Source organism: Trachypithecus francoisi, unplaced genomic scaffold (assembly GCF_009764315.1).
Source record: "Trachypithecus francoisi isolate TF-2019V2 unplaced genomic scaffold, Tfra_2.0 Lachesis_group0, whole genome shotgun sequence".
Lineage (NCBI taxonomy): Eukaryota > Metazoa > Chordata > Mammalia > Primates > Cercopithecidae > Trachypithecus > Trachypithecus francoisi.
In genome coordinates this window covers 42,139,960-42,428,317 of record NW_022681453.1, presented here as the reverse complement: position 1 = coordinate 42,428,317, position 288,358 = coordinate 42,139,960, and the positions used below count along the sequence as shown (strand labels likewise).

At 38.8% G+C, this 288,358-nt stretch overlaps 1 long non-coding RNA gene across 1 annotated transcript; it reads right to left on the bottom strand.

Annotated features, from left to right (window-relative positions):
• Window positions 1-152,419: 152,419 nt before the first annotated feature.
• On the bottom strand, window positions 152,420-288,092 carry LOC117083151. The gene is made up of 3 exons (XR_004436974.1): window positions 287,617-288,092; window positions 270,225-270,357; window positions 152,420-152,959 (listed from the first exon to the last, which is right to left on the bottom strand). It is a non-coding gene; the product is annotated as an uncharacterized LOC117083151 (long non-coding RNA).
• Between the last annotated feature and the right edge of the window lie 266 nt (window positions 288,093-288,358).

Below are 288,358 nucleotides of genomic sequence, written 5' to 3'. Positions count from 1 at the left end.
ATCAGAAGAGGATCTGGCTATGATTTTAAGTCACTTGCTCTAGTGGCATATGTCAGAAATATATTCAATATTATGAATACATTGAACCTATTACTTTAGGGCCAAAGCTAGCATCTCTGGGTTTTGTGTTGCTGTTGTCCTTATTGTTCTGCTTTTTTTTTTTTTTAATGTAGAAGCTTAAATATATTAAGAGGACAAAACCATGGAGTAAACAGCTCAACTACGAAGAGTTTAACTCTTCCCAACTTAGGTTATTTTCTTCACAGATCACAAAAATAAGTTAACAGTATATTTTAAGAAATATTTTTAAATGATATTCAAATGTAAAGCATAACTGAATTATTTTAATATGTAAGTATAATCAAGTGGTGAATTAAGAATCCATCTTCTGCTAACTTCCAAGGTAAATAATCAGCTATACAGCTTTTTGAGGAAATACACTCATCAACTTTGAATTGCCTGGCATTCCAAAAGTAGTCTTCATTGAGAACTCCTTTCATTCTGTGTTTATATTTCACATGACTATCTGGAACTATCAACTAGATGCACAAAAAGGTTGGTATCATTCGTAACAGAACTAATTGCGATTTGGAATTTTCTAATATGGTAGTAGTAAAGAATGAGAAAAGCTACTAACTGAAAGTAAAACCTGGCCAGGCACAGTGGCTCATGCCTGTAATCCCAGTATTTTGGGAGGCCAAAGTCGACAGATCATGAGGTCCGGAGTTCAAGAGTTCAAGACCAGCCTGGCCAACATGGTGAAACCCCAACTCTACTAAAAATACAAAAATTAGCCAGGTATGGTGGCGCGTGCCTGTAATCCCAGCTATTCAGGAGGCTGAGGCAGGAGAATCACTTGAACCCATGAAGCGGAGGTTGCAGTGAGCTGAGATCATGCCATTGCACTCCAGCTTGGACGACACAGCAAGACTCCGTCTCAAAAAAAAAAGTAAAACCTGATCAATAGCTATGTCTTGAGCTAAATATAATTTGCTAAGAGATTACAAATGATATCATCACTCACAGATTTTTTTTAAAAAAAAATTATCTTTAGCGGTAATAGCTTCTGATATTTTTTTGTTTTCTATTTGAGTGCCAAATATTCAATAAGAATTAAAGATCTAAGTGCTATGTCAATCTTGTCATTGATTAGCAAGTGAAGTAGCCTCTCTGGGCTCCAATTGTCCAACCTATAAAATAGAGGCAATGATGTTTCTCCTTCTTTGTGCTCTAAAACTTTATCTCCTCTGTTTTAAAGTATCTTCAAAATTTGTAGTCCCTAAACAAAAGAAATGAAATGTGTTCCATGTTGGAAAATTTTTAGGGCTGGGCGCAATGGCTCACGCCTGTAATCCCAGCACTTTGGGAGGCCAAGGCGGGCGGATCACGAGGTCAGGAGATGGAGACCATCCTGGCTAACACGGTGAAACCCTGTCTCCCCTAAAAATACAAAAATTAGCCGAGTGTGATGGCTGGCGCCTGTAGTCCCAGCTACTCCGGAGACTGAGGCAGGAGAACGGCGTGAACCCGGGAGGCGGAGCTTGCAGTGAGCCGAGATCGCACCACTCTACTCCAGGCTGGGCGACAGAGGGAGACTCTGTCTCAAAAGAATAAATAAGTAAATAAATAAACAAATAGAAGTAAATCTGTAGCTGATTATTCATCTTGGGGGACAGCAGAAGCCTATAGTCAAACATGTAATCAGCTCCTCAGCTTTTTGAAGGAGATAGACTCATAAACTTAGAATCTCATTGCATTCCAAAAGTAGTCCGAGTAAGAACTCTTTTCCTTCTCTTTCGTATTTCATATTTTATTAACCTTGGAAATGCCACTAAATGCTCTATCTAAAAGCCTTAATAAATAACTGACTCAGCAGTTAAGAACCTCCAAAATGGATTGCTAAGAAAAGTAAGAATGCAATAATTAAGATCGTTCTCTGAACTCCTGTCATCAAGCTGGTCATTCTTATACCGATCAGACTTTAGAAGGAATATAAAACCTGTGACCTGAAATGACAGATTTTCTCCTTGAAATTGTTGTCTAATTGACTTGAGTATATCTGTATTTCTCAACATTAGCAAGATACAGACACAGGGACTTCAGTATGCACATTTTACAGAGATTTTAATATAATATTTGCTATGAAAACCAAATGAAAGAGAATGTGAAAAACAAAAAAATCAAAAGTAAATTACAAAGAAGAACTTCATAATCTATTGAGAGTAAGAATTCAAAGACAAATTATTGTAATAAGGTAGATTCTATAATGAAACTTCCGTAACAACTGGCCATACCGAGCTAAAGAAAGATCAAAATTAGAATGATAAATGACAAATAAAATTCAGAAAGAAAAATGGCAGTGAAAATAGGAGCAATCACTAATGAAGTATCTAACTTTCAGTTCAAAGTTTAAAAGTCAACATAAATCCAGTATTTGAATAGGTCAAAAAGCATTTATCTTAGATTTGATATGAAAGAAGACGTCAAAATCAAACCAAAGTAGTAACAAAACTTGAAAAAGTGGAAGTCAATGTGATAAAATATAAAGATGTTAAAATTTTTTAATTTTGTATAGTTTATTTTAAACTGACTGTGCTTACTTATGCAATACATTAGATTTTATACCAGTTCATATGCTCTATCTATTAGAGAATGAAAGAATACTCCAATTAGGCTAGACTTCTATTTTTTTAGAAAGAGAAATATTCCTTTATGCAGTAGAATACATGCAGACGTCATCCAGTTTACCCACCAAGAAGGTCAACCCTGCCCTTGGATGAGTCCATAAGACATGAATATAATGATTTATGAACCACCAGTGACAAATTTACCTTTTTATAAGCTCATCATTGCTATGAATTTGTTAATTGTCATTATGTTACAAATTACATTTGCATGAATATTTTAATAGTGTTAAATATTTAGAACTCTTTAGAAATAAAAAAGATGAGACAAGTTTTATGTCATATTATTTATACTAAAGTTTTGTAAAGTCAAATAACAATATAGTACAATTAAAGTGCAAAGTTGAATAATCAGGAGATGATCACACATGCGTGCACATGCACACACATACACACACATACACACTTACTATAACCATAATATCTCATTTGTTTTGGTTTTAGTCAAATGGCTCAACAGAAATAATGCTCACTACCAACACAAACACACACACACACACACAGACACACACACACACACCCCCTACAAAAGTAGGTAAACTTATGTTTGAAGAAGTCGGCATTCATAACAGATATAAAGAGGTAAAATTCACAATAAATAGTTTACATTTATAAAGGTCTATATACCAAGTAGCATGCAGTCAACATTTATAAAGCAAAGTAATAGGAGAAATAAGTAGACAATTGTATTCACTTATGTAAGTCCACAACAGGAGAAGTAAAAAAAAGACACATATAATGATGACAGAAATAGATTCTATATGTGTCTGATATACATATAGTTATGTATATATAAATATATATGTACATAATTCTGTATGATGTAAAAGGAGAGCATATTTGCTTTAAGAGTTTCCATAGAACAGTCATGTAAATGTTCTTATAATAGCTCACAATCTCAATACTTCCTAAAATGTATAATTAGAGTTAAGAGTTTCTGGTTACAATGAATATAAGTAGAATTAAAGTATAAAATCACAAAAATATTTCTACAACATGAACATTAAAAAAAAACTTTATCTCAAGCAACCATAGGTTCAAAGGATGCGAGGTAGGAATGTTGTATGTCTAAATTTCAAGGGAAGGAGTTTTTCTTTGCAGATAGGAGGAGCTTCACTTCCCAAGAATCTGAAGAGGAACAAATAAAGAATACATTGAGATGAAGTTAAGGAAACATACAATTGGTGCCTGAATTTTACATGACATTAAAATGTTATTTTATATAACATTTAAATTAAAATTTCAGGTATTTTCTCTGTATATACAGAAAATTAAAAATTTCAGCATGACAAAGATACCCAACATAACTTAAAAGACAAACAATGGAGAGTGAGTAACCATCTAAATGCAAAAAAAAGGAATAATATTGCTCATGTAAAACATGCACATATAAATTGAAAAAAAAGCAATTCAACATTAGGTAGACAAAAGTACTCAAAAGAAAAATTATAGAATAGTAAATGTAAATAACTAGTAAAAGATGCCTTTAGGGAAAAGTGAGAACATCTTTTCACCCATCCAGTTAGAAAAATCAAAGATTGATAACCTTCGATGATGATAAGTCTTTATAAAAGTGGGCATTCTCATTCCTTGCTAACCCATTAACCTATGAATAACATTGGTATTACAAAGGGATAAAATTGGACGAGGGGGCAGTCAATATATTTCTATATAATTTTTACTTCGAAAATGAACATACAGTCATTTGTCGTTTCAAAATCCAAGAACAAAAATCTGATTTTAAAATTGTTGACTATAAGTTGATGCTACCTTACATCAGAAGAGAAAAGTTGGTAAAAAGAATGAGGTAACTACTCATGACATGGAAAGACATACATTGTAGGGTTCTATGAAACAAGATACTTTCAGAATATTTTGCATAATATACGCCCCTCTGTGTAAAAATATTTGTGTGTGCACGTATGTAAAATAATTTGAATGAAACATATGAAACACTTCAAGTTTTCTGCTTTTCTGGAGAATGAAGCTGAAGTGACTTGGAAGGAGATGGAGAGTTGAGGTTGGGGGTCATATGATATTTCTTCATTGCCTATTTCATGAAAAAACTGTATATTAGTGCTCCATCACATAATGTAATAAGATAAAACTCACCATTAAAATGGAATGGCAGTTAAGCAAACACTCTGAAGAACAAAAACTACTGCAGCAGAAACAGGCAACCATGAAAATAAATGTGTAAGAAGAGAAAGATGAAATCAAAAAAGAAGTAAAGATTGTTATCATCATTAATAATCATTGTGATTAATAATCACTATAAGGATGATGATGATTGTAGTGGTAGTCGTAGCAGTAGTAATAAAATAATTCTGGAGATTAGAATGCTAACGGACTGCAAACAAGAGTATTGAACATTGAACCACCTTCACATAGTTTGCCACTGAATTATCTCAATTATCTCAAATGGCTGCATGGAGTTATGATATAGAAAAATAAAAACAATAATTACAAATAAAAAGTAACCAAATATATATATGTGTGTGTATATATATGTATGTATATATATACATAGTGTATGTGTATTGTGTGTGTGTGTGTATAAACTTTGCATGAAGTTATTTTAAATTTTTTTAACTGTTTTTTGGGAGGTAAGGTGAGGCTGGGTGAGAATAAGACTAACAACTGGTGCTCTTGTAATGGAGGCACATAAATCACGATGTCCTAATGAGATCACAGGGAAGCAAAGAAACTAAAATTCCAATGAAAATTAGTCAAGTCCAGGATAAAGACATTAGTGGGCTCTAGGAAGTGCATATCTAGAGATTTCTTGCTTCCAGCCAGAGATAACAATCCCCCCCTTTTTTTTTCTTCCCATCTCCTTCTCTCCTTTTTTCTTCTTTCTTTTAAATCAGAATTCCACTTGAAGTGACTAGAGACAGCATTCAACATATATAAAAGGAGGAAAAAAAGCTGGCAGAATATTCATTTATCATGTTGCTGCTATTCTAATAAATCTCCTGTCTATATTTCACCTAAGAAATGAACCCATCTTTATGAGCAAGCTGGACCTATAGCTGGATCTGTGTGGAAACCTGCAGCTCATGTTGCCTGATGCACAGGTGTTTGATTTTATTTTTATTTAAAAGTCACCAGTCAGCATACTGATCTCCTGGAGCTTGATTGTAGGTATTGTGTGGACTGGGGAAGCCAGAGGAGATGGCTGCTAGGGATCTTCTCCCATGTGTTCAGATTTTTCCTCTAGTTAATTTCCAAAGCCTTCATAGTCTCCCAAAGCAGTGCCTTCTTTTCACAGCTGGAGAGATGCTTGTTTGGAGCCCATCTGAATGGCCCTTATTTGTACCTCACTGTGTGTGACAGCAAAATGCTGCACATTCTTCTGCTATCTTGCACTGCAGTCAATTTCCAAACTTCCTTGGAAATTTTCTAAAAAGTTTATTCTGCTGAGAAAAAAAAAGCCGTATTTTTGTGAGTTCTTCCACATTAACATTTCCACATGACATACTTTTGGACTGCATTTGCATTGTACATTTTTGCCTTATTTTCTTAAACCTGAATGAAGGAGAGATTTTATTTTTCATTCCAGTATACTGCCTTGACTGTTAATTCATTCATTTACTCACTTGTATCATTATTTATATATTCATATGCTCACTCATTCAGTGTTTCATCATAAAAAGGAAGACAGCCTTTTAGCCTCTTCCTAGCTGTACAATATTGGGCAAATTGCTTAACCTTTCCGCACCATTGTAAAGTGGAAAATTTCCTACCTTCCTTGTAGGATTATTGTAAGAAGTGAAGGGGATCTCATATGCAAAGCACCAAGAAGGGCTCCCAGCACATTTCAAGTTTTGCATAAGGTGTTCTGATTCATTCATTCATTCATCCATTCAACAGACTTTAATTTAGCAAATTATCTGTGCCAGGCATTGCCATACATGTTAAGGATGCAGCAGCTGACAGTATAGACAAGATCTGCTTTAATGAAATTTATGTTTTATGGAGTATGGCTTGAAAACATATAAGTAAAGAAGTCAGATGTTTCTGATTGCAGAAGTGACAGATTAGATTTGTCATCATATCATAGCCTCCCTAACTTTCTTCCTTCCCCTGTGCTTCAGAAAACCTTGCTCTTACCATCCTCTGCTCACACCTCTTTCCCCAGATTAAGGACACTGTGGCCCAAGAGAATGTGTCACCAAAAGCTAATGCTCCAGGGACACAGAGCTCCAAAATTCCAAGTCCAAATATCCCTAGCCACTTAAAAAAAGGAAAACCAGGGCCTTTTTCTCACCCTGTGGGACAGCTATAGGTATGTAGGAAACCCCTAGATTTGAGGGATATCCAAGGAGCAGTTGTTGTGTGAAACTGAGGTCTTAGATACATGTGGGGTTGGGTGAATTGTCCAGCTGCACATGCTTGAGGGTCTATCAGTTGAAAAGAGGCAGAACCGAACCGGTATTGAGTAGAGAAGCAAGGGTCCTCCATTTGAACTCTTTCCCCAGTCCTATGAATTATAGGACCAAACCTGAGGTAGATAGTACAAAGAGAGTCTGGAGTAAGGGTACTGGAGGAGGGGTCAGAGAAAGCCCCTGGAAAGAGATGACATTGTAGTAAGTCCTGTGTGATAAGGAACCAGCCTTGTACAGAGGTCAGAACAGTGAGTGCCCAGGCCGTAGGACCAGACTAAGTCAGGTCCGTTGGGGCAATGCAAGAAGCCAAAGATGTTGAAGTTGAGTAAACTTGAGGAGAGTGACAAGAGGTGAGTTCAAGAAGTATGTGGAGGCCAGATTAGTGTAGGCCCTCTGTGGATGGGTTAGGAATGTAGGTTTCTAGGTCCGAAAAACATAGATTCTTAAATTAAGGATCTAAATCTTTTAAAAGGAAACTGGAAATCCCAAGGAAATTTGGGGACACATTGAAATTTGAGAACTCCTATGTACCTTCTTATCAGTAATAGATAAAGCTATAGCACTATCCAGATTTAATAAGCAGCAACATTAAAATTTTTTTGTATTGAAGTATAATGTGTTTTTTGTTCTTTTTTTAAGAGTTGGAAAAACCCTTAACATCTGCCTTAAATAATCTGCTCTCTAATTGGACTCTTTAATGTGTTAAGGATTTGGAAAGGCAATAGTAAAGGAGCAGCTAGGAGTAAAGGAGGGGTCATCTATTTTTGAATATTTCAGAATATAGCCAACTAAAATCTTGTATCAGAAAATAAAAATCTAGTTTGTAGATTAACCAAAACTTTATTTTGTTTTTACTTAGAATTTTGTCAACACTGTGTGCCAAAGTTGGTTATTACATATGTCCTTGTTTTAAAATATTGAAAATCATTAGATACTAACGATGATTCACAGAGTGGTTGGGGGAACTGACTTTCACTTTAGATAAGTGAGTTTGCATTAGGGCTATGCCTCTTACTATATTGCTTCCTGAAGCCTCAGTGTCTTCATTTGTAAAATTGAATTTTAATCCTATTCTCAGATTGTTTTGAGGACTAAATGAGATAACTATGTGAAAGGCTTAGAAAGTATCTAGCATATAATAACATGCTCAGTAATGAAAAAGTCATTAATATTATTGCTATTTAGTAAAGGCATTTTGTTTCATAGGCAAAATTCTTTCAAGCTGTGGGATGTCCAATATTCTCAGTTTTCAGCCGGAAAATGGAAGTCCAGACAGGTTGCTGGCCATACCAGGGTGATATCTTACCTTAGGCGTGGAATTCAGGTTCCATGACTCTTCTGTCCCAATAGAAATTGCTACCTTAGAATTGTGATTTCTCTCTGATACTTCTTGGAGAAAACTCTGCATTGAGCAGCAATTTCCATGCCTTTCTTTAGATCAGTTCCTCAACTTTATGTAATGAAAGACACCTTAGAAATTTTACTTTCTTGCTAAGTGTGACAGATGTTCCAGAACCTAGTAGTCTATTGGGAAGTAAATTTATAGTCAAGTAATGACCAGAAGGGCCATTAACTTTCTCTTCGGTTACCTCTTCTTTTTGACTATGCTTGATTTGGCTTGTTAGTTGTGCATCTGAAACTGAGACATAAACCCTTGGAAGAACTGCATGAGATTTCAGCTAAGCTCTTTCGTTTGTGGAAGTATTTCTATTAGAAACATATTCTGGACCTGTTGAGTATTTGACCATATTCAGAGTGGTCCCACTGGCACATAGGCAGCCTTTGGAAAAAGCACCTAAGGACTTCCAAGAAGTCTACTTAGTAAAGAAGTATATTGAGGTATAACACGTTTTTATACTTTTATTTCACTAAAGAGTTAGTGAAAAGTTTTCCAAAGCATATCTCAATATACGCATAGAGTTGTATAACACAGAACTCTCACTCCTCTCCAAGGCATTTCAACTGCTCAAAATATGTTCCTTAATTTTGAGTCATCAGAGGCTGCAAAGCATTGAGGTGTATATAAGGAAGGCCTGTACCATGCATGTTAAAACTACACTTGTAAGAATGTTCTGAGCCAATGCTTTTACTTTTTTATGAACTGCTATGACATATATAAATAATTCATTCATGATACCAAAAGTGTAACCACAGAGGCTTCCTCCCCAGGGTGTCTTGGTATAGCTATTGACAGTACTAAAATAAGTATTAACAGAAGAACATCACCAGAGAAGGATAGAAGGAAATCATCAGCAACCCACCTCTTGAGATTGTCTGACAGCTTTTACAGACGGGGCTCCTGTGTAAATTCAGGTCTGGTGCTATAAAGCTAAAAAAGCCAGTGTAGATTAAAATGCTTCCAAGGTATGTTTGCAGGGAACTATATATGGCTAAAGGTTATCTTGTATATTTTGGGGGGTTATGGGTAAGAAATAGGAAGTAAAATATCCCCTGCCTTGGTGGTTTCCCTTGGGAGTCTAGAATTCAGAGTTCAGACTCAGGAAAAAAATTCATAGAATTCAGGGGAAAAAATGCCTTGAAATGAGATTCAGACATCAAATGGTGCAGGAATTTTCCTATCACAGTGGCACAGTGGGTCATATACTTCAAACATTGCTTTGGGCAGACTGAAGACTGTGAAATAACCCATTTGCTGCCATACCTATGGTTCCAGTTATAATAGCTAATATATTGACGTCTTCATGTGCCCTAACTCATTTAATCCACACAACCATCCTATGAGGTAGACTTAGTTATAATTACTACCCTATTTTAAAGATTATTCAACTGAGGCTGGAGTAAGGAGAGTATCTTGCTCAGAATCACCCAGTAAGTAAAGGTGTGTGTCTGGATTTGAACACGTGTCTGTCTGACCAGAGTGTTTCTTCCCTGGAATATAGTACAAAGAGGAAGGTTACAAAGAAGACAGGATGCACAGTTTTTGTTTGGTTATCCTGAATGGCAGTAGAGGTTACACAATTATCATGAATTCTACAAGTTAACTCCACCGATGAAGAGTAATACCTTAGCCAAGTCAGTCTTCTGAACACCCATTTTATCATTTATAAAGTGAACCTGCTGGGTTTTCTGTGGAGAATAAGCCAGTTATCATGTTCAAGAGTGCTCTGAAATGCAAAAAGGTACAACACAGATGTGAGATCCTCTTAGAGGCAGAGACCTTGCCCTCAGGGCACTAGATCCACTTACCACAATGTAAGAAGGATTCGCTTCAAGAGATATACAACAGGTTGGGCATGATGGCTCATGCCTATCATCCCAGTGCTTCGGGAGGTTCAAGGTGGGAAGATAGCTTGAGGCCAGGAGTTCAAGATCTATTTGGGCAACATTGTGAAAATTAAAAAAAAAAAAAAAAAAAAATTAGCCAGGCGTGGTGGCGCACACCTGTAGTCCAAGCTACTCAGGAGGCTGAAGTGGGAGGATTGCTTGAGCCCAGGACTTTGAGAGATATATGACAAACTTAACTTAAATGATTATGCCTAAAGAAAATGTCCCTTAAGGGGATTGAAGGCTCACTGATGAGTGCCTGTGTCAAATTCTCTGAAATGCAAATCATCTGGCATGGTTTTGCCTCACCTGTGAATCAGTCTTATATTCTGGGGAGAGAAGCCTTTTTTGAAAAGAAGAAAGGAAGTCTTAAGAGCCAAGGAAAAACAAGGTTTAGAGAAGGATAGGTTAATCAGTTCCACTGTCAGAATAGATGGAGGCAGGAGGGACCTGTGGTTTCTCACCCATAACCGCAATGGAGAGAGTTATGTTTGTTAAATTTTCCAATATCCCTAAGCCTTTTAGTAGGGTTTTTGCAATATCCCCATGACTTTTGGCAGCCCTTTTTGTTTTTCCTTAGGAATCTGCAGTAAATACTTTAAACCAAAAACACTTGTTATTAATGAGAAGTTATATGTACTATATTCATCAGCCAGTTTTAGAAACTGGGTTGTGGAATAACCTGGAATAGATGTTCTTAGCTTTAAAACAAAATTGAGGAGTGAAGCAAGGCTAAATCCCTGATGAATAAAGATATGTACGTGGATTCAGTCTGAGAGAGCTGAGTGAGTTGTGAAGCTAAGAATCAGAAGCTATCACCATCACCATTAATATCATCATCTTCATCTCATCATCCTCATCACCTTCAAGCAGCTGAATGTTTACTATAAGGCATCCACCAAGCTGTCATTTCACTTGATAGTCACAACAACCCCATATTATAGAAAAGGCAACTTTAATAAAGGAGATTGAATAACTTACTCCAAAACACATGAAAAGTCAATTTCTGTATTGAACTTAGACCTGTCTAATTTCCAGATCTTAAGGCAAAACTTCTGTCCTATGCTGAAAATACATCTTTCCCCAATACTGACAAAGTCTGAAACAAGGTCAGTGTAAACTGCTTTAAAGGACTTCCCTAGAAAAGAAAACACTGATAGACTTAATGGTATAAATATTAAAGCTACTGTAGTTCCCTCAAAGCATCATAAATAAAATTTAAAGGCAAGTAACAAGTAAGAAAAACATTAAAAATATGTGTGATGAAAGATTATAAGAACTCTTCACATCTTAATAAGAAAGGCATTTAAATTGTAAATAAAGAAAAATTAATAGATAATAAAAGAAGCAATAAAATGACCCATAAACTTATATTTTTAAAATTTGTCCCTTTTCTCTAGTAATCAAGTAAATGCACATTAAATCAATGATACAATATGGATAAGCTGCTCATCAACTTATACAATGTTGAAAATAGCACTTGTACACAGTCTTAGCTAAACTATAAGACAAGCACTTTCATAATGGGGTTCTATAAAGGAAGATAATTTGCCAATTTAAGGTTAAACTCTGAAAACATTCAAATTATTTAGCACAATAATTTCACTTATGGGAATATATCCTAAGGAAATTTCAAGGATGGGTGCTGTGACTTAGCAAACAGCATTTTCAATGCAATGTTATGTATAAGGATGTGTAATAATTTTTACTAGAAAAAAAGCAGGTTAGCTCTAGAATACGGAGTTTTAAAAAAATCCATGCATCAATAAAAGAACAGTAAGGATAAACAAAAAGTGGTATCAGGTGCATTATGCATATATATTCTTTTTTCTGAACTGAGCTCATTTAACTTTAGAAATAAGAAATTATATACTTCTTTTAAAAGGAGGCAGTGTGCTATGAAAGTGTTCTTAAAAGAGGCAGAACCAATTCCTTCCTTAACTACAAAAATCTATAAAATAGGAATACTTTTTAAAATCAGGAAAACTCATTGTAACAACATTATAAATGTATAAGAGGAAAATGTGATAAATGAATCATATTTTATGCATGAAATTTGCAGTAGTCCAAGCAATTAGAGATAATTATCCCAATGGCTCCAGATGGAAAGGGAAGACTTTGTTTACTCTTGCTGTAGAAGGGGCTGGGAGCTGAGGGTTGCAGCCAGATTTGTAAGGCAGCTTGTCATAGAATAGAGTAAGAATTCTGTAACTTTCTAACAACAACATAGTTGACAGTAGTTATGATATTACTGATAAACTTGGTTGATCTACTAAAACATTCACAGACTCAATTTTTATGATCTTTAATTGTAGTAAAAAAAGACATATAACAAAATTTACCATCTTAAGCATTTGTAATTGTACAGTTCAGTAGTGTTAAGTATATTTAGATTGTTGTGCAACTGGTCTACAGAATATTTAATCTTGCAAAGCTAATCTTTATATCCTTTTGAAAACTCCCCATTTTCCCTCTTCCCAGTCCCTGGCTACCACCATTCTACTTTTTGTCTCTACGAATTTGACTAGGTCTCTAATATAAGTGGAATCCCACAGCATTTGTCCAGTTCTGTCTCGCTTGTTTCATTAGCATAATGTCTTCAAGCTTCATCCATTCCTTCCTTTTTAAGGCTTACCAAGGCATTCTTACAATTGAATTACTTTCCATTTATAAGAACCTGTAAAATGCTTACTTCAAAATTTTTATTTTAATTAAAATTGGAGAAAATAAAATTTTTATTCTTTATCTCATGGTTTGTGCTCAAATCAAAAATACAGTTAGATATGTTCCTTAATTTTGAGTCATCAGAGGCTGCAAAGCATTGAGGTGTATATAAGGAAGGCCTGTACCATGCATGTTAAAACTACACTTGTAAGAATGTTCTGAGCCAATGCTTTTACTTTTTTATGAACTGCTATGACATATATAAATAATTCATTCATGATACCAAAAGTGTAACCACAGAGGCTTCCTCCCCAGGGTGTCTTGGTATAGCTATTGACAGTACTAAAATAAGTATTAACAGAAGAACATCACCAGAGAAGGATAGAAGGAAATCATCAGCAACCCACCTCTTGAGATTGTCTGACAGCTTTTACAGACGGGGCTCCTGTGTAAATTCAGGTCTGGTGCTATAAAGTTAGATGTTTACACTGTAAACTCTACCTGTAAATTCTTGATGACGATGATGGTTATTTCACAAAATTTCATTAATTCATCATGCATTCATTCATCATACTAGATATTGGGGGAATCAAAATAAATGAGTCAGGGAGATGATCAGGTTAACTGCCTTTGTGTTATTTGTAATATTGTATGGTTTTGCTTACTTGATAAAATGGTAAGTTCAAAGATATCACAAATTCATCCAAGAAAAACTGAAGACAATATTAGGCAGAAATTTGAGGTGTAGATAGTAAGTTCATAAAATAATCAAATGTGTTTATCCCTGGTATACTCATCTGATAAAGAAATTTTTAATGTTCATAAAATATACTTATTCTAAAATGTAGATTCAATTTTTGGTAGATCTGGCTTGACACTGGTTACTTTAAACACCTTTGGTTGTGAAAACCTATTTCCAAATGTCACATTTTAGTTGGAAATTTCAAACTGTTTCCAAATTGAAGTTACCAATCCCAGTCAGACATACTCTCAACAAAGGACTGCTGTCAATAGAAGCCTTAAAGAAATTTTCCTTCTGTACTGAGTGCTTCCTTTCTGCCAGCAAATAGGCTTAGGATTCATTTATCTTTAAAAATCCATCTTTCATCAGGCTCCTATGATACATCTTCTAGTCCTATCACTTATTAATTCCCTTCCTCCTTTTACTACGTTTGTCCTCTTTAATCCCCCCAACGTCATTTTCTTCTGAAACCTTGTCACCAAAGATCACTAGAGATACCTAATTATCAAATTCAAGAGCCTGTCTTCATTTCTCATCTTAATTAAATCATCTCCAGCCTGAGAGCAATTCCTATTTTGAAAGTCTTGTTCATCCCTTAGCAGAGCTTTATTCTAGTTTTCATCTTCTCTTTCTGCCCACTCCTCTTCTATTTCCTTCACTGGATTATCTCCTCCTTCTCTCTCCCTATGAAAGCACACCTCTTCACTTCTTAAACACGCTTTTTTTCCCCCTTCAACTGTACTTCATTACTCAAAGCTCTCATCACCTCCTTCAGCAAGTCACCAACTGGGTGACTTCCCGGTTGATGCCCCAGTTCCAACCACTGTCCAACTGCTTAATCAGCCTCCCAAGCTTCCCAGCAGATACATCCAGCTGAATGCCTGGGAAAATAACTGATTATTCCATCCACTCATTCACTCAGTCAGTTTAAGAAATTGGATCCCTCTTTATGAAAGACATCGTGGACTGGCTTAAACAAGATTGTGACTATCTCTGCTTTCATGTGAAGCTTACCATTTGATAGGGAAAAAATAACATAATAGGAAGGTGGCCCTACTCAAGTGAATCCCAGACTTACACTCCCAGATAATGGTTTGTTTCTCTTTCTCTACTTCTCTTCTTCTCCACATTGCTAATGGAATCTCTACTCTCCATGAAATCTGAGAAAGAAAAATTAAAGACATATTTAACTCCTCTTTCTGATTCCTTCCTGTAATCAAATGATTTGCCATGTCCCTCAATAATGACTCTCAGATGCATCTGACATTATCTCAGCTAGATCATTGTGATAGTCTCTCCTTTCATTCTAGCCTCCAATTCCATCTAGGCAATTTCCCCTTTCACTGCTGTCAATTTAAAACTCCTGAATTGCCACTTTAATCAATCACCTTCCTGCTCATAAAACTCTCATGACTTTTCTATGAGCTACCAAATTCACTAGAGAGCCTCATTCCCACTGGTACCCAATTACCTTTATGCTCCCAGTCTACATGCTAAAAGGCAGTTCCCAAACTTGGCATGTGTCAGAATCATCTGAGGGCTTCTGCACAGATTTCTCCTCCTTTCTCCCCTCTGATCCCCACTGAGTTTCTGATTCTGTAGATCTGGATGAGGCTTGAGAACTTGGATTTCCAGGAAGTTCTCAGATGTTGCTGATGCTACTGGTGAGGGAACTGTACTTTGAGAGCTACAGCTTGATTATAAATCAGCTGCTCCCTCTTTCCTTCTACGTGCCCTTTATTCTTCCAAGTAAAATTTACTGCTCTGGTTTTTTTTCTTTTTCTCACACCCTCTCTACCTGTTGACATTCTGCACATTCTTCAAGTTACCTCCCTCCAGTTCATCTTTTTATAGTGCATACAATTCATAAAGTATGTGCTGAATGCTTATCAAAACTCCCCTTCCTGCTACCACAGAATCCAAGCCACCATCTTCTCTTGCCCAGACTCCTGCTGTAGCTTTCTAATTGGTCTATCTGCTTTTTGTTTTTGTATATTAGAGGCATGTATTTTAAGAGAGTCCTTCTATTCTTATCAAGAGTACAGTCAAAAGAGTAACTACTGCCAGTTTCTCTTACCCATTAAAAACATATAGAATAAATACGCCATTTTATTAAGAAGTTTGATCTTTGAGTCCAGTGAAATAGGAATCATGCTTTTCCCTTGGGTTCATCTCTTTTCTTCTGGTTCATATTGCTAACCCAAATCTGCCTATAAAGTTTGTGGGCTTTATAAAATAATAAAAGTATTTAATTTTTCCTACATTTTAGGGATCAGATATAAATGCTTAAAATCAATCATCTAGTCATTAGTGAAATAAAGATCAAAACCACAATGGGATACCACTTCTTACTCACTAGGGTGGCTGTAATCAAAAAGACAATGACAAGTGTGAAGAAATAGGAATGTTCACACGTTGCTTGTAGGAAGGTCAAATAGTGTAGGAAGTCAGTCCAGCAGTTTCTCAAAGATTGCACATAGTTACTGTGTGACCAGCAATTCCACTCCTAAGTATATGCCCAGGACAACTTAAAACATATGTTTACATTAAAACTTGTACACAAATGTTCACAGCATCATTATTCATAATACTGAAATGGTAGAAACCACTCAAATGTCCATTAACTGATGAATAGATACACACTATGTGGTATATCCACATAATGGAAAATTATTCAGCAATAATGATGAATGAAGTACTGATACATGCCACAATATGGATGAACCTTGAAAACATCATAATAAGTAAAAGAAGCTGGTCATAAAAGACCGCATATTGTATGATGTGATTTATATGAAATTCACAGAATAGGCAAATCTATAGAGGCAGAAAGTGAGTTATTGGTTGCTTAGGGCTGAGGGGAGGGGGTTGAAGAGAAATGTAGAGTGATTGCTAATTACGGAGGGGGCTTCTTTCCTGGATGATAAAAATGTTCTAAAATTGTGATGGTCACACAACTCTGAATATGCTAAAAACCACTGAATTATACACTTAAAATAGATCAATTGTATGGTACATGAATTATACCCCCATAAATCTGTTATAAAAACAAAAATCAAAACAGGCACAACCTTAAGGTTTAAGGACATCTCCTTGGCTGGGTAAAAGTGAAATGAAAAGAAAAAAAAAAAAAAAACAATGAAACTGAAGCTGTGCTTTGAGGTTTGTTAGCATTGGGTCTGTAGTGGTGCTTCAGTGCTTGGAGCAATTGTTAGTAGTGGGTCTGTATTATTCAACATTTACATTGATCTCAATGACCTGAAAACACCTATACTTGTTTTTAACCTGAGCACATGCATGTATTTCTCTAAGCTCTTTAATTCAAAGACTAGTTGACATGAAAGCATTTTCTTAGACCTTTCCTCTTAAACTTCTTTTTACAATCTAGCCTGTGATGGCCCAAGGGATTATATTTAATTACAGCTTCTGCCTGTTGCTGAGCATTTGATTCTCTTAAATAATTCTAGATTACACTGAACTCAGGAAACTAACAAAAGAATCTACCCAATGAAAAGTACTCATTAAATAATTGTGAAAAAATATTACATAAAATTTTTTAGGTTATATATAAAATATATTAACAAACATCTACCCAGACCTGAATATTATGTTAGAATGGGTATTATAGGATATTTATCTACTGAGTATATTTTACGAAGATTCTTCTTGGTACATAGATTTCTATAGTTCTTCAGTTGATAAAACTTCCCATCACAGGAATTCGGTACTATTTTCACAGTCAGAAGTGGTTTTCTATAAATACTAAAAATATGTATGTAGCTTTTGAGGTAAAAAAGAAAATAAGTAAGAAAAAATTCTTAGAGTATTTGTCATTTCAAAACTTGGGATTGAACCCTAGCTATTCCATATAGAGAAGAAATGGGTCCCAGACGATACTGCGAGACTGTCGGCTTCATTTGGTGGCTCATGTTTGTAATCCCAGAACTTTGAGAGGCCAAGGCAGGCTGATACTCGATGCTAGGAGTTTGAGACCAGCCTGGCCAACATGCTGAAACCCCATCTCTACTAAAAATACAAAAATTAGCTGGGCGTGGTGGTGCACATCTGTAATCCCACCTACTCAGAAGGATGAGGCACAAGAATTGCTTGAACCCAGGAGGCAGAGGGCGCAGTGATCTGAGATCATGCCACTGTACTCCAGCCTGGGCTACAGAGCAAGAAGACTCCGTCTCAAAAAAAAAAAAAAAAAAAAAAAAAAAAAGACTGTCAGTGTCGTAGTGTTATAGTTTGCCTGAAATTACTAAGAGAAAAACTATTAATGGACAACGTAGGAGGTCTAATCACTTTAGACTAACTTAATTGCATATCTAATTTTATATGGCCAGATATACAAGACACAGTTTTGGAAAAACAGAAATTGCTAGAGAAAAATTTAAATGTCAGAAGAATAATGGACAAATAGAAGTATTGCCTCAGAATAATAATTATGGCCAGGCACGATGGTGTGTGCCTGTAGTTCCAGCTACTCAGGAGGCTAAGCGGGGAGGATAGCTTGAGCCGAGGAGTTCTAGATTATAGTGTACTATGCTGACTGGAATTCTACACTAAATTCTGCATCAATATGATAACCTCCTGGGAGCCAGGGACCACTAGATTGCCTAAGGGGGTGTGAACTCGCCCTGAGTGGAAATGGAGCAGGTCAAAACTAGCAGGTGGATCAAAATAATAATTATGCACATATATTATTATCCCCTAGAGTGTGGGGAGGAAATGTTGAAAAGTTCACCTTAATTTTATATCTAGATGATTAAAAGTTAACATTTAGTAATATTTGATTAATGATTAAAATTTAACATTTACTAATATTTAATTAATATCATATTTATATAATTTTAATAAATATAATGCATTTGCACTGGTGCCATATGCTTAAAAAATTACTAGTAGAGTAATAGATCTACTGTGTATGCTGTAAGCTGGTGACCAGTGAATGAAGCTGGGTAGCAAAAATGGGTCTGTTTTTATTTTCTTGGTGCTTAAAAAGTGAAATATTTTTCAACATCTAAGAAATGAAAGATTCTACGTAAGATCTAGATGTCTAATTGTTCTTGAGAAATAAGAAGACTTGGAAACACAATTCAGAATCCCATGTGAAAATAGTTGGTTGAGTGATCAGTGCCTCTCTCTTTTACTTAAAATGGGTTCTCTGGTTTGACCAAATCTCTGCCATTCTTTATTATATTCTGACTTGCTGGCTTTATGACTCTATATTATCTGCCTGGCTCTGGTGCACATTTATATTTGTAGCATAAACTATTTCTGACCAAAGCCCACAAGCCCAAACCATGGCACTACAGGTATGAGGAAGAGAACAGATAATTGTTCACCACATCAGTTGACCCTCTCCTGAGCACACAGCTCAACTACTTTTTCAGCTTCTTCTACAATTAGGTTTGACCATGCAATTGAATTCTATCTAATAGAAGGTAAGTTTGATGTCCTTTTCTTTATCTTCCCATATCTAATGGCTAGATATCAACAACCTGGTGTGATCTTGGAAGCTACATATGCAAAATGCAATGATTCCATCAACCTGTGTTCTTACATGGCTCCCAGGAGCAGACTTTTCCACACTTGTGTCTCCCATAGAAAATTGGATTCTAAATTAGCATGTGTTAAGTCTTTGATATTTGAAGAATTACCTTAATTAATCCAAGATGTAATTTTCTCTTCATTCATCTCTACACTATTTATCCCAGGAAATTCAACCATCAATTGTGGCAAAAGGAAAGGAGAGAGGAAGATAAGGGAATATCTGTCTCCTCTCTTCTCAAGTTGTTTTCTTTCTTTCACTTATTTGCATTTCTTTGATGGCATCTTACCTGTCACTACATTCCTTACTCCATATTATGTTCATGAGGCTATGTTTGAAGGGACTTCAAAAAGTTCACAGAAGAAATAAATTAAACTCCAGGTTGGAGTTCAAGACCAGCCTGGGAAACATGGTAAAACCATGTCTCTACAAAAAAAGAAAAAAGAAAAAATTAGCTGGGTGTGGTAGCACATGTTTGTCGTCCCAGCTACTCAGGATGCTGAGGTGGGAAGATCACCTGAGTTCAGGAGGCAAAGACTGCAGTCACTCAAGATTGCACCAGTGCACTCCATCCTGGACAACAAAGCAAGATTCTGTTTCAAAAATAAGATTTAAAATGTGAATAAACTTTATTTCTCAACGTAAGCTCTATCACATTCAAGGCACTTTTATAATTAATGATGCCAGCCATTTAGGTCCTCCCTAAAGAAATGAGGGTCGTGGGAATGTAACTATGCCAATGTAATTTTTTTTTACATTATTAACTGAAGAAATAAGGGTGTTCTTTAATTTTTTTTTTTTTTAATATTAGGAACAAAAAGAAGTCAGAAGGAGCAAAATCAGGATTGTAAAGTGGATCCCTAATGAGTTCCCATCAAAACTCTCACAAAGTCGCCCTTGTTTAATGAAAGAAAGGAGCAGGAGAATTGTCGTGGTAAAAGAATCTCTGGTGAAGCTTTTCTGGGCATTTTTCTGCTAAAGCTTTGGCTAACTTTCTCAAAACACTCTCTTAATAAGCAGATGTTATCATTCTTTGACCCTTCAGAAAGTCAGCGAACAAAATGCCTTGAGCATAACAACAACAACAAAAATAACTATTGCCATAGACTTTTCTCTTGACCAGCTCACTTTTGCTTTGACTAGACCACTCCTATCTCTTGGTAGCTATTGCTTTGATTGTGTTTGTCTTCAAGATTGTCCTGCGAAAGCCATGTTTCATTTCCTATTATGATTCTTTGATGAAACGCTTCAGGATCTTAATCCCACTTGCTTAAAATTTCCATCAAAAGCTCTGCTCTCATTGCAGGTGATCTGGGCATGATGTTTTTGTGCATTTTCCACATGAGGTGGAAAGTTTACTCAGTTTTACTTTTTCAGGCAGTATTGTGTGTTTTCCACATGAGGTGGAAAGTTTGCTCAGTTTTAATTTTTCAGGCAGAATTGTGTAAGCTGAACCATTTGAGATGTCTTTGGTGCTGACTATTGTTTGTGCTGTTATTTGTCAGTCCTCTTCAATCAGGGCATGAACAAGATGAACATTTCCTTGCAAATTGATGTGGATGGTCTGCTGCTGTGGGCTTCATCCTCAACGTTGTCCATCCTTTCTTAAAATGAGTTATTCATTTGTAAACTGCTGATGTCTTTGGGGCATTGTCCCCCTAAACTTTTGGTAAAGCATCAGTGATTTCACCATTCTTCCACCCAAGCTTCACCATAAATTTGATGTTTGTTCTTCCTTCAATTTTAGTAGAATTCAAACTGATGTCTTTTCAAACTGATGTCTTATCCTGCTTATCTAGTGCCTCAAACTAGATTCTGTTTCAGACATGTTACAAGTCAGTATGAGTTTATTTGGTGTAAAGAAAATGTTGACATCCATGAATAGTTTTTTTATGATACACATTTTCCATGAACTTTTCAAAGACCCGTTATATAATTCAGGGTGCTTTTAGTTGAAACATCAAAAAGTGAGCTTTCAAACAAAAAAAGAAAGTTTTTGGTTCCCATGATTGAAATAGTCCAGAGGTAGGACAGGCTTTAGAAATAGTTGGATGAGGGCTTGCAATCTACTTCCCTGCAGCTCTAACTTTTGCCCTTCTCTGGCTGCTTTCTCCTATGTGGCACAACAGCTGGCTGTAGTTGTTCCCATCTCACATCTGCACAACACAACCTCTAGAGCAGAAGTGCTATTCTCTTCCTTTCTCCCTTATACAAGAAGTTTTGTGCTTCACTCTCATTGGATCAGTTAAATCCTGGGCTCACTCCTGAAACAATCACTATTACTCAAGAGTACCTTAGGCTTGGGTATTCATCCCTGAACTAATACTGGCAAGAGAGATGAGCTTGTGCTGATTGTTTTATTCCAACTTGGAAGCTGGTCAATCCCACCCAAATGGTATGGCTGATGCTCAGTGGGATGAGGAAGAATGTCTTCTACAGGGTGAATGGGGTAGGAAGTGAAGTCCATGTCAGACTCCAGGGATAGATTAGACTAGTTTCTGGTCCCATGACAGCCTAGTTCTTAATAAGAATGCCTTGTATTTTTTCAATGCTTTATAACTTCCTAAGATTATATAACTATATAGTTTATTATATAGGAGTCCACTAAAATTTTTTAGACCATATAGTACATATTTTATCAGACGTTACAGAGAAATTTTAGGCCCAAAGTGGTTAAGAAAATTGCCTGAGATCACCGACCAGTTAGTGGCAGAACTAGAATTCAGCTCTTGTAATGTTTTGCTACGTGTTTATTCCACTATACAAGAATGCTTCCTGTCTTCTTCGGCTCTCTTTGAAAATGTGTTAGATGAAGATTGTGTTAAAATTGGGTTTCTGGTTCAGAAAATCTAAACTGCTACAAGGATAATTGCCCCCATAAAGTACCACTGTGGCTGCTTTTCATTCTAAATTGCTTAATCTTTGTGAGTTCAGGTGGCCAAATATACCCTCAATTAGGCTTCTTATCCATGAACACAAAGCTCCATTGATGGACAATGAGCAATTTAACCTTTGTTATGATCAAATCCTAGGGTTAAAGGTAAACACACAATTATAGTTAAGAAAGAAAACAGGCTTTCATTCTTTTATGCTTCTCTGAGAAGTCAGTGTACTGCAAATTAAAGAGAGTGATAGTTTGGCTGCATATAAGCATAAGGCATTGATTAGAGTATTATGCATTACAAGTTCATTGCTGTTGAACAGTGAAAGCATATAATTACTCTTCATAGAATGCGGTGCACAAAAAGCAGAGAAGTACATTTCCAGGCCCATATATTTAAATTATGAATGCAGAGCTCATTTTCACCTAAAGAGAAGGCATCATGATTCAGTTATTTAATCATTTTTAAACAGAGATAAGGATTCACCAGAATGAGAGAAATGCTTTCATTAAGAGTCACATTACCATATTCAATGTAGAAACTATTGAACCAGAGAGATATTTTTGGAAAATTGATTTGCCTACATTAAATCATACTGAACAAAAAAACTAAAGAAAAGGTACATATTCCAGGTAGTTGAAATAATAGTTTGAAGAAACACAAAATTAGATGGGAACTTAGAAGTAAAAGGTTATATAGTTAAGCAAAGCAATCACACACAAAATTGATAATAAATCACTCACAACTGACTTAATCTCAGAGGTAGAGTATTTTAAGGAAGATGCCTGAAAATGAAGTTAGGAAACCTAATTTCTTTTCCCACATCCACTGAAGATTTCTTATGAAGGACAGTAACTCAACTTCCTGTCTCACTCCGCTGTAAAATAGAACCATAGAACCATATCAATCCTGATTTCTTGTGGGTTTTACAGTTGTTGCACTCCATTTTAAAGCAAATGGGAATTTCTTGCAAATGGCCAAACACATGACCACATGCAGTGTATATAAGTGTACATTGATTATTTAAAGAACAATTGTTCATTTTTAAAAGATTTTTGAATCCTAAACATTTTTTAGGCTATAACATTTTCATTTTTCTTTTTACACTTAAAAGGTCACTGTAATGTTGTCCTTATGAATCTTTCTGGCATGCAAAGAAAGAAGCGAGGGGTCTAAACTTTATTTGTTGTTTTCCTTTAAGTTCTTACTCCCTCGCTGACTCAATTAGTGTCCTTTGGTTGCAAGCAAAAGAAACTGGTTCTGGCAAACCTGGGTAGAGAAGGAATGTACTTGAAGTATGAGGCACAGCTTGCAGAATCCAAGGAAAGGTAGAAACCTTAGGTGAGGACAGGAGCCAGGGTGATCACAAGAACAACCCCAACAATGCTTTGATAACATTTCAAAGCATGAGCTCTGCAATGAAAGAACTTCCATGGATTGTTCATCATTGTGCAACTTCCCACAGATTCAAATACCAGAAGAGAAATTTCCTTTGGACTACTTTAGGTTGCCTTTTGTCAAAAGGAGGGCAGGGGTTCTTAAAGGTCTCCCCTCAAGAAGGCTACAATGGAGATGTGTTAGAGGAGGGTTGTAATTTTCCAAAAGGAGGCATGCTTGTTGGACAGCCTCAAATGTAAATTCCCATTCAATACATTTTATTATTTCATTTCATCCAGCTTATTTTATAGTGTGCAGGGGTGATTGCTGGTTTATTAATGTATTTGTCATATAATCTTTAATTGGGAGATAGAATGTATACCTAATTGGAGACTACTTGCTGAGAATTGCCAAGACAGCCTGAGCCACTGCCTAAAAAGGAACAGATATTCTGTAAGTTGTAGCCACACTGCCTTTAACATGAGGACATAATGGTTAAGGAATAGGAATTTGCACTGGTATTGTGTCCAAGAGCGAGAACAAAACGCTTCTTTTGTTGTTCTATTAATAAACACCTTGCTGTGGAATATATTATGTCAAATGAATTTGGTGGCAGGCTGATTGCATGCCATTTCTTTGGAGACGAACTGCAAAGGTGTGCTTCCTTGTAACTCCCACACAGGTAAATAGAGTTGACTTTTACCAGTTGTTTGGCCATCAATTCTCATTCAATCCCCATGGGAACACAGTAGCTTAAAACAATAGGCTTGCATTGGGCTGTCATTTAAAAATAGAAACTGGTCACTGCCTCCTAATTTCTGCACAGTGGGTCAGAACAGCTGCTGGCAGTTTAAAATGTTTTAAAAACAGTAGGACAGCCCCCAGATCAATCCATCAATCAATCAATCAATCAATCATGGAATTTACATAGCATCCCTAGGAAACAGCTGTCTAGAGCGCTTTACAAAACACAATAAACTCTGTGAAGGCCAAACCCCAAATCAACCCTAGTATTAATATGAATCTCTTCTGGTAAGGTATCAGTTTAATTTCAGGGGAAGAAATTATAAGCTCTTCTCATCTAAAACATTCTCTTATTATAGTCAATAATGTATTAGAGATTAAAGTAAGAAAAATAATACAGCTTTAAATGATCCCCCTGAATGATAAATTGGACCCTTCTGCTTTTACTCTTCCATTTCCTCCTATTTTTCTTCCTTTTCATCATTTTCTCTTTTTCTTCCTACCTCTATCTCCTATTCATCTCCTCCATCATCAATAGTATAAAGAACTATGTTTACCTCTATAACCCTCGGTATCTATGAAAAGGCTCTTCAAAGCTGAAAATTTATATGAAAGGAAGATATCCATGACATCTTAACCTGACATTAATTTTGTCAATCTGGTTACCTAGATGGGTGTTTTCTCTCTCCCTCTTTCCAGAATCTGGAACTCTGCTCCTAGAAAAATAGCTTTCTCGTATAAAAGTGAAGAGTTTATAAATCAGTGATGTACTAAGCAGAAGCAGTGGGCTGTCAATAGTTTTGTTGGACTCATTAGTCCAATTGCAATTAGACAATGAGTGCCTGTCCTTTTTGCCTAGAACAAAGTACAGTCTGAAGTCCAAATCCAACTTGCCTCTTGTTTTTGTATATAATTTTATTGGAACACAGCCATACTCAGCTGTTTGCCTTTTGTCAATGACTACTCTTGCACTGTATCAGCAGAGCTGAGTCATTCCAACAGGGGCCCCATGACCCATAAAACTGAAAATACTATCTGGCCTTTTGCAGATAAAGCTTGCCACCAGCTAGCCTAGGACTTTTCTAGGTGAGTACTACAGTAAAATAATGGGAAAAGTATTGTTTATTTCTCTTAAAAAGCATGTCATCTTATTGAATTGAGAAGCTGATTACAGAGGAGATACATAGTTAATAAGATGGAATTTAAGAAATGTCAAATTCGTGCAGTATCGATTGCATTTATATAAATAATTCAGAGACAAGAGAGTCAGTTGGTGACATTGCAGAAATTTCAGTGATGGAAATGAACTTTGTAGAGTGAGCCGGATTTTAATCAGAAAATTTCAGAGCTGGAAAGCAGCTTTGAAGACATCTGATCGAGAGGTTCCCAAAATCTAGGCCATAGGTCAGAGTCAGTCTGTGATGGGGTTTTCCCCTAAATATTACCAACAAAAAGGAAAAAATAATAATAATACGGCTGAAGACTTAAGGCGGGGCTTCTTCTATATCTGCCCAATGTGGATTGTGTCTCCTTGTATGTGGTAAGCTTTATAAAGCTAAATTTACTCCAGAATTGTCTCCTTCCTATGTTTGTATTGAGGTTTCCTATTTTTTTTCCTTTTTTGAAATGACATAGAGAATAGATAGTATGTGCTGTTTCTGCAATTATTTGTACCCTTACTTCATAGAATAAAATTTGACCCCTTGGTATTTTCTCCCTCAATATTTTTATTTTATTTTATTTTATTCTATTCTATTTTATTCTATTTTATTTTATTTTGAGACAGAGTCTCAGAGAAGCTCCGCCTCCCGGGTGCATGCCATTCTCCTGCCTCAGCCTCCTGAGTAGCTGGGACTACAGGTGCCTGCCACCACGCCCAGCTAATTTCTTTTTGTATTTTTAGTAGAGGCGGGGTTTCACATGTTAGCCAGGATGGTCTCAAACTCCTGACCCGTGATCCACCTGCCTTGGTCTCCCAAAGTGCTGGGATTACAGGCGTGAGCCATTGCGCCCAGCCCTCCCTCAATATTTTTTAATGATCATTGTGCTATGAAATTGAGGAGACTAGGAATGACAGACTTAAACAGATTACAGCAGTATTTCAATGTCTTCTAAGTCAGTTGCACCAAATGGCTGATGGAATCAATGAGAAGAGAAGGCTATGAAGATACCAGGAAGAGGAAGTAAGTTTTGGGTGGTGATTTTGTTAATTTCCTCTTAACTCAGGGCCATCACACTGTATTCTGCTTTTGCACTAAAACCTCTCAATGCTCTTAGGCTCCCACTTGCACTATGTATTGCTCTGCAGAGCCTGCCAGGGATTTTCTTAGGTTCAAGCACACATTCAGACTCAAAAACCCATCGTAGGCCACATGTGACTTCAGTCTGCTAAAAAGGTTGAGATTCAGAATGCACAGTTCCCAGGAGGGCAGCAGCAGGCATTCTGTGGAAATCCTTGCAGCAGCCCCTGGAACAAGTATAATGGTCATCAGAGCATCTCCCTCGAAGTGACAGTTCAAGTGCTAGGTGATCAGATTCATACCAGGCAGGTGTATAAGCAGCCCTGGCCCTATAGGAGCAAATAGCTGTTGTATCAACAACATAGGCAGAGTTCTCAGGGTGCATGCAAGGCATATGCCTAGTTACAAGAGCATTCACTGCACTCAGGGAACCCCATAGCTACGGCTTTCTATTAGATATATATAGTTCTCCCTGTCTAAATGTAATCTTCCAATGTGAAGTCATTTTATCCTAGCAATGTTGCCTAGCAACAGTTGACATATTATCCTTATCAGGTTACCAGGGGAACAGCGCTCCAGAATCAACCAAAAGGTTAAATTCTTATGCAGAATAGGAAAGGGATTTATTAACCCTTTGCCCATGGTTGCCTTCCAATCTCTTAGAATGGCAGGCGACAGGGAATATCTGGTCCTCTAAAGTTATCAGGGAAACTGAACAGCAGTATGTCCCGTTTAGACAAGGGAGAATATTGACCCTCTCAAGTAAGTCCCAGAGGCTCTGAGTTGTTATACAACTATGAATAAAAAGCAATTCGAATAACCACCACCCTCTCATTCTTAAGACCTCTTCTCAAACACCTCTTGTTCCCAGAAGCCCCCTCTGACCACTGTGATTAAAGTGCATCCATCTTGTCTATTCTCCATCAAGACACCGTCTTCATTTCCTTCCATATCTCTTCCATGAAATGCTGATTTTAAAGTGTCCTGCTTATTTCCATTTTGGGCGTCTCCCTCAGTAGTATATTAGCCATGTTCTCCTAGGCACCTAGGTCCATACCTGAAACATTGTATGTACTCAAAACAAGTATTCATATAATGAAGGAATAGATGAATAAAGCAAAGTGCTCAAAGCCATGAATGCTCATTGATCTAAGGTCCACGTTGCAGATTATATGCTGACCATTTCTCTCTTCCGGGCAAAGGTTAAGGCCCATGTGGTTTGCTCTCTTTTCCCCTGAAACTTCAATCTGGACCTCACATTTTAACTACCTCAGAGGTCTGAAAAAAATGTCTGTAGGAAATCTTCCTAGTCAAATTTTAAGCAGCTGCAAGTTTTATTTAAATGTCATTTTAAATGCAGAAGGAACATAATTCAGCAATGGTGTGGCATTCCTTCGGGACCTGTGATTCTTATGAGCATTGACCGGGGTGAAGCACACTGGGTTTGGCATAGAGAACAGAGACAGCTTCTCTGTTTCTGTGCAGATCACTTTGATGAGACCCAAACTCAAAATTTAGCTAATCTAGACATTGAAAGAAGAGATTACATCCCTTTGCCTCAAGTGAAAACCAGTACTTCAACAAAGATCTGAAAATTAAAAGGGTCTATTTTAAAATGAATTAAGGGTCTATTTTTAAAACTCACAACGTAAGGAAAGTAAAATAAGTTTTTTCAAAAGAAAACTTTTGAATATAGCATGCATTTTCAGGCAAATTCATAAAGGGGAGAAATTCTGAGAAAACATTAAAGAAAAATTTCTCTCTTACACATTCCTTAAGCTAGCTGGTATCATAGCAGTAGTGCCTTTGATGATATTCTTTTGCTAATAAATTTTTAAACTGGAAAGAGAAATTGGCTTCCCAAAATGAGCATCAGCCCTGGGTTTCTGCAGCCAGAATTCTGATGTGATTCATTGAAAACACACGCTGGGTCCAGTGAGGGCTATGTTAGGCATGAATAGCATGTCCAGGGATCCACTATCTAGTAATAATGCCTGGAGGTATTGACTCTCATAGAATGAGATTAGTCTATGTGGTGGGCTTGAATTTCAAAACCCCAAGCTGGTGTCTTAGCTATCTGTGTACATTCAATTTGAGTCAAAGTTTACAAAAAGCATAGAGAATTCTTTAAAGTTGGTTTAACAATTCTCATTTGTCTGCCTGTATTTACTTTGGATTCAAAAAAGAGTAGAAAGGAAGAAGAGAAAAGCATATAATGCTTTGGAATGCCGAGCTCTTGGTTTGCTTGTTAATATTGAATGATGGAGCATTTCACAGGTAACAAGGGTTCTAAGCAGCTTTCTGAGATAAGAAGCAGATGACCCAATACTGGGGGTACTGAGAAACTCTAACCAGGTCCAAAGTAGAAACTTCATCTGGAACTGCTCCATCTTGGGGTAGCTTGCTAAAAGATTTTTACATTCAGCTGGGTATGTAACAAAGATGGGGTGCTGCCCTTTGCAAACATGACATTATCAATCATTGATGCACGCCATCATCTCCAAGTAGGACAGTTTGCTATAGTCATATTTTGATTACAACTGATTAGAGACCAAAAGAGGACCAAATTCAGTTCATGTGGCTCTTTTAGTAATCACATCTTCCCATCCATGTTAGAGAACTGTATAAAATAGTCCTACAGCAAACATTTTCCAAAAAGTAATGGGACTTGCAAAAATATGCAAATTAAAAGCACAATAAGATACCACTTTTTTAAGCCTATCAGATAGGCAAGAAGAATGATTATATCCAATGTCAGATGGGGTGTGAAGAAGCAAATATTGCAAATATTGTCTTGCATATATTGATGCAGAATTGTAAATTGGTTTTAACACAGCAATTTCACTTCTGGGAATTGATCACAAGGAAGTAATTTAAAATGTGGGCAAAATCGTATGTTCACAGAGGTTCACTGAAGTTTTATTTATTTTAAGTATATATATATGTGTGTGTCTGTGTGTGTGTCTGTGTCTGTGTGATATATATATGAGATATATATATATGAAACCTCATGAGCGTGGTTTTGCCATCTTCCAGGTGAAAGATGATGGTGCTTTAAATCAATACAATAGCAGTGGGGTTGGTGACAAGCCATTAAAAACCATGTTGTAGAATTATTATCATGATAATTTAAATGCAAGCAAAACAAACAAACAAATACCTTATGACTACTTGTCATGATTTTGTAAACCTGGAAAAAATTAGTTTGAGAACATATTCCCAAATAATCACACTGGTTATCTTGGCTGATTGGTACTTGCTTAAACTTTTTGAGTTTTCTTTTTCTTTTTAGACCAAGTCTTGCTCTGTTACCCAGGCTGGAATGCAGTGATGTGACCTCAGCTTACTGCAACCTCTGCCTCCCAGGTTCAAGTGATTCTCGTGCTTCAGCCTCCCAAGTAGCTGGGATTACAGATGCCCATCACCATGCCCAGCTAATTTTTGTATTTTTAGTAGAGACAGGGTTTCACAGTGTTGGCCAGGGCTGGTTTCAAACTCCTGACCTCGGGTGATCCGCCCGCCTCAGCCTCCCAAAGTGCTGGGATTACAGGTGTAAGCCACCACACCCGTACAACTTTTTGAGTTTTCCAATCAAGGGTAGAGGAAACTTCTGCATTATTTTTCTAATCAAGGGTAGAGGAAACATCATAACTTACAGTCTCAGAAACCAAAGGACCAAGTCACTGAATTCTCATTACCAGAACATTACAATCTTGGATATGTCTCTGAGGTTTTGCATTTCTCCAGATCTGGGCTCCATTTCCTTTCAGAGAATAGTTTTCTCTTCTTCCCTTCAGAATACAGAGGAAAACACATTACAATTGGTTTTTCAAAAGACACTTTCATTGGTTGAGAACTAAGACTCTTCCTGCCCAGGTCACATTGTAAGAGCTGGTTAAACTAATAGTAACTGAACATTGTGTGATGTGTTGGGATATTCTCTTGAGGACACAAGCAAAGTTCTTATGTATTGTTCTTACACTGAAGAGAATGTCCTATTTGCTACCTCATTCTTCCTACCTGGGTCAAGAGGGACTATTCTGATGTTTTATAGTGTCTAACAGCCAAGAATATTGCACTTGACCTGTTGACTAAATGCATTCTACCTATTTGAATTAAATTGTACAATCCTCTTGTTTTTCAAAAATAATTGAGTGTTTTTATCCACCAGAAGTGTTTTGCTTTGATACTTCTGGGACTCTGAGGTTTTTTAGACACATACTTCTTTCAAGCTCATTAGGAAATGATTCCAGTTTTATTTATTTTCTTTGCTTAGTGACTAGAAAGTGTATAAGAAAACACTTGTTTTAAAAAAATGTCGACGGAATAAACTTTTTGAATTGTAAAGATACAGAAATTCTGTGCAAACCCCAATTTTTTTTTTCACACAACGGTAAGAAAAGGTGGTTAGATTAGCATAGTAAGTTAATTCACACAGGTGGTTAAGTCAAGCTTCCTGACTAATGAAAAGATACAATTCAACAAATGTTTTAAGCATCTTTACATTTATATAAGGGCATTCTGATAAGGTGTTTAACTAGCTGAAATGACTTGAGGCAACAACATATTTTAGTTATTTTAAAGTAAAGAATATGTATCCAAGAATTATTGTGTATTTAAGGGCATTTCTTAAATTTAGTGGCAGTGTAATATCAGCATCAGAAATAGTAGTAATATTAGTGATCATTACATTAAAGTGCTGATTTTGTATAAGATCTGTGCTAAGCAGCTGACTTGTATTAACTCATATTGTTTTCAAAACAGTCTAAGGAGAAATGTACTATTATTATGCTAATTCACAAATGAAAAGAAATTAATGTTAAAGAAATTAAAATAAGTCTATTGCTATTGCGATTTAATATTTAGAGACTGAAGAGTTAAGATCAATATTCATGGTAAGATATTCACTTGAAATTATTTAGAGTTCTTTTTGACATTTTGAACGTCTCTTGCCCATTGAAATCAGCACTAACACTTGATGAGTACAGAAAAGTGGCAAAGCTGACTTATGGACAAACTGATCCTGGCATCCTATGAACTGCTTATCAGGATGTGCTTTACTGATTAGGCAGCCAAAGGACCAAGTTCCAGACCTTGGTCCTTTCTAGTTGTGTGTTCCTGAGGAAGTCTCTTAATGTTTTTGGGTCTAAGATTCCCTAAATTAAAGTCTGAGAACAACGATTTGGTGATCCCTTAAGTTCTTTCTAGTGGTCACATTTAAAAGTGACGACTGGGTTACTGTCACCAGGCTATGAAGCCTGGCATATCAATGGGGGGCCTTTGGTTTCTACAGGCAGAAGCTTGTTTCATCACAGAAACTAAGATAAGAATGGGCTAAGCATCTAGCTAGGTCAATAATTATATTTTCACAGGGAAGTGACTGAGAAAAAGAATTATCTAGGAGGGAACTTTGCCTTCAGTTGTGTTCGGCTTCATTTCCAAATACATCAAACTAAGCATTCCCTTGGCATACTTGTAGTGAATGGATTTCTACTGAATTTTTGAACATCAAATATATTGCTTAGTTTGATGCATTCTATATACATCATCCAAGATTCTTTCTGATGCAGTAATTTAAAAATTGACCCAAATTGTTTTAAACCCAAAGGGAATTTGTTGGTTCATATAACCAAAAAGTCCTACACTCACTCCACATATGTGTAATCAGAGCCCTGTCCAAGTCATCTCTCCATGTTCTATTCTCATTTTCTATGTGAAGGCCCATGCAGCTCTAGGATCTTTCCTCATCATGAAAAGGGAAGCTATGTAATGGCTCCTAAAAGCACCAACTGTGAGTTTTTCTATGCTTCTTATTCACTGTGGTTAGATCACATGACCTTTTCTGAACCAATTACTGTAGACAGAAACCTGTGATGTTCTGACTGGTTGGACTGAGCTACATCTCACTCCAGGCCATAGCAGAGGTCCAGGAAGGTCCACCAGTTACTCTAATAACTGAGTAAAATCATAGTATTTCAGAGAAAAAAAGGCTTAGAAAGTCAATCTGTCTTCCATCTTTCACTGATGAGGAAATTGACTCCCTGAAGAGGTAAAATATTGGGAGCCACATTGCCTTTATCTGATTTAATTCAATATATTTTTAACATTTTCTCTCTTGGAATTTATAGAACAGACCAAAAGAAAGAGAAAGTTCTGCTCTCTCTTCTTTGTTCCTTCAAAACCACCATCTGGAGAACTTAAGCAGAATTTAAATCTAAGTATGTACCATCACAGTTTTGATTTTTGTTTTCCCCAAGAGGGCTTTAATGGATATTGGCTTTGTTTTTAACCAACTAACCCTGCAGATCGGTAACCATTTCCATCTGCATTTAGTCACTTCATCATTTCTTCCTTTCCTCTTAAGTTAACCTATTGCATTCTGTGGCTAATTTTAAGAACTAGCTTGAAAACGATTAAAATAAATGTAGGAAAAATAATGAATACAGATATGTCATTCCTAGAGGCCATAGAGCAAGAAAAAACAATTACCACTCCAATTATCACCCTAGTTTTATTCTGTCAGATTATCTCCCAGTTATAAGGTTGTATTGACACGATTTATAAAGTACAAAATAAATCCAACTAAAAATAAACAAAAAAGGTGACACAAGATTCCTTAGTGTGCAAGTAAGGCCCTTGTATTACTAAAATTAACACATCATAAAAGAAGACTGTGGGTCTGTTCGCCTCAGGGACAGCTCAGAATTTAGAGGATATGAGAGGCAAGTCAGCTGCACCTAGAAATGGAATGAGGGCTGATGCTGTCAACGATGTAGCCTTTGGAGGCCGGTACCCTTTTGGGCCCTCACATCTGTCAGGGATTGCCCACAGGAATCAGTGAAAGTCGATGCAAATCCAGGCAGTTTCCCTGGCAACCAAAAATGAACTGTGGGGTCTTTTCAGGCCTAGGGACATTTTTGGAGAGCTGAAATAAAAGCATCCCTATGACAAAAGTCTGGATGGAAACTAATAAGGCATACCAAGTCGAGACAATTTAAAATCAGGAATTCACTCACTTTCTGCCTTCTCTCCCCCTCTTTTTTTTCTTTCTCTTCTCCTGCCTCTTTCCTTTATGTTTGCTAGTTACTATGGATTTGTGGTTTCTGGGTTTTTTAAAACTTGGGGGCTATCTCTACACTTGGGTGCATTCTACATACTTTTTCTGGTTGAGCAGATTCTTTTCCCTCACATTTTCAAAATGATACTGATCTTTATGAAAAATTTAGCAAAATTTGGTATGTTACTAATGAAAGAAGAAACGAAAATTTCCTATTGGACTCCTGGCTGACTTCCTCCGCAATCCTGCCCTCCTTGTTAACAAAATGGAAAGTTTAGCATGCACATTACTCTCTGCCCTGGATTTGCATTCTGCAAAAGGGTATTGTCCAACTTGCAATCCCTGTGGTATGCCTATAGCCTTTCAGAATGTGACCATCTGCGTTGTACTTGGTGGCCAGTGATATATGGTGGCTCTTTCTTAGGCTGGTGGGCTTTCCTGCTGCCCTGTTTTTCTCCTGGCCTTTTAAGTCTGTTCCCAAACCCAGTGAAAGATGAATATACTCCAGGTTTCTGTGGGTGTGGAAAGGAGTTGTGGGGACCATATAACAAACTGCTGAAGAGCAGGGGCTCTGGGGTTGAACAGCCAAGGATGTGAGGCCTTCCAACTATTAGCAATGTGACCATGGATAAATTTGTTAATAACACACTTCTTTCACGCCCAAATTCTTCTCCTATAAAATACGTCATTCTCTATCTTCCTGTATTTTTTTAAAAGGCTTCTTTTACTAAAAAAACCCTGCCTTACATCACAAGTTCAGCCTGGCCCATGGCTGTTGAGAGAGTGATTATATTTTGTGGCCTTTCTAGCAATTACCTGTGGCCATGAGATTTAGCTGTGGCTAGTGAGATTTGAGTCGAAGTAATCAGTCCATTTCTTACCCTTGAATTAGAAATACTGTGTGTACACATCTCATACTCTTTCTTCTCCTTTGCCATGGCTTGGAAGTGGTGATGCCTGGAAAATCTGATTTGGAACAGGGGCTTATGGTAGCAGAAACATTCTAATGGCTCCTCAGCATTCACCTTTGTAAAATTATATGAGAAAAAAAATCCTCTTGTGTAATCTACAAACCTTCTTTGTATTAGTGTTTTCGTGGTATGCTTTTTGCATTTCTTTATTTGTAATTTTTGGTGTCTTTATATTTAAGATTTTCTGTTATAAGCATATATCTGAGTTTCTATTTCACTAAGTTGGACAATCTTTATCTTTTAACTGTAATATGTTACCTATTTATGTTTAACTGTTGGCATATTTGGGATATCTACAGCACTGATATTACTTCCTAATTAACTCAACTTTTCTAATGTTCCTAATGTCTATTATATTTTAATGTCAATATTAATTTACATGCTTTCTCTTTCCTACTTAATATTTTTGGTATGGTTTGGCTCTGTGTCCCCAACCAAATTTCATGTTAAGTTGTAATCCCCAGTGTTGAGAGAGAGGGATCTGGTAGGAGGTGATTGGATCATAGGGGTGGATTTCCCCTTGCTGCTCTCATGATAGTCAGCAAGTTCTCAAGAGATCTGATGGTTTAAAAGTGTGTGGCACTTCCCCCTTCTCTCTCTCTCTCCTGTCACCATCTGAAAAAGGTTGTTGATTCCCTTTCACCTTCTGCCATGATTGTAAGTTTCCTGAGGCCTCCCAGTCATGCTTCCTGTTAAACCTGTGGGACTGTCAGTCAATTAAACCTCTTTTCTTCATGAATTACCCAGTCTCAGTTAATTCTTTACAGCAGTGTTAAAATGGACGAATGCAATCCTTAGAGACAGATAAAATATTTTGGTTAATCTTAATAATAAAATTTGTTAAGCATTTACTCTTTTAAAACACTTTGCTAAGCATTTCATATGCATTGATTTATTTAATTTACTTATCAATTAAGTAGGTGGTATTTTATCCCCATTTCACAGAAAGGCAATTAGATACCCAATAATAGGTACTGGTTCAAGATTAATCTGTAAAATGCTGGATAGTTTGGATACTCAGAATTGGTAGTTAGAAGATCATGAAAATAAGAATGAAAGGCCACAAAGAAAGTGAGCCAAACTACCCCACTTTCAACCCTGCACAAGAAAGTCTGTTTAGTAAGGGATTTATTTTACTTGTAGGAAATGGAATATTATTCTTAGAAAATCTGAGAAGTAGGTCCATCAATGTGGATGTTGATATCTTGGAGTAAATACTTCTGCTTTCTGATATTTAGGAATTGCACAACAAGAGTTTGACTCTTTATCTACTCAGTCCATAGGAAAGTCTGCCGATCAGTGAGTGTGCTATCCCGTTGGCTATTTAACTGCCTCGTCTTTAAGTAGAAATAAACAATCAAATTTTAGACATTAGATGAAAGCTTCCAACCTGAAAGGAAAAACCAAGATAAATAGAGGAAACTAGGATAATACCAAAAAAAAAAAAAAAAAAAGAATAATAATAAGAAGAAGCTTAGACAATCTCCATTATTGCTATCAAGGAGAACCATGAGGCTATTGCAATCACAAAATAACAGAATATGAATGAGAAGGAAAAGTCAGGGAATAAGAGGGAAATCTTATAGATTAAAAGTAATTGCCAAAGCTTAAGATAATTCACAAGAGGACTGGAAAATGTGAAGATTTAAAAAAAGAGCTCACAAATGCCCACCACAATGAACAAAAACGAGCCTAACTAGACACATGTGAGATGGCAAGAAATTACAGAAACCCTGGAAGCCACATGAGAATTCACAGCCCCCCTTGAATGGATATGTTACAATTTCTTCATAAGAAAGATTGAAGTCAGGGAAAGAGCCTGAAATAAGCCTCCCTCCTGGTATAGGCATGGGATAGGGGAACCCAGCCTGTGTAGGAAGCATGAGGCCCACCCAGGTTCTTCTCCCCTGTCTCCCTATGGAACAAAAGTCTTAAACCACTGGGAAAAAGGCAACAAAACTTGACAACAAATAGGTGAAGTCCTACTGAATCCCAGGGGAGGAGGCAGGAGTACATTTGAAGCCCAGAGGGTTAGATCTCCCTGAATATGGGAAAGGTGGGCACTAACAAAGCCCCACATCATGGTCCAGAGACACAGCATTCACTTACATCTGAGGCTGAACCAGGAAAACAGGGTACAGCCCCCTACCTCTACCATCAGGCTAGCAACTGTCCAGTAACAGGTGATTGTCCACAGTTGGAACAAGATCAAGAGCTTGGGAGAAAGCGGTCTTCTCTGAGGCACAAGGACACAGGAAACATCTAAAGCTGGGAGCGGAGGAGGTATTGAGAAAGACTTGTGTCAAACTAACTGCCCCTTAAACACAAAACAATACTTAGAGGAGTTTGGACACTTGGGTGTTTCAGAATAACCATAACAAAATCAAAACCTAAATCCAGTTCCACTCCAGGCTAACTTGATTCAATCCTGCAAACTAAAGTCCTAGGAATAAAAAAAAAAAAGCATACCAATTTCCAGGCTTACATATTATATACCTCATTTGCTACACTTTATACTCAAACCTCGAACTTGTCTCTTTTCCTATGTTCCCTTTTTCATCATAGACTAGCACTGCTGATGGTCAGCACTGTCCTCCTGTTCTGAGAGGCAACAGGGTGCAGTGGGAAAGTTATGCTATTGACATCAGACACACTTAGGTTTATACATTGACCATGCACCACTCGGTGACCTTGGACAAGCTACTTAACCCTAAACATCAGTGTTTTCATCGGTAAAGTGGGGGCTTTATACCTATTCCAAAGAGTTTTTATGACAATGAAATTATCTACTGGATATGAAGAACTTATACACACATTGCTGGTGGTCCCTTAGAAAGTGAGCAGAGACTGTTCATTATGGCTTGATGATCTAACAGATTTTCATCAGGTTCTGCTCTCAGAGGTCTCTCACTGGTTCTTAACTCTCTAGTTTAACAGTTCTAAATGGCAGCAGAGTAGAAATTGGGGGAACTAAGGTTCTTTGAGTTGCCAAGGCAATCAGTGTATGAACCAGTCTCTCACTGGTTCTTAACTCTCTAGTTTAACAGTTCTAAATGGCAGCATAGTAGAAATTGGGGGAACTAAGGTTCTTTGAGTTGCCAAGGCAATTGGTGTATGAAGGGAATACTACTCACATTTAGTAGAAGGGAGTTGGGAGGTTAGATTTCCTGCATAGGAGAAACCACACGATGAATTGTTCTGTATCCTGCTTTTGCCATGAGGTTTGAATGTCTTCCTGGGCATTCTTGCAGCTGAAAACCTGATTGTAATTATTTGAGTTAAGAAGCTAACTCCATCTTATCTATAAAGACAAAGTATTTTTAACACTCTTTTTATATTTAATTGATTTTATGTGTAATTGATGAATTCATTGATTTTTATAGGTAATTGCCAATAATGCAATCACAATACAATGTCAAAGAAGATTATCTTTTGTTCAAAACTTTACTGAGCATCTTTAACATTTGGGAAAATTATATTGCTAAGAGCATTGGTGCCTCACTTTTGAATTGCCAACACAAAACACCTGGACTTATCCTTTTTACAGCTATTACATTCATGGTGATATCACATCTCAGTGCACACATGAACTGCTTCTCTGTATGCCACTTTAGTTGTAGCTGAACATTTACATATCAAAATGCATATTTATTATACATTACTTTTGTTTTATGTTTCTTTTTTATTACATTTAGGAATGCATATTGATTTTTTACCACTATGTGCATAGGTAGGATACATTATCTAGAAATTATCTAAGATATTTGAGGAAGTGTTACAAAATACTACATATAAAAAGAAAAGAGTCAGACGGCTAGGATTGGGCTTGTAAAATCTTTCTTAAAAATTGATTTCCTAGTTCTGTAGAAAATTGTTGCATTAGATGTTCTCTGTCATTTAATAATATACATGTGAACTAAAAGATATAAATGCTGTGTAAAAGCAGTCAATTATGTTAAACTAGCATATTTGCCTTTATTGTGTTTATCATTAGCCTGAATAGAAAGTCCTTTAAAAATTAATATTTTGGAAACCATTTGAATGCATTTTGTTTGGTATTGTATTTATTCTATAAATAATTTTTTTGAGATAGAGTCCCACCTGTCCCCCAGGCTGGAGTGAAGTGGCACAATCTTGGCTCACTGCAACCTCCACCTCCCAAATTTAAGTGATTCTCCTGCCTTAGCCTCCCAAGTAGCTGAGAGTACAGGTGCACTCCACCACACCCAGCTAATTTTTGTATTTTCAAAGAGATGGGGTCTCACCATGTTGGCCAGGCTGATCTTAAACTCCTGACCTCAAGTGATCCACCCACCTCAGCCTCCCAAAGTGCTGGGATTACAGGTGTGAGCCACCATGCCTGGCCAATTCCATAAAGAATTTAATTAGTGCTAAGAATAAATTGGACCCTGTTACTATGTCCACTCAAGCAATCATATGCTAGATAGGGTTAAATCACCACTACATTGCTAGTTTGTAAATGTCTTAATTAAGTTTAAATGTTCAATAAATTGTATATTCACTTTAAAAGAAAAAGCAATTGGGGTGGTTGTGTCTAATGGCTGTATCCAACAGCTCTCATTGCTCGTCTAGGTTGGTCCTGGGTTTGTGTGCTTTAGTGCCAAGGATTTCTACATGGACGCCTGTTTGTAGATTTTTGTCTTCTATCCTAAAACTTCTGTTTTGTGGCCCAGGGATCTGTAGCTTTCATAAATACTTCATATGAGGACACTTTCTAATGTACTTAAAAATTGTGCCCTATTATCTTAAACTTTACCCAATGCTGTTGCACCTCTCCAGAGAATACCAAACTGCCTCAACTTGTCTCTCTTTGCTCCCATCCATTCCCAATCCTCCTCACTTCTCTCAACCCTAGTCTTGGCCTCAATTCACTTCTAGCCACTAGTAGTTAAATGAAGGCCCCTACTTTAGTATAGAGTCCCCCCTTTGTGGGCTGAAAGTAGCACTTAAGACATGGAAGATGATCAGACAGTTCTGCTATGGTTTGGATATTTGTTCCTCCAAACCTCATGTTGAAATTTGATCCCAAGGTTGGAAAAGGGACCTTATGGGATGTGCTTAGTTCATGGGGGTGGATCCTTCATGGATAGATTAATGCTTTCCTAGCAAGGAGGGAGAGAATGAGCTTTCACAAAAGGTGATTGTTATTATGAAAAGAGCCTGGCACCTCCTCCATCTCTCTCTTGCTCCCTCTCATGACATGGGATCTCTGCACACTCTGGGTACCCTTCCCTTTCCACCATGAATGGAAGCAGCCTGAGGCCCTCATCAGATATCAAACAGATGCTGGTGCCAGGCTTCTTGCACAGCCTGCTGAACCATGAGCCAAATAAACCTCTTTTCTTTATAAATTATTCAGCCTCCAGTATTCCCTTATAGCAAAGCAGACTAAGACATATATGAAAAAATTGTAAAGACACAAATATCTAATAAAGAGGGGGAAACATCCCTTAAATTCTAACAAAGTTTAACAAACCTTATATAAAGTAAGGTAAATGGAAGCTAAATAAAATAATATTAGGAAGCTTGGCCAAAATTGGAGTAAGAAAATTATTGAAGAAATTCTTAAAGTGCCCCATCATTTTGGCTGTTAAAACCCAGTGAAAGAGATGGCTTGGCTTGTTAAGCTTTGCAAGGTGAAAAGTGTCAGCATACATTTTTTCCATTTAAAATACAAATAGACTCTTTTTATAATTTTTTTACACAACTGCTGACATTGAACATAATGATTGCTCTCCACAAGTATTTAGAATTTGTCACTGAAATTTTCACTAACTTGAAAATGTTTAAAAGAATAAAGCTCCAGGTAACAGAAGGAAAGCACTGTCAATCATCTGACCTGTTTAGTCTTTATGAAGCCAATTTGAAGACACGTAGTGAAAATTATAGTAACAACAACTATCATTTATTCTACTTTATTAGACTGGCAACTGTACTAAGAACTTTATCATCTTTTATTTATTCACAATTATTTGTTGAGCACTAACTATGTGCCAATGCCCTATGCTAGGAACCAGGATATTTCAGTGAACAAAACTAATATTTCCTGATGTTAGGGAGCTTACATTCTGCACATCATCATAAGGGAAGGGCTTTTATCTTGGCAAAACAGATGAAGACACTGAGTAGAGTCATCTGGGGCTTTGCCCAGGGTCATATAGCCTGTTACCCTGCTGCAATAAGTGTGTACCTTCTAGTCACACACCCAGCCTTGGGTAGCTAGAGTGAGGCTGCCTAGTGCACACAGGACCCTTTCCAGTCTCCAGAAAGATCTTCCTCTATCCCATCAAGGGAACGTAAACAGGCCCCAGAACACAGTTGTGACACCTCCCTAAGGAATAAGGTCATTTTGGGTTCCAAACTTTCTGCTCACTGGTTTTCACATCACTCCAGGCTAAACTGTTCGAGAAATCAGGGATGGGTGAGTTGTTTTTGTGTCCCAAGAATCTCATGAGAATGAGGGAGAAATCCACAAAAAGCAGAGATCCTAGATCACAGAATGTTACTTTATACTTTCATTTCTTTCAAAAGCCTTGAGAAATTGAGAAACACACAAAAGGGGTGAGGCTGCCAATTGCTTTTCATTTTTTTGAACACGTTTGTTATTTGTTTTAATTAAAGTGACAAGAGGGAATGACATTGAAAAACAATGCCATTTATTTCAAAGGTACCCAACACCAGGTTTTATAAACGAATCTCACAGCATCACTAAAACAACTTGCCTTAAAATCTGGGGAAATTTTATGTCTAAAGCCCTACCCTCAACTTCAAACCATGTGTATTGCCAAAAAGGATGTGAAATGCTCTCCCTGACAAGATTTGTATAGATTTTTTCTTTCCAGGAGTGACAGATGAGAGAGAAATACTTCCCACAAAAGCCTGCCAACCACAAGAAAAGAAAGCATTTTCTCACCCTCCTCTTCCTCTAGAAATAAGGATTGTAATTATTTAACTTCTATTCTGATGCCAATTAAGATGTGATGGATAAAATCCCACTAAAATTAGGTACCTTTAAAAAGTGATAATTACTCTGGCTTTTCAAAGATCCCTTAATAAAGAGCACAATCAAAATGTTGTCATTTCTCTGTTGTTTTGCTAGGTGGACATTGTTAATAAACTCAAGGCCTTGCTAAAGGAAACTTGGAGGCTATGGTGCAGGAGTTGTCTCCAACTCATCCATGTGGTGGTCACTGTCCAGGAACTGGGACAACAAGATAAAAGTGAAGAGACCCAGCCCAGGGGCAAACCTAGAAGGCATGCATTCATTAGTTGCTTTAGTCACACTTTACTCAGGATAACATGAGTAATGATGTATGGTATGGCAACTCAAGTCAGTTGCTGATCGTGAACATCTACATCTTTTGGTTCAGTTTCTTATTTGTGTTAATTCTATACCTGGTCTGGCCTGGGGAGCTTAATGGGATTATAGAGGAAACCATGTGTGGTAGATTAAAGTTGACAAAGCCAGGTTAGGATTCAAATTCTTTTGCTTACAAGTTGCATAACCTTGGGCAGGTCACTTGATCTTTCTGAATTTATTTTCCCCATCTAATTTACAATTTATCAAGTTATTGTAAACAACAACAAACTCTAAAATTGCTTACACATGGAAGCCATTACAAAATGTGCTCTCCCTCCCCATTGGAAAGCTATAGACTGTTGACGATGACCTAACAAATCATCCATTCATCATGTAATAGGTGATTAATTCATGGTTCAAAGAAGTTGTATACTTGCCCAGTGGCATGTGAGGAGGCATACCCAACTTCTCTCTGAAGTTGGAGAGAGCTAGATTAGAGTCCTCTTTCTGCTATTTGCAACATATATTTTTTGAGCAAATTAGATAGTCTCTTAAGTCTCGGTTTTCTCCTCTGGAAAGTGCGTATAGTCATAATCCTACTTCATAGATTTGTTGGGAGGATTCAATGAGATATCATAGGTGTGGCCTTAGCATAATGTTTGGCAAATAGTAAGCAACGAATTTTGTCAAAATAAAAAATATAGCATTATTCTGATAAGAAGCAAGATGTGGCTTAGGACTAAATATGAAGTGTAATAAGACTAGAGGGTGAGGGAAAATAAGATACTCATGATGTAGGATGAGGAAACAGAGATGAGGACATGAACAAAGGATGAGCAGGGCTCAGAAAAGCAACATGCTCTGCTCTGCTGGGTTTTAAGATGGCTCAGTTGCCCTGTGCTTTTTTGGGCTTTCATCTGTGCATCCCAAGTAACGCTGAGTTCCAGAACTCTGCTGCATACTGTAGGCTCAGCTGAAAACAAGACAGACCCATTTTTGCCTTAGTCCGTGGAGCTGATGATCCAGCTGGGAAAAGTTGAATAAGCAATGATGGAAAAAGAGGAGATTGGCTTAGCTGAGAGAATTTTGCGTATGACAGAAAAGGGGGTAGCTTGAGGGCACATTGGACTACTTGAATGGAAAATGTGGTAGCTTGATGGCCCTCCTGGCCGGACCCATGTCCTATCAGGAGCCCTTTACTATAAACTAGAATTGGCAACACTAGTGTATCCAATAAACTTTCTTACACAGCTTGAGCTCATGCTCCATTTATTCATTGTGAGACCTTTGCTTAGAGGATCGAGTTTAGTTTACTCTGTGAGGCCAGGCTATTCACAGTAATCTGGAAATACTAGTTTAGGTCAGAAATTTCTTAAAATTTTCTATGCCATGGGTGCTTTGCAGCATGGTGATGCCTATGAATCCCCATTAGTATACTGTTTCAAAATGAATAAAAATATAAACAATAGCAGAGGAAGCCAATTATAGTAAAATACAGTTACCAAAATATCAAAGACATGTTTGTGATATAATATATCCTTCCTTATAATGAATGAAATAATAAGAACTAGCTATGAATCCAATAATTCTAATTTCAAAATAGTAAGCATAAATGTTTGAGATATCTGCAACAATTGTAATACGATTTGGCAATATTGCAATTTTCATTAGTAACAAAGTCACAGTTACTGTTTATCCTACTGTGGCTTGTTTCCAACAACTACAAAAAACAAACAAACAAACAACAACAACAACAAAAAACGCTGCATTTCAGTTAGAAGTTAGTGCAAAGAGAAATACCGAGTTTGCCCATCCAAGTTCATGGGCACCGGATTATACCCATGAAATTGGAAAGGTATGAACCCCAGGTTAAGAATCCTTATTTGGACACAGACAGCAATAAAGTCATGACAGAGTCTCTCATAGCCAATGTTTCAGATATAGAAAAATTAGGACAGAATATCCATCTATTCAGATCTTCACTCCAAAAAAGACAAAGGACCTTTATTAGTCTGCTCAAGCTGCTATAACTGAATACCACAGACTAGGCAGCTGAAACTATAGAAACTTATTTTCACACAGTTCTGGAGGCTAGAAAGTCAAGGTGCCATCAAGGTTGGTGTCTGGCGGGGGCTCTCTTCATGGCTTGCAGACTGCTACCTTCTTGCTGTATGCTCACATGCTTTTCCTCTATGTGCACACTCTCTTCCTCTTTTTTTTTTTTTTTTTTTTTTTTTTTTGAGATTGAGTCTCTATTGCTCAGGCTGGAGTGCAGTGGCACAACCTTGGCTCACTGCAATCTCCACCTCCCGGGTTCAAGCGGTTCTCCTGCCTCAGCCTTCCAAATAGCTGAGACTACAGTCATGCACCACCATGCCCATCACCACGCCTGGCTAATGTTTGCATTTTTAGTAGAGATGGGGTTTCACCATGTTGGCCAGGCTAGTCTCAAATTCCTGACCTCAAATGATCCGCCTGCCTGGGCCTCCCAAAGTGCTGGGATTACAGGCATGAGCCACCAAACCTGGCCTCTTCCTCTTCTTATAAGGACACTAATCCTATAGGGTTAGGGCTGCACCCCTGACCCCATTTAACCTTAATCATCTCCTTAAAGGCTCTGCCTGCAGATACAATCACATTGGGGTTGTGGCTTCAACATAAGAATTTAGGGGAAACACAATTCAGCCCATAACAAGACCACTCAGCAGAGATGGTTAACAAGGAGCCCACAGTCAGACCCAAGTCAAAAATGAGATTTGTGTGTCTGCATAATGTTGGCCCACACATAGACTTTTGAACTCTGTAAATTAATTTTGAACATTAAGAAATCAGTATCTTTCAACCAAACAGATGTGATTTCCAATTTCTCTAGATTTGGAAACCTCGGGCCCAAATTTTCACATCTTATTTGGTTATAGTCACTAAAGCATGGTAAGGACTACCCCGTTCACACCACCAGGCCAGCCTTGCTGTCATAGATACCCACCTGGACCCTGTTAGTATTTGAGAATGCAGCCCCTTGCAGATATAGTATTACCAGGAACCCTAAGAGGCCACAATGATGCCCAGAACAGCTTCTGATCGGCAGGTAAAAAGGAGCAAACAGCTAGCTCTTCATAGAGTTTGATTTAATAGATCGTTTAAAGGTGTTTTTTTACTTTGTGCTTCATTATTAGTGGGAAAGGGGAAGGGAGGCCAAATTACATGTCTAGACTCTTATCTCATTACTGAATTATTCTAACATCACCACGTCTGTCAATTTTCTCTACTACTGTCCTGAATTGAACTAGGGTCTGCATATATAAATATTCTTCCAAAACAACATAATTTGCACAGAAAGGATGAGGCTGCACAAGATACAAAAAATAATTTTTAGAAGAAAAGAGAAAACAACAGGGTTGATTTTTGTGAAGGTGGATGCAGAAGGCAGATTATCTTCTTAATTTCCTTGTTATAAATGTTACACACACTGAAAGGGGAAGTAAAAGGCAACACATTGTGTTGAGCCAAAAACATAGATTTTACCCAGACATTAGGATCAGCTCCTGTTGGGGCCTTGATAGCATCATTCCAGGAAACATAAAGTTTACCAGACACACTATTATACCTCAACTTAGCCTGAAAACAGGTGTTTGACTTCCCTATTTTCCTGGTAAAATTTGATAACAGTCATCCTAACACAACACATCTGTTCATCAACCTAAGCTTGGTAAACATGGCCTTTCATACTTGACTTTTCTTATAGCATGCATCTACGGTACAACATTTACATGCTCCATACTTTATTTTTTTACTTTTATTTTAAATTCAGGGGTTCACGTGCAGGCTTGTGACATAGGTAAACTTGTGTCATGGGGGTGTGTTGTACAGATTATTTCATCACCCAGGTATTAAGCCTACTACCCATTAGTTATTTTTCCTGATCCTCTCCCTCCTCCCACCCTCCATCCTATGAAAGGCCCCAGTGTGTGTTGTTCCCTTCTGTGTGTCCAAAGGTTTCCATCATTTAGCCCCCACCTATAAGTGAGAACATGCAGTATTTGGTTTTCTGTTCCTGCATTAGTTTGCTAAGGATAATGGCCTCCAGCTTCATACATGTCCCAGCAAAGGACATGATCTCATTCTTTTTTATAGCTGCGTAGTATTCCATGGTGTATATGTGCCACATATTCTTTAATAACCCATGCTTTTAAAAAATTTGTTCACTTTGGCCGGGCGCGGTGGCTCAAGCCTGTAATCCCAGCACTTTGGGAGGCCGAGACGGGCGGATCACGAGGTCGAGACCATCCTGGCTAACACGGTGAAACCCCGTCTCTACTAAAAAGTACAAAAAACTAGCCGGGCGACGTGGCGGGCGCCTGTAGTCCCAGCTACTCGAGAGGCTGAGGCAGGAGAATGGTGTAAGCCCAGGAGGTAGAGCTTGCAGTGAGCTGAGATCCAGCCTGGGCGACAGAGCCAGACTCCGTCTCAAAAAAAAAAAAAAAAATTGTTCACTTTGAACATTTTTCAAGCTTGTAGAATATTTTCAAGAATGGTATAAAGAACTACTCTATACCTTTCACTGAGATTCACCAACTTTAATAATTTGATACATCATTTATACTCTGTCTCTTCCCTGTCTCTCTCTCTATGTATATACACACAAACACATATATACATACACATATAAATAAACCTACGTGTATATATACACACACAAACACATGTTTTTATTGTAATTATTTTCTAAAACATGTGAGAGTAAGTTTCGGTGAATTATTTTGCCCTGAGAATATTTCTATTTTTCCAAAGAGTGTTAACAATGGTTAAGTTCATAGAACTACTTAAGAGTCCATTTAACCTATGCTGTTTGTCAAATTGCAATACCAGTAGTAACACTGAATACTAAGAATACTGTAGAAAAAAGAGGGATGAAAGAGACCTGGTGTGCCTTTGGTGTAGCCCTAATTAAATTTTTGAGTAGAAATTTTCTTTCACATGACATCACCCTTTATATCCTAGGAATATACTCTGAGATCAAAATGCACCTCTTTCCCCCTCAGATTTCTCTTGGACCACCCACCCCTTGGCTTTCCTAAAGGCATTGCATGTTATATGGCACCTTCCCATCTCCAGGTACCCAATCCCTCACTGTGATTGACTTTACCTAAAAGTGTTAAGAGCGGGTAAGCTGATTGACCCAGTTTATACTAATGTGTGAAGGATGCTGTTTACATTCTCAAAGACATTTACATTTCCACAGCGACTTCATTGATACAAATTAATTTCCTCAGTGGTGAAAATAAAGGTGATAAATTAAAATCAAATGGAGAAATAAAGATAGGAGAATAAGAAGAGTTGGAAACAGCCACCGAAACATGAAAAGGCTGTCTCCATAATCAACTATCTGAAACTATTGCTTGCTGTCCACGTTTTCTTTTTCTTTCCCTGTATATAAATCTAAGATATCACCAAAATACATGGACACTGAAAATTGGCTGATATTTCTGGCATTTAAATAAATCAATAGCTTCCAAATATTTGTCTGACGTTCATTTAAAGTAAGGGTTAAAACACTGCATGAAGGAAGAATTGGGAAATAAAATCATTTCTCTTAAAGTATTGCCATCCTAAGCAATTCAACTCTGACCTCAAATTTGCATTCTCCTTTCAGCCTAACGAGTGGACCAACCTTCTTAGAAGGTGAATTGTTGAGATAAGTTTTTGCCAGTTATGGTGACTCAGCTGTCCTACTGGCTGTATTTGACCATTCTTATCACCATCACATTGCCCAAAGCACACGCACACAATTACACAAGGCTAGCTGATCAAATTTGCCCTGCCAGTCACATTCAGCAGAAGTTTGAAACTTGTGACCTGGGTGCAATGTGTTTTGCCTGATCACTGGTTTATAAGAAAATTTGAGTTAGATGCCTGCTTTTAAAAAATCATGAGAGTTTAACATAAGAATCTGCATTTCCTTCTTCTTTTAAAAAACAAACGGTATCTTCACCCTGGACCCAAATTCTTGCACGACAACACCTGACTAGAGCTCAGCAGCAACATCACCTGGAGACCCTGTAACCAGACAGAGTATGCTCCCCAATTGCCACCTGCTGAGCCCTTCCTACCTGCCCTAACTATACCCATAGGTAGTTACATCTGCAATCCTGACATCTGAAACTTCCCCTGAGAGAAATCCTAGTAGACATTATTTTTCCATGCCTTTACTTTTAGAGTGATATCTTATCTTTTCTAATGATATTCTTTGACATTGGCACCTTGGCAGACTGCCCAGATTGGCCATTAATTGGGGTCAGAAAAAAAGTCTCTAAAACACAGATTTTTAACAAGAGTTTTTGTGGCACAGCAGCTGTTGGGGTAGAGGGATGAGGAAGGAAGGCAGAGACGGGGCTATAAAAGGTGGCCTTTATATCCTTGACAAAATTATGTCAAGGACAGGCTATAAAAATGGACTTCATGATTTTACAGGCCAGTTAAATAGAAGTGAACATGCTGGCTTATTCCCTTTTCTTGAACGTCTTAAGTGGAGTTCTTGTATTCACATTGTTCTTCCTCTTAGAGCAATTCAAACAGTTGATGAAGTAGGAGCAGTGGGAATCAAAGTCCAAATTCCAGAGTCCTGTCAAGTAGAAATTCTCTCAATGATCAATTTCTATCATTTAATCAAATCATTTTTTAACTAAGCAGGAATCTGTCAACTGGTGTTCATTTCATGCCCCATAGCTCTGGTAGAAAGATTTTTTCCCCTTTTCTGTTGCTTCCGATCGTGTTAAATTGGCAATTTTCAGAGAGGCGCCTCCTGCCAATTATTAATGAGAATCAGTCTTGACTTTTGCAGATTCAATTTTATAAATTGGTTTTATTTAAAGTGAAAAATAGCATAAAGAACTACAGAAAGGAGAAAACTTAAGAGTGTACCCAAAGAACAGAGGCCTTGTTATAATCTGTCTTTAGAAAAGTGATTGTGTGCTTTGGGTCTGGACCTAGCAGGAGATGGCTTATGATTCTCTTCCAGGTTCAGACGCTGAGCTTTTCGACCCTGATCTATACACACAGGACAGTAAATTATCATCACTACATGACTCTGAGGTATTGCAAGGATTAATGACTCACAGAGCAACCTGCATTCTAGGATGTGAAGGGTCTCATTGCAGAGAAAATTATTGTCATAATTCTTTGAACATTACATTGTTCACCCAAAGAGGTGATACTAAAGAACTCTACCCAAAGCTCAACCCAACAAAAACATTTTCTCAACTTTCATTATTTACTGTGTCAAGATTATAAAGAAGCCAACTTTCTTTGTTTTTCCAATGTATATATATTTTTCATATTCTCTTTTAAAAAGTCAGTTTTGAGGGTTGATGCTTTATACACAGAAATTTAAATTGGTCTAGCATATCTGACTTGTATCTAGTATTTCATATTTCTCTTCAAAGAAGAAAAGATGATTTATGGGGCAAAATTTGACATAGAATATCAAATCCCGCTGATCTACTTTGACAAGAATGCTTCTTCTCATCCAAGTACATAAATCTACTTTATTTTAGCATGATGTGATTTTCAACATAATGTTTTCATGAAATGAAAAAGAATAGCAAATACGTATCGAATACTTTAGTGTACCATGAACTGCACTAAGCAGGCACTTTAACTGCAGTAAGTAGCTTTATACAACCCAATAAGGTAAAGATTAATATTCTCCTTTTTAAAAAAAGAATAAAGAAATTGAGGCTTGGGAAGATTATATAATTTGCCCAATTTCCCACAGTTATTTAGTAAAGGAGCTGGGAATCAAACCAGATGGTCTAACTCCAGCACTGTACTACAAAATAAGGCTAGTGAACCTTGCACCCCGTGTGCCCTCCTCTTTGGGAGGATATAAGCAATGCCCTGTAGTATAGAAGCCTATCTAATTTCCCTTTACCCTAGCATTTCTAGAAGTTACTTCACTGCAGAACCTCTTCTTCCCCAGAATGCTGACTAATATGAAGAATCTTCAGAACGTAGTCAGGGAAGCTCTGCCTTAACCATCTGAGTACAGATTATCACATCACACATGCTCGCTCACACAACTCTCTCTGCCTGGGACGCCCCGTCTCCATATAGTCAAACACCAGTCATTTAAAGCCAGCCTGGCATATCTTTTTTCACTTCCTTTGGGATATCTTTCCCAAGGATCCAGAATGTTCCTTCCCTTTGCTTAACAAAAACGAAATAAGCAATAGCACTTTTCTAGCACTAGAACATTCTCTTGTTACTGCCTCATTCTATGTTTTTCTCCTCTGTTTGACTGTGAGCTCCTTAAGGGTCTGCTTGAATTGTTGTATGACTAGTGGCAACCACAGACCTTGACACAAAATAGATACTCAATGAACACTGATGGAATAAGTTATTGGTCCTTTTGTAAGGAAACAAAGTATTTCACAGTTATCCTTGTTCAAGAAAACAGAGGCGAAAGAAAATGGTGAGAAGTTAAGAGGAGAAAAGAGGTAAAAAAAAAAAATAAAATCAAGCTAAAAATATGAAATACTAATATAATCTTTACTTTTGAGATTTTTAATTTTATTTTTGCCAGTAAAATAAATGTGTATAAATGAGTTTTGCTGTAACTCATAACAAATGACAGGAATAGCATTTTTTGAGGGTTTACTATGTGATCCTCTTCACACGTAGGAACTTGTGGAAGATCATCCTCAACGAAGTAATTGCAATTCTCCCACACAGTCTCCACCAACAGGGAAGAAAAAAGTAGAAATTTAATTCCCAGTTTACAGATCACTCCAGTGAGTTCTGAAACAGCAGGCAAAACAGATGTTGCCCTGACTTCCACTCCCTAGAATGTGACAGCCACCTTGATTGCCCTTTTCCAGCCATTTAATTTGGTTATTTAGGGAGGCAGTGGCATTGATGCATCTGTAAGAGGTAGGCTAACATAAATCAGATCCTCTTACATTTTCTAAGGAAAAACCCCCACCTTTCCATCAGACTATTGCATTATTTCTACAGTGATACTGAAAAAGGAGAGAGGTGATTCGTATTCATCAGGATTCTAAAATAAATGAAAATTCTGCTGGCCTGGCAAATAGGTAATGCTGCTATTCAGAAGACTTGCACATATGACTCGATTACCAACAGATGCCCATAAAGTGCTCCTTCCTGTCTCCTGTCACCTAAGAATGAATTCTGTATGTTTCTTTTTCCTTTACTAATTTCCAGAACATCCAAGTCCGTCTGGTATTGGTGGGCCCTGACATGCACAAATAAGTAAAGGCCCTTGTCATCAAATCGTTCACTATTGATTAGAAATAGCAGATACACCAACAGCTAACTACCTTCCATACATACAATGGTAAAACTTCAAATGGCTCCCAGCCAATGAGGACCAACACTTTGCCAGGCTCAATAATGTATTAACCATCCCATAATGAGGATGCCAGCTGTCAGCCACAGGAAATATTAAAACAGGGAACAGAATATTTTCAACAATTCAGTTAATGATTTCCAGAATGTGCTTGCCAAAGCCCGTGCAGCATCTTTGGATCATATTAAGGTCCCTGCTTTAAAATCTTCTCTGGCTCCTAATTGCGCACGGGATAAAATGCTCACTCCTGTTCTGCATCCCATGGTGGTATGGTACTGTAATTAAGAGTTTAGTTTCTGGAGTCAGGCATGCTCTAACTTACCTGCTATGTGGTCTGTAAATTACTTATATTTGGTCTTCTCAACTGTAAAATGAGGGCAATAGTAGTACCTACTCAAAGGGTTTGGAGAAATTTAAATGAGATAGTCTATGTGGAACGCTTAGTATGTAATATATGTAGAAATAATGCTGGTAGAGTAAGTTGTGGTGGTGGTAGTGGTAAAATAGTAGACAGGTATAATTCTAGTTTTTAGTTTTCCACAATATAATACAATGTTATATTAATATATTTGTGTGTGTATGTATGTGTATGTCATGTATTTATATATTTATATATTCATATGCACATATGTATGTGCATATATGTATAATTTTAATTAGACTATCTTATTTTGAAATAACATTTCTTCCATTTATTTAATATTGGACATTTTATTTAACCTAAACTTTGCTTTGATTTTCTATCTATAAACTGGAAATCATGATAATATCTACCTCAGGGTTTAAATGGCATGAAACATGTAAAGTAACTGACGCGTAGTAAGTAAGGGCCCAGTAAGTGTTTATTTTCAAAAATACCTTTTGCAAAATATCTTTTGAAAGATAAAGTATCTTTGCTTCTATGGTAGGAAACATTATTATTATTCTTATTACTTCCAATTCATAAAAATTATTTATTTCCTGACTCTCCCCTTGAATTTGCTAAAGTCTAATAAATTTGACAGGCATACACGAAATGACATACCAACAGCTGTACTCCTAGGACACATATGCAATTTCTGTAGTATGAGAAACTTCCAGTTTAAACCTAGAAACTCTGAGTTATTGAAGTTGAAAGTATAGAAATCTACTCTGTCACAGTCACTTTCAGTGAAAACTACAATTTATGACAAGTTCCATAAAACCTGCTTAATTCAACATTTACGAGAGACACTGAAGATAAATGAAAGGTATAGAAATGGAAACCTTTCTAATCAGTCATTTGTCAAGAATAAAGGACAAGAATGATAGGCATGAAAACAGACTAGATGTGCATATAAATAACCTACTATAAATTATTTTTATTTAATATTTTATTAAATAAATAAATTATTAAATATTTTTATAAATTTAGCCAAAATAGTCTTTGGTCCATAACATAAAGCTTAATTCACGTGCCTGTGAAAGATCAGGTGCACTGATTCATTCAGCACACCTAGGCAGGCACAGGTTAGAGTTTGGGGAAGCATGTACATGTTACATATTTCAACAGGAGTAAAAGAAAAGATAACAAAGCTGATTTCATAAGACTAGAAAAAATCTCGTCTCTCCTTTAATTGCCATGGTGGGTGAATTGCAGTATGTAATTAATCCCCTGGAGGAAGTTTTTCTTTGTTGTTTTTGTTTTGTTTTGTTTTGTTACGACGGAGTCTCGCTCTGTCGCCCAGGCTGGAGTGCAGTGGCCGGATCTCAGCTCACTGCAAGCTCCGCCTCCCGGGTTTCAGCCATTCTCCTGCCTCAGCCTCCCGAGTAGCTGGGACTACAGGCGCCCGCCACCTCGCCCGGCTGGCTAGTGTTTTTTGTATTTTTTTTTTTTTTTTAGTAGAGACAGGGTTTCACCGTGTTAGCCAGGATGGTCTCGATCTCCTGACCTCGTGATCCACCCGTCTCGGCCTCCCAAAGTGCTGGGATTACAGGCTTGAGCCACCGCGCCCAGCCCTGGAGGAAGTTTTGTAGCTGTGTTATATTGTTGGAAATGAGTTAACACTGAAGCACAAAAAACAACACTATCAAAGGAAGTGGATAGTTCTATAGAGTGAGGAAGATGGCACAGGTAGACCACTTTTTGAATGTCCCTTTCTTTAACCCAGTAGAAGGGACAGGTGCAGGAAGCTGGCATGGCCAGATGACCAGAGCTCAGTGGGGAATCGGAATATGGTTTACCCTATACTGTGGGTCTTGGCCCCACAGTGGAGCTTTTGTGAAGCACCAGGGACTGGGCTTTCTCTATATGTTCAGTATCCGTTTTCTCAGGACCTTAGGGAATGATAAATTGCTTGAGGAGTGATTTGATAAGTCTCCCAAGTCATGTTATTTTCCACCATTAGAACTTCTGGTGTCTCACACTCTCTACCCCTTGGGTGAGTCCAGTGAGTGCTGTTGTGCTCAGTGTGAGGAGTGGCACGAAACCACCCAGCTCAACCCAGCCAGGATTCTCCTAGCCCAGAGGTGCTTGAACACATTCCCCAAACGATTGTAATGTACACCCAGGTGGAGGAACACCACTCAGCCCTTTCTTGACTGAAGGCTTACTTACTTTCTAAGTAAGCTTAGAAAGTCTTCCTACTGTTCTAGTCTCTTTGGCCAAAATGAGCTGACCTGCCTGTCTCACGGACAAGCACTCATTTGGCCCAAGGTAGCTATTTTAATTTTAATTATTTTTAATTTCACTTTTGGGCTGCAGGCTAAATAACAAATAAAACTGACACTTGCTTTTAGGTTTGTCTAGATTCTTAAAATGTGGTTCTCAAATGTGCTCCCCAAATCAGTAGCATCAGCATCAGCTTGAAACTCACTAGAAACACAAATCGTCAGGCCCCACCTAGGACCCAATGAATCAGAAACAGTGGAGGTAGAACTTAGAAATCTGTGTGTCAACAAGCCCTCCAGGTGATGCTGATGCACAATCAAGTGTGAGAACCATGGTTTAGCCTCCCCATGGTTCTCAGACTGTAGCTGGGTGGGGCTCAAAAAAGAAAGTTTGGCATGTTCCAGCTTCTTTAGAGTTTTACAATGCCTACAAGAAACCTGAACTTTAGTAGGTAACCTACTTTTATTTAAAGTTTTAGACTATCAGACACAAACTCAAATGCTTATAGAGACCAAGAAAGTAAATAAGTAGATTGAGCATGGGCACATCACTTAGGGATGCAGTGGGATCCAAGTGAATTACAGAGCACTTGCCCCACTTGAGATATTGACAAAAAAATATTCAAAAACCATGATGCAGACAAAGCAAACCATTTCCTTTGGGTCTCACTTTGTCCTGCAGGTAGCCTGTTTGTGGTTTCGATTATATATCATACCTCCTGCTATAAACAGGAAATAAGGGTGGCTGTTCGCTGGACCAAGTTTTTTGGTTCATACAAAAGGGAATGGTTATTTTAAAACATAAGGTTTAGTCCTCTAATAAGGTGAAAAATTTTGCCTCAATATTTATAAATCCTGTGACCAAGGTGCATGCTCACGTTGGTATTGAGTCTAATACCATGATGTCCTGATGAAGGAGGTCCTACAGCCCTGAGAGGAGACTTAAGGGAGAACATTCTGTAGGAATAGTACATGGACTACCTTATCTGTTGCTTGGGCATCAAAAGACGTTTCATTTTGCTTCATCTTCCTCTCAACAAAATTTACTTGCAGTATTTGAGCCTCCAAAAAAAGTATAATTAACTCACATGAAGGGGTAATATTTAGTGACAATATGTTACGCACAGAAGGGCCATTTGCATTTAGAGAGGATGGAATCCTGGAAAAGAAATTAAGCATTCTCTGATTCCAAGTATTGGCAGCAGCTGATGGTGAAGTTGTAATCAGTTCTATTAACTATATATCCATGTAGTGTCAGAATTTCTGATATTACTTTATGATTTTTTGTGTACAATTAAATGTTTTAGTGTATTCACAGAGTTGTATAACCATCATCACAATTTCAGAACATTTCATCACTCCAAAAAGAAACCACATACCTACCAATATTTACCCCTCAATACCTCTCCCCAACCCCAAAGCCCTAGGCTACCATTAATCTACCCTGTCTCTACAGATTGGCTCATTCTGGACATTTAACATAAATGGAATTATGCAATATTCAGTTTTTGTGACTGGCTTCTTTCACTTACAGTGTTTTCAGTGTTCATTTGTATTGGAGCATGTATCACTACATTATTCCATTTTTATTGATGAATAATATTCCACGGTGTGAATATAACACATTTTGTTTATCCATTCACCGGCTGATGAAAATTTGTTTACACTTTGTTTATTATGAATAATGTTGCCATAAACATTTGTGCACAAGTTTTGTATGAACATATGTTTTCTCTTCTTTTGGATATATACCTGGGATTGAAACTGCTAGGTCATATGGAAACTATGCTTAACCTTTTGAGAAACTGACAGACTGTTTTCCAAAGTGGCTGCACCATTTACATTTCCATCAGCAGTGCATAAGGGTTCCAATATCTCCACATTATTTGTCTTTTTGATTAAAGCCATCTTAGCATCCTAGTAGATATGAAGTAGTATCTGGTAATCTTGGTTTGCTTTTACCTGATGACTAGTGTAACTTTGCTGGTATTAAATACAAATAGTTGTAGAGGATTTACAATGTACTAAACACTGGGAATACTAGAGTACACAAAACTTAAGTGGATTGTGTACATGTCATATTCTATTGCCTTATGAACCATGTATATCTGAACAATAGTAAAGATTTTGGTGGTTTAATGGAGCAACTTACATTCATTGGGTGCTTACTATGTGCCATGGAGTATGCTTTAATGTCTTATAGGTATGATCACAATTATCTCCCATAATAATTCTGTTTTTAAGTAGTATTTTAATTCCCACCGAACATATAAACAATCTAAGGGATATAGAGTTTATGTGATTGTTCCAGATGGTGGAGTCAAATGTTGATATTGCACCCATACAAGCTCAAGTCTGGTTGCCCCCCAAATTACGTGCACTTTACTTCTAAACTGTTCATCTCATATTTTCAAGAGAAATTTTACATGTAGAAAAAATAAAGCCAGTAAAATTTGCTGCTTGACATTGCATTTGGTCATTCATTTCATGAGAACCAAGCAAAGAGTTGAAGCTACGAGTTTGGTTACTTGGGCAAGATCTGAACCAAAAATTCAAGAATGTGGTCTTAATCTCATTTCTGGGTTTAATTGAAAATGAGCAAGTTTACTTATCCATCTCCCTCTCCACACAGTGAGTGTAATTAAGTCCAAATTTCCAAGTCTGAAATAGAAAATATTTTGATATTGCTCAATGAATTACCCATGGTAACTTGTCGGATTTAAAATGGGTTTTCTTGGGTTTGTTTGCTATAATTTAAATTTAAATGATTTCTGTGACAGTAACCAAAGCACCATGAAATTTCATTTCATATCAGTTTTATTATTAAATTGACAATGTTACATATGTATTTATATGCTCATCTTCTGACAACATTCTCTTTACCCGCCCACCATTTGCAACCAGTTTACTGACTCAGAATGAATGACAGATTAATTCTAATTATAAATAAGAATACCCTTTCTGAAGTTTCCATTGATTTGTTTTTGTCAGCTAAGATACTGTAAATGTCAATGCTCCTTTTGATTCTCACAAAAATCTATGTGTATAAAAGGCAGCAATTTCCTGAACATATTGATTATTCCTTATTGACCAATAACAAGAGGATTTATGATGTCAAAATAACATGAGCAAAAGTACTGATGACAATACATTTCTTCTCTATTTTTACACTGACTAAATTAAGCTCTCAGAAAAATTTTCTCTTGGTGCTTATTGCATTGATAATTTCTCCTTCTAACAGGCTAGGAATTTTTGTTTGTCGTATTTTTGTTAGCGGTTTTCATTGTCATGTGTGCCATTTAAATTCCCAGACTCCCTCATCTAATTTCTTCATGAGTGTCAGTTTGGTATCTCTGCTTGTTCAGTGAGTTCACAGCTTAGTTAGGCTTACTTCTTTCAGTCACTGCAAGGAAAGTGATACACTTTAAAGATTTTTAAACGACCAATTGCTAAAAATAACCTGAATAAACCCTTTGAACAGACCAAGCATATTTTGTGATTTAAAAAAAATTCTGGCATTAGAATAGCCAGTTGTGACTATAAAGTTTACATATTATTTCTATATTATGTTTCTAGTCAAGATTTTATTCAATATCACCTTCCTACTGATATATCTCAATTCCCATGATACATGTTCTTCTTCTCCGCAATGACTAATAATCCCCATTTGTTAATCACGGATGTGTTCCTGGTAGTCTTTGGCTAGAGATAGTTGCCAAGGGAAAATTGTGGACTCTGCCAGAGATGTCCTTAAAGTAGGGAAGATGTGACAGCACACAGTCGAAGGCAGTTATTGCAAAAAAAAAAAAAAAAAAAAAAAAAGGGGGGACCATTTCATGCTGGTGTCCTGTCCTGTTAACACTGTTCAATCAACTGCTTATGCTTATTTTACTCTTTGTTCGCTAAAACTGAAGATACAAGAGTAAACTCCAGTCTAGTTTCAACCTACAAATTTCACATTGGTCATGTCCAAATTAATTGGTTGTGGCTGTCTGTTACTCATTAATGCACTTCAACTGTTAAAAAATATTTTTTGAAAATAAAATGTAGCCTTGGGAAAATTTAAAAGCATGAACACATCTAATCCTCACCAGCAGGAGTAATGGCTTTTATTTCTTCTACTTCCAATTCAAATCTGCCTTTGTCCCCATTTACATAATCACATGTAATAAATGTTACTTGACTTGCATTGGCATGTATAAATGCGCAAAACGTACTTAAAAATCAAGTTTGCAATAATAGCATCAATGAAATGAAAAACTTAGAAGAGCCAGGCTAGCTTGAAACTATGACCGATTTGATCCAACTAAATCCTTATTTGCATGCAAGTAACCTTAAAATTTCTTCCCGGGGTTCATTCCACCTTTCTCTTTTCCTTCCTAATAAACGGACGGGTAAATAAAAATTAAGATAAGCTTATTGTTAAGCTAGAATATTTACCCTTTTCTCTCTTTTAAAAAAATCTTAGTGTAGTACTTTCTCTCCCTACTCTCGGTTGCATCTCTGGGTCCCCAGTTTAAAATATTTTGTAATTCTATTAAGATATAGACCTCTTAATACCATCATTTCCAAATAGGCTATTTATCCCCCTCTTCCCCACCCCCCACCCATAGCCCCACTTTCTATTGTATTTAAAAATGTATACACATCATGTATAATTCTGGCTCTAAGTTATAAATAGACACAACCAAGTTATTCATTCAAATGGCTTTCTCTTAAATTTTTTAAGACTAGAGATGGTGAAATCTGATGAACTTCAACTTGTTACTCTCCATATTCCTTTCCATATAGCAGAATACTGGGGAGATGATAAGTTTATGTCAAGGATATATTTTTTTGCTCAATAAAGCTAAATTTAATCCTCAATATAACTGTCTGCATTAACCCTGCCAGGCCATTTGAAACCAATCTCAAACCCTTTTTGAAATAACACTAAGTATAAATAAAATAACAAAGATTTTTAATAAATAAATGACTAGAATGGATTTCAAGAAGCAAGCTTGCTATTAAATCAACACTTCTTGACCTTGGAATCCAGTAAATTCTGTAATTTTTTATCCTTCATTAAAAATATTGCTTTTTTTTTTTTTGAAGGAGCAAACATTTAATCCTAGAGAGTAAATATGAATTTTAAAGAAGTTATTTTTATCTCCCTCCAGATTTCTGGAGTAACTAAATTCCTCAAAGGGGAAAAGTAACTATTGTCCATTTAAGTTCTTATTGAGATAGAAATAGCACTGGGTAGTTGCAGATGGATGGAAAAAAGCAAAAACCAGCTAAAACAAGAACTAGGCAAAGAAACCACAGGCTAATAGAAAACCCAAAATAAGGAAGAGAAAACAGCGAAAATCCCAATCAGGGTGACATGCCATGACTCTTCCAGACAAACCCAAACAAGGGAGAAAGGGTGTGGCAACTGGAGGGGGGTCCCTGAAATCCCCTCCTTTTCCAGAATACCTAATAATTTATCTCACACCCTAATTAAAGAAACACTCGTAAAATTAAAAACCCAAACCCGTTGTGAGTGACTCCTCAGGACCACACCTGCACTTCTCTGTTAAGTGTGTACTTTTGCTTTGCAATGAAAGCTTCTTCTGACTTGTCCCTGAATTCTTTCTCGAGATAGTGTCAATAATCTGGAAAACTGGCTGGGGCTAGAGTCCCACCAGCATCCAGAGGCCCTCCTGAGCCTTCCAGCAACATTATAATCATATTACTTTATGCATCAGGGTCTATCCAAGTATGTTATGGAAGGATGTGCTGCTAATGGGCAAAACTGTACGTTTGATTTGTCTCAATGAAATATATAGTGTTTAGATTATTATGAGCTGTTACCAATGTGGACAGACTGTCAAGATAGTTTTCCCTGTCTGTTTTGGCTCTGGTCTTGAAGCTGAGAACACCACAAGAAGTGCCAGGCCACCATAGCAGCATACGATACAAAGTTTGTAGAATTAGTTTTGTAAACTTTTAGGTTATCAGCCACTAACTAAAAAGGTATAAAAAAGAAGTATTTACAGACACAAAAAAGAGGACACATGTTGTTTGACTCCACTTATCTGAGGTACCTAGAACCAGCAAATTCAGAGACAAAGTAGAATAGAGCTTACAAGGAGCTGTGGGAGAGTGGAGAATGAGGAATACAGAGTTTGTTTGGGATGATGAAAAAGTTCTGAAAATAGATAGCAGTATGGTTGCACATCATAAGTGCATTTAATGCCATTGAATTGCACACTTAAGAATGGTTGGAATGGTACATTTTATATTACATATACTGTATCACGAGATAGGTATATAGACAAATAGATAAATGAATACATTAACAACATGGAAACTTAAAAATAAAAAGTGCCTGGAAATAGAAGAAAAAGGCAGCTTTTTCCTCCTCTCAAGAAAAGACAACAGATGCTATCTGTGGACGTGCCTTCTGAGTACGCACTACCCAATAGATCCCACATACAAGCATGTGTAACTCTTTGACTGCAGCCTTTCTCTAGCTGACTTGTCCTGTACACAAGGTGGGCAGAAGTGCAGGGGATATAACACCCTCAGTGAAAGGCAGGGGATCTATCATACCCTCAGTGAAAGGCAGAAAGGAATTGGTGGATGAATGCCCCAGCTCATCTTTCCCCAATGGGGATGACTCCAAGCACATGCAACACTGTCTCCCAAAACTCCCCAATGAGAATGAGTCCCAGTTGCTTTCAGTGGTAAAAATTGCTTGATAATTTCCCCCTTATTGGACTCCTATCTTTTTCCCTGTCTCAATCCCCTAATAGTTCTTCCTGGGATCACCTCTCACACAAATAACTTTCCACTTAAATCTTGGTCTCGGAGTCTGCTTCTTGGAGAATCATTCTGAAACTTGAAATGTTGAACAAGGATTTGAGGATGCAGGGTTGGTTCCTGACACACACCAGAGAGACCTGCCTGGCAGGTGAGGAGAATCTGAGTTGCCAAAGAACAGCTTGCCTTCCCGAAGCATGCAAGTGGCAAATGTGCTCACTGATGTGGACCAGGGAGAAAGAATCATCATAAAAGCAGTCCTTCCAAGAGGACTCCCTGGAGCCCAAAAGAAGGGCGGTCTGGCAGAAACCAGATTCTGAGGGGCTGATCATATCTACAGTGGGCTCTGCTTGTATTAGGGACATTTGTAAGGTTTCTGAAGAACTCACAAAATTACCCAGAAAATACAGAATTAGTTTTGGACATTTGACATACCAAGAGGTCACCAAAGCAAATGGTAGTTATACCAGCCTGATAATGTATTTTTTGACACTGACTTCTCTCTCCTTCTGCTCCTGCCCTGGGGAAACGAGAGGCAGCACAGAAAGTCAGACAGTGGATATCAAACACAAGGTGAAGAAATTACGAAAGAGCCGGTGAGACTTTCCCCAACTCCCTAATCCAACCCGACATCAGATTTATAAGCCCAAGCAGGTTTGAATTGGAGGAGGCAAGTTTTAAGCTGGATGAGAATCTGGGATATTTATATGAGAAGGGTCAGGAAATTTGTGAGACTAACTTGAGATTTCAACTAAGAGGTGGAAAGGCACATGTTCATCAGAATTAGTGAGCAGATGCCATTATAAGAATGAATAAGCTTATTTTCTGCTTGATTTCTATAGATTATGGTTTGCTCAACAAGCTAATACATAAATATTTTTTTCCATTTTGATTCTTTAAAATAATAGCAAAATTACATCTATAGGATATCTAACAGAAATGTTAAAAAGGGTTATCAAAGTTGATTCACACCCACATTGTGCACAGAGAAAAACTGTGATGCTCTAAAATCTCATAGTATTCACAGTGTGCTTTTTGCCATAGTCGCACTAATAGAAAATGACCTAATTTTCCTTTGTTCCTTTGGAACATTTAATCTGTCTTCTACAGCATCTTCAATGAGCATGTGTTGCTTGTATAAATAGAAAATAAAATGATATTAAAAAAGAATATCATGCTATAACAATGAAGATGAGATTGAGAAAGTTAAATTAATAGAGGCAACATTGATATCCATCATGTTATTAACCAGAACAACAATGACCAACAGACTGTATTCCATCACTGGAAGAAATAATTCCTATTTATAATTTTTAAAAACCCTGAGGCCACTGGAAGATCCTGAAGCACCTTCCAATTGTTGAATGTAGATTGATTTCCAAAGCTAATTCTTTGAAAACTAGTCTAGTTTTCATACCCAAGGTAAAAAATACAAGGCTGCTCGATTTACTAGAAGACCCCATAGCATACCCTGCCAAATCACAGAATATAGTATATCTTCTTTTAAGTCCTAGAATACACAAAAAACATTTTATGATCAGAAAACAGGTTTGTATTACTCAGAGTCCTCTACAGTTCTCTATTCTCAGAAATTCTATTGACCATTTTGGCTACCAAACCTTCTTATTTGGACATCCCTTTTGTATAGACATCTCTAAATGTTCAGCTGAGAATTTCTGCTAATTAATTTTCTTCTTCTACAATAATTAAAGACCTTTAAAAGTCATGATCTTCTCTTTTCTAATTAGATGCAATGATTAGAAAATATTTTATATTACACAGCACTTTGCCTCTAATTGACTACATTTTCCCTTTAATTAATTTTTGTACAATGATAAAGCATTTTTGCCTTTGGGCCCTTGTAAATGTTTGTGTGCACATAAAAACACACATGTAGTATATGTGTAAGTGCTGCTATTTTGCTGACTTTGCCCCAAGTACAGTCTTGAAAGGAGAAGCAAATAAAATACATGTTATATGTGACATGAATATTGTCACCATATCTTACTGTTTGTTTGTTTGGTCTGGTTTGAGGTGTGTCTTTAGCACTGTTTTCATTAATTTTCTTGAAGCCCTAAGCATTTGAGGAATAAGTGTTTATATGGCATTTTCTAACTTTTTCCACCTTGTTTTCATCCCCAAACTATTAAGAACAGCTCATCATTTTGTGCTTGGATGGGCTTGCAATCTGGGGCTTTGAAATACCATAGAACCCAGTTCATACTTCAATGACCCCTTGTAGCTCTTCCCTGCCCTAGTGAGAGATGCTAAGTTTGGGGTGCCTAAACTACCACCTACGGCACTATTTCCCTCTCTCTGCATCTTCCTTCTCATCTTCACCAGAGATCTTAGTGACTTCACCTATAGAATTTCAGACTGCATGTCTCAGAGCTCTCCTAATCTCACCATTATTAGGAAGAGCTGTTTGTTTTGGCTTATTGAGATGGGACAAAATATGTATAGTGGCCTATATGTGAGAAGAAAACAAACGCCTATGCAATAATCACCACGGTCAACGGAAAGACAGCAACTTCCCTCCCCTCTCTGTCCTGTAGAAGCACTGATTTCTCATTCTGTACACTTTTGTACTTTATTTTATTCACCCTTGTATTGCTCACATAATACTTCTTATTTACGTGTGCTTTGTCATTCTATATAAATTGTAAATTTCTCAAAGGAAAGACCTACATTGCATAGTTGTTGACTAATGTGGAGGTCAGGAATACTTGCTCAACAAACCTGACTGAATCAAGTTTAATAGTCCAATGGTCAAAACACAGGATTGGAAAGCAAAAATTCTTTCCAAAGAATATGATTACTGCAAAAGTTGCTATACTCTCTTTATTCTCTTCATTTGAAAAATGATCTGAATATTTTTAGTATTATTTTTTATTTTTTTTATTCGCAAAACTCGAGAGTGTCAATCATACAGTCTGTGGTCTTCAAACCAAGTGTGGTCTTCAAACCAGTAACATCAGCATCACCTGGGAGTTTGTTAGAGATAAAAACTATGGGACCCTACTCCAGACCTACTGAAGTGCAATGTGTATTTTAACAAGATACCCAGGTGGCTTTCACATACATTAGTTTGTGAAGACCTGTTGTAAAATACACGGCCAATGTTTTCCACCAACACCATCACCACCACCATCTCTACTAGTAGCATTGCTAGCACCACCACCATCGCCACTATCATCACCAACACCACCATGACCAGCAACACCATCACCGCCACCACCATCTCCTGTTATACACTGAGTATAAACACATGCCAGAAACTGCACTAAGCTCTTCGTATGTGTAGTAGTATGTTCTCACACTGCTAATAAAGACTTACCTGAGACTGGGTAATTTATAAAGGAAAGAGACTTAATGGACTCATGATTCCACATGGCTGGGGAGGCCTCACAATCATGGTGGAAGACAAAGGAAGTGCAAAGGGCTCATGGTGGCAGGCAAGAGAGAATGTGTGTAGGGGAACTTCCCTTTATAAAGCCATCAGACTCGTGAAACTTATTCACTATCACAAGAACAGCGTGGGAAAGACCTGCCCCCATGATTCAATTACCTCCTACTGGGTCCCTCCCCCAACACATGGAGATCATGACAATTTAAGATCAGATTTGGGTGGGGACACAGAACGAAACCATATAAATGTGCATTATTCTATTTGGCACACAAGTACTCTATTTGACAAATACTACTTTATTCTCATTTCACATAACAAGATACAACAGCTCATAAGTAGAGGATCTGAGTCTCAAAAACAGTTCTGTTTGGGCCTGAAAATCTGCTCTGCATCCCAGTGCCTTTCATTTTCAAGTGAGAGTTTATATCAATTACAGAGATGGATCATTTTGAGTGGAAAACCATCTAACTGACAGAAAAAGAAAGGCTGTACTTGAATAAAAAAGCTTTTCCTGCTGTATAAGTGTCTGATTAATTTCTGTTGAAATGTAACTTAAAATTTTTTTAAGTATTTTTTCTCTTTGAGTTTTTATCCCCACAACCCCTTCTGTAATTAGCCTTCAGTTGTTATTTTGAGTAAAGGAAACACTAAAGAGTTTATAAATTATAAATTATCACAATCTTTAATTTTGTTGAACCTCTCAGCTTTCATTTGTTCCTTTTACAGGTTGGTGCAAAAGCAATTGCGGTTTTGGCAATTATTTTTAATTACTTTTAATGGCCAAAACCACAATTACTTTTGCAACAACCTAATACTTAGGAAATGTATCTTTTAAAAAGGGAGGGAACAAATGCTGTGGCAGAAGGCAGAGGGTAAAAAGGGGTAAAGGGGGCCTAGCTAGTTCTCTCCTACTCTTTTATAAGGCATTAATTTCACCTATGACAGTGGAACCCACATGGCCTGATTGCTTACCTCCTAAAGACCCTGCCTCTTTATGTACTGTCACACAGGGAATTAAATTTGAACATGAATTTTTGAGGGCACACAAACACAAAAACCATAGTAGCAACTATATACCATTTTAATTGCAATATTCTATAATAGGATTACTATTTTCTTGGTTGATGTCGTTTTGCATTCCCTATCAAGAGCTAAAAACTTTCCAGTTTATCTCAAGTCTAGTCAAATTCATAATCCTCTTCCAAACATTGTCTCCAGCAACTAATCTTTGTCCCATTACTCCAGATTTTCATAATCTCTTGCAGTAATCTCAAAAATGATCTCTCTGACATTCCATACACCCAATCCATACTTCCCAATGCCTTCAACTCTTTCCTTATCCAACACATATGACATTATCTTCCAATTTAAATTTTTTTTTATGGTTCCACATTGCCTGTATTAGTAATAGCTAACACTTTCCTCACACTAATTTAGTACTGTATGGAGCTAAATGTCTGTGTGCATTAGGTCATTTACCCCATCAGAATTCAAGTAAGGTAAGAATTGCTATCATACCCACATTACCAATGCATCTCTGAGAAACCCAGTAATTTGCCTAAGACCACACAGCTATTAAATGTTGGCTCTGGGTCTCAAACTCAGTTTTGCCAGATTTCAGACTCTCACACCTGTAGTTCCCATGCCTTATTGTTTGCAGAATAGATGGCAGGCCATGTAATCTGTTATCCAATACTCTCTATGCCATGACTTGATGCCATCCTCCCAGCTGTGCTTTCTACAACACTCCTACAATACAGAGCTCAACATTTCACTGTCTTTGAACTTCCCTTGGACTTTATTATGTCTGTGATTTATTTATGCTATTCCTTCACCTCTACTGCCATTCCCCCTTTTATGCATGTTCAAATTGCCCACAGTTCTTGGGTGCCAACACCTGTATTATATTTTCTGCAATATTTTTCTTTCTTTTTTTTTTTTTTTTTGAGATGGAGTCTCTCTCTGTCGCCCAGGCTGGAGTGCAGTGGTGCAATCTCAGCTCACTGTAAGCTCCGCCTCCCGGGTTCACGCCAGCCATTCTCTTGCCTCAGCCTCTCAAGTTGCTGGGACTGCAGGCGCCCGCCACCACATCCAGCTAATTTATTTACTGTAATTTTTAAGTTAAAGTTAAGTTCCCCCTCTTCTATATCCTAATAGCACTTTTTTCTTGCAACACATGTAGTTTTAATCACAGGTGGATTTGCCATGTAAGATTCTTGAAAGCACAGTGCTCAGTAAATACCTCTTGAGTAAAATTGAATACAAATTTATTCCCATTCCACATCTAATTTCTAATCTTAAAAATAGATACAGTTTAATAGTTAAAAAAAAATTGTTGTTGGGTGCAGTGACTGATGTCTGTAATCCCAGCACTTTGGGAAACCAAGGTGGGAGGACTGATTGAGCCCAGGAGTTTGAGACCAGCCTGGGAAAAATAGACCCTGTCTCTACAAAAATAAAAAAATTAAAAATTGGCCAGACATGTTGGTGCATGCCTGCGGTTCCAGCTACTTGGGAGGCTGGGGTGGAATGATCGTTTGTGTCTAGGAGTTCGAGGCTGCAGGGAGTCATGGTTGTGCCACTGCATTCCAGCATGGGTGAAAGAGTGAGACTCTATCTCAAAGAAAAAGTAATTTTTAATAGGTTGTTCACCTGGATTGTGTAAATTAGCAAATGGAAATCAAATCTCATATTTTTACCTTCTCTTTTGGGATCTTCCTTACATTAAACTAAAAATTGACTTTTGATTGAACTGTTATTATTACTTTTTGTTTTTGTTTTTTACAGTCATGAAATTTTACTAAAAGAATTGTCCCTTCGGTGTGTAGAAATTTATTTAGTAGGTTCCCTCTTCTTAACCAGGAGGCTAAAAAGAAAGTGTCAACACATAGAAATTAAAGACTGTACCTGTGAAGTCTCCCCAGATGTGGTACCTGGTGGTGGACAAGGGTCACGGGGATACTTTTCTGTTCTTTGTAACTTTATGAAAGCACAAAACCTTAGTTACTTTTGATTTATGATAGTGGCAAGGTCATCCTTATCATGAAAAAAAAAAGAAAAAAAGAAAAACAAGGTCTATATTTTCATACCCTGAGATTCAATTTATCATGAAGATCAATGACAGTTTTATTCTCTAGAGAGATGAACTATTCCTTTTGCTATAAAATTATCACCTTTGTTCAGACCTTATGTTGTTGCTAAAGTACTGTGAAGCTGGAGTTGTAATAGAATACTTTATCAATAGAAAAACATTACATTTGAACCTTCGTTTGTATAGCCGTCTTCTCTTTCCAAACAAAAGATAATATATGAATCCACTGCTTGAGTTGTGAGAACTGAGTGAGAGGCAGCCTACCTCATTAAACTGGTAACGTAACTAGAAGGTTGAGTGTTTTCTGAGAGCCATCTAGGGGATGAGAAGGCAAGAGATAAGGCCAGAAATATTTGGAGGAGAGTTCAGGGGGGCAAAACAGTATAAAAAGTAGAAGAGAAATCTTTGCTGACCTAAAAACGTTATAGAGCAAAAGGGAGAAAGAAAATAAATTAAAGCTCTAAATAGGAAGTATACTAAGTATCAGACATTGTTTCTGAATTTAAGACTTCCCAAACTAATTGAGGAATCAGGTATACAGCCATTCTGTCATTTATTCATTCATTAAAAATTTACTCAATATCTGTATACTATCTACCAGGAACCAGGATGGGTGCTGGGGAATAAGATAGACACAAGCCCTACCCTCACATCACTGTCAGTTTAAGGAGATGAACAGGCACTATAAATGTCATCTCAATAAAAAACATCAACAGCAGGGCCGATTCTAGCAGCTTGTCTCACATTTACATTGCCCAGAATTTACATGATCGGAAGAGCAGGACTCCGCTTTTACCTCCAATGATTTTCTTTCCCAAGAGTCATGCCAAAGAATATAAGTGTAGCTTACTCTTGTGCAAACATCAGTCCTAGCTGCCATGTGCTCTTGCCAAGTAGATCTGAAATTAAGACATGACCACTGAATGCTGAAAGAGTCACAGTTTATGTCAATGCTTGTAGCCTCAAGCATTGAATGTTGTTGCTACTGCTTCTCTACCTCTTGATGTCACACATTGGTGAAATTACTGGTGATGGATGCTCACTGCTAAATGTTATAACTCTTAATTAAAACCTTTAAAATCACTCACACAGACTTTCCTGTAGGATGACAAGGTTAGGAAACAATCTCTCTGACAAAATACCAACATTACTCTTCCATATAAAACCGTTTTCAGAGAGATTAGTCCACTAGTCCTAATTCCTTCTACCTTGATTGTAAATTATTTTAAGGGCCTCTGTGTACTTTCCTACTAGTAGGTCATGGCCAGATCCATCCCTGTTGATCTGATCCTTCAGTATTAGGTCTCAAAAGTTACTTGATCATTCTCCAATCCCAGAAGACCTCTCTGCTCCTCTGTAATTTTATGTAATCTCCACTCAACCCTAGGCAGCAATATCCACACTCCATATTCCCAATGAATCTGTTAAAAGTGTGGCAACACATCTCTGTCTGCTTATAGATTCTGTGTCCTGATACTGGCTCACTCTGAATGTCCTGTCAAAAAGTGAGTAGTGTTAATTTTTGTATAAGGTGTAAGGAAGGGGTCCAGTTTCTGTTTTCTGCATTTGGCTAGCCAGTTTTCCCAGCACCATTTATTAAATAGGGAATCCTTTCCCCCTTGCTTGTTTTTGTCAGGTTTGTCGAAGATCAGATGGTTGTAGATGTGTGGTGTTATTTCTGAGGTCTCTGTTCTGTTCCTTGGTCTATATGTTTTGTTACCAGTACCATGCTGTTTTGATTATTGTAACCTTGTAGCATAGTTTGAAGTCAGGTAGCGTGATGCCTCTAGCTTTGTTCTTTTTGCTTAGGATTGTCCTGGCCATACAGACTCTTTTGGTTCCCTATGAAATGAAAAGTAGTTTTTTCCAATTCTGTAAAGAAAGTCAATGGTAGCTTGATGGGAATAGCATTGAATCTATAAATTTCTTTGGGCAGTATGGATAGTTTCATGATATTGATTCTTCCTATCCATGAGCATGAAATTTAGGCTGTGGATAAATAGGAACACTTTTACACTGTTGGTGGGAGTGTAAACTACTTCAACCATTGTGAAAGACAGTGTGGTGATTCCTCAAGGATCTAGAACCAGAAATACCATTTGACCCAGCAATCCCATTACTGGATATATACCCAAAGGATTATAATCATTCTACTATAAAGACACATGCACACATATGTTTATTGCAGCACTATTTATGATAGCAAAGACTTGGAACCAACCCAAATGCACATCAATGATAGACTGGATAAAGGAAATGTGGCACATATACACCATGGAATACTATGCAGCCATAAAAAAGAATGAGTTCATGTCCTTTGCAGGGACATGGATGAAGCTGAAAGCCATTATTCTCAGCAAACTAACACAGGAACAGAAAACCAAACACCACATATTCTCACTCGTAAGTGGGAGTTGAACAATGAGAACACATAGACACAGGGAGGGGAACATGATATAGTGGGGCCTGTTGGTGGGTGGAGGGCAAGGGGAGGGAGAGAATTAGGACAAATACCTAAGGCATGTGGGGCTTAAAACCTAGATGACAGGTTGATAGGTGCAGCAAACCACCATGCTACATGTATACCTATGTGACAAATCTGCATGTTCTGTACATGTATCCCAGAACTTAAAATAAAATAAAAAATAACTAAATAAAAATGATTAGGGTGAGTATCTATAGTACAACAGCAAAAATATACACATGATGGGATATAATCAAGTATAAAATGTGCAGGGCTGACTGTACATCTCCTTGGTCCTCTTCTACACCTTCCCCACAAGGAGCTGTACTTTTTCTCACTCCAAAAGTCACTATCACTGTCCTTCAAATAAAGCATCACTCTCTTATTTAAAGGACAGAAGAGTCATGTATGAGTCAGAGGAAGAAAGATGAGAACTGGTAGCTGATTCAGGACTTTCCCATGAGCCTTTCCTGATTGGTCCTAAGATTTTACATAAATGTTGTATACTTGCAAACATAAAATAAGCCTCCAATAAATGTTTATTGAACTGAATAGAACATCACAAAAACTACTATGAGTATACAGATATACACTGAAGTTGCACCATCACATTAAATGTTATTAAATATTGTCACTTCTCCTTTTCTATAGAAGAAAAATAAAGCAAAGAGACAACCAATTTAAATAATGCAAAAGAGGTAAATAATTAAACAATGTTGACAATGCCACCCAACAAGCACATACCCTAAAGTGAATGGGCATGAGAAAGATGTAAAACTGCTCTGCCTAAGCATGATTTAGTCCCTATGGAAATACAAACTGTCGTAATCACATCACGCTGAGTGTGGATGCGAGGGCTCACTGTATGCACTGTTTATGCAATATGGCACCTCCACATGAGCTGGGTCCATAATCTTTAGTTGTTGCTCAACTGAAGAAAGCAAGGTCTGTTTCAGTGTTGGAGGAAAATTGACTGTGTTGGACTCACTGAGAAACTCAATATCAGTTTCCAATGTGGTAGCCAATTTTGCATCCACATTACCAAAAATATATAGAACAGAAATGCATTAAGCCATGATGCCAAGTACTCTAATGACTACAATGTTGAGAAATGAAGTGAAAGACAATAGTAATTTCACCACATGTGATATTCACCTACCCGGTATCTTTAGACTAACACCCCAGGGAGACGCAACTCCATCATATTTATGAAATTGTTCTAAATCTAAGCTTTGGAAATATGTTTTTCACCTACCTGATATCTTTAGACCAACAACCAGCAAGATGCAACTCCATCATATTTATGAAGTTATTCTAAATCTAAGCTTTGGAAATATGTACTTATTAACACATGCCTTATTTTCATTATAATTTAATTTAAAATACACATAGCATAACTGTGTAACCTTGAACTAGTCACATAAATTCTGTTTCCTCATCTGTAAAACAAAAGGGCCAGACTTTGAACACTCATATCCCTTCCAGTAGTATCATTCTCATTCAGAATACATTAAATTCCATTCTGTATGCAGAATACTCTAATTGGAAGATTATTGGTTGAAGCTTCATTATGAACATCAAGCTAGGAAGCCATTTCTGTGACATGGAGAATAGTCAGACAGAATTACGTGTATGAGCTTGGTGAGTGAACTATTAAGATTAATACTAATGAGATTCTGTTTTTATAAGTTGTCCCTTGACAGCAATTCTTAAATAAAAAGATAGGACTAATGTGTCAGGCACAATTCAGTACACAGTCAGCAAATGAAGAAATACCTTTGTTAAATCACCTTCATGTCAAAAGCCTGTTGTCTGTGAGATTAGTTCTTATAATCACTTTTTATGTTAAAAAAAAAAGTTGTCATTTATGGACAGGTGTTTAATTTGAGGTCACATTAGAAAAATATTTAAAACAGTTTTATATACTCAAAGAATTTAGTGGGCACATTTGAAATTCCATTCACAACAAATGCAAGAGGAAAATAAAAGTATGATTTCTGATTATTCTCTAGAAGCACTGGGAACTTAACCCTACCAGTCCCATAGTGAAATGATGAAGCCACTCTTTAGTTATGCATATTCTGCTACTCTATTAAGACATTTGCTAAAAAGTCCATTTTTCTTGAGCACATTAATACATATACTAATAGAGGTGTTTCAAATTATATTTTTATTATAAAAGTTTAAATTTTAATCCAGATTTCAGCATTGCCTATACTTAGAAGGAAAGACTGTCTGTCATGGAGGGAAAATACTGTTAAACTCCTTGAGAGAAATTTCTTTTCTAGTAGTTATTTGCTTTGCTCTCAGAAAGCATACTTAGTCACATTTTAATAGTCCCTATGACCTCTTTCTATATAGACAGCTGTGGAAGAAAATACTGAAACTCAGGAATTTGTCAAAGTTAATTGAAAGGAGCAGAACCAAAATTTCAAATTTAAGTTATTTGAAATTAGAGTTCAGATTATTCATATAATGCTTTGATATCTTGACCTATGTGCTTTTTGTTTCTAATATTTATTGCTATTTCATGGCTCTTCCCCCATTCAGGCCCTAGCCTAAGTGTTTTATGTTCAATATCTCAGGAAAGAATAAAAAGGATGACTCAGAAGAACACAAAATGATCAATTTTTGGCTTTTGGCTTTTAAGATAGCATAATCGTGTAATGACAAAAGACGAGTGCTTTATGAAAGAATACTTTCTGACCTTTGGTCCTTCTCCCTAAACCCCATCACATTCATAACCAAGGGCTGTTAAAACAGGAGAATTCATGAGGAAAAAGAATGTGGACATGGGTGGGCTTCACCAAGGACCCCTGAACCCTTAGCTGAGCCCCAAGGTGGGGACAATGGAAAACCTAGAACTGCATGTTCTCACTCATAAGTGGGAGCTAAACAATGAAAACACATGGACACCAGGAGGGGAACACAAGCAACGCACACCAGGGCCTGTCGGATCCCCTCGGGACAAGGGGAGAGAGAGCATAAGGATAAATAGCTAATGCATGTGGGGCTCAATATGTAGGTGACAGATTGATAGATGCAGCAAACCACCATGGTACACTTTTACCTAGCTAACAAACCTGCACATCCTGCACAGGTATTCCAGAACTTAAAGTAAAATAAAATTAAAAAAAGAAAATCTAGAACAGGAAGGAAGGGACTTGTCCTAGGTGTAGCAGATTCTCCTTGGTTACCCTCAACACATACATCATATCTATCTTCCCTCTCTCTCTCTTTGTTAGTAATAGAGATTGTACATTTTAATCACCACAAAGCCTTTCAGTCAAAGGACTGTGTTTCCTGGCATTCTATGCCGCTGGCTTTGATCATGTGACTAAGTATGGCCTATCTTCTCTCTCCCTCATGACTTGAACAAAAAAGAATAGTGAAAACCGGACTATGAGATAAAGCCACAGCACGAGGATAGCAAAGCAATAAGGTAAGTGAAGCCTTGAAAATGACATATTTAAAGGATTGTATCAGCCTTAAAACAGCGTATTAGCACAGAACCACCTTCCAGTATTTTCACGTGAAGGAGAGATGAACATCTACATATTCAAGTGACATTATTTTGATGTCTCATAAAACAGGTCAACTACTATCCTCATCCACTAGCTGAAGCCCAAAAGATGGCCAGATATTGTTTATTTTGTCCACCCAGCACAGTGTGAACACAGAAAATTTTTCTGCGACATATCTCTAGGCAGATGGGACTGAGACCTCCTCAGAGCATTTCAGTGGCCACCACAGAGTCTGGAAGGGCCAGGGAGCATAGGAGCAGAGATCCCCAGTACTCAGAGTAGTGCAGGAATGGGGGATGGTCTACCAGGTACGCCCAGAAGACAGAGAGAAGGAGGACTGGAAAAGGTCTGGCAGTTAGAAACAAGGAGGAATTGCAGTAGCCACATGGACTAATGGCCAAAGTCCACATGGGAATGGCAACTTACTAGCAAATGCCAGTGCTAAGAGCTAATAATGACCCAAACAAGCTTGTGCCCACTCCCACTCTAAGTTAATATGCTCTGACATTACAGACACCCACTGGAATTTAGATACAACCCCAGAAAGGGAGGAAATGGGGCAGCCCTGAATTCACTGAAGTTAATTTTTTTTTACCACTTAGAAAAATAGAATCTTATAACAGACATTAAGTTCTAAAACACTCAAGTTCCAAAAACTAAAATTGTTAACAGTTCTTACATTTCTTGGTTTGTGGTCTGTGACTTGTACTTGATACCAAAACAATTGTTAGGTGGTGGAGGACAGTGGAGTTAAAAGTTATTAAATAATAACCAGTTTCTGGATTATTCCTTGCATTCATTCATTTACCAGCCCTTACATAATGTATAACACTCAAATATTTCTAAATATCTGTTGAATTATTCCATTTCACTGACTGTGGTATTATAGGAATAAACTTTCCTGAATAAATTATTACAGGTAAAACTTAAAATTGTCCTCCTTCTCTTTTAAATATGGAGAAACTGCCTGAAGTTCCTATAAACACTCTGTAATCTATATACCAACGAATTCCTTGAATATACATGTCCAATAGTAGAATGTTTTTTGTTATAGCCCAGCAAATTTAGTGACAATATTGGGTAACATTTTTCTTTTCAAAGCTGTTTGAGTGGTATTTTGCAGGTGATGAAACATTTAGTATGGCATTATCCACAGGTAACCTTACAATTTCCCTTTTTGACCTTATAACCTATTACATATTGTATTAGTTATTTATTTAACACATTTTTAGCATTCATTGTATATCAGGGACTGGGTTATCACTGCAAAGACAGCAAAGAAAAAACCCACTGAGGCTCTTACAGATTCAGTAACAAAGGAAAGTATTAAACAGAAGGAATAACTGTTTAAGATGAGGCCCGATAGTTGAATTACATTTACCAGGCCAATGGGGTAAAAGAAGAGAGGAGGAGAAGGGAATATTTTCCAAAAAGGGGAACATATTTGAAGTCTTAGGTAGAGGAAACTATGTCTGAGAAATTCCAACTTCAGTTGACTGTATCATAGAAGGAGAAAGAAAAAGCAAATGAAAAATGAAACTATACACACAAATGCTGATTTGAGGAGCCATAAATCCCTAGAAGGAACCTACGGGGAAAAGTCCGCTTTCCTAAAAACTATTCTAGAAAAGTAGAGTCCTGCAATCATAAGTCAAATGCGTGCAAACTTGAAGTCCCCTTGAGGTGCCTGAGATGAAGTCAATTGTTTGCCTTTCCACCTCTCAGGAGAAACTATCAAGAGATCCAGAGGGAAGAGTGACCAGCAGATTTGACCACTTTTACGACTGTATATTTTAGCAATTATTTAGATCCTTGACATATACTTTAGATTAATTTTATTGATTTTCCCAAGATTTACAGTTTATAGATTTTTTAAAGAAAGTTTTCCCTATTGCCATTGCCAGTCCTCAATATGAGCCTGGAAATCTTTTTAGAAAGGAGATCATCAGTTGAGACGAACAGAAAGGAAAATTGGTTTGCCTTCCATCCCTCACACTGTTTTACTCCAGAAATGGGAAAAGGGAATGCCTGAATAAGGGATGATTGTTGGGTGCAGAATTCTTGAATTCGAAAAGCTAATTCAGTTCATTAATAGATCGTTAATAGATTTTCCCAAACCCACAGAATGTAAGATCATTCAAATGTATCAAGAGATGGAAAACTTATGAGTGTTCAAGGAAATAAGAGTATACTTTAGGGAAAAAGTCATATTCCTCACATTCTAAACACTAACTCATCATGGCAGGACTGCAACCAGATTCCCCTGAGGACTTTTGGAGAAGAAACACCAATTAAACAGATGATGACAGAAGGAATCTGAACTTATAAAACAATCACATTGCACAATATTCCCTTAAAATTGCTAAGCCAGAAGGCAGATCTATACAGGATGAATTTAAACTCCAGTTTAGGCAGAATTAAGGGGTATAATGACTGCTCCTCAAGGAAGACAGACCAGAAAAATTAGTATGGAATTCCAGAGTTTGTAAGATATTTACTCTCCTAGACTACTATATCTGAATCAACTAGTTCACTGAATTGTAAGCATTCAAGGCTTAGAAAATAATTGAAAATAGTGAGAGAGGAAAGAACAGGAGAATATATAAATTCCCCAACTGTGCACAATTCAAAAACTGGCTGTAAATAAGAAAAATATAAAATACACTACATGAGACCCAAAAGCCTTTCCCTTAAAAGATTGTTCAAAGATTCAAAATTATAAACAAAAATAAAGTTTGATTAAATAGGAGACTTTAAAAATAGACTTCAAAAATAGACTTCAGGTAACTTTCAAGCAATATTCTGGGAGTAGACTCAACAGTGGAAGTCAATAGAACCTATCCTGTCTTTTGTAATGGATTCAAATCTGAAATGGGGACTTGGTCAGAAAAATAATTGGAGTGAGGTATCACCAGTTTAGAAGGGATCTGCAACATGTGGCTGAGTATTTTCAAAAAGTTCTAGAAAGTAAATAAGCTAGAAATAAAAACAAATATCTGATTCTCAGATAAAACAACTGACCACCCAAAGAGCCAAGGATACTCTATTCTCTTAAGAATCAAGAACCTGTAAATGAGGACACTTACAGATATTGCAAACAAAAGTGTTATTGGAAGACCCATGTTACTTGTTGGTTGAGAAACAAAAAGTCAGCTGTACAAATCTGTTGAAAGATATCGCTCCAAGAAAACTATTGGAAGCTACCAATTCCTGTCCTTTCACTAAACTCCAGAGGGGAATTGTTTACAAATATGAATGAACAACAATACACTTTTCTTGTTGATCAGTGCCACTCTATATATCATCAATCCCACTAAAGAAGCAGATCTCATCCTTTAGAGCACTAAAACTACTAAAATGGTGGGATTTTCTAGTGATTCTAAAGCTTTTCCAATGTTCCAACTTAAAATTGTTACTTCGAGACCAATATTGGAAAAACCCTCCTTTCTTTCCTGACACAACTTTTGCAAATTTAATAGGTGAAGATCTACTTTGCCAGTGGAACTGCCAGATTAAAAATACTATAGAAGTATTATTTTTAGACGTTTCAGGAAATTCTCCTGCACACAATGAAATTACGGCTGATACGGATATTAATATATCCTCATTATGTATGATTCAAAAAAATCTTAGAATTTAGCTGTGGTTCCAGAAACACTATGGACAAAATATTCTTCATACATAGGCAAAAATAACTAGAGAAGAATCTAAAGATTCCAGATTGATTTTTCTAAAACTTTACCTAAATTTTCTCAATGGCTTCTTAAAGCTGAAGCCAATGAAGACCTTAAACCAATTGTGACCCCTACCTGGGACATTCCAATTTATGAAATGATTGAAAAAAGACATTTTACTGGTGCAGTTATTTGTAAATTATGTAAGGTCTTACCCCTTACTCAAAGTCTTCACTGTCTTTGTTATTCTCAATACTCTGAAAAGGTAGGGAAAAAAAACAAGTAAAACATTAAAACTGAAATTACCTAACCAATCAAATGCCTTTGAGCTCCCATAGTCATACGTCCTGCTCTAAGTTCTTTTCGTCCTATCTCCTTTTCCCTTCAGGATCTCAAACATTCTCTTCTTGCGAACCATGAACTAGTCCCTGCCAGACACATGTGCTAAGGGATAATGTCACCTATACTTGGCTCCAATCTTTTACAAGTTCAATATAATAAAAAGAAACTAACCCACTATACTCAGTCCTATCATTAACAGGCACAGACTATCTTTCCTCACCAATTACCTATCTGTGTTTCACGACCTGAAAGCAGGTGAGCTAGTGTACTGGGAAAGAGTGATGTACATTCATGATCTCATACAAATCTTGCAGCAACTCTTCGAACTAGGTTTTATTATCTCCATTTGACAAAAGAGAAAACTCTTGGTTAATTCATTTGCCCAAAGTCCGATGTCTGGTATTTGAACCCAAGTTGTCCAGAAAACCTTAACCACTTAGAAAAATGATACATGCAAGGATTTGGGCATTAATTGAAATCCAATTTCATCAACACTGGTTAGCTCTTCAAAAATGAAATTCAATTATGCTTGATGTTATATTCCATAGAACTATGGCCAAATTTATTAATACTTGCCAAAGCTGTTCAGTATTTGAGGTAGTTCTTTCTTCTCTCCCTCATAGATTTGGTTACATTCGTTCATTGGAAATTGTTATTAAAAATGTTCATCATGTGTGCAAAGAACAGGGATAAGTCTTAAAGCTAATGATAAGAGAATGTACAATCCAGCTGTCATGCAAGGACCTAACCAAAAACAATGTTGATTTTTGAGAATGGAGTGATTAGCAAAAGAAGAATGATCAGGTTTTCAGAGTCCCAGATAGTTCCATCATTTTGTGGTAGTAATTATGAAACATGGCCTGACTTCTTGAGTACACACGGGTGACTGTGATTGGGTGAAATTTCCTCCTCCAGCATTTTCTTCTAGATCTTCAAATATGTGACACTGACAGAAACGAAGCTGGCAAATCAATACACAGAGAATTGTCTCACATATGTAGCTCTGCCCAGGTCATACATATGCATATTGTTTTCTCATTAGCATGTAATGAAAGGAAAGAGCATACAATAATACAGGCACATTGGCAATCTGTAAAGAGATGGAAATAATGAGGGTCTCATCGCTTTTAAATTTCTTTAAATATATTTTTAGAAGGCAATTTCTGTTGATCTGTATATTCACTGGTGTGTGAAAAAATTCTCCTGAATTTGTTTGTGTTTTGCCATAGACATGACATGCATTTTCCGTAAGTCTGAGAAATTAGATGCAGGCACCATGTGCTTTTTTCATCCTGAAACTTACAAGCACTTGATTTATGGGTCTTTTAAAAGTGCAGAACACCCACAGATCTGCCAACTGACTTTTATTTATTATCAATTTTCTCTAGTGTGGACTGAAGTAACTCCATCAGTTATTCTCCACCATTACCATATTCGCTATCATCTACCTATATTCTTTTTCATTATGCAAAGTATTAATGTTCCTTTCAAATCCCTTTCTGCCCAGTGCTTCTCTTCATTTTCTTTCCCCATCTTTGCCTTTCATTTTCTACACTAAATTTTTACTTACCTGATGATTGCTTTCAAACCTTTTTGTATTAACCTTAGATTTTGAACTTTGTCATAAATGTTTTATAGACCCATTTTCATTACCCAAAAAGAAAGCATACTTGGGTTTCCAAATCCATTTGATTGTTGAACCCAACCATTTGACTTCAACAGGGATATGCATAACAAAGGATATATTTCAAATGTACTATACGTAACCAAAATATCTGGATTTTGGCAGGATCAGTTTTCTCATTATTCCATTATTTGGCAGGATCAGTATTCTCATTATTCAGCTCTAACAACTGAGTCAATTTTAACTGAATTCACCAAAGAAATATTCCTGAATTACTAATGCAATGTGCATCCTTTGCAAGAAGGACCTGTACTTTGTCATGAATTTATGCAGCCCATGAATAAGCAAAATCATGTTCATTTAAAAGGCTTGTTAATCCTGAGTGAATTACTTAGATTCTGCCACCAGCCATTTTGTAAATCTAAGGTGTTATACTGATTTCATAAATGAATGAACAAATGAAAGGGCTGATAGAGCTATGACAAAAATTTTAAAACCACAGACACTAAAGAAATAGCATATTTTAAAGCCTTTTTACAAAAACAAAGGAAAAACACTTTTCTAGGCATCTCCAAATTGTGATCCCAGCATTCCCCCTACTTAGCTAATAAGTCTATCTAACTTCTGCTCATTATAAAGTTAATCATTGTGTTGTAGTATATTGTTTCTTTTCAATTCTGATATCAAAATTACCCTTGATAGCTGCTATATTTGAAGATGATTGAATGGAACTTTTAATCTGATTAATCAAAGAGTTCAAAATATAATCATAGTAATTTTATATAGGAATACATTTTGCTAGAAATCACAGAAAAGCCTACCACAGTGGCTACAAACATATTTTGGTATGGTGATCCAGGAGTGCCATGGCAGTTCAGTGGTATCAACAGGGATACAGGCTTTTCTGTCTTTCCATCTTCAACCTGTAGGCCTTAACCTTCATTTTGTTTGCCTCATGATCACCAGATAGTTGCTATGCTACTAAACCTCACATCTGCAGTACCAGCAGGAAGGAAGAGAGAAGGCAAAGAGGCATAGGTTATTCTTTTTTTCCTTGATGAGGTTTTGCCTTTATTTCAATAAAGAGAATCCTGCCTAGGAACGCTGACCTCACTGGCAAAAAATGGTATCACTTGACCAACTCAAAACTCTTCCAAAACCAAGAATGTGAGTATTTTGGTTTTCTTGTCTGTCTACTTGAAGAAAACAAAGGTGAATAGGACTATGAATGACCATGGTGTAATCTATCTGCTATATTTCCAGTTTTTTCCTGTTGTAGAATCTAAAAGGAGAGCATGAGAGACTACTGAAGATATTTGATAAGAAAGACAAGGGGATCACAAAGACAATAATAATTGAGCATAAGATATATGGGTTAAGATTGGTGGAGTATGGTGGGTGATGCAGCTAGATAAGTTTGAACCAGATGTTGAAAACCGATGAAACCAAACCAAAGATATTAGATGTGATACTATAGACCACTATTCTCCACTGGGCTATACATTAGAATCACTTAGGGGACTTTCCAAAAATGTTAATGCCAGCTAAATCTGAAATTCTGGGGATACGGCTTAAATATCTATATTTAACATTTTCTTCATGTTATTCTTAAGTGCATTCAGGGCTAAAAGGGTGACTCTGAAATTTATTTTGAGAACTGAAGATTTTAGAGTAAGCTACCAATAGAGCAAACTATTTACAGATTCATTCAAAATATAAATATGGAGAAAAATTAGCTTGTCAATATAAGTATCCTTTACAGAAAACTCAAGTAAATATGTCCTTAATGGATAGAGCTTGAATATGGATAGACATTTAGATCTTGAAGATCTGTTTAGAAATTATTTGAAAAAAAAAGTAATAGTATGTCATTATTTGTAGTTTTAATGCCATTAATCATGAAGACCTGAAAAGCCCAAAATTTATCAATGTCAATTCTGAATTACATATTTTAAGAAAATATCTCCTTCAAAACACTTGAGATATTTTGATTCGTGCAGTAGAGTCATGAGTATAATGTTTCAAACTTTAGGGATTATCTATTTACATTTACTCTGCAGATATTATTTTAAATTGGTCAGGATAGGCTAACTTCTGTGATAAACAACCCAAATCTCAGGAAATAAAGATTTACTGTTATAAAATAAGGGAAAACAGTGAACATGGAGAAGAGAGTGGGAAGTTTTAAGGAATTGGGCATGAACTTGGCCCACAATCTATTGTCCAGAGCTAAGTCAAATGGCCCCACCTAAATGCAAAGGATACTGAGAAATACAGTCTTCTGTGCCCAGGAGGAAATGGAAACAGAAGGTAGGAAACACATGGCATTGCATCTGCCCCAACTACTTAAACACTTTTGAAAGTCACCTTTCGAATAATCTAGAAAAAGCCATAGAACTTCTCCCTAGGAAAACGCATGCTTTCACATCATTTTATATATAATTTCACAGGTTGTATGGATCCAGCTTAAAAAACCCCACTCTCCAACTCTGAGAATTGACTATGTAGATTTCCCGTGAGTACTTTCGATAACAGAAAAAAAGAATCACTGGACAATTTCAATGATTATAAAACATGTATACTCTAGTCTGTCTTCCATATCTCCCAATCGTTCTCATAGGAGTGAAGTGCACATATAAGAGATCTAGGTTGGATACTCTTTATGAGAATCTAATCCCTGATGATCTGTCACTGTCTCCCATCACCTCCAGATGGAACCATCTAGTTGCAGGAAAACAAGCTCAGGGCTCCCACTGATTCTAGATCATGGTGAAATGTAGAGTTATTTCATTATACCTTACAATGTAATAATAATAGAAATAAAGTGCACAATAAATGTAATGCACCTGAATCATCCTGAAACCATCCCCTCCCACCACCCCAACCCTCAGTTCATGGAAAAATTGTCTTCCACAAAATTGGTCCCTGGTGCCAAAAAGGTTGAGAACTGCTGTGTTAAGCCTTTCAAATATTTGAAGAATTTTTTCTTTTGGTTGCCTAAGTCAGAGGTTACAAACTACCTAAGGACTGGAATGGGCTTGCAGACAGGTGCTACTTAGACTGAACTCCTTTTTTAGGCAATGAGCTTGAATGCCTTCACACCAGGCATTTTCTACTCCAGTTTCCACCACACCTTACTTTATACCCAATGACTTTCTTCATTTAAGTTCATGCCTGGTGCCTGAAGGCATGTGAGTTTGCAACCCTCTGCTTTAAGCTACATCCTTTCTAGGTAAATCAGGAATGGTAAATAAGTTGATCTCATGTGCCAATTTTGTGAAAAATGTCAAAAGTGCATCCAGATACAGTGGGAAAGAATCTTGTGACTGAAGGATCATGTCTGCTGTGAAGACAGGAGATGGGAGGAATGGCTTATGTACCATTGTTTGTAATTCCTGTGCTAATCATTTACTGTCCCCTCAAGCATCTTTTAATAACTTCATTTCTAGACTTGACTTTTCTCTATTGCCCTCATTTATCAGTGAACCTTTTTAAATATGGTTTGAAGAATGTAGATACTACATGTGGTACAAACAGCAAATGAGATGAAATAGACTATGACTTCTGTAGACCTGAAAGTATTATGCTAACTCAACCTAAGTTGCATATTTGGTATGAATGTCATATAAGTAGTTTGTGTCAAACAGATAGTGCCACAATATCCTGGAGTATTCTTCACACAAACTACAATAGCATCTGACTTTTCTTTATGCCATTTTGGGGGTATGATTTTAAATATTATATATATATATGTGTGTGTGTGTGTGTGTGTGTGTGTATATGTGTATATATATATATAATCTAGCCCATTAAAATCTCTTTGAATCCTATCATTTTGATCTAAGTTATTTGCTATCTTTTCTAATTTTACCTTTTTAAATTATCTGTTAATGTGATAACCAGGCATTATCATTTAAGATGTTTTAGCTGCAAGAAAAAGAAATGCAAGTCAAATTTGTTTAAATGGTAAATGAGACTATCAGCTTATTACCAGAAGTGCTGGGGTAGGTACCAGAAGTTGCTTTGGAGATGGATGTTTGATCCGTGTTATAATATGTTATCCAGGACTCAGGGGTTTTCTACTCTTCCTTCAGCAACAGTGTCAGCAGCATCCTAGGGCTGTTCTTCCTTATAGTCATGGGTGCCTGCTGTAGCAATTGGGGCTATACACTTCCATGCTTATGTATAAGAGATGATACACCTTCTATTCTAGTGTCAATTTCCCAGAAGCTCCAAGAAAATATCTCATTGTTTCCCATGAGGCCACCTCCTCTCAAACCCTGATGTCAGGGAAGTGCCATGAACTGAATGACATAAGCCTGGATTCCAAACCAATCATTGGCAAGGATTGTAGGATGGTTATGATTGATTTAACTAATCAAGTCCAATGCCTGGAAATGGTATCAGCATCTAGACCACTTAGTCTTTCACAAGCAAGTTGGTATGCAATGAATATCAGCAAGGCAACATCAGTGTCCAATATGCTGGTCTCTTCCATCTTTATCCAAGTCATTGATTTTTTTTTTTCTCCCAGGAGTCACATTCTTCCACACTCACCCTTGCAGTTCACCTGGTTCTGTTTTAGTTACCTTTTCTCTCTCATTCAAGACAGCATTTTCTCCATACGCCTTCCTTAAGCTTCTATTACTTTCTCTCTCTCTTTGGTGACCCTATACACCCTATAGAACCCTAATCCTGTCATAGTACACACAGTATAGTATAGTATGTATTACTTGCTATTGTTAGCATGTTCTTCTTCCTTTGGTTTCTCACACTAAACTGCAAGTATCTTGAAGGTGAGACCATGTCTTAATACCTTTGGCATCCCCAATGCCTACCCCAAGCACCTGACACGTGATAGGACATCTATAAATATTTATTGAATTTAAAAAAGTTGAATAAGAAGAAACTACCTTTGGATTGCGTGATCACACCACCTAGAATGTTTCTAAAGAAACGTTAGTTAATTAATTACTTAAATTCAGTAATTTAATTTAAAAAATAATAGTTTAACTATGGTTGGCCAAAGAAATGGCAATATACCTAACTATACTACCACCCAATCCAAATTTCTCCAACTGGATATCTTGAAAACCTAAAACTAAGCCTTCACTGAAATAGACTATCATTAGCCCATTTCAAATTTAGCAAAATGAAATTCATTTGTGGGACTGGTTCTTAGTAAACCTATTCTAGTTTTCTCTTTTTTTTTTTTTTTTGAGACAGTATCTCGCTGTCACCCAGGCTAGAGTGCAGTGGCGCGATCTTGGCTCACTGCAATCTCTGCCTCCCAAGTTCAAGCGATTCTCCTGCCTCAGCCTCCTGAGTAGCTGGGACTACGGGTGCATGCCACCATGCCTGGCTAATTTTTATATTTTTAAGAGACAGGGTTTCACCATATTGGACAGGCTAGTCTCAAACTCCTGACCTCATGATCCTCCCACCTCAGCCTCCCAAAGTGCTGGGATTACAGGCATGAGCCACTGCGCCCAGCACCTCTTCTCGTTTCCTAAGATTATTGATGGTTTCCTTTCTTTTATTCCTACATGTCCACAACTAATCTATTCATTAACAACATAAATAGAAATATTCAATATGGTATCACAGATCTAAGTCGAATGTTTCTAGCCATTGTAATGTGAGGCCAGACTTAAGCACAGAACAAATAGTGGATGCAGCAGTTTGTCATGTTGCTAACTGGGTCTGAAGCATGGTTTTTACTTTCTATTAGTGTTACTTTCTAAGTATTATTACCCCTCTCCCCTCAGATTGTCAGCATTCCTGCCTGTTGTTATGTGGGGAAATTCCAAGTGTATGAATAATGCATGTTTTTCTTTTGTTATAAAATTTTTCCTGGATTTTTCTCAGGGAGACTAATTTCACATAGTATAAATTGAAATTACATATTTCTATAAGGCAATCCAGAGCAAAAGAAAAACCAAGGAAAGCAATGTTTTACACGAAGCCAATAAAAAGCAGGCAGATTAGCTCTAAATCAACTTGCAGTGTGTCAGAGAAGTAAATTTAACTGCTCAGAGTCACAGAGGGAGAATCCATCTTTGTCTCTGTGGTTTAAGTAAGATTTTGACAAGAAATTTAATAACATGAAAGAATAAATGTGATACTATACACAGTGGTTTGTTTCATGAAAGAAAAGGATGAAAAAGTTACCAGATGTAAGTCATTGTTCTCAATTCATTGTTTCTAATTCATTGCATCTATTCAAGAAAACAATCCTCACTCAGCCTCTATGACTTTGGCATTTGGAAATAAAAATGGAAGGAGAGAAGGAGTTCCCCAGAGTTTTTGACTGTCTGAGTGTCTGGGGCCATAAACACCAAAGCAATACATTAAATACATACTGTACCATGAAATGCAATACATTCTTACAGACTGAAATTAAAAAGAGATTAATTCTAGATTTTCTGATGGTAAAATTTTGGATAAGTACATCAAAACTAAGTGTTTATCTTTTCTCTGGTATTCAAGTTTTACAAGTCTAATAAATATATGCCTGCCAGTTTTGCCAACCGTATAATCCCACACTGGAATTTATATTTGTTCCAATGGGTTTCTACTGTTTCTAACCATTTCTTAGCAATGGGAAAGACACCTAAAACATCAAACATCTTGCCACACCTAAAATGTGCTGTGCGGTTTACATGTATGCTTTATGACTATACGCTTTATGGAAGAATTGCATTATTTCTAGAGCTTTCCTGGAGTAAGATGTTTCCTAATGAGAATGTGCAGTTTTCAAAGATAAGGTGAAGGATTTTCTTGATCTCCGAATTTCTTAATACCTAATGTAATGTCTGACACTCTGTGGTGCTCAATAAACATTGCTTGAATAATAACAGAGGGTGGAAAGACCATGGTTTCAAAACCATTAAGACCTGAGTTCAGATTCTAACTCTTCTACTTATTAGCTCAGTGACTTGGAGCAATTCCCTTTTGCTCTCTGAGCCTTAAATGAAAACAACGACATCAGCTTTGCCAATTTTTTCTAAACACTTGAGACTGTATGTGAAGGGGAAAAAAAAAAACAGTAGGTGTGTAATACAATTGCGGCTGTCAATTGCATTGTGTCCTCCTACATTTATAAGGTGAAGTTCTAACCCTCAGTACCTCAGAGTGTGTGATCTTGTTTGCAGATAGAATCTTCACAGAGGTAATCAAATTGAAATGAAGTGATTGGTGGAGGGAACCTAAGCCAATATGACTGGTGTCCTTATAAGGAAAGGAAGTCTAGACCCAGATTTGCATATAGGGAAAATGATATTAAGAGATATAGGGAGAAGACAGCCATCTACAAGCCAGGAGAGAGGCCTGAAATGGGTCCTTCTTTCATAGCCCTGAGAAAGAACCAACCCTGCCAACACCCTGATCTTGGACTTCTAGCCTCCAGAACTCTGAGACAATAACTCTCAGTTGTTTAAATCACCCAGTTGAAGCCACTTTACTATAGCAGCCCTAGCAGACAAATACACTTGGTTCAATGAAACCGGTTTATTCCTCACACATGTCTCTTTGGTCTCATTCTTTTATTGCATTTCGCTTCCTTGAACCCCCAGCATTTTCTCTTTGCTGTGTCTGTGGATGTCATCTAGGAAATGGCCCAGAGTCATCAAATCTTGCTCTGGTCCACACTGAATCTTGTGGCCAACAGAACTTAATCACAATCATCACTTTTTGTATCCAGGTCATACCTGTCTCAAGCCAATTAAGTGGCTCCAATTTAGGCAAGAAGGACAATAAATGGAATACAAATCAATGGTTCTTGTGTCTAGAAATAAGTAAAAGGTTTAATATAATTTTATCAATATGTAATTAATGACTCCACAGTGATATAGTGCTACATTTTCTAAAATTAGCTTCATGTCTAAGAATTAAAATTAAGAATTAAAGAAGAGTTTAGAATCTCCTGGATTTGGCTAGCTTGATTCAAGAGCCCAGATGATAAACCGCTCTCTCATCCATTTTCTTGAGTTCAAATTTCTTTCCTGTGTACTTTTTAGTATAAAGATAAAAATTGTAACCCTGCCTAGTGCCTTCCTTGGGTAGAAGTAAGAGATGTATCACAGCTTAAAGATTCTGACCCTGCACTAAAATTGCATTTTGTCCACAGCAAATGGACTGAGGATTTAGTAGTCCTGAATTCAGAATCTTTTAGCTGTTCCAACTTGACACAAATGTGCATGTAACTAGCATCCTGGCAAAGAAGCAATTCCCTACTAGGAATTAACTAAATGATGTCTGTTTCCATTATTTGGATTTGCCTCCTTCAGCTAAATGCATTTTCATTTCCCCTTCAGTTTCACTTCTTTCAATATTTCTTGGCTGTGATTGGTTTGATTTCTGACATTTTGGCAGCCACAGTTCAAGAGATGAATGCAACTAATTTGGTAGATAAAATTCTAATCTTTCCTGTCTTGATTGTCAATTTTTGAAAGGTAGTCTGAGATGATGTCTCTATCCTGTAATTTATTTTGTCTAGATTTGACTAAAGCCAGGTTTGAGCAGTTGATTACATTCTCTGATCCAATCACCTGAAGGCTAAAACCAATGACACAGGCTCTAATTGAAGGGGGGGGGGGGGGAAGCACAGCTCTAAAATCTTTTGTGACAAAACATTAGCCCTAAATTTGCCAGTTGAAAAAAAGTGTTGATGAAGTTGCTAATGAGTGAACTTGGCTTTCTTCCTTGAAGTCTGCCTTCCTCTGCTCTCCTTGGTCCGGCAGAAAGCTCTCTTGGCATATTTATGAAGAACTGGGAAAGATTTTCTTTCAGAGAGAATTCCCTTGGCTCCAAAGAAAACTCCATTCCACAAAGTAAACTTGATTTCAGCCTAAGCAGTTGCCAGATGCTGGTATCTGGCACTAAGAAATATATTTATTAAGTTACACTTTTAGTTCAGAAACCATTGAAAACTGTTTCTACAATTTTAAGTCATCAAAACTGCTTGTATAGCTCTCACTTTTTATTTTAAAATTATGTGTGTACATATATACATATAGATGTATGTATGTATGTGTGTATAATGTATACATACACACACTCCTTTGGAACTCACTATCCCTTAAATCCTTTAATCTCTTCATCTTGAAAGATTGTTTACACAAATGACTTTGAATGTTTTCACTCAAATTCTGTGCTTTTCTCTTTAAGCCAATAATGAGCTTACCCATCCTTCTGCATTGCTAAATGGAAAAGCACCCCTGGTGTCTACTGACGTGGTCACCTCACGCTAGACCAAGGCAACATCACTTCGACTTTCTCAGGTTTAACCTTTAATGTAGCATGCAGCATCCTGAGACCTGCATGCATGATGAATGGAATCTCTGGCCCGTCTGAAAACGAGTTTGTGTCGGCAAGAAGATTTAGTATCCCCTGTGCACCCTCAAGATAAAAAATCATCTGGGCTTGTGGGAGCAATTTGTCTAAGAAGAGTAATTTTAGAAATTCTTGCAATGACTTTAGAGGGGCTGAATTCATAGTGGTTTCCCTTTGATTTTATTTCAAACACCTGTTCGTCATGAACAGGCATAATTCGAAGCCAAGGTAATGGGGACCCACGGATGCACAGAACATGCAGAACTGACTCGTGTCCTTTGTGAGGCTTCTCTCTACAGATCACATGTGAGCCCGTGTGTGCTTGAAGAACATTTGCTAACACTGGTCCTTGCATTTTCAAAACTACAGTCTATTATGAGGCACTCTCAGTGTGATAAGTCTGATAAATTATGGAAACAAAAATAGAAAATTGATAGCTGCGATAAGTCTCTTTAGTGCACAGCTGGTGCAAGCATCTTGCTCTCCCATCTGTGTGTCAGCGTCTGCATCCCTTTTCCACCACCACAGGCACTTCTTTTCTTCTCTGAAGTAAATCTCTTTGCCAAAAGTCTGCGTTTGTTCTGCTCAACAAATGGCACATGTTCTTAGTATGAACCCTCTCCCAGTTTTTCACAAGAACACTTTCAAACATTTTTTTCCCCTTTTGCTTAGACTCTTGACCATGTACAGAAAACCATGTCTTCTCCAGGTAAGGCAATACTGTGAGCAAAGTGTGTCTCTGGCCTCCTTGGCATTTCTCTCAAAAACCAAGCACTGCGACATTTAGCCCATGCAGTTTGTTCTACCGCCCTTTGTGAGTCGGCCAGTCTTTAGACACCATGAGCACAGGGCTCTAAATCTGGAGACATGCAGTCTCTTATGTTTGCCAAGTGTGTGATCTCAGAAGAATGACTCCATCTGTCTTTGGGCCAGGTTTCCTCATCTGTCTTTGTTCACAACAGAACAACAATGACACTTGTCATATATGAAATACAGGCAGGAGATTAATTTGGACTAAAGACAGACTTTATAACGCAAAGACCTCATGACATTAACCCAGTGGCTTAACTAACAGAGAAATTTGTATTTTCCACACCTAAGTGTCTGAAGGGAACATGGCAGATTAGTGGGTGGCTCTATTCAATGCAATCACTCGGAGATCTTCCATTCCACGATTTTACTCTGCTATCCCCTTGAAATTCATTTTTATCTTCAAGGTTCAAACAGGCTGGATTTCCATGGGTTCTAGTTTGCTGAAAGGCGGACAGAGCATCAAAGAGACCTGCCCATAGTCTTATGGCATCAGCCTTGGCACCAAACATATCACTTCCGTTCATTTTCCACTAGGATGAACATAATCACATGACTACACAACTGCAAGGGAGGCTGGGAAATATAGTTTTGTCCAGGAATATGGAAGACAGGTTAAGACAGACAGACACAGTTAAGACACAGTTATTGCATCTCTATCACCATAGGAATAGACTCTATCTTAAAATCCCAGAAGATTAAATGAAATAACATATATTTGAACTTGACATATAGTCAGTGGTCAATAAATGTAAACACACATTACTACTAGTGGTAGTATTTGACAAACTCAAGTGTTAGAGTGAAAACAGACTATACAGGACTTAGTTTCACTTAGTACTAGCACTAATACAACTCACATCTGACAGGCTCTTAGGGATTTCTGCCCCATCCAAAAAGGGATCTGGAATGAGTCTACATCTCAGTGCTCACTGATCTGGAACACATGTGAGGTAACTTAACTGCTAAGCTTCCAATATGGCTCAGAGTCCCTCTTCAATTCTTTGCTAGGCTAAGACACTTCCCACTCCACCTAGTTCCTGCCAGTTTTTTTTCTTCATGATATGGATCCAGCTTCCTCTAACCCCAAGCATTTAATTGGCCTCCCCTGCCTATTTGGCCACCAAATATAGATTAGGATGGAGACCAGCAGACTAATTCCTGTGCTCTCTGGTGCTCTCATGTCACATAGTTCATCTTATTGTAACTGCTTGCTCACTCGACTGTCTTCTGCCCAAAACAATGAATTAGCTGAGGACTAGGACTGGGTATGCCTTATTTACTACATATTCCCAATGCTCATCAAAGGACCTAGCATATAATAAGTGCTCAAAAAGTATCTGAAAGAATAACAAAACAGAAAAAAACAGAAAAATATCCCTAGAAACTCAATATATCAGTTATCATTCTTAGAGATAAGCAGCTGAAGTAGACAGTGTAAAGATTAAGGCAGATAGAGAATTTATTTGAAAAGGCTAATACATGGGAAGTCACAGAATTATTAAAATTGGCCAAGTGACCAATGTAGCAACCAGATCCACACTAGAACCTTGGTCAGAGGAGAGAACTGGCATCACCATTGATTATGATGACATTTGTATTGCTGCTCTTTCTGCTCTCAGAACAACCACCAAACCATGCATGGTGGCTTCTGATTGCTTGAGGCTATGTCACATGCCAGGCCCCTAGGAGTGCTAAGAATTTGTGGTATAATTTTGTATCTGCTTTATCCCCAATAAACTCAGAAAGGGTTAATTGGCCAAAAAAAAAAAAAGATAATTATTCATTACACTCAAATATACCTCTTGCTATTTTCATGCTCCAATCCAGTCCAAAAAAAGCTGACCTAAGACTCAAGAAAAGTTCCAAAGTCGTATTTCACCTTGTCTTACTTTCTCAACTCTACATGCATGAATATTTCTGAAATATTTCTTAATTTATTCATTGTGGTACCAAGCCATACTTTAGCTCTCTCTGTACATAGAGAAGAATTGCATCAAGATTTATCAAAATCTACTACTTTACAAAGACAAGTACTTATTCATATGTGCAAAATTAAGGAGGAGGCAAAGCCTTGGCATGGTGGTATGTTTCCTCCATGAGAGGACACAAGACATATTTTGTATTTGTATATTTATGTATTTGTTTATTGCCTTGTCCCTTACAGAATACAGTCTTTGTAAGGGCAGGGACAAAGGCATTTGTTTCTGTTTGTTTGTCTTACTGCTGTATCCCCAGAACCTAGAACAATTTATGATATGGGGTTGGCACTCAGTATATGAACGATGAATGAATAAACAGATGGGTATCTGTTATAGGAGTGGAGTGGTTAGCACACAGGTGAACATTCTGACCGAATTTGTTTCTTCTTCATGAAGCGTTGGTCTTTACATGTTATCTTTCCGTTAAGTAGGATAGGGGGTTATAGAAACCCATGAATAATGTAAGTCCTGTACTCTCCACCTCTGACCTAGTACCTAAACCCCAAAGTCTCCAGTTCTGAAATTTTCTTCTCTGAACAAAGGCCCCCTGCTCCCACTTCTCTCTCCCAACCTCCAACCCTCCTTTGGCTCTCCAAGGCCTCTAGGTTGTTACTATTCATCATCACCCTTGTCCCTTCTTGACTGCCCTGGCAGTACTCTACAGTCATCATGTCAAAGATGCTCTTACCAGCAACACTAGGTTGAGCAGTGGTCTGAAAACCTCATGTTAACCCAGAACCTCAGAATGTGACCTTATTTTAAAATAGAGCTTTGCAGTTACAATCAAGTTAAAATGAGGTTATATTAGATTAGGGTGGGCCCTAAATCCAATGACCCGTGTTCTTATAAGGACAAAGAGATCCGGAGCCACAAACAGACATACAGGGAAGAATACCATGTGAAAACAGAGAGAGATTGGAGTTAGACCGCCATAAACTGAGGAATACTGAAGATCTCCAGCAACTACCGGAAGCTTGAAAAAGGCAAGAAACAATCCTCCCCTAGAATCTTCAAAGGGAGCATGGGCCTTTTGACAAACTGATTTCAGACTTCTGGCCTCCAAAATGTGAAAGAATGAATTTCTGTTGAAGCCACCCCATTTGTGGCACTTTGTTAAGGCAGCCCCTAGGAAACTAATATGCTAGCCCTGGAGTCTTCACCACTCTGCCCTCCAGCCACTGTCATGATTCCTATCCGCAGCCCTGAGTCCTTCCTGTTTCTACTGCTGCTTCTCTTTAGCTGAGGAGCCTGCTGGTAAAGCCACACATAGGCACATTTTGTATTTGTATACATACAAAATCCCTCCCTCGCACATCCCTGCCCCCATTCCCTCCACCTACTCCAGCATCTTATTCCAGCAAAATACCTACCTCCCACAATCCTGCTTCATCCAGAATGCCTCTCTCTCACTGGTCCATTTGTAAGCTTGCTTACCCTGAAAAAAGACCTCCCTATGTCCCTCTGACCTCTATAGGACTGCCTTTCTTCTCTCTCCCTTTTGCCAGGCTTCTTAAAAGAATAAATGTATACCGAGCGCAGTGGCTTACGCCTTAATCCCAGCACTTTGGAAGGCAGAGGCAGGGGGATCATGAGGTCTGGAGTTCGAGACTAGCCTGGCCAATATGGTGAAACCCCGTCTCTACTAAAAATACAAAAATTAGCCGGTCATGGTGGTGCATGCCTGTAGTCCCAGCTACTCCGGAGGCTGAGGCAGGAGAATCGCTTGAACCCAGGAGGCAGAGTTTGCAGCAAGTGGAGATTTGCCACTGCACTCCAGCCTGGGTGACAGAGCAAGACTCCATCTCAAAAAAAAAAAAAGTGCAAACTACCTCATCCTTTAAACCTCCAAAACACCCCCATAAATGTTCTTTACCATCCTTGACAGCTCTGTGGTCTTGGGCACTACTGAACCCTCTCTTCTTCCTAAAATCTGTCTCATACATCCAATTCTGAGGCTGTTTTGTCCTGCTCTCTTCCCACCTTGACAACTTCTTTCAAATTATTTTTCCTCCCTGCCATATCCCTTAATATAGGCACTCCCTTAAGTTTGGCCTTTTACCTTATGTTTTTTATTGTTTTCCTTGATGATCATACCTATTTTCATGAATGTCTCTGTCCTTTCTGCTTAATTTATCACATACTCTGGAAAGACCTCAACATATAAATGAATGAAACCCAAAATCTTGATCTTTCAGATCCACATTTCTAAATATATACAGAAATAGGTTTTCTTATGTGTATCTAATGACTAGCTATGTTCTTTACGTGCTAAGTAAATAAGAATAAACGAATAGCTATTTTTACACAAATACCCCGCTGGCAAAAAATAAGTTTCAATAAATCCAGATTTCTCCATTTGTACCCACAAGCCAGCTCTTCCTTTTGACTTTTTTCCCCAGCTATGAGTTATTCACCAATACTAAGGGTTTGCAATCTTGGGATCATTTTTCGTTTTCTTTCTCTTATACTTTATCTGTTTCATAACAGATGAGGACCTACAGATGCTCTGTACTGCAGAGTCCCAAGGCAGTACAGAGCATCACATGGCAAGGGCGCTGAGTGTTCTACCTCAGGTCTCTCTTCCTCTTCTTATAAAGCCACTGTTCCACTCCCATGATGATCCATTAATCCATTAATCATGAATGGAGTAATTCATTCATCAGGGCAGAGCCCTCACAATCCAATTCTGGGACTCCATGTTAAAGACCCCACCTATTAGTACTGTTACATTTGGGATTAAGTTTCAACATGAGCTTTTGAAGGAAAATTCAAATCATAGCACCAAAATTCTCATATCGTATCATTTTCTATCCAGCCTGATTGTCAAGAATATCGGTTAGGGTGTAAGCTGGACTCAGACAGAAACTCATCTCTGCCACTTACTAGCTATGTGATCTTGGGCAAGTAACATAATCTCTCTGAGCCTCAGCTCCTCTTTTATAAAATAGGGGAAATAACAGTCCCCTATTTCACAGGTGTGGGGCATGGTACCTGGCATATAGAGAGTGTGCAGTAAATAGGGGGTTCATGAGGATGAAAGTGGTGGCTGTGGTGGTGGCAGCAACAGTAGCCAGAGGTCTGGTCTCCATCCTCCCTTGCTTATGCAGTAATCTTTCAGGAGCTCCTGAAAAACTTTGTAATGACCAACCAACCATTCATTCACAGGTAGCCTTGCAGATCCTGTGAAGAAGAACACAAATGTCAGGAGTCGGCCAGCTAAAACCAATTGCTAAAACCGGTATCAGAGAATTTTTATAGGAATTCAAAGAGAAATTTTGTATTAAAAAGGTCAACCCAATGTCTGGCCTAAACTAAACAGTCAAGAAATGAAATTATTTTTGGAGACATTTTAGAGGGGTATGAATTGTAGTACTAAAATGAGGATGTATACTATGGTAAGCAACTGAGGAGATTGTAGCAGACATGAAAAGATTTGTGTCTTCTTGCCCTCTTGAATTTAGTCATGTCCAAGATATTTGCTTTGGTCCATGAAATGCTAGCTAAGGTGACCTTTATTAACTCCAAATAGAAACATTTAAATGCTAACACTCAGTTCTCCAAACTTCCCCTGCCAGGCAGAAACTCTCTCTTCACCTTCAATGGAACATTTAGTGTGAGCAAAAAATAATTATTTGTTTTTCTAAGCCACTGCAATTTGGAGGGGTGTTTATTACTGCAGCATAACGCAGCCTATCCTGACTGTGAGGGTTGATATCCAATGTCAGGGAGAAATTATATGGCCTCAGAGAGCCACTTAAACATTCTTCTTAACCTTGACCTATTCTTATTAATAAAGTGGGCTACACAGTTTTCAAAGTTGAATTAGTTAATAAGATCCTTGGGGCTTTGTCTTTAATGAGAAATAACACTGACATGAGAACTGGAACTTGCTGAAAAACCAAACACAACAGGAAGCTCATCTCTGCTCTTTAGCTTTTATAACTATTCCACTGTTACTCCAGAGTTTCCTTTTGGCTTATGTCTCCTGCTCCCCACTCCACATCCACCCATTCTGCCACAGCTCCTCAAGTTACACTCGATAAATATTATCCTAATAACTCCATATTCCCTTCCTTCCCACATGCACTCACTTTTCCCTCCACCTGGAAGAACACCTGGGGCACGGAGCTTGTAGTGAGCGGAGATCGTGTCACTTCACTCACTCCAGCCTGGGCAATAGAACGAGACTCCGTCTCAAAATAAATAAATAATCATTCCTTTATGTGCATGTCTAAATCTTACCAATCATTCAGGGTCCATCCTAAGTCCTCTCTCTCTGGAAGACTTCTTGCCCTTTCCAGCAGGGAGTTATAATCCCTTTGTGATCGCCCTGTGGCATTATATGTATATTTTCTTTGACTTACTATTTTTATATTTTGTATTTTTTTATCAACTTATATATTTTAAATCCCTTAATAGATTGAAGCTGTTCAAAGGCTTGATCCATGACTTACATATCTTATCCTGGGCAATTTAATAGATTTCTTTGGCCTTAGGATGTCCTCATAGATAATTGTAATGAATGATGATAAATGGACTATTGATATTTAGCTGTATGACAAGACTTGGCAATATATAATACAAGAAATAAACTGTAATAAATTTTTTAATGTCACAATTTGTAGAAAACCTAACCACTCATCATTACCTCTTCCAAATTCTGACTCAGTTTTGAAATTGGCCCAGAAGCTTTGAGTGATCATCTTTATTAGTGGTGAAACTGAATTGGAAAAGGTAATTTGGATTGAAGGTCAAAATGGGGCTTCCTACAGAAGGACTCTGGAACTGATTGTGTCCAACCAGTCACGGACACAGCAGCTAGAGGTGTGCAGGCCTCCCTGGCAGACTGGACCAGGAGGGCCTGGTCCTGGTGAGATTCTGACATAATGGTCAGAGTCACAGGGAAAGCATGTAACACTTGCTGCAGGCTTAAGAAAGAACCAGGCTCTAGGCAAGACATGAGCAATGACCTTCATCCAGACTCACCAATGGAATAAGAAAGGAATAAGGTTTAGACAGAAGTATTTCCTACTTGAGAGGATCAGGAAGAAACTCAGGAAGAAAAAGAGCAGGGTTCATTAACAAAAGACATGCTCATAAGCTTAGGTCATAAGAACTAAACTAAATCACTTAATCACAAGATATAAGAGTACAGAAGGAAGGACACACAATTTTTCAAATTTCCTGTGGGTTTGATGTCAGATTTTTAAGACACAATACATATGCTAAGAAAAATAGGCTTTAGATTATGTTTGGAGAATCATATATGCTTGCATTCTCCCAAGTAAATTATTTAAAAATATCAATTTTGTACTGTTGACTCAGATACCAGCTTTGCACTTTAATTAAAGCATTATATTGTTGGAGGTCAGAAGATGATACCATGAAATGAAGGCCTCAGAAGCAAAAGATTCTCTCCAACCTTCCCCTGCCCTCCTGTCTCTCAGTCCGGTTCTCCCTCAAGGCTAGCCACACAAACTAGAATCCCTCTTCCCCAAGGAAGGTGGTCATAGACTCCAGAACCCCTTTTTCCCAAAGCCAGCCGTAAAACATAAAATGTTACTCTAACTTTTGTGCTTTCCTTTCTGTGCAAAAACTGGCCATAAAGAAATGATCTGACCTATCTTGTTTGATTATAGGTCATAAGACCTTCTGCCCCATACCCAGAAGGATGACATGTTGCATAGACAGGCCAAGAAGAATCTAGACAGAAAAACCATGCTGGGATCCCCACTCTCAACCTGTTAGCACTAAATCATATTTTTTTAATCCAATCATTTCTACATAGCTCCTTTGCTTATTGATTCTAAGCAAAAAAAAATGGACAGTTTCCCCTGCATGTTTTGGTCTTCATTTTGAAGGCTCCTGTGCCATGTAAAAGTATGACTGAATAAATTTGTATGCCTTTTCTCCTATTAGTCTACCTTTTGTCAGTGATTTTCAGTGAATTTCCAGGAGGCAAAGGGGAAATGTTTCCTTGGTTTCTACAATATTAACTGGGATGTTTTACACTGACCAAAAGTCTTAAGAAAAACAATAGCTTTGAATAGGTACCACTGTCTACTGACTGCCCAGTTGGGCCTAGGAAGACCATGGTGGCATGTATATACAAATGAGGTCACATGTTCATACTTGACATCTGCAACATTTTCACTTCTGACACTACAATCTTCCTACCTTATCCAGAAATGCAAACATTCCATGTTTTTAAGGAAGAATGTCAATTCTAGAGATGTAGCAATTCAGAAAGTAGACGGCTTCTCTAGTGAAAAACCACATTAGATCTCAATAAAATACATTTCATTAAAACTTAGCAGCAGGACAAAAATGTGTTATTGCTTTTATTGTCTCCATTGTGTCTCCTATGTGGGTTTATTATGCAATATTTCATGTTAGGGCATTTACAAAGAGTTTTCAAATCAGTAAAGGCTATTGTCAATAGAGTGATGGAAAAAGAATGAGAAAGTATCCCCTCCTCCTCCACAATCCTCAGCCCTCCCCAAATACCAGCACCTGGAGCAAGCCATGCTGTGCCTTCATAAAAAGCTATCGGAAGCCTGAGAAAAACAGGCAAGATAGAATTAAGAAAAATGGACGTATCCCACTGACCCTGAGTATAGAAGAGAAATGTAGAGAATGTGTGAGTTATTAGCACAGTAGAAAACTATTTTATTTAAGAACCACATCTTCACAGCTCTGTCTGAAGGGTTTCACTCAAACTGCAAAAAAATAAGTGTACAGATTCAAAGCTCAGGATACTCAAGGATCTGTCATGTTGTGTGTAAAAGAATCATAAAATCATCAGCAAAAAGAAGGACACAGTAGGAGTCCCAACTTGTAAACCATTAAGCTCCTAGGCGTCCGTCATACTTCATCCTAAGGGACAAAAAGAGGAGTTTCAAGTGAATTCCCCAGCTTTGTTTATGGCACGGCTCTTTCTGACAATGAGGTTTATCTTTCAAAAAATCAATGTCAAGGTTTGGCTTGGTTTTGCTTGGCATTCATCTTCAGCAACAAATAAAATACATTTGCATTTTAGGTCCTCAAAATAAAAGATTTCAGAGAGCCTATTGCCAATCGTTATCAAAGAATTAAAGAGAGAGGAAAGAAAACAAACAAAAACTATATCTTGGCCATTAACATAGTGAGTCCTTGAATGACAGTTCGCGAGTAACCAGGACAAGCGCTATGTCTAAGAAGTACACACAGCTGCCCAAAAAACTGAGAACTTGATCTTCATCTATGTTAAATGGTCTGTCTGCATTTGCTCACTTCATCTGCACAACAATCCTGTAAGCTGGTACTTACAGAGAGATAAAACCATATTTCTCAAGGTCACACTGTTTGTAGATGGCAGAGCTGGGCTTTGATTCCCATCTCTGACTCTAAATATATGCTTTAAAAGAGGGTTTCTCATCCTCATCAGTATTGTCATTTGGGCGGAATATTCCGTTGTTGTGAAGGACACTACACTGTAGGGCATTCAGCAGCATCCTTGACTTCTATCCACTGGATGCCATAGCACCTCCCACTCAGTTGTGACAACAAGAAATGTCTCCAGACACTGCCAGATGACCTCTGGGGGGCAAAACTGCCTCTAGTTGAGAACCCCACTCTAAACTAGTTTCACTCAAAAACGTAGACTATGCTCTGATTAAGAGACTGTGAACATAAGGAGTTTGTGCCAGCATGCAAATCAACTATGTCACTAAGCATACTGTTTACTTCGAATGACATTTTTTTTTTCAATAGCAAGACTTTTTTAGTAAGGAAGTAATGTGTGGATTTTCATTTTGGGGCAATCTCTTTATCTCATCAAAGACCAGCACTATGAAAAGGGCTGCTATAAATTCTGGTGGTATATTGCCTCCCTGAAATGGTAATATTCAATAAGGATTTGATAAATTACTTTTAAAGTTATTTTCCCCCTTAAACCTGTATTAGATAGTCTTTATTCTGGCAATACACTTCTCATCAATGATCAAAACTTATTGTAAAGCTGAGTTTAATAAATGGCTCTTAGGTTTGGTTTGAGTGTTTGACTGTATTGCTCTCTCCCTGACCTTCAGGCTACTAGATGATATTCCTGATTGGAGAAGCTCAGTGCCCAGCTAGACAGCTCACCCCACATTAGGCGATTATAAGGTCTGACAACTTGGTCCAGAATAGTCATTACAATCTATAAGTAACTGGAGGCTGTGTGGTTCCCATTTTCTCCCACTCCCCTTAGGAACACTGCAGTTGGGGAGGATGGGAACTACAGAGTCTCCAGTTACCTGTAGATTGCAATAACTATACTAGCTGTTTTCCCAATAAGAATTCTATTGTCTTATCCTCCTTTACCATCTCAGCAACTAATACTTACAAATAGCAATACCTTCTGAGAGTTAAAGTACTAACAGCAGCAGTAGCAACACTATTTAAGAATAATTAAATGCTTCATTGTGTGCTAAGCATTAAAATCTGCATATACATTCGCTCAGATAGTTTTCACAATAACCATATGAAGTAGGCACCATTGTAATATCCATTTTACAGGTAAGGAAACTGAGATCAGAAAAACCCAGCACCATGACAGAGGTATTTTGGCTGGAATCAGCCCAGATAGAACTCTGAAATTTGTTCCCTTTTTTTTTTTTTTTTTTTGAGACAGAGTCTTGCTCTGTCGCCCAGGCTGGAGTGCAGTGGCACAAAATCTCGGCTTACTGCAAGCTCTGCCTCCCGGGTTCATGCCATTCTCCTGCCTCAGCCTCCAGAGTAGCTGGGACTACAGGTACCCACCACCGGGCCCAGTTAATTTTTGTATTTTTAGTAGACACAGGGTTTCACCGTGTTAGCCAGGAAGGTCTCAATCTCCTGATCTCGTGATCTGCCCGCCTTGACCTCCCAAAGTGCTGAGAGTACAGGCGTGAGCCATCATGCCCAGCCGATTTGTTCACTTTTTTCTTTAACTTTTTATTACATAGAATTTCGAACACAGAAGAAGTAATAGGCAAAAGAATATAATAAACTTCATAAATAAGTCACCAGTTATAGCAACAAGCAACTCATGGACAATCTTGCTTTAACCCAAAACCAAATCTGCTTTCTTTCCCTTATTACTGGGAAGGAAATCCTACACAGCATCATGCATAAATATTTCAGTACGTAAATCTAAAAGATAAGGACTATTTTTAATAAACATAAGTCTCAAGTCATCATCAGACCTAAAAATATCATTGATAATATCTTCATATTATTAAATATCATCAATTGCATCATAAATGTTATGAATGTTTCTTTTTCTATTTTATGGTTGGTTAGTTTGCATCAGAATCTAAGTAAAATCAATTCATTGCAACCAGTTGATCTATGACTTCAGTCTCTTTTAATCTCTCCTTTTATTTGCAATTTATTTGTCATAAAAGTTGGGTTGTTGGCCGTGTGTGGTGGCTCACGCCTGTAATCCCAGCACTTTCGGAGGCTGAGGCAGGCAGATGACTTGATGTCTCAGGAGTTCAAGACTAGCCTGGCCAACATGGTGAAACCCTATCTCTACTAAAAATACAAAAATTAGCCAAGCGTGGTGGCGTGTGCCTGTAGTCCCAGCTACTCGGAAGCTGCTGCAGGAGAATTGCTTGAACCAAAAAGACAGAGGCTTCAGTGAGCCGAGATCACACCACTGCACTCCAGGCTGAACAACAGAGCAAGACTCTGTCTCAAAAAAAAAAAAAAAAAAAGTTGGAATGTTAATCCTATATAGCCAGCATCTGTGTCACATATTCTTTATTTTTTCCAACTTTTAAAAATATAAATAAATATATACATAAAATAGATCAATAAAATTTAAACCCATCTTTAAACCATTCTTAGCTTGAGGGTGTACAAAAACAGTCCAGGGACAGGTTAACCCCTATAGTAGAATATTCCACAGTCTGGGTTTTGCAGATTGCAACCTCATGGTGTCATTAACATGTGTATTAGTCCATTTTCACACTGCTATAAAGATACTACCTGAAACTAGGTAATTTATAATAAAAAAAAAAAAGAAGTTGAATTGATGCATAGTTCCACATGGCTGGAGAGGCCTCGGGAAACTTATAATTGTGGCAGAAGGTGAAGGGGAAGCAAGGCACATCTTACACAGCAGCAGGAGAGAGAGAGTGCAGGGCAAACTGCCACTTTTAAACCATCAGATCTTGTAAGAACTCCTTCACTGTCATAAAAACAGCATGGGGAAAACTGCCACCATGATCTAATCACCTCCCACCAGATCCTCCGCTTGGGGATTACAATTTGAGATGAGATTTGGGTGGGGACACAGAGCCAAACCATATCAATGTGTTTCTCTATTCTTTGTACTTTCTATAAATTGTGGCTGGATCTAAAGTTTGATGAGATTCAGGATCAATTCTTTTGACAGGCTACATCATCGGTGGTATATTCTTCCACTAAGAAGGACGTAATGGCTGGCTTTTATTCTTCCCAAATTTTGTTTTTAACATTAATGTTCTGTGTAAGTACTTGACTTTAAAGAACTCCAAAGTATCTTATGGGCACATAAAATAAATATATATGAAAATATAACAATATCAAATAAGTGGTTTCCTTATTCTTACAGTGTTTTTTGAGTGACTTCTCTGCTAGGCATTGAATTAGGTATGTGGTATATCGAGATGAAAAAGCCAGAGGCTCTACCGTCAAGGAGTTGTCTTGTGGTAAGTGCTTCACTGATGCCATATACCACCACCAGTCAAATAACAAACCTGGCTTGTAGTGAACCAGGAAAGCTGCACCCAGCAAGAAGGAAATAGAATGATAAACATTCATAGGAAATAAAGATCAGGTTCTCTTGCTCTGGGACAAGGATACTTTGTAGAATTATGATATGAGTTGGACTCAAGACAATGGGAAAGATTTAGAGAGATGAGGTCAATCATCTCTGTAGATTCCAATGAAGAGGAATCCTATGAGCTGCAGTACCAGTGCAGGGGGGCGTTAAGATGTGTGCATGGCCAGGAAGATGAGCAGCTGGGTAAAGCAGAGGGGCTGTGTAAGGGTTATCATGGGTAGACCTATCATTTTAGGCAATCCTGTTTATAAAATCTCCAGAATCAGACAATCTTTTGTAACCATCTAGTTGAGTAACAACAACAAAAACAATGACATCAAGCAAATTTTTATTATTTTATTGAGTCTTCATGGCAATATCATTGATTAAGCATTATTAGTCTCCATTTTATAGCTGAGAGAAAGGAGTTCCAAAATTCTTCATTCTCCTTCTACTTATTTACCCAAGTTGTAAATGCCAAGGCAAGGATCTGAACTCAGGTCTGTGCTACGATTAATTTATATGGACACAGCTTTCCCTTGAAATAATACCATGTTGACCCATGAAGGATGTCGCATGTTGGGGGTTGTTCAGGATTCCCAGTCCCAGGAGGGGCTACCACATTCCTTCTTCAGATACTTATTTCTTCCCCTAATCATTTAGATGACTTTAAAAAAATGTTTTTTCAAGAAAAGAACAATATGGTAAAATAGCAAGCTTGAGAAAAGAGGAGTAAAGCAAATAAATTATCAATCTGGTCAATATAGTTGCTCTGATATAAAATCTGTCTCTAGGCACCAAGAATAAAAAGGAAATAGAAGCAAGAAGTAGAGAAAAAACTCATATTTATTGAGACTGTCTGTGCCTGGCACTGTCCTGGCACTAATTATTTAACATAATTCAAATAATGTTAAAACATCCCTGTGAGGTAGCTGAGAGATGATAGTTGTTTTTAACTTTTATTTTAAGTCCAGCGTGTACATAGGCAGGTTTGTTATATAGGTAAGCTTGTGTCACAGGGGCTTGTTGTACAGATTATTTTATCACCCACCCAGGTATTAAGCCTAGTACCCATTAGTTATTTTTCCTGATGCTCTCCCTCCTCTCACCTTCCACCCTCTGATAGGACCCAGTGTGTGCTGTTCCCTTCTACGCGTCCCTGTGTTTTCAGACAGATAACAGATTTTTTAAAGACAAAGTTGCTACACATAGACCAAAAGAAATTCCTCACATAGGAGGATATTGAGTTATATAAGAGCCAATGCTACGGTATCAGCAAAAACTTTGCAAATAGCGCACACAGGGACACCACTACCAGGTAATACCCAAATCCCCACCCTCAGCCACCTTTGCCTGTTAATACCCACATATTGGCAAACTTATGTGAATGAAATGATCCCACTGTGCAATTTTAGTCTGTCCAAGATTTATATGGGTTCAGACTGAGGTGAGTAGTAAAAACTAGCAAGAGCCAAGAAAACTGGTAAGCAGAAATAATAAGCAGAACAACAATAATTATAATACATGCAGACAAGCAGGTAGTCATCTGAAAAATAGAGTGGAGAATGTAGAGTCAAATAAGGAAAAAATGCAAACCTGTATAACTTGAACTCCAAAGGCAGATTGGTAAGGCCAACTTCTCCACAGCAGACAGCCTCAAGAGAATAGGTTTCTCTAGTTCAAAGTAGGATTCTGAAAGATAGTTTTCCCCATAGATATTTTTACGCAGTCTAATCAGTTTAGCCTCAGCAGCATCTGGTGGTAGAAGAACCATGGGGTATCCTGTAGAGACAGAGGAGATTATTTGATTATTCCCATAAGAGTATTCATACACAAGAATGATATGGCTAGATGTTAAAGTTGAGGTGGGAGGCCGGGCATGATGGCTCACACCTGTAATCCCAGCCCTTTGGGAGGCCGAGGAGGTCGGATTACGAGATCAGGAGATAGAGACTACCCTGGCTAACATGGTGAAACCCCATCTCTACTAAAAATACAAAAAATTAGCCAGGCGTGGTGGCAAATGCCTGTCGTCCCAGCAACTTGGGAGGCTGAGGCAGGAGAATCATGTGAACCTGGGAGGTGGAGGTTGCAGTGAGCCAAGATTGCGCCACTGCACTCCAGCCTGGGCAACAGAGCGAGATTCCGTCTCAAAAACAAAAACAAAGTTGAGGGGAGGAAGATGTCCATTAAAATATCTAGTTCAAGGTCTCTCAAATTAAAGTATTTCCCAAACAAGCTGAAAATAACATTTGTTAAATGAAATTAAATATTTGTATTTAATTTGGCCATTCCTTAAATGCTACTAAACTCAACATTTCCTGTGGTCAGATCATGCAGATCTCCTCTAATGATAAATGGTAATTGCTGAATGATTATGGGTAAATATTCCCCTGTCATTTCTTTTGAGAGGGAACCTACTACGTTAATGTGAGCTGGGCTAAAAATATTGATTCCAGAAATGAGTATGAAATGTTGTGATTTCCAATTATTCTAAGAAATTGGTCTTTGAAATCCTGAATTATGAAAGGATAAAGTGGCTCCAATTTAATCTGTGAAACAGGACTCTATTTAGACTCCATGGTCAAGTTCCTAGGAAGAAACTTAAGACAGGAATAATGGTTGGCATGTAATATTGTTGACTGCTGCCCTCCAGTGGCAAAATTTGATGGAGTTTTCAATCCAGTAAAATTCAAAGTGTCTTCTATTTCAATTCTCAGGCCTTTTGAACATTTGAGCCTAAACTTCTTAAGAGCCCAATAGTTGGGAATAAAACCACAAAGGCCTTAGATTGTACTTGGTTTTACATTTGTACAGTCATAAAATGTTAGAGAAAAAGGTTGTTTGCCTTTAAAGTAAGGCTGGAAAAAGACTGAGCGCCACAGGTGATTAAAACAATTTGGCAGGAAGATATTGGGCAAGCATTTTAGAATCTTCAGGCTGTATCCTCACCCTTTCCCTGTTGAATCAAATTCTTTTATGGTATTTCCTGTTTAGCTGGAAGGAATGACATATCCCCAAATGTGCTGGCATTGAGGAGATGCCAGTTATCCTGCCTGTTAATATGAATGTGCCCTGAGGATACTGATGTTTTTCACATGACAAATGTCTAGCTTTGGATGTCGTAGTCACACTGTGGGTCATTTATTTTCTTTCTTATTTTAAAGTCTTTTCTTTGGGAGGTCAATGCAGGTGGATCACTTGAGGCTGGGAGTCCAAGACCAGCCTGGGTAATATGGTGCCCAGCTATTCAGGAGTCTGAAGCAGGAGAATGGCCTGTACCCATGAGGTGGAGGTTGCAGTGAGCTGAGATCGCACCACTGCACTCCAGCCTGGCCAACAGAGTGACACGCTGCCTCAAATAATAATAATAATAATAATAAAATCTTATCTTGACCGCCTCAGGATGCCATGTCCCTGGGTCCTCTCTGTTTCCTTTCTGATCTCCTATACTGCTTTCCCCCACCTCCCCCCGGGGTCTTCCTTTTAGCATCCATCCATATCCTCACTTCCCTTTTGGGTCTGAAGGGGAAGACAAGCCTGTCAGCCATCAAGAGAGGACCAGACCCCCTCTAAATTCTTGAGGACCTTGATATTTTAAAATATAAAGAAATGCCAAGTTAGATTTAGTGGTATATTTTGTTTCTGAAATTGGAGTCTGTTTTCCTGTTAGTAATTTTGACACAAATGCAATATAATTTTCTTATTTGTAAGATGATTACAGAGAGTATTTTTAAAAATCTAGCTCTAAATGTACTAAAAGAAGGGTGCTCCAGAACTAGGTCACAGATATGAAAGTATATGATGACATCATTCTCCTTCAATCCTGCCAATACATCTCTCTGACAGTAAGTATGAATTTGTAGAGACAATATGATAGCATCAAAATGTGATTGCAGCTGGGCATGGTGGCTCATACCTGTAGTCCTAACACTTTGGGAGGTGAGGTGGGCAGGTCACTTGATCTCAGGAGTTTGAGACCAGCCTAGGCAACATGACGAAACCCCATCTCTACCAAGAATATGAAAAATTAGCTGGCATGATGGTGCATATCTGTGGTCCCAGATACTTAGGAGGCTAAGGTGGGAGGATCACTTGAGCTGGGAAGGCAGAGGTTGCAGTGAGCCGAGATCATGCCACTGCAATCCAGCCTGGGCAACAGAGTAAGACTCCATCTCAAAGAAAAAAAAATGTAATCTAGTGGGTTCATCTTCCTGCCCACTGCATGGACAAATTGATTAACTGAGACTGCAAGCATTGCAGTAAATAGTTTAATTGACACAGGCTGGCCACATGGAGATAGTTACCACTGAGATCAGTCTCCCTGAAGTCTTGGAGATTAGGGTTTTGCAAGCATAATGTGGTGGGCAGGCGGCTAGGGAATGGGGAATGTTGATTGGTTGGGATGAAAGCACAATGATGTGGAAAATGGTCCTTGTGCACTGAGTCAGCCTCTGCGTGGGGACCACAGGACCAGTTAAGTCATGAGTTGCGAGACTTGGTGGAGTCAGCTGCTTGTCAGAAATGCAAAAGTCTGAAAAGACATCTCAAAAGGCCAATCATGGGTTCTACAACAGTGATGTAACCTACAGAAGAAATTAGGGAAGTCACAAATCTCCAAACGGTAGCTCATTATCACGTAACTATACCAACATCTTAACAGAACTCAGGTCCCTCTCATAATTCTAACCTTGTGGATTTTCATTGGTTTTACAAAGGCAGTTTAGTTTGGGGAAGAGCTATTATCATTCTTGCTTTAAGGATAAACTATAAACTAAATTCCTCCCAAAGTTAGCTTGGCACATGCCCAGGAATGACTAAAGGACAGCTTAAAGGTTAGAAGCAAGATGCAGTCAACTATGTCAGATTTCTCTTCCTGTCATAATTTTGCAAAGGCATTTTCAAAAAGTATGAAATTATATATCAATAGTCTAAGCCCTTCCTGAATGTGAACTGTGGCCCAAAGGGTGGCTCAACCTTCTCTGGGAGAGGGAGTAAGAAGTAGGTATATCTATGCGACTAAACAAGGAAGCCAGTTTGGGCACAGAAATGCATCAGTATTGAGGAAAGTATTTCAATTAGGACAGATAGTTAGAAGTCTCTTAGTAATATCCAACCACAGAACCCACAGTTAATTCAGATTTGAAGCACACAAATTTTAACTGCACAAAAAGAAGGTGAGTCTCCTCATCCTTGTATCACAGATTTGGGGAGAGCATGTATCATTACAATGAAAATAATCACCTGGGACTGGAGCTGATGGTAAAGACCTTTGTTTTTAGATTCTCACATCCACTAGAGATAGTTTATATTCTAATGATTTTATCAACTCTTAGTAATATTTTATACCATCTAGAGGAAATAGGAAAAGCTAATTATAGCTTACCTTCATTATCCTTGTCATCATAGTTAAACTACTCCAGTCTGTGTTTGCAGATTGACATAGGCAGTTAAGCAGACTTTTGAGTGTGAATCAGAACAACTGTTTTAGGAAATAGCATTACTATTCTCTGTACCAGTTATCTCCCTTCCTTCTCAGCACCCTCTGAGAAAGCATGGGGGTCATTCTCACTCAGCTTAGGTCACACAGCTGCCTAGAAGATGTGAGTTTCTTGACTCCCAGTCTCATTATCTTTCCATTTTGTCAAATTGAGAGTTCAATAATAATGACTCTCCCATGGCTAAAATGTTATACGGAATTCCTCTCCATTGCTGTAATATTTTAACTAGAATCTACCCCTTCATGGATTTTCTTGCTAAGTAATGCTTAAAGAGAAATGTTCAAAATCAGTACTCCAACAGTAAGGAATCAAGACAGAAAAGCAATGGTACAGTTCAGAAAGACCAAAGTTTGGGGAGGTCATTATGGAAATGTATTTCATTTTGAAAGAATACAGGCAAATGCTTGTATTTGGGGTGTGAACTAATTGGTGATGTGCATATAGTGGCATAATTTTACATCTCCTTCTATTCAGTCAGTGATTCTTAGCCTGTTTTGGATCACAGACACATTTGATGAGCTATAGAAAGCCATAGACCCTTTCCTCCCCACTTCACCCCTGACACAAATCACGTAGGCACTAAAGGTTGTATTCAGTTCCAGGGGATTCACTGACCTAGTTTTAGAATGCTTATTCTAGATACATGGCTCCCGACTGGACAGTGTTTCCCTTGAGGGACATTTAGAATGTCTGAAATATTTTTGGTCTTCACAACTGGGAAGGTACTACTCACATCAAGTAGACAGGTATCAAGGACATCTGCTAAACAGCCTATCATGAATTGTGCTGCCCCTACAACCAAATATGTTTTTGTTCAAAGTCTCTAAAGTGCCAAGGTTGAAAACACCTGCTACGGATCTGCACTGCCCAATACAGTAGCCAGGAGCTACATAAAGCTCTTGAAATTGTGGCTAGACTAAATTGAGATGTACCTGAAGTACAAAATACATACCAGATTTCAAAACGTTCATACATACCTGTAAGACATTGTGTTAATGATGTCTTGTGTTGACTACATGTTGAAATAATATTTCAAATTTACTTGGCTAAATAAAATGTATTAACATAAAGTTCATCTGTTTCTTCATACTTTTTGTAATGTGGCCACCAGATAATTTAAAATTACTTATTTGTCCATAGCTGCGGATCACATTACATTTCATTGGATAGACATGCTCTCGATGCTTCATAAAAATTGAACTATCGAAAACTAATTACGATTCTGATTCTAAAGCAAGGGTCAGAAAACTAAAGCTAAAGTTCGTCCACTAGCTGTTTTTGTAAGTAAAGTTTTCTTGGAACACAGTCACACACATTTGTTTGCCTATTGTTAATGGATGCTCTCACAACAGCAGAGCTGAGTAGTTGTGACAAATACTATGTGGCCAGAAAACCCTAAAATATTTATGATCTGGCTTTTTACAGAAAACGTTTGCCAATCCTGGATCCAAGGTCATGTCCACTACAGGAGCGGGATAAAACCTTTGTCATCCTGACAGTAGTACTATTTTCATATTTAAAGTAAGCAAATTTGGGACATTCGAAGAAGAGCTGGCTGGAGGGATGGAAGGCAGGTGTAACAGAACACACTAATTGGCTATGCTGTCCTCATATGACTGTATTTTATGTTGCTATTCAACAGGAATATGGCTCTCTATGATGGAGAATAGAAAAGATAGTATATCCTGTTAGAAATGGGTCATTGAGGCCGGGCATGGTGGCTCACACCTGTAATTCCAGCACTCTGGAAGGCCGAGGTGGGCAGATCATCTGAGGTCAGAAGTTCGAGACCAGCCTGGCCAACATGACAAAAACCCACCTTTACTAAAAATACAAAAATTAGCTGGATGTGGTGTGGCACACCTGTAGTCCAAGCTACTCGGGAGGTTGAGGCAGTAGAATCGCTTGAACTTGGGAGGCGGAGGTTGCAGTGAGCCAAGATCACACCACTGCACTCCAGCCTGGGCGACAGAGCGAGACTCCATCTCAAAAAAAAAAAAAAAGAAGGAAGGAAGGAAGGAGGGAGGGAGGGAGAGAGGGAGAGAAAGAGAAGGAAAGAAGGAAGGAAGGAAGAAGGAAGGAGGGAAGGAAGGAAGGAAGGAAGGAAGGAAGGAGGGAGGGAGGGAGAGAGGGAGAGAAAGAGAAGGAAAGAAGGAAGGAAGGAAAGAAGGAAGGAAGGAAGGAAAGAAGGAAGGAAGGAAGGAGGGAGGGAGGGAAAGAGAAAGAGAGAGAGAGAGAGAGAAAGGAGTCATTGATTCAGCCAACAAGTATTTACTGAGCACCTAACATCTGCTAGGCACTGTTCTTAGAGTTGGAAATACAACGGTGAACAAAAATAAAGTCCCAGCACTCCTGGGGCTTACAGTCTACTGTGACAGAACACCTGTCTGAGATAGGTGAAATATTGATAATGTCAAATATATCAAGAAGAATACTCGAGTATGTCAAGTAGTGATAACTGCAAAGAAACACAGAACAAGTTAATAGAATAAAGAGCCTTGGGTGGAGGTGATACAATTTGATTCGGAATGCTATGGTCATGGAAGGCTTCTCTGAGTAAGCACACTGGAGGGTGTGGAAAACACAATCGTAAGCCTCCGCTGAGGACAATCTGATAATATGTGTCTAAATCTTTAGTGTGACCCAGTAATTCTACCTAGTTATTTAACACAAGCAATTATGGGAACTAGTATGCCAGAACGTTCCCTGGAGCATTTCCACCATAATTTTTTTAAAAAAGGAAACTACTTAAATATTCAACTAAATTTATTAACATAAACAATGTACATGGCATAGTAAGCTTTTTAAGAAAAAAGTATTATATTAATACTTTTATGAATAGCACAATTTCAGTTTCATAACAATATAAAAATATTATGTTTGCAGAGAAAAAAGTCTGAAAGTCTTAACCCCAGTGTTAGGATCCCTAAAAGGTCAAATTTTAGGTGTCTCTTACATGCATCTGTATATCTCTCTATAGCGTCATCTTTTCAAAATAACTCATAAACAAATAAAGTTATAAAAGAAAGAAAGGAGACAAGAGCTGGTGGCTCACGCCTGTAATCCCAACATTTTGGGAGGCCAAGGAGGGCAGATGGCTTGAGCCCAAAAGTTCGAGACCAGCCTGGGCAACATGGCAAAACCCCATCTCTAGAAAAAATACATAAATTAGCTGAGAGTGATGGTGCATGCCAGTAGTTCCAGCTACTTGGGAGGCAGAGGTAGGAGGATCACCTAAGCCCGGGAGGTCAAGGCTGCAGTAAGCCTTGACCACACCATTGTACTCCAGCCTGGGTGACAGAACAAGACCCTATTGAAACTGCCTTTGCAAAAGTATGACTGAGACAGTGAAAGAGATCTAACTGACTCCACCTTGCTTCTAACCTCCAAGCTGTCTATTCATTCCTGGGCACAGGCTGAACTAACTTTGGGAGAAACTTAGTTTTTAGTTCATAGTTTAAACAAAGACGGTAACAGCCCTTTCCCAAAGCATATCTCCTTGCCTGGGCACTAGACTAACATTAGCCACAGGATTAGAAATTATGGTTTAGAAGTCATGCAGCTGGAGGCTCAAGAGTCTGACCATCCCTCAACTGTTCTTAAGATCAGTGCTTGGGATATTTTGCAGATCCTGCACTTGATGGATCAGCTGGCACCATCCAGATTGGTAAACTGGCTCATCTGATCTCGTGGCCCCTACCCAGGAACTGACTCAGCACAAGAAGACAGTTTCTACTCCCTATGACTTCATCCCTGACCAATCGGCACTCCTGGCTCACTGCCTTCCCCCTACACAGCAACTTGTCCTTAAAAACTCTGCTCCCCAGTGCTCCAGAGACTGATTTGAGTAACAATAAAACTCTGGTCTCCCACACAGCCACTCTGCGTGAATTACTTTCTCTATTGCAATTCCCCTGTCCTGGTGGATCAGTTCTGTCTAGGCAGTGGGCAAGGTAAACCCCTTGGGGGGTTACACAGTCTAAAAAATAAATTAATAAATAAAAATACAAATAAAAGAGAAAGAAGACTGAATTTGTCAAATATGCACATAAAAATTCCCTTTAATGTTAATCCTAAGTATGATAATATTCCATTGAACCATCAGAATCTGACAATGAGGAGTAAGAGAATTAACTTAATGAACACAATGAATTGTCTTTTTAAGCAAATCTAGTAGATTCTGGACACTGTTCTCTTATATTATCTACCAGAGAATTAATGTCAGTCCAGTTAATTCCTTATCATGTAGCCATGTTAAAAGGCCCAGGATGTCAATGAACCAATGGGAAACTCCAGAGAAAGCAGACAACACCCACCAATTGCAGCTGGCAGTTAGAGATACTACACTAACCAAGACAACTCAAAGTTTCTAGAGCTTCTCAAAGTTCAGTCATGGGACCTCTACAGGAGCATCATTTGATAATGGTGATGGTTAAGGAGAGGGAGGAGAAGATGTGTATTTAAAATGTGGAGTCAGCCAGGTGCAGTGACTCACGCCTATCATCCCAGCACTTTGGGAGGCTGAGGCGGGAGGATCGCCTGAGATGGGGAGTTCGAGACCAGCCTGACCAACATGGAGAAATCTCGTTTCTATTAAAAACACAAAATTAGCCAGGCGTGGCAGGGCATCCCTGTAATCCCAGCTACTCTGGAGGCTGAGGAAGGAGAATCACTTGAACTCGGGATTCAGAGGTTGCGGTGAGCCGAGATCGCACCATTGCTCTCCAGCCTGGGCAACAAGAGTGAAACTCCATCTCAAAAAAAAAAAAAACAATAGAGTATTGCATCCTACCCATAACATTACCCGGGTGGGGTTCATATTTTGTGTGTTTCAAAGGTTCTTTGATTAATTCTTATGCAGACCAATCTCTTTAAGCTTACAGCTGCTTACATTGGGCAGAGAAAAGAAAAACGTCTTCTGACTATCTAGAGGGATGTTATTTTTGATCAGAGTCCTTGAGGAAAGAAAAGACAAATTGGGACTTGCCTAATTATCAGTAAATTATTGAAGGAAGGCCTCTTGCTTGTGTGTGTATAAGTCTCAGTTCTCCCTACAGGACATTGTAAGCAAGAGTCCTTTGGCCTACTTTTGAATATTGCCGATACATTTTGTCTGAGAACTGACACCAACCTAATTTCCTGCCCCTGGTGAAACAATTCTGGGACCAGGTGTATTTTCTCATGTGTACATTAAACAATATTGAGAACAAGCAAAAATAAATAGCTGCCTGTTTCTGGAAGGAAATACTTATTCCTGAAAGCTAGGACTGCCTACAAATTGAAATAGCTTACTTATCAAGATGTATGACTTGCTCATTAAGACTTACTCAAAGTCAGGTGCTATGCCTTACACCTGTAGTCCCAGCTACTTGGGAGGCTGAGACAGGAGGATCGATTCAGCCCAAGAGTTTGAGGACAGCCTGGGCAACATAGTAAGACCCTATCTCTTAAATAAATAAGTAAATTTTTTTAAAAAAAAGACTCAATTCAAAACCTTCTTCTTTCTGAGTCCTCCAATGAAAGCTAATATGTCATAAAATGCCCAACCCCAACCATTCCCTACTTTGCAAGACTCAGCTTAAAAGCATTCAAACCCTCCATCTCTTCCCTGTCTTTCCTGTTTTAAAACACTACAAAGAAATCTGCCATGTTGGGAGTTTCCCTTATGGCAACAGGCCTACTACACATGGTTTGGCTTAATCAGTAGCCTATTCTGACGGCCCTTGAGATTTTGAAGGTCCAGATCTCATCATTTCAGTTGATGTAGGTTGGCATACTTCAGTCTCCCTGAGATGCCCACTGTATATAATTCTTAAAATTCTGTTTTCAAGCTTCACTGTGTCCCTTTCAAGAAGACTTTTAACTTCTCTTATTCCCAGCTAAGGCTCTTGGCAAACATCCCCAGCTAAGCTTGTATGTATCAAAGTATCCAAATAAAGCCAGGCGCAGTGGCTCATGCCTGTAATCCTAGCACTTTGGGAGGCCGAGGCGGGCAGATCATGAGATCAGGAGGTCAAGACCAGCCTGGCCAACATAGCGAAACCCCATGTCTACTAAAAATACAAAAAGTAGCCGGGCGTGATGGGATGCGACTGTAAGCCCAGCTACTTGGGAGGCTGAGGCAGGAGAACTGCTTGAACTTAGGGAGCGGAGGTTGCAGTGAGCAAGATCATGCCACTGCACTCCAGCCTGGCGACAGAGCAAGACTCTGCCTCAAAAAAAAAAAAAAAAAAGTATCCAAATAAAAGGCTGAAAAAAAAGGAAAGAAAGAAAGAAACCAGATCTGTTGAAGTTCCTCCAAGAGTCTCTTCTAGTTTAACTTCTAGAGATGCTTGTGAGCAGGGGCAGCTGAGTTCTACCTTCTGTTAACTTTTGTAGTGCCACAGCTGTGTTACTGATGCTTAGGAATCAAGAGTATAAGCCCTAAGCTTAGTGGAGAAGACAGACGAACATAAGAGAAGTAATCCCAGCCTTTTGGGAGGTCGGGGTGGGTGAATGGCTTGAGCTCAGGAGATCGAGACCAGCCTGGGCAACATAGCAAGACCTCATCTCTACAAAAACACAAAAATTAGCTGGACATGGTGGTGCAAGCCTGTAGTCCCAGCTACTCTGGAGGCTGAGGTGGGAGGATCACTTGAACCCAGAAGGTTGACGTTGCAGAGAGCTGAGATTGCACCATGGCACTCTAGCCTCGTGCCAGAGTAAGACCCTGTCTCAAAAAAAATAAATAAAGCGGCAAAAAAAAAAAATCCACAAATTAAGAGCTTGAGCTTTAAGTCAGACATATCATAATAAATATTTGTGTCTCCTCTTTTCTGCCTATGAGATCTTTGGCATCTCAATGTTCCCGAACATCAATGTATTCAACTTTAAAATGGTGGAAAAATTGTACAGTAGAGAGGATTACATGATAAAGCTTAAACACAAGCTCTAGAAATGGTAGCTATTATTTTATTTTTATAAAGCATACCTGAAAGCTCTCAGATGAAATTTGAATGCTATAACTTCAGATTTACATTTTAAATATTGGTTCTGTCCTTATTAGCCTTGTGTCCTTGGGTAATTGATCTCTTTAAGTCTTTGTTTTCTCATCTACAAATCTGAAAACACTACTATCCCCTTGCTATGGTCTGAAAGTTTGTGTCCCTGCCCCCATCAAATTCACATGTTGAAACCTAATCATTATTCAGAGGAGGGACATCTGTTTTTTGTTTTTTAAGGAAAAGAAAAGAAACCTAATCATTGATGTGATGGTATTAGGAGGTAGGCCTGTGGGATGCAATTAGATCAGGAATGGGATTAGCATCCTTTAAAGGAGGCCCCAAAGAGCTGCCTGACACTTTCTACTATACGAGGACACAGTAAAAGGGTGCCCTCTATGAGGCAGGAAGTGGGCCCCCACCAGACACCAAATCTGCTGATGTCTTGATCTAGGACTTCCCAGACACCAGAATGGTTAGAAATAGGTTTCTCTTGTTTATAGCCACCTAGTTTATAGTAATTTGTTAGAGCAGTCCAAATGGACTAAGATATCTCTCAATAATAAATAATGTATTTAAAACACTTAGCACATTGATCCATTCAATCAACTTATATTGAAAACACAGACTCTAGAGTCAGACTACTTATATATAAAATTCCTGTTTACTCTCACGTACCTTGTTCAAGGTCTCTGGTGTACATCAGTTTGAACTCTAGCCCGACTTTCAAAAAACAAAGAAATTCCTACGGTTCTAAGTCTTTGGCTTTTATCTGTGAATCACAGCTACCTTATTAGGTTTCTCTCCCTTTGTCCTCCTTCTTTTCCTTTTTGTTCTATGCTTCTGCATGCATGTTTTAATCAGAGATTTTTTTTTTTTTTGTATTTTTTTTTTTTTGTATTTTTTTTTTTTTTTTTTTTTTTTTTTTTTTTAGTAGAGACGGGGTTTCACCATGTTAGCCAGGATGGTCTCGATCTCCTGACCTCGTGATCCGCCCGTCTCGGCCTCCCAAAGTGCTGGGATTACAGGCTTGAGCCACCGCGCCCGGCCTTTTTTAAAGAGACTTATCCACAAAGTAGTCAAGAAAGAGAATTTTAGAACCAGTGATCTGATACCTCTTCCATCACTGAAAATTATAAAATTGGAAGTATGTTAGGAAGAAAATATTTCCACAGTCTGTTAAGATATTCAAAAACTTTTCACTAGAACAAGTTTGCATTATTTAATTTCTCCAGTAGCAGGCAAGAAAAATATCAAGAGTCTGCCTTTGGGGAGATGCCATTTCATGAGCAATGAAGCAGTAATGAATGGTAAAGATGGAATATCAAGGAATCATTTTTGAGAGGGAAATGCAGCTCTAAAGTTATTCGGTTCAAGAGACTGACATAGGATGTCCTTACTTTCAACTCTATTTTTTCCAAACACCTATCTGTCCATGCATATTCATTTAGTGACTACACCAGGTAGTGTAGTATTGAAAAGAAATTACAGGCCATTCACAGTGGTTCATGCCTGTAATCCTAGCACTTTGGGAGGCCAAGGCAGGCAGATCACCTAAGGTCAGGAGTTCAAGACCAGCCTGGCCAACATGGCAACACCCCGTCTCTACTACAAATACAAAAATTAGCCAGGCATGGTGGCAGGTGTCTGTAATCCCGGGTACTTGGGAGGCTGAGGCAGGAGAATCGCTTGAACCTGGGGGTAGAGGTTGTAGTGAGCCAAGATCATGCCACTTCACTTCAGCATGGGCAAAAATGAGAAACTCCATCAGGAAGGAAGGAAGGAAGGAGGAAGGAAGGAAGGAAGGAAGGAAGGAAGGAAGGGAGGGAGGGAGGGAGGAAGAAAAGAAAAAGACAGAAGGAAGGAAGGAAAGAAAGAGAGAAAGGATGGAAGGAAGGAAGGAGAAAGGAGGAAGGGAGGGAGGGAGGGAGAGAGAGAGAAGAAAGAAAAAGAAAGAAAGAAAGAAAAGAAAGAAAGAAAGAAAGAAAGAAGAAAGAAGAAAGAAGAAAGAAAGAAAGAAAGAAAGAAAGAAAGAAAGAAAGAGGGAGGGAGGGAGGGAGGGAGGGAGGGAGGGAAGGAGGGAAGGAAAGAAAGAGAAGGAAAGAAAGAAAGAAAGAGAAAGAAAGCAAGCAAGCAAGCAAGCAAGCAAGCGGGAAAGAAAGAAAAGAAAGGAAGGTTACAGCAAGTGCATTGAAGTTGTGTCCAGCAGGTAAGCACAATGAGACAGCCCAGGAACCTGAGGCTAGCATCAATATTGAGTACATTGGGACAATGACAGTAAAAAGGAACTGAAGGGAAATTATACACAGAACTTACTTCAGACCACCTCAGTCTGATGGAGGACAAGGATAATGTCCTATTACAAATTTGCAAAATAAACTTAGAGGCATGATTCAGTAGAGATGTGAGGTTTCACCTATTCAAGTACATGATATGAATTTGCATCTGATCCTGAAGTCCTTGCTTTTAACCACTACACTAGTGTCCCCTTTAAAATATTTTGTAGGACTGAACAAAAAAAATCATTGATAAAGTCCCTTCTAATCACACTTTGGTATCTTTTCTTCTCCTTCTCTCCTTCAGCCTTCTCTGAAGGCTTCCCAGATTCGTAAGTCTATTTTAGCTTCCTGCCTTTGTTCTCCCATAGCAGCCAGTTCCTCTTTTAAAATGACTCCAATCATTTCATAGAATTGCTGCTTTGTTTCTCTCTCATAATAGGATACAGTCTTCTTAAGACCAAGGACCACCTCTTGTTCTCTGTAATCTCCCCCATGCCTGCCATATTATGAATGCTCAATAAGTGACTGTTGAACATGGGGATGGATGGGCCAATGGGTGGATACATCTATAAATGATTAACACACTGAGGGAAGGCACCACATAACTGTTTACCCAAGAGATATCTACGATACTTAACATAAAGGTAAACAGTAGTCAAACTGGCTACTGTTTGTCAACTTAGATGTCAGTTATTGATTGAATTGGAATTTGTATTCCAAGGTATAATGGTAAGTTTAGTCTCAGCGAGGAGGCGGTAATTTGATGGTTACTGCTCCATTCTGTCATCTCCATGCCCCATAACCGCAGCTCTACTGTCATCCCCATGCACATGTGTGCTTTGAGTACATACAACTCTAACTCAAAGTGGCTACTGTTCAACTTTCTCCCTGTGATCTAGCCTCAGGCAAGGAAGCAGCTAGAGCTCCTCTGCTGCTCCTTTACAACTCTTTACACCATGCTAAAGGGGAACAAAGCAAGTTATAAAACACCATTCACTGTAGGGCCGCGCTTGAGTTAAAAAAAGAAAGTAACTTACATGTGTGTAGAAAAGATAGAAAGGGCATGCCCACATGATAATGATGGGTATTTCTGGAAGTAGATGACCGATGGAGAATTTTCTGGCTTTTTATCCCTATTTCCTAATCTTTTCTATAACTATACTAAATTTCTGATAAAATAAAAACAACACTTAAACAATAGCAATTCTGAATTCACAGTAACAATTGTGATGACTATTGCTTTAACATTCAATATATACTGCCTTTCCAATTCACAGTAAGTTCCTTGGAATCCAGTCATGTAATGCCCTGAAATGTCAACTTCTTACCCTTAGCAAAGGGCTCTGCAGAGTAGGGTCTAGATAGCAAATAAATGAACTCTTTGTATCTGTTTATAATTCAAAAACTCATACTTAGGAATTTTTCAGATTCTCCTCTAAAATGTTGTGAAAGTCTAAAGGATATTTGTACATTTGGGGATTGTCAGTCCTTGGAATAATGTTGGCTTGAGGTCAGAAAGAAGAGAAAGTAAATGCTGAGTCATTTATGCAAAAATATGTATTGATTCTGACCAGCTTTTAATGGTAACCCTTTTTCATCTTTCTTCCTCATTTTTTGTAAATACATTATTTTCCATTGCAAAGCAGACCTGTCTTCATGGTGTCTTTGTGCACAGGCTGAGAATCCAGGGAGAGACAAGGAGGCCAATGTTTAATTTTAAATTATTCCATCTCTTCTGAAAATGTCAATTGTGCATGGCCACAGCAAGACTGGCAGGGTCTTACTCAAAATGCATTTCATTAGGACTGTCATTTTTCCTGGGCTTCCAGCAGACCTGGTGAAGAGCTGACCTCAGACCTCAAGCAGGGTCAATTTCAATCATAAATACCAAAGATAGGTACAGTACAGGAAAATTATCACGGGGCTGGATCTTGATTTGTGCCTCAAGAATTAGGGCTACGTATATATCTTCCAAATGGAATCAAGAGAGACTCTTCACACAATATGGAAAGAAACTTCCAGGAGAGAAGGGAACAAAGAGTTAACAGCATAAGCTTTGCCATCTCGTAAACTTTAATCCGTGCTATGCTCCACTGGACCACTGTGGGTCAATGTCTCTTAACCTCACTTTCCTCATCTATAAAATGTGGATATTGGTGGCTATTCCACAAATTCCCTAAGAGGTTTAAAACAGATGACATGTGTGTTTCACTTAGCAAACTGGGAGTGCCCAAAAGACATTTTTATTAACATGAGCAGTTGTGGCACAGCAATGTGCAATAGTTGAAGAAAAAAGCCAAAACACCATAATGAGAGAGACGCTCTGGGTCCAATCTCTATTTTGCCACTAACTACATCATCATGGACAGTTGTGTAATTTCTGGTTCTCAGTTCCTTCATTGGTGAAATAAATAAGTTGGCCTGAATTTAGGATTGCAAACTGGCCGACTACCGATGTGGTTTATTTGGAAATTGGAGAGATTCCCCCCAAAATTGAGAAATTTCTCTAAAATACCTATATGCCTGGTTTCTAACAAAACTCAGGAGAGCATTTCCATATGGCTATAATTGAGCAGCAGAAAGTTTTTAAACAGGGCATCTACTCTCCAGTTCACCACAGTCTCCAAAAGGTCTTATACAAAGATCACCTAATTAATTTGCATTAATTTCCTGCTCCCTGTAACCATTTAGGTTTGCAACCCATGGATGAGACCAGTGGTTCTTAACTTGGGTGCATGTTAGCATCACCTGACCACTATTTAAAAAATAATAGTGCTGCAGCCTCCCCTAGACCAATTAAATCAGAATTGTCAGTAGAGTCTGGACATCTGTATTTTTCAAAACCTGTATTGTTAAACAGCCCTTCAGGCATTTGAAATCCACAACTAGGATTAAGAACTGCTAGACAAGATGTTCTCTATGATTGTGTCAATGAGGCAGTATCTTGATTTCATAATCATTCATTTTTATACCACTCTAGCCTACATGTATAGACAACTATTATGTGAAAATTGTAATATATGTTCAAAATATAACTACTATTCATTAAAATATGATGAAACACAGCAGATGAGAACCTAAGTTAATTCCTTCTGTGTCTTCCCTTTAATAGCCACAAGAACTTGGAGATGAATTTTTTGCTTATCCCCAAAATCATTTTATTTTTTAAAAAATACACAATCTTTGTCACTTTTATGTTTTCTTTTTTGCATCTTATTAGTTACCAGTTCCTATATGAAGCTTTGAAACTTTTTCTAGATTAATGCTTTGATGTTCTCCTGTAATTACTCTAGGCAAGGAAGAAAATACATGCTATTACTCACATGCCCCATATTGCAAAGTAACATTAAAAGTAGCCATTAATTTATTTAGAGAGGGACACCATCTCCAAGTTCCAAAATATTTTCTTTACCTTCCTTTTTCCTTTTGGTTCCTCTGAATATTTAGAGATCCTTCTAATACATTTTCTCATCTAATTACAACTTTTGGAAAGTTTATTTTAATGCTCTTAAAGTTTTAATTAAGAAAAGGAACATGTTTGATTTTATTACTTTAATTCACTTAGAGTTGAATTTTTCATTTCTATCCACTGTGCTGCCTACAGAGTTTGGAGCAAAAAGTTCAAAAGCAAAATTAAGGTTGATGTAAAGCAGTGATTTTCAATCCAGGGAGATGTTGCCCCCCAGGGGGCATTAAGCAATGACTAGAGATATTTTTGGTTGTCATGATTAGGTGTTGATGCTGCTGGCAACTAATGGATAGAAAATAGCAATGGGGTTAAACATCCTGCAATGCACAGGATCCCACAACAAAGGGTAGGCTGGCCCAAAATAATAACGGTGCCTAAGCTGAGAAACCTGATATAACCTTTTTTTTTTTTTTTCACTTTGCTCCACATGAGTAACTAAGTTGTGGGTTTTCAATCCCTGACCATGGAAAAATCATTAAGAATATGCTTTCAGTTTAAAAACGTGAACTAACTTTGTGCTCTGAAATGAAGGGATATGTGCACATTCTGGCCAATTAGTCTGTGGCTTATTTAAGAACAGGAAGAGGACAAGGTGTAGCAAGGACTCAGGAAAGGAGACAACCAAAAAAAAAAGTATTTCATTATATTTATGCTAATTCTTCGTGCTTTACATCTTCATAAACATGGGAAATTCGTGCGGAGAATGGTAGCTCTTTCATGGGAAATGAGAACTTGCTGGTATTAATTAACTGGCATGGGGGAATCTGTGCATTATACTGTTTAAAAAAATGCACTATCCACAAAGAATGACCAGAGGTCTGCTCAAAAGACATATGGTCAGTTTCTAAGACTTGAATCCTCTGGCTTTTAAGATGATGCTGTGTTGAAATGCATATTCATTAATTAGGAGTTCTCACGGACCACAATTATACAAGATTCATGAATTTGTTTTAAAGATGGCTTTTGAAATGTGACTAGGATAAGATGAAAAACACCCTATAACAGACTTTTCTTTCTCTCTCGCTCTTTTTTTTTTTTTTTTGTAGAGACATGGTCTCACTCTGTCACCCAGGCTGGAGTCCAGTGGCACGACCTTAGTGCTCACTGCAGCCTAAGCCTCCTGGGCTCAAGCGATTCTCCCATCTCAGCCTCCAGAATAGCTGGGACTTCAGGCATTCGCCACCATTCCCGAATAATTTTTGTATCTTTTTGTAGAGATGGGGGGGGGGGTCTCACTTTGTTGCCCAGGCTGGCCTTGAACTCCTGGGCTCAAGCAATCCTCCCACCTTGGCCTCCAAAAGTGCTTGCAGGTGTGAGCCACCACACATGACCCCAAAACACCCAATAACAGGTTTCGTTTGATCAGAACTGCTAAATTTATTTGGTAAAGGGTTCTTCTTGTCTCTAGTTCTACCTAGCCATTTTACAAAGTTCAATGAATACATCAGGAGTACAAACTACAAACTAGAGAGTGCATGTTCCAGATAACGGTTAAAAGAGATAAGACAGGTAAAACACATCATGGGACCAAACCAAAGAAAACACAGCTTTGGGCTGGGTCTAGCCCACAGGCCACTAACTTGAAACTGATAGACAAATAAGCTCTAAAGTGATTTTTAGCAAGAAAACTCACTGCTGCTAGGCATATTTTTAAAATGTGGTTATTTCCCTTATTGTGTCATTTCCCTGCTCAAAAGTCTACAGTTGTTCCCTGCTGCCCCTCAAATTAAATCCAAGCTTCTAAAAATGCAGAGCTCTACAATCTGGTCCAAGCCTCCCTTTACCCCCTAATTTCACAGCATCTGCTGACATTCATTCTAGCTTTCAGCCCCAGAAGATTTCATGTTGCCTCAACAAAAACATCACCTTCCTATCATACTTCCCTTCCTGGAGTCTTTCTTTGCCCAATCACTATCTCAAAGCAGACTGCTCTCTCCTACCCTGTCTTGTCCAAAGCCCATCATGCTCCATTCTCAAATGTCTTCCTTTTCAAGTCCTTCCTAATTCCCCCAGAGAGAAGATGACTATTATTCTTAACACTTGAATACACCTCTGGCCACAATCTACCTGGCAGGGTGAAGTAGATAAGAATTTAGTCCTGGGCATCAGCTTTACCATTCACTAGCTCTTAACTCAGGGCAATTTATTTAACCTATTAAACATCAGCTCCCTCACCTCCTTAATGAGCATGTCACCCAGGTGTGAGCTGTAACCCTTGTTCACAGCAGGTGACTGCTTAATCTCTCCTTCAGCTGTGCTTCCTTCACAAGCTGGTTTCTATAAGAAATCTAGGTATACCATGCATTGTAGAAGCTCATGCTTTTTAGTAAACACCTCTTTTACTTAAGCAAGTATTTATATCATCTTCAAATTCTTCCCTCTACCTAGGCTTTCTTCTCCCACCCCACCTCCTCAGCACTTCAACCACTCCCCTACTTCTGATTTTTTTCTCTCTTGGCCTCTTCAGACATTGTAGATGTCTCCACTTTAATTATGCAGAAAATTTCACTCTGTCTGTGATCCTACATTCATGCTTACAATCCTGAAGTCATCTTCCATCTTCATAAAACAAGGAAATTCTTGGCTTCTTAGAAAGTGCTGGGGTTGCAGTGCTGTTTACAATAGCAAAGGCATGCAATCAATCTAAATGTCCATCAATGATGGACAGAATAAAGAAAATGTGGTACCTATACACCATGGAGTATCATGCAGCCATAAAAAAGAACAAGGTCATGTCCTTTGCAGGGGCATAGATGGAGCTGGAGGTCAATATCCTTAGAAAATTAACACAGGAAAAGAAAGCGAAATACCACATGTTCTCACTTATAAGTGGGAGCTAAATGATGAGAGCTCATGAACACATTGAGGGTAACAACACACACCAGGGCCTTTTGGAGGGTGAAGGGTGGGAGGAGGGAGAGGATCAGGAAAAATAACTAGACTTAATACCTGGGTGATGAAGTGATCTGTACAACAAACCCCCATGACACAAGTTTACCTGTCAAAAACCTGCATGTGAACCCCGAACTTAAAAGTTAAAAAAAAAGTAATGGAGATATTAACAAATTTTTTCTACTAACAATAGTAGTACCCATCTTATGGTGTTGTCATACAGAGATGTAATCCGTATTTATAGTGTTTAGCATAGGTCCAGCACATAGTTAAGTGCTCAAATCATAGGGTATTGTGATTACAGTTCATCTTGTTTTGTTTGTCTTGTGAGATTATGGACATGTTAAGGGGAAGACCCTTATTTTATTCATCTTTCAATAAATAGCACAAAATTCTGTTCTCTGCCTTGGCTCCACATCAGTCACCTAGAGACTTTGAGCAAACGCTCAGGTCCCCATTCTACATCAAGCACATCAGAATGCCTCAAGTGGGACCTGTGTATCAATGTTTTCCAGGTAACTTTACTGTGTACCCTGGCTTGTAACAACCATTTAACCTATTACCTCACATGCAGCCATAATCAGTGCTACTGCAGGTCACACTCTTCTTACAGGATAAGCCTTATGCTAAGCGCTTTTTTGCCTGGATTACCTCATGGCGGTAGTTGCTAAAGATCCCAGGTAATTCCAATATACAGCCGAGTTTGAGAACCAGTTCCTTATTAAACTCCCACTACCGCCTCTTGCAGTAGAGCGTGTTGTTATCCACGTCTTGCGGTGGAAACTGAGGTTTAGGGAGCTTAAGCAATGTGCTGGAGTCCTTCAGGCAGCAAGTCAAGGGTGAAGATGAAATTCTGACTTCATTCACTGGTCTCTCCAGGCTTTCTTAGGAGGAAACAAGTAAGTGTTGCTAGGTTGAGTTTTCTTGCCCTTAGCCTCACAGCAGTTGTTGCTAAGTGGAAGAAATGTTCTTGTGATTCTCCATTTTCTTTTCCCTGTCACGACCTGGGTCATGTTTTTCACTAGCTGTTCATATTGGTACCACATTTCTACCCTCTCCATGATGCTTCTTAGCCAAAGAGATTTAAAAGCCCCAATATGTTATTCTGTACCATAAAATAAATCCTGAGATCTTGGCATAAAGGAGGACATGCCTTGATTTCAAATCCATATTTGCAAATAAGAATATTCTCCCTTCCTATGCATTAGGATATTTGGTAATAATAATGACCTACTTTTATTATAGTACTTTATGGATTTTAAATGAGGTAAGGTGGAATAATGTCACTTGAACTCTAAAAGGTTTGCAGTTTGGGTTCTAGCTATGCGTGTGAGTAAAATTTTATTTACCTAAGAGATTTAGCTTAATCTCATAAATGATTTTAATGTAAGAGAAAGTAGAGAACAATCTATGCCAACATTTCCCTTATTTTAAAGTGTTGATAGAAAACCATAATTCTCTAGCTGGAAAGAAAGAAGTAGTCAAGTCATAATGTTGCCAATGCATAAAATCTGTTTACCAAAATGAAATGTTTTTGATTTGCTAATTTATGAAGCCGTGCAGTTGGGCCAGGCTTTTCTCACTGGTTCCTCCGTCTCCCTACACTACTGTAAGCATGCAGGCTTCACCTTATCCCCCATTCACCTGCTCTATAGAAGCCCCCACTTCCAACATCCAGATCAATGGTTCTCAAGTTTTAGGACACATCAGAACCACCTGGCCAGCCTGTTAAACCACAGGGTTCTGGACCCCACCCCCAGAGTTTCTGATTTGCAATTCTGGGAAGTCCAACTATTTGCATTTCTAAAAAGGTCTCAGGCATTGCTACTGATCCAGGAATAACACTTTGAAAACCATTAAGTTATATGATCAACTGATCTATTAAAAGCTGAAAAATGTGTGCTTTTTCTGAAATTTCAATAATCAGCAGCATGAGGGTAAAGCATGAATATCTTTTCATGTCTAAAGAAGCGCTTTGACTAACAGCTGCTGACAATAATACATTAACAAGAACGCAACAAGTATTGATTGAGCCCTGCTAGAGTCTGAGTAGATGCCCCTGCATCTACTTAACATTGACAAAAGCAACTAGGTTTTGTGAGAATTGTAGCAGCCCTGGTTACCTGTAGGTGGCAGAATGTTCTAGCATAAATGACTTTTTACATTTTTCTCGTAAAATGATTGATAACTTTCAGAAAGATTTACCAAAATCACTGTGTTATTTTTAAAAAGAGAAGGAAACATTTTAAAGTGTAATGGATATAATATTCTGTACAAGAAAAGGAATGTTATTCATAATTTGCATCATTTATTTGGCAGGTATTGAAAAAGCAATATTTAATAGTGTTATGAAAAGTAAGTATTAAATACTATATGCAAAGCTATGTATTAAGTGTTTTACATGGGTTCTGTGGCTTAATGCTCATGGCAAGCCTATAATGTTAGTATTCCGGTTAAATAAAAAAGAAATCTAAGGTTTAAAATTCTACTCATTCTTCAAGTCCTCTTACAAGTAGGCTTAGTTGTTTCATAAAGCTTTTATTAGCATCACCTTATAGGAAGCAATCGCTTGCCTTCTTCCTCCTCTCCATCTCTCATAGTAGTTTTCATATTCTTTGTTAGATTACTGGTGTTCATGTAGCCATCATATTCCTTCTTTACAAGAATGTTGCAAGAATTGAAATTTTAAATGAGGCAATGTATATGCAAGTAATTTGTAAACACACACACATACAAACTATTATAAACATACTCTGTTTAGTGAGTTGAATGGTGGCCCTTGTAAAAGAAAATCTCAGAACCCCAAAAGGAAAAAAAAAAAAAAAAAAAAACTAAGCTGAAAGCTGAGTCCTGTAAGAAACCGCCTTTCCTTTTGTTCCTAAGCAGATAGCTACAGATGAAAGGTAAGATATCTCCACAGGGAGCTGCTCTAGGTTCACTTTATCTTTATGTAAAGGGATGATTTACTGAGCATGAGGCAAATGCACAATTGACTATTCTGCTCCTTTTCTCTTGCAACATGTGGATTCAGTAATATGACCATACTATTCCCTTCCCCCTCCAGCCTGCTTTTCCCCTTTAAATATTGAAGCCCTCAAAATCATCTTTGGAAAAAGGAACGGACCACAGACTGCTTTTGTGATTGTGTATTTTTTTTTTTCGGGCATGTCCTTAACCTTGGCAAAAATTTCTAAATGATTGAGATCTGGCTCAGATACTTTTGGATTTAAACCCCTAAAATGATATGTTCACATCCTAATCTCCAGAACCTGTTAATGCAACCTGATTTGGAAAATGAATTTTTGCAGATGTAATTAAATTAAGGATCTCAAGATTAGATCATCCTGGATTATCACAGCAGGTGCTAAATCCAATGACAAATGTCCTTAGAGAAGACATACAGAGAAGACAAACACAGAGAGAAGAGATGGCAATTTTAAAACAGAGGTAGAGACTGGAGTTAGGCAGCCAAACACTAAGGAAAGTCTGGAGCTATCAAAAACTGGAAGTGGCCAGGCATGTTGGCTCACGTCTGTAATCCCAGCACGTGGGGAGGCCAATGTGGGAGGATCACTTGAGATCAGGAGTTCAAGACCAGCCTGGTCAACATGGCAAAACCCCATCTCTACTAAAAATACAAAAATTAGCTGGGTGTGGTGGTACTCACATGTACTCCCAGCTACTCGGGAGGCTGAGGCAGGAGAATAGCTTGAAACCAGGAGGAAGAGGCTGCAGTGAGCCAAGATCGTGCCACTGTACTCCAGTCTGGGTGACAGAGCAAGACCCCATCTCAAAAAAAAAAAAAAAAAAGAAAAGAAAAGAAAAACTGGAAGAAGCAAGGAACGATTCTCCTCTAGAACCTTGAGAGAGAGTCTGGCCCTGCTGACAACTTGACTTTTGGACTTCTGGCCATAGAACTTTGATATAATTAATTTCTGTTCTTGTAAGTCACACAGTTCATGGCAATTTGTTACAGCAGCCCTAGGGAATCAATCCACACTGTAACAATAATAAAAGCTAAGATTTATGGCGTTCTCAGTACATGTGCACCAACCCTACACATAAGTTCATTCAATCCACATAACCAGCCTATTAGTTGAGTCTTCTTAGAATCCATATTCTACAAACCAAGAAACAGAGGTAGAATAGTTAGGTAACTTGCCCCAGGTCACACAACTACTAAAGGGCAGTTAAGAGACTCCAACTCCAATTGCCCTGACTCTAAACACCCATCCAGCCACTACCTTTAAAACCTTTTTGTGTACTATAGGAAATAAAAGGTGAAAAGAGAGACATTCCTCCTTTGTTTAATGAGTAGGTTCATATCTTTTTAATGAAGGAGGATTTAACAAATTCAGAAGGAATGTTTTCTTAGTAACATTGTCTTAATGGCACAGTCATTAAGATTACCAGAAAGAGGCCGGGCGCGATGGCTCAAGCCTGTAATCCCAGCACTTTGGGAGGCCGAGACGGGCGGATCACGAGGTCAGGAGATCAAGACCATCCTGGCTAACACGGTGAAACCCCGTCTCTACTAAAAAAATACAAAAAACTAGCCGGGCGAGGTGGCGGGTGCCTGTAGTCCCAGCTACTCGGGAGGCTGAGACAGGAGAATGGCGTAAACCCAGGAAGCGGAGCTTGCAGTGAGCTGAGATCCAGCCACTACAGTCCAGCCTGGGAGACAGAGCAAGACTCTGTCTCAAAATAAATAAATAAATAAATAAATAAAAATAAAAATAAATTTAAAAAAGATTATTAGAAAGAAATTCTGTTTTAGGTCTATTAGCAAAATAACACTGGAGCACAGAAATTGTCAAACCAGACACAGTCCCCAGGATGTGGGAAGAAAAATCAGAATCTCCATGGGGAGGTGATGCAATTATAGTTTGAAGGAGCATATTCAAAGTTACAATTTTATATTTCTTAGGTGACAAGAGTTACTTTTCTTTTTAATATTTGTTTATTAGATGGGGTCTTGCTATGTTGACCAGGCTGGTCTCAAACTCCTGACCTTAAGCAAAACTTTCATCTCAGCCTCCTAAAGTTCTAGGATTACAGGTGTGTGCCACCTTGCCTGGCCAATTTTTTTAATTTAAGGAATTTTCTTCTGGAGTCTTCCTTTAAGTTCATGTTCCTCAAAGTATAGCCATTGCTTGTTTGTTTTTTACGAGATAGGGTCTTGCTATGTTGTCAAGACTGGTCTCGAACTCCTGGCCTCAAGCAGTCCTCTAGCCTCAGCCTCCCAAAGTGCTAGGATTGCAGGCGACAGCCACCACGTCAAGCTAGTGAAACCATTTTACTCCAAGTGGTTTCTTCACCTAAGTGCTTGATTTGTTGTTCTTGTCGTTGTTGTTAAAAAAGGAAACTCATGCCCAGACCTACTGAATCAGAATCTCTGCATGTGAATCTGGGTATATGCCTTTTAACAAGCTCCGAGGTTGAGCATAAGCTGGAGAACTCCTGCCTTCACATTGTCCACAACTATGGTGCCACCAAAGGAAGATTTCATATTACAGCAGCCCTAGGGAATCAATCCACAGTGTAATAATAACAAAAGCTAAGATTTATGGAGTTCTCAGTACATGTGCGCCAACCCTACATATAAGTTCATTCAACACACATAACTAGCCTATTAGTTGAGTCCTCTTAGAATGGAATTGGTTTTAAATCAGTCAGTGGATTTAAGATAGGGTCTCAATGCCACTAGTCACTTTCTAATCTTGGGCATCAAAACCCTGAAACTCAGTACAGTGAGTGGTGTATCATCTTTATGCTAGGAGAGTAAGGGTGGTGGATGGTAAATTTTAATGTAAAAACATAAAGCAAATATCAGTGATATTTAAAATTACTCTTGAAAAATGAAAATAATTTCAGTTGCCCAGCATTGAGGACTTTCTGCTTCTTCCATTGTAAATGAAGACTTTCTGTTTTTAAGGAGTGTGTGTGTGTTGAGAGGGAAGGTGAATGCATCTTTGAACACTTGACTTGTTCTCACCCCAGTGTGATTTGTTTTTCACCCAGTGAGAGGAACAAAGTAGTGGGGATTAGGGCCAGAATAAATAACAGGCCTACCTCTTCTTCACACCAACTCCTAGACACAAGATCTTTATGTAGAATATACAGCAAATTTGGAACATCATTTTTTTCCTCCCTTCTTCCTTCAGCTTCTTTCTCCCTTTCTCATTTTGCAAAAAGACTGTCGTCAAATTCCTATCAGTGAAATAGATTAATGATGGGATTCCAATACATTCTCCTCTGAAAAATGGATTTCACACCTTGAGAGTGTTTTAAATTACATCCTTAGTACAGTGTCTGGCATGTCATAAACATTCAGTAATGGGGAGTGATCTTTTTCAAAGCTGCTCCTGCTACTGTCATTAGTGTCAGGGATGTTTGAGAATTAAATAAAATATATATCTAAGAAACCTAGACCATAGTAGATGCTTTCAAAAATAGCTAGTATAATTATTTTCATGGCATGACCAAATACCTAGGACTTGAAGATGCTGAAGACATCCCTGCAGATTGCCATCCTGTATATGAGAGGAGCATGTCATACTGGCTACATGAAGGAATTATGAGTTTGTGTTTACATAAAAACAATTTTTATCTCATAACTTCTATCAAAAAAGAAGTCTTTGCTTTGAGAATAAAACACCTAGGAATCCAACTTACAAGGGATGTGAAGGATCTCTTCAAGGAGAACTACAAACCAATTCTCAACGAAATAAAAGAGGACACAAATGGAAGAACATTCCATGCTTTCCATGCTCATGCATAGGAAGAATCAATATCATGAAAATGGCATACCACCCAAGGTAATTAATAGATTCAATGCCATCCGCATCAAGCTACCAATGACTTTCTTTGCAGAATTGGAAAAAACTACTTTAAAGTTCATATGGAAAGAAAAAAGAGTCCACATTGCCAAGACAATCCTAAGCAAAAAGAACAAAGCTGGAGGCATCATCAAAACAGCATGGTACTGGTACCAAAACAGATATATAGACCAATAGAACAGGACAGAGGCCTCAAAAAAAATACCACACATCTACAACCATCTGATCTTTGACAAACCTGACAAAAACAAGCAACGGGGAAAGGATTCCCTATTTTAATAAATGGTGCTGGGAAAACTGGCTAGCCATATGTAGAAAGCTGAAACTGGATCCCTTCCTTACACCTTATACAAAAATTAATTCAAGATGGCTTAGAGACTTAAATGTTAGACCTAAAACCATAGAAACCCTAGAAGAAAACCTAGGCAATACCATTCAGGACATAGGCATGGGCAAGGACTTCATGACTAAAACACCAAAAGCAATGGCCACAAAAGCCAACATAGACTAATGGGATCTAATTAAACTAAAGAGCTTCTGCACAGCAAAAGAAACTACCATCAGAGTGAACAGGCCACCTACAGAATAGGTGAAAATTTTTGCAATCTACCCATCTGACAAAGGGCTAATATCCAGAATCTACAAAGAACTTAAACAAATTTACAAGAAAAAAACAACCCCATCAAAAAGTGGGCAAAGGATATGAACAGACACTTTTCAAAAGAAGACATTTATGCAGCCAATAGACACATGAAAAAATGCTCATCATCACTGGTCATCAGAGAAATGCAAATCAAAACCACAATGAGATACCATTTCACACCAGTTAGAATGGCGATCATTAAAAAGTCAAGAAACAACAGATGCTGGAGAGGATGTGGAGAAATAGGAACACTTTTACACTGTTGGTGGGATTGTAGACTAGTTCAACCATTGTGGAAGACAATGTGGCAATTCCTCAAGGATCTAGAACTAGAAATACCGTTTGACCCAGCCATCCCATTAGTGGGTATATGCCCAAAGGATTAGAAATCATGCTACTATAAAGACACGTGCACATATGTGTTTATTGCGGCACTATTCACAATAGCAAAGACTTGGAACCAACCCAAATGTCCATCAATGATAGACTGTATTAAGAAAATGTGGCACATATACACCATGGAATACTATGCAGTCATGAAAAAAGGATGAGTCCCTGTCCTTTGCAGGGTCACGGAGGAAGCTGGAAACCATCATTCTGAGCAAACTCTCACAAGGGCAGAAAACCAAACACTGCGTGTTCTCACTCATAGATGGGAATTGAACAATGAGAACACTTGGACACAGAGTGGGGAACATCACACACCGGGGCCTGTCATGGGGTTGGGGGCAGGAAGAAGGATAGCATTAGGAGAAATACCTAATGTAAATGATGACTTGATGGGTGCAGCAAACCAACATGGCACATGTATACCTATGTAACAAACCTGCACGTTGTGCACAGGTACCCTAGAACTTAAAGTATAATTAAAACAAAAACAAAACAGAAGTCTTTGCTTTAAAATGTTTGCCAGACCAGCAGTCTTCTGAAATACTGATCCACTCCTTACAAGCCACTAACCCAGCTAGATATTTTTTCTTCCTTTTTTTTTTAGAGAGAGGGTTGCCCAGGCTAGAGTGCAGTAGCACAATTATAACAATCCTTCCTCCTTAGCCTCCGCTGGCTAAATATTTCTAAAACTAGTTTGAATGACCAGCCTCTTTCCTAATTTCACATTCCTAAATATATTGAGGAAAGAAGACATATCTTGACATGTCTGTACATTAACATGATCAGTTTCTCCACGGAGCTAAATTTGACTGGTCATTTTTGGAAACATAATATTATTTATTCATTTAGAAAACCACAGATCCCTGTCTGCAGTTCTGTTCTTGTATCATTAGCCCTCTCCACTGGATGGAATTATCTGCTACATAATTGCATTCTCAGACTCCTCCACGCTTGGATCCCTGATGTGATTGACCATAATGACTCCTCTGGTGCCCAGTGGTATATTTACACAAGTCAATAAGAAATGCAGCAAATCACTCAGTATGATATCTGGTTTTAGGCACTGCATTTGGGATATAGCACATCATCCTTAAAAACTGTAAAGAAACCTAGAAATTGTAAGAAATCCAGGATGAGGTGAGATCTATTAGTCTATTTCAGTTTCTTTGGTATTTTTTAATCTTCTAATATTCCCCACTTCATGACATCATCTTAAATATTTCCTTGAAAAAAAGCTATGGAAAAGAAAATAAGAAGGAAAGCTGAAAAACATTCAAATGAGCTTCCAATTGACAAAGGGCAACAATGAGAACAGATATTTAGACCTCACTGTAGACAAACTACTCAAAGGGAAGAATTTAGAATGGTTAAGACACATTGCTGTTTTTTAAAGAGCTTCATTTGCTTTCCTTGACTTAATTTATTTTAACATGTAAGCTGTATCATCTATTTCGGGACTAACAATTCTTTAGTTTGTGGAAGCAGCATTTCATCACAGCATTTCAAGGCCTTACACACTTAAACTCTAAGGACATACCATACGTACCAGATAAATGCAAAATGGAACAATGTAGGGCTCAATTTTCTTTAACAAAGTAGATATACCCATTTAAGTAGCAATTAGATCAAGAAACAAGACATTACTAGCACCTCAGAAGGCCTACTCAAGCCAAGGAGCTACTGTCCCCCAACAGGTAACCAGTGACCTCTAACACCAGAGATTTACATCACTTGTTTCTGAGCTCTTCTTAGACTCATCAATTTGTGTTCTTTGTGCATGACGTCTTTGCTTGACATTATATTTCTTTGATTTTCCCATGCCATTACATTTGCTTGTTCACATTGCTTTGTAGGGTTCCATTGTGCAAGCTATAGTACTTTTTACCCATTTTATTATGGATGGACATTTGGATTGCTTCCAGCTTGGGGCTACTGTGGATAGCATTGTTATGGACACTCTAGCACAAGTCTTTTATGCACAGCCTGGCCACTTATTTTGGTTATATAGATAGGAGTGAATTTGCTTACATATGTTTAGCTTTACTAAATATTGTCAAAGAGTTTTCAAAGTGGTTGTATTTATTTGCACTTTTACCAGCATTACATGAAACTTACGGTTGTTCCATATCCTTAAAAATACTTCATATTATCTACCTTTTTAGCATAGCCTTTCTGGAAGTCTGAAATAATCTCTTAGGATTTAATGGCATTTTCTTGATGACTGTTGAAACTGAAAACCTTTTCTTGTGTTTTTGAATTTTAATTGACACAAATAATTGTACCTATTTATGGGGTACAAAGTGATATTTCAATACATATACATAACATGTAATGATCAAACCAGAGTAATTGACATTATCCATCACCTCAAACATTTATTATTTATTTGTTTTCAGAACATTCAAAGTGCTCTGTTCTAGCTATTTGGAAATGTACAATAAATTATTAATGATAGTCACCCTACAGTGCTAATGAACAATAGAACGTATTCCTCCTATCTAGCTGTAATTTCGTGTCTATTAACCAATCTCTCCTCATCGCTCTCATCACCCTTCTCAGCCTTTAGTAATTACTACTCTACTTCTCCAAGCTCAACTTTTTTAGTTCTCATATACGGATAAGAACATGTGGTCTTTCTTTCTGTGCCTGACTTCTTCCATTTCATATTATGTTTCCTAGGCTCATCCATGTTTCCACAAGTGACATAATGTCATTTTTTTCTATGGCTGAATAGTATTCCACTGTGTATATATGCCACATTTTCTTTAGTTGATCACCTATTGGTAGATTTAGATTGATTTCATACCCTGGCTATTGTGAATAGTGCTGCAATAAACATAGGTACAGAGAGATCTCTGATAATACTGATTTCCTTTCCATTGGATAGACACCCAGTTGTATGATTGCTGGATCATATGGTAGTTTTATTTTTAGTTTTTTGAGAAAACTCCATACTGTTTTCCATAATGGCTTTACTACTTTACATTTCCACCAACCACATAAAAGATTTCTCTTTTCTCCACATCCTTGCCGGCATTTGATAGTCTTTTTGATATAGCATTTTAACTGGGGTGAGATGATACCTCACTGTGGATTTGATTTGCATTCCCTTGGTAATTAGTGATGTTCAGCATTTTTTCATTTATTTGTTGGCCATTTGTATATCTTCTTTTGAGAAATGTCTATTCAGATCCTATGCCCACTTTTTAAAACTAGGATTGTTTGGCTTTTTGCTATTAAGTTGTTTGAGTTCCTTGTATCTTCTAAATATTAATCCCTTGTCAAAAGAAGAGTTTACAAATATTTCCTCCCATCCTGCAGGTAGTCTCTTAGCTCTGCTGAATGTTTGTTGTGCAAAAGTCTTTAATTTGATATAATTCCATTTGTCCATGTTTGCTTTTGTTGCCTAAGCTTTTGAAGTATTAACCATGAAATCTTTGCCCAGGTCGGTGTCCTAAAACATATTCTCTGTTTTCTTCTGGTAGTTTTATAGTGTTTGAAATTAAAGCATTTAATCCATTTTAAGTTGATTTTTACATATAATGAAAGATTTTATATATAATGAATTTTCGTATATAATAAAAGAGGTCTAGTTTCATTATTCTGCGTGTGGATATTCAGTTTCCCCAGCATCATATGTTAAAGAGGGTATCCTTTCCCAAGTTTATGTTCTTCGTAACTTTGTCAAAAATCAGTTGGCAGTAAATACATGAATTTATTTCTGGGTTCTCTATTCTGTTCTATTGGTCTATATGTGTGTGTTTGTACCAGTACCATGCTTTTCTGATTAACTATGGCTTTTGAGTATATTTTGAATTCAAGCAGTGTGATGTCTCCAGAATTGTTTTTGTTTATTTATTGTTTTAGGTTTTTGTTTCGTTTGCTTAGAATTGCTTCAATTATTCAGCATCTTTCATGGTTGCTTACAAATTCTAGGATCGTTTTTCTTTTTCTATGAAATATATCCCTGGAAGTTTCATAGAGATTCCATTGAATCTGTAGATCGCTTTGGGTAATATTGTTATTTTGACAATATTGTTCTTCCAATCTATGAACATGAAGTGTCTTTTATCTTTTTCATGTGTCTTCTTTGATTTCTTTCATCAGTGTATTATAGTTTTATTGGTAGAGATATTTCACCTCCTTGGTGAAATTTATTTCTAGTTATTCTTTTTTGTAGTCATTTTAAATAAAATTGCTTTCACAATTTTTGCAGCTAGTTTATTATTACCATATAGAAATACTACTGATTCTGATTTTTGTGTATTGATTTTTATATCCTGCAATTTTACTCAATTTATTTATCAGTTCTAAGGGTTTTCTGATAAAGTCTTCTAGTTTTTCTCTGTATAAAATCACCTCTTCTGCTAACAGGGACAGCTTGACTTTCTTTCCCAATTTGGATATCCTTTATCTCTTCTCTTGCCTAATTGCCCTGGCTATGACTTACAGTAATATGTTAAATAAGGTGGAAGTGGGCATCCTTGTCTTATTCCAGTCCTTAGAGGTAAAGCTTTCAACTTTCCCCATTCAGTAGGGTGTTAGCTGTGGTTTTGTGACATATGGTCTTTATTTTATTGAAGTACATTCCTACCACATCTAATTTTTTGAAAGTTTTTATCATAAAGGGATGTCAAATTTTATGAAATGTTTTTTGTGTATCCATTGAGATGATTATATGATTTTTGTCCTTTATTCTGTTGATGTGACTTATCACATTTATCGATTTATGTATGTTGAACCATTTTTACGGCCATAGGATAAATCTCATTTGATCATGATGTACATGATGTATAATCTTTTTATTGTACTACTGGATTTGGTTTCCCAGCATTTTATTGAGGATTTTTGCACCTATGCTTATCAGGAATAATGTCTTGTAGTTTTATCTTTGTGTTGTGCCTTTTTCTGGTTTTGATCTTAGGATAATGCTGGCCTCATAAAATGAACTTGGAAGAATTTCCTTTCTTCATTATTTTAGAATACTTTGAATAGAATTGGTTTTAGTTCTTCTTTAAAAGTTTGGTAGAATTCAGCAGTAAAGCCATCCATTCCTGAGCTTTTCTTTGTGGGAAGACTTTTTGTTACTGATTCAATCTCATTACTTGTTATTGGTCTGTTTATGTTTTCTATTTCTTCCTGGTTCATTCTTGGTAGGTTGTATGTTTACAGAAATTTATCTGTTTTTGCTAGGTTTTCCAATTCGTTGGTATATAGTTGTTTATAATAGTCTCTAATGATCCTTCGTAGTTCTGTGGTATCAATTATAATGTCTCCTTTTTCATTTCTGATTTTGTTTATTTGGCTCTTCTGTCTTTTATTAGTCTAATGGTTTGTTGATTTTATCTTTGAAAAACCCAACTTTTTGTTTCATTGATCTTTTGCATTTTTTTAAAGTATCTATTTCATTTGCTTCTGTTCTGATCTTAATTATTTCTTTTCTTCTACTAATTTGGGGTTTGGTTTGTTCTTGCTTTTCCAGGTCTTTCAGATGCATTGCTAGGCTCTTTATTTGACATCTTTCTACTTTTTTGATTTATGTATTTATTGCTATAAAATTCCCTCTTAGTACTGCTTTTGTTGTATCCTATAGGTTTTGGTGTTTTGTGTTTTTAAAATTTCCTTCTTAATTTTTGTACTGACATATTGGTCATTCAGAGGCATGTTGTGTAATTTCCATGTATTTGTACAGTTTTCAAAGTTCCTCTTGTTGATTTCTAGTTTTACTGTAATCTGAAAAGGTATTTGATACAATTTTGATTTAAGAAAATATTGAGACTTGTTTATTGGTCTAACATATTGTCTGTCCTAGAGAATGTTCCATGTGCTGATGAGAAGAATGTGTATTCAGCAACTGTTGGATAAAATATTCTGTAAATATCAGTTAGATTTATTTGATCTATAGTGCATCGTCTAAGTCTGATGTTTCTTTATTTTCTGTCTAGATCACTTGTCCAATGTTGAGAATAGGGTGTTGAAGTCTTCAACTATTATTATATTGGTGTATATCTCTGCCTTTAGCACTCATAATATTTGCTTTATATGTATATATGGGTGCTCCAGTGGTGGGTGCATATATATTTACAGTTATTGTGTTTTCTTACTGAACTGATTGCTTTTTCATTATATAATGACATTTCATCATATAAATGACACTCATTGTCTCTTTTTATATTTTTTGACTTAAAGTCTATTGTATCTGATATAAGGACAGCTTCTCCTCATTTTTAGTTTTTATTTGCATGGAATATCTTTTTCTAGCTCTTTACTTTTAGTCTATGAGTGTCTTTACAGGTGAAATGAGTTTCTTACAGGCAGTATATAGTGGAGTATTGTTGCTATTGTTTTTAATCCTTTCAGCCAGTCTATATCATTTAATAGGGAATTTAAACTACTTAAATTCATGGTTGTTATTGATAGGTGTAGACTTACTCCAGTCATTTTGCTAACTGTTTTCTGCTTGTTTCTGGTTGTTTAAAATATCCTGTTTTCCTTTCTCCCTTTCTTTCTGTTTACCTTTAGGGTTTGATGGTCTTTTTGTAGTGATAAGGTTTGATTCCTTTCTCTTTCTCAGTTGTACATCTGCTTTACCAGCAAGTCTTATTCTTTTGCATGTTTTCATGATGGTAGTTATCATCCTTTTGCTTTCAGATATAGGACTATGCTAAGCATTTCTTGTAGGGCTGGTCCAATGGTGATGAATTCCCTCAGTTTTTGCCTATCTGGAAAGATTTTATTTCTCTTTCAGTTTTAAAGAATAGCTTTGTTGGGTATAGTATTCCTGGCTGCCAGGGTTTTCGCTCTTGGCCTCTAAAGTTTCTGCTGAGACATCTGCTATGAGTCAGATGGGGATTCCCTTATATATGATTTAATGCTTTTCTCTTGCTGTTTTTAAAATTCTCTTTGTCTTTGACTTTTGACAGTTTGACTCTGATGTGCCTCAGAGAGGATTCAAAGGGATTTTTGAGCTTCGTAGATCTATATGTTCATACCTCTCCCAAAACATGAGAAGTTATCAGCTACTATTTCATTAAATAAGTTTTCTATGCATTTCCTGTCTCTTCTGTATTCAAATGCAAATGTGAGTATTTGTTCTCTTAATGCTGTCCCATAAGTCCTGTTGGCTTTCTTCAATTTTCTCTTCTTCTGCCTCTTCTTCTTCCTCTTCTTCTTTTTCCTCTGCTTCTTCCTCTTTCTCTTTTTCAACCTATTCCTCTTCTTTGTCTGTGTTATTTCAAAAGATGTCTTCAAGTTTAGAAATTCTTGCTTCTGCCTAGTCTATTATCAAAGTTCTATTCTATTTCAAAATATTATTAATTGAAATCTTCAGTTCCAAGATTTCTGTTTAATTCTTTTTTTATAATAGGTATCTCTTTGTTGAATTTCTCATTCAGATCCTGATGGTTTTTCTGATTTCATTGAATTGTCCATCTATATTACACTGAGTTTCCTTAAGATCATTTTCAATTCTTTTTCTGGAATTTCGTAAATTTTATTTTCTTTGGGGTTTCTTGCTAGAGAATTATTGTGTTGCTTTGGAGATGTCATGTTTTCTTGTTTTGTCATTTTTCTTGTGTGGTGTAACAGTCACTTCTTTTAATTTTATGAGGTAGCATTCATAGGGAAATACCTGTATATGTGCCCTATAGCATTTGTTGGATAGTATGCTTTGATTTTGGTTATGGCTTGGCACAGGAGTGAAGTTTCCAACAGTATCAGACTCCAGACAAGTGGACCTCTGACCCTTTTCATATGGGTGAGATGCACAGAAGCTCTGATGCTGGGTGGAGTTGCGGGCAGCAGCAGGCCCAGGTGGGTCAGTTCTTAGGCTCCTGGATGGGGGGACATGGGCACTCAGCAGCTCCACCACTGGAGTGAGCAAGATTGTTGGTTGTGGGCCCTAGGCAAGCTGGCCCTTAGGCCCCTGGGGGTGGTATGTGGATGCTTAGTGGCAGAGTGTGTGAGGTTGTCAGTGAAGACAGGCCCCAGGCTGTCAGCTCTCAGGCCCTAAAGAGTGCATATATTGGCTCCCTCTGTCTTTGAGGTTGCCTCCCTGCTCTGCTGGACAACCCCAAGGTGCCAGGTGCTATGTGGGTTCAGGTGCCAGGTTTATGCCTGCATTGCTGAGTCCAACAGAGGTTGTGCCCCTGCAGCCTTTTGTGGGTGTGATAGGATAATGTCAGTACTCCAGAGATGTGGAGACATGGGGGCTATTGGGCCTCTGGGAAGAATGCCTTACATATATTAACCTTTTGGGTAACTCTTTTTGGTCAGCAGCCTGTTCAAGTCTTTTGCCCATTTTTCTGTTATGTCATGTGAATTTTCTCTTATTAATTTGTTGAAGTTATTATATATCTGGTTCCTAATCTTTTTTTCTTAATTATGTTCTATAAATATCTTCTACTTTTTCACCCTTAAGTGGTATTTTTGGATAGACATTATTTAAATATGATTCCAATTACTATTTTTGTTTTCATAAGAGCACTTTCTATGTTCTAGACCTACTCTAGGTCAAGGAATATTCTGTTTTATTTTTCTAAAATTTTTATCTTTTTCTTTTTAAACGTTTTATCTTTCACGTTTGGACCTGTAGTCAATCTAGAATTGAGGCTCTTTGTATGTTTGTGTATGCTTGGAGTGAAGTGCTGGTCAAGATTCACTATATGCTATATAGATGTCTAATTCCATAGATTTTGTTCTAGTTACTTAGATAATTTCTCCACTGAACTATATAAATTATAACTCATTTTTCCTATCATTTTTCACAAAGGATATTTTCAAAAATTGAATCACATTTTACTTATTTTTATACTTTATATTTGGTAACCTGGATTTTATATCAGTTTGTCATAAACTTCATTAGAATATAGATCAGCATTACTACTTTTTATAACCATATAATATTCTATTGGATGGCTGTATAATAATTTATTTAATCCATCTTCTGTCAATTGATATGTAAATTGGTCCAAATCATTCAGAAAAATAATCAGTGCTATCAAAGTGATCTGTGAATACATAGTTTTGCATATTTATTAAAACACTTATTTTTAATACAACTAAGAATTAGGATATCCAACATTTTCAGACTTTTAATCAGAAGCAGCTATACTGTGAAGCTAATGAAGCTTAACCTTCAGGGTCCTTCATTTACTCAGGCTCTTTTCACGTTCCCGTGCCAAATTTCTTATTTATAATTTTGTGTCCTTTAGCATTGATTAGGAGTGGTCATTTTCCTCCATCTTTGCCCCATGTGGCATCATCAACTGAAGGCATCATTTACAGGGTCCATGGTGGCTTTGAGTGTAGACTACCTTGGGTTTGTAAAGTCCACTGATTACTTTTCCCTGCGCTTATTATCCAACTACTAATTTGTTAATGGGAAGAAGAACTTAGCTTGCCCAGCTATACAGTGTGCCTCTCTAAAGGACTTCCGGTGACATTTTGTACTGATCTTTTCATAATAACAAGGAATGTCACCCATTTCAATCCCATTAAGAAGGAAATAGTGAGTACATGCTTGTCATTGTGTTACAAGGAAATAACAGTATTCAGAGATATATGTGTGACAGTGTAAATAGCAAAACTTTAAAAAATACAATTTACTATTTTTTGGAATTCAAGTGATCTGAGCTTGATTTAAAATGAAAGTTAAAGTCAAACTACCATACCATCTGCTTATGTTGCAGCTTTATGTCTTTACCCATAAATTTTCACTACACATTTTTTCTTCTCAGGCAGATAAAAATAGGAGAAAAGGAGAAATAAGGAAATCTAGCCTGTTTTTGCTGAGACATGTGATAAATACAGTATAATCTGATCTGCTTCTCTGTTTAAATCATTAAAATCTTTATCTAATCTCAGTCACTGAGGAATCATAAGAAATGAGTGATAGAACTGCTCTCTGCCCCATTTAAAACATATACCCTAACTACCCTTTCACTTAAAACTTTGAGAAAAAATTAATTTAAATTTTGGAAGCCCTATTAATAAAAAGGACATTGTGGGAGTCATTCACATGGGGCATTAATACAAAAGCTACTTGACTTATAAAACATTTCAATTTGTGTTTCTCCCTCATACTTACCAAAACTTTTATTTCCAGTTAGTGGCTTTATTTTTTTCTTTTAAATGCCCTTTTCCTCTTTGAGTTTATACACACCACTCTTTAACAGAACAGCTTGTTGGCCATTTGTGCAAGAAGTAAAAATGCTTTCATGAATACAAGTTACTCATTTTTTGATGTAGGGTTTGGCTTTGACCATAACTTTAGGTAATCATTGCAGTCAACAGATGTTAGAGGGTGCCGTCCATCAGGATGAACAAACCCAGGCAGTCAGATTAAGTAAAGGCATCTGGAAACAGCACAACTGAGAATAGGTTTTATGACACCTGGCAAACAGCCTTCTTTTCTTGTAATACCTAAAAGTTTCTAAGTAAAGAGGGCATTGGCTGATAAGCTTTGTAGAAATGTCACCCAATATTAGGAGAAATGATTTCCTTTCAGAACAAAGACCAAAATGATAAAACAACTCAAATGGGGAATGATATAAATAAATAAATAAAACCCTAAGTTTTTAGGGGGCCTCTTTTGAAGGTGGATTTTTTTTCTTGTCAGCTGAATATTTCATAAATTCTATTTTCCATTTTCATAGCCAAATCTACTTATATGGATAGTTTCACTGAACAGGTACTTCTCTGGGCTGGGAATGGTATAGAAAAGAACTAGAAAGGCCCTAAATTACATCATTTCCTTCCTCCATAAGAATTTTTTTAAAAGACTCCTGAAAACACTGCATATTCAATTCCCTCCAAGTCCTGAGGGTTCTTGATTATTTTAAAAAGGTGTTACTGTGAGATATTTTAAACATACTGGTGAGAACAAATAAAATTATAAGGAATTCCCATGCATTCTCCAGTCAACACTGTTATTGCATTTCTTCATTAAGGAATTAGACAAAATATAATTGAGCTCCTCTTGTGCATTCCTCTCTGATTCATGTATGTTTTTATAATTTTACTATTTTATATTCATAAACATTAACTATTGTTCTGATATTTTAAAACATTATATATAGGGTATATTGTACTTCTATTTTTGTAACTTGGTTAGATTTCTCAATGTTGAGTGATTATAGTAATCTATACTATTTATTCATTCTTCTATTAATGGACATTTAGGTTTCCAATATTTTGCTCTCACAGGTGTGTATAAGAGAGGAAATGGAATTGCTCAGATGATAGGTATGAGCATCTAAACTTCAGATATGTTGCCAAGTTACAAATATGGCTGAATAATGGGGTTATACCAATTTCTCCTCCTTATTTCTTAGTTTCTACTGTTTCTATTGAATAGTTTCTATTCATGCTTTCTATTTAAACGTCAGCTATTATTAGTCTTCTTACTTATCCTTTGGAAGTACCATGTCTTTTTTTCTCTGGATACTTTTAAGATTTTCTCTTGTCCTTTTATTTTCAACAATTTGATGATACTAGGTCCCAGAGTGGTGGTTTTTATTTATCCAATATAGGATTTACTGAGCTTATGGAATCTTTGAGTTTATGTCTTTCACCAGTTTTGAAGCATTCTTTGTCATTATCTCTTTAGTCTTTTGTCTAGTCACGCATCATCCCATGTATACTCCAGAACAAACTGTCTCATGGGGAAAACCAGCCAGAGCTCCACAAATTTCCAATCCATCCGCCAGGGTCAAGCATTCATAAAAGTCCTCAAATTTCTTCTTTCCTCTAGTAGAGTCACTGTGTTTGGATTAAGCTTTATCCTGTCTGCAACCCAAATCAGCAGATATCCCAGGAGAATAAATGACTGCCTGGTCAGCTCAGGTCTGAAAGTTTTCCCCACCCCAGAATTCCAAGTTATCTAGTCTTTGTTACTTCTATAGCTCCCCGTTAGCTTTAACTATATGACTTTGGTAACTTATCTAGCTTTTTCTAGTTTTTGCACTAGGAGTGTTGATCTGCTACGAGTTATATCATCCTACCTGGAAGCAAAAGCATTCACTGCATTGCCTAAAATTTGAGAGATCCAAAAGTTGGCATAAACACTTTACAACTGCCTTTGAGCTAGCTCCTGCCATCAAAACCATAAGCTAATCTCAAAAATTGAACACTATGAAAAAAATTAATAAACTGGGCTTTAATCAAAATTTTAAAATTTACTTTTTAAGAAGACTCCTTAAAAAACAAGGAAAAGGTAAGCCACAGACTAGGATAAAATATTTCCAATAACTACGTCTAACAAAAGGTCCATATCTAAGATTTATATTTAATCTATAAAGACAACTAAGAGGACAAACTCCATTTTTTTAAATGGGGAAAGGTTTTGAACAGATACACAAATGACCAATACACATTTGAATAAGTGCTCAATGTTATTATTCATCAAGTAAAACCACAATGAGTAACACTACAAGCTCACCAGAATGGCTAAAATTTAAAAACTAACACCACCAAATGCTGGCCATGATGTGCAGCCACTTGAAATCTTATTATAGCTCATGGGAGTGTAAAATCATGCAAATACTTTGGGAAAAGAGTGAGGTGTTTCTTTTAAAAGTAAACACAAGACTGACCTGGAACCAAGTAATTCTACTCTTAAGGCATTTACCCAAGAGAAGTGCAAGCCTATGTCTACACAAAACTTGTACATGAATGTTCATAAAGCTTTATCTTAATAGCCCCAAATTAGAAATAACACAAACATTGTCAGTAGGTGAATACATAAGTGACATATAATCCCCTTTAAAAGAATTACATAGGCCGGGCACAGGAGCTCATGCCTATAATCCTAGCACTTTGGGAGGCCGAGGCGGGCAGATCACGAGGTCAGGAGTTCAAGACCAGCCTGGCCCACATGGTGAAACCCCCATCTCTACTAAAATACAAAAATTAGTCAGGTGTGGTGGTGTGTGCCTGTAATCCCAGCTACTCAGGAGTCTGAGGCAGGAGAACTGCTTGAACCCGGGAGACAGAGGTTGCAGTGAACTGAGATTGCACCATTGCACTACAGCCTGGGTAACAGAATAAGATCCTGTCTCAAAATAATAATAATTATTACTATTACACGTTATATTTTTGAAACATCATTAATCAAATGACATCATCAAGATTTTTTCCTTTGGAGGAGTAAGGAAGAATCATTATTCATGCATTGAACTCTTTTTGTTGTTGTAAATATCCATTATTCCAGATATTGTACTTGGTAATGGTTTAGATATACAACGATGAACAGATTGGGTATGGCCACTGCCTTCACTTACAATCAAATGACAAAATTTCTGAGTTTACAAAGACAAAAGTGTTTATGGACTGTTTATATTTGTGTGTTTGATAAACAGCAAGGGGGATAGTGATTATTGATCTTGAAGTAGCATCTGCAAATAAGTTTCTATTTAAGAATTTGCACTCCACTTAAGTTTGCGTAGGTGAATGTTTTATAGTTTGGGTAGAGAGGTGATGGCCACTGAGACGCTTGGAGCTTTGATGCTAATCTCTGCAGCTTCCTTTAACAAAACTTTGGGTCATTTGATCTTTTTGCATTCTCATCCCTCCTTCTTTAAAAATACTCCCGATTTTAGGTGTGGGGTGTTATAGGACCTTTAGCCTGGTATTACCCCCCACCTTGTATTTATGACTTTAATAGCACTAGATTGCTTATAATCTGGGCAATTTCTCTGCTTATTTGACTGCTCACTTCAGCTCACTTCAATTCCTTCTCTTCCTTACACTGCACATGTGTTTTTATTTTCCCCAGGCTTCCTTTGCTGCTTAACTGTACTTCATACATGCAGGTGTCATCTCTTTATGAAGGTTTTCAAATTAAGGAGGGTACCACTCCCCTCTGCCCACCTCTACATACCTCTGTGTGCCTAACTTCATTATATCAATTGATGAATATCCCACAGCTGAAAATAGGCACTAAAGTACTTCACAATCTGAAGCTGGGTCCAACAACATGCTCTAAAGGCTTATAAGTAGTTGCCCAAAAAGTCCCTATCACAATAAAAAAAAAAAAAACTCCACCTGGTATTTCTAATTCACAAAAACTGACTACTTGAGAGGAGAAGGGAGTCAAAGTCAGATGCCAGATACTTCACTCAACCGTACAATCCCTTTCCATGTCCTCTCCCCAAGGACTTCATCACACTCCACCATCCAAGTGAGAAAGGAGATTTTGAGACATCCATGCACAGAGAGAAGGCATGTATGAAATGAGGGAGAGACTAGCAATCCTTGCCCTGGTTTGATGTCTGCTTAGGCAATGGACATGGTTTCTTTCTACTCAAGGGAAAAGAAATCTAGAGAAAGAAGGCACAATCACTTAATTCTCACAGTTTAAGCCACTTTGCTATTAAATCACCCAAGAGAGCTGCCTCCCAGCCAAGAGAGACACAGCTGGAGGTTGTGGGGTGGACCACCAACAATAGAAGCTGAGGGGATAGAGGAGGTGGCTGAACCCAAATCTGGCTCTGGGCTCAGCTGCTGCTCCCAAGTACCGGTTCTGTACCTCACTAGCTATGTGAACTTGGGCAAAACACTTAATTTTTCTGAATCTTAATTTTACCATCTGTAAAAAGGGATAGTCTAAATATTGACTTTATAGGATTTTAATGAAGCTTACACAAAATAGTAGAAAACGATGCTTCACACAGCACTTAGCATGAAATGAAAGCATATTTAATTGTAACTAAATATAATAATTGTGTTCTCTGCTTCTAAAACAGATTTTATCCCAGATCTTTATTGGAGTTGGATTCCTGAACCTTCTTTCCCTCTCCCCTCACCCCTGGCATGCCTTGTCCAACCAGTGCCCAGCTTAGTTTCAAGGTCTCGGTCTTTCTTAGCCAACTGCTGTATATCCTACTGTAGTTTAAGTAGCTGTGTCTGCCTGTGTCCACATATCATTAAAGAACCGAGTTTAGTAGTGCAAACATTCTTATCCTACTTTCTAGAATATTCTGAATTGTGTGATAAGAAGGTACTGTGGAAACTTGCAACAGCCAGACATTTAGCAAATCCCAGTGCCCATACTGTGTAAAGAAAACACACATCCTGAGTGTAGCAGTGCTGCAAACCTCATAAGACAGAGCACAGTAAAAATACTAAGAGGCTGAATATACCAATGGAAAATGGCTAGGCCATGTATAATAATAGAACTTTGACCTGCAATCTGCAGCAGCAGTCCAGGAAGCCAGGCTGTTCTAAGCCAGACTTGTAGGAAGCCAAACTGCTATCTCATTACAATCCAGGAAGCCAAACAACAACCCCTGTAGCATTTGGCCCCAAACAACCAGGGCTTGATTAGTACCTGACAGCTTCCCTAATTGTCATCCCTGCTTATAATGAACCAAAGAAATCCAAATGTGCACCCCTAACCAAACAGATAGGATGCACTACTTCTTAGCTCACCTACAGCTTCTCTGTGCCAACATATTCCAATCAGTGCACACTTGAAGCCTGCCCTTGTTGCCTACTATAAAGTTTTCCCACTCTTCTGCCAACCTTTCAGCCTCTGCCAAATGCAAGTGACAGTGGCTGACTCCTATGCTACCGCAAGCTTTGAATAAATAGTTTGCTTGTTCTGATTTCGTCTCTGTTTATTTTCACAATATTTAAGTACAAAACCTTATTTCAATTTTATCTTAATGAAATTTGGCCACATATTAAGCTTTGGCTCTGTGGTATCATGCATAATGACTGGCCTCACTATGGGGCACCACAGAGGCTTAAGCTTAACCTTTGGCATCTCAAAGGCACCCAAAAGTGAAACACAGCTGAATAAGAAATGTCAAGACCCCAGAGTACCTGCCGGGAAGGAATCAAATATTTAACAACCTCTAAAAGTGAATGAGGACTTTCTCTGCCCTATTCTAACTAGGTTAACTTTAGGAGAAGATGACCTGTAAGGTAATTAGCAAGTGTCACATTAAAATTAGTTACACAGCCTGATGAACCATTGAGTCCCACTAACATCATCATAAGTAGTCAACTCATTTTCTCTATTTTTATGTTACCCATAAACCCCAAATGTATTGGGAATCCTCAAACTTTCTGCAACAATTTTTATTGGCTCTTTTTCCCTAATCCCTATAAAATATCATTTTAAAAATAATGTAAAGTTAGGCCAATCTATTATTTAACAAATAGAGTATTTGGGCCTATTAAGAAATGTTCAACTTTGTTCAAATGATTACCTCTATTTCTTTTAGTTTAAGGCCAAAAGAACTAAGTTGTTTCAGGGGGTTAATTGGTATAGGAGAGGAGGGGAGATGGGAGACTAATCCTACCGTGGAACTTGGAAGAGAATTACTCTTAAACTTTTTTTCATAGTATATTTTGACAATAATATCCCCAGGCTATAGAGCTAAATTGCTTTGTTCATTTATGAGGATCTGTGTCTCCTCAGTGTCTTTAACTCCCACAGGGGAACAATAAAGCCAGAAATAGTGGTCATTATTAATCCCTACTACAGTGGGGAATTCAAAATAAGGCCTGCTTGTCTTAGACAACAGTTTCATATATTGTTATTTTATATATGTATATAAAGAGAGAATGAGATTTAAATTTGTTCCATCTGCAGCCTCTTGTGCCTACACAGGGAGTGTCAGCGAGTGTAGGTGGCAGCTAACAGCACCTCCCTCTTACTCTTTAGGTCTCAAACTCTGCATGACCATCATTTCCTCCCAGAAGCCAATCTGCCTCCCCTCATCCTCCATCCCCTAACCCCACAAAATTCTACCTCTCTTTCCCCCATACTTTACATTGTTTCACTTTGGCATTTGTTTAGTATGACTGTCTCTTCAACATTTGTTTCCCTAATGAAACTGTAAGCTCCATCATGGTAAAGAACTAGCACAGTTTTGCTCACTTTTCCACAGTGCCAGGTTCTTAGAAGGGACTCAAATATTTTTTGAGTGAATAAATATATTAGTGTCTGTGGGGTGTGGCTGGAGCGGTAGAAGACCGAGACAAAGAAAACTAAACTTTTTCTACTTCAAAAAGCAAGAACTGGGGAGTTAATACAAGCTAAACAGCAAGGCGACCCTGGTGCCCAGGTAACGGATTTAAAAAATGGTGGATGGGCAACATGGCAGTTGGCATGGGGGTGCAATGGAAGCCATGGTGTTAGTTGAAGCCACTTATATGAAATAAATAGCTAATGTTCAATTTGTAGGTTATTCGCTAGCTATGAATGATGGGAAGCCAGTCGTATCACAGAAGGACCAATAACATTCACTATCAACACAGTCTTGAGTGAGTAGTACCCAGTGAGAAAAAAAGAATAGAGAGGCCCAAACGGAAATGAGAGGAAACCTTAGGAATGAACTTGGGACAAATGCTCTTTCCTCACATCTCCAAATATACTAGAGAGAGGTGACCAGGGTCGATGCTAAGGCAAGTTCTGGTATAGAGGTACCACTTGTTAAAGTACAAAATCATTTTCATACTGGCTAGTAGAATCACTGATGTTGACCTTTTTCTCAGGATTTCTTGGAGTGCTTTCTGACTCACAGGGTGGACTCACAGCAATCACAGAGTTAGCACCTAGCATAGAACAGGGGCTACAGGCCAGGTATCTATCTTTGTTATTACTCCAAGGGGCACCCACCAAGAGAACACAGAGGCTAATATCTGGGTTTTACTCCAAAGCTGCCTCAGACCTCAGACCATAAAAAACAGAATACCAGTAAGTTTCTGTGGTATCTGTACAATGCTTTCACTTGTTCCACTTTTAGAAATATTACCAAATTGATTATCAATGTGATCATGCAAGTTATCCTCCCACCTACAATGTATGAGTTTTTCTCCACATGCTCATTGTATGTCCATACAAAACAAACATGAATGTCCACAACTTGAAACGTAAAGGCCCCAAACCAGAAACAACCCAAACATCCATGCACAGGTGAATGAATAAATGAGATACATGACCTATACAAGGATTATATGTTGGATTTTTAATGTACTTTTATGATTATTCACATCCATCCTCAAGTATTTTAAGTTGATATCTAGAAGAAACTAAACTTTTTCTAAAGTGGTAGTACTACTTTATACTCTCACTAATTATGTAAGAGAATTCAAGTAACTCAAAATAATTACCAAATTTTGTAGTGTTAAACTTTAATTTTTATCATTCAGGTGGACATGTAGAGATACCTAATTGCAGTTTTAACTTGCATTTTTGATAATGAATAAGGATACTGATAACTTTTCCATGTTCTTCCCTTTCCTTGTTTCTGTAAGTTGCATTATTTGTCTTCTTACCATTGAGTTGTAATTCTTTATATACACTGGACAAAAATCTTTTGTCAGATGTATTTTATATATGTAGTATGTGTGTATGCACACACACACACACACGAAAAATAGAAAGCAAAAGAAATTAGAAATTCTTAAGGGCATCCAGAGAAAAAAGGCTATTTTCAAAGGAGAAGCAATAAGTCTAATAGCTGAATTTTTAGCAGAAACCATAAAAATATATATGTTACACACACATATATAGTAACATGTATATAATAGATATAGATAGATGACTGTGTGTACTCTGAGTTTGGGGCTTCTCTTTTCATTTTGTCAAGGTGTCCTTTAAAGAGCAGAATTTAAATGTTTGATTAAAGTTCCATTTACTATTTTGTTTTATAATTCTCACATTTTGAGACTGATGTATTTTTTGCATGGGGACTTTAATCTCAGAAACAGTTGCAAAATGTTTATATTGTCCTTATACTAAAGATATCAACTCACAGATTCTGTGAGCTCAGTGATATCCATGTAGGATAAATAAGGAAAACCATGGCTGGATACACTATTTTCAAACTCTTGAAAAGCAAAAGAAAATAGAAAATCTTAAAAGCATCCAGAGAAAAAAGACTCACCATTTTCAAAGGAGAAGCAATAAGTCTAAGAGCTGCATTTTTAACAGAAACTATGACATCTAGAAGAAAACAGAATGGTAGCTTCTAAGTACTGAAGGGAAAAAATCATTCTAGAATTCTATCTCCAAGAAAAGTGTCCTTCAGATATTAGTGTAAAATCAAGACAAAAGCACTGAGAATTCATTACCAGCAGGCTTCTATTTCCAGAAATTATAAATGGAAGTTCTTTGGCTAAATAAGATAATTCCAGATGGAAGCATGAATTAGTAGTGAGGAAGGAGGAGCAACATACAGGTAAAAAATTAGAATGAGAGTCAAAGAATATTTACTGTTACAATATTAATCCTAGTAGTGTTTTGTGTAGATTATAAAGTCTGATAAAATAAGTGGCATTTATAACTCAGTGGGCAGAAGGAGGATAGAGTTAAGTTCTCTTAAATTTTTTGCTTTGTTTGGGAAGTGATAAATATACTAATTTAAGATAAATTGTCACAAATCAAGGATGCATGTAAAAATCTCAGGGTAACCACAGAAAGGATTACAAACAAATGTACAAATCAAAGCCAATAGGAGAGAAAAAATATATATATATAAGAATAGTCCCCTCAAAAAAGAAAGCCAACAGAAATAGCAGAATCAAACTGTAAATAGACCACAGAGGTCACCATAGCTAATATAATATTGTATTTCTTTCTGCCAAAGTATGTAATCACAGTTCCTAATCCATTACCCACCTCATGGCCTGCATTTATCCCAGCCTGGTAGATGAGTGTTTTTACACTGAACATGAAAAAGAGGATTCCTCTTTTCCAGCCACCGAGCTATAAACTTCATGGTCAGAGGCATCAATACTAGGATAATCTTCTGGCCAAACTTTCCTCTCAGTATCCATTTTTAAGTGTTGATCATAGATAAAACAGGAAAGAGGAGAACAGAATCAAATAAACACACTGTATTAGTCAGGTCTCTTTAGTTTATGCTGCAATAACAACCCTGAAATATTAGTGGTTCCAAAAAAAAAAATAGGCTTATTTCTCACTCATGTAACATGACAATGGAAGTCAACATTAGCTCTCCTTCAAGTTGTCTTCATTTCTGATCCTAGCTGAAGGAGCAGCAAAAGGGAAACAAAGAGATTACCAAACAAGGTCATAACTTAAAGTTTCTGCTCCAAAATAGCACAGGTCACTTCTACTCACCTTTCATTGCAGAAGCAACTCCCATGGCCAAGACTGATATCCAAAATGTTGTTAAATATTGTTCTCCAGCAGGGTCAAGCCATATGTGGTGGTGTATTAGTTTGTTTTCACACTGCTATAAAGAACTACACGAGACTGGGTAATTTATAAAGGAAAGAGGTTTAAGTGATTCACATAGTTCCTCATGGCTAAAGAGGCCTCAGGAAACTTACAATCATGGCAGAATGTGAGGGGGAGGCAAGGCACGTCTTACATGGTGGCAGGAGAGAGAGAAAGAGAGAGAGAGAGCGAGGTGAAAAGTGCCATACTTTTAAACTATCAGATCTTGTTAGAACTCACTATCATGAGAATAGCTTGGGGGAAACTGCCCTCATGATCCAATCACTTCCCACCAAGTCCCTTCCTCAACATGTGGGGATTACAATCTGAGATAAGATTTGGGTGGGGACACAGCGCCAAACCATATCATTCTACCATTGGCCCCTCCAAAATCTCATGTCCTTCTCACATTTCAAAACACAGTCATGCCTTCCCAACAGTTCCACAAAGTCTTAACTCATTCCATCATTAACCTAAAAGTCCAAGTCCAAAGTCTCATCTGTGACAAGGCAAGTCCCTTCTTCCTATGATCCTGGAAAATAAAGAACAAGTTGGGTACTTCCAAGATACAATGGGGGTACAGGCATTGGGTAAATGTTCCCACTCCAAATGGGAGAAATTGGCTAAAACAAAGGGGCTACAGGCCCCATGCAAGTCCAAAACCCAGCAGGGCAGTCATTAAATCTTAAAGCTTCAAAATGATCTCCTTTGACACCATGTCTCACATCCAGGTCATGCTGATGCAAGAGGTGGGCTCCCAAGGCCTTGGGCAGTTCTGCCTCTGTGGCTTTGCAGGGTACAACCCCCATGGCTGCTTTCATTGGTTGGCATTGATTGCCTGTGGCTTTTCCAAGCACACGACACAAGCTGCTAGTGTATCTACCATTCTGGGGTCTGGAGGATGGTGGCCCTCTTCTCATAGCCCCACTAGGCAGTGCCCTAGTGGGAATTCTGTGTGGGGTCTCCAACCCCACATTTTCCTTCTGCATTGCCCTAGTAGAGGTTCTCCATGAGGGCTCTGCCCCTGCAGCAGACTTCTGCCTGGACATCCAGGAATTTCCATACATTCTCTGAAATCTAGGCGGAGGCTCCCAAAGCTTAACTCTTGCCTTCTGCACACCCACAGGCCCAACACCACGTGTAAACCTTGAAGGCTTGGGGCTTAGACGTTCCAAAGCAATGGTTCAACCTGTATCTTGGCCCCTTTTAGCCATGGCTGGAACTAGAGCAGCTGGGGCACAGGGTGTCATGTCCTGAGGCTGCACAGAGCATCAGGGCCCACAAAACCCTTTTCCCTTCTAGGCTTCCAAGTCTGTGATAGGGAGAGCTGCCTTGAAAATCTCTGACATGTCCTGGAGACATTTTCCCTATTGTCTTGGCCATTAACATTTGTCTTCTCTTTACTTATGCAAATTTCTGCAGCTGGCTTGAATTTCCCCTCAGAAAATGAGAGAAATGGGTTTTTCTCTTCTACCACATGGTCAGGCTGCAAATTTTCCAGATATTTATGTTCTGTTTCCCTTTTAAACAGAAGTTCCAATTTCAGACCATCTCTTTGTGAACACATATGACTATACACTTTTGGAAACAGGTCACATCTCAGATGCTTTGCTGCTTAGATATTTCTTCCACCAGATACCCTAAATCATCTCTCTCAAGTTCAAAGTTCCACAGATCTCTAGGGATCTGTGGGGAAGAAGCAAAATGTATTCAGTCTCTTTGCTAAAGCATAGCAAGAGTGACCTTTACTCCAGCTCCCAGTAAGCTCTTCATTTCCATCCGAGACCACCTCCACCTGGATTTCATTGTCCATGTCACGATCAGGATTTTGGTCAAAAGCATTCAATAGGTCTCTAGGAAATTCCACACTTTTCCACATCCTCCTTTCTTCTTCTGAGCCCTCCAAAGCATTATAACCTCTTCCTGTTATCCAAAGTTGCTTTCATATGTTCAGCTATCTTATAGAAGTGCTCCACTTCTCTTGGTACCATTGTTGGTGGCCTGAGAGGAATGGGTCTGGAAGAGAGGAACAGTGACTATTTTGAACAAATACTATGATCTACCATGTATGCAATATTTTCTAGCCATTATATTTTTGTTATGTCATCATTCAACTATTATTTAGAAATTATTTCAGTTCATGTGAGATTGTGATTAAAATGCTTCTTCTCTAAGGCTGAGGCCAACATGACATTATTTCCCATTGCCTTCTTTCCTTATAGATTCTGCTCATTTCTAAACTTGATGTTTCTATATAACATGTATGTATGTGTGTGTTTTTCATGTATATATTTTTTCCTAAGAGATATATTTGAACTAAATGTGTTTATAAAGCAATAGTATTTTAAAGTATCCATTTTTGGCCAGGCATGGTGGCTCACACCTATAAACCCAACACTTTGAGAGGCAGAGGTGGGAGGATCACTTGAGCTCAGCGGTTTGAGACCAGTCTGGGCAACATAGTGAAACTTTGTCTCTAAAAAAATAATAACTTAAATAAAATATTCTTTCTTTTTTTTTTTTTTGAGACAGAGTCTCACTCTGTTGCCCAGGCTGGAGTGCAGTGGTGTGATCTTAGCTCACTGCAAGCTCTGCCTCCCAGGTTCATGCTACTCTCCTGCCTCAGCCTCTCGAGTAGCTGGGAACACAGGCGCCCACAGCACGCTGGGCTAATTTTTTGTATTTTTAGTAGAGATGGGGTTTCACCATGTTAACCAGGATGGTCTCAATCTCCTGACCTCGTGATCCACCCTCCTTGGCCTCCCAAAGTGCTGGGATTACAGGCGTGAGCCATCGCACCCAGCCAAAATATCCATTTTATGTATCAGTTCTACCCATGTAAACATGAATCAGACATATTTTCTCATTTTAACAAGAGTTATTTATCATGACTGTTATTTATCATGACTGTGCGAAAGAAGAGGAGTTCTCATCCGAAATCATATAACTTATTTTCCACATAGTTGATGAGTAGAGTAGACATAAAACATGGACTGTATCATAAAGAAAAAATTTTATAGTTGACATTTATTGAAAGTGTTGGACACAGATGCATCCCTTTTAGTAATCAACAATCATGAGCTTAAAACAGACTTCTAGAGTCAAGACATGAAACACCTCTGTAATTCTCTGCCCCATGTTTCCCATAAAATTGCTACCCATGGCATCGGAGCTAGCCAAACCAGATGAGGAAGAAGGGAGAAGCTGTAAAAAATCAATAATAATGATATCTTACACATACACCATGCTTTGTAGTTCATAAAGTAGTTACATGTCTATTTATTACCTCATTTCAACTTGAACACAACTTCATTGCGAGCAAGACTGGTGGTGTTATCTTCATATTATTCAAGAATGAAACAAAACTGAAATATTAAGTGACTTGTCCAAGGCCATCCAGATTTTTAGATATGATATTACCATCCAATAAAACTCATATGGCAGAAATGCCCTGTGCCCTGTCATTCCTTGGAGACAGCTCTAAAAAGGTCAAACGCCAGGCCTTGATAGGATGCCAGTTCACCAATGGACATTACCAGCTAATACTCCCGTTGCCTAAAAATCTACATTATAGACAATTAAGCACTTCTATTTTCTTGACTGAGTTTTCCTTTCCCCTTAGTTCTTTTAAGATGACTGAGCATCAGGATTTGCAAACCAGAATTTTGTAGGACTAATATATGTTTAACGAGAGAAGTCAAGAATAATGTTTTAGAAAGATGTTTTTTTACTTATCAGGCTGGTCAATATCAAAGAAAAGTCTCTTAGTGAACAATGACCTGGTGGTTTTTCAAAAACAGAACAAGAAACTTTCATGTCACCATGAATTTAATACTGTCTCTTGTGTTTTCCTTTGCAATCTCTTTGACTGGATTATGTTCAAGGATACATGGGGCTCTTGTCTTTTGAATGCAGTTAAGAGTTCATTTTCCAGCTTTGACATTCAGTTCAGGAATTTCAACAGCAATTAATCAGAACTATCCATATCGGAAACATTGTTAATCTTTACCAGACAGAAGTGGTTATGTTTGCAACTAAACTTCAATAGACTCTTTGGATGTAGGATTTATTGTTTTGCAAATGTTTTGAAAGGGAAGACATGGCTTTGAAGCAGAGTGGGAGAAACAGTTTTAAAGAGTTAGAACCAAAATCCAAGAGTCATTCAACCAGACCTGGAAGAAAACATTTGTTTCTGCTGCAGGTTATAAGAACAGTCACTTCAAGGTTGAACACCATCCAAGCATGTATTAGGGCATATGGTTATTCATCCTCCAAATTTCAGTTCTCAACCCTTCTCTGCCCTCTCTCCTGCATGAGCTCATTTCTTCCTGATTTCAGTTATCACCTCAATGCCTCAGTGTAGATGACTCACAGATTCATTGGTTACCCAGCAGGTATTGAATTCCCACTTCAATAATATATGGCACCACAATAGTTTCCATTTGTTGAGTTCTCGCTATTGTCAGATGCTGGGCTAACCCTCTCTGTGCACTGAGGGGGTAAAGTATGGTGGTTGGGGTGGTGCATGGTGTGGAGGCCAACTGTCTGGGTTCTAATCCTGACACTGCCACTTGCAAATTTTCTTACTTTGGGCAAGTTATTCAGTTCTCTGGCTCTGCTTTCTCCTCTCTAAAATGAATATGAAGAGTACCTACCCATACAGTCTTGTTTGTTTTGTGCTTAGAATTAAATAAAAGATTCCAAGTAAGACACCTTACTCATAGTAAATTTTCAAACATTAGTTATAATAATTGTTACTAATTATCACTCATTTTTTATACAATGACACAATATTCCTAGGATGTAGGCACTATTTTATCCAATTTAAAAACATGCCTGTCTTCTTAATCAGCATGATAAGGGCCTCTCTAAATTATGGCCCATGGGAATAACACATTGTTAGAAAAGATAACCAGTCCCAGACTGCAATTGGCAAGAATATGCAAATAAGAAGACTGAGATAACCATAACAATCTCACAAAGTGCTATGAGAGCTCAAGATCCTAAATGTCTATCTGTAGCCTTGTTCCCCTAAGCTGTTCAGAGTCACAGAATGTCAGAGCTGAAAGCACAGTAAACACAAAAACATAGAACTGTAATCACAATAAAATGCTCCATTTACAACAAATGGTATTCATCTCAGAGGGTCGAGGGATGTGATGACAGTCGCACAGTTAGCCACACAGGCAGTGCTGTAAACTCTGGCCTCTACTTACTATGTAGATGTCCCACCATCAACACTTTCTAACATTTCAAAATGTAAACATATCATTAAACATGTTCGTTACCTATTTGCTACTGTTTGGAAAGTCCCATGTTTAGCAAAATGCTCTCTTTCTTACATACACCACATTGCAATTTGCCAAAACTATCCACGTTGGAAATATTTTTACTGTTTACCAGACAGAAGCAGCTATATATGCAACTAAATTTCAATGGGGTTCATCATTTTGCAGATGCTTTGAAAGGTGAGGTGATATGGTTTGGCTGTGTCCCCAATCAAATCTCATCTTGAATTCCCACGTGTCATGGGAGGAACCTGGTGGGAAGCAGATAAATTACGGAGACAGGTCTTTCCTGTGCTGATCTCATGATAGTGAATGAGTCTCACAAAATCTGATGGTTTTAAAAATGGGAGTTTCCCTGCACAAGCTCTCTTCTCTTGTCTACCGCCACGTGAGACGTGCCTTTCACCTTCGCCATGATTGTGAGGCCTCCCCAGCCACATGGAACTGTAAACCCAATAAATTTCTTTCTTTTGTAAATTGCCCAATCTTGGGTATGTCTTTATCAGCGGCATGAAAAATGTACTAATACAGGAGGCATGGCTTTGAAGCAAGGTGGGAGAAGTGCTTCTTTTTGAAGTGCTCAGTTAAAACAAAACACCAAATTGTTTGTTGAATGAGTCCTGGAAGGAATCTTTTGTTACTGCTGCAAGATATGAGGAGCTCATCCCTTCATATCCTGTCCAGCAGGAAATTCTGTTGGCTGGTAACACATCCAGAATCTGACTGCTTCTCATCTCTTCCAGTGCCACCACCCTGTTCCAAGCCATGAGCATCTCTTGCTTAGTGTACGGTGGGGCCTCCTACTTATACAATCTGCCTTTACTTTTACACCTTAAAGTGTATACTTCACAAAGAATAGACTCCACAAAGTGATACTTTTAAAACGAAGTCACGATTATGTACTTCCCGTATAGAAACCCCCAATGCCTTCCCATTAGACTCAGAAAAACTCAACTCCCTTCTGATGCGCTAGGGTTCTACACTCTCTGCTCCCTATTCCTACCTTCCCTGACCTCATCTCCTACAGCCTGCCCCTTATTAATTCACTCCAGCTGCATGAATCCCCCCCACCACACACCCACCACACACAAGGAATACCCCTGCATTCCTTGCCGTAATTGTTTCTCTGTTTCTCCGCCTGGAGCAATCTTCACTGAGATACCTGTGTGGCTCACTCTCTCACTTTCTTCAGGTCTTTGCTCAAGTCCTTCCTCTAAGAGACTTAGCTGGATCAGCATGTTCAATTATTGTATGTGGCCTGGAATGTGCACATGTACACACCTGATTCCCATTAACTGCAGTTATGAATTTATATAGCATCTAAAGTAAACCAGGATATGTTTTAGAGTTAAAGGGGATGCTGTTAATAGTTATGCTGGCACAACAGGAATAAACTAAGGCTGCCTTGGGCAAACGTGGACATATATCCACCCACATAAAACACGCTCTGGTTTTTTTTCCCTTGGCATTTATTGCTTTTTGACAAAGTGTAATATTCACATATTTCTGATGTGTTTTAGTTATTGTCTGTCTCTCCCTCTTACAGCATAAGCTCCATGACAGCAAAGACATCAGTCTCTTGATGTATTCTAAGTGTCCACAATAGTGCCCAACAGCCTGGCACAGAGTAGATGCTCAATATTTTTCAAAATAAGTGAATGAGTGATAGAAAGAAGTCAAAGATCATCTCAAAAGTTCTTTCAAGCTTTTAGCATCAGATGCATTTTTCAGTTCAATTTTATCAAAAATGATGAAAATGAACAAGATGAATATGCAAAACCAAAATTGGCATCAGAACCATGAAATTCTAGATTCTTAATACTGGATCTGGAAGAGAGATGAATGGATGATCTGTCTCTATTTTCATTCCTTGAAGAAAGCAAATGTTTAAATCAATATTCTCCAGTTATTTTCCTGCTGTCCGTCTGTATTAGTCCATTCTCACACTACTAATAAAGACATACCTGAGATTGGGTAATTTATAAAGAAAAGAGATTTAATGGACTCACAGTTCCACATGGCTGGGGAGGCCTCACTATCACGGTGGAAGGCAAAGGAGGAGTAAGTCACATCTTACATGGCGACAAGCAAGAGAGCTTGTGCAGGGGAACTCTCCTTTATAAAACCATCAGATCTCAAGCGACTTATTCACAATCGTAAGAACAGCACAGAAAAGACCCGCCTCTATTATTCAATTATCTGACACTGGATCCCTCCCATGACATGTGGGAATTATTGGAGCTACAATTCAAGATGAGATTTGGGTGGGGTCAGAGCCAAACCATATCACCATCCTTGAATGTCTCTGACTTGCTCCTTTTCATCTTTAAAAATCTGATGTGGAAATTCTTTCCTAAAGTTTCCCATTTTCCCTACTCCCTCAACCTAAGAAAAGTCACACTCACAAGACAATGTTACTGTTCTCTTATGATGTTATTTCTGTACCTCATACATGTTCTACAAATGAATATGTCTCCTTACATACATTCTGTCCTGTCACTTTCCACAGTTTACTACTTATAATATCTTCCATGTCTTCCCTGTGCCTTCAGTGGACTATAAGTTTCTTAGAAACAGGTGCTCTAACATTCATTTTTGACTTCACAACAACTAGCACAGTATGTGGTACACAGTGAGCATCATATGTGTATTCATCGATCTGAATTGGACTTCATTTGATGACTATTAGATTGGATGCAATGACAACTACACTAACCAAACTACCCACCCAAACCTGACTGTGTGACTTCTACATTCCAGTTTAACTCTTAAGACTTTACATCATTGTAATATCAAAGGCCCTTTTTAGCACAATATTTTCAATTACTTATAATTTCTTTCCCTACAACTGACCCCACCCCCAGCTATACATGATCTTTAAACACTTGTTGCCATATTAGAGAGGGTTACTGTTTTCCTTGTAATACTACAAATAAGGAGTCTAAATTGTGTCCTTCTATTTATTAATGAATAAAACAATTATTTAAAATGAATTTGAAGCTATCAAATCTAATCTATCTTTACATGAAAACTCCTGCAGTTGCATTGTCAGTCATAATTTTCCACATACATAATGGAACACATACACACCCATGTATCTAATCCTAAAATATATGGAATAGATATTACCAAAACACATATTCTAATTCCTTAAGATTATTTTTTGATTCTCTAATATTTTGATGCCTGTTGGCCAAGTCCTTATTGACTGTGTTACTGAATAATTTGTCTATTTCTGCTCATTTTTTCTGCTTCTGAGTAATTCATCACATTTCATCCTGAGATGCTTTTACCACATGTTTAGTACCGCTCATCTCTGTTTCACCTGAATTATACTCAATGTCTACTGTATTCTTAGCTGGAAACCACCTCCTTTTCATCCCTCAAAGCCTACTTTAGATCTGAATCTCCCAACAATGAAATGCCCAGAAATACCTGAAATACAGCATATCATCTAGGCAAGACTATTCAGACTTGCCATTAGCTGTCAAGTTTCATGTATTTTGCCTTCTACAAATCCATCCCTGCAGCCTTCTGTCATGAAAGTATCCAATGTGAATAGGTGTTAATCTCCATCATTTTAAAATCTCCTCCCATTTGCTCCGTCAGAGAATATAAAATGTAGCATATTTTCCCCCAGACTTTCCCAGCATGTTTCCTTTGTTCAATCTACAATCAGGCAATTTAAATGACAGGTACACTTGATTTAAAGTCTGCTGACTCCCCTCCCCACCAGTTATTCCAGATTCTATCTCCCTTAAATCATCATTCTAATGAGGAGTGGGGAGAAATAGGCAAACATTACTGAAAATCACAAAGGCAAGTTTCTCACCAGGTTGTGTATATCATCAGATGATCTTGACAAAGTTCAAAAGCCACCAGGGGTTTATTGGAAATAGTTGCAAGGTTCAAGCCCTCACAATTACCAGAAATTCAAGCTGTCTTATGTATGCGTGGAAAAGATGTGTAACCTACTGGCTCTCCAAAGCACCTTCAGAAAAACATCCTATTCACTCAGATGATATCTGTATTTCAGCAAATGTCAGCAAGTCCACATACTTTGGCAGAACAAATGTTATTTTTCCTTTCATTACTGTCCTAAGAGGAATTGTGCAATCCTATAGATTATCGCATGGAGCTCTCATTGGCGTGTGGCCAAGGCTGAATGCTCTTCTCCAGAGGAGGCAAATTGTGAATTAGGTTCACCGCTGGCAAATTGCTTTTTCTGTTCGATTTAATTTCGTTTTCATGATTTTTCCTGAGGGCTCATCTGGCCTTGCTCAACTAACTGGTTTAACAGATCAGTTTAAGTTCAGAAAAACCTCAGTATTTCCAAGATTTCAGAATGCCTTTTTATTAAATTCCTGATTAGGACAAGTGAGAATAACAAACATTTTACAGGTGTTCAATTCTTCAACATAGATATTGTTTAGAAGAAGGGGAAAAATCACAATAAATTACATTGGGCATAACTGTACTCAAATTTGGGAGCTGGGGGGATGGGGAAGAAGGGGAAGGAAGAGAATGAGTAAGCAGCTTTTCACTTAAAGTGAAAGTTATATTCTCTGAACAGTGACTTCTTTAAAAGTACATTGAACAGTCCATGAGTAGCAATAATAAGACAACAAGGAAAATTAAGGATACATGTTCAAAAGAAGAAACACGGAGCCATGACTCAAAATGTACAGAAACTTGTTTTCCATTTACACTAACCAGCTAGAACAGTTAGCTGTGAATAAACTCAAGATACCAGACTGGTTCCATTAATGAAACATTATTATTGGGATAATATAGTTCATAAATTTTAATGATAAACTTGGGGGATGTGTTAGTTGCTATTAGATTCAGGTACCTAGAACACATACATGGAAACAAAAATTTAGTTGAAATGAGGCAGAAATGTATATCTTCTTTACATCAAAGAATTCTGGACATACATAGTCCACTACAGAGGGAATAATTCCCTACTCACCATGGACACAAACTCTCCCTATCTTTATACTCTACAATACTACTATGTGTCTTCAATTCTTAACGTTGCTTCATGTTCAAAATGGCTGCTGAAGCTACAGCCTTTATGTCTGCTTTCCAGGAAGGAAAAAGAGGGAAAAACAAAAGGCAAACACCTCTTAGCTGAGTCAGCATTACTTGTAGAACCTTCCTAGAAGAAACACCCTACTAGCTATATACACGGAGCATGGAAAATGCAGTCTTTTAGCTAGACCTCCTAACCAAAATATTGGTGGGAATTATATCCTAACCAAAATGTTGGTTCAGGAATATGGCTATTGATTAGGCAGCTTCAGTCTCTGTGACATGAGTAAAGTAATATTTTTTGAAACCAGAGAGGAGACACTTGAAATCTGTTGGCCTCTTTCAATCATTGTGTTTATCTTACATAAACAGTTTCTTAATGCAAATACTTATTTTGTTCCTTTTATTTAATGACAAAATCATCCTGTGAACAAGTAAAATGTCAGGCAAGATGACATATTGCTGGCTTCTCACAAAATGGTAGTGTTATCCTCAACATGACACCGGGAAGGCTCATCAGACCAAAACCACCCACAATATATTGCCTAAAGCATCTATCATAGAAGTTGTTGCTTCTGCATCAAGATGATGTGCTTTTAAAAAATCTCACTGAAAGTGAGTATGTGTTAACCATTATGCCATTCAATTCCATTAATCTATTTCTCTGTATAGATTAAATAGTATCAAATTAAATATCATCATGGAAAATACAGAGCAAGGCTCTGAGGGAATAGAAACAAGTTAGGTACATTTCCAAGAGGTAGGCAGGAGAGACGTTGAAGGCAGGGTGCGAAAACGAGGGTGAATTTGGGAGAATCCACCTAGCAAGGCACAGTATGTAATAAGAATTTCATTTCTGAATAAATGAATGAATGAAACAAAAATACATGCACAGAATAACTTCTCAATAAATCTTTCTGGTTGACTATCAGATAAATGCATGAAGAGATAGACGAATGTATGAATAAATCCTCAAAGGTGAATTTTATCAATGATGATTCTTTCATTTCTTCATGCCACTATCCTTGCTGGTATGTGTGCTTCCTATAGCCATCATTGGGAGTTGTTGATTATGCTAAATATTAGAGTAACAAATACGAAAAGGACACTCAGAACCATAGATCATATCCCAAGCTAAGCGCTGGAAGCACCAATGAGGCTGGCCAGAGAAGTAACCATTGGGTTATTACTATCAGCTTTAACATGTAATTCTTCCATCCAGCACTGAAACAGAGAGACACTCAAAGTATAAACACTCAGCATAAGACTAACAGACAAAGACTTTCCTTTCTTGACTATGATCAAATGGGTGTATTCAACTTAACTACGCACTATATCATAACTTTGAGTAGGACTTCCTTTTCTGGTCTGGAGGCTGCGTGGTATAATAGTTAAACACATCAGTTATGGTTTCAGGAAAATTTGAATTCAAATTCTGCATCTCCACTTACTAGTTGCACAGCCTTGAGCAAGTTATTTAACTGTTTCACATCTAAGTTCCCCCATCTTTAAATCAGAGGAATGCTATTGCCTACCTTGTGAGTAATTGTGAGGATTAGGTGAGGACTCAATGATATCAGCCACAGTTATTAGTCATTATGTGGTGGGATCATGAGAGGCTGTATAAGCCAGAGTTGTTCTGAGAAACAGAGCCATTAGGAGATATATATGAGAGAGAGACTTAGTTCAAGGAATTAGCTTATGCAACTGTGGGGGCTAATCAGTCCACATCCGTAGGGCAAGCTGGCAGGCTGGAAATTCAGTTGTGCTGGTGTTGCAGTTCTGAGTCTGTAGGCTGGCAACTCGGGCAGGGTTTGTATGTTGCAGTCTTGAGTCAGAATTGCTGCTTTCTTGGGAAATCGCAGTCTTTGCTCTGAAAGCTTTCACCTGATTGAATGAGGCCCGCCCACATTATGGACACAAATATGCTCTACTTAAAGTCAACTGATTTAAATGTTAATCACATCTAAAATATTTTCATAGCAACATATAGATTGGTGTTTGATGGAAGAACTAGATACCATAGCCTGACCAAGTTGACACATAAAATTATCAGAGGGACACAATAAATATGCCCATCAACACCTGCATTCTTCACAGAGAAACAAGACATAAGAGTTGCAGATTGGAAAGTGCAACTCTAACCTGTATGACAGATAAAGACTAGGATGGAACCTGTGGTTTGTATTTGCAGGTTTCAATGGTTTCAGGTACTCTCACCCTCAACCCTCTGGCAGGTAAGTTAACACAACCAAACCAAGCAGTGGTGCCATGTAATACTTAGAGCATGGAGAAGCTGGGAAGAACTCACATTTCTGCCAATGAGTTCATATCTGAGAGGACAAAAAGGAAGAGCTAGTTTTTCTTCTGAAATTTTCCAACCAGATAAGTCCCTCCTTGCTAGGGTAGGGACAGTGGTACCACAGGTGAATCCCCCACCGTTTCTGTCAATTGCACCCTTTCACAGAAAGGAACTATCATGAGCCGAGAAGAAACATTGTCCTCAATTCCTCCTCTCCTCACTACCGCCATTGTTTTTATCACCAGCAGACTGTACTGTTTATATTTCTTGTTGGGACCCTCATAGACTTAGCCTCTGAAATTGAAATGCTGGAGGGTTCTGAGGCTTCCAAAAACTAAGGAAATTTTCCAAGACATATCGAGAGAAGTACAATCCTATATTCAACCAACAGCATATTTCCTCTATCCTAGAAATCACGCTCCTTCCCCATCCCCCAAAAACTTCAGTTGAGAACCAGCTGGAGTTACCAGCACCAGGCTTAGTGTGGATCTCTTGACACCTCTTGAAACAAGTTCACCATCACATGGGAAAACTGCTGTGTCCTTCCACACCAGTCCTAGGAGCCTCTGCCAGCTTGATGCTGAAGAAGCCTGACATCCTCCAGGTAGAGGACAGTCAAGATCTCTTGGGCTTTCTTGGGGCCCACTTAACTGTCCTTTTAAAGAGCATACCTTTCCCTTATCTGTAAAGAAGTCTGAGGGCAGAAACCAGCTGTGCTGACCTCACCTCTCACCTCTCTCCCCCTGGCCTGGAATCCAGGGTTGCTCACTTCCTATTCACTAGAAGCAGCTTGCCTGGGCAGGACTGGTATCATACTTCGTTTCACTCAGCACAAGAGATTGGAAAGTTGCCCGCAAACGGCAGATGAAAAATTAAAGTGATCTTTGACCAGCAGATTCGTTCAAAATGCAAATCCACTCAGCAGCGTAGGAACAGTATGGCACAGCCCCCATGCGGGAGATTAGAATGCAGCCTTCTACCACAGCTCTTTATTCCAAAGCCAGCAGAAACTGGCTAGGCTTGGCATTTATCTTTTTGCCCTAAAGCGCATTGGGGAAATTCGTGAATGAGTCCCTAAAATTCCCGATTGGGGAAACCTGAAGCAGTCTAAGGAGCCACTATTTGCATCCAGCCCAACCTGATTTGAAGAGCTGTATGGAACCAGGAACCAGGAAGAGAATGTAGGCTTTTGAGCCAGTACCCCCAGCTTACCAGCCCTGAAATCTTCAGCTAATTATTTTCTCTCTCTGAGAAACATATTAACCTCTCTAGGCCACATCTTGAGGGGACTCTAAAGCTGACTTTTTGGAGCTAACATTTCCCCTGACAGGAGAAATTACATGTGTATTAGTCCATTTTCACATTGCTGATAAAGATAGACCTGAGTCTGGGAAGAAAAAGAGGTTTAATTGGACTTACAGTTCCACATGGTTGGGGAGGCCTCAGAGTCATGGCAGGAAGTGAAAGGCACTTACAGGGGGGCACCAAGAGAGAATGAGGAAGAAGCAAAAGTGGAAACTCCTGATAAACCCATCAGATATCATGAGACTTATTCACTAACATGTGAGAATAGCACAGGAAAGACCGGCCTTCATGATTCAATTACCTCCCACTAGGTCCCTCCCACAACATGTGAGAATTCTGGGAGATACAATTCAAGTTGAGGTTTGAATGGAGACACAGCCAAACCATATCACTCTGCCCCTGGCCCCTCCAAATCTCATGTCCTCACATTTCAAAACCAATCATACCTTCCCAACAGTCCTCAGTCTTAACTCATTTCAGCATTAACCCAAAACTCCACAGTCCAAAGTATCATCTGAGATAATGCAAGTCTCTTCTGCCTATGAGCCTGTAAAATCAAAAATGAGCTAGTTACTTCCTAGATACAATGGGGGTACAAGCATTGGGTAAATACAGCCATTCCAAATGGGAGAAAATTGCCAAAACAAAGGGGTTACAGCGCCCATGCAAGTCCAAAATCTAGTGAGGTGGTCAAATTTTAAAACTCCAAAATGATCTTCTTTGACTCCAGGTCTCACATCCAGGTCATGCTGATGCAGGAGGTAGGTTCCCATGTTCTTGAGCAGCTCCACTACTGTGGCTTTGCAGGATACAGCCATCCTACTGGCTGCTTTCACAGTCTGACCTTGAGCGTCTGCAGCTTTTACAGGCGCACGTTGCCAACTGTTAGTGGATCTACCATTCTGGTGTCTGGAGGACGGTGGCCCTCTTCTCACAGCTCCACGAGGCAGTGCCCCAGTAGGGACTCTGTGTGGGGGCTCCAACCCCACATTTCCCTTCCACACTGCCCTAGCAGAGGTTCTCCATGAGGGCCCCACCCCTACAGAAAACTTTGGTCTGGATGGCATTTCTGAAATCTAGGCGGAGGTTCCCAAACCTCAGTTCTTGACTTCTGTGCACCCACAGGATCAACACCATATAGAAGCTGCCAAGGCTTGGGGCTTCCCCCTCTGAAGCCACAGCCGAGCTGTACATTGGCCCCTTTCAGCCATGGCTGGAACAGCTGAGACACAGGGCACCAACTCCCTAGGCTGCACACAGCACGGGGACCCTGGGCCTGGCCCACGAAGCCAGTTTTTCCTCCTGGGCCTCTGGACCTGTGATGGGAGCGGCTGCCATGAAGGTCTCTGATGTGGCCTGGAGACATTTTCCCCATGGTCTTGGGGATTAACATTAGGCTCCATGCTACGTATGCATATTTCTGCAATTGGCTTGAATTTCTCCCCAGAAAAATGGGTTTTTCTTTTTTATCACATAGTCAGGCTGTGAATTTTTCAAACTTCTATGCTCTGCTTCCCTTATTGTCCATATCACTATCAGCATTTTCAGCAAAGCCATTTAACAAGTCTCTAGGAAGTTCCAAACTTTCCCACATTTTCCTGTCTTCTCCTGAGCCCCCAAAACTGTTCCAGCCTCTGCTGTTACCCAGTTCCAAAGTCACTTCCACATTTTCGGGTATCTTTTCAGCAATGTCCCACGATACTGGTACCAATTTACTGTATTAGTTCATTTTCACGCTGCTAATAAAAACATACCAAGACTGGTAAGAAAAAGAGGTTTAATTGGACTTACAGTTCCACATGGCTGGGGAGGCCTCAGAATCATGGCAAGAGGTGCAAGACACTTCTTACATGGTGGCAGCAAAAGAGAATGAGGAAGAAGCAAAAGCAGAAACTCTTGATAAACCCATTGGATCTCGTAAGACTTATTCGCCATTACAAGACTAGCACAGAAAAGATCAGCCCCCGTGATTCAATTACCTCCTCCTAGGTCCCTCCCACAACACATGAAAATTCTGGGAGATACATTTCAAGTTGAAATTTGAAGGGGAACACAGCCAAACCCTGTCAACATGGTATAGTGGAGAGAGCTAGTTAGGTCTGGTTTAAATTTAAGATTCACCATGTGTCTCGTGTGACCTTAGACAATTGCTTAACCTCTCTGGGCCTCACTTCCTCCATCTATAAAAGGGGAACAAGTGGCCAGGTGTGGTGGCTCACACCTGTAATCCCAGCACTTTGGGAGGCTGAGGCAGGCGGATCATTTGAGGTCAGGAGTTCAAGACCAGCCTGGCCAACATGGTGAAACGCTTTCTCTACTAAAAATACAAAAAATTATCCGGGCGTGGAGGCAGGCACCTGTTACTCGGGAGGCTGAGGCAGGAGAATTGCTTGAACCCTGGAGGTGGAGGTTGCAGTGATACGAGATCGCACCACTGCACTCCAGCTTAGGCGACAAGTGAGACTCCGTCTCAGAAACAAACAAAAAGGTACCAGGGAAGGGAAACAAAACCCTTAAAGACTTTGATATTTGGAGAACTGAGATTCAAGTTTTCAGTACAGACAACCACCCTTTTCTGTATTTCTTGATTTTTTTTTTTCTTTTGGCTTCTAATATCTTCTATTTCTCTTATGCTTGTCTGGGATACTCACAAGAGGATCTGTGGCAATAGTAATCTGTTTGATTGCTTGATTCCCTAGGGTCAATTCGTTCACTGGGTTCTTAGGGAAGGAGCTGAGTAGGCAAGACAAAATGTTACCCACATTTTTGCCTAAGCAACTTGGCACTGATGAGTACTGGCAGCAACCCCCTGAACTGTGTTATAAATTTCTGACTGCTGCACAAATGTACCACGTGGGTCAAAGACCAGCAGAGCTGCCAAATTCTCAGAATAGAGTTCATCCTCATCAGAAAACACCAGGAAGGTCTGTAGTCCCGACAACAGAGAGTCTTATACCTAAGAAGGTTATAAAGTAAAAACATTTTAAGATAGAAACAGGCTCCAATAAAATGATAGTAATATTGGTTAGCAGAGTTGATGAGACTGAGATCAATGGGATTAGTATCTTTATAACAGGGACCCCAGAGAGCTTTTTAGACCTCTTTGGTCTAGAATTGTTAGTGGTACTTTTTATTTTTTATTTTTTAAAGAAATGAAAGAATTTGTGTATCTGCATACTAATCTACATTATATTTTTAAAATACTAGTATGCCATATTTTTCAAGTACTTAATTTTTGTGAGGTGCTTTTCATACAAAACCTCATTGAATCATCATAATGATTTTAAGGCACAGGCATAGTGACTGTTCATTTTTAAGATCAGTAAATTAAGGCATGGAGGAGTTTGATGACTTTCCCAAAGTCTTATAGCTATGTGTGAACCCCCTTTATAGCCACTACAATGTAGCACCCTCAAAAATAGTAACTACCACTGATAGAGATAAAATATTGGGCTTTATGCCTACTCTCTGAATTCATTTAATGTAATTATCTCTAAAAACTCAGAAGATGGTGCAGTTGACTGAATGTCTGTGTCTCCTCCAAATTCATATGTTGAGACTCCAATCTCCACAAGATGACATTAGAAGATGGAGCCTTTGGGAGGTAATGAGGTCATGAGGGTGGGGTCTTCATGACTAATATTAGTTCCCTTATAAAAGAGACTCCAGGGAGATTTTTGACCCTCTTTCCAAAACAGAGGAATACAATGAGAAGTTGGCAGTCTGTAACTCGGAAGAGGGCCCTCACTAGAACTCAATTATGCTGTCACCCTGATCGCAGACTTCCAGCCTTCACGGCTGTGAGAAATTTCTGTCATCTTTAGTACTTAGTCAGTTTAGGCTGCTATGCTAACAAAGACAGATGATATTAGTACTCTAAGTTATAGATGAGAAAACTGAGACTCAAATATACAGAGCATTTTCCCAGTACCACACAGTGAGAAATCTGGGACTCAAATCCAGGCCAGATGGCAAGCTTCTATCTCCACAGAACATCCTGAACTTCACATGGACTTTGCTGCTTCCATGTTCCTCACACACAGAGTGCTTTGTTATTGTAGATAAGGTGTTTTTACATATGACCCAAGGAAATCTCACACGTGCAGGAATTACATCCCACCACTCAGTTTCCACAAGGCTGGCAAAAGGAATCAGTAGCTCTCACTAAGTATTCCTCAGCCTCTGCCTTCTGCACACACAATAGGATCACACCTCCAAGCCCTTAAAGTTGGATGAGGCCATGTGACTGGTAGTGACCAATGAGCTAGAAGCACATGAAACATGTCACTTTTGGGCACAAGCATTTAATTGTCAATTTGACACCATCCAGAACTCTTGCCAGCATCATTTGAGATGGCACCTGCTCCATCAGTCTAGATCCCTAAATGACTGTCATGGCAATCTTGATGGGCATGTTTCATGAGCAAGAATTAAATGTCGGCCAGGCATGGTGGCTCACACCTGTAATCCCAGCACCTTGGGAGGCCGAGGAGGGCGGATCACGAGGTCAGGAGATCGAGACCATTCTGGCTAACATGGTGAAACACCATCTCTACTAAAAATACAAAAAAATTAGCCAGGCGTGGTGGCGGGCACCTGTAGTCCCAGCTACTCAGGAGGCTGAGGCAGGAGAATGGCGTGAACCCGGGAGGCATAGCTTGCAGTGAGCTAAGATCACGCCACTGCACTCCAACCTGGGTGACGGAGCGAGACTCCGTCTCAAAAAAAAAAGAATTAAGTGTCTGTTATTTTAAACCATTGTGATTTGGGGGTGGCATCTGTCTATTCTTACACTGCTATAAAGAAACACCTGAGACTTGGTAATTTATAAAAGAAAGAGGTTTAATTGACTCAGAATTCTACATGGCTGGGGAGGTCTCATGAAACCAACAGTCATGGCAGAAGGTGAAGGGGAAGCAAGGACCTTCTTCACATGGCGGCAGGAGAGAGAAGAGCCAGCAAGAGCAGGGAAAAATTGCCTTATAAAACTATCAGATCTCATGAGAACTCATTATCATGAGAACAGCATGGGGGAAACTGCCCCCATGATCCAATCACTTCCCTCCCACGACGTAGGGATTACAGTTCCCTCCCTCGACACCTGGGGATACAATTCAAGATGAGATTTGGGTGGGCACACAAAGCCAGACAATATCAGGGGTATTTTTAATATAAACTACAAACAAAACTAGTCTACTCTGACTGACACAGAACCAGACCCAAAGGAGCTTTTTAAACCTCCCAAGAGACCCAGCAGCTGTTAGAATTCTCTACACCCAGAATCATAAACTCAAGTGCTACAGGGATCAAGTACAGCAGGTGACTAAGGAAAGCAGCTGGACACACGATAGTAGAAAGGGGAAGGGACTGGGTCAAACTGGTGAGCACATGCCAAGGAAATGTGGGCTCCCTGTTGCTAAATCCTGCAATTTTTCAGAAGAATTTGGATATTTGTGTGACTTTTCCCAATGGATAAAAAATTATGCAGATGAAACAAAATTGAACTACAGGTTAATTTCACTCCAGGGTTTTCAATTTATAGCCCCTGACCCTCTACCTCAAGTTCACAAGCAGGCTCCCATTTATCAGCTATAATTGAAAGATTTAGAGCCAGTCCTGTCAGTCACTTGCTGTGAGACATTGGGGATGTCAGCCTGTTCCTTAGTACTTCCATCTGTAAAATGAGTCCGTGGGAGAAAACGATGGTTCTTTGTCTTTCTCAGGTACTTCTGCACAATAAAATCTCATATACACACAAACATGCAATCTTATTTACATATTTCATGGTTTCCAATGATGTTATAAACCTCAACCCCTGCCCACCCCTCCCCACAACAGATCCATGAAATTAAGGATAAGAAATCTGGTCTATATAATGCCAAAGTTTTCCTCCATCTGAAAATGACATTTTATCAATGTCAGTGTATCAAGAGGAATGGGATATATTTCTCCCTGCTGGAGATTCTTAGCATGTCTTCTACTAGAGCCACCCATGGCTCTGATGTTATAATTGCCTGTGTTCCCCATAAAAAGATGGGGCTACAGGTTTTATCATGATGTTTAAAATGGGATGGTACCTCTCACCCTTGTACACTATTGTGCATCTCATCAGAGGGAGACCTAATGTGTGAGTAGATATGTTTGGTTATATTTCTCTGGCTTGTGAATTTCTAGGTTCGAATTTAATTCCAGTGGTTCTAATTTAGTTATCTCTGGCCTCCTTCAGCTTCGTAATTCAAACCACCAAATGTATTGCTGCTTTTAAAAATAATCTTTCCAAACTCACATCCAAACTGCCTCCCTCTCAGTGCAGATGATGAGTGGTTTCCACAGAAAGTCTTTAGAATAAATCTTCTGTGGTCACGTTCTCAGCTTCAGCCGATAACCCTTAAAAATACATCCAGATAGGCCTTCAGAGGGAGCAACTGTAATATTTGTGGGGCCAAGAGCATGAAATCACCCAAGTGAGCATCGAATAAATGAAACAAAGTTCTATTCCAGGTGGACTCTAATTTTTCTCCCACTTTGATAGCATATGCTGTTAATACTTTCATCAATAGCACCTTTTACAGCCTGTCTTTAATAAAGAGGATTCCCACTCCATTTATCAGGATCCTGAGTATATGAAACTGGTCCCTGGGAACTCCTTGATGTGGTTGGAATGAGACTGAAATTTTTATTAAACAATCATTCAGTGTGAATAAAATTTATCATAAAGGGCAACCCTCACATGAAATCTGTATATGTAGCAAAGAGATCTTAATTTGAAACAAACAATAAACTGCAGAATTCAATTATTTCAGGCAACAGGTCCAAGGTCATAGGATGAATGAGTCATAACCAAAACTTTAAAGCTAGAGGGAGAAAACTAAATGGCATTTAAAACTTGTACTACATTAATTCAAGGTAGCTACTGCAAGATGCAATCGTACCCAAAGGTACATAGAAATTTCTGGAGATAATCTGATTCTTTTTGGCTGTCCTGCCAACTTCATATAATCCTCCTGACAAGAATAACTATTGTATAGTTTCAAATAGCTAAAAAAAATTTTTTTGAATGTTCTCAACAAAGAAAAAATAAATATTTGAGGTGACTAATATGCTAATTAGGCTACTTTGATCATTCCACAAGGTCTACATGTATCGAAACATCACATTGTAACCCGTAAAGGTTTACAACTGTTATTTGCCTATTAAAAATAATACTTTAAAAGGAAAAGGAATTTGGACTGTCTCATTGCTCATATTCTTGAAATGTGTGTTCAACAAATATGTAATGGGCTAATGGTCCTTTTATTTGCAAGGTACCTTAGAAAGTCCTGAAGGGACTGCCAAATAAAAAGACTCCTAATTTAAGGCAATAGTTTCCTAAAGTGGATGTGTAAGCTCAGGTGACATCTGAGTCATCTTGAGTACCCTAAAAATACATATTCCTGGGCCCCATTCCAAGCCAACAAAATCAGAATCTCTAATGGTAGGATCAAGAATCTGCATTTAAAACATATTCATCAGATGAAACTGACACAGAGTAGGTTTGGTCCTACACATACCAGAACTTCTCTGTTATAAGTGACAGACATCTAACCCCAGCTGGCTTAAACCAAAAAAAGGAATCCATCAACCCTAGTAACTGAGAAGTTCAGCGGAGAGAACAGGGTTTAGGCACCGCTGGATCCAAAGGCTCAAACAATGACATCAGAGATTGAGTAGGTTCCTGTCAACTCTGCTTTCTTTTGCACTGGCTTTATTCTTATGCACCACAGAAAGTACAATCATAGCAATAATAGAATTTTTACTATGTTTTAGGCACCACACTTTACCTGTATTGTCACATTTAGTTTTTTATGAAGATAATATGAGGTAGGAAGTATTATTTCCATTTAACCAATGATGAAGCAAGCTCAGAGAGGCAACATGATTTACCCAAAGTCACACCGTGATCAAAAGAGATGGAAAGAATTGTATCCAAGGCCGTCTGGTTGTTGCTCCCACTCTCTTACCCATACTTATGTACTCAGAGGTAAAGTAGGCCCAGGATACATAAAATGCTAAAAGAAAAAATGAGTGTTAGAAGACAGAAGAAGGGCAAGAGAGTATAATTCAGAGGGCAATCCTTATTTGTGCTTATAGAATGTCCCATATGACCTCTCTATAAGGCTATAATAGGCCCAGGAATCTGTACTTCGAATATTCATTCAGTTGGCCTAATTCACACCTCCTACAACTATAAGAACGGTGTTTCATCACAGCTCAAGGAGATTTGCTGAAGTGTTTGCATCCATCAACAGCATGCACAGGATTATTGCTGAACTTTGGTTTTAGTAGAGAAGGCTTAGGGAGTCATCAGCAAAAAGGCAGAGAAAATTGTTCCAGGGCTGCTGGAGGCAGAAGGCTAACAAAATCTTTGTAGTTTCTGGCTGATAGGGGCTGATAAGCCATAGACTGGTGGTCTCACTATAGAGGGGGTAAAGGGAAGAAGAATGTAACACAGAGAAGCAAGATTTAATAATTAAAAGCATATAAAGCATGAAGACAGCTGCAAAGCAAGTATTAAAAATGGTTATAGGGGGCTGGGTGCGGTGGTTCACGCCTGTAATCTCAGCACTTTGGGAGGCTGAGGCGGGTGGATGACCTGAGGTCAGGAGTTCAAGACCAGCCTGGCCAACATGGCGAAACCCTGTCTCTACTAAAAATACAAAAAGTAGCTGGGCATGGTGGCACATGCCTATAATCCTAGCTACTCAAGAGGCTGAGGCAGGAGAATTGCTTGAACCTGGAAGGCAGAGGTTGCAGTAAGCTGAGATCGCACCACTGCACTCCAGCCTGGGCAACACAGTGAGACTCCAGCTCAAAAAAAGAAAAAACAAGTAGTTATAGGGGCTAATGAGTTCCAGATTATTTCTAACTCTGCCTGTCCTAAGAAACTGTGGTGGACTGTGGACCCCATAACCCATGACTTCTGGCGTTCCAACTTTGGGTTACTCTGAAATTGGTCATATGATTTGATTTCATCATGAGACACATCACATGAGCAGAGACTTGATAAGCACTTGTATATTAAGGATTGTCCTGTTGGAATTCTCCCTGTTGCAATGCTAACTTGAGTCTGTCATGCTGTTAGGAAGTTCAAGTTCACCACGTGGAGAAGAAATAAGATATTGTGATAAACATCCCCAGCTGATCCCAGCCTCCAGTGATCCGTCAACTACATATATGATCCTGTCACATGTGTGACCCCAAGCAAGATCAGCAGAACAATCACTCAGCCAACCCACAGAACCCTGCAAAAATATAAATCATTATAGTTTAAACCACAAGTTTTGGGGTAGCTTGTTATGGTGCTATTGATAATTAAAACAAACTGGAATATTTTCATCTAGATGACAATCTACTCAATTGTTGAATCCTTTGTGTTTCCCTCTTTGCCCTGGTTGGTAAGAATCTCAGAGCTAAGTTGTGTGTTCATTGCTGTGTCTTTCTTCAACCAGGAATTCTCATCAGAGTTAGTCCATTTCTCTTTCAGATTTTTGTCTTTTATGTCAATTGGTTTGGGTCTTACTATACCTCTGGTTTTCTTTTAAACTGACTAAAATTATTTGGAAAGTAGTCAGGGTACCTGTAAAATAATAAATAGAGGTTGGTGGTAGATGAGTAAAAGAATAATGATTGCTAAAGGGAAAATAATAGTAATTATTAATACGTGAATACAGCAAAATGTTAATATATTTTTAGGCCAGGCCCTATTCGGAAATATTTTCATGCATCCTATTATTTTATTCACCCAGCAATTATGAACAAATACTGCTATCCCCCATTTTACAGGTAAAGAAACTAAGGTACAAAGCTGTTGTGGCTTGCCCCAAAGTCTCATAGTTAGTGAGTATCAGTGCCAGGGCACAATTCAGGCCTGCTCAATGTCAGAGCCCACATTCATGGCCACTAAGTAACATTTCTTCACATGCCTTTTCTATTGTGTTAGCCTATTTGGCTGTTGTATCAAAATTTACAAGACAAGGAATTATCTCCTAAGAACTTTTAGGTGTAAAACTTGTCATTAGGTTATTTAGTTTTATAAAGAAAAGATTAGAAAGTTGGAAATGGAGTAGCTGTTCCTGAATCGGGCAAATATTGCATTCAAAGAAAATTAATTTTCTCCACTTTCAAAAAAGAAATTCAAACCCTAGTTTCTGATGCCAAAATCATTGCAGTTAACAAAGCCATTTTAATAACCTCATTTTGTCCTTTGGTAGATGGATATTCTTTCAAATGTGTATTCTCAGAGAAACTAGTGCTTTTGCAAGACTATCTAAAATGCTCTGAAAAAAGTAAACTACTCTGTAAATAAAGGGCGTTATTGTCTGCAGGTGATCCTCAAACTGTACAACCAACATATTGAATTTAGCTTTTATGTTTTTATTTTTAAAGGAGTACAAATTGGAAAGCAAGCGTACTGATTCTAATGATCAAGTGTGTTGAAAATTAATGAAAACCGTAAGTTTGAAAGAAGTTATTAGGCATGCCAAATGTGAACTACTTTTAACCCCAGAAGGATTAATTTTACTTTTAGGTGGTCAATTAAGAAGGAAAGGAACAAAATTTTAAAATGTGTGTTATGGAGCTAGGTCATTGAATTTTGTATCAAAAAGGTAAAATATAAATCAGAAATGTATAATTTTTAGTTTTTACATTATGAACAGGAAGTTTGCAATTGCAGCATTCTTTTACTTTATGTCTAACTCAAAAATTGGACAGCCTTAATGACAGATTCAAAATTACATTTGTCAATTTCAATGTAAGTTCAACCCTCAACTGTTATTTCATTAAAGTTAAATGTGCCTTTTTGAGGGATATCTGCCATAGGACGGTCACTTATCCAGTGTCCTTTATCCCAAAAGCAGGATGCTGACCAGGTTGACCTCATGAGACTCACTCTGCCTGAAAGATTCCACTCTCCAATCAGTGAGACTGGCTTTCCGCTCCCCAAAGGTAATTTGAACTTGAACAGCCCAGAAAAGTGAGGAGCTTCTCTGTCCTGATTTGTTCATAACAACCAGGTTCTCACAGGGCTAGGGCCCCTGCCAATCAGAGCCCCCCATTCTGCCCCACACAAGTGCAGATACGAATCTGGCCCTACCTCTCTGGCTTTGTCTAGGCTACAAGTGAGAGCTTTCACTGCATGAGGACAAAGCTTTCTGTTTCCTCTCAAGTTCTCAATGACAAACACACTGACAAAAATATTTTGGTACAGTTCCTTTAAATGTTCACTCTTAATGTGTGGGAAGCAAATGTTCGCTAAAATAAACAAAGTGCTAAGAAAATACTATCACTAGCAAAAGCATCACTCTATAGTTAATAATTCATGACTTGATCACCTCATCAATAACTGTCAGCCTTCTAATCTGAATGTGTGGATGGTGGGAAACAGGCCTTTCCCAAATCCCCCTTCGATATTTTGTCATCCCTCCTTGCCTGTTTTCTCCTCAGCATCATTAATTTTCAATCACCATGGATAGGGGGACAAAGTTCTGTTTAGAAGTTATTCCTTCTTCCCAAGGATAAAATAGTTCAAAGGAAGAGAAACATCACCCTGTCCTTATTTTTTTCAAGTAAGCTCCACTAGTCCCTATGCTGAAGAGAGCAATTTCTTATATTGGTGAGGAACAAATGCAGCAAAAGATTAGTAATTCTCCAAGGTTGCTGACAGCTTTTGCTCCCATCCTAGAATTCAAACCACAACAAAGAACCACTTCAAAGTTACCAAACAAAAGAGTTCTCAAATTTTAGTTAATAGTAAGGTCTCTGCCTATCCCAAGTCCACTGGGTACCAGAAAATTTCTTTGTAAATGAAAAAAATCACATTTTAAACATATGTTCTTCCCCTAAAATATTATTTACTTTCAAATAAGAGACAAGAGAAGAGAAAACAAAGACCCCCAGACTTGATTATTTTTCTACATGGTTTTGGGAACTGGTAGCTGAATACAGAACAAGATAATTTGTGAAAATTTTACAATATAAGTAAAGTAATTGACTAGTCAGGATCTTTTTCTTCTAAAATTATAGCTATTGTTTTCAGGGTAAAGGGTTCAGAAGCGGGTGATGAGCTTCTAAAACTGCTATTTGGTATGACTTGGCTAAACTTTAAAGCTGAGAAAAAAAAAATCCATACAAGCAGGTGCTACTGAAATAATGAATGCCATAAATGTGAGAGCTTTAAATCATAATGGCAAAAGTAATTAAACAGAAAGGTGACCAACAAACTTAGAAAGGGCCAGAGATTAGATATAAATAATGTGTTCCAGCTGCTGGCTTTTGCTCTTAGAAATGATGCAGCGTGTGCTATTTTTATCTCCAAAGGGAGAGCTTTCTTTCATCCTGTAATTTTCTTTTTATCTTAAATTGAGTATGAGAGCTTTGAGGTGAAAGGAAAATAAAAACTTACGAATGACTCTCACATCTCAATTTTCCTTGTACAGCCACTTCTAATTGGAGGTGTTTCATCTGACCCATCAGGGGCTGCAGGCAAATTTAGAAGTCTAAAACCCAACCATTTTTCTGGAACTAAAAAGCAAAGATACTACTATTGAGCCCCCCTTAGTCAAACAGACATTTTGAATTGGTGGGAAATACAACATAGACATATACTTATGTCTGTTGAATCCTCTTTCTTCTCCTCCCACAATCCAGAATCCCCCAGAACCCTTCCACGCACCTCCTTATTTCCACCTCCAAACTCCATCATCCCCGCTGCAGACCCAGAAAATTGCAACGGCTACAATGGGGTTTCTAGGCACAGAGAGAAAGTCATGAAGAAAAATGAAAGGGTGTAGCTTTAAATCCCAGTTCTGCCTCCGCTTAGCTCTATAACATTGGAAGAGTCACTTTCTGAGCCTTGGTTTGTTGTCTGGAAAATGAGGAAGCCATGATTTCTAACTTTTGGAGGTGTTGTGAGGATTCAGTCACATGCCTCACAGAAAGCTCCTGACGTGAGCCTAGGAGGTATGAGGAATTTAAGGTTGACTACTGATCCCAGTCCCCATCTCCCCTCAGTGCCTAACTCCATTTTGACCAGCCCCAGCAACACCGAAGTAGAGTTAAGGGAGAGCGTAGAGAAAAGAAACGAGAGGAAACAGGAGGGCAGAGCAAGGCCACAGGCCCTGGAGCAGTGACAATTCTTCTCCCGTCTTTTCACCCTCGTGTTAACAATAGCAAACAGCATCCACAGTATTAATGGTAACACTTTTTGAGCACTTAGTGCATTCCTGATACCACATACAGTATCTCATTTGATACTCACAAGAAATACTCGTTTGTTCATCACAGGTCACATTAGATTTTTTGCAACCCTGTCTATTATTTATTCACACTGAGTCTCCTCTCAGTCTAAACCTTGAAGTCTCTTCACTTCTTATACTTGTACAGGTAGTATTAAGCATGTCTTCTGTATTGTCATCCAAGTCATTGATAAAACAGGTCTCTTTCTAAACACTTTCAGCTAGTCCTTGTCCTAGTAGGTGAGTCCTTTTGGATCTCCAGTGGAGTCTGGGGGACAAATTCCATAATATATTCCCACTGTTTGTAGCAACTGTCTGGGAACACCAGCTGGTCCACCTCAAGGTTCTGGAGACCTTGAGGCCAAATGGAACTTGAAGCTACTCCTTGACAGAAGGGATACCCCAACCCCATTAGAAACCATGCACAGGTGCATCCCCTCCCAGTGAGGATCGACGGGTCCTCCTCGGGTCCACCCTGTCCTTGCCTGGTCAGCCCAGACTGAGCTCTCACAGCCACATTTGACAATTACCTAATCTTAAATACTAAGAAAAAGTTGAATTTCTAATGGGTTTCCTTGACCCCTTGGAAAGAACTTATTTCTGCTTTCTTCCTTTCCTCCTACCCTCACCTGCCTCTCTCTGTCTCTGTCTCCCCACCCCTTCTCTCTCACACAGACACACACACAGACACAGACACACAGACAGACACACACACACACACACACGCAGTCCCTACTCCTCCCTCACATCACCCTAAAAGAGGGGCCTGCTCTGCCTCTCCTTCGGTTTTCCTTCATAAGGGTCTTTCTGTTTCTCAGGGATGACAGTGTAAGACTGCCTCAGCTCTCCCTCTTAAGAAGACTCAGCCAGCTCTCCTTCTCGTTTCCCTCCCTTGCTTTTTCTTTTTTTTTTTTTATTATACTTTAAGTTCTAGGGTACATGCGCACAATGTGCAGGTTTGTTACATATGTATACATGTGCCATGTTGGTGTGTTGCACCCATTAACTTGTCATTTACATTAGGTGTATCTCCTAATGTTATCCCTCCCCGCTTCCCCCACCCCACGGCAGGCCCCGGTGTGTGGTGTTCCCCACCCTGTGTCCAAGTGATCTCATTGTTCAATTCCCACTTATGAGTGAGAACATGCAGTGTTTGGTTTTCTGTCCTTGCGATAGTTTGCTCAGAATGATGGTTTCCAGCCTCTTCCATGTCCCTACAAAGGACATGAAATCATCCTTTTTCATTTACACCATGGAATACTATGCTCCCTTGCTTTTCCTTTGAACACTCTCTCATCCCTGTGGCTGGTATAGTTTCCAAACTCCAGACAGATACTAATGTTAGGGATTTGGAAATAAGATCAGAATTCTCCAGAATACCCCAAATCATAAATTGTGATTAAAATACTTCCAATGTTCCCCATGTACTACTTCATTAGGAAGATCAAAAAATTGTTCAACAAGTAAGATACATAGGTTTAGTAAGACTATTTACAAAGAACTGTAGCCTAGACTGAATATATAAGTACTAAAAAATGTGAACATTATTGGGTGGCTTTTAAATGATGTAATTCTAACCTTGTTAGATTAACAGCTCTACACAGAACCATGTGTAGAGATCAACTGAAGAACTTATTTTGCTTTCAAAACTTTTTATTTCTTGGAACACCATCTATAGGTTTAGTAGAGAGGATAACGTGAAGAACCTTAACATTCACTTTAATTGTAAGAATTTACCATTAGTGAGAGACAGCATCATGACGTGTATTTATTACATGGCCACAGCTACAAGCAAAAGTGGTGAGACAGTGATTTTTTCTCCCCTTCTTGCCCCGTCCCAGTTACTGGAAATGTTGACTTTGACCTTCAACTCTGCATGCCAGCTTTTCCTGTTCTTGCTTTCTTCTTGACATTACTGCATTGCTTTGAGAAGTAACGTCTCTAAGTTTAATGTTAATCTTTTATTCTCACAGGATAATTGTAATACTTCCCCCTCCCCATTTTTCTGATTTCTAAAACCCATTTTTCTCAGGATGTGGGATTCAGAAAAAATATGTAATTTTCCAAAGAAATGCCAGAAGGGAACCCCCACATAGAAAGTGTTATGATGATGAATATCTATTATTTTGGCCGAACCAAGAATAATTTCCCCTTCTTTTAGAAGGAGCGCTGTGGTTTTCGTTTGTGGAACTTCCCTGTCCCACTCTGTGTGGCTGATAACCATGGTGCCCCCCTTCTCCAAGTGGCAAACAGATCTACCACATTCTTTCTGACGACTTCATCCTAGCCCACTGACTGTGTACCATGGTATAGTTACCTGGTCCTTTTTTCAGACATGATTCAAGCCTTTTAGCAGCTATTAGTTGTGGGTATGGAACTCCAGCTAAGATGTAAAGACAGGGTCAAAAGTACTTGATGCTGAGTCTTCTCATTGCCAAAAGGAAAAAAAAAAAAAAAACAGGATGCTAAACGTTTCATTAGTTCCTGCTCTACCCAAATTCCCAGATGTCTGTGACATTCCAATAAATTATTCATTTTGCTTGCTTGGAACCCGGAAAACCTAACTGATTCCAATGGCAAGGAAAATAGACTCCAGAACTACTGGCTTGGCCAAGAAAGGTTTGATCAAATGGCCCATACTATGTCTGCTCAAGACATTAGGCTAATTTTCTCTCATTTGGACTTGCATCTTTTTGCTGCCTATATACATTTGGCCTAAAATAGATTTATTTTACTAACAGATTAGATGTCCAGGATTTTGGTGTGGGACTTCACAGAGTGACTCAAAAAAGTCCACCAACCACATAGCTTTGGTAATAGATCCTAGATTAATTTTTAGCCCAAGCAACAGGAAATTTCTCTTAGGCCTTAGGGCCTTACCCTGCAGAAATATTTTTGTTGGTACATATATTAGTCAGGATTGTCCAGAGAAAGAGAATCAATAGGAGATAGATAGATAGATAGATAGATGATTGATAGATAAAAGAGATTATTATAAATTATTGGCTCATGTAATTATGGAGGCAGAGAAGTCCCACATTCTGCTATCTGAAAGCTGGAGACCCAGGCAAGCTCTTGATGTAGTTCCAAGGCCTGACAGGAAGAGAGTCAATGGAGAGCCAATCATAATCCCGAAAGGCACAAGCCCCATCACTAGAATCCTGAATGCTGAAATCCCAAGAGATCAAAATCCCCAAAATATAATTCTAGAAAAAATAATTTTAAAATTATCTAAAATATTTATTTACATTTTTAAAGGAGGATTTATCTAAGAAACATAAAAAACATGAATGGATACTTCCTAGGCCACTTTATACTATAAAATAAGCAATAATATACATATGTTTGCAAGATATGCTAACACCAGTCACATGGGTATAACAGTTATAACCAGATGTACTATATTCATAAAGAGGTCAAAAAGGAAAATGTATAAACACATATCACTGTGGTTGGTAATTGTGTGCACCTAGCTTTATAACTGAGGTCATCTGAAATACCGTGACAAACCACCTAAGTCTTTTGATGGCACCAATCAAAACCACCATTTACACGATCCCCCAAAGAGCTAAGATCTTGAGAAATTCTGTCTTTCACAATGTAGATATACAGAAAGGATATCTCTTTATTTATTGAAGAAGTTTCAGCATTTTTATGTATACACATAATGTTTAAACACCATCCACATTGTGATAATGTACTTTATGGAATCAAATTTGAAAATGCATAAAAAGTATTAGAACTCTCTAAAAGTTCCTACACCATTTACACTGCCAGTATGGAAAATGATACAAAGATGAAACACATAGTAAGTTGTAAAAAATTACACAATTTAAAATAGTAAAAAAAAAAAAAAAAAAGTACTAAGAAAGAAAACTAAAAATAAAATTTGACATATGAAAAAGTATATTATTACCAGGATAGATTGTGGGCAATTGCACAGAGATAATCCCTAAGAACTGGCAGACTTTCACGGTCATTAACTATATTTTGAAGTCTTTCATCACAAAGAATAGTTGCTTTTTTCTTTTAGGGCATGGCTCTCTTCAGATAATATGTTTACATTCACTTCCTATGTGGCACTGCTCTTTTCAAAATTCTTCTATGATTCTATATATACTGACATGAGCATTTCCTATTAAAGCTTTCTACCTTCTATGCCACACTTCTATGTTGTTTAGGTTTTACAGAAATCCATTTCACATGCCCTCATATACAGAACAAAAGTTTGACAGAAATAATGCTGGTGATCGAACAGCAATGCCATTGTGAACATTACGTCTTCTTATCCTACTGTGCACATAATAATTTTTGAACCAGTCAGTAAGCTTTACTGGCGTCTTCAGGCAAATTCAGCTTTAATTCATTAAAACCTCCTGAAATGTCACCAGTAGGAAGGTAAATGATGCATTTTTAAGTTGAAGTTTTCTTTGTTGCTGTAAGCAGTGGCTAATCCACTCATTCGACTTTTCCACCAAGTGCAAATAAAGACAACAAGATAATAGTTTTGCCTAACATGATGTAACTATCCTGCATACAACTGAAAATGCACTGATCCCTTTCCCAGACTTTGGCTTTCAGGATTTCAACATTTGGGATTTTAATGTTTTGGGATTGTGAATTTCATGATTTTATACATTGGGAATTTTGATCTTTCAGGATTTAAACTTTTGGAATTTTGATCTTTTGGAATTTCAACATTCAGGATTATGGCATTTGGAATTGTGTCTTTCAGGATTATGATCCAAACACAAGCCACTGATATAAATTCCAGTCTAGAGCTGAAGGACTGAGAACTAGGAACATCGAAGGCAGGAGAAGATAAATGTCACAACTCAAGACGTTAGGCAGAGTTAATTCAAACTTCTTCCACCTTCTTGCTCTATTCAGGCCCTCAAAGGGTTAGATGATGCACACTCAACATTAAAGAGGGCCATCTGCTTTATTAGTCCACCAATTCAAATACTTATCTCTTCCAGAAACACCACCACAGACATACCCAGATATTTTAACCAGGTATTTGCCCCCCTGGAACCCAGAGAACTTGGCATATAAAATTAAGTATCACAATGCGCATAGTATTTTTACTTGAAAATGTTGTGAAAATTAGCTTGTCAATTGAAAATCTATGGATTTTACTTTTTAAAAATCTGGATTTCCATTTTCTTTTAAACAAGTAAAAATATCAAGAAATACTGAGGCCCATGTTCCAGAACAACAGTCCTTTACGTGAATCACACATTCTCCAGTACGCCACGCTCTGCTCAGTAAGTTTTGCTTCTTTGCACTTACCTGCCCAGCCCGTTGGTGACCAAGTTTGCAACATTTGCTCTGCATGATCCAGTGGAGCAGAGAACTAGAGTTTGAAACTAAATCCTCATTCACATATGCAATTTCCTTGTGCACCTAAAAGGATAATAGATGGCTAGTTAAGAATGGGATTCAAAAATTCAGTATTCTGGGTCCAGGTCAACTTTTAATTTTTCCTCATATCCAGTAAGTTATTGATTTGAGTATAAGCTGCTAAGACAAAGAAAAAACACAATAGCAACAACAAAAATACAGTAGCCCAAACAAACCAGAGATTCATTTCTCTTTCCTGAAATATTTCAGAAGTAGGCATGTGATGCAGGCTGTAGGCAGCTCCTCTCCACTAAATTACCCAAGTGTCCACGGGTGGATGCTTCTTCCTTCTTCCATGGTGCTCTGTCACCCTCTAGTGTGTTTCTCACCTACCTGGGTAAGAATGGTTCACACTATATATCCAAGTTCCTGTTCATGGGGAGGAGGAAAAAGAGAAAGTAGAGAGGAAACAAATTGCATTTAAGGAGGTAGCTCAGCAGGTCTGCCTGTCACTTCCACTCTTGCTCCACTGGTGATAGCTTAGTCACAAAGCATCACTTAGCTGCTGGGAAGCATTTCTAATATTTCTAATTGGCGGCCATGTGACCTGCCAAAAACCAGTGAGGGGCTGTCACTCAAAGGAGAAAAGAGCAAATGTAAACTGGAGAACAATTGCTGTTCCCTGCTTTAATGGTCCTTTAGGGGGGGAATAAAAAGGGAGACAGAAAGGCCTTTTTTCTCAGCAACCCCCCGAACACACACACACACAACCAACTACCACAGCCAACATCTATCTATACGCCCTGAATATTCACCATTTTTTAAAACCAAACTGCAACAAACAGTGACATTATGAGGAAATTATTTTCTTGTTAACTTCATTGGACAACAAACTCTGGCTTTCAATGCCTCTTTACAGTTCTTCCTTTAATTATTTATTCATCTAATGGGTAAGACATCTAATTTAATCAGCATGAAAATTAGACATTTCCTGAAATGTCTGGAGTGGAAGAAGTCCCTCCTCATTCAACGTTTATATCAAAAAAAAAAAAAGACTAAACTTAAAAAAAACCCATAAACCTCTAAGTTATAGATAAGTACCCGTGTTTATGTATTTAAATAGAGTGTTCATAGCCATTATATTCATCAGAAAAGATGAGAGAGAAAAGCATAGTCAGACAGTGATCTTTCATTGTTTCTTCAAATCTTTGATTAGAATTGCCTAATATCCTTTCTCACCCAATACCATACCTACACACAACATTTATTTTTCAAAACATGTAAGTTACCACCTATGATTTTTATTCCACTGGAAACTTTTAAGGAACTTTCGCGTTTAAAGCCACTTTTTAAAAGATGACTCAAAGAACATCTTTATTTACTCTTCACAAGGAGCCATAGCATGTACACCATTTTCAACCTTTGTGCGGGTCCCAGAAATCTCATTTTCAGAGCCACAGTGTATAATATAGAGTCAGTGATGCTCTGGTTAAAGCAGGGGTAGTCAGCCTGGAGCTTTGACCACTGAACATCACTGTCATTTGTCAAAGACGTCCCTGCAGCCTCTCTGAGGAGTTTCCTGACCCTCTGTGAGCATGTCTGAAACCATGCTGCAGTGACTCTTTGTTCTTGGATTGAGTCAGAAAAAGGGAGAAAACAATCAGGAAAACTTACATCTTTTCTATGTAACAACAATGCAACTTGCCATTCTGTGAATTCAATGTAATAGGAAGAAATCAACAAGATCAAGCCTTACACCGACAAAGCAATGGTATTAGGAGACTTGTGGAGTTTCGTGTTTCAACCGGACTTACTAATCTCATATAGTCACAGCCCTCTTCTGACCTATATCTGGATATATGTGAAGCAGAGGCTGTGTTGAGATGTAGTAAGATCGTCATCTTTTATTAAATAAGAGGCTTTGGGAGCTTGGTTACCCCATCTGCAGACAGGGCAATCCCCATGCTTTCTTGGCCTGGGCATAGGACTCATTCCCTTGCTTCCTGGACCTTACCAAAGAGACCTATCTGTCCACCCTATTTAAATTCCACCCACCTTTCCTTCTGGCATTCTCTCCTTTTTTATATAGTTGTATATATAATATTTTTATGTTCATATATATAAACATTTTTGAGACAGGTCTTGCTCTGTCACCCAGACTGGAGTCCAGTGGTGCGATCACAGTTCACTACAGCCACAACCTCCCTGGCTCAAGCAATCTTCCCAAGGTAGCCTTTTAAGTAGGTGGGAATATAGGTGTATGCTACCACGTCCAGCTAATTTTTTTGAATTTTTTGTAGAGACAGGGTCTCACTATGCTGTCCAGGCAGGTTGCAAACTCCTTGGTTCAAGTGATTCTCCTGCTTCAACCTCCCAAAGTGCTGGGATTACAGATGTGAGCCTCCCTCTGGCCTTCTCTATCCTTACCCTGCTTCATTTTTCTCCGTAGGGCTTATCGTCACTTGACATTGTATATATTTGCTTATCATCTCTCTCTCATCAGAATTCCACATCATAAGAACACAAACTTTATTTTGTTTACTGCCATCTCCCTGGAGCCCAGGAGAGTTTCTGTCATGTAGTAGGTGGGCAATCAAGTAAGTTAGTTGTTGAGTGAACCATGAGATTGTTGTGGAAAAAATGAGAATATCTATAAAATGTTCCACATGGTACATGGCACAAAGGCCCTTGACACAAATTATTTTTGTTATTGTCATCACTTTTCCACAGAGACTCTAAGAATGATGACTATGATCTCATCCAGTTCTTCATGGCTTAGTGGATCTCTTTAATGTACTCCCTAAGTTACAACAGAGATTCCCACAACAGCAAAAGGAAGTAGGTGTAGCATTCTACAATTCTGGAGTCAGCACATGAGGTAAGAAAAAAATCACATATATTATGAATTGTCATTGAAGATTATTTAGGAAGACATTACTTCAAAGATCAATGTGCCATTTTTCTCTAAACTCAACCCAAACAGGTTTTCTTCCTGCATCACAATAGATCAGTGATTCTTTGGTTGAATACCCAATGGAATATTTGACTTGTGTTCGAGACTATGCTGTACCAAAAATAGCAACAAATATTTAAACCACTATAATGTTTAATAGTAGCATGTTTAAACACCAGTGTTTTTCCAGAGGGTGAGATGCTCATACTGTAGGTGCCGAGACCAAACATGAGGGGTGAAGAATCATGTGTCTTCTAAGTCACTCTGGCTAAGTCGCTTCATAGATGTGAAGATGGGCCAGAATTATCATCACTGCTTCATTTATGTGTTTATTCTGTCTTGGTCTTGGTCTTTCTCTCTTCCCCTTTCCACTCCACCTACTCCTTCTCTTTCTGCCAGTCATGCAGTTGAAACAGACTCTGAGTTAAATGTGTGCGTTTATAGACTCAGAAGCAGTGTCATATAAGACTGTTATGCTCAGATCATTTTCTAGTTGGAAGGACCTTTAGAAGGCATCAGACCATTTTATTTTACACAAGATCCACAAGAAAAGTAGAAATAATTTGTCTAAGTCACACAATGAGAGTTCCAGTGCTAGAAGTCAGTTCTGTGGCTCCCTAATCTGAGGAATTTTCTCCATCTTTCTCAGTTGCCTTCTAGTGTGTCCCATGTAACACTGTCATTCCCCTTTCACTCTTTCCCCTTTCCAAACCATTCACCAAAGGGAGTGCTATAGCCTTTAGTTCCTCTCCTACTTTGCTCAGGACCCAAGCATCCTCCAATGACGGCAGTATCCTCTGCTTCTCCCTGTAACTTCTTCAGGCTCTTCCCCCTTCCTCACTGCCTCAGGAATCAGTTGGATTTCTACACAGCCTCCTGAAACTGACTCACTGCTCTGTAATCGGGCCAGTGCCTGCCTCCTGCATCCTTTGGCAGCTGCTGTCATTCTTGGTGGGAGACATCATTCATGATGCCCCTGGCACATCATGACAAAACTCCAATGAGTCTACTATTTTCTTTTTGAGTCATGTTGAGCAGGGGCAACTTACTCACACAAAGATCAGGAAACACATCCAGACAGACAGCACAAACGGATAGTGCAGAGGACTTAGAGACTCCAACCGTATAAACAAATCTGCATTTCTGAAATAAGCATTCACATACAATGCCAGATTATTGTTGTAGATTAGATTGTGGCGAGGGATGAACTCACATTACATGTATGGCCTGAGGGGGGTTTTGATGAGGTGAGACATTACATAGAACAATAGTTTGTTGCTAGAGAGCCAACAGAGTTCTAGAAAATGTTTGACCACTTATGAATTGGATCCTTCCTTAGTGTTTTGATTGGAGCCATTAGGCTGGTTTCCCAATGATTGCAGCACAAATCCACCACCACCACCCTCAGTCTACCTCACCCCCATCTCTCCTCTTATTCATTCCCCCTGCAGATCCCCAGCACACACACATTTCTTTTCCAAAATTTTGCCAACAAATATATGCATCTCATTTCCTCCCACTCCAGATGTGGCCTTTTACATATTCTCAGGGGTTACAACCATGGAGAAAATTATAGAAACTAAAGACGAGGCGCCTTAAAGGAAAAGCTATATTGGAACAATGCTGTCCATGGACTTCCCCAAGGTCATTTGATGGTCTGGGCTTTAATTACCAGTGTCCTCTGTCCTAGAGTTCTCTTGCCTTTTGATTCCTACTAGTGATCATAAGACTCTCCATATGCTGTTCCATTAGATCCTTTCCCCGCCATTCACCATATTAATTCAGGCAGTGGGAGGAGAGAGAAGAAAAAAAATCTGTATAAAATTTCTATCTGCACAACTCTTCCTTCAACCTTTTGGCTGCTGCCTGAGGTAAAAACTCTAATAGGCTTTGAAGTTGAAAGTGGATTTGAGTATATTTTAGTAGCTGGCTTCACAGTCTGACTTATGACATTTCTTGTTTTAAAATCATTTCGCTCCAGTGGTTTCTTCTCCTGGTGTTAGGATGGGAAAGCTCCAATGCATGAGGATATTGTAGGATGAGTGGATAATAATCAGTGGAGACACAGAAGGGTGCATAAATCCACCATGTGTGTTATTTTTAGAGCATTCATGTGATATGATTCATCTTAAAAGCATTTCTAAAGGCGAGGATCTGAAACTATCACCGTGATTTACTGAAGTCGTGAAGAACACATGTGACTTTCTTGTTTTGAAAATGACATTATGTGGACACCATTGCTTTTTTCTTCCCCCTTAGTTTCTTACAGACTTTTTGGGCTAAACCAAAAGACCAGCATAAATTCCCTCTGTACCCTGCTGTCCCTGTTCAAAGTCTTGGAGTATTTGGTGTACATGATCTATGTACCAAGGTGATATTCTAACAGAGACAAATTATGTTCAAACATCTGAAAGTCATCATTTCTATGCATATGCAGGCATTTTGAGAAAAATCTACAAGAGGATCAAAAACAAGATTAAACCACATCTGTTTGGGTTTAAATGACATTGTCTATGTAGTTCAAAGTTGTTTCCTTTTGTGTAGAAGAAACCTGCCCAGCTGTTTTTTATCTTAAATTCTTAGCTTTTATCAAAGAAGTGTTTTCATTGGCTAGCCAGTGTTATTTCTAAAAGTTAAAGTATTTAAGAAAGGAGGCTAAGAAAAAAAAACGCTTTATTCATTTAAGGTCTATCCCCAGAGCCTTCCCTTGGCACTCACAAAATACTAATACAGAGGTTTTGTTCAATTCTAAATAGAAAGGCTGTGTCTACTGTGTGTCATCATATAGTAAATGAGAACTTCCATCTTTTTCTACAGGTAATTGATTACAATTGACACTGATAAGAAACATGAAACCAAAAAAAATGAATCCTAACAGGCATTTATTATCATATAATAAATATTTGACTTCCTGAATGTTATGCACTGTTAAATGAGAAAGGGAATGTTTTTGAAACTCACCATCTATCAGTAAATAGTCTTATTTATAAAACAAAGAAGTGGGTGTAGAGCAATTTTACCCCGGGAGTGTGTTTCTTCTGGACATCTGACACATTTATATATTAAAAAATCATATGTGATTATAGGGTCCTCCTATCTTATGCAGAATAAATAAGCTCTACTTTGCAGCTCCACTAAATGGTTAGAATGAAACTTGAAAGCAAAAATAAAAATGAATCAAAGGAGTATAATATGACAGCCAAACCACTGTAAGCAATTGCTTAGCTGCTTTCTGCTTAGATGATTCTTTGTGTAATTTTTAGTTGAGTTTAGCATAACAACATAATACAAACAGGTTCACACACACACATACACACAGACATTGACTCTATTATTCTTACCATGTGCCAACAATCAGCAGGTAATTTAAAGAGGACGTTATTACTGAAAAGACTTCATTGTAACATTTACAATCAGTTCTCTGTTAGACACAAACAGAATTCTTTTTTCTGATCAAACAAAGGCATCTTTACAGCTTTTTGTCCCTAATTTGTGACAAAGAAGTGAAGTGGTTTCAGTTTTCCTCAACTTTAATTGACATTAGAACATATTTTCAAAAATTAATTAAGTAAGCCCTGGGTATGAAAGCAAAACCCAAAAGACATTCATTAGGTCTTTCCCATTTCTTGTTTCCTTAATATATTCAAAATGCTTAGTTGCTTAGCATAGGGCTTGGGCTCTAGAGTCATACTGCCTGCCTTTAAATCTCCTAAGTCATTTGGGGCCACTTGCCCTCAGTTTCCTCATCTACAAAATGGAGATAATATGAGTAACTTCATAATGTTACAGTAAGAATTAAACAAGAAAAGCATACAAAGCCTCTAACAGAGGACGTAGCACATAATAATTGCACAATAAATATGTCATTATTTTATGTGGAGATTTAGATTGGATAGCAATCTAAATCTTCCCTCTGCTCCTCATCCCCTGCTGCTTCATTGCTATGTTGTGCACTTAAATCATAAACCAGATTCCTATACTGAAGAGGCAATTGAGTTATCTGGTAATTTCCATCTTGAGATTCCATTGCTAGATTCACCCTCCCTCTCTTCCTTAGCTCCTACTCCTGGAAAAGTCATGCTCCTCCCTTTGACGATGAGCTCCTCCATCTCTAAAGAGAGCTCATGGGTTGTGCCAAGCTGAAGCCAATGGCATTAACGCCTACAGAGCTTGCTCAGGGGGAAAGACCGCCATGACCAAATGGTGCCATGGGCCTAGCCCACGGAAAGGAGATGGACAGAATGAGCGATAGATACATGCCACCAAGTCCCAAATTCTTAATCCTGGTCCCTCTTGCCTCCTCTGAGCCTTTACTCGTTCATTTATCATCTTCCTCAATCACATTTTCCAGGCCTGCCTCTTGGAGATGATTAAAATATCATCTTAATAGGTCTCCTAACTACTGCCTGACCTTCTTTCATTCCCTCCCCAAACTGCTGCCAGGTTAATTTTGCACAGTTACTCCGGTTCAGAAACCTTCCTGGATTCTATTACAGACATTAAAAAAAATTCCCTTTTCTTAAAGCTGATAGAAAAGAATATCAGAATTTGACTGCCTTTATTGAGGAAAACAAATTTAAATTGTCTTTTAAAAAGCAGATAAATTTATGGAGTTTCCTGTGTGCCAGACACTATGCTCAATGCTCTGCCCCTCCTATCTCTTCTAATGCCTACAAGAATTCTATGAGGTAGGCCTTGTTAATGTCACCCACCTTATTACTAAGGAAACTCAGCCTAGAGAAGTTAACCTTGCTCGAGAATAGTTGGTTCTATGAACTGCTATGTAGTCATTTTTATTTCTGTGTTTCTCGTCTCCCCACCACTCCTACTCCAACCACACCCCCACAGCTCTTTGGCACCAGGGAAAGCATGCTAAATAAAGAGGAGGTGTCTGGTAAATTCCTTTTAAATCGAACTGAGCCACAGGCTTCAAACAAATCCCTCATCAGTCCCAAAGTGCAGCTGTATCGCTCTGAGAGTCTTCATTTAAAAAAAAAAAAAAAAAAAAAGCTTACATTACATTGGGTCTTTTAGCTCTCAAGGCATCTTCCCATGCCTCTTATTTAACCCTCACAACAACCCTATGATCCAAATCTGAATATCCCCATTTTGCAGATGTGGAAAATAAAGTGCAGGGTGGTCAAGCGCTTTTTCCAAGGTCATACAACACATGAATTGCCTAAAAAGAAAATGGACCCAAGATTCTCCCATCATAACTAAAGATTTTTTAGGCTAAGACTTTAAGAACGCCTCTCCATGGAGCTCAGAGGCTGCAAAGAGTTGGTAACTTACACTATTTTTAAGTACAAATAGCCGTTGAAGATCCTAAAAGCTGAGCCGGAGTTCAAGAGTGTGGGCTCCCAGTATGTGGCTTCTTTGCCCATTTCTTGTCTGGGAGGTGAGTTGAGGACAGTGTCTCGGCTTAACAGTGAATGTCTTGGTTTTCCTGAATTTATTTAACAACCACCCTGGATGTTATTTCAACACAGTTTATCTTCCTACGCAGTCATATGTCTCTTTATAATTTAAAGGCAGATCGACATGGACTGGGGCTTTTGAGGTTTTTGGACAAAGGTGGCACTGAGGCTTATTCAAGGGATTTGAATTTCAAATGGGCAGAGGAGGGCTTGGCGAAGCGCCTGCCTGGAGACGTTGAGCTGAAATGCCAGCAAGGAACATTAATGCTGCCGCTGTGTTCAGCTGATCTTCATCCAGGAAAGGAACAAGCAAGCACAGAGATACTTCTCACAGTGGGATGAGGTAATCCAACGGTTTTTAGGAGTATTTTCATCTCTTGGTTCCAGAATGGTTCGTTTAAGTGGATTTTCAAAAAACAAATAATGAAATAGCCAGGTGGCAGGATCTATAGTCCTGCCAGCTGTGGAACTTCACTCTACAGGCACTGGGGGTGTAGCAATTCTACAGAGAAGACTCTGCGGCTCGAGGCTGGCCCTGTCCTAATGCTACAGGAAAGGGGTCCCGATCCAGACCCTAAGAGAGGGTTCTTGGGCCTCGCACAATAAAGAATTCAGGGCGAGTCTGTAAAGTGAAAACAAGTTTATTAGGAAAGTGAAGGGATAAAAGAATGGCTACTTCTAATGCAGAGCAGCCCCCAAGGCTGCTGGTTACCCTTTTTTATGGTGATTTCTTGATGATATGGTAAACAAGGGGTGGATTATTCATACCTCCCCTTTTTAGACCATATAGGGTAACTTCCTGACATTGCCATGGCATTTGTAAACTCTCATGGTGCTGGTGGGAGTTGTAGCAGTGAGGACGACCAGAGGTCACTCTCATCACCATCTTGGTGTTGGTGGGATTTAGCCGGCTTCTTTACTGCAACCTGTTTTATCAGCAAGGCCTTTATGACCTGTATCTTGTGCCGACCTCCTATCTCATCCTGTGACTTAGAATGCCTTAATCGTCTGGGAATGCAGACCAGTAGGTCTCAGCCTCGTTTTACCCAGCTCCTATGGAGTTGCTCTGGTTCACATGCCTCTGACACTAGCATTGACTGAGTCTTCTGTTGGTGACTTCTGTATTTATTTATCCTGCACATTTGGGACAAGTACACACCTTCACAGATTCAGCTACATCCATCTGTCATCTGAAATAGAAGGAAAAAGTTCAACATACCTTGGACCAAAAGCATAGATTATCTGTTCCTTAGAAACAAATTTTCTGTAAGCTTACTATTTTACAGGGAACAATAGAATTGTTTTTGACAAACCCAGCTGTTTTTCCTTATAGCTAATAAACTTTGACATTTTGGTGCTGTCCAAATTAAAATCTGGTGCTGTCCCCTTGTGTTATCGTGGCTGGCTGTTTTTTAAACTCAGCTATCATCAAAACATAACCTCTTCCAAGAGGCCTTTCCTCAAACCCGAAATCTAAGATAATACCACGAATTATTAACTTGTCTTTAGATGTGATCACGATGGTGTGGTTTTGTATAAAAGGAAAAAAATTGGTTAGTTATCTTTTGCAAATAGTTAATGAAAGATTTACAACTGAAATAATCAGAGTTGGTGGGAAGATAGAATAAGAGTGGCTATGAGATGACATTGTTGAAGGAGGCTGTGGTTACTTGGGAGTTCATTTTGCTGTTCTCTCTGCTTTGTATATTTGAATTTTCTCGTAACAAAGAAAATTTTGAGTACCTTTTATAATTAATATAAAATGGTTCTCCTTCACTCTACAGTCTTCCCCCCCTTTGTCCTATTTTCTATTTCTCTCAGTACCTGTCTCCATGGAATCATCTTGTCAATGTGTTTACCACTCCGTCTCCCACTATAATTTAAACTTCTTGACGGAAGACACCTGGTCAGAATCATTCATGTCTTAGTAAGAGCACAAATGATGAAACAGTAAGATCTAGGTTTAGTCTCAGTCTCACCGTTTTCTATTTATAAAGACTTGGAGCAAGTTGCCTAATTTCTGAGCCTATTTTCTTACCTTCTCCATGAAGATGGTCTCTGTTCCTCAGGAATGTTGAGAGTATGAACAAAGACATCTATAAAGGGCCAACTGGAGGACTTGTCACTTAGTAGCCTTTTAACAAATTAACTTCTTTAAGGTCTTTCTTTGTTATGAGTGTGGGAAATTAGTTCATATTTACATTTTAATTGTGTCCATAATTTGGGGAGATTTGGTAACTAAACATATCTCTCTTTATTTTATAAATAGACCTAGAGAGCAACGTGTGTTCTTGGCTCTACCAGTTCTGACTTGATCTGTAAATGTTTTCGCTGATTTCTCCTGCAAAATGGAAAACCAGAGTATACAAGCTGGGGTGATTATTAAGATGAGAGAGCTAAAAACTATTTGGAAACCCATATAAATGTCAAGCCAAATTTTATAGAAATCCAAAACGCACTTGAGATATTCAGCAGTTCTCCTGAGGCCTGATTACAGGCTTGATGGCCTTAATTTTTCTCTAATATATAATTCTCTGTTATAGTACTCTACAAAATGCTGTAGCATATCATTAATGCTTACAAAATGTCATAAAAGTACACAGAGAAGAAAACCTCCCAGCTAGAGGAATTTTACAGTCTGAAGATAGAGGCAGTTAGCTTTAATCTAGGAAGCTGAAAAACTAACCAGAATGGGTATCTTGAATGCCCCTACTCACTCTTTTGAAGTAGGGAACAGTATTTGGGAATGGACAGTGTCCCTTGACTGCAGAGGAAAATCCAAAATAAGACCCAAGAATACTCAAGGTGGAGGGAAAGAGAAATAGGTAGAAGGGCAAGAAATTCTGAACATAACAGAATCCTGTACTGAAACTGATTAAGGAACAAAAGAGAGAAATAATTTGTCAGCAGACAGATCTGCTTAAAAGGCAAATCTACGTTTCAATTTGTTGGAGATAAGAGACAAAAACAGCATTATAGAAATTTGGGAAGCTGTATTACATTGGCCACCAAATGCACTAGAATACACATAAACTCAGTATATGATTTTGAAGTTGCAAATAATCTGAACTGTTACAAGCGTATGATGATTCTTCCTAGAGTGAAAAAATCAATGTATCCCAACTGTTGAAATCAATCTGTGAAAGCAACAAGTATTTATTGAACACTTGCTGTTGTATACCAGGCAGTAGGGTAAGCACTGGAGATGTACAAAGAAGAATTGGGCACACATAATCCCTGCCTTCATAGCATTTATAGTCAACAAGAGAAGACAAATAAATAACTATAGATAATTAAATTAAGGAAAATTAGCAAAATAACCATTCAAGAATCCTCAGTAGCATGTAATCAGGAGGTCTATCCAAGTTTGGGTGTATGTAAAACTGGGTGGGGGAGACACAGAAAAGTATCCTTGAGGAAATACCATTTATTCAAGTTTAGTCATAAACCACTGGTTATCAAGGGGAAAGGCTTTCTACAAATAGTGAATAGCTTGTTAAAAAAAAAAAAAAGAAGAAGAAGAAAAGAAAAGAAAAAAGAAAGCCCCGTGGCAGGAGAAAGCAAATTGAGTGGGTAAAGCTGAGAGAACTTCAGTAGAGCTAACATGGAAAGGGAATCAGGACAAGTAGCCAAGATGAGACCAGAAGAGAAGGTAGGGGCTAGAAACTGTAGGGCCCTGTTAAGGATTTAGGACATTATTTTAGGTGCAACAAGAAATTATAGGAATTAAGGCCAAAGAAAGCATAATGATTCTTCTTGTTAAAATCATTCCATAGTGAGGTTAATTATCATTAAAAAGTGCTGGAAGACAGGTCATTTGTACACACTGGCCAAGAGACCCAGACACCTCCAGAACTGTAGGATTCTGAGAGCTCATTGTGTCCTGCGACTGAAGAATCATAATGCACCCTGCCAAAAGGAAGATAACCACACACACACACACACACACACACACAAACACAAACACACACACACCCTGGAGGTCATCACTGGAAAACAGACAAAATAATTCTGAACCACATCTGAAGTACAAGGACTTATGAAGAGATGTGAAGTGGGTGGAGTTGACCCACCCCAGAGGCCTGTTGGGAAATCGCAATAAATTGCTTGGGGTGGAGGGATAATCCGAACCATTGGCATCTTCAGAAAGTGCCACTTGCCACAAATGGGAGTGGTGGACTACCATCCCTAATTCTGGTTTGCGGTCTGTCGCACAGGAATCTGCTCAGTGTATCTTGGGAAGGTTCCACCCATTTGCTTAAGACAAAAACCTGGGAATCAACCCTGGTTCCCCCCTAATTCTTTATTCCACATTCTGAAACCACCAGCAAAGTACTTGCTATTCTTACTTTCAAAATTAATCTGGAATCCGTTTCTACTGCTACTACACTGGACCAACTTACCAGCGTTTCTGGCTGTGACTACTGATAGAGCATCCTACTCCTTTGCAGTCCATTTTCCATGTAGTTGAGAGTGATCTTTTAAAATGTAAATGAGATCTTGTCACTTCCCTAATCAATAGTGTCCCCACACTTAGAGGAGAAAACCATTCCTTTATCGGGCCTACAGGGCCCTTCATAATCTGGCCCCCAACCACCTTGCCATTCTTATCCCATGCTACTCACTGTTCTTTAAAACCAGCCTTGGTTCCACTCTTCAAATGTGCCCAACTCTTCTTCCTCAAACCCCTAAACCAGTACTTCTCAAAATGTGATCCAACTACCTTCTGCAAAATCTGAAAGGTGACAGCAAATGCAGATTCTGAGGTTCCACCCTGACCTACAGCATCAGAATTTTTGGGGTGGGGATCCAGAAGTCTGTGTTTTAACCAGCTCACCAGGTGATTTATTTATTTATTTATTTTTTTGAGTGCTAACCTTTTGAGAGTCACTACCCTACAAAATTTTGTCCCCTGGACCTGGAAGGCTCTAGGATTTCAGCAGTTTACCCAAAAAGCAAAATAATAGGAGATGAAAAATGAAGAAATATATTTCTTTTCCTTGAAAAAGTCTGTACAGGTAATCTGGGGATTTTACTTTTCCATGGACTCCTACTGTCTTGTTGCTGCTTCACCATTCATTGCTGCTGTTCTCAGATTCACATCATGATCCAAGATATCTACTCCAGTTCACATTATGATCTAAGATCTCTATTCCAGCTCTAGCTGTCATGGCTTCATTCTAGGCAACTGGAAGGAAGAAAGGTTATGGCCTTCCCACTAAAGACACCTCCCAGATGTTGCATACACCACTTCCATTTATATCCCATTGACCAGAGTCTAGTCACATGGTCATACCCAGGTGCAAGAAAGATGACCAGATATAAATATTTATTCTGAGTTGTCTCTATTCCCAGATAAAATTTGTGATTGTGTTGCTAATATGGTTTGGCTCTGTGTCTGCACCCAAATCTCATCTTGCATTGTAATCTCCGTGTCAAGGGAGGTAGGTGATTGGATCATGGGGGCGGTTTCCCCCATGCTGTTCTCATGATAGTGAGTGAGTTCTCATGAGATCTGATGATGTTGTAAGTATTTGACAGTTTCTCCTTCAGAAACTCACTCTATCCTGCCTCCTTGTGAAAAAGGTGCCTGCTTCCCCTTCTGCCATGATTGTAAGTTTCCTGAGGCCACCCCAGCCATGCAGAACTATGAGTCAATTAAACCTCCTTTGTTTATAAATTACCCAGTCTCAGGTAGTATCTTTATAGCAGTATGAAAGTGGACTAATACAGTTGCTAAGGAAGAAGGAAATAATATACAGAAGGGGACATCCCCCACCCTACATGTGCTTATTTATTTATATGTACTTTAGAAATGGACTCTTGCTATGTTGCCCATGCTGGCCTCAAACTCCTAAACTTAAGCAGTCCTCCTGCCTCAGCCTCACCAGTGGCTCCACAACACCCAGAAATATGCTTTAACTTAAATTTATCTTTCCGAAAAAGCCAAGCCACCAGGTCAGAGTAAACACCATTCCATTGTTTTATTTCACTCCACTCAAATTATTTATTTTATCACTCATAATAAAATGTGTAATATTGTACATATATATGCACTGTCTCCCCTCCTAAACCATAAGCTATGTAAGGACAGAAGTCACATCTATTCTATTCCATACTGATCATCTAGCCCCTGGTACAGAGCATGGTACATAGTTGGCTTTTAGTCAATATTAGGAAAGTTAATAAATGAATAAATAAAGAAATAGCTAAACGAAATAACTCTGCTGTGGCAGATTGAAAAGGTTGTGCAGAGAAATATGAGAGTCACTGGGGAGGAGCCACTTATCCTGTCCCTGCTATATAGATTGACATGTGCTTCAGTTAGGGGACCTCTTGTCCCAGCAACATGAAGAACTGAGCACAAGTCCTACTTCTGTTCTAAACCTATATACTCTTAACCTAGGTAGTAGAAGCCAGGGGGGGAAAAATGAATAAAAAATCAAAGAAAACTTCAAATAAAGGTCACAGAAATAAATCCAAATATATTGGTAATCACAATAGTATATACAAATAAAATTTGCCAGTTAAAAGGCAGAGGTTCTCAGGTCTAGATTTAGAAAAATAAAATAAAATTCACAGTTTACAGGAGACATATGTAGAACATAATGACATAGAAAAGTCTAAACTAAAGTAGTATAAAAATATATACAAGGCCAACACAAATCTAAAAAAGCTCTTGTAAAAAAATGTGAATTTCACACAATATAGACAAGGCTAAAAGAATCATTAAGAATACACATGGATGTTATGCAATGAAAAAAGATGTAACTATTCTGAACCTATATGAACCTAACAGAATTTCCAAATGTGTAAGTCAAAAACTGATAGAACTAAAACAAAGAATTATTCAGTCTACATTTGTTGAGGTGGATTTAACACACCTGTCTCAGAAAGTGCTTATCAGAAGCTAAATATTAATAAGAACTAAAATGCTATGAACACAGTTAAAAAGTTGAAACTAGTTCCTGTTTAGAACCCTTCACCCAACAATATAATACTTTTAATCCTCTTCAAAAGGATATGCAACATATTTTTTTTTCAAATTCAACATACATGAAGTTACAAAGCAGTGTCAACAAGTATCAAAGAATTTAGATCATGCAGACTATGTTCTCTGCCAAGAATACAATAAAATTAGAACTCAATAAAAACAGTCATCCCTCCAAATACACTCTGCTATTAGTCATTATTAAAAGAAGAAAGCAAATTAAAATATTCAGAAATAAGTGACCAAAAACTCCCTCATATATAACAGCATAAAAGCTCTACTTGGAGAACAATGTATCACCTTAAAAACGTATATCTAAGTAACAGGAAAACTGAAAGCCAATGAGCTAAGTGTGCAGCTCAAGAAGCTGAAAAAAAGAACAACAGAGTAAATGCAAGCAAGCAACAGAAAGGAAATAATAAAGATAAGAGCAAAATTTAAGAACATATTAAAGAAACGAACAGTAATGAGGATCAGCCTAACCTAACTTCAGCCCTTTGAGAAGTTAATGAAATAGACAAACTTATGGAATAATTTATGAGGAAGCAGAGGAGAAAAACTTGGTAAGTGGAATGAATTAATAATTGCCCCACAGGTAACTTGACTTCCGTGATTACAGAGATAAAATGGAATTACACAGGTGAAAAGTATGGTCCAGTGCCTGCAACTTGGTAGGAACCCCGTAAGTATCAGTTTCTCTTCTCTAAACAAAATAGTAAATGAATTAAAATGAAGTATTAATGGACAATTATGGCTTAGCATAGGGATTTTGAAATCACTATTTGAAGAACAAATTGTAAATGGAAACTCAGAATATAAAACAAAGACTAGCAGAATGGCTCAGAATAAGGTGGTGGCAGAGGAGAGAAACCCTTTCTTCACCGTTTCCCAATAATCCCTTACATATCTCCTGGGAATGCCTAGGACTGTAAGACTCCAGCTTCAAAACCAAGAATATATTACCTAACTCAACAAATATCTTTTGAGGACCCACCATGCCCAGAGTACTCTGCTCTCCTGCTCTCCAATGTCTTCATGTGTGACTGCAAGGACTGAATGATAGATGGAGATATAAAACTGGCCAATTGCGGGACCTCTTTTTGGACTGCATAAGTCTTCTGGCTATACTAAGGGTAAAGGTGTTTTCTCTCCCATCTTTTCTATGGCAGAACACAAGCCTAAACCACATCTACCATCATTAGTGTCTCTGTTAGAGTTCTTGGATTGTAAGGAAGGGAAAACTCTGGCCAACAGCCATCGAAATCATTTATTGGAAGAATACTGGGTGTCTCACTGAATTCATGGAAGAGATAAACAGCAATGTACAGGGAAGGATAGGAAGCAGGACAGCTTCAGCCTTTGGACAGTAGCAGTCAAGGAGAGTTTATTCACACAGGCGCTGCCATGAGATGAAATGAATCCAACAAAGACCCATTTCCATGTACTTCTGTACAAGATATTCTTTCCCACGAGAGATATTTCGATGGGGCCAGCATCATGATAGGCTGGACTTCCTGCCATGTGACCATGGTCAAGGTCCTTCATGTCCAGCCCTCTGGGTATCTGGAGAGCTGGATGCAGCTCTCTGGATTCTGGCCCATTTTCCAAGTCTGGTCTTCCAGCTTCCCTCTGAATCTGTAAGCCATTGATGTTCCCTAGACAAATCTCTTCTCTAGGATAACTATTGTCACTGCCTGTTGCTTGCAACCAAAATCTTGGCTAATACAAAAGAGCTTTGTTCAAAAGGTTGGGGGATAATTAATAACCATATCTTTGGGGGACCATGGAAATTATAATATTGGTAGAATAATCTAGAGTCTTATCAGTCTGTTGTGACTTAAAGCTAAAACTAATTGGGGCTATAGATATAACTTGACTGAAAACCTTTAGTAAAACCTAAAAGCAAGACAACAATTTCTGTTATTGGTTGCTATTATATATTTATACCTTAGTCTGTATTCTGAGTGAATAGTTTTCATTGATTGCAATTGTCTTCTTGCTTCTGACCATAAAATCTTGAAATTAAAGCAGAACGGCCTGCAATACACCCTTGTCCCTGCCAAAGTGAGTTTGTCAAAACAACAGACAAAATAGAATTCGATTTGATCATCTCAAGAGAATGGAACTTGGAAATCCTTTGCCAAGAATATTTCCAGAGCAGGCCTTCAATCAGAAGGTGCCTTTTATCTTTAGAGACATCAGTAAGCTGACCTTAAGAAAATTTAGTTATATGCTTTCTAGCCTCAAATGTGTGGGAACCAGACATACGTCTCCATATGCCAGAATTTTTATTACAGAACTAACCCAAACCCCTCAAAGAGTATCGTAAATTCACAGTAACATGTCCATTGAGACTTTTACCCAGTAAATGTGTGGGAAAAAACAAATACTGTCTAGGCCAATGTTCACCACACAACATCCAAGAGACCATTAGTGACCCAGCCAAGAGTCTTCAATTGGCTTTCCCTGTAGTCTCTCCTTGACTTTTTACATTTATTAAACCAACTCCACATATAGAAAGTTTGCATGAAGAGAGCAACTTTGTGAGAAAGAACAGAACCCCACAAATCTAGAGGTTGCTATGTTAAAGAAATAATCAAAACCATGAACTCAGAGAGTTGAAAAAAATGACTGCACTATCTTTGGAAACCATATCTATTCATTCTTAAGGCATTTAACCCTGAAATACATGCCAAGAAGTGGCCATCTGATAAATAGTACCATGGAAATGACCAGTAAACATATGGAAAATTGTTTAACATCACTAGTCATCAGGGAAATGCAAATTAAAATCACAACAGGATAGCCCTATATCCTCCAGAATGGCTAAAGTTAAAAAGATTCATCTTACCAAATGTTGCAGAGGATGTGGAGAAACTGAAACTTTCAAAAGCTGCAGGTGGAAACTTAAATTGGTATAATAATTCTGGAAAACTATTGGGCATTATCTACTAAAGTTGAACAGTATATGCTCTATGACCTAGCAATTCCACTCCTAAATATATGTTCAACAAATTTTATCACACATACACCAAGAAACATGTATGAGAATGTCCTTGGAAATATAATTTATAGTTTCCATAAACAAAGTAAGCAAACATCCATTAACTATAAAAGAGATTATTCCTTTTACACAAAGGTCAAAACCAGGTACAACAAAACTATGCTGTTAGAAGTCAAGATGGTGATGGCCAGGCGCGGTGGCTCACGCCTGTAATCCCAGCACTTTGAGAGACCAAGGCAAGTAGATCACGAGGTCAATTCAAGACCAGCCTGGCCAACATAGTGAAACCCCGTCTCTACTAAAAATACAAAAATTAGCTGGGTATGGTCGCACGTGCCTGTAATCCCAGCTACTTGGGAGGCCGAGGCAGAATTACTTGAACCAGGACGCAGGAGGCAGAGGTAGCAGTGAGTGAGATAGTGCCACTGCACTCCAGCCTGGGCTACAAAGCAAGACCCCTTCTCAAAAAAAAAGTCAGGATAGTGGTTACCCCTGAGGAGGAAGGAAGGGTATTGATTGGAAGGGGGCCATAGAGAATCTTCTGCAGTGCCCAGAGCGTTCTACATCTTTAATCTCAGTGGTAGTTATAAGGTATTCTTTTTATAATAAAATTATTGTGCTTTACATTTATTTATCAAGACACTTTTTTATACATGTCCACTTCAAAATAAAGAGTTTTTCAAAAATTGTACTGGAATCCATTGGCATAAATATATTTCTAGGCCTCAACTGGAAGAGGGCCATAGTGGGTAAACTCAAGGACTCTACAGTCAGTCCAGGATTTGTTATTCCTTGGCCTCAGTTTCCTCAAATGTAAACTAGACCCAAGAATTCCCACCTCAGAGGATTACCTTGGGCTTTCCTTTTGTTAGCCCTCTTCTTCCAGTACCTTTAACCTGGATAATTCCTACTAATCTTTATGATGCAAGTGTAGATGTCACTTGGTGTAGGAAGGCAGTGTTTCCTGCACACTGATGAGATCACACCCAGTCTTTTCCATATTACAGTGGGCATCATCAGGGTACCTACTTTTAACAACAGTAAGTGACTGAGATCCAAAAGAAAAGGAGTTATTAAAAGAGTAATGAGGGCCCTAGCATCTCTGGAAAGGCTGCAGAAAATCACCAGAAACAAAAATATCTAAAACCATGCTTCTGAGAGATTCTGATGGGGAAATTGCCTCACCCATCACAGTCACCATAAGAAAAACTAAATGCCTGCTCCATTGCTTGAGGTACCAGGCCCCTACTCAAAGTCTAGCAAGATGCTGTCTGATTGGCAAAACTTGTGTCACATGCCTGTGACATAACTGCAAGGGATGCTAGGAGAAAATACCCAGCATTTTTAGCTTTTATAGTTGGAGGATGTCTTTGCCCCCACCTCAGACTGATAAGAAAAGGAATTTCTCTGTATAGAAAGGTAGTCAAATGCTGAGGGGCCAAGATGAATTGCAAAAGTTAAATCATGTTGTAATCTCTAGTTTATTTGTCTGCTTTCCTCAGTAGACAGCAATTATCCATGAGACCAGGAACCATATCTAATTTGGTACCATTTCGTCTTTGCATTCAGCACAATGACTGACACAGATCAGACCCTGAGTAAATATTGTTAAACAAATGAATCACTAATATAATAGTTACAAAATATTCAGCATAGTACCTGGCACACACAAAAGATTCTTTAAAGATATACCGTATACGTAAGATGAAGCAATGCATTCTCTGTAGTCAGGGAACATTTCTTCTTCTGTTTTGTGTCCCTAGAACCATATCAGACAGTATGTGTTCAACAATGTTCACTGAATGAATAGTTGAATCAAAGAATGGGTGAGTATGCATCAATGTAATTAATCTCTAGTAGGGTATATCCAAAGAACTGCTTAGATCAAAGACTGATGAATGCTTGAGGTTGAGCAATGACCCACTGAGGCAGCTGGATCCTGCAGGAAGGGGAATATGGGGAGTAGAGAAGTTTGATGATGGGATGCGCTTCCTACCAACTGTCACTTCAAGTCCATTGAAGCCCATATCTGCATATACAATCTATATATGAACCAGATATAATACTAATGCTTCTTTTCTCTTGTTCATCTACTTCTGAACGTTCATATTGCTTCTTTTACTCCCAGTAGCCTACCCAGGTAGAAACAAAGGAATATTCAATGTGATTCTCACTATAAAATCACTAGATGAAGTGTAGTTCTTTCTGAACAAAGTCCAACTAATAGTATGTCAAAACCCCATGTCCCATTTTGCTTTTTGAGCACTCATGGCTGAGCAAGATGGGAGCATGACTTCTAATTTCTGACAGGCACTATTAATGTATCACAGTTTGTTGTAACTGTAGCTCTCTTAAAGATTTCTTTGGAAGCCATCATTCTCAGCAAACTAACACAGGAACAGAAAACCAAATACCACATGTTCTCACTTATACGTGGGAGCTGAACAATGAGAACACATGAACACAGTGAGGGGAAAAACACATACCGGGACCTGGAGGCAGTGGGGCGAGGGAAGGGAGAGCATCAGGACAAATAGCTAATGCATGTGGGGCTTAATACCTAGGTGACGGGTTGATAGGTGCAACAAACTACCTCGGCACACATTTACCTACATAACAAACCTGCACGTTCTGCACATATATCCCAGAACTCAAAGTAAAATTAAAAAATAAAAGGCTTCTTTAAATAAGGAGTGTCTGACTCAGTGCAATCACAAAATCCCAAAGTTTGGCCCAATTGCATGTCTTCAGGTGCACCCTTCAACACAAATCTAAAAATAGATTTGATCCAGAGAGGAAGGAACTCTACAGATTGTATCAGGGTCCATGATAATGTGTAGTCCCATCAGAATACAGCATAATGCAATCATTTGTCAGGAGATACAACGTGAATCAGAGGAAAGCCAACTAAAAATGTCATCAGATTGTTTCAGCAGACAAGCTAGGCTAAATGAGGAGAAGGAGTTGAAAAACTCCAGATGGTTAGATTTCAAAAATTTCAAAAAAGCAAATTTTGAAGCATGATGTTTTCTTTTTCAAATTTAAAATAATTTTGGAACTATTTTTAATGTGTAAGTTTAAGTAATGGTAAATTAAAAGGATCAGTTAACTATGATTGCCCAGTTTCCGAAAGTTTTAATTCCGAACTATCAGTTAACTGTGACTGATCACCAGAAGATGGCAGCATTACCTCCACCATTTTAATCTTCATCTGCCAACTCAGAGGCTATCAACATTTGAAAGTTAACAATTGCAAATTGCACACCAGCTGCCCAATTTGTTGGCTGTTGTATCCTTCCTTTTATGATGCAGTTCTTCTCTTTTAGAAGAGATCAATTTAGCCAATATATCCTTTAAGTCTGCACAATACTAAAGCTGTATTAGCAGTGTGCCAGCTTTCCTCTTTTTATTTCTTTCTACTGGCTTTTATACGAGCAAATCTTTGCATGTCTAATTGTATGGAGACAATTAGCTGTTCTATAAAATGTTGTCTCCTCCTATGTTGCATGTGCAACCACTTACATACAAATTTACTCACAGGTACCAAAGCACTGCCCGTGGGAACAGAAAAGTCAGAGGATTTATTTTAAACGGATTGTCATTCACATCCCAATTCTATTACTGAACTTCACTGAGCCACGTTCTATTGTTATTTCACTTCATTTTGGTTTGGCTTGTTTTGGTCAACAAAGATGAAATTACTGGAGTTAGTAATATCAGCCCAGCAGGATTATTGCCATAAGTATATACACTAGTTGGATTCAGTAAATATTTCCTGAGCCCCTACTATGTGCCAAGCATTGTGTCAAGCACAGAGAATCAGTGCCTGAAGAAGGGCACAGTCTAGAGCTGTGCTTTCCAATAGAGTATTTACTAGCCACATGCAGCCATTTGAATTTAAATTAATTACAATTTAAATTAAAAATTCAGTTCCTCAGGTGCACTGTCACATTTCAAGTGCTTGATAGCCATAGCTGAGTATGGCTATGACTTGCAGATTTGGAACATTTGGATATGTAGATACAGAACATTTCCATTATTGCAGAAAGTCCTATTGGATAGCACTGATCTAAAAGTGAAATGGACGCAGGAGTTTACGATCCATTTGAAAAGTGCCATCAGAGATGAATATATAAACAGAGAGGTCAAACAAACTGGGGAGGATAAACTCTTTCCAGTGGTATCAAAGCAAGTCTAGATTAGATATAGATATATGTAAGATTTTTAATGGAAGCCTTTACAAAAAAGATGGTAAAAAGTAGTCTGAGGAGTGTCAAGGTGTTTTCAGGAAGACTTAAGGAGAGGAAGAAAAGGTCCACTTTTGATCATGTATAAACATATTAAGAAAGACAGAAAACAACAAGGTATTTTAGGAAATTTGAGCTGTTTCATGTTGTGGAAGGATAAAGATTGAGGATTGAGGAAGTTTACATGGAAGGAGATGAAACTAAGAAGAGAGAATCACAAACTAGACTTTGAGTGTGTACAGCAGACAGTCAATATGGGCCAGCTCTTCTTTTCCTAGTGTAAGAGAATAGTGACCTTCTTATGCCTAAACACAGGGAGAGGGAGCAGAGAGAATGATTCTTTTCACAACTTTCCATAACTGCTTCCGAGTGGAAAATGAAACTAAGTACCTTCCAGACCAAGGCTACTTTCCTCAGACTGTGAGAACAACCCACCAGCCATGTCCCCAGTAACACAGCTTCCCCCACCAGCCCTCCGTGGACACGTTACCCCCAAATGAGTGAGGAACGCCTTCTGCCAAGGTTAGAACATATTCAAGCCTCATGAATCCTGTGCTTTGAACCAATCTCCAACTTTTTGTGGTTAGTTAGTTCATAGTCGGCTGGCAAAATGTGACTTCCTGGTTCTAAGATAAAAGACTTACGAAGGAGGGTGGAGGGGACTAAAAAAACTTACTTGACATCAAATGGCTCTTGCAAAATAGAACTTTGATGAGCAAAGCACAAATGAATCCTAATCATCCTGATTACATTTCTGAAAATGTCCACACTTTCAAAATTTCAGAAGGAGGAGCCTTGGTGGAAATGTGTTTGGGATTTCTCTAGCCTGAAAACATTTGGGAACGAGTTGGAGGCATATGCTGACTTGCAGCCACAGCTGGGATTACAAGGGCCTTTTTCAGAGGAGAAAAAAGAGAAAGGAGGAAAACAAAACAAAAAAAAGCCCTGTTGTAATAGATGTTCCAAGAATTGCTGGTCTTTCATAAGAGGTGAGGTGGGGATGGTGGGGGAGGAATCCGGCTGAGCTCTTCATATGGTTTTATTTAAGCTTGAATAGAGATAATCAGCTCTGCTGTTTATTTCCATACCAAATGCTCTGGGGCCAGAATTCTGTCACATTCTTAACCCAGATAATTTTAGCAGCAATCTTTCTGAAATAGAAAAGTACTCAAGACACTTCCTGGTAAAGAGTTACCAAGAGAATCTAGAAGAGTACATCCAGGACACTGACAAGCAAAAGAGTTCTCCTACTCCCTCCCTCCTGGGTGGCCAATTATTTGTGTGACAACACTTCATACTTTCCATGTGATGCCATTTGACATAGGAGAACCCTCATTAGGCACAATGCACACCCACTTGATACTCAATCTCTATCTCTTTATCAGCCCACTTAGAAAGGGAAGCTGGCACCAAGGGTCAAGTCCAAATCCTCGTTTTAATGGTGATGCAATAGGGCGTGGTTTTTAAAACTCAAGTTTCGCCATTAAACAACCCTCTTTAGAAATGCTAGCTTGGCAACTTGGATACATTGCTTGACTCCTTTTAGCCTCCGTTTCCTCTTCTGCAAAAACAGGAAATCTCAGGTCTACCCCACAGGGTAATTTTGAAATTATGTGAGCTACGTCAGCTGGATGCCTAGTACAGAGCTTGGCGCACACAGGAAGTGTTCCATTGTGGTGCTAGGTATGGATTTTGTCATTACAGTGTCACACAAGCTGATGACTATATTGCCAAGCCAGAAGGGATGATGATTCTACTCTCACATTTTCAGTTTCCTTAAGAACAAATGGTGTATCTAGGCTTTCTCTTGCCTGATTGCTCTGGCTGAGACTTCCAGTCCCTTGCTTAATAGGATTGTTCACTGCAGCACTATTCACAATAGCAAAGACATGGAATCCACCTGAATGCCCATTAATGGCAGATTGGATAAAGAAAACCTGGTACATATACACCATGGAAATCTATGCAACCATAAACAAGAACATGTCTTTTGCAGCAACAAGGATGGAGCTAGAGGTTGTAATGCTAAGCAAACTTTTGTTTCCATTGTGGTCAGAACATTTAACATGAGATCTACGCTTTGAACACATTTTTTAGTGTAGAATATAGTTAACTACAGGCACACCGTTGTATGGCAGATCTCTAGAACTTATTCATCATGCATAACTGAAATCTTATGCCCACTAAATAGCAAACACCACCCATTTCTCAATTTCTCCAGCCACTGGCAAGCACCATTCTACACTTGGCTTCTGTGTTTGATTATTTTAAATAACTCACATAAGTGGTATCATGCAGTATTTGTCCTCCTGTGACTGACTTTTTAAACTTAGCATAATGCCCTCAAGCTTCATCCATTTTGTTACATATGACAGAATTTCCTTCTTTTCTAAGGATGAATTATATTCCATTGGGCGTGTATACCACATTTTCTTTATGTATTCATCCATAGACGAACATTGAAATTGTTTCTTCATCTTGGTAACTGTGAATAGTGTTGCAATGAACATTAGAGTGCTAATATCTCTTTGAGATACTAATTGAACATTTTTGGATAAATAGATGTAAGTGGGATGCTTGGGCCACGTGGTATTTCTATTTTTAATTTTTTGAAGAACCTCCATATCATTTTCCATAGCTGTTGCTCCATTTTACATTCTCACCAACAAATTTTTCCACGTACTTGCCAAAGCGTATTATCTTGTTTTTTCAAATAGTCATCCTAATAGGTATAAAGTGATATCTCTGTTGGTTTGATTTGTATTTTCCTGATGATTAGTGGTGTTGAGCATCTTTTTATACACCTGTTAGCCATTTGTATGTCTTTTTTTGGAGGAATGTCTACTCAAGTCCTTTGCCCATTTATTAAATTGCATTATTTTTTTCTGCTATTGGGTTAAGGGAGTTGCTCATATATTTTGGATAGAAGCCCCTACAATTTACAAATATCTTCTCCCATTCTACAGTTTGCTTTATCACTCTGGTGTGTCCTTTGCTGTGCAGAAGCTTTTCAGCTTGATCTTATCTCACTTGTCAATTTTGCTTTCATTGCCTGTGTTTTTGGTGTCATAGCCAAGAAAGCATTGCCAAAACTAACGTCAAGAAGTTTCTCCCTTATGTTTTCCCCTAGGTTTTACAGTTTTCTCCTAGGTTATACAGTTTCAAGTCTTACATTTAAGTTTTAATCTATTTTGAGTTGATTTTTATGTATAGTGTAAGATAAGGCTTCAATTTCATTCTTTTGCATGTGGATATAGAGTTCCCCCAATACCATTTGTTGAAGTTATGCAGCCCAAATTTAATTGCTCAGTACCTGGAAACCTTTTAAATGGACAAATCTGTCCTCATTGACAAAATTTGACCTGTACCTTCCTCATATTAGCCTAGAATCATTGATCAAAACCTTAAACTTAGTCAACCTGTATCACCTCAAGGGATCATTTCATACCTGTGTTATCTATCAGGGAATGGAATACTTCCTTTCCTTGAAATCAAAGTGGTTTTCTTAAGTCTGATGGGGTTTCCCTTGACAGAGGAGGCAGGGCCTTAAGAAAGAGGTTGCACGTTCCTTCTAGCTTTGCCTTTGCCATCATCCTTAGACTCCCCACCCTTCCAGCTAGGAAATAATCCAATTTCTGTTGTCATTGTTTTTATCCTTTCCTCCTATGGAATGCTCCTGCCAAATTCCTGGTTTATTTTCCTTACTCTTGGAATTCTCCAGAGCGACACCTATTCCATGAAAATATTTTCTCTCCAATTTACAATTTGTGGTTAGATTAAACAAGCAGAGATACCTATTTTAGGTATCTAAAATACTAACAGAGCAAAGCGTAGCTGCCAGAACTTAGGCCAGGATGTGATCATTTTGGTGTACCTGCCTAGGCTGTATCCTCAAGCTTTCTTCCTGTGTTTGCTGTTACCACTCCCAAACTCCCTAAAAAACCACTTCGCTATGTTAAACCGAGTGCTAGCTATTCACGGTTTGACTGTGTCCCCTAAAAAGCATGTGTTGGAAATGTAATCCCCAATGCAACAGTCTTGGGGGATCGAGTCTAATGAGAGGTGATAAGGTCATGAGGGCTCTGCCCTCATGAATGGATTAATGTTGTTATGGCTGGAGTAGGTTTGTTATGGGGGGAATGGGTTCCTTATAAAGAACGACTTTGGGCCGGGCGCGGTGGCTCAAGCCTGTAATCCCAGCACTTCGGGAGGCCGAGATGGGCGGATCACGAGGTCAGGAGATCGAGACCATCCTGGCTAACACAGTGAAACCCCGTCTCTACTAAAAAATACAAAAAACTAGCCGGGCGAGGTGGCGGGCGCCTGTAGTCCCAGCTACTCGGGAGGCTGAGGCAGGAGAATGGCGTAAAACCCGGGAGGCGGAGCTTGCAGTGAGTCGAGATCTGGCCACTGCACTCCAGCCTGGGCGATAGAGCGAGACTCCGCCTCAAAAAAAAAAAAGAACGACTTTGGCTCCCTTCTCTTTCTCTCTCTCTCTTTTCCTCTCTTCTCTCTTCTTTTCTCTCTCCCTCTCTTTGCCCTTCCACTATGGAATGACATAGAAAGAAGGCTGTTGCCAGATGTCCACCCCTTAGTCTTAGACTTCCCAGTCTCCAGAACCTTAAGCACATTTCTGTTCATCATAAATTACTCAGTCTCAGGAATTCTGTTATAATAGCACAAAATAGATGAAAACACTGAAGAAAAGAAAAACGCCTATTACGTTGAATCTACTTCTCTTTGAATTAACATTAGCAAGTATGTATAACCACTTATTTAGCATCCCAAAAGCCAAATTATGAGGGTAAGGAGCATTGTAACTTCTATTCTTAAGAAATATTTGAGATACTATACTATGGCATAATAAGAAATACATTAGGTCTTTGTCCCCTACTCTTTGTCCTGGTACAGAGTACCTAAAACCCTTGGAATTTCCCCAGTGATCAGTGATCAGAATGTCTTTTGTTATTCATAATCAGCCTCTTTCCTTTCACACCTGAGTTTAAGCTAATGAGGTGTCTTAGGGGAGCACCCCTAGAGAGACTCAGGATAGGGCTGCTCATCAGAAAGCCTAAGTGATTAGAAGGTTCGAACATTCAGCCCCACCCACTCACCTCTGAGAAGGACAGGGCTGGAGATACAGCTGCATAAACATTCTTGAACAATGAAATTTCATGAGCTTTCAGGATGCTGAACACATGGAGGTGCTAGGAGAAGGATGTACACAGAGAGGGCGTGGAAAGTCCATGCCCCTTGCCCCATACTTTGCCCTACACATCTCTTCCATCTGATCATTCCTGAGCTGTATCCTTTATAATAAAACAGTAAACATAAATGTTTTCCTGAGTTGTATGAGCCATTCTAGCAAATGATCGAACCCAAGGAAGGAGTTGTAGGAGCCTCCAATTTATAGGTGTTCAATCAACAACATAGGTGACAACCTGTGGCTTTTGACTGGTGTCTGAAGTCGGGGCAGTCTTGTGAGACTGAGTCCTCAACCCATGAAATCTGATGCTATCTCCAAGTAGATAGTGTCAGAATTGAATTGAATTCTCCGCATCCTGGGATCTCGCCATTCTCCTGCCTCCCTCCCCTGTAGCTGGGACATAGGCACCCACCACCACGCCCGGCTAATTTTTTTGTATTTTTAGTAGAGACGGGATTTCACCGTTGTTAGCCAGGATGGTCTCAAACTCCTGACCTCATGATCCGCCCTCTTTGGCCTCCCAAAGTGCTGGGATTACAGGTGTGAGCCACCATACCCAGGCACATTCAAGGTTATTCTTTATAAGCTTTAATTTAGAGGATTTAGAAGGGCAAGAAAATGCTAATTTTTCTACCATTTATGTCCAAGACAGGAGAGGAAGGAAACAGCCAAACATAGCTACTGTTCCAGCATGTGCAGATGTATTTTCAGGACATACTACCACGGCCTGAGCACACACAGACAGCAGCCCAGTTTTCAGGCCACGCCCTCCTCACGCCCCACCCATGACACCCTGCCTTCATTGGCTTGCTGTGTGCTTCCCTTGGTTCACCATTATGGATGACCCCAATTCTTGTTTCACTGGTTCTCCTCTTTTGGAAATTCAGGTCTCGTGTTTCCTCTCATTAAAAGCTGCACACTACAATGAAGCATCAGGGAAAAATGAAGATAGTGAGATAGAGAAGAAAACAGACAAGACTTAAAATCAGATGCCACATGGTTCAAATACCAACCTTGCACTAACTAGCTGAGAAGTTGGTCAAGTTACTAACCACCCTGAGCTTTTGTTTTCTCATTTAAGACATGAATACTGTTCACTAAGGGTATTAAATGCCTAAATAAAATGCCTAACAGGCTAGGCACAGTGGCTCATGCCTATAATCCCAGCACTTTGGGAGGCCAAGGCAGGAGGATCACTTGAGCCCAAGAGTTCAAGACCAGCCTGGGCAACATGGCAAAACCCTGTCTCTACAAAAAAAATAGCCAGGCATGGTGGTACACACTTGTACTCTCAGCTACTCAGGAGACTGAGGTGGAAAGATTAACTGAGCGCAGGAGTTCAAGGCTGCAGTGAGCCAAGATCATGCCACTGCACCCTAGCCTGGGCAACAGAGTGAGACTCTATCTCAAATAATAATAATAATGCCTTGCAGAGCAGTTGTATTAGTCCATTCTCACACAGCTATAAAGAACTGCCCAAGACTAGGTAATTTATATATAAAAGAGGTGTAATTGACTCACAGTTCTGCATGGCTAGGGAGGCCTCAGAAAACTTACAATCATGGTGAAAGGGGATGCAGGCACTTCCAAACACTTATAAAACCATCAGATCTCATAGGAACTCACTATCACAAGAACAGCATGGGGGAAACACCCCCATGATCCAATCACCTCCCACCAGGTCCTTCCCTTGACATGTGGAGATTATGGGGATTGCAATTCAAGATGAGATTTCAGGTTGCTGAACCCATGGAGGTACAGGGACAGAGAACCAAACCATATCAGCAGTGCTTCTCAAACATTCATATATGTCAGAATTTTCCTGGGAATCTTGTGAACCTGCAGATTCTAATTCAGTAGGGTTTGGGCGGAATCTGAAAGTGCATTTCTAACAGGCTTGCAAGTGTGCCAATAATGCTGGTTTCTGGACCATGCTTTGAGTTGCAACACTGTAGAGTGCTTGATCACAGTACCTAATATATATTAGTTCCCCACCCCTATCTCCTATAACAGCTTGTACTCCCAACAAGAAGTCTGAAATGGAAAGTTGGAGGCAGGTAGCTATAGGCACTGATTTTGTTCATTTTGCATGTGATTCCAGTAAGCTCTGGTCAACTAGTTTCCTTTATAATGGTGACAACAAACTCCAAGCCTCAGCCATGATGACTTTCACATGGTGAAGCTGGGATCCATTTCAACCCATGGCGGTGGTCAACACGGGTCCTGAATTAGGAAATGAGACAAGAAGAGTTAAATGTGCTTCTCTCTAGGAGCCTTCTCTTCGTCTCCTCAAGACAACTACCAAACTTACTGGACTGTTTTTTCATTTGAATGTTTTATTCTATGAATAGCCTAACAATATAAATGTGTTTCAAGTACATGAATAAACAGCATAATAATAAAAAGCACATGACTTTCCTAAGAATTTATCCCTGAAATTCTGAGTTAACAAAAAGACAACAACTTTCACTCTGGGGGAAGGGAATGAGGGCAAAGTTTCAAATGTACTTAAGCGTCTAAAAGAGGAAAGGAAACAGCAGGGAAGGAAAGAAATATTGTTTTTCACTATTTGAATGTTCCCCAGAACTACAGAGTGAGGGGAATCTGGCAAGAAAAGATGCATCTGGTTTTGTACTGATTTTGAAGATAAGAAAAAGAATACTCTTTGCCGAGGAATATGAGAAAGAGCACAGGCTTTGGAATCAAGCACAGCCTGCTATAAACTGACCTCATCTCTTTCACTATTGGACAAACCTGTGTAGACTTTAGGTGGAACTAAACTAAGGAACTATGATTACCTGAGTCTTAGTTCCTTCATCTGTAACACAGAGTAATACCTACCCTGTTGAATTGTTATATGAAGGCACTAAAATCCCACATGGGGAAGTGCCTAGCTCAGTGGTCACCTAGCCTCATAGATGCTTAATAAATGTGTGTTTCCCACCTTTCTTCTCTAGAGGACTGTTTTAGTCTATTCTCACACTGCTATAAAGAACACCTGAGGCTGGGTAATTTGTGAGAAAAATAGGTTTAATTGTCTCACAATTCTGCAGGCTATACAGGAAGCATGGCTGGAAGACCTTAGGAAATGTACGATCATGGCGGAAGGCAAAGGGGAAGTAAGTACATCTTACCGTGGCAGAGCAGGAGAGAGAGTGTGTGAAGGGGGATATGCTACACCCTTTCAAACGACCAGATCTCATGAGAACTCTATCACAAGAACAGCAAGGGGGAAGTCCACCCCCATGATTCAATCACCTCCTAACAGGCCCCTCCTCCAACATGTGGAGATTACAATTCAACATGAGATTTGGAAGGGGACACAGAGCCAAACCATATCAGGAACTGAGGCTACTGACCACAAACCCCGAACCCAGAAAGAGCACCATATCCTAATTCCCTAGATTCATCTAAATCATCAGCACATGTCTTTGTTAGGCAGATATGGAACACGTGGTGGCAGACTATGGCACACATTCATAGAGTGTGTTACAAATCATCTGTGCTGTCACTTTTGCTCAACACCTACTATGACCCCCATGGCCAGGCAGCCCCTCATTCAAACCCAGGTTCATCCAGCCTCACTTCACCCAGTACTTAGTTAACCCCCACCCTGCACACCTCTGAGGCTGTTGAAATGGAGTCAGAAAGCTCTAGGTATGAACTGCAGCTCCCCTAGTCACAAGCTGTGAGAACTTGGGCACACTGCTTAACTCTGCTAAGTCTTAATTTCTCCATCGGTAAAATGGGGTGATAATGACCCTGCTTTATAAGCTGCTGTAAGATCAAAACGAAGCTTTAGCCCAGCGCCTGACACATGGGAAGTACTCTGATATAGTTGTTGTTGTTCACAATGAGCTTTGCTCTCATTTATAGGTGAGAAAATTTACATTCTAAGTGAGGAAGTGATATAGCCAAGCTTGACAATTTGCTGATTCCATGGGGACAGGGAGGCTCCAAAACGCAAAATAAAAGGTGTTCAAGACATTTAAAATATTTGCTGTGTCCAAAGCCCATGTTCTCTGTACTGCAGCACACTGCTGCTAAGCACTGAAGAAGATATGAGGAGGTTAAGATGAAGATGCTGCCCTAAAGTGCTTTCAAGGGCTTGTCTATTAATTCTATATGGAGCAGTAAGCCATGAATGCCATGAACGGCAATGTCCTGCTTGACTTCTGGGATGTTAGTGTCGATGGACACTTTTTTCTCTGTCCTGTGGTTCTTCCCTCCAGCTGAGTACTTCTACTTACCTCTACCTACAACCCCTGAGATGTTCTGCTTTCATAATTGGTAAGTCTCATATGTCAAAAGTCATTTCAACGATTAACTGATGTTACTAAGTCATCACATCTATTGAACTGCCACTCCATTTCCTGCTCTGCATATTTACTGAATACCCGGACTTGGACCTCCCATCTTTAGTTTCAGGATGTTGGACCTGTCAGACCCTTATCAAACTTACTTATTGCCTACTTGTTCCCCAAACATCATGCTCAGTGCTTGTTCATTTCAGGTTTGTTTGCCTTTATAGTTTTGACTCCTTGTGTGGCTCTAATCATGAATATCTCCCTGGTTCCCTGAAGCTTGCCTTGGTTTCTCCAGTACCTGCCATTCAGCCTGCATTCACAATTCAATGTGTCTGAGAGTCTATACCTTCTTTAAAGCTGGTGTCTTATGCTTTGATTTAACTTTATCTTTGAACCAAAAAAATAATAATAATAAACAAAAATAAAAATAAAAAAAACTTCGATAGAGCAAGCTTATAGTCTGGCATTTCTCCTAATTAATGAAAAAGTAAGGTACTAAATAAGTTGGAAGTGGCATTAAGTAAAATAGAGAAAAACAGAAGCACAAAGATTAGTACTTTTGTTTTGTACCTGGTTATAAAGCACCATGGCTCTAACTTTCTATCTCTTTATTTTCTAGCAAATTCCTCTTCCTCCTGGCCTCTAAATGACAGAGTGTCTTAGGGTTCATTGAACCTGTCCTGTCCTCTGTCTAGACTCACTTCCTAGGTGATCTCATTTGGTCTCAACTTTAAATACCTCCTGTCCACTATGTCTCCTAAACGTGTGTCTCTAACCCAGACCTTTCCCTTGAACTCTGGACTTATATGTCCAACCACCCACCCAGAGGGTCACTTCAGTGGCTTGAGTCTAACAGGCACACATTTAGCAGGTTTAATCCAATCTTTTCTCCACCCATCTTTCCCCATCTTGCTTGAAGGTAGCACCACCTTTTTATTTGCTCTATAGTTTCTCTCACATGCTACATCCAATGTATCAGCAAATCCTGTTCTACCTGAAAATACGTCCAGAATCCAACCCCAACTGTTACATCAGCTCTTTCCAGGACTGTTGTGGTAGCCTCTGACTTGGTCTTCCATTTTCACCCTGTCCTTGATAGTCTATTCTCAATAGAGCAGTCAGAGTAATCCCAACAAATCAGATCATGGCACTAATCCAAATGCCCATTGCTCCCAGGGTCAAGGCTAACATCCTTAAGATGGCCTCCAAGGCCTGATGCAATTTGACCTCCCCCTTCACTATCCTCCACTCACACTTCTCCCTGACACACTTGCCCTTGTGTACTCCCCAAACATGCCAGGTACGTCATTCCAGCTGAAGGCCTTTGCATTTACTCTTCCCTCTGCTGAGAACACGTCCCTCACATATCTGCAGAGTCATTCCCCATTTTATTTATGCCACTGATCAATGGCCAGATATTTCTAGCCAAAATTTCCAGAATAGTACACATACTCCTCAGCACCCACCATCATCACTCTCTAGCCCTTTCCTGCTTTGTCTTTAATGGCCCTCTTCTCTACCAGCCTTTTCATACACTGAGAGGCTTAGTTGTCATCCACTTCCCCCATCAACTAGACTCTCAGACACTCTTAGAGCACAGATGCTGTGTTTTATTTATCATTGTATTCTCAGCACCTCAAATGGTGCCTAGCATGTAGTAGTTACTTAATAAATCTATGCCAAATGAATGAATATTGTTAATATCCTGGCCCTTTTTGTCACCTGACCCCAGATGGATCAAGGATTACTCACATAGTTCGTATTAGTAGTGATGCCCCTGTTTACATCTGAGTTGTCGTCAAAGGGTTTAGCAGCCTAGAAAATTGCATGGGTCTGTCTCATCTTGACTAATCTATCTCAAGCCCAGCTTTACAGGGTGCTAGCTCTTTACATTCTCTACATTTTTGCATCTTTCATACTGTAGTATTCTAGCTTATTTTCACTCTAAGTTGCAGAAACCCAACTCAAACAGGTATAAGGTAAAAAAAAAAAAAAAAAAAAAAAGCAGAGGTAGGGGTTAGAGGGATTGGGAGTCATTGGCAAATAAAACAGAAAACCCCAGTTCAAAAGCAGGTGGGAGAAGGTGCTCAAGATATCACATCAGGAATGTGATTCTTTCCTTCTCTCAGCTTTGCTTTCCTCTATCTGATTTCATTTAAGTTGATTCTCCTCAACCAGGGATACAGATGATCATCAATATCCCTAAGCTTATATTCTACCAGCTTAGCAACTTCGGTGTCAGATTTGACCTAAGACGGCATCAACTTCACTCAGATCAAGTGGGTTTAGTAGAGTTCAGGGTGGTTTCCCTAAGAAAAGTCAGCCTGTTGAAACTAAAAGAATGAGGATGGTTGCTGAGCACATAAAGAAAAAAAAATCAATGCCCACTGCATTTATTTCACTTTGTATTCTTATCTTTAAGCTTCTATTTCTTAACTCTGTGTTATCTAAGAACAGAGACTGGGGATTGCCCCTTTAAAATGCCAACATCTCACACGGGGCCTTAGTTAGGCTAAACATGCAATAAATATTTGATAATAATGATAAAATCTCAAATCCAAGTAGCCCAGCCCTGACTTTATATTAGGTATTTTTGTTTTGTTTTGTTTTGTTGCCATCCCAGAGAAATTTAGATTTTCCTTCAGAGACCAAATTTCCTTTCAAAGACTTCCTTTAATGAAATCTGCTAAATTCTTGCTGTGTTAGCTATCTATTGCTGTGCAACAAATTATCCTAATAGTTGGTGGCTTAAAACAACAGCTTTTGTTATCTCATAGTTGCCATGAGTCTGGAATCTGAGTCCTCTGGCTCAAGGTCTCTCACAAGGCGGCAAGGAAGGTGTTGGCCTCGGCTACAGTTATCTCAAGGCTCAGCTAGGGAAGGATCCAACTCCAAGCTCACTCACATCATTGGCAGAATTAAGTTGCTCACTGTCTTTTGGACTAAGGACCTCAGTTCCTCTCAAGCTCTTCGCTAGAGCTGCCTTCATTTCCTGGCCCTGTGGGTCCCTCCACTGGGCAGTCCAAAACATGGCAGCTGGTTTCCTTAGAGAGAGGACAAGAAAAAATGCTGGCAAGATGAAAGACACAGTCTTTTGTAAATTGATCCCAGAAGTGACATCCCATCATCACTTTTGCTATCCCTTCACCACACAGCAAAAGTGATGATGGAATGTCACTTCTGGGATCAAGTTACAAATAATTAGGTCCAGCCCACACTCAGGATGGAAGGGCAAGACAAGGACCCAGATCTCAGAAGGAATACTTGGAGTGGTAGAAAGCTACCAAAAATGCATGACACTTTTGGGTCACCTGGAGACAAACACTGATAGACTGACTACCCAGGGCCTGATTTTGACAAGATTTCGAGGCATCATGGACTTGCTAGAAATGAGTGCCATCATTGATTAGTGATGTCCGCCACAAATGAGAGATGGAAGAACAGTGTAAACCCATACATGTGCATGCCCCATTCTAACAACATCAGAGCCCGTTTGTCCAGGCTGGATATACATAAGCATTTCTCTATGGCATTTGTCAGAGGAAATGGTGAGCTGGCTAAAATTCACGTATCTGATAGCTGTGTCTCAATGTGCTCTGGTCGAATGGCACAGCTTGAGTTACTGTGAACAACTAGGTGCCTTGTCTTATTTGCTTTAAACACATGCCCAAGACAATATTGAACCATTCTGTGCTTCTGCATCCAGTTCTCCACTAAAAACATGCTTAAGAAACAGAGCAAGATAAATTGTTCTATTTTTCTGGTTTGGGTTCTGAGGTTATGTGAGGAGCTCAGACCAGCTGCTGCAATCAGTCCCTAAGTTACATATTGATGTCCTGATGGTGGATCACCAAGTCTTCCCACTCTCAGAGTCAGTAACTATAAATGCTGGACCTGTAGGTAGTGTAGTAGAGGGAATTAACTCAAGCGTCACATATGCCTTTCTCTTCCTCGAAAGAACTAGCAGCATGTTTCATCCATGCAAAGAAACAAAGAAAAGAAAAGAAGTCTGATTAAAAACATGTTTGTAAACACTCCCTTCCTTTTCATTTAAGCAAGAAAATAAAGCTGAATTATTTTTACCTTACTCTCCGAATAAGTTTCGGATAACATAGTAAGTGAAAAAGAAAAGCCACTCTCTGCTGCCTTAAAATATTAAGTGATGTTTTAGAAATTAAAATATTTCTTTGCTCATGCATGTTGGGGCAACAGAGTCATGTTTCCTAAACTTTTTAGACGGTCAGTTATTTTAAACTAGTTTTGTCATTTTCCCTCTCTCCCCCTCTCTTTCTTCCTCCCTCCATTTCTTCTCTTCTTTTTTCTTTCTTTCTACCCAATTGGATTCAAGGCTTGGGAATTAACAGTGGAGTCTACAAAATATAAAATGAAAAAAATCAAGACCAAAATAAGTTGTGAATATTCCTTAGAGTTTATTTTTGTCTTTTCTGTTTGGATGGCTTTGTTTGTCATGTGAAGACCAGGGCCATCCTGAGATTAAAACTTGCTCAGAGAATAAAATCTCTACTCCCAAACATGCAAACTGCACCCCAGGCAACCAGCCTTCCAGGAGTTCGCATGTTAGTATGGTCTTGTGTCAAACTCAATCTGCTAAAGGGTATTTATAACAGCCCCTGAAATCAGCATCTCAGGAAGCAAGGCCTGCATCCTGAGGCCATCTGGAGACTGCTTTGCTGAGCCATCCATTTTTCACCAGATTCATTGCAGAAAGGGTTGATCAATCACCATGCCAGTTCAAACACACAGCCGTCCTCCAGCTTGCTGAAGCTCACACGCCCCAACTCCCAGAGCTCATTGAACAAGGCCCAACATCAAAGCCAGGGCCTCAAAGCAAATGTGCCAAAAGCCCAAATGGAAGAGGCCAAATTGGAGAAGCCTTAAGAAGTGTCACTTCTTCATACGGCCCACGATACCAGCAGAGGTGATGACACTCACACCCAAAGCAAAATGTAGGCATGTCAGCCTGAATGGAGGCTAAGGCTTCCCATCAAGATCTCTAGTCTAACCTCGAATTTGCTTCTTTAATAACCTACCTTGCAAATGCTGCAAACACAAATGACCAAAGTGCCGTTTTCCCCACGGCACCAGAACAAGCCATGCCCAGGGACTCTTCTGTGAGCTTTCATGAAAATGTGCAGACAGCATGCCCCACTGCCCTTCTTGAACTTTGCTTTGAATTGAACACAGATGGCAATTCCTTGACCATTCTGCAGGTCCTCTAAGAAATAAAGTGCAGCTGAAATAGTTCTGTTGTCTTTCCTGACCTGGCTCTTTGCCCCTTAGAACATTTTTCACTATCTTCAGGAAAAAAAAAAAGGTGTAGTTCAATCTTCCAGTTTCACCAAACAGTATCTTGCAAACAGCATCTTCAAAGTCAGATGGACTTGTATGAGAACGGTGGCTCTGCTGCATACCCGTTCTGTGGCTGTGCACCTGTGAGACTGAACCTTCCAAACCTCCATTGTATCATCGGTAAAGTGAGGATAATAATCCCTGGGGAATTGGAATTGTTGAAAGAATTAAGTGAGGGAATGCTTATAAAGGTTCAGAACAGTGCCTGCCAGATAATAAGCACTCAATATATGTGTTGCTGCTGCAGTTGATCATGTTTTCATTCAACAAACATTCTCTGAATGCCCTTTTTGTGCCAGGCACTGTCCTGGGCACTATAGGCAGTGGTGAACAAGATAGACAAAGTTTTTGCTCTTACGCAGTTTATGACTTCATCAGTGGAAATGGAAGAGAAACAAATGAATAAACAAGGCTGTGACACACGCAATGTAGAAACAAACACGTTAATGTGAGACAGAGAGAGAGACTTGGAATTGGGAAATTTCCACTAGGAGTCTGGGAAACCCCTCCAAAATTGTGAAGACTGAACTAAGGCCGGAATGAAAAGAGATGCCAAGCATGTGAAGATCTTGAAGTAAAAATGTTCAGGCAGAGGGACAAGTGTAAAAGCTGAAAGTCAGGACTGAGCTTGGCACTTCTGTTTGTGGACAGAAAGAATGCTAATGGGACTTGAGCACTGTGACAAGCAGGCATAGAAGAACGAAGAGAGGATGGTGTGGTGACACCATTATTACTTATGTTCAAGTCCCAAGTTTTCACCTGACTCGAGGAGTATGTTTGCATTTTGCTCTGCTAACTTCATTCTCAAATTTGCTAGTCCATTGCACTGAACAGGTAGAGTGTTAATTTATTCTCCCATAACCTAAAAGCCCCCCTGTGTTATTCACAAAGGCACAGACTGTTTCCAAGAGGTATGCAGAACCTGCAAATCAAGCAGTTTAGAAATTTCTGGAGGGAAGTTCACATACATGCGAGTGAAGGCAAAGGGGAAACATCTTTATTTTCCTTCTCCAAAGCTGAATTGAACGTTGCAATTGTAAGATACCCAGTGTCTAATATCTCAGTTCAATTCCATGTAGTCTTTCATGCGTTAGGCAGAGGCCTAAACATCTGATTAAATGTGTTGGTTCTTCTGTGAGACACAGTATGTTGTGATAGAGAGAATATGCTGTGTGGAATCATGTGCCATGATTCGCTGCTTCTCAGGTCTGTAACTTAATCACTGTGTGACCTAAACAATTTTCTTACCCTCTCTGGGCAGAGCCTCTATTTCTTCATCTGTAAAATAGGGACAATATTAAAATATTATGTTAGGATTAGATAGGAGGAGCACCAACCATGGTCCTGGCCATGAGTAGGGACACTCAGTGGATACCAACATCTGTAGTATCAATGGAATATACTCGAGCTCAGCAGTCACCAAATTGCTTCCCATGAGCCAAATCCTCACTCCTGCCTGTGTTTGTAAATAAAGTTTTATTGGAACACAGCTACACCCATTTGTTTCCATATTGTCGTGGCTGCTTCTACACTACAATAGCAGAGGTGAAGAGTTGCAACACAGACTGTATCACCTGCAAAGCCTAAAATATTTACTATCTGGCTCTTCACAGGGAAAGTTTGCCAACCTGTACTCTTAAATCCAAATATTACTGCTCCTTCCAGAACTTCAAAATGCCTGAAATGTCACTTCCTGTCATAAAATTCTCTTGTATTCCCCGCTGTGACTTGCACATAGAAGGCAGTTACTACCTAGCAGTTTAATTGTATTAAATTAAATGGAATTGAATTAAATGTATCTATTTAATATGAATTACTTTGGGGCTGTTGCTGATGCTCAGCCTTTTATTTTCCCAGAAAGCCCTTGCCTCAGTTACATGTTCATTTTCTTCAAATCAGTTTTGGCTCCTACAATATCTGTGCATGGCTGACAGATATTATAGGTATGCAGTCCCCCAGATAACCCTTCCCCTTCATGGTATCTAATATCCATGGGTCCAGCAGACCCTGCCAACCAGCTGATGCTTGAGCATTCTATCTTAATGCTCTCACCCCTAAAGGTGTCAAGCATTGGAAGGGGTTACTGAGACCTTCTAACTGTCCCCAAGAAGGAATTGTAAAGAACGGGCTAGACTATAGGGGTCAGGAGATGGGATCTAAGTAAAGCAGCTAGGACCAGGATGCCCTAACACAGGTGTCCCCTCTCTGACTTCATTTCCTGCCTTGCTAGCCCTGCTCACTCTGGTCCAGACACACTGGTTTAGGTGCTGTTTCTCAGTCCCCCTCAGGGCTTTGCTCCAGCTGTTCTGCCAGGAGCACCCTTCCCTGAGATAGCCACAACTTTTTACTCCAGTTTCGTCCTCTCAGTAAGTCCTACCCTGAACACCAATTACATACTGCAACCTAGAACCCCAAGGACATTCCTGATGGATCCCCCCCTGTCCTGCTCTACTTTCTCCATCACATGTATGACCTTCTACCATACTCTGTTCCCTCCATACATGTAAGCTTCACAAAGGCAAGGATGGTGATATGCTTTGTTCACTGATATATTCCAATCAAGCCAAGAACTTATTTATTTATCAGAGGCACACAGCACTTATTCTGTGCCTGATGTTATTCTAACCTCTTTAAAAAGAATCAACTCCTCTAATGGTAGGTACTCTATAAATATTTGTAGAATGGTTAAAAATGGGATATACCAAGGGGCACTGACCCCAAGTACACCTTGGGGGTCAGATTAAGTGGTCCTCCAGTCCTCACTCTGACATGCTGTGTGACCTTGGGCAAGTCACTTAACCTTTCTGAACTTCCTTTTGAGAAAATAGGAATGAGAATTCTCGTGTATAAATTTCAGGTAGGATTAAAGAAGATATTGTTTATAAGGTCTTGTTATAGTTTGCTCCACAGAGAAAAAGCTAATGGTGGTAATAAAGCGATGGTGATGGGGCTGTGTGACACTAGGCAGAGTCTTTAAACTACCAGGTTGGCCATGATAACTTCCTATTTCCATGACTCACTCTCTATTTACAGGGCAAAAGAGAGATAAGAGGCCTATTAGAGTTGTCCATAAGATATCAGTTGAGACAAATTAAGGAAGGAACAATTTTCTTTAGCTAAGTTCCCTTAAGATTAAGGGGAGAATTTTTTTAAATTTCAGTTCTTGTGCATTCTTTTTAAACTTTCAATGTAAACACAAGGATGGATGACTGAAGTATAGAAATGGATTCATTCAGCCATGCAACAAACATTTGTTGTGTTTCTTGAATACCTGATGTGTATTAAACCTGTGTGTCAGGAGCAGAGGACACGCAGTGATCAATATGGTTGGGGTAACCACTAATACACAGCTCATACTCCCACAGTGGTGATGGGTGGATTCACAATGTGACAAATGCCAGGATGGTGGAACGCAGAGCTACAAGGACACACAGAAATTACATTATAATGACTAAGGCTATTGACCTTACCACCTTTCAAGTACTGAGTACTATGGTAAACATTTACGTATTAACATTTCATTTAATATTTCTGCCATATCTATGAGGTAGTGTCTATCAGTATCCACTTAGTTCAAAGAAGTTAAATTGCCCAAGATCAGAGAGTTTATAAGAGATGTAGGTGGAATTAAATCTATATCCCCAACCCTTAAACCCAAGCATGGATTCACAAAGGCAAGGATGGTGATATGCTTTGTTCACTGATATATTCTAATCAAGTCAAGAACTTATTTATTTATCAAAGGCACACAGCACTTATTCTGTGCCTGACGTTATTCTAACTTCTTTAAAAATAATCAATTCCTTTAATGGTAGGTACTCAATAAATATTTGTTGAATATTTAGAATTGTAGAATGGTTAAAAATGGGATATACCAAGGGGTACTGACTCCAGGTACACCTTGGGGGGTCAGATTAAGTGGTGCTCCAGGATTTGTAGTTGGCTGACACTAGCTCTCCTAACTTAGCTGATGGTCACTTTCTGAGTTTCTTGCCTTTTTAGAATTTGTTTTATCATCTGTGGAGATAGTATCTACTACCTAAGATTATAAAAAGAATTAACAATAAATAGCAATCAGCCAAGACCTATCCCATAGTACTCAATAAGTGTTAGTTCTCACACCTCTTTCTTCTTCTTAGATAACGTTATGATTATAGAGTTCTAGGTGGATGAATAAACATACAGACCAAATAATTATATTGATAATAACTAACATCAATCATACACTTACTATGTGCTAGGAACTGTGCTAAGCTCTTTTCATGGATAAACTCATTACATCAACACCATAACCCTATGAGCAGGTACTATTATTATCTCTTTTTTCTACAAAGGAGACAGAGCCACAGAGATGTTAACTGCATTGCCCCAACGTCACAGAGTTCATACATGGTGGACCAGGAGTCAATCCCTGGTGCCCTGGTTCCAGGGTTTACTCTTTACCACTTGCTGTCTACAAGCCATCATAACAAGGACTGCAGATGTCCTTGGAAGAAGTTGCTGGTAGTGGTGGTGCCATAGCTGGTGTGATACAAACAACCTAAGTACTTTATTTATTCTCAAAATAATGAAATACTATATACACACTTATTTGCAAAGCACATTTTTCTGTCACCTATAGTTTCATGTGGCTGATGAATGCATATTTTCTTCTTTTAGCATCAATGCCATAATAAAGTCTGCATTATCTTAGAATATGCTCCTGCTTCTCACTTGTCTTGCTTAGTATTAGTGCATAATAGTGCATAATCAAGTACAGTAAATGGCCCCCCTGGTTAGTTTTAATGACCTTATAGCACCTATCACGCTTTGTGATAGAGCTCACAATTTAATTTGAGGATGAAAGACTGAAAATCTTTCTCCATATTGTTACTTTTCAAAACTGCTCAGATGTTTATATTAACTAAAAGTCATGCCAACTTTCTCAATGACTCTATTCAACTCAAAGCATACAGTACAAACTGTAAAAAAATTATTATTATTATTTTTTGTTTTAAGACATGTTCTGTCTGTTGTCCAGGGTGGAGTGCAGTGGAATGATCACAGTTCACTGCAGCCTAACCTCCTGGGCTCAAGTGATCCTCCCGTGTGCACCACCAAGCCCAGTTAATTTTTTCTTTTTTTTTTTTTTTTTATGTAGAGACGGGGTCTTCCTAGGTTGCCCAGGTGGTTTTCAAACTCATGGTCTCAAATGATCTTCCCACCTCGGCATCCCAAAGTGCTGGGATTACAGGCATGAGCCACCATGCTCAGCTTTGTAGAAAATACTTTCTATTCTTTCACAGAATTATCCAAAGAAGACATGAAGGCAAATAAAGAGAGGAAAAGGGTAATTGTTTCTTTGTGCTCCTTTTCAAAGCTGCAAACTCAGCCAGGGACCCCAAAACTTGAGTCTTACCTCATCTGGATGCTGATTTGCAAAAGAATTGGTCCTTTTTCAGGCAGTAAAATGTTTGCAAACTTTTCCTAATGAGTGTGATTTGCAAACTGTAATTTCGATGCAGCTACATTGCCAGGGCAGGTTTGGACAAAAATATGCGAACAATAAAGCGGGACAGGGCAAGCAGAGTTAGGTCATAAAACGCATGTCCCCTGTGCGTTGTGAGGCAAGACGCCAACGGCCTTGTGCCCTCAGCCACCTGTGTATGATTCTAGCTGATCATCTGTGACTCACTGGAGGCTGATTAGATTGTTTCTGTCCTGAGGCCATTTTACTATAACGTTGGGTTGTGAATTTCATTAAGTTTTACAATCCTCCACACGTGTGTTTATAACCAGAGTTATCTCCCTTTGTGGGATGACATTTGTTTTTATAAAACCAAAATTAAATCAAAATCTAAGCTTACAAAGGCTTTTTAAAAGTGTGTGGAAAACAATAGGCAGAAAATAAATAGTCAGCATACACCACCATGGAACATAAGTCAATGTCCATGGAGGGGCTTGCAGAGATATTTTTGGCATTACTCAAAATTCAATATGAGACATAAATGGAGATGACATGGAAACATGCTCCATAAACCAATGAATAGTTGAATTTTTATTTTTATTTATTTCATTTTGAGACAGGGTCTCACTTTGTTGCCCAGACTGGAGTGCAGTGATCACAGCTCACAGCAGCATCAACTTCCTGGGCTCTCACTATCTTGCCCAGGCTGGTCTCAAATTTCTGGGCTCAAATGATCCTCCTGTCTTGGCCTCCCAAAGTGCTGGGATTACAGTCATGAGCCCAGCCAGAGTCTTTAATTATACCAAGTGTTAAAACATACCTAGAAAGCAGAGTGTGAAATTTTGCTGAGGAGACAGAAAGGAGCCATTTCCATCTTCGTTAACAGAAAATGGCAGATCCAAGTTGCATTCTGCAGAGAGTGTTCAGGGAGTGTCAGGGATCATTTCATCTGCATTTCCTGCTTTCTCAGAATGTGGACTCAAGGAGGCAAATGGATGCATCAAGTATTCTGTTCACCTCTGTCTCACGGGATAAAAATGTTCAGTCTCAAACCTTTTAAGAACCATCTAGAATTATGACATTTTATATCTGGGGGAATCATTTAGTCCAGAGATTGGCAAAGATTTCCGATAATGGGCCAGTAAAGATATAGAAAATATTTTCAGCTTTGTGGGCCATACAGTCTCTGTCCTAGCTACTCAACTCTGCAGCTGTAGCACAAAAGCAGCCAGAGACAATGCGTAAACAAATGAGCATGGCTGTGGTTCAATAAAGCTTTTTTATGTCGCTAAAATTTGAATTTCATACACTTTTCACATGTCACAGATTATAGTCTTGTGTTTTTTACAACCATTCAGATATGTTAAAAGCATCTCTAGCACACAGGTGGTACAAAAACGGGCAGTGGGCCAGATTTGGTGGTTTACCAGATTTGGTTACCAGCCAACTTTTGTTAAGCCCTGATTTAGCTCAATAACAAAAACCCCAGGGTGAGATTGAGAAATTGTTACATGCAACCTGGATAGCTTTGCACATTTGCCTCAGCCTGGTGGCTACTTCTCAAACAGGCTGCAATAGAAAACATTTGAGAAGCTAAAAAGCAATGACAATTTTCTCACTGACATTCTGATATTTAATCATATACTTAATCTATAATTTTTATGGAGATCATCAAATTTATTTAATTTTGACTTTTTAAAGGGGTAGCTGATAGAACTACCATATGACCCAGCAATCTCACTTCTGGGAATATACCCAAAGGAAATGAAATCAGTATGTCAAAGAGACATCCTCCCCACAAAGCTCACTGCAACACTATTCACACCAAGATATGGAATCAACCTAAATGCCCATCAACAGATTAATGGATAAAGAAAATGTGGCACATATACACAGTGGAATATTATTTGACCTTAAAAAAGAAGGAAATCCTATAATTTGCAACACCATGGATGCACCTAGAGGACAAAATCCTTAGTGATTTCTAAGCAAAATCACTCAGGCATAGAAAGATAAAAATTGTGTGATCTCACTTATCTGTGGAATCTAACGATGTCAAATTCATAGAAACAGAAAGCAGGATGATGGTTACCCGGGGCTGGAGATGGTGGAGGTGCTATTGGAGAGATGTTGGTCAAAGGATACCAAATTTCAGTTAGACAGGAGTAATAAACTCAGGAAATCTATTCTACAATATGGGACCACAGTTAATAACGAGGTATCATATACTTGAAAACTGCCAAGAATAGATTTTAAATGTTCTCACCACAAAAAATGTTGGTAAGTATGTGGGGCAACAGTTACGTTTGCTAGCTTTAGTCATTCCACAATGTATACATACGCTAAAACATGTTGTACACAATAATATATACAATTTTTATTTGTCCATAAAAAATAATGAATGGGTAGTTTCATAAACATTGTTTCCTGATTTAATCTTTGGCAGGATAGATTTTTCTCTGCCTATATGGTCCAAAGCCTTATTTTACAAATTTAAAAAATAGAAATACAGTTGTAACTTAAAATCGAGTTGTAGCAAATTCTAGTTTGTTTACTCCTCATCCCCCTCTAAGGGAGGAATATTCTCCCCTCAGCCCCACTCCCAATCTTGCCCTTTGAGCCTAGGTTTGGTCAGCTGGTTCAGTTTGGCCAATTAAGGCAGAGAGTTAGCTAAGCAGGGTACAGTGATCATGTGCCAGTTCTTAGCACAGGGCTTAAGAGGAATCAAGTGTTTCCATTTGGACCTCCAGCAGTTTCTGGCCTCCTTAATGAGGAAGAATATGCCCTAGGTAGCTGCTGCCCCTTCAGCCTGGCCTGCCCTCACCTGACGCGGGGTCACCCCAGCTGACCCTCAGACCCACCACCAGAAGCAAAACTGTGTCTGCCAACCCACAGTCCAGTGAGGAAGAAATCAATCCTTATTGCTGCATGCCATTGAGATTTCAGGTGGCTTGTTTTGCACCATAATCGCAATTTCCTGAACAAGATAGAAGAATTGGTGTTTATGGGGTGAAATCAATGATGAACCCTAATTCTTAGGTGAAGCTTCTGAGCTCCCGTAGGGTACCAACCCTCACCCACTTTCTGCCACGTTTTGAGTTTGCTTCCTACGTTGTCCTGTTTTGAATAATTGTTACTATATGTATTTTTCTTTCTTTCTCTTTTTGCTTTTATTCCCAAGAAAGCTTGGCACATTGTGAGTGAGGAATCTCATTTTGTTTATCTTGAAAACGGATTTGAGAGCAAACGATCACGTTCCCTCCAAGTGAAAAAGACAGTGTTATAATGAAAAAAGCAATATAAATAAAGAACTAAAGAATGATTCAAGTAGCATCGAAGCTCTAAAGAAACCCATGGGTAGAGTAGGTTTCAATGGAATTGTGTATGTCTGGAATTTTTCGAGATCATATCCACAAATTCTCACTGGGAAGAACCAGCTAGCTTTGTTTTCTTGAACAATTGTTATAAATTTGGTGCCAGGCTTCATTTAATGGTTGGCCTAAATTGGGCCAATATTTGGCATACTGACTATATATTTGAGAAGCACAATTCAGAAACAAAAGATAATTGATTGAATTGAGCACAGTATTTTTCTCCATTACCATTGATAATTTTCCCTAGGCTCAGTGGTTTGTGGGAAGAGCCTTTCTAGTAAATCGTTTTGTTTGTTTCCCCCTACGTTCTTCAGCAATTGAAACTACATTTTAAAAAATGTTCAAAAACTAAGCATGTTCCCTTTATACCCGATTGGCATCAGACTGGACTTTCTGAAGGCATAAAGAGCTGTAAGTTGGGGCCTTTCTAGACCATGAATAAAGAGACAGAAAATGCCAGAGAGGTATCTGCAAACAAGAGTTGTATGTCTAGCAGAGCAGAGATAAACACTGTAAGAAAATAACAGAAACTATAAATGAACAGTGTCCTTAATCATAACTAAATCTGCTGAACTTCCTTGTGGAAATAAGATGTCAGTTGTACAGTACAACCTAATTGTCATCAGTATGGAAGATTAGACTGGGTTACATATTGGATCAAATATTGGAAAGCATATAAAAGAGGAGGTGGTTTGCAAATATTGCTTTTTTATTTTTCAAGTTTCCTGTGAAAAATCATCAAAATAAAAGATGAGGCGAGCAACCTCACAGTCATGCCTTGCATCACAATGAGCACAGGATAGAGCAAGGCCACTTTCCAATATTTGATCCAGTATATGTAACCTGGTCTTTCATGCTGATGACAATTAGGTCGTACTGTACAACTGACATCTTATTTCCACAAGGAAGTTCAGCAAATTTAGTTATGATTAAGGACACCGTTCATTTATAGTTTCTGCTATTTTCTTACAGTGTTTCTCTCTGCTCTGCTAGAAATACAACTCTTGCTTGCAGATACTTCTTTGGCTTTTTCTTTCTCTTTATTGTGGCTGGCACAGAGGTCCCCAGATATGGGGCCAAGTGAAGCTGAAGTGCAGCCTACAGTCCGTCCCCCTTGTCAAGCCATACATCTCAGTGTGATGCCACAGTGATGGAGAAGGGGAAGGCTTATCTTTTCCTTATTCACACTGACAACATATAAGATCACTATGCCAAGTACCTGCCATGGGGATGCCATTCTCTAATTCACACAAAGGGTCTGTATGAGCTAGGACCAGCCCTAAAGCAAAGCAATGTGACTGCCAAGTATTGCATCTGACTAGGAAGTGATATTTTCTTTAGAAGCCTCACCAGGAGTGTCAACAAATAACCATGTCAAAAAATAATGGAAGTTTTCATGAAAATGTGTTCTAATTCAGCACCCTGTCCAAGAATATCATGGAATTTTGTCAGCTCAGCTATAGCATTCTTGCCTTTAGTCCACATTGTTCTGCTCTACGTACCATATTTTTATATGACTGAGAAGAGACTCGGGCCAGGATTAGTGGTGGCAAAATGGTTCTTTGATGAAGCCTACCCCATGTGAGGGGCTGTCTGGTTATTCTGCTGATCTGTTGAGCTGGTGATATGGATGTCTCCTTTAAGCCCAACCAGATGAGATCTTAGATATGGACCATTAGAAGAAGTCACAAACACTATAAAGTGGTATTTCTTATACGTCTTTGCAAATTCATCCAGGTTTACTCAACCTTCTCAATACCATATCCATTATCCCATATTTAAATTTGCTCCTTAGAATGGTTTAAAACTCAAGGGGCATTTTAAATGTAATATAATTAAGTACGATATGTTTCTTTTTACTTTTACTTTTTACTTAAGCTAAGACCTGGAATTACTATATCCTTTCAATCAGCAAGTCTTTGCAACCTTCTGGCTGTGCCTGCTCCCCTAATGCTGACCTTTATTTAGTCCTTTACTCTAGAAAATGCCCTGCTGCCCTTAAAACTACCTACTGTTCCTTCTCCCTCTGGTCCTCTTACTTTCTCTCTTTACCTAATTGTTTCCGGTTCATCCTTCACATCCCAGCTCAAGTGTCACTTCCTCAGGGAAGTCTTCGTAACTTGCCTAAATTAACCAAATCTCCTCCTCTAGGTCCCCATGGAGTCATGTATCTCTTTGGCACAGTGCTTGTTACAACTGCTACTTTAACATTCTTTCTGTGTGGCTATATGATTATTGCCTATGTCTTCCACATGAAGGGAAATAGATCTGTAACCCCAGAATCTCACCCACAGCCCAACACCAAGGAAACATTCAGCAACTAAATGTTGAATGTTCATAATTCAAAATTCAAAACTAAATTATGAACTAAATGTTTATTTCCCCAAAAAATGTATAGGTTGAATCTCCAACTCCCAATGTGGTGGCATTTGGAGGCAGAGCCTTCGGGTGGTAATTAGGTTTAGATGAAGGCATGAGGTTGAAACCCCCAGGATTAATGTTTCTATAAGAAGAGGAAGAGAGATTGGAGCTCTCTTCCTCTCTCCCTCTCTCTCTGTCTCTGTCACATGAGGACTTAGTGAGAAGGTGGCCATCTGCAAGCCAAGAAGAGGCCCCAAATCTGCCAACACCTTCATCTTGGATTTTTCAGCCTTCAGAAATGAGAGAAATAAATGTCGGTGGTTAAAATTACCCAGGGTATGGTATTTTGTTATAGTAGCCCAAGCTAAGACAGCAACCGTTTGTTGATGTCTTCCTCCCATCTGTTGGATGAATGGATGGCAGAAAGAAAGGGAGGGGAGAAAATTTATATGCAGGAAATAATCAGATAAATGTACACGATTTAACTACTCAGGATATTTATCAGACCAATAATTATAACCACAAAAGCTTGGAAACCAATGTTTTGTGTATCAATATTCTAGCCTCTACCAATGACACCCTACAGTCAGAGAGATGACCCCAGCATGTTGTCAAGCAAATGAAAAGAATTATAAAGCAGTGTATACTGTATGGATCTCATTTTCTTTTGAGAAAAATATAATAGAATGACACAAATGTGCACCATCTAGAACAAGAACCAGACAACATCAACACATTAACAATAGCTATCTTGGGCTGGTAGGAATCTGGATATTTTTTCCTTCCTTGGACTCCCCCATATTTTCTCATTTTTCCACAATTAGCATGCGCCTCTTGTGTGTACCATATGTCGGTTTCCTCCCACTCAGCCTCTGTTTTTTCCTGACACCCAGTTTTAGGCAGACACAGCACCTCTCTGCATTCTCCAGAAAGAATCTACTCCACCCATGAGCTCTGGTGAGCAATGTAAATTCTGTGGAAGTTTTTATGTGAAAGAGAGAGAGGATGCTTTCATTTCAGAGCCCACAGTGTTTATCTCAAAAAAACCCACAAGACATTCTCTTACATCAGAGCTCTTTTCCAAGTAACCAGTGGGTTTCCTGCTGTCTCTCATCTTTTTTCCCATGTAGCCTCTCAGTCTCCCGTGGCCCCTCGTCCCAACTCCAGCTCCTAATTCATATAAATGTAGAGTCACTTCTTTCTTCTGTATGAAATCTTGTCCCAGCCCCATACTGTCTCCTACTCCACAGCTGGCTGAATGCAGCTTCTCAGCAAAGAGCATATTTCCTCAGTTAGAAAAAATTCTCAAACCAGCTGCTGGGAAGATACAATTTCATCCATATTGTTGCACATAAACAATAGAAATTAAACCACAATTATCTAAAGATGAAAAAGTTCCTGTGCAATTTATCATTTTCCCACATGATACGCTATCAGTTCCTAGTGAAGGCCATTGCTAGCCTTTAAAGCAGAAGCATTTCAATTAAGAACAGAGGTGTCAACCACAGCGTGATCTAAGATTTTGCTGATCTTTGGGGAACATTATCCGCTGCACATTGGTCTAGTTATCAAATATCCCATCATGCCCTAGACATTGGTTTTCAAATTCTCAGATCTGATAGAACTCTGGAAAACCCAATTCTTGGCAGGATTTTAGGGCATCTTTTTTAAAAGGCTTGGCACAAATACAAATGAACATATATCTACTAGGACCCTACTTGCTTAAGTCCCAACTGTTGCCTTCTGAGACTTAAGGACTTCACAAGACCCAATAAGAAACCACAGTTCTCGGCAAGGGAGCAGAAACCAGAAGGGAGGTGCACAAGTTGTAAAGCAAACTTCCACAATTCCAATTCTAATTAACCCCAATTTTCATCCAGAGTGCCCATGTATAACTCAAGTCAGAACTGCTTTTCTTTTTTTAAATAATAATAAGAGCAAACATTTGTTGGTGTCAGTAATGATAACTCTCTCTTATTGAACCGACATACCAGATCCTGTCCTAAAAGCTTATCATGGATCATCTCATTCAATTCTCCCAATAACCCTATCTAGAGCATATAGATACTATTCACGTCCCCTATTTTATTGGAAAACTGTGAACAAGGAGTTAAATAACCTGTTCAAATTCCCACAAAAGTCATGGAAGCTACACTTGAAACCATGGCTAAAACTTTTGAGATACTCCTGCCTCCCTCATAAATTTATATCTTCTCTGTCTTCAGTTTAGCAGATAACTGGACAGAATTCTATGACATCTTCAGAACAGATGCACTCATAATATATGTTTGCATGAAAGGTTTTGTTGTTCTGGCCCAGCCATTTCTTAAAATGACCCCTATTAGTTAACAGACATCTGTGTTCCCAAATGATCGGGAGGAACGCTGTCACATGTGTTCCAGCCTCTAACAATGTAACTGCTAAAACAGACATAGAGTAAAAGAAAATTCAAGGACTATTATTATGAAATATATTAATATTATATTGTTCCACAGTACTGGTCTTCTGAAATTAAAACTACCATATTACAAATCTGGAAAAAATTGGCATGTACCTATACATCTGGCATATACATACACAAGGGCACAATATTGCAATTTTCCTTAAAATTTCAGAAAGTATATACTAGTATTTTATCTTTTCCTAACTATGTAAGCTCAAAAATATTTTAATTATTTGTCCTTTAGAATCTATTTTTCAAAAATATAAAGGAAGAATATACAATTCAAGATATAGTTTTATGAACACAAAAATCCTCTCTCCATATAAACTTGTGGAGATTTTCTTTCAGGTCAAATTCAATTAATCTTCATTGTGTCTTCATAGAAGAACTGTTTGCAATTCAGCAGAAAACAAAATGAAGGTATAACGAAAGCAGTCAGCTTTTTTGGTTTTATTTTTCAAGTACAAAAACTGAGGATAAGGCTTAAAGAGTATTTTAGTTACAATCCAAATTATTGACTTGTACTATGAAATATTATCATATGCAGAAATAAATTATAAGGAGGGAAAGTCTTTTTTGTATCCTAACCAGTCCCTCTGAATTTTGTTGTATCTGTTTTGATGGTACCAAAAATTAGATGTCCACAGTACGTTTTTAGAAAGCCCTGCTTCTTGCACTCTCTTGTCAGTGGGATTCTCTGCCATCATCAACCTGAGTTCCAATCTCAGCTCCACAAGCTATGTGACCTTGGGTCAATTTCATAATCTCAGCTTCTGTGCTTATGAAATAGGATAACCGTAAAGTATGGATTATATGGGATCATATCTGTGAGGGTAAAAAGCCCTACAGGGTGCTCAGCACACAGCAAGCACTTAATATGTAGCAGTTCTCATGACAATTTCTAATATTCTTCTAGCCTCTTTTTCTCAGGTCTCTTACTGTCCAAAAATGAATGTGACCCCTCCAGTCCAGCTATAACTTCACCACTCTGAGGTAAACAAAGTTATGGTCATTAATAGCCATGACTATTTATATGGTGGTGTTTAATGAGTCTTTTGGGGTCCTCCCTGACACTCCAAATTTCCCATCGTCTACTTAACTCTTCGGGATGAAAACACTGTCTTAGTAGTACCTATAACATAATGCAAATGTCTGGGATACCATCTTAGCACTTTTAACACTGAGTCAAGATTTTGTATCACCTAGCTCTCATGTGGCAACAGTTCTTGAGAACAAGGAACACAGACAGGGCAGTTTTGATGAGGGAAAGGGATGGGGAAAAAGTACTAAGCAACAGGTGACATCAAGAGAACACATATCTGAGGGGTCTGCTTGCCCACCTTTTTTTTATGCAACAGTAAAGGAATCTTGTTTCCTATCTTACTGATGGGACCCCTGAGTGCCAGAATCCTTCACTCACCTGCCTGCTGCCCGCCCCTCCATCACGGAGTCCTTTGGAGTGAGAGCTTATGTGTGTTTTGCCAACACACATGGACCTTATTAACAACAATTGTAACTTTTATTGTATAGTCCTTTAGAGTAGTGCTTCTGAAACCAATGATATGCATGCAAATTGCCTGAAGACATTGTTAAAATGTAGATCCTGATTCAGTAGGTCTAGGGTGGGGCCTGAGAGTCTGCATTTCCAACCAGCTCCTAGGTGTGCCAATGATGCTGGCCCAAAGGCCATAAAGAGCATCCTTACAGTTTACAGATCATTTTCACAGTGACCTCATGCATCTTTACAGCAAACCAAGGGGGACTGAGGACCAGTATTTTATCTCTATTTTATAGGTGAAAAGCCTAAGGTGCATGGAAGTTAAATGGCCTTCTTAAAGCCAGATGAGCAGACATTCAGGATCCTAATCTGACATTCTTCCAGCACCACTGTGCTCTTCCCCTTCAGTCTTCCGTGTCCTTAAGTATCATTACTGACTTCAGATCAGTTCATAAATTAACTTTAGAGGAAAGAGGGTAAAGGATGTAGCTGACTCTTCTTTCTGGTGATCTTGGATCTGTTATGTACTACATCATATCCGTCTCCTTCCCTCCCTCTCCCAAGTATGCCTCCTACCTCATCCCATAGTCTTCACTATATAAATGCATCTGTAGCATGCAGATGAACCTCTTATAATTCCACTCCACAAATATTTATTTACTTTATATTTGGGCAAGACATTGAGTCATGATCTAGGGACAACAAGATTTAGTCCCTGCCCTCAAAGAGCTTACACAATAGTAGAGAAGGCCAATGTCTATCCAGCTCGCTACAGTAAAAGGCATGCTATGCCAATGCAAGGCATGATTTGACAAGTGTAAACACACTGCTATGAAAGCAGTGAGGAGGGGCAATTAGTCCCAACTTAAGAGGATTAAGGAAGATCCTCCGAGAAGGCAGTATTTGTGGCTTGACCTTTAAAGTAACGCAGAATTTCAACATGTGGGGAAAAAAGGTGGAGGAAGAAGAGAGGGAAGCAAGGCCAAATCCCAGGCATGAGTAAAGGCTCCATGGAAGAGATTTGTTGTTTTGTGGTGGTTGGTCTGTTGCACCTCCAATTGCCAGTCAGGTCTGTACATCTGTAATTTAGTCCAGGGGAAAATGCAATACCTTGCTTCTGAGGGTACTGGCGGCAGAGAACAGTCTGGTATCACTAGCCCTCAGAATGGAACCCATCCAGGTTCCCACATCTCTTTCTTCCTGAGTCCAATCCACCTCAGGAAAAGTATCACTTTTCAAGAAGGGACTTAGAGGCTCAGGTAACAAAGCTCTTATTGGTAGGTCATGTTCTTCTTGGCAGTCCAACAACCTGCCCCTGGATATTTCCTTTCTAGCCTCTTTCTTTTCCAGTCATCCCTAATGGAAACATTGCCTCATACCTTCCTTTGCCAAGCCCTCCAGCTTACCTTAAGCCCCACTTCTGGGATGTCTTGCACCAAATCAATTCCTGTCTCCTACAAACAAATCAGCCAGGCTGTCCTCTTTGAGCTGTTTGGTTGCTAAGCACAGGTGATGCTGAAGCTTCTGAACCATGGACCTCACTCTGGCAGCACAGATCTAAAGTGCTGTTTTCCCATATTGACCCATCACAAGAATTATCTGAGGCACCTGTGAGAAATGATCATTTTCAGGAAACCCCTCACCACGCTGAATCAAAATCTCTAGAAGAGAGGCCAGGAAAGCTACACATCTGTCAGGCACATGAGATGACTCAGGTCATCAACCAGGTAGTTACCCCTGGTCTAAATTACCCTAAAAATCAAAGCCTGACACTCTCTGATACTATGGATATACAGGAACAACTGCCAGCTTTAAAAATCCAAGTTGTGCCCTCTTTCAATGTGTCATAACGGATCTATGCTTAATGATTTATGGGATTTCATTATACCACTAACTGTATGTATACTACGCAGTCTTAACAACATGATCCCCTCTGTCTCAAAGACCCAGATATAAAACTTTGCTGAGAAATGAATTAAGGTGAACAGATACTATACATATGCATGCTTGGTGTTGATATCTATGTATGGCTAGGGTTTTATTTGTCCAAGCATGTCAGTTGCTCCGTGGTTAAAACTGGAGGAGAAGAAGGTAAAGAACAAGAAGAAAGGTTATAAGACTTGAAAACCAGTAAATTTGGGGAATGTTTGGTTCTTTGCAAAGTATTTTTTAATCACAGATTGTCAGTCCTCTTTCAGATGTGCCGGGTTCTTGTTTAATTACTGTATGTAAATGTCCATATTATAATTAGCAACTGATATATATACATAAATACATACAAACAAGCACATACACATGTAATTTTTACATTTGCAAAGAACGTTCTTCTCTGGACAATCAGAAAGTGTATTTGCATAAATTGTGTTTAGGACTTCCCTACTCAGCTCTGCACCCCCTTCCCACATTCACTACCCCTATTCTCACGAGAAAGAATTTTTGAGATTAATACAATCATCTGTCTTATATTGATTAAATTATACAAATACTACTATTATTAAACTGTATTCTTCAGCTTTCTGAGACAAGGGAAAAAATACTTTCTGGTATGTAAGTTCAAAGAAATAGACCCCTTACCAGACATGAGCAGTTGTCTTGGGAATGCAGATTTATGAAAATTGATAGCCTTTCTTTGTCTGGCAAAACAAAGTGCCTTTCTTTCCCATTTTGTTCTCTGCCTGTGTAACAGAGACAATTTTTTTTTTTTTTTTGGGAAGGGAGGGGGATGTGACTTCTTAAATTAAACATACCTCGCAAGTCCTCTGCAAGGAAACACCTCTAGGATCTCTGCAACTCCTCTGAGCCCCGGAAAAAAAGATGTTGACTTCAATATCAAGCTTAAGTAAAGACTGAAAGCAAATAAGTTGGGGTAGAAGGAGACAGATGTTCAGATCATGTGTTTAAATTGATAAGTAAACAGGTTATTATAAACAAAGCCAAACAGCTGCACATGGTTACAGAGGCTTTTTTTAAAAGTAAAATAAGTAAAATTAAAATGTTCTTTTTAAAAATGAGAATGCAGAAAAATGTTAAAAGATAATTTTGTTCTATTTTGGTATCAGGGAGATGGTATCAAGGATTTTATATTTTTCATTTCCATAAATTATGTTTATATGCATGTTACACTTACCTAGGCTTACTCGGCATATGCTAAAAATAATACAGACTTTTCATCTCCTGGGACACATCACGTGTTCCTCCAATTACCCTGTTTTCAGTTTCAGGGCAGTGACCAGGACCACTCAAAAGGTAAACAGGCAGCTGACATAACACTACAAATTTAAAACGTCACTTGTTCATACCCATTTAATAAGGAGACAAAGGGACCACGGTGGCCTTTTTTTCCACCCTAAAAATCTGGAAAGCAACTGCATTTTCTATCACACTTTTGGGGATTTGAACAGTATCCAGACATCTGTAAGACGTGTATTTTTAATCACATCTGACTTTCACTTCCAAGTCTTGTGTATGAAAAACTTGAAACTGCCATGTGGCCTACAAGCCTGTGAAGGTCTCCTCACCCCACCCCCAAACATGTGGGGTTCCAAAAGCGTTTGTTCCCAATTTCCCCAGTTTGGGTTAGAGTATGTCCATAGGGCTCACTGACTCTTGGTAAACTGGAAACCTGATTTGATTTGGCAGTGTTTCTGCTAGCTGCACCCTCCTGGGGGTCTTGCCTTCACTCTCTTTCTGACCTGAGTTAACTATGTATTTTTTTCATTTGCCTGGAATAATGGAACAATTTTACTACTAACTAATCACAACATTTATTAAGCATTTATGAGTTATGAGGCATTGTACTAGCATTGAAGTGAGAGGGGCCTGGTAGACAACGGACTATCTGCTATTACTGAGTTTGGCATCTAGTTAACAGAGAATATACAAGCAGATGAAATGATCAATGATGATCAAAGATGTAAATAATAATCTGAAAAAGAACCGAAAGCAAAAGGTATGTTTGTAACAGTTGCCTAGGATGATATATAAGAATAATCAGAGTCCAAAATGGCAGAGAGAGTATTATAGTGGAGATGCAAACTAAGTAAGGGACTATGATGATTGACCAAGTATACTGATTGGCTGTGCAAAATCAGTTTATACTTGTTGTCCTGGTATCATATTTATTCCTTTCATTCTTTTTTTTTTTTTTTTTTTTTTTTTTTTTTTTTTTTGAGACGTTGTTTCTCTCTGTCGCCCAGGCTAGAGTGTAATGGCACGATCTCGGCTCACTGCAGCCTCTGCCTCCCAAGTTCAAGCAATTCTCCTGCCTCAGCCTCCTTAGTAGCTGGGACTACAGGCACCCGCCACCACACCTGGCTAATTTTTATATTTTTAGTAGAGACGGGGTTTCACCGTGTTGGCTAGGCTGGTCTTGAACTCCTGACCTCAAGCGATTTACCTGCCTCAACCTCCCAAAGTGCTGGGATTACAGGCATGAGCCACTGTGCCCAGCCTCCTTTCATTCTCATAAGTGTTGCAGTTTGTATAAGAAATTATGTGCTCACCATATTTATGCAAGAGTGAATTTAGATACAAGGAAGGAAAGTGAGAAAGATACTCCAAAACGACATAAATGAAGACTACAAACAAGAGAAAGGGAAAAGTAAGGCATGTACAAAGATTCAATGAGTAAACCAATGTGTTTAGCAATAATACAGATGAATATAAATATATATAGTGTATTTGAAATATATATAGCTTATCATAGTTAATCCACTACCTATGTATAGGAAATGATTTTTAAATTATTAAAATTACACACTCTAATATATGGTGAAATAAACAGAAAATACAGATGATAAAAAGATTTGTAATTACCATAATTTCTCAAACACAGTATTCATCATTGTTAATATGTTCACTGCATGTTATTTAAGAGTTTTCTTTGCAGATGTAACCAAACAATGGCATCATCATATGTCCATATGATTTTAAATATGCTCTATTCACTCACTACACTATGAATGTCTGTCCATAGCAATAAATAGATGTATGGTAACTGTTTCATGTAATAGCATTATATAGTGAACTGTAATATGTTGAACAAGTTCCTAGATTTGATATCTGGGAAACTCATGGAGAATTTTTGGCTATTACGAACAGCTTTGTAATGTATGTTCTTGCACAAAATCTGTGTTCAGTTGTCCAATTACTTTCACTTAATACACAATGAGAATGATAATTTCTAAATAGACTAATTTTTAGAATTTTTAACTTGCAAAAGAGAAGTTGAGTCACCCAGACCATTGACCTATTGTCGTTTTGTTTCCACATCACCACAAAGAATAATCTTAAGATCCTTGACTTTTCTCCACTGCTATTACAGCTATCTTAGTTTTCCCAAGGCACTGTGATAGCCTCTTAATTTATCTTACTCCTTCCACTCTAGCTCTGTCCCAAATATTTTCCACACTGAAAGGAGACAAGTTACTTTAAAATATCACCCAGATTATGTCATTCACGTGCTTGAAACCCTTCAGTGTGTTCCAGTGAAACTCAAACCCAGGCTATTCACAATAACAAAGACATAGAATCAACCCGAATATCCATCAGTGATAGACTGGATAAAGAAAATGTGGTACATATACACAATGGAATACTATGCAGCGATAAAAAAGGGACAAGATCAGCTAGGAAAGTGGCTCATGCCTGTAATCCCAGCACTTTGGGAGGCCAATGCAGGTGGATCATGAGGTAAGGAGACAGGCACCATCCTAGCTAATATGGTAAAACCCCATCTCTACTAAAAATACAAAAAAATTAGCCAAGTGTGGTGGCATACGCCTGTAGTTCCAGCTACTCGGGAGGTTGAGGCAGGAGAATTGCTTGAACCTGGGAAGCGGAGGTTGCAGTGAGCTGACAGTGTGCCACTGCATTCCAGCCTGAGTGACAGAGCAAGACTCAGCCTAAAAAAAAAAAAAAAAGAATAAGATCATGTCCTTTACAGGGGCATGGATGGATCTGAAAGCCATTATTCTCAGCAAACTAATGGAGGAACAGAAAACCAAACACCACACGTTCTCGCTTATAAGTGGGACCTGAACAATGAGAACACATGGACACAGGGAGGGGAACAACACACACTGGAGCCTATTGGGGGTAGCGGGTGGGCGGGGGAGAGAGAGCATCAGAATAAATAGCTAATGCATGTGGGGCTTAATATCTGATGGGTTGACAGGTGCAGCAAACCACCATGGCACACATTTACCTATGTAACAAAACTGCACGTCTGGCAACACATGTATCCCAGAACTTAAATTAAAAAAAAAGAAAGAAAACAAGCTCAAGCTCCCTTGCATGATCTGACCTGTGCCCGCCTGGCCTTCCCAATCTCCTCCCCACTCCCCGTCATCTACCACACCCCAGTCCCAGGGCCACCTTTCAGTTCCTAGAAGAAGTCAAGCTGTTGTCTGCTTCTGAGTCTTCACCTACCACTTCCTGCAACACTCTTCTCCTTTATGGCTTTGCTCGTATCGTAATTATATCGATCTGTTTCTAGCTAGTTTAATTTTCAGCTCCTCTAGTAGATTCTACGTTCTGTGGCGGCACTAATGAAATTGGATTTTTTCACTATCAATTTGGCAGTATCCCTAATACGGTGATTGGCACATAATAGGTGCTCAGGAACTATTAGAGAGGTAGAGAGATGAAGTTTGCGGCCATGGACCCAAAGAACCACCCCCACATAAGCCTGGGTCGTTTACTCTTTTAGCATGGTATTCTTAAAACCTTAGCTAACCGTAGCAGGAATATAAGCACTGTTGGTGTCAGATAACAAAACACCAAGAACAGAAGTACCTGGAGATAGACTAATATTATCCGTAAACTTCCTAGAGACTGGCACCTTGGCTAGCTCTTTAGTCCACGTGAGGGCTTGCTGCCCTAAGACGAGGACGGAGACAAGCAGTCCAGCATTATTGGTCTGACTTTCCAAAGGAAAGCAGAAGTCACCCCAAGGGTAGGATGAGTGACACAACACAGCCGGCACCAGGATGACCAACAGGATTAGCTGGGTCAGGGTATCAGCCAGCCAGAGCAGCCGCGACAGGCCCAGCAGATGCCAAGGAGTGATCGTGTGTCACCTCTGCTCATCTCCATCTGTTTGTTCGGCTGACCCCGGCGCTGGCCCCAGCTTTCTTTCTGGACTCACAGGCAGCTGGGACCCAAGGAAAATGAGTATCACGTGAGAATGTTTGGCAACTGTGTGTCTGATGTGCACTCATAAGTCATGGGAATGACCAGGGCGAGGTGTCAGCTAACAATTTCTGCATGCTTCCCCTCACTCCTGAACCCACTCTCCACAAGCAGAGATGGGAGATGGCGAAGGCAGAAATCTTTGCACAGGTAATTTAGGGGATAAACAAATCTCAGGGAGCTGGTCAGAAGTCTGACTGGGGCTAAGCCTTTGCATTACCCTGCATTCACCAGACTGAAGGAGATAATCTTGAGCCCAAGCCCTGTGGATTCTAAATGCCCACTTAAGACCGACACTCTGTAGGTAAACCTTTTAGGTCGGAATATTAGGTCAATCATTTCCTGGCCGTGTGGCCTCAGGCAGATTTCCTAATTTCTCTGAGCCTCAATTTTCTCTTCTGGAAAATTATGCTTAAAACATATCCTAAGGCAAAACATAAATGACAGAATGTTACTTGGGGTCTTAGCACAGGCCTAGAACATATTAGGTTGTCAATTAATAGTTGTCAATGACAGCTATTGTTATTATTAAAATGTATATAGACAGAAGTATGCATATATACATGTGTTTTGCTCAAAGAGCCTCATACTCTTTGGGGAAAGAAAGAATGATAGCATTTCACTTAGAGCTTTTATTCTATCCTACAAAAATCTCACCAATTTGAGGGCTCAAAATACCAGCTGGCAAGTATTGTTCACACAGTGTTTCTATACAGAAGTTTAGTGAAAAACAGGTGTCAGAATATTCAATGAGCAACACGTCTATGGTTCCTCATTGAATATGAGATACAATATTCAAGATACCAAGATAGTATTCTGCCAAGTTACGGAACAACTTGGAATCTTAATAATTTAGTTATCGAAAGCCTCCAAAAAATAAACAAGAAAGTCCCTGTGTTAAATGATTTCAGTCCTATGGGGGAAATAAATAATAAGGGAATTAAAAACAGGGTGATATGTGCTGATTGGAGTAATCATAAGGTACTGTGGGAGTACAGGGGAGGGACACCTAAGCTGCCCTTAGAGGATGTGTGTGTTTGTGTGCACCCACCCATGCAGTTTTGCACCCTTTTGAGTGTAGGAAACCGTGCCTGACTATAGGTGACAGATAAACTCTAAATATAAGATAAACACTGGAGGGAGAGTATGAGGAATGAGATAAGAGGGTAACTACAGGGTAAAATATAGTAATGACAATAAGCTACAACCTATTAGCTGTGTGACCCTGAGAAAGTCAATCAACCTCTCTGAGCTCAGTTTCTTCACCTATAAAATGGGAATGTCAGCCCCTCACAACACTGCTATGAGGATTAAATGACACAAAAATAGCTCAGTGCCTGCATATTGAAAGTGTTTGATAAATAATAGCTGCTTTTATTATCATTGATAGAAATTATCTTAGGTTTCTCATAGTCCTTTGAAAGGAATCGGAGAATCCCCCAAAATATTTTGAAGCTTTGGAACCATTCTGTGATATTTGTCTTGTTTCTACATTTCGTCTGGTCTGAGACATTCTCTCTGATCTTCTCCGGTGTAATGCTTACGCATCTTCAACCTCATCTGGAGTACTAACTCTAACCTATTGCTAATGACTGCCTCAAGTGAAAAAGGGCACGGTGATCCATTGGCAATGTCTGTCATGGGGTAGGCTGAGGTGAGCAGTGCTATAGAGTTCCTGGTATTTGCTACCCAGGAAGCACTGGTACCATTTCTGTCACCAAGATGGCCTATTGTTCTCTCTGAGGACACCTCTGGCCTTGGCAGATGACATCTAGCTCCCTAGTCCTCCCTAGCACTAGTATATGTCCTGTATTCCTTCTCAAAGCTCCCCCATTCCCGGAAAGAAAAAGGCAAAACAACCATATGCTACCAAACACACTTCTTCTTTCCAGGATGTCTTTGATTCTCTTTCATGAATCTGAGTCATCTCTCCACACCCACCAGCAGTCCCAGCTGAAATTACTGTTTTCCACAGCACTTCAAATTTTTATATCCTCAGGGCCTGCTTTCTATCTGGATCAGAATGCCTTTGGGGGTGGGGGAAGGCACCCAGCCTTCTCTCCTACTGGGATTTCTTCTTGAAATGTATTTTCTCCTCCACATCAAAGTCCATTGGAAACACAGAAACCTCAGCCCATCAGGGGTTATACACACATATAAATACATTCATCACTTCCGCTAACCCTGGTCAGTGTCAAGAGTAACTCCTCTGTGAGGGCACAAGTAGTACATTTCATAAGGCAGCCGACATGATCACTGGCCCAACACCATTTTCCTCTGCATTGCAAAACCCTGCATGATGTCCACATTGCAATCAGTGTGCTCTCAGGGCCTGCAAGCCCCATTCCTAGCCATCGCTCAATTGAGGCCACTTCAAGGAAATCTTACTGAGTAGCAACAAAATCTGTGCACAGCGTGATGCAGGCCACAGGTTCTGCAGCAAAGGAAATTCCACTGTAGAGGGAATGTCAGCCATTCCCAGAAGAGCCAGCTTCTCTGGCCCTCTAAGCAGTCAGAAAGCTGAGCTGACAAACGGATCTGAGTAAGCTCACTGCAACACGACAAACTAGCAGCGCTGTCTTTCCCAACTCTTGCCTCAGTCATGAAAAAGACCAGAATCATTACATCTAAAGCAAAATTCTCAAAGCTTGGATCAAAATCATGAAGAGGAGAGGGGAATAAAGGATGGGGAGGAAGCATTTGTTTAAAATGCAGATTCCAAGGCACCCCACCCACAGGACCTACTAAGATTGTCATCCCTTAGGGCAGTATCTAGGAATCTGATTTAAACCCAAACATGCACAGATAGGCATGGACACATATGCTGACATTCTCATGCACAGTGAGGTTCAAAGCTGCAAAGAAAAGTTTAACTCTTCAGCCATAGTACTGCCTTCTTCTTCACAGACCAGTAGAGAAATGTGCTACTTGATTGCTGAGCAGAGGAAAATTTCATGGCACCTACTTCCCAGAGGCAGGAAATGTTTTCAGCTCTAATTTTTCCCATGACACCTCTTTTGTTGTGAAGCCTTTGTTGGCCACATGCAAACTCTGCACCATCTTCAATACGAAGGTTAAGTTTTCTCCATCTTTTTCAAATTCTTAAACGGATAAGCCCCATAGCCACATCTGCTGATAAGAGCCAACAGGCAAGACAGTTTTAATTCACATCTATAACAGTCCTTCTTTAAACTTATGAGTATATCATACTACGTTTTCCTTCACTTACATTATCTTCCCACTTGCCTTTGTTTTACTTCTGGATCTTTCGGGTTGTAAATAACATAATCTACTGAAATGAGTTGAAGCTAAAAAAGAAAGAAGATTATAAAGTAACAAGGTAGGAAATACAGTTAGGCTTCCCCAGGAGCTAAAATCTGGATCTTTGCAAACACTAGGAATTATAGTAGACCCTGTTCACTGTCTGCCCAGCATTTTCCTCTTCGCCTCCCTCACAGAGCCCCAGTCTCCCTCGAGCATCCATCCCTCCCCTGGAGGCTCAAGGGTCTCTGAGGAAGCTGCACCCACCCCGCTCCCAGTGTTGATTCTGAGGGATCCAAACCATCGATTCCTGTTCTAGCAGTTATATTATCCAGAAATGAAATTCAAAGCTAGTATAATCTATATTTTATACAATCTACATGATTTCCTAACTATAAGAGATTTTAAACATTTCTTATAATAAAATTATATGCATTCCAATCAGAAAATGCCCAGGCATGACTCCTTTAAGGCACATAATAAATAATAGGAAAGTGGTATACTTGTGAAAAGAAGCATTGTGAATTTGAGAACTATGAGTTGACATCACATTTTCTCAGCCTCAGCACTATTGACATTTTGGGCTAGGTAAGTCTTTTTGTTGTTGTTGGAGGCTGTCTTATGCATTGTCAGATATTTAACAGCATCCCTGGACTCCATCTACTAGACACTAGTAACACACATACACACACACACACACACACACCTCACAACCAAAAATGTTTCCAGACATTGCAAACCACCTCTGGGGGAAAGATTACCTCTGGCTGACAGCCACTGGTATAGACTGATAGAAGATGTGTTTTGTTGGTAGCTGAAATACAACGAATAGTGTGGTTGCCAATTGTATCTTGCAAATCAATGCTTTATGTTTATATGTAAATCAGTCATATAATGCACTCAAATGATTATAGAGATATTCCCACCTGCAGATCAGGGAAGAATGTAAAAATGGTGCAGCTGCTTTGGAAAACAGTCTAGCGGTTCCTGCAAAGTTTAAAAATAGAGTTACCCTATGACCCAGCAATTCCATTACTAGGTATCTACCCAAGAGAAATGTAAGCATATGTTCACGCAAAACTTTGTATATGAATGTCCAAAACAGCAACGAAGAGAAAACAACTCAAATGCCCATCAGTGATGATTCAATATTCATTATGATGCATGGATAAATAAAACGTGGTATCTCCAAACAATGGAACATTGTTTATTCACACTGAACATCTTATTCACACTGAAAAATAACTAAGTACTGATGCATACTACAACATGGATGAACCTTGAAAACATGCTAACTAAAAGAAGACAGCCACCAAAGACCTCATATTGTTTCATTCGATTTACAGTCATGTGCGGCTGATGTTTTGGTCAATGACGGACTGTATATACAACAGTAGTCCCATAAGATTACCATACCATATTTTTACAGTACCAATATAATTTGCGTGTGTGTGTATGTGTATGTGTGTGTGTGTGTGTATATATATATATATCTCCCCACCAAATCTCACGTTGAAATGTAATACCCAGTGTTGGAGATGGGGCCTGGTGGGAGATGTTTGGGTCATTGGAGTGGATCCCTCGTGGCTTGGTGCTCTCCTTGTGATGGTGAGTGAGTTCTCACAAGATCTGGTTGTTTAAGTGTGTGGCACCTCACCGCTTTTCTCTCTTGCTCCTGCACTGGCCATGTGGCACACCCACTCCTGCTTTGCCTTCTGCCATGAGTAAAATCTCCTTGAGACCTCCCCAGAAGTCAAGCAGATGCCAGAGCTATGTTTCCTGTGCTGGCTGCAGAACCATGAGCCAACCAAACCTCTTTTATTTATAAATTACTCAGCCTCAAGTATTTCTTTAGAGCAATGCAAGAATAGACTAACACAGGTACCTCTTCTATGTTTACACATGTTTACATACATAAATACTTTTGTGTAACAATTGCTTACAGTACTCAGTACAGTCACATGTTGTACAAATTTGCAGCCTAAGAGCAATAAGCTATACTATATATCGCAGGTACGTAGTAGGCTATAGCATCTAGGTTAGTACAAGTACACTCTATGGTGTTGCCACAACAAGAAAACTGCCTAATGACACATTTCTCAGAAAGTATTGCCGTTGTTGACACCAGACTGCATATCAAAAATCCAGACTAGGACAATCTGTAGCGCAGGAAGTAGATTAGAGGTTTCCTAGGACTGAGAGTGGGAGGTTGAGTGAGTATGCAAGTATGGGGTTTTTTTGGGGGAGAGAGAAAGATGAAAATGTTCTAAAATTGATCATAGTGATAGTTGTAAAACTCTTTGAATAACCTAGAAAGCATTAAGCTGTGTACTTTAAATAGGTGAGTTTGAGTTCTATGGTATGTAAATTATATCTCAATAAAGGTCTTTTTTTTAAATGTCCTGCAGGTCAGAGGACAGTGTATTACTGTGTGAGACTATACTGTCATCATCTTTATGCTTTGTAAGACATTTAACTTCTATTCCACCTGTTCTCTCAAATCATTGTGACAACAGCCCCTTACATTTCCTCACAGTGCTAGTTTCAGCCCTTTGGAGAATCAGGAACTACTCACTGGTTTAAGCCATTTCTATAAATCAGTTCTTTCGTGCCAGTGATTGGTTGAGAAATTTGGATTTAAGCCAATCAGTAAATATGTTTAGACCAGAGTGGTCACACAACTTGTGTTGGCCCAATCAGAACAAAGAAAAGACTTTTAGCCAGTGGTTTTGGGGAGCCTTGCTTTCTCTCTCCCTGACAGAGTCTGAATAAACACACACGTGCTTCTGATTGCTCCTGACAGCCACTTTGAGATGAAGAGTAAAACCAGCTGTAGAATCAAGTCAATGGTGTGGACAGTAAGGCAGAAAGAATGAATCTGAGTTCGTTGCTGAACTGCTGAATTAACCAACTCTACAGCCCAGGCTACCTTTTGACTTCCTGTTTTGTGAAATAATAAAGTTCTTTTCTATTTTAACCACTTCGAGATCTGTTTTCTGTGAAATATAAACCAAAGTGGACAGAGAATAGGGAGTGAGATTTGCTACTAGCCTACAACAAGTTGAGGTCTCACGATATCTGTCCATTCCTGGCAAGATTTCCAACTCTGCCAAGGAAGCACAGGAAGTGGAATCCATCCCATTCTAGAGTAAGCAACATATCAAAATCATGTTTTGGGACCCCAACTTTAAAATTAGGGTTCAAATCAAGGCCCAGATCTAAAATGGGAAATTGGCAGACCAGGCTGTGTAAAGGGCTATGGTAAAGGGAAAAGCTAATGAAAAGATTCAGCTACAATGTTACCCAGAGTTCATCTCTGCCATTTTTAGAGTTTCCTATTACTTGTAGCTATTATCAAGCTTGCTTTTTATTTATGTAAATACTCTGAATTCATTGTTTTATAATTTTGTATTGATTAGTCCAATATCTGAAGTCTTTATTTATTTTTTGTTCTCTGTTGTCTCTGCTCTCACTCTCAACTCTCACTCTTTTTGCTTTATTTCCTTGTTTCCTTATGTGCTTGATTATTTTTAACTGTATGTTGGTCATTGTCCTTAAGTATCTGAGGGGATTCTATGTGACTTAAGTTGAAGATGACTTCCTCTGGAGATAATTTGAGTTTGCCTCTAGCACATACCTAGATGCATAGGCAGTCCTGGACAACTTTAATGTAAATTCCTGAGTTGAGATCATGATGAACTTCACAAATGACGAGCACATTGTAAGTATCAGCATCAGCCTTATTCCTACCATTATTGAGCATTCTGTGCATGTATTATCTAAGCCATTGATCCCCAACCTTTTTGACACCAGGGAATGGTTTCATGGAAGATAATTTTTCCATGGACCAGGGAAGGGTTGGGGGAGATGGTTTAGGGATGAAACTCTTCCACCTCAGATCATCAGGCATTAGATTATCATAAGGGGCACTTAACCTACAACCCTCATATGCGCAGTTCACAATAGGGTTCACACTCCTGTGAGAATCTAATGCCACCACTGATCTAACAGGAGGTGGAGCTCAGACAGTAATGCTCACTTGCCTGCTGCTCACCTCCTGCTATGCAGCCTGGTTCCTAATAGGCCCGCGTATATGTCTGCAGTCTGGTTCCTAATAGACCCGCGTATATGTCTGCAGCCTGAAGGTTGGGGACCCCTGATCTAATCACTTCACTGCATCCTCACACTTTAACTGCACAGAAACTGTGATGCAAGTATCATAATAACCTGCATAATACAGAAAGAAAACGAGGGCACAGTATATTAAGTAATTAACCCGAAGTCATATAGCTGGTTATATGATATGGTAGAGATATATAGTAGAGACATAAAAGACCTATAACCTAAAGTCCTATATGCCATGACCTACTTACTAAGATATAAGTACTTAAGTGTTTCTTGATGATGTTCATTGCTGTAAAACTATTATTCCTGTGAGTGTAGAAAGGAAATAGAAATAAGATACAACCTCAGCTGGATTGAAGTTTTGAGATGAAGTCCTCCAATCTGTGTTTTTCTCCACACTACATAGATGAACTGAGTATGTGGTAGTGAAACACGAGGCAAAGTTTGAAGATGCAGTCAAATGTTATGCATAGAACAGTAGATCTATGCCAACTCCTTAAAATAGACATCTGAGAATCACAACTACCACTGAACTCACAATTAAGTATAAAGTTATTTTACAGGAAGATGAAGCTTTGCAGAGGCACTGTCAGTAGCAGCCTGAATAAATTATCCAAGAAAAAAATCGGAGAGAAATTTCTTGGAGTTTCCTGCTATCATTAAGCTAGAAAGTCAGTATGAATTGAGGGTTCCCAAGGGCAATTTTCTGAAAGGGCATAGGCACTTTATCCCGCTTTGCTAGCCAGATTCTTATTACCCGTCCTTGGGACCCTGCCATCAAGTGCTTTGGAGGCCACCAGGGCAGGTGATGAGGCCACAGAGCCAGTTGATCTGAAACACTGCTACTGCCCTAGGTTGAGCTTTTCCTCATTATTCACCTGGACAATTGAAATTGAGTCCAGACTGGACTCCAGCCTCAAGTTGTCTTCAAGCACCTTAAGGGCAGGAATTACTGATCTTTACTCATTAGTGCCCAGTATAGTGATGGCACATTTGCCCACTGGTTCAGCAGCAATTACTTCTTGAACATCTACTCTCCGGTAGTCACTGAGGATACAATGGTGGACAAAAACTTGCACGGTACATGCTCTTATGGGGTGCACAGTCTAGAGGAGCATATAGTTGCCAAATAATAAAAGCCAAATGCATAATTACAAACTCTGTTATAAATGTGATGAAGGAAGAGAACTCAGGACACTGAAAATCTGATCTATTCTAGAGGTACAGGGGAACCTCTAATAGAAAATGGCATTCAGGTTAAGTTAGGAAAAGTACAGTTTATTCAGGTAAAGAGGGGGAAAAACATTGAGGTGAAGAGAACTATAGTTGCCAAGGCCCTGTAGCCAGAGGAGTAGAGCACAGATAACCCAATAAAACTTAGATGTATAAATGAATGATTGAGTGACTCAGAATAACAACTAACATTTCTATGGTACCTACCATATGCCAGGAATTACTCTAGTGCTTAATTTATATCAACTCATTTAACCTCCACAACAACCCTATGCGATAGGTATTATTTTTGTCTCCATTTCGAAAATGGGGAAACTGAATTACAGAGAAAATATGTAACTTGTGAAAGCTGAACAATTACCAAACTGTGCAACTGGGATTTGGACCCAGGAATCTGGGCTGAAGCAGATAACTAGAGCTTCTTTGGTGACCTATGAAATCTCTGCAATAACATGTTATTAAATAGAGCAAATATGGTGGCCTGAAACAGGGAACATCACTCCTAAAATTGACTCTATGAGATCCAGGAGCAAAGTTTTTTAAAAGATGTGAGCTACTCAAAGGAATATGGAATAAAGAAGAATGCAATGGAATTAAACATGCTTGAAGGTTTTAAAAACTCAACTAAAATGCCATTGTAAAAGAAAACAATGTTAAATTCTATAAATTTGCAATAAAAATAGTAGAGAATAAGAAAACAAATACTACTAACTTCATCAAACTTTAGAGTGCAATATTTATATAATCAGTATTGTTTCTTCTGAGTATCTTTCCCATGTGCATACTCTAAATATTATGAACATCATTTCTTCTTGTATTTTTTCCCTCCCTCTGTCATCTATATATGGACTCTGCTTATCATTTTATATCCAAGTGCTAGAAGTATTGAGAATTGGGAAACCCTGGAAAACCCCTTATTTCTTCACAGTAAGGATGTACTCATGAGCTCTGCTGGGAAATTCATTCTGGTTGTCAGCTGAGACTTTATTTCCTCTCTGATGCTCATATTTGCATGAATCCAAAATCCAAATTAAGTTATAGGTCGTGGGACTATGCAGGCAGGCAGCCAGCAGCTCTGCCAGTGCCAGTTACCTTCATAAAACCAAGACATCTTTTATTACCCAAGGATCCTCCAAGTGAGGCTTGCCCTTTCCGCTGAAGGTTTTTAGCAAGTTAAGTCCAGGATACTTAGAGCTGCTTGTTTACTTTAAAATTTTCTCTCTCTCTCTCTCTGTCTCTCTCAACCCGCGACCCTCTTTTTCTCTCTTGTCTCTCTGTCTCTGTCTCTTTCTGGTTTTATTTTTTCCTTTCCAGCTTCTTTGCTCCTCTTGGCTACTCTTAAGAGCAAGCACTGGCAGGCAATGAATCAAAAGCTATTTTTGCTCTCGCTGTGAGGATGTTTACAACATATTGAAAACTCGGCCTGTAGTTTAACGTCATTTTCAGTATATTTTCAGAAAAACTGACTGGTTTCCAAATTCAGTAGATGACTGTGAAACCCACAGAGGGCCTTATGTACCTCATACCTTACCTTAGGCGGCTGTCCTGACTCTTATGGCTCACATTGCATCAAATATGGCCCCACATGTGCAGAAATGGAAAGATGGGCTTGCTGACCTACTTTATTTCCTAACAAGGCTGATTTCATAAACAGTAGCTCAAACTTGTGAAAGAAGAAATTTAAAACTAGCTGTATACAATGAGAAATTCTACGAACACTCTATCTCTGGCCTAATTAAGCTGTTTTTCCTTCCCACCCAACCAAGCTGCCCCCAAATGTTTTGGATACATGTACCATCCCATTAGAATACAGTTAATCTTGAATATATTTCAACATGAAATATGAACATAGTAATTAGAGAATTTTCCATTCAACATCCCCTATCATATTCCTAGCATATTGGAGTCTGTTAGAATAGCATTTAACTGTTTTCATATGGGCTTCAGCAGACATCCTGGAAGATTTGAAATAGCCAATAAATTCACCGCACTGAAACCAAGTCAAACTTCTGTCCTTTTTCTTCCTTTCTTTTATTTTCTTTCTTTCCAACTCCAAGTTCTAAAATACGGTTAAGGTTGACCTAATTTTCTAAGAGCCTCCTGCTGATTTATCAGCTGATAGCATGTCTGAGGTACTCAAGCCAATTAAACTGATTCACAAAGTATTGCTCAGTGGGTAAACATGAGGTGGAAACGTCCAGGAAGTCTTCTTTTTATCTGATGCTGAAATCAGAGGTCTGGGCAGGCTAACTGGTGTTTGTAAGGGGGGTGGGGAAACAGCCCACTAGTGTTCACTAAAAACTCTAATAACTCATTAACAGAAACCTTAAGCAGAGACGCTCACACGTGGACAGTGCAGATAGAGTGGGGCTGAAATCAAGCTGGCCTGCTTTCTTGGACCAAGGCTAACTTTCCACTGAGGTTTTGATCCGTAGCACTGTATTAAGTCCTTGTTTGTGAGTGACTCCTATTGTCTAGGTACTCTACGGGCTCACACCAGGCAACACTGGGCCTGTTGTTCCAATCCACTTTGAGATTCGTAATTTAAACAGCATAGAGCATGGGCCAGCCCTGAGAGTCATAACCTAGTTTAACTGGATTTAGAAAACTGGTTAAACTAGGCTACAACTCCCTTGGTCTTGAACCTGCAGTTTTGGTTTTGGTTTTGTTTTTCTTTCCCTTCTGTTGAGAGTATAAGTTCACTTGCTTTAGAAAAGTGGAAACAAGAAAATGGAAAATGATAAATATGCTGGGGAATTTATTTGCAGTGGCATAGTAGTCTTACCTGTAGCAAAGAAATTCTTTAAATTTCTAGCATTTGCTAATGACACTGGCCAGCACTATACCATAACTGCTTGTTTAAGATCTGACTTTCCCACTAGACCAGTAGTTCTCAAACTCCACCCCACGTCAGTGCTGACAGGAGGGCCTGTTAAGATGCAGACAGATGCCCCACCCATGGTGTTGCTATTTCAGTAGGTCCGGATGGGATCTGAGAATTTATCTTTCTAATAAATTCCCACATGATGCCAATGTTGACAGCCCAAGGAGAACATGTCAAGAATGACCGCACGAGACTGGCAACTCCTCGAGGGCAGGAATAGTCTCACTTGTCCCAGTATTCATAGTACCTACTGCTGTGTCTGTTACACATCCATATTCCAATAAATGACAGTAGCTATTTATCTAATTCGTATTTATTCAATATCTACAATTTGTCAGAAATTGTTCTAAACACTAGAAATTCCACAGTGAACAAGAGAAAGATGTCCCATGTCCTCAGAGAGTTTCCATTCTAGTAGTGCAGCCAAGTAGGAAACAAAGAAATTTATAAAGTCATGTCAGTTAGTGCTAAGTGCTATGAAGGAATTCAAAGCAGGACAAGAGGATAGAGAACAATGGAGGCAGTAGGCACTGTTAGATGGGGTGTCGGGGAAGGCCTCTCTGAGGAGAGGAGACATGCGCAGAACATTGAATGAAATGAGTGAGCAAGTCATGTGAAAATCTAGTGGAGGAAGATTTCAGGTGGAGGTACAGCAAGTGCAAAGGCCCTAAGACAGGAGTAGGTTGGTGATACGGTTTTGCTGTGTCCCCACCCAAATCTTACCTTGAATTGTAGTTCCTTCCCATAATCCCCACGTGTTGTGGGAGGGACCCAGTGGGAGGTAATGGAATCACTGGATTTGGCAAAATGGAGGCCCTTGGTGACTGTATTAGTTCCTTTTCATGCTGCTGATAAAGATACACCCATGACTGGGAAGAGAAAGAGGCTTAATTGGACTTACAGTTCCACATGGCTGGGGAGGCCTCAGAATCATGGCAGAAGGAAAAAGGCACTTCTTACATGGTGGCAGCAAGAGAAAATGAGAGAGGTGCAAAAGCAGAAACCTCTGATAAACCCATCAGATCTCGTGAGACTTATTCATTACCACAAGAACAGTACAGAGGAATCTGCCCCCACGATTCAAATGATCTCCCACCAGGTCCCTCCCACAACACATGGGAATTATGGCAGTACAATTCAAGATGAGATATGGGTGGGGACACAGAGCCAAACCATATCAGTGAACTTGACAAAAGCAGTTTCAGTAAAGTGGTGGAGATGAAAACCTGGATTGGAATGAGTTAGGAAAGAATGGTACATGGAAAAGAAAGGACAGTAAGTAGAGATAACTATCCCAGTGAACATATTTTATAAAGAAGAGCAGAGAAATAGGACAGTGATAGGACATGGAAGTGGAGACTTGGGAGGTTTTTCAAGGAGGACGATTGCTTATCCTGTTTGTAAGCTGGTGGAGACAATCTAGAAGACAGGGAGAAATGGATTATGTACGAAAGAGTGGTGTCAACTGCAGGAGTGAAGTGCGTGAGTAGATGAGAAAAGAAGAGACCCAGTACACAGAGATGAGAATGCAGATGCAGTACATGTTCAGAGGTGATTGGGAAGATGGGCAAGTTCTCTTCCACCCCAGATTAGGGAAACACAAAGCTTTAATAAACATGAGTGGCCTAGATGAGTAAGCGAATAAACTAACTAAGGATATGTAATCAAGTTTCTGAACTATACTCTTTCCTACTTGATATGGTGGCTGTAAATGTAATGTGGAACCTTCCTCACATCACATTTTCTTGCTGGGTATCAAGCACGGAGCAGGCAGAGGGTTGGGTTGAGGATATAACTAGGGATGGGATGTGCCAGGGCAAGAAATTTGAGGGTATAAGGAAGACAAGAATAAGAATGTTAGACTTCAGACTTTTACCTGGGCAAATGGGGAAAATATATGAGAGATACATGAGAGGTCTCTCAGAAGAAGACAAAATGGTAGAATCAATGGCTAGACGTCTTGAAGGAATGGGTGGAATTATTGTGCTGGGAAAATGATTTGGAAGGATAGGAGGAAGTTTTTTTTTTTTTTTTTTTTTTTTTTTTTTTTTTGAGGCGGAGTCTCCCTCTGTCGCCCAGGCTGGAGTGCAGTGGCGCGATCTCGGCTCACTGCAAGCTCCGCCTCCCGGGTTCACGCCATTCTCCTGCCTCAGCCTCCCGAGTAGCTGGGACTACAGGCGCCCGCCACCTCACCCGGCTAGTTTTTTGTATTTTTTTAGTAGAGATGGGGTTTCACCGTGTTCACCAGGATGGTCTCGATCTCCTGACCTCGTGATCCGCCCTTCTCGGCCTCCCAAAGTGCTGGGATTACAGGCTTGAGCCACCGCGCCTGGCCGGAAGTATATTTCTTGATAAGTGTAGTTCTGGGCCGACTGAGGTAAATGGAAGAAAAGATTATTGGAAGTGATAAGGTTAATGAACGGAGAAGCTAGTGAGTTGGTTCAATCATAGAGCTGGCAGATTGAAGCCAAAAGCCACCATTGAGCCATGGTGGTTCATGTCTGTCATCCCAAAATGTTGGGAGGCCAAGGCAGGTGGATCACTTGAGCCCAGGAGTTTGAGACTAGCCTGGGCAACATAGCAAACCCCGTCTCTACCAAAAAATAAAAACATCAGCCAGGAGTGGTAGTACACACCTGTAGTGCTAGCTACTCAGGAGGTTCTGCTGGGAGGATTGCCTGAGCCATAGGAGGCCAAAGCTTCGGTGAGCCCTGATTGTGCCACTGCACTCCAGCCTGAGTGACACAGTGAGACCCTGTCTCAAAAAAAAGAAAAGAAAACATGAAAAAGAGCAAATAACTCAAAGCAATGAGAAGTTACCATTCGACGTAGAACCCCTAGTCACCTACAATTTCAAAGTTTTGTACAATACATAAAAACAAATAAGGATAATATTTTAGCCTTAAGGAGCACATAAATGTCAAGATAAATAATGTTTGTGACATAATCTACTTTACAAACAACGCACTTGTTGCACAAAGCCAAATTTACCTATAAACTAAATGAAATTTGGAGGGTTTTAGTCCAAATCATTATGTGACTATAATGTTTATGGCCCAAAGAGAAACCTAGATGAGTGAATTTTGTGATTCGGAATAATATTGAGAAACTAAGAGTTAGATAGATTATTGCAGGTAATTCCCTGTGGCCTCAACAGCAGGAGTAGTTGGATAGCTCTATACAACTTGTTTGCATTCATTTATTTAATTCTTTTAATAAACCTGTGGAATTCTAGAAACAGGTGATAAATAAGATCAATCTCTCTAGTCTGGAATTTCACAGTTTCATGTCTTTTATGTATGTTGTGATTTATATTTTTATTTTTTTTAAGACGGAGTCTCATTCTGTCACCCAGGCTTGAGTGCAGTGGCGCAATCTTGGCTCACTGCAAGCTCCACCTCCCGGGTTCATGCCATTCTCCTGCCTCAGCCTCCCAAGTAGCTGGGACTACAGGTGCCCACCACCACACATGGCTAATTTTTTGTATTTTTAGTAGAGACAGGGTTTCGCCATGTTAGCCAGGATGGTCTCCATCTCCTGACCTCATGATCCTCCCACCTCGGCCTCCCAAAGTGCTGGGATTATAACCAATTTCACTGTAAGTTTAACCATGGCTCTTGAAATATCAGAGCTAAATGTGTGGCCCACCATGAAAATGTACAGAACTTCCTAGCAGATGTTTTGCAGACTAACATATTTTTTTCCTCTCTTTTGCTCCCTTATCTTGTTTTTTCCGACTATTTTTTAAACTCTTGATCTTACAGTTCTATGTACCTCTGTAAGCATCTTTAAGTTCTTCGTGAAACAGATTTAAGAATAAATGAATAAGAAAATAAATAGCATAAGGCATTGTATTATTGACTTTAGTAAAACTGGCTTTAGTTTCTTAAAAAAGTACACATTAGCTCAGGTGACTGGAAAACTCTAGGGTTGGACTTTAGGCATAACTGGATCTAGGTAGTTAAGTAATGTTGTCACAAATCTGCCACTGTACATCTCTGGACTCTGCTTTCTTCTGTTAAAGCATTAATTCCAGACAGGAACTCAAAAAGTAGGGCAAAGAGATATACTAGAAATTTCTAGCAATCTCAATAGAAAAGAAGTACTCATATTTCCCCATCAGTACTTTGATGGATTCAATAGACATTTCCAAAGCAATCCCTGTTGTTAGAGCAACGCCATGTTCTATTCAGATAAGTCTGGGCCACACATCCATCCCTGGGGCAGAATAATGTTACTCCAACCAAAATCACATGGATTAAGAGATGGAGAAAGGATAGCTTCCATTAAGGAAAATTAGAGTGCTGTGCCAAAGGAGGCAGATGGGATCATTCGCAAGATGAAACCACAGATGTTACCACTTCAAACTTACAGTCTAGTTGGGAAGACAGATCATGGGTACCAGAAATGAAGTGAGGCAGTGAAACGAAGTGAAAAGAATGGTTCAGCCATGATGCATATCGCAGGACAACAGAGGAGGAAGAGGTCATTTTGAATGTGACATGTCAATCATTCAAATATCATTTCCTGAGGAACTTCTATGTGCCAGAACATCCATGAGCAGATCAAAGATCCCTGCCCTTCTAGAACTAACATTCCAGACAGTAAACCACAGAGGTAAAAATAACTGTAGAGTTTATTAGAAGGCAGTAAGTACTGTGAAAACGGAAAATATGGAGTAAAGTAAGGGAGATTGGAGATGCTGCAATATTAGAGCAGGCCTCACCGAGAAGGTGACATATGAGTCAACAATGAAGGAGCTGAATGAGCTGTGTGAATATCGGGAGGAAGGGCATTCGAAGCAGAGGGACCAGCCAAGGCAAAGGCTCTGCAGCCTCAGTGAACCAATAATATTTCAGCAACAGCACAGAAGTCAGTGTAGCTGGGCTGGTGTGAACAAAGGTGAGAGTAGAAAGAGATCAGGTTGGGGAGATGATGGTAGGGAAGTGGGAAGTGGAGCAGACCTGGTTGGGTCTTCCTCACCTTTCTACACACTTAGAACCTTAGTGAAATGCAAGCCATTGCAGGGTCTGGCAGAAGAGTGACCTCTTTTGATGTACATTTTTAAAGGATCACTCTGGCTGCTGTGTAGAGGACAGGCTGTAGCTGGAGAATAACAGAAGCAGGTAAAAGCATTAGGAGGCAACTACATCAATCCCAGAGTGAGCTGATAGTAGCTGGGACCTGGGTAATAGCTGTTGGAAGTGGGATTGGGCCAGATTCTGAATTAAGTGTTGAAGGTAGAGCCCACCGGATTTCTACTTCCTATGGCTCTACCTCCCACCTCCACTAGGTCACGTACTTTAAGAAATCGGCAGGATTTGCAAGAAGAGAAAGAAAAAAAAAATCCAAACTAAATGAAATAGAAAAGCAAAGCAGAGAGAAAGAAAACACAATGAATTAGCAGGCCATTGTGAATAGGAAATTTGACTGGAGTGGAGAACTAATAAAGGGAAGGCATGGAAGGTCAGTTTGGAGTCAGATATTATAATAAATGCCTTCAGTGTGGGTTAAGAACTTCTGACATCATCCTGTCCTCAATGAGAAATATTGCAATGTTTTGGGAAAAATAACATGACAGAATGTTAAGGCTTAGGGAAATGAGTTAGACTCTGGGAAGCATTTGAGGGTGAGTCTCTGGTGGCAGCAAGATTTCTCACAGAACTTCTAATAAAACAAGTGTTTTAACCAAAGTGATGCAGCATTATGTAGGGAGTAAGAGAACAGGTTTTAGCATCAGACAAACATGGGTGGGATTCTGACTCCATTCTGTTGACCATGATCAAACTATCTGGCCTCTTTGGGCCTCCGTTTGCTAATTTGTATAATGGACATAACTGTATCTAATTCAAAGGGTTACTATGGGCATCAAATGATACCGTGAGTGTTTAAGAGTTTTGTCCAATACCTGGCACAGAGTAAGCACTCAAAAAAACTATTCATGACTATTTTTACAGTAACCACTTTAAATTCAAATGAAGTTGAAGGAATTAATAAATATAAAGGGAATGAGGGAAATAGAAAATCACTGTTAGAACATCACAGTAATAATTAAGACAGGCAAGATCCACTGATGGATGCTAAAATTAGTGGGCAACAAAATGATACAATGGCATATCTGTAGGATCTCAAAGTATCTTCCTGAAGATATTTATTAATTACAAAGGAGAAAGTATTAATTTGAGGGCAGAGGAACCCAGAAGACATATTATCCAAGTAATTAAGATGAACATTATCATTGTTTCAGGCTGGAGGCAAGGAGATATGACAGCTAAATGTACTTTGGGATCCTGGAGCTGAAAAGATATTACTGGGAAAACTGGTGAAATATGAATAAAGTCTATTGTTTAGTTCATGGCATTATACTTAGATTACCTTCTCAGCTGTAATAATGGTACAATGGTTGTGTATGGTGTTAATATTAAGGGAAGCTGGGTGATGAATGCATGGGAATCTTCTGTACTAGTTTTGAACTTTTCTGTAAGACTAAAGTTATTTTTAAACAATTTTTTCAATGGCATGGAAATTATCTTTGAAAGGTATCACAAATGGAGGCATCCATAGTGCTTAATGGGTTTGCTCTGAGGAATCAAGGAGTGGGTGGGTCAAAGCCACCTTGAAGACTGTCCCTTGAGATACTGTGGTGCAGGATCCAGGATTAGGAAGCCTTTAGTGAGGAGCAGGTTGTGTGAGTGTGAGCATGGGTGTGGGAGTGTGGGGGCGGGGGAGGTGTGTTGGAGAGGCAGTAATCACTCTTACTTTAGATATGTATGCAGAAGCTTTCCAAGCTGCTGAATAATGGAAGTATGAGATGAAAGTAAAAAAGACACAAGGCAGAGAAATCAGGTTAGAACCAAATGAGAGAAAATATTTAAAGACAATTACAGAGACAAGATCCTCAAAAAAGCGGGCTTAGAAAGGTATGAGGAGACCTCAGTGGGCAACCAAACATTATGACTTTCCGTGTAACAATTGAAGAAAAACCAAAGAATGACAGAGATGAAGTCAGAAATGGAAAGAGAATCAAGCTTATGTAGCATCACAGGAACTAAGAGAGGAGATTGCTACAAGGTCAAGCGAACCTTGACCAATGCTGTTGTCATACTAGGTAGGAAAAGGACTGAGAGAAAATCAAGAGTAGTTGGTGAGTAAGAAGCAAGGGGTGATTTTCAAGACCATTTCATTAGACCAAAGTACACAGAGGGTGGATATCAAATGGGATAAAAGGTGATAAGTTGAAAGTGGTGTGCCTTTAAGGTCTGGAAGCCACAGGTATGGCCCTAATTAGATCCTCAGACTTAGAGGGAACTAGGAAATTAGATATTCTTTAATTCACTCATTGAATAAATATCTGAGTGCCCACGATGTGATTGGGGCTTTCCAGAGGAAGTGTAGCAGATATACAATGATCACTTGCTCTAGAAAGCTTTGAATTTTGTTTCTGGAAGAGACTGAGAAAAATCTGGATGAGTTATGAGTAACACATCTTTTTAACTCAGCACTAGGAGTTTGGTCGAGATGGTAATGACTTATGTGATTAAGTCTCTGAACATTTGATCCACAGTTCAATCTCCTAGGTGCAACTTGTTTTGTTCCTGGGTTTGAGGAAATCTCCTCCTTTGTTCTCCCACAGAACACAAAGCCCATGACACTATGCTTAGTCTGGCTGAATTTCCAAACTTCCCATCATGAGCTTTTATGAGTAATATGCTTTCTTTGAAAATCTCACTCTTAAATTGCTGAGTTTCATCTTACAAATAAGAATGAACTAGCATAAGAATGAACTAGCAAACTGATATTTACAGTAGACAATTTACAAAGAGTATGTATATAGGACAAAATTTATACTTGGTTTGACTAAAATAGTACAACTTCTCATCCTGAAACGACAAAATGCATAAACAAAGAGCAAAGAATATTGATTTGCACAAGCAAAGTACATATACAGGAACACAGCTTCAAAAAAAGAAAAAAACACCTTATAAGTTTTAGAGCCTCAATAAATGTTAAGTTATTAATGTCTAGGAATGGTGAAAATCCAAAGATAATTTATCACTTGCCTAAATTTCCCAAAGGCTTTTTACTACTGTTTTATTTTGGCTTTAAAGCTTAATAGTAAAGAGTAGGAGAGTTTATGGTAGGAGTTCATGTTGGTCTGCAGGAATTCTACCATGCTAGAAGAAATGAGAAACTCAAGACACTTATCAAGAAAGGATATCTCAACTCCTGTAAATTTCCAAGGATGACTCAGCAGCTTTTCGAAATGCTGGCCTGTTTACTAAATATGTGATCTCAGCCAAGTTACTTAACCTCTCTGAGCCTCAGTTTCCTTATCTGCAACAACCTTGTTTCATATGGTTGTTTTGATGACTTATAGCACAGTGCTAGCACTTAGTAAATGGCCAGAAAATGACCATTACTTTTCTTATCTTCCCTTAAATAGATTTGGCAGAGTTTGTTATATTTATTTATCCTTTGGTCTTTAGCATAAAAACCCTGAGCAATGTGTTCAGCTGAAAAAAATTACTTTTCTACCCTCTGTTATACATAGGAATGGCCAATGATATGTGTGCAGAAGCTTTGGGCAGAGGGCTTCTGGGAGAGAACCTTGCCCTTGCTCTTCTTTTCCCTACTGCTTGGCAAGCTGAGGGTTGGAGCTCTAGCAGCCATCTCAGGACCTAAGGATGGAAGCCATGCATTGAGGCTGGCAGACCAAAAAGATAGTGGGAAGCTGGATCCACAGTGATTCTACGGAGCCTCTAAACTAGCCCTGGACTACTATCACCAATGTTCTTTTAAATGAGGGAAAATTCATCCCTAATTGGTTTGAGCTAATATTGTTGAGTCTCTGTTATCAAGAGCAAAAAGTAATTTCTAACTAATACACTAAATACTGAAAATCTTCAGAATTTCCATCCACTTTCCTGTTGACCTGCCAACAAACACTTGCACATGTGTAACTAGCTTGTCTCCCTTTTCATTCACCACTTGCCTCTGTGGGAATAATCTGCTCCTTCCATTTAACCCAGGATTCACTTTTCCTTTGGGGAGACAAACATCCCTCAGTTACCTACAACTTTGCTCATTGAATACTGTACTCTCATCTTCCCTTTCTTCCTTGATCCACACATAGACACACAGAAACATGAGCTCTGATCTAGACATGCAAGGATGTCTTTAATAGGAAGATAAGAAATTCAAGAACAGTCTCTGACAGTGGAACTGAAGCCTTGGACAAACAGATTTCTTTTCTTTTCTTTTCTTTTCGAGACAGAGTCTCGCTTTGTTGCCCAGGATGCAGTGCAGTGGCACGATCTCAGCTCACTGCAACCTCTGGTTCCCGGGTTCAAGCAATTCTTGTGCTTCACCCTCCTGAGTAGCTGGGATTATAGGTGCCCACCTGCCACTATGCCTGGCTAATTTTTGTATTTTTAGTAGAGACAGAGTTTCACCATGTTGCCCAGACTGGTCTCAAACTCCTGACCACAGGTGATCCAACTGTCTTGGCCTCCCAAAGTGCTGAGATTACAGGTGTGAGACACCACACCTGGCTGGACAAATAGATTTCTCAACAAAACAAAATAAAGTGTGTGCATGAGTGAAGTGTATTTTTATCAGAAGACTATGCATTCTATAGTGGTTTCTCTCCACCTCCATAGAAATAGAAAAGTTAATCTCTCCTACAGCAGAGCACTGACCTCATTCTCCATTTCAAACCTGGAGTGATAAGAAAGAAAAGAGATCAAAGATAAGGAGGCAGGAGGCCTACTGAGCAAATTACATGATAGGGTCATTTTCTACAGCTTGGGAGTACAGAACACAGTTTACCAACTCTCTGGCCTACTTCAGCCAGATGGGTGTGAGAAAAATCACATGAACACCTGGTTCATCTTTTATTTTCCCCACTTTGATAGAGACGTGTTTTGGGATGATTTCTACACTCTAAGAACAACAATATTGTAAACACAGTAAGAAATGAAAAGCTAAAAGAGCCTTGGTGTCAGGGAGAGATAAGCAAGAATGCCAGGGACGATAAGGAACAAAAGGGAACCCGTCATCTCTAAAAGGGGCCCCTTCCCTTCGTTCTAGCAACTGTTTCCATGCCAGATCTTCTAATTGTTCAAGAAGAGCAGGAACTCATATTTTTGTGTGAAACCTCCTAACTTTCAAATGTTGACTCATGACCTTAAAACTCTATGTGAGCCAAATAAAACACATTGGTTGGCCTAATAGGGCCAACCTGCAACTGGGCCTTGGTGGAGAAAGACTAGGGAAGAACAGCAGGGGAGGAAACTGAGATTAAAGTCAAGGATTCATTCATTCAATAAATGTCCATTCAGGTGGACTTCATATGCGCCCAGGACTATGCTAAGCGTTAGATGTGAATGAAAAACCAAGACAAGAAGTAGGAGGTGATAAGAAATTGTTAAATCTAGCAAAGAAACTTCGAAGTAATATCAGTAAGAAGCAAATTATTAAGTTTGTTGAGAGGAAGTCTCTAAAAACTCAGGCAGAAAGATGAAAAGCTCCATCAGTAAGAATTAAGGGCCAGGTGTGGTGGCTCATGCCTGTAATCCCAGCACTTCGGGAGGCCAAGGTGGGTGAATCACTTGAGCTCCACCCAAACTAGGAGTTTGAGACCAGCCTGGGCAACCTGGCAAAATCCATCTCTATATAAAATACAAAAATTAGCCAGGAGTGGTGGTACGCGCTTGTAGTCCCAGCTACCCATGAGACTGAGGTGGAAAGACCACTTCAGCCTGGGAGGTGGAGGTTTCAGTGAGCTGTGATTGCGCTACTGCACTCCAGTCTGAATGACAGAGGGAGATTCTATCTCAAAAAACAAAAATAAAAAAAAAAAGAAGAAAAGAAAGAGAAAGAAAGAAAAAAGAAGGGAATGAATGGCAAGGTGTGTCCAGCAGCTTACCAGTGGGTGGTGTTTAGCCAGGCTCGCAGCACTCTCACCTGGTATGCACACCCTCACAGAGTTTCCTCCCATGCTGAACAGGGTTGGCCTATGTAACCAAGAGGATATTGCAGGACAATGGAGCACTACTTCCAGAGCTAGGTCATAAAAGGCACTTTGCCTTCCATCTTGCTGTCTCAGATCACTCACGTGAGGGAAGCCAGCTGCTACGTCATAAGGACACTCAGGAAGCCCTATGGAAGAGCTCACATGGTAAAGAACTGAGGCCTTCTGGCAACAGCCAATGAGGAACTGAGAGCCCTGCTGGCAGCTGCCAGATGAGCAAGCCATCTTGGAAGAAGACCCCTAGCCTGTCAAGCCTTCAGATAACTGCAGCCCTAGCTGACACAAGAAACCAGATTCAGAATCACTCAGCAAGGCATTCCTGAATTTCTGACCCACAGAAATTGTAAGATAAGAAATGTTTGAGTTTTTTTAATCCACCAAGTCTATGAGTAATTTATTATGAGCATAACTTATACTCTAAGAAAAATAGAAACATTAGATATAAACCACCAGTCCAAAAATTTTAATGAACAGGAAAAAAAAAAAAAAGACAGCAAGTGGTGGAGTGGAGTTGGAGGCAGGAGAGGTTGAAAGAGAATAGTGTCATGGTAAAGAGCATGGGTTTTTAAGATAAATCAGACATGAATTTGAAACCAGCACTGACACCCATTAACTATGTGACCTTGGGCAAACACTTAGCTTCTCTAAGTATCAATGTCTCCTTTTATCTGTGTTCTCAAAATAATAGTAACTACTTCACATAGTTGCTATAGATCAAAAGATAAAATGAACAGGAAATACCTAATTCACACATAGCAGACACTAGACAGGTATAAGTTATTAGTGATCGCTTCATTGAAGGTAAACATGACACACTCTGCTGACCTGCACTGCCTGACTTTGCAGGGAACAGAGTACCATTTCAATGCTTATCCGATTTTTTCTTTTCTTGTTTATTTTTTATTCTAAAATATATCAGAAGCATGATTTACTTTATTTAACTGGATTGTCTTAAACTTAAGTTTTTTGTATCCAAAACATTCCAAGGAGAGCAGAAGCAAATAAATCTGAAAAAAAATGTATTTGAATAGAAATAAAAATTGTTTCAAAAAAAAGTCTCCTTTTCTTTTCCTTTAGAGCAATGTAGACACCATGCTTAGGGTACATACACAAAACCTCCAACATCATCTGCTGACAGATGGTTCATGTCAGTTCCATGTTTATTACTTTGAAGATAGTAAATTTCTTCAACAAGAGCTACTACGCACTTAAGGCTTATTTTCAAAGTCTCCAGGGCTTAGTGTTCATATTTATAGTAGCAATTCATTTAAAAACATAAATAAAATAAAAATATTTAAAGCAAAGTAAATCAACCTCAGTGGTATAATACTTTTTTTTGTTACCTTTAAAAAAAAAATGATGTATTTCTTTTTTTTCTTTTTTTTCTTTTTTTTTTTTTTGAGACAGTCTCACTCTGTCGCCAGGCTGGAGTGCAGTGGCGCAATCTAAGCTCACTGCAAACTCTAGCTCCCTGTCAAGCGAATCTCCTGCCTCAGCCTGCTGAGAAGCTGGGATCACAGGCACGCACAACCATGCCCAGCTAATTTTTGTATTTTTAGAAGACATGGGGTGTTTCACCATATTGGCCAGGATGGTCTCGATCTCTTGACCTTGTGATCTGCCTGTCTCAACCTTCCAAAGTGCTGGGATTACAGGTGTGAGCCACCATGCCTGGCCCCAGTAATGTATCTCATCTACCCAAAGTGTGAGCCATAATTCTTGCTTGGTCAGTAACAAGTCAGCACCAGCAAGGATTAGTTTGTTCTTACCAAAGACTTGACAAGGTTTATGCCCTGGTTGTCAGACATCACTGTTTTCTAAGTGTGGATGTGGGTAGGATTTGAAATGTGTGTCCTATTTGCTTTTCCTTTCCAGGTAATCATCTCATTCTTATAATAAAATATATCTGCTCCCTTCAGAGTGGTTCAACAGTCAGATCAACCTCATCCAGCTAGTTAATACAAAAGCCTGACCTAAACTCTGGTATCTTGTCCCCGAATTGGTTGGGGATGTTTTCTTTTCCTTTTTTATTTTTACTATAGTCGACTATCTTAACAGCTTTCTTAATTGGGTCACCAAGTCAGTCCTCTTTTCCCTTCCAGTAATCCTGGTCTTTCTTAACATGCCCTTACTCAGGAACCTGTACTGGTTCCCTGTTCTCACCCTCATCAATCCCAGACAAAATTATCCACCTTTCTGCCCTGCTCTTACAGAATTAGCTGTTTTTCTAAATGTTCCTAAAAATTGACTTTCTCACTGAGCAAGAATGCTGTCCTTAGGCAATTAAATCTCCTAAAACAGATCATGCCAATGTACCCTGGTCTGTGAGCTTCCTACCCGCTGAATGCCCTCTCCCCTCCTTTTGAAACCTTTATAATCCCTCTGATGAAATTCCATCTCCTCCATGAAATCTTCTTCAGCTCTTCCAGTCTGCTTGGCTTTCAGCCATGCTTGAACTCCCATCACACATGTAATTAATACTTTTTACTTCATAATCTGTTGTGTTTTGTTGTCTATTGTGCCAGATATCTTCTGTTTTCCCCTCTAAACCCATTCTTCATCCTTCTCACCCTGTTCTGTGCCCCTGGAGCCTGACTTGTTCAGTCTACTGTAGTGGTTCTCAAAGTGTTACCCCAAACTGCCGCATCAGAATCACCTGAGAACTTGTTAGAAATCCAAATTATCAGTCGGTCCCCACACAAGAGAGGCGGAATCAGACTCTGGGGATAGGCTCCAGCAGTCTATCATGCAGCAGGCCCTCCATGTGTTTCTGAAGCACGCCCAAGTTTGAGAACAACTAGTCAGTATCCACAGGCTCTCCTGTCTTCTGGCTTTTGGGTTGGGTCGGACCTGTGTGTAGCCCTGGCAGGAGACAGAATGGAAAAAAAGAATGGGACATTCGAACTATTCCTTGTGGTTCTCCTACCCCTAGAAAACACCTTTTTGTTTGTTTTGCCTTGTTTTGTTTTTGGAAAGCACCTTTGAAAAAAAATCACTTTATTAAGCACTTTGAGTGTGTCATTTATTTCCTGTTAGTACTGTGACTGGTATACAAGCCATATTATTAAATTAAGTGGTATTGCTCAATTATATTCTTATTTCCCCTCTCTGCTTCACTCCAATCTGTGATGATATTGAGACATGCAGGCAAGGATTTTTGTTGATTCCTCAAAAATCTAGACCTCTTAGGTGGAGTGGTAGACAAAAATAATGCCCCCCACCCAAAGATGTTCATATCCTAATCCTCAAAACCTATAAATATGTCACCTTACATGGCAAAAAAGGGACCCTGCTGATATCATTAAGTTATGGTTACGGATATTGGGAGATTATTTACATTATGAGGGGAGGGGGCTAATCTAATTACAAGGGTCCTTATAAAAGAGAGGCTGGAGGGTCATAGTCAGTGAAGGAGATGTGACAAAGAAAGGGAGGAGAAGGAGAGAGATTTAGGATACTGCCTGCTGGCTTTCAAGATAATGAATGTAGGAAAAGGCAAGGAAATAAAAGATTGTCCCCTAGAACCTTCTAAAGAAACACAGTGCTGCCGACACCTTGATTATAGCCTAGTAACACTCATTACAGACCCCTTGCTTCCAGAACTATAAAAGATCACATTTGTGGTTTTGAGCCCGTAAGTTTGAGGTAATTTGTTATAGGAGCAATACAGAACTAATATGGGTGGTTTATGAAAAATGGGCCCCTTGATCAAATGAATTTTGGAAATCCCACACACCCTCCTGTTAGAGCTTTTACATGAAAACTACCATGAGAAATATTGCACTAAAGAACCTTTTCTAACTTCTTGAAATCCACTGTTTCCAAATATTTTTTCCTAGGAAGACCTATTAATATTCTACAGGCTAATAATGATAGTAATAATGGCAGTTAACATTTATAAAGTGCTTACTACATTGCAGACATTGTGTTACATGCTTAAATGTCACACAATTCTACCAACCTTAAGAGGTGATTATTATTCTTATTTTACAAAGTGGTAAACTGAGGTTTGGAAAGATTAAGTAATTTGATTCATTGCCACACCATTAGTAAGTAGAAGAGGTCAGAATTGAAACTTTGCTTAACTCCAACACTCATATTCTCAACACGCAACCCTGTTCTTTATTTTTGAGAAACATACTTTGAGAAACAATAAGTAGACCCACGCTCCTCTAAGGCTAAAATGAAAACATTAACATATAATGTCCAATGCCTTTACAGATTCCAAATGCATCTCTTGTCATAGTTCAAAATGTTCCATGTTGATGTCATTACTAACCTCAGGGTCAAGCACCAAATGGAAACCAATTGCAGTCTGGTTTGAAAGCAATTGTCACTGTGTGTGTGTGTGTGTGTGTGTGTATGTATGTATGCAAGATAAAAGGAGCTTACCTTTCCATGCAGGAACAGCTTTCAGATTATAAAGTAGCTGAGGTACAGGGATGTGACCCGGCCAAAGGATTAGCATAGTTGAACAAAGTCAGCCCTCCATATCTGTGGGTTCCACATCCATGGATTCAACCATCTACAAATCAAAAATATTCAGAAAAAAAGGACAGTGTGTATGTACTGAACAAGTACAGACTTTTTTCCTGTTATTAGTCCCTAAACAATACAGTATAATAACTATTTACATAGCATTTACATTGTATTAGGTATTATAAGCCAGTGGCCCCCCCAACCATTTTGGCACCAGGGGCTGGTTTTATGGGAGACAATTTTTCTACGGGACAGCAGGGGAAGGGGTAGATGGTTTGGGGATGAAACTGTTTAACCTCAGATCGTCAGGCATTAGATTCTCTTAAGGAGCGTACAATCTAGATCCCTCGCATGCGCAGTTCACAATAGGGTTCCCACTCCTATGAGAATCTTCTGCCACTGATCTGACAAGAGGCAGAGCTCAGGTGGTAATGCTCTCACTTGTCCACTACTCACCTCCTCACAGGCCACGGACCAGTATAGGTCTGCAGCCCAGGGATTCAAGACCCCTGTTATAAGCAATCTAGGGACAATTTAAAGTATATTGGAGGATGTGAGTAGATTATATGTAAGTACTATGCCATTTTATATTAGAGACTTGACCATCCACGGATTTTGGTATCAATGGAGGGCAGTCTTGGAACCAGCACCCATTGATAACAGGGGATAACTGTGTAACTCAGAAACACCATTCAGAAACCTCAGGCCTATCAACATTTCTCTTTTAAAGAGCTGTGATTTGCCCATAAAAATGAATTATTGGCTAAAATTTGAGAAAAATCTCAGACTATTAAGTACAAAATGTTTTTGCAAGCAATCCAGTTGAGAATAATGTTTGAGAATTTACAGAAAAGAAAAGCTCATGCAGCGGTTAGACGAATTTTTGTTTCTTAAATAAATATCACTCAAAAATAGTTGCCATAGGGCATTTCCTGTGTTTCAAATGCATGTTTTGGTAAGCAAACTTGCTACTCTGTGCTATAATATTTTACTTATCCATTGGCACGTGCTTAAACTTCTTTAGTGATTACTATCAAAAAAAAAGCTTGTGCTTTTAATTTTTCTAACTAATTTTTCTGTCTTTGTCAGTTTCCCTGTTAAACATCATGAATTATTTTGACCTGCATAGGCTCTCATGAACATTAAGCAAATTTTAAATTAGTTGGTATACTTTACTTATCTTTCACACGTTTGTATGGAAACAAAGTAATTTCAAAATGTGATCGTGGCCAGCACAGTTGTTTGCTCCCATAATCCCCAGCACTTTGGGAGGCCAAAGCAGGAGGATGTCTTCAGCCAAGAAGTTTGAGACCAGCCTGAGCAAGATGGTGAGATCCGATCTCAACAGAAAATTTAAGAATTAGCCAGGCATGGTGGTACACACCTGTAGTCCCAGCTTCTCAAGAGACTGAGGCAGGAAGATTTGTTGAGCCCAAGAGTTCAAGGCTGCAATGTGCTGTGATTGCGCCACTGCACTCCAGCCTAGGCAACAGATTGTGACCCTGCCTGTCTCTTAAAAATAAAATTAAAAAGTAATCATATGTACTGATGGAGGTTTTTTTTTAAGCACTTCTAATTTATAATTTTTTATCCCCCAAATCAATAACACTACATGCAATATTTACTTCTGGAAAAGAAAGAGTCATCAGTGAGACAACTGAATACAGTCTGGAGTTTAATAGAAAGGCACTAACGTTAATTTCCTAGTTTTCACAAATGTGCCTCAGTAGTGTAGGCTATTAACATTAGGAGAAACTGAGTAAAGAGTATACAGGAGCTGTCTGTACGATCTTTGCAACTTTTCAGTAAGTCTAGAATTATTACAAAATGAAACACTTAAAAAGCTTAATAAAATCAACCATGTTACAACACATGGGTTTAACGATATCGTTAATTGTGTATTCTACTCAGAGCTCAGATGACTTTTGAGACCTTATCTTCCACTCCCACCTCAGTTGCCTATGTTTAGATACCAAGTATCTAGTAGGAGTCTAACCAGGAAAACAAAACCAATTAGCAAAGCAGTAAATGCCCTGTGGTTGAAACTTCTTAGGGGTAAAAGCTGTTTTGTTTAACCAAATTATTTTAACTTGAGGCTTCCTGTGGGTATCACCTTCTTACACAAGGTGCCACACAAAGTAAAACACAAGCAAACAAAACTACATCAAAAGGTCACCTCACAGCCAGCCTGTGTGTGATCACTTGCACATTTACCTGTTTGTCACCATCTCCCCATCTAGATTTCAAATCCTTCTAGGGCAGGAACCACATCTGCTTTAACCCCTGATCAGGCCCCCAGGTACCTTGCCTGACACAGTGGATGCTCAAACACTATTTGATCATGGATGTGTGAATGAATGAATTAGCTGCCATTTATATGAAAGGAGTCTTGCAGGATGCAAAGAAAGAATTGGATACCTCTGCATATACAGGGAAAAGAGCTCTTGTACCCACACGTATGTTTTTCAGTCAGTCAAAGAATAAAGTTCCCAGTGTCCTGAGTCGTGAATGTGGATTCAGAACTGAATGAGCCCATGAGGCAAAAATAATATGAACAGTAATTTGCTCCTTAGGAAAACAAATAGGTAAAGAGTTCAAACCAATTCCAACATGATGACAGCGAAGAAGGTGACTGCCACGTTAAAGCATGACCCCGTATCTTCTAATGTGGGAAGGCTCTAATTCATTCATTTAAAAAACAAAATTTTTTTTAGCTCCAGGGATTTAGTAGTCAATGAGTAAGTCAGACAGGAGCTCTGCCCTCACTGGGCTTATGGCCTAGTGGAGGAGATTGACAGTAAATATGAGATATAGGAAACAATATGATTGCAAGTCAAATGCCTCTCCACAGAGCCAGGTCCAAGAATAGTAGTAGGAGAGAGAGCATTCATGATTTGAAGTTGCAAGTCCTGGGTAGGCTTTCTGAGCTAAAGAAATTCAGGCATCAGCAAGGATATTATGAGAATCAAGTGAAATTACATGGAAACTCTTTATAAATCTAAAACACTAGAAAGTATTAGTGTGCAATGCATGCATTCATTTGGGTCACTATTTCCACACTTACTCATTTATCATACTTGCACTGAGTACCTACTATGTATGTGCCAGATGCTGTTGTGGAGATACAAGAATAAAGGAAATGCAAACACTACTGTCAACACAAATTATAAGTGTTTGGGTTATATTCTGGAGTCTACTGCCTTAATCAGTAGCCGGGATCACAGTGACCCTAGTTCTCAGACACACCCAACAGATAAGCCTTAACCTTTGAAATTAGCAAAGTCGAACAAGGCTGTCACTTCATTTTCTTTTTCTCCTCAGCATTAAGAATTACTGTCAGTGGGAACACACAATTTCCCAGAAGTTGACACTTCAACAATTCTGGCATCTTATTTGAAAATTGCCATTATTACTTTTAGCATGTGAGCAATTTCTTACAGCCTAGTGGTTTGGAGAGTTTTTCCTTAACCTTTTCACTAATGATGGAATGGCACACTGTATTTTTGAAAGTCTCTTCTAGATTCTACCAATAGTAAGACACTTTGTTTTTTGAATTGCTATTTAAAAAATAAGATCAGTTTAATCTTCCTGCATCTCTATCTTCTTTATTTGGATGCCATAAGGTTAGTCATGAAGGTCAAAGAAATTGGAAGTCATTAATATTCATTTCTCTCAGACATTAAAAAGTCAGTATTGTGAAGAATTTGGCAGGTAGGTAGGTCACGCCAAGTACTAATCTTCTGTTTAACTCTTGGTTTATTATCTTCCTTGCCATATGGAGACAAAGTGAGGAGCATTAATTTATACAGCATTACACAGGGCTAGTGCACAAGTAAAGTTGTTAATAAATAATGATAAGGACAATCACCACCATCATCATCATAGCAAAGCCCTATACTAAGTGCCAGGCGACCCTCTAAATACTTGATACAAATTAACTCTTTTTCACTATGGTGAAATAAAGACAACTTGAAATTTACTGTCTTGCCCATATTTAAGAGTACAATTCACTGGCATCAAGTACATCCACATCGTTGTATGACCATCATTACCATCCATCTCCAAAAGTTTGTCATCTTGCAAAACTAAAGCTATGTACCCATTGAAAAGTAACTCCTCATTCCCCACTCTTCTCAGCCCCTGACCACCACCATTCTACTTTCTGTCTCTGTGAATTTGACTATTCTAAGTACTTATGTAAAGCAATCACACAATATGTATTCTCTTGTGACTGGCTTATTTCATTTAGCATAATGTACTCAAAGTTATTCTAGTTGTGGAATATGTGAATTTTTTCGGTTTTGAGGCAGAATAATATTCCATTATACATACATACCACATTTGACTTATCCATTTGCCCATCAATGAACACTTGAGTTGCTTTCACCTGTTGGCTACTGCGAATAAAGCTGCCATGAACATAGGTATTTAGTCCTTGATTTTAATTGAGTAGATAGTCAGAAGTAGAATTGGATCAGATGGTTATCCTATGTGTAACATTTTTAGGAACTAACAACTGTTTTCTACAAAGGCTTCACTATTTTGCACTCCCACCAACACTGCACAAGGATTCCAGCTTCTCCAAAACCTTGCCAACATTTACCACTTTCTGTTGTTTTGGTAGTAGCCATACTAACAGGTACAAGGTGTGAGGGATTATTTTTATCTTCATTTTGTAACTGAGGCACAGAAAGGTAAAAATAAAACCTGCCGAAGGTAAGATTGCTATTAACTGTTAGAGAACTGGGACTCAAACCCACATAATGGAGTCCAGAGTCCATGCTGTTCTCTACTGACCTTTTAAAAATAAGATAAGCTACCATTTATTGAGCACTTACTATGTGCACTGCGTTTTACATTAATTATTTAATCCTCATAACTGGCCTGCAAGATAGTTCTTGTAATTGCATCTACTTTTCTAATGAGCAAGACAGAAATTAATTACAGTGTTCCTTGGTATCTGTGGGGAGATTGGTACCAGGCCTCCTACCAATACCAAAATCTGTGGATGCTTAAGTTCCTGACATAAAATGGCATAATATGTGCACATCCTCCTGTATACTTTAAATCATCTCTAGATTATAACACTTAATACAATGTAATGCTGTACAAATAGTTGTTATAAAAATATATTTTAAAAACCCACAATTAAGAATTACAAATAAAAATACATCATATTTTTGATCTGTGGTTGATGGAATCCATACATACAGAACCTGCAGATATGAAGGGCGAACTATATTTTCCACAGTTACTGAGCTAGTTAACAGAGCTGGAATTTGAATCCAGATATCTGAATCCAGGACTGGAGTAATTAGTCTCTCTCCTATACTGAGTTTTAGATAAATCATTATCCTATTAAATTCTTTATCTTTCTGTGTGTCCTCAGTGGAGATATTTTTCCTTCCCTATAGCTAATCAGCTTCCTTCAAATTGGATTTCATAGTGATATGGATCTGTTCACAGTCTTATGGAGGCCAATGCTGGCATTTGAATGCAGTTCCTCGAGGCTTTCCAATGAGCTAAGTAAGTTGAAACATGTACACCTGATGTAACATTTCTTCCAAGGTAGAGTAAGTTGGCAGATTCAACATTTCACAAGGGCCATGACTCTCAAAAGAGCCTCTCATTTACCACTTACTCCTTCCCAGTTACCTTGTTGTTTTCCTTACGATACTTTCCTCTGATAGGTAATGCTAAAAAGAAAATTTTCTCACAGCCTCTCCTGATAACTGTTTCCTCAAACCTATTATAATATCTTTGGAGCAGACAAGCAAATTTTGCCATCTTCACTTTTTGGCATGCCCCAAATACCAATGTCTTAGTGTCCTTCAGAAACAACTATTAGGTCTTCCCAACTATGTATAAACTGGCTTTGTCAAACAGAGTCCCCAAAGAAGTGGGAAATGCTATTCAGTGTAATGGGATGTAAGCACAGGAGAGTGGGTGCTGGAATCATTTAGACACGGTTATGAGTATGGACTTTGGAGGTGAGTGGTTATGAGTATAGACTTGGGAGCTCACCCAGCCTAGCTTCAAATTTCTACTCAACTGTATCATAGATGCTTTTCTTTGGGCAAGCTATTTTACCTCATTGTGGCTCAGTTTCCCCATCTGTGAAGTTTGGATTTAAAAAGTATCTGTGCCATAGGGTTTTAAAAGGACCAAAAAAGATCATATTCATCAAAATAATAGCATGGTATTTGGCACACACTAACATCTCCATAAAACTTAACTGTTCTATTAAATCACAATTAGATGATAGCATTCCAAGGGTGAAGATTATTGTCCTATCACAGAGCCTTAGACTTAACAGGTGATCAAGAATTTTTTTAGATAATGATTGCTCATTATTTTAATGGGATATTCAAGGCATTTTTCAACATTGTGACTACGCACTTCAAAATCACAAGTTTCAAAACTAAAGAACAAGAAGAATAAAGATAAGGAAAATAAGAAGGCTCAGGGAAGCAGGCATGGAAGACAGGCACACACAGGAGTTTCAGAAGTCATCATTCTGTGAGCTCCATCCTTGCAGATTCCTCATACTTCAGGCCAAAAGCAGTTGGCCAGAGTCTCTGTGTGAAGAGATAGGTTGTTGAGCAAGGATCTGCATGTCTAAACGATTCCAGGTTCTTGCCCACCGGAGGAGGTGTCCTGACACTTCTCATCAACAATTAATCTGCATTTCCACACTCACACATTAGGAAATTTCTTCTCTCTAGGACATCCTACGCCAAATCATCTTGATTTGGACCTTTGAATGCAGTCAGGCCTGGAAGCATTTTGCTTGTAATTGGAATGTTGTACATTGTACTAGAAAGTTGGCCCAATGCTTTCATCACTTCTAGAATTTAACTCTCTTTCCTTGTTCTACAATTGAGCTTCCCAGTATAGTAGCCACTATGCACATGTGCCTATTTAAACTTGAATTAATCACAATTAAATAAAATTTGTATTCTGTTCTTCAGTCTCATTAGCCATATTGCAAGTGCTCAGTAGCCACCTGTGTATTGGTCAGAGCAGATATAGAACATTTCCATCATCATAGAAAGTTCTGTTGGGCAGTGTTGCTCTAGGAAATAAGCTTAAGCATCATGGAACAAGTGATTCACATGATAAACAGTGCCATAGCTAGTTAAGGAGCAATGCAACTGTTATACTCCCAAACGCTGTGCTGGTGCCATAAATTCCTTGACATGCGTCCAATGAAAATGTGGAGTCTAATTCTCCTTCTCTTGAATACAGGCCAAACTTGGTGACTTGCTTCTAATGAATAGAATGAGATGACAGTGATGTTATGGGACTTCTGAGGCTATATTAGAAGAGGCACTAGAGCTTCTGCTTGACTTTTTTTAAATGCTCACTTTTGGAACTCAGCCACCACGCTGTAAGAAAGCTCCTGCCATATGAAGAGGCCACATGAAGGTGCTCTGGCCAACAGTTCTTACTACAGTTGCAGCTGATAGCCAGCATTAAACTCTAGACCCAAAAGCCTTCTGATGATTCCAGGTTCCAGCCTTTCCTACCTGAGCTAATACCGGGTGGAGCAGAGATAATATGTTCCCGCAGTTTCCTGTGTTAATTGCAGAACCATGAGCCAAAAAATGTTGTTTTAAGCCACTGTATTTAGGATGGTTCATTACACACAAATGGATAACTGAAACATACATATTCTCAAAAAGTGGCACATTTTATTTTAATGAAGTATCTTTAACAAAGTATCTTTAATGAATCTTTAATGAAGTTCAGACCATGATGTAAAGATGTTAGCAGAAACACAAGGGTCCCTCTCTTTAGTACCTAAAAGAAACATCAATGGTCAGAACATGATACAAATAGAAAGAGAAGGAAAACTATGATGTGCTTCTAAAAATAGAAACCTCACCATCCAATTGCAGTAAATCTACTTCTAGCTAGACCCTTTCTTTAGTCCCCTTCTCATATTCTGTGCTTGTTCCCCAAGATGTTAGAACCTCTGATTCAGTGGCATCTCTATGATCCTCTATAGGGATTATGATCTGGTTGGAAGAGGCTTTATCTCGATACTGTATTTGCATAGAAGTCTTGATGTTTTTAATATTATATTTGACAGTTAAAACAAAATGTCAAAGATTTCTAAAGATGCTTTTTATTCTTAATTTACCTAAAATTGAGAAAATGTTAATTGTCCATAGTAGTTTTCTCAAACTGCTTTAATTTTAATTAGTTTTGGATTTCCACAAGAGTAGACTGAGGTTCAAGTAGCTTATTTTGAGGGTGTTGGATAGATAAACACAGAGAATGAGAAGACAAAACACAAGTATGCATTATCAAGATGTTACTACTGGGGGAGACTGGATACTTAACCCCATGGAACTGTCAGAAAAAGCTTGATCTACACCCCAGAGGAATAAAAAAGGAACCATTTATCTCTTGGCTGCCATTTCTCGTGGGATCAATTGTTGATTGGACTATGCCATGTGAGTGCCAAATGGGTTCCCAAGGGCATCTCATACCATGACGCAAGAAAAATCTAAAGCAGAAAGAGGCATGCCATGGAAGTCAGAGGTGCAACATGGTCATATTTCTCCTGCAGGAAACTGGATGAAGCATGAGTGGAACCAGTCGTCTTGAACTGGCTGAAATGAGAGGTGAGGAAAAAAGGACGTCAGAAGCTTTGAGATGGTACATGAGATGTATTTGATATAGTCCACCTCTTGAACAGCTCAGCTATGCTTTTGCCTTCTAAGTTCAAACAACACAGTCTCCTTCAGGGTGGTAACCAACACAGTCTCTGCAAAGACTTAGTGCAAGGGCATTAATGAACCAGGTTATCATGTTACAGCTGGTCCTGAGGCTGTGATTTATATTCAATAAATTTCTCTTTCACCAACCAGTCTAGATACCTTTGATGGTTAATTTTAGGTATCAATTTGACTGGATTAATTTTAGAGTCAACTTGACTGCATACCCAGATAACTGGTAAATGTTATTTCTGCATGTGTCTGCGAGGGTGTTTCCAGTACATGTTCACAAGGTTAGCATTTGAAACAGTGGGCTGAGTGGGGGCAAGCACCAGTCAATCAACTGAGGGCCTAGATAAAACAAAAAGGCTGAAGAAAGAAAAATTTATTTTCTTTCTTTTTTGGAGATGTAACACCCTCTTTTGCTTCCCCTTGAACATCAGGACTCAAGGTTCTCTGCCCTTTGGACTTCAAGACTTGCACCAGCAGCCCTGCAGGTTATCAAGCCTTCAGAATTTTAATTTATAAGCAGCCATCTGAGCGGAAATGAACAGCCAAAGGAATTGCTTTGAAGCCACGAATCATAGTAAACACACTATATTCTCTTAGTTTGCTTATTTGGAATGACTTTCAGCATGGTGAAGAGGCATAAACATCACCCTTTGGCACCTGGGTGGCATTCACATTCAAGCGTAGTGTTCAGGTAGGAAAGTAAATGGATGTATTTTAGAACAATTTTCCACACTAAGGATTGTAATAGAAACCCATCACAGCAGATTACTTTTTGTCTCCTGTGTTCTATCAGCTAGATTTGCTTCCTGTTGCAGTCACAGTCCCACCCACCTCACGCTGGCAGTTGGCACTCACCACAAGTGCATACCCTACACCTTACATTCCACCTCAGTACCTTTTCTGAGACTTCTAGAATCTACTGGACCCAGAGCAAGCCCAGTTCCTGAGGGTGAGGAAGTTAATTCCCAGGGGAGCCCTCATCCAAAGGGGGTTGGGGTGGATGAATGCCCCAGCCCATCTTTGGGGTAGACAATTCTGGAAGGCATTCCACACATTTCTCAGATGTCCCAGCAGAATCAAGCCACCATTTCTCAGAGTGGCAGTCTCAGTATTGGCTTTTGTTCCTTTCCTGTTCTCATCCTTCTTACTCCCTCACTCTCAATTCTTGGAATCAGCTCCCATACAAAAAATATAAAGCAGACTTCAGGAAAAAAAAACTATCAGAGATAAATGGGGCATTTCATGATGACGAAGAGCTCAATTCTCTAAGAAGACGTAACAATCCTAAACGTGTATGCACCTAACAAGAGAATGTCAAATACACGAGGTAGAAACTGATAGAACTTCAAAAAGAAATAGATGAATCCACTATTTATAGCTGGAGATTTAAATCCCTTCTTTCAGTAATTGATAGATCAAGCAGACAGAGAATTTATAAGATATAGTTGACCTGACTAGCACTATCAATCAATCTAATTTATGCTTATAGAATACTTCACCCAACAACAGCAGAATATATGTTTTTCTCAAGCTTACATGAAACATTCACCAAGAGACACCACATTCTGGGATATGAAACCATACCTTGATAAGTTTAAGAGAATACAAATCATGCAAAGTGTGTTCTCAGACTGCAATAAAATTAAACTAGAAATTAATAACAAAACAATACCTGGAAATTTCCCAAATATTTGTAAATTAAGCAACACACTTCTAAATAACAAATGGTCAAAAAAAAGAAGTCTTACAAGAAATGTAAAACCATTTTGAACTAAAATGAAAATATAACATCAAAATTTGTGAGATGCATTAAAAGCTTAGAGGGAAGTTATGGCATTAAATGCTTATATTGAAAAAGTAGAAAAATCGGCCAAGCGCGGTGGCTCAAGCCTGTAATCCCAGCACTTTGGGAGGCCGAGACGGGCAGATCACGAGGTCAGGAGATCGAGACCATCCTGGCTAACATGGTGAAACCCCGTCTCTACTAAAAAATACAAAAAACTAGCCGGGCGAGGTGGCGGGCGCCTGTAGTCCCAGCTACTCGGGAGGCTGAGGCAGGAGAATGGCGTAAACCCGGGAGGCAGAGCTTGCAGTGAGCTGAGATCCGGCCACTGCACTCCAGCCTGGGTGACAGAGCGAAACTCCGTCTCAAAAAAAAAAGAAAAAGTAGAAAAATGAAAAATGAATAATCTAAGCTTCCACTTTAGAAAACTAGAGAAAAAAGAAAAACTTAAACTTAAATAAAGCAGGAAAAAATACAGTAACAAAAATTAGGGCAGAAATCAATGAAATTGAAAACAGGAAAACAAAGGGAAAATCGACAAAAGCAAAAGCTGGTTCTTCGGAAATATCTGTCAAATTGACAACCCCTGGCTAGACTAACCAAGAGAAAAACAAAGAAGACACAAATTATTACTATCAGAAATGAAAGAGAGGCCATCACTACTCCATGAACATTAAAAGTATGATAAAGGAATTATACTTGTGACATTTGTGAGCAAACTCTATATACACAAATTTTATTATTTAGATAAATGAACCAATTCCTTGAAGGACACAAACTATTAAAACATACATGAGGAGTAACAGATAATCTGAATAGGCCTATGTTTATTATAGTAATTAAATGAATAATTAATAACCTTCCAAAAAGAATGAACGAAGGCCAGGTGGTTTCACAAATGAAATCTATCAACCATATAAGGAAGAAAAAATAACAATTCCCCATAATCTTTTTCAGAAAATTGAAGTGGCAGGAAACACTCTGTTACTCATTCTATGAGGTCAATATTACTCTAATACCAAAAAAACATAAAGGCATTACAACAAAGTAAAATACAGACCACTATCCTTCAGGATCTTCAACAAAATATTAGCAAATATATTCCTCAATCAATGTAATCCACCACATCTATATATGAAAGAAGAAAAATTATATGATTATATCAATTGCTGATAAAAACCTTCAGCAAAATAGAACTGGGGGTACTTCCTCAATTAGATAAAGAACATCTACAAAACAAACCAACCTCCAGCAATCATCATCCTTAGTGGGGAAAAATGGGTGATTTCTCCCCGCTCGTATTTACACCATACTTGAAGCCCCTAGTGTGACAGAATAAAAAGCTAAAATAAAAGGCATACAGTTGGGGAAGAAAGAAACCAAATTGTCTGCAGACAATGTGATTGTCTATGTAGAAAACATGAAATAATTTTTTAAACCTTTCTGTAACAAAAAAGTGAGTATAGCAAGGTTGCAGGATAAAAAGTGAATATACAAAGGTCGACTGTTTTTCTTTTCTTTTTCTTTTTTTTGTTTTTGTTTGTTTGAGACAGGGTCTCTCTCTGTCGCCTAGGCTGGATTGCAGTGGCGCAATCTTGGTTCATTGCAAGCTCTGCCTCCCAGGTTCATGCGCTTCTCCTGCCTCAGCCTCCCAAGTAACTGGAACTATAGGTGCCCGCCACCACACCCAGCTAATTTTTTGTATTTTTTTAGTAGAGACGGGGTTTCACCGTGTTACCCAGCATGCTCTTGATCTCCTGACCTCGTGACCCACCCACCTCGGCCTCCCAAAGTGCTGGGATTATAGGCGTGATCCACCATGCCTGGTGGTTCGACTGTTTTTCTATATACCAGCAATGAACCATTGAAATTTGATTTTTGTGATTGCCATTTACAGTAGTATCAAAAAAAAACATACTTAGATATATACATTTTAAAATGTACAAGATCTATATGTGAAAAAGAACAAAACTCTGATACAAAAAAATCACAGAACATGTATATAAATAGAGACATATTCTGTATTCGTGGATTGGAATACTCAATTTATCCCAATTTGATCTAGAATTCAAAATTCAACAAAACCCCAACCAAGAGCCCAGCACGCTATTTTGATGATATGGACAAACTAATTCATATATATATAAAATGCACATTCTAAAATGTATATATTGGAATGCATGTAATACACACACACAGACACACACACACACTAAGGCAAAAGGCCTAGACTATTCAACACAATAGTAAAGAATAAGAACAAAAACAAAATGAAAACAAAAAAAAAACACAAAGAAAAAAAAGAAAAACAAAGTTGTAACTCATATTACCAAATTTTAAGACTGACAAACAGCATGGTATTGAGGAAACTATAGACACATAGATCAATGGAACAGAATAGAGATCCCAGAAATAGACTCATGCAAATGTAGGCGACAGACCCTTGACAAAGAAGCAGGGGCGTTTTTTTTTTTGAGATGGAGGCTAGAGTGCAGTGGCCTGATCTCAGCTCACCACAACTTCCGCCTCCCCGACTCCAGCAATTCTCCTGCTTCATCCTCCCAAGTAGCTGGAATTACAGGTGTGCACTACCATGCCCAGGTAATTTTTGTATTTTTAGTAGAGACAAGGTTTCACCATGTTCTGGTCTCAAAAACCTGATTTCAAGTAATCTGCCCACCTCAGCCTCCCAAAGTACTGGGATTACAGGCATGAGCCACCCAGTCTGGCCAGGAGTAGGGGCATTTCAATGGACAAAAGTTAGTTTTGTCAACAAATAGTCCTGTGACAGCTGAACATCTACATTGGAAAAAAAAAATGAATCTAGAGGGATATTTTATGCCTTTCATAAAAAACTGGATTTTAGACTAAATGTAAAATGCAAAAACAAATAATTTCTAGATAAAAATGTAGGGAAAAATCGAATAACCTTGATTTGGCAATGAGTTTTTGAGCCTAACACCAAAAGCATAATCCATGAATGAAATTTGATGTTAGATTTTATTAAAATTAAACATTTCTGCTCTGTGAGGGACATTATTAAGAAAAATCAAAAGACAAGTAACAGACTGGGAGAAAATATTTGCAAAACACATTTAAAAGGACTTCTATCTAAAATAAAAGGACTTGTATCAGAAATATACAAAAAACTTTAAAACTCAACAATAAGGAACCAAGAAACCCAATTTTAGAAAGGTCAAAGAATCTGAACGACATCACACAAAAGAAGGTGTAATAGCAAATAGGATACATATGGCAAATGAGCATAGAAAGAGATGTTTAACATCGCATCCTGGATAGGATCCTGGATCAGAAAAAGAACATTGGAGGAGGAAAAAAAAAAACTAAGGAAATCTGAATAAAGTATGTAAAGTATAAACTTTAGTAAAATAATGCATTAATATTGGTTCATTAATTGAATCAAATGTACCAATACTAATGTAAGATCTTAATAGGGGAAACCGAGTGTGAGGTACATGGAATTTATCTGTACTAGTTTCAAAAATTTTTTATAAATCTAAAACTTCTTAAAAAATAAATTTTGTGTTTTTTTTTTTTCTTAATGAAGAAAATTGAGGCTAATAAAGTAGAGAGCAACATCATGTCAGTTCGGGTGGAGGAGAAAGCATGGGACTGGAGACTCAAGACCCCACTCTATTTGAGCCCTTTTATTAATACAGTTGCATGACTCAGCTTCCTGGAATTTCAGTTTTCCTCATTTATTATAATAATGGTAGTTAAAATTTTAATAAAATTCATGAGATCTGGAACCCCAACTATCTTGTTTATCACTATAACCCCAGTGCCCAGAACAGGTTAGACACATCATAAATATTCAATAATTATATGTTGAGTAAGGAGATGAATGAGGGAAGGAAGACAGGAAGGGCTCTCCCACCCATTACTCCAAATCATGCAGTCAATACTACATGAGGCGGGAACTACTGTTCTTCCCCATTTGGCAGCTGGGGCACTCTGGCTGAGAAAAGTTACATTTCTTGCCCACACACAACCAAAAAGCAACACAAACAAGACTCAAAGCAAATGGTCTGACACCAGACCCCACACACCTAACCTATGCCCCCTGTGCCCTTAACGTCTAGTGTAAGAACAATATGGAAGGAATTTGCCCTTTCATATATCCCATGCTGCAATGCTTCTGCACCATGATGGACCCTCATTAGATTGTCTCTAGGGTCCCTTCCATGGTACCAGTCATGGGACTCAAAAGAACAGAATCTTCTCCCCAAAGACTCTCCCTAGCCTTGCTCTGTTCCTATTTGCCTTCTATCCTATACCATTTATCTCCATTCAAACTTTGCTTGGATAAAATCACCTCATCCATAATTTGCCTTTCTCTGGATCCTGCAGGGGAGACAGAGACAAAGATAAATGTATGACCTCCACGTTCATTTGTATGATAGCAGTATCTTGTCCTGACATCCAGAGGTCTGGGCCTACTCCACAGGTTCAAGTGAAGAGAAGAATAAAGTGGGGGTTGGGGGTAGTTGGACAGGAGGCAGAACAGAGACTTTTCGCTTTAAACGTCAGGATGATAAAAGAAAAAGCAGTTCAACTCAGATAACATCAGAAAACTGCAGCCCACGTAAGATCCCTGTGTTGGAGTTCCTGGTTTTTGTTGTTTTTTTACTCCTAAGTTCAGACCTAATTGTAAGATAATGACTCTACAGTAAGGTAAAACACAGGGAAAATGTCAGATTGTGGAGGAGAAAGCTTTTATTCAAATTAAACATCTTTGATGCTAAGAAAAAAATATATAGAGAGCAGATGTCAACTGCTATTTTATAGACATCATCTAATTATTAAATTCCTCCTTAAGCACAGTGCATTTCTTTTTGTTGTTGTTTTGTTTTGTTTTGTTTTGGAAAAAGAGCAAAGACGAGTTCCTTTCAGCAAGGATTCCAAGCCAGTCATCTCGTGTGTTTTGAAACAAGCTGACATTTTAGTAGAAAATTAGGCTTTCAATATACTGCTCAAGATAAAAGCTTGCATCCTGTACTATGTAGTCCGCGAATGCTGTTTGGATTTTTTTTTTTAATGCTTTTACAGTTTTTAGCGGAACTGTAAGCACCACACATTTTTTTTCCCTGAGTAATAAAACTGGGGGAGATGTTTGCAAGTCATAATGTTCCATAAATGGTTCCAAATTTACGGTTGCACTATAAACTATATTAAGCAATCCAAAAGCTAGCTTGTTTCTTTCACCGGTGCTTTCAGAGTCTATAAATTAGACAGTTTAAACCATGTAAACACCAAACGAACAGTCACGGAATCACTCTGGGACAAGATGCACACGTTGACTTTTCAGAACATTTTGTGTCCCTCCACTTCCAGGCATATTAAAATAAATCATTGGTGGGGCCGGACGCGGTGGCTCACGCCTGTAATCCCAGCACTTTGGGAGGCCAAGGCGGGTGGATCACGAGGTCAGGAAATCAAGACCATCCTGGCTAACACGGTGAAACCCCGTCTCTACTAAAAACTACAAAAAATTGGCTGGGCATGGTGGCGGGCTCCTGTAGTCCCAGCTACTCAGGAGGCTAAGGCAGGAGAATGGCGTGAACCCGGGAGGTGGAGCTTGCAGTGAGCCAAGATCGTGCCGCTGCACTCCAGCCTGGGTGACAGAGCAATACTCCGTCTCAAAAATCAATCAATCAATCAATCATTGGTGGAATGGAGTCAAAGTCCCTGCCTCAAAAGGAACCCAACAGGCAACTGGATTCTGATGTCAGATTCCAACCAACTAACAAAGATGAGAAAGGTGACCCACATGGTGGAGAAGGCTTATTAAGTGACAACTGTTTTGCCCTCAAGAGACAACTCTGCCTTTCCATCAGAACCCTTCTTTACACAAGACCTAAGGCGGCCTTGCAGAAATTGCTAGAAAAATTAGTTATTATTTTTATTGAAATTGTGTAAGGTCCAGGTACTATGTTAAACATAACACATGAATTATTCATACTAGTCTCACAACCTTATGAAGATTATTACATGGGGCAAGTGAGGCTCAGGTTAACTAAATTACCTGGTTCAAGGTAAAACAGCCAAGTCTTTGGGCACCCAAAGCTAAGCCACTGGCTTTAGGTTTATAAATGCTTATTTCTAGACAATTATTTTGAGCTTAAGCAGGTAATAAAATGCCTTGAGTCAGGCTTGTGTGCATTATATCACACACTACTAATTCTGTTTAGCCAAAATAAGAGCAGTAATCATAAGGATGAGAAGGAAGAGGTGTCGTCATCACCTTTATTGAGTGATTACTGCATGCCAGGCACTGTGCTAGACACAGTTCATTAAGTTTTTTGTTTGCTCTTATCATAGCCGTCAGAAGTAGACACCATTAGCGCCTCCATTTTGCAGATGAGAAGCCTGAGGCTTAGACAGGTAAAGCAGATTTCCTAGGCCACATGACTAAGAGTCTGAACTGTGGCTTGAAACCATATTGAACTATGAGACCCATTCCCTTTCTACTGCACCAAGCTGTCAATACCATCTTTGCAAATATGACAGGATTAGAAGCTTAAACATTTATCAGGTATATGGTGAAACCCAAGTTCTCTTCTAACTTTTTAATCTGTTCTGCATGATAAAACAGGACCAGAAAGCCCTAGTGTTCAGGCCGTACCCTTTGCCATCCTGACCTACTCCTGCCCAAATCATAAAGAGAACCTTCCAAGTCCAAGTTTTGGTACTGAGAAACCCATTGCCCTGCTTTGTTTATTCGTTTGTTTTTTAAAATATCATTGAAAAACACAAATCTCACCTTTCAAATCATGTGTAACACAAGTCCCCATTTTCCTTTCTTTCTTATCCTGCTGTGTCTGGAATTGGTGGGTTCTTGGTCTCACTGACTTAAAGAATGAAGCCGTGGACCCTCGTGGTGAGTGTTACAGTTCTTAAAAGTGGTGGGTCTGGAGTTTGCTCCTTCTGATGTTCAGACGTGTTCAGTTTCTTCCTTCTGGTGGGTTCGTGGTCTTGCTGGTTTCAGCAGTGAAGCTCCATACTTTCAAAGTTCAGTGTTACAGCTCTTAAGGTGGTATAGAGTTATTCGTTTCTCCTGTCTGGAGTTGTTCATACCTCCCAGTGGGTTCCCGGTCTCGCCGGCCTCAGGAGAGAAGTTGCAGACCTTCCCAGTGAGTCTTACAAGCTCATGAAAGCTGCATGGACCCCAATAGTGAGCAGCAACAAGATTTATTGCAAACAGTGAAAGCACAAAGCTTCACAGTGTCAAAGGGATCAGAGGCGTTGGCACTTCTGCCACGGACAGCCTGCTTTTATTCCCTTATATGACCCCCCCCACCCACATCCTGTTGATTGGTCCATTTTGCAGAGAGCTAATTGGTCTATTTTACAGACAGCTGATTGGTCTGTTTTACAGAGAGTTGATTGGTCCATTTTGACAAAGTGCTGATTGGTGCATTTACAATCCCTGAGCTAGACACAGAGTGCTGATTGGTGCATATACAATCCTCCAGCTAGACATAAAAGTTCTCCAAGTCCCCACC